Here is a 269,889-nt window from a genome sequence, read left to right as displayed (position 1 = left end):
TTCTCCCCGCTGGGAGGTTTTCTGTTCACCTGCTACCCTCAGTGGAACTCTAACACCACAGCAGTCCATTTCTAGATGGGGCCAGCATATCAGCAGAGCCATCGGTAAACTAGGCTCAGCAGTTTTTCCTCTCTCAGTCACTTGGAAACTGTCTTTTTTTTAAAGCTGCTAGCACCACTTACCAGGACTGCCTCTTGTCTCTCAGATCCCTGACTGTCTGATGGCAGAAACATCTCATCCCCTCAAGGCTTTGCCTTTGATGGACACCTTGACTCATCCCAGGGGACTGGTATGGGACGTTGGGAGGTGGGGGAAGGTATGAGCGTCTGGATCTTCTCTGGGGACATTCTCATCCTGCCGTGCTGACGGAGGGACCAGAAGGCCATTGGTTAGACTGTGCGCCAGGCAGAGTGCTTCCCGCCCTTGTCATCTCCTTGAGTCCTCCTTGACTTCTATATTATAACCGCACTTGAACAGCGAGGCCGGGGAGGTCCAGGAGTCTTACTCGCCAAGGTGGTGCTGGGCAGCGGCAGAGTCGTTTCTGCTTTGCGCAGAGGATGCCCAAATTGACTTCCCGTCCCTCCTCCTTAGGGCTTTCTTGATGCAACATCCTGCACACCTCCACCTTCCATAAAAGCTGGTTGAATCCGTGGAAGTTGGCTAAATGGGAGCCCAGGGGCTGTTCTTCTTCTTTTTTTTCCTTTTAAATTGAGGTATGATTACACATAACGAAAGGCACCGATCTTCTGTGTTTACAGCACCCAGGGTCGGCCCTGCGGCAGGGTCTTCCAGAGGCGCGGGTTCCCCAGCTCTCGGGTCATCTCCGCCTGGCTACTGTCCTGGGCTCGACTGGCCTGCCCGCAGGTGCGCTCCCAGCCCGGCCGCGCGTTCCCGGGGCTCGGCGAAGAGGCTCTCCCGCGGGGGCCCTGGCGCGGCGCTGTTTACCTGCTGGGGGCGGGGGCGGGTCCGCGGGGCGGGGCGGGGCGGGTCCGCGGGGCGGGGCGGGGCGGGGCGGGCCCGAGGGTGGGCGGGGCTTTGCACGCACGCTGCCCGCGGCGTTCCCGGCGCCCTGAGACCGCCTCCTTCCGTCGTCCGCCCGCGGAGGGACGCAACCATCATCCCCTGTGACGCCGCTGAGCTACCGCGAGGCCAGTCCACCGCACCAAAGGGACCCCTGGCTTCCGGGGCTCCTGCCGACTGCGGCTGGTCACTCCCAGCTTGTCCCCTCCGATGATGGACCCGGGTTTGGGGGAATCTGGAGTTTGTGTAATTTGAGGAAAAACAGTACTCGAGCACAAAACACAAAATTAGGCACAAAGCTTTGGAGGGGCGCCTGTGAGCCAGCGTCGCTGCAGTTCAGGCTTCGCTGGCTTTAAGGTAGGTGCACCTCTGGTCCCCGTGCGTGCTTTAAATTTACTCCGCTTGACCGCAGGGCGGGGAGGCCTGCAGTCCTAGGGGATTTCGAAGCGTCAGCAGAAACTTCAGTGTTCCTCTGTAGTGAAATCACGTTTTGACCATCTTTCTAACACAGCTCAGCCCTGCAGCGTGTTCCTAGGCAGGGAGATTCCTCCAGGCGGGTTTAGTTCTTCCTCCTGGAGAGTGGACTGCTTCCCCTCCCTCCAGCAGAACGCAGGAGGGAGGCTGGACCTGGGCTGCCGGAGTTGTGGGAAACAGCGGCCCTGCACCCACCTCGGGCCCTGCACCTATTCAACCCTCTTCTCTTTTGGTTCTCATCTTCTTGACGGTGCCCTGGCCCTGCCAGAGGCTTGACCGCAAAGGGGCCTTACATGGCCACCGTCTGTGCCCAAGAGCTGTCACTGAGAGGTCTGCAGCTTCTGATGGGGCTGCACAGCCTCAGGGCCCCCCAGCATCCTTAGGGCACTTGCTACTGCCTTCTGTTCCAAGACATGGAAGACGTGGGTGGATGGATGAGCTCAAAGGGCAACGGGGTTATGTGGCCCAAAGACAGGCACATACGAGTCTTTGTTCAGGGTAAACCTTGGAACCGGTGTCCCAGCATGCCTGCACCCCATGATCCTCCCCCGAGTTAGAAGATCAGACTGGAAATTGTGTGGGATCTTTTCTGACGTAGCCCCCATTCTCTGGCAAACTACGAGCCATGAAATTCACGTCTCTCGCTGGCCTCTCTCCAACCAGCAGGGAGGGGTATGGATCCAGGCTGTTTGGAGCTGGTGAGGACCCAGCCCTGGGGATGAAGGCCAGGCTAGCATCTCCCTCCACTGATGCGGGAGCCATGACCTCCAAGAAGCCCAGGATGTGCCAGGGAAGAACGAAAATACAGGACAAGCCGGGAGGGCGGCGGGGACGGTGGGGTGGGGGAACGTGCGAAGAGAGGAGAGGCCCTTAGCCGTTTTGTTTCAGCTTTCCAGATGTGCGGTAAGGGTGTGACAGGTGTACTCCCTTCTCGGACCTTTGCCTTTTAGCGATAGAGTTCAATCTGCACGGGGGTCTGCAGACTACGTTGGTCACTACCACACCCTGGAGGGTGTCCCACGGAAAAGAACGATGAACTGATGTAAGGTTAGTACTTAGGTTTATACTTCATGAAAGGTTTTCTTGAACAGGAACCTGCTCCCTTCCTGCTCTTTCAGTGAAAATGCTGATTGAACTGAACGTGTGAAATTATAAGGAACGTGAAAGCGTTCGTGTACTGCAAGCCTACAACACAGGTGGAAGGAAAAAAGACTGCTCTTAAGTAAACGGTTCGTGAATCTGCAGGTTTCTTCCACGTAGACGTTGGTCATATTTGGTCACTTGGTAGGAGAGGGTCGTTGTATTAGTTCTCTGCTGTTGTGTAGCAAGCTAGCACAAACTAAGTGCAGAGATGTCTTCATTTTGGTCACTGCCTTTAGTTAGATTTAGGAACTTTTGCAGATCAGCTCCCAACACGATGAATTCCATGGCCATGGCTATCTAAGGCTCAGCCATTGGCTACACTTTGCAGGCAAAAGGAAAGGACAACAGTACCCCCAAAACAGAGTCCAGTAACCAGATCTATAAGAGCGTATAGACCTAGAAGGAAGTTCCCAAGGATTTTTTTTTTATATATACCTGTACATTCAAAATGTGTATAATAGACTTGCATGATAAAAAGAACAACAATCTTGTAGGCCAGAATCAAGCCTTAACTTTCTTGCGTTGGAACCCAAACTTGAACACAAAGGAGATGTTTCAGGTCATCTGGCGGAGGTGAGAATGGATTATGCTGTGGAAACCAGAAAGGTTCATGAACCCATATGGTCCTCCTTCCTAGGAGCTGTTTCCTTACCCAGTAGGTTATGCCTGCCTGGGGGGAGGAGGTGATGTAGGTGTGTATTTATTTCATGTAGAATTCTTGGCAAATGTAAAATTCTTGGCAAACCTGTCAGGTTGGCAGGTGCTGAAAAGTAAAATCCTCTTTTTCCAAACCAGAAAAACTCGGATGCCAGTTTCCCATCCTCCTCCTCACAGCCCCACCAGGCAGAGGGCCACTTCTCCTAGCACTCAGGGGACCCAGGCACCAGACACAGTGACAGCCTCTGGCTGGATGACACAGCCATCAAGGTTAAAGGGAGAGCCGGGTGAGATCTTTTCCTCAAGGGGCTCTGTCATCCTGAATATTCGTTGTGAAAGGCCAGGACGCAAAGGGGAGCATGGTTTAGGCTCATCTTAAGGTTAGGGTTGTGGTAGGGCTGGCAGAGAAGGGCAGGTAGGAAAGGAGAGAAGGAAGTTAACCGGGATGCAGTTGGCAACATCGCCACCGCTGGAGAAATGTGCGGCTCTAGGCCGGGATGCCCAGAGAACCTGGCTCTGGGAAAAGGCAAGATTCCCCAAGGGAGCGCCCTTAGCATTCACAGCGCTGACTGCGCATCTGCATGAGAGATGACAATGCAGATAGCACGGGAGATTGCGATCAGCCTTGGCAGGGGAGCTCCTAGCAGGGCTTTGTGGTTTGGAAAAGTGCAGCAAACAAGTAGGGTACAGGGCTCCCCCGGGAACACGCCCTTCTCTGCCACACCCAGGTTCCTCCCACTGTCAGCTCAGCACATCCATTTCCTCCCTCCTTTTACTGGTCAGGGAGGCTGGTCCCAACCGTTGGGCCCCTGGAGTTATGACCCATCAGCACCTGATGCTGTGTTGCTCGGTCACTGACTTCCTGTGTTTCCCGTGTCTCATGCATGGGTCAATACCATTCCTCATTTAGATTTTGTTGGCAGGTGTAAAGAGGGATCAAGCCAGCTCAAGGTGTTAGATGCTTAAATAAGTTGAGAAGGTTAGGAACTTGCCAATGAGAAGGAAAGCTAGCACCTATGCATTCGGATGTCAAGGTGTTATGATTCAGGCATTAACTGGTGAATTTTGATATTACCTCTCTAATCGTCACCTCAGTCCGCTAAGAACAAAAACAGCAAGAGGAAAAGATTCGGCAGATACCATTAGCGTGAGCAATGTACCAGTTAAAAATGGAACCGCTGCTCTCACAAAAATCCTACAGAAGTAATGACAATGTCCTTCAGGCTGTTTGTGATGCTTTACCTGGGAGGACCAGGTGATGACGAGTGATTTTTGCCACTCATGCTAGCTAGCCGATCTGCCCTTCCTTCTACTCAGTAAGTCTTTGTGACATCTTCTTTATTTTTCTCCCTCCCTTCCTTCCTTTCTTCCTTCCTGCCTTAAATTTATTTTATTGACGTATAGTTGATTTACAATTTTCTTAATTTCTGATGTATAGCACAGTGATTCAGTTATACCTATATGTACATTCTTTTTCATATTCTTTTCCATTATGGTTTATCACAGGACATTGAATATACTTCCCTGTGCTCTGCAGTAGGACCTTGTTGTTTCTCCATTCTCTATAGACTAGTTTGCATTTGCCAACCCCAAACTCCCGGTCCATCCTTTCCCACCCCCGCCCCCTTGGCAACCACCAGTCTATTCTCATGTGTGGCATCTTCTTTAAAGCCATCCCTACAACTTTGATCACGGTGTATCCTGAGTTTAGGAACTGCCTTCAGTCCCCCGATCTCTACTCTGTGACATAAGTCTGTACTACAGCAGACATATTTTGGGGGTCACTGTCACTAGATGCTGTTCTGGAGTCCTAGCAAAAATGCGGAGTGGTTCATTGTCCGACATGAGCAGGGACTTAGTCACCTTTATACTGTCTGGTTAAAAAAACCAAAACCACGTCTCTTTTAGCCACTACCATGTAAAAGCAAGGCCAGATCTGATCAGTTGCCTTACAACGCCTATGTAAGTTCTTACACTGGCAGATTTATTCTTTACTCATTTTGTTATCCTCTTTGAAGTCTGTTTTTGTTCACCTTTTTATTATGAAGAATTTTGAACCTACACTCAAGTAAACAGAAGGGTGTCCTGAACCCCATGTATCCACCACCCAGTTCCGACAACCATCCCCCCCTCGGCCAGTTTGACCCCCTTCACCTCCGTCTTCCTCATTATTTATTTATTTATTTATTTATTTTTGTATGGGTGTTGGTTGTTTGTCTTTTTTTCTTAAATAATTTTTATTTTATTTATTTTTTTATTTTTGGCTGCTTTTGGTCTCTAGTTGCGGCGAGCGGGGGCTACTCTTCGTTGCGGTGCGCGGGCTTCTCATTGCGGTGCCTCCTCTTGTGGCGGAGCACGGGCTCCAGGCGCACGGGCTTCAGTAGTTGCAGCACGCAGGCTCAGTAGTTGTGGCGCACGGGCTTAGTTGCTCCGCGGCATGTGGGACCTTCCTGGACCAGAGCTCGAACCCGTGTCCCCTGCATTGGCAGGCAGATTCTCAACCACTGCGCCACCAGGGAAGCCCTTCCTCATTATTTTTAAACAAACAAACAAAAAAAGCTCAGACATTGTGTCATTTTATGCATAAACAGGTCCGTATGTATCTTGAAAAGGAAAGGTTTTTTTCTTAGACACACACAACGGAACATTATATAATTTACTTCAAATATTGTATATGTCTTACTCCCTCTCTTTAAGTTGAGCAGTGGCCTTGGGTCAAAAACAATAAAATATGACCCAGTATGATTCAGCTCAGATATCCCGTATTGCTAAAGGAATTTGTGCTTTTCTCAAAACTCATTCATTATGTCATTCCATTCCCGTAAAGAAGCCTGTGGGGGAAGCCCGGGGAATGGGGTCCGGGGAGCGTGGCCGAGTTGGCGCTAATCGTAGCTCTGAACTCGCCTCGCACACACGGCCTGGGCAGATGGTGCCAGCGACCCCACCTCAGAGGGACACACCCGCCTCTCCCGTCCCTGCTCTCTGTGTGGACTGCTGGGGCCAACCTAGGATTCTGTGAAGAAACAGTTGTTTGCCCAAGGAAAGCGCTTGTGTATTCCTGGCCGCGGTGACTGGGGGTCACGTGGATGGAGAGTGGGAAAGGAGGGGCTGGCCGGACAGAATAGGGCAGCCAGGGATGGTTCGCAAAGCTTGTCGCAAAATACACACATAACCTGGGCAGCGTCCGCAGAGGCCACTTCTGGGTTCTCTTAGGACACAAAACCCCCAAACTTCTATAGCGCCTGCCACCTCTCTGGCTACAAAGGACAGAGTTAAACACCTTTCTGGCTGGTGTCACATTTGTAGGGAATCTCATTCGGGAATTCATACTTCCATCCTCCCGCCTTCCCAGGCAGGGTTCTGGGACCTTAAACTGCTGGCCACGTGAGCCAGGGGTGGGGACGTGCCCTGCACATGTGCCCATCCTCTGTGCCCGAGTAGCTGGGAGAGCCCTCTGCCCACACGGGAAGACGATTTTTCTTAATGCAGCTCGCTCGGGGCTGGTTTTTAGAAAGGATGCATCAGAGTTCCAGGGACACCTTCTCTGGCCCTGCTTGGCTTCTGGGACTGAGAGCTAGTGCCCTGTCCCACCCCCCCCCCCCGGCCCCGCCCCACAGCTTACCCGGGTCCCCACCCCGGGCTTGTCGAAGGTTGACTGACACTTTGCGTGTCAGCTCGAGCTGCCTGCTGGAAGCCTGGGGCTTTGCCGGAGAATGTGGCTCATAACTTGTATTGTGTGCATCAAGGGCCCTGACAGGCGCTGATGGATTTGGCCTCCTTGCGGATCCTGAGAGCTCTGGGCAGGGACAAAGGGGTGCATTGTTTGGCGGGGCAGGCCCCTGCCTGCAAACCCACTCATTTGCCTGATGGTGGAGACAGGTGTATCACAGGCTCAGCGTGCCAGAGCGACACTGGGTGATTAAGATCTTGGCTTTGTTCCCCAGGGCCAGGCTTAGAGCAGCAGATGTGCAGAGAGGAATGGCCGTGGTCACTCTCCTCTCCCTGGAAACCGGCCCCTGACTTTTCTTCTCCTAGTTTGCTCTTTGCAGTGCGGCTCCTAAAAACAGCAAGTTGTGAGGGATGATGGGAAACTTTGGATCCTGTCCTGACCTCTTGCGCTTTTTAGCTGCATGGGGAGGAGGGGGGCACTGGACCTCCTTACCTGTTGAGCAGAGGCTGTGCTCCCCGTTGGCACCCTCAGGGACCATTTCCCGTCTCCCAGGAGGCTCCTCCAGCCTGACCCACCCCAGCCAGGGAACATCGCCTGGGTAGGTATTTTCCTTGCACCTCTGGGTTGTTGCCATAGTGCTCCAAACCATTTTCATCGTTTTTAAAATTAAAATCTTATTTTTATTAAGGACCAGGTAAATGAAGCGTAATCAATCAAACAGTGTGATAACATTTTTAAAGAAATGCAGCGATGCTCTCCCCTCCTCTTCCTCAGCTGGGAATCTCTTTCCATTCCCCTGTAGATGTTTCTTTGGCTGTTTACCTCCTAATATTTCCCAACACCATGCTTGTCCTCGCATCGCTCCCTGTTTTGGTTTTAGACATTATCTGTCGACTTCTTAACCTTGGAAAGTGACAGTTCCCTTAGCTTTAGATTGAGCTTCATTCAACAAAAGTCTCCCTACGGAAGCTTCACCAAACGAGGGTATGTTTCTCTCTCGTAATTTAAAATGTGATAGAGGTCCAGTCTGGGATTGGAGCAGTGGCTCCGTGGTGCCATGGGGGGCCCTGCCTCCTCCTACCTTTTCTGCTCCGTGATCCTTCGCGTGTGCCTGCCTTACATCCCCTCTCCCCTTTTTCCTAAATAAAATGACCCAGATTTTGTACAAAGCTGCAATATGCCCCTTTTGGTAGACAGAGCTGTCTACATCCTAAGCCCCAGAACCTGTGACTATCTTCTGTTACAGGCTAGGGTGAATCCAGGTTGCAGATGGAATTAAGGTTGCTGATCTGCTGACCTTGAGATGGGGAGATCCTTCTGGATCCTCTCCATTGGATTGTGGGTCCAGTGTAGTCACACGGGTCCTCATAAGCTGAAGAGGGAGGAGGGGAGGGCAGGCAGAGTGATGTGATGTAAGAAGGACGGACTGGTCATTGCAGGCTTTGAAGATGGAAGGGGCCGTGAGCCAAGGAATACAGGTGGCCTCTAGAAGCTGGAAGAGGCAAGAAAATGATTTCTCCCCCTCCCCTCTGCCGAGACGCCATGACCTTCTCTCCTGTGTTGCTGTTGAATAGTTTGATGCTATTTGGATTCCTGGTCCTTTGTACGGGAGATCTCTGTCTCTGTCTCCTTTCTTCCCCTCCTACCTCCCTCCTTTGAAGGTCTTCTTTTTATTCCTAATGAGCTGAAATTTTACGATACAGGATATTGGTGTGGGTCTGTTTTCATTCTTTGTCCTGGGCCCTTGATACCCCCTTACAACCTGGAAACTCATGTCCATTTTCTTATATTATTTATTTCCCAGTTTTCTCCCCCTAATTTTTTTCTGTTTCTCTCTTGGAATTTTTCTTTGTTGGGTCTTGGCACCCCTGGCTTGAGCCTCATTCTCATTCCTCTGGATTTACCCGGTCTTTTTCTGTCTCTTGGTTCTCTTAACACTGTATTCCAATTCTACTGCTGATTTTTTCTCTTCAATTTCTGCTGTCACATTTTTAATTTCCAAGGGCTCAAATTGCCATAATAATTCTTCTTGGGGTCTCTTGTTCTTATTTCTGGGATGCAGTACTTTCTTCCATCTCTCCAAGGATAATAACGAAAGGAGTTAGTGGTTTTTGTTATGTTTCTGTTTTCTTCTGCTCCCTGCATTGCCTCCATCTCCCCCGGGTTTCTTTCTTCTCCCCCTAACCCCTACCTCATTTTGTTGTTTTGGTCTCTGTCTGTCCTACTTGGAACTTTCCCCCAATGTCTGGTGATGCTTGTCTCATTGAAAGCTCTGTATGTAGGAGTGAGATTGGATGGGATGTGAAAGCTAGTCAGCCCCATGGAAGGCATTTGGGGAAAAACTAGACTTTTCATTGAGGGCCCTCAAATATCATTATTGTTGGGTCTTTTCTCTTGGGATGATTAATTTTACCAGAGAGGAGCCCAGATGTGTCTTGTCAGGGGGATGTAAGTTGAGCAGTAACGTTTGGAGACCTGACTTGGTGAAGGGGCAGGTGGACATTCCTTCAATATCCCCGTCTTTGCTCCCTGCTTTGCCCCTGCCCTCGGAAGTGCCCATGTCTGGACTCTCTCTCGTTCAGTTTCTCTGGCAACTAAATCCTCAGGCTCCTGTTGGGTTGGGGGTGAAAGTGACTGCACAGTGTGGGGATGTTCTGGGGGTCTGGGTGCTGTAGCAGCCCCTGGTGCAGACCTTCAAGGTATCTGCTGTCCCCACCCCACCTGACACTCTGCCTTTGGAGGAAACCAGTGCTTCCAATTCCTTTGCCTCTTCAGTGTACCTCGGAACAATATAATATAAGCAGCCACTGACACACAGCAAATGTTTGCAACTCAGCAGACTTCCTGGAACATCTCATTGGTCAGAAATACGTAATATGGCCAATCCTAGCTGCAAGGGAGTCTGGCAAAACAAAAGTAGAATTTGTTCTTTCCAAATGTGACAGTTCTGAATTTTGATGCCGCTCGACATACTCTGGTTGTAAAAGTGACAGGGACACACCAAGAAGTCAGCTTGTTGCTTCCCCAAAGCCAGGAGACTAGGGAATGTCTTCTCTTCTCTTCCCCTGTTCCTGTGACCTCCCTTGTTCTTGTTCTCTTCTGCTTCTCTTACTGCCTCCATCCTGTATGTAACTCAGAGGCGTGTCACGAATATTAAATAAGGTGATATGTAATGAGCTCACCCAGCGCTTTGTTCATGCTCAAGAAGAATATACAGGTTAGATATAAAAAAAAGAAAGTTGGGAAAGACTTTCTGAATGCTGACAACTGTGCAGCCTTAGAGATGTTCAAGAACTGAATGAACAGCGTGTGTCTCAGATTAGTCAGTGCTGCTCTGCTGGAAGGTGGGTCATGATTTGCACCAAGACTTCTTGCATTTGAATGTGCGTTAAAAAACCACCTGTAGCCCACTCCTGGGCATATACCCAGACAAAACTCTAATTTGAAAGGATACATGCACCCCAGTGTTTGTAGAAGCACTATTTACAACAGCCAAGACATGGAAGCAACCTAAATGTCCATCGATAGATGAATGGATAAAGAAGATATATACACACACACAGTGGAATACTACTCAGCCATAAAAAAGAATGAAATCATACCATTTGCAGCAGCATGGATGGACCTAGAGATTATCATACTAAGTGAAATAAGCCAGAGAAAGACAAATATCATATGATATCGCTTACATGTGGAATCTAAAATACGACACAAGTGAACATATCTACGAAACAGAAACAGATTCACAGATATAGAGAACAGACTTGTGGTTGCCAGAGGAAGGAGTGGGAGTTTGGGACTAGCAGGTGCAAACTAGTATATAGAGAATGGATAAACAACAGGTCTTACTGTAGAGCACAGGGAACTATATTCAGTGTCCTGGGATAAACCATAGTAGAAAAGAATACAAAAAAGAATGTACATACATGTACAACTGAGTTACTTTGCTGTAACAGCAGAAATTAACACAACATTGTAAATCAACTATACTTCAATAAAGTTTAAAAAAAAAATCACCTGTAGAGTTTACCAAATGCAAATTCCTAGATTCCCTCTTCCCACCCCTGCTCATTGGGTGGGTCTAGGACAGGGCCTGGGAATCTGCATTTTAAACAAGTGTCACCAGGGTCATCCATCCCCTTCCCATTTGTGACCAGATTCCTGAGGTTCATTCCAGCTCCAGAATTCTGAGATTCTGCAAAAGCTGAATTGATTTTCAGATACTTTAGGAAAGCAGTGTCCTCATAGCTCTCCATGCCTGGCTTTTTGATAGGAATTTTGGCATCCCAGACCTTCAGTCTCTGAGGAACTTTCCACAGAGGGGGCTCCTGTCAGGTTTGGGGACAGCCTCGGGGCTGGAGCCACGCTGCGGTGGAGGTGGGGTTGCTGCAGGGCGGGTAGGAAGCGCCACGGCATCCCGTGCTCTGTTATTCCAGGTTACCATAGCCCCCGCAGGCGCACGTGTGCACGCACACACACACACACAGGCAGGCGCGGCCGCCTGCTGGAACAGAGGGACCGAGGCTTCTGCAAGCACACCTGTACCTGTGTGTACCTGCACACGGTTCTGAGGAAGCGAGGAAATCATCTGGCTAGAAATGGAGTTGGGATGCTGTCCCCTTTGAACATTCCAGCAACATTTGTTCCTCTGCCTGGCCCTGTCCAGACGTGAAACATGTTCCCTTGTTGCGTGAACTCCTCCATCTCTGCACCCTCCCTCTGTTTCCTTCAACCTCTCTCTCAGTATCCCTCCCCACGTGCTCTCAGGTCCATCCTCTTCCCTCTCCGTGAGCACCTCATCAGTGTTCTTTGATATAAATAAGGCGCTAAAAGAAGAAAGTACTTAGAAGAACACCTGGCGCACGGGAAGCGCTAGACAAGCCCTGGCCATTATTTATTGTCTTACTCTCCTGGGTGCACCTCTTGCTGACCTGGCTCTCACGCCCATTCTCCTCGCTCACTCCCTCACCCTCTCTGCCCCCCTGCCATTCCCAGCTCTCTGGGATCTGGGGCTGTATTTTATCGCCAGCCCATTTCCCTGCCACACAAAGGGGGCCTTTGTCACAGGTCCTTCCAGATGTTGAGTATTTGGAAGATACTCCGATCGGAAAGTATTTGTCCTCCAAATGCCCTCGGAAGAGGAATGAATCCAGGACGGGGGTTCAGGAGTGGCAATCCCAGACCTCAGAGTTGGGACTCCCTGAGGGACCTGGGGAAAACTGTGGGTGCTCTGTGGTATCATGTCCCCCATCCTCGTCAATTTGGTCCCAGTTGGTTCACTCAGCACTTGACTGATGTGCCAGCAGAAGCCCTGTACTGGGACCCTCTCCCGGGTGTGTACCTTCAAGTTGGCTGAGCTTGGTCACGTGTCCGTTTAATTTGACCCAAAGATCAGTGCAAGTGCAAGGTGCCATGGGTGACCCCATTAAAATTCACATTGAAGCCCTAACCCCCAACGTGACTGTACTTGGAGGTGGGGCTTTCAGGGAGGGAGTTCAGGTTAGGTGAGATCATAAGAGTGGTGTCCTCATCTGATAACATCTGATAAATTTATAATAAGAGGAAGAGAGAGAGAGATCTCCCTTTCTTCTCCCTGTGAGCCCACAGCGAGAAGGTGGCCATCTGCAAGCCAGGAAGAGAGCTCAGGCCAGAATCTGACCATGCTGGTGCCCTGATCTCAGACTCCCAGCCTCCAGAACTGGGAGAACGTAAATGTCTGCTGTTCAAGCCCCCTGTTCTGTGGTATTTTGTTACAGCAGCTGAGCTAAGACACGGCCAAGAATTGTGATTCACACTCAAGCAAAACCGTGACTTCAAGAAGAAGGATGACTTTTAAATGGAGGACACATGACCAGAACTGTGTGTTCTGATTCCAAATCCAACAACTCTTCCATCACAGCAGGTCTCCTCTTTATCAGTTCCTCAAGAAAAATAGAACATACCACCCCGTCTGGGGACTCCCCTGGGCTGACCTGTCATGGTACCTCCTGGCTCTAAGGGGCCCGGTGATGCCTGGGAAGTCAGGAAGGTGGTTCATAAACAGAGAAATTGAGACCCACCCAGGGGGCTGGGACAAGTTGCCCTGGGCCACACAACGAGTGAGTGGGAGGCCGGGGCAGGACTGGAATCCGGCTCTCGGTGGATTAGCACAGGGCTCTTTTCTTTTCTTTTTTTTTTTCCACTGTGAAATTAATATAATTGTAACCAAAAAAACTAGTTCTGAGAATTTGAGTCATACATTCAGTAGGATTCAGGGAGATTTTGTACATGTGAAACCTGAGCAAGCAAGCATGCATGCATGCATGCATGCATTTATTTATTTATTTATTTATTTATTGATTGATTGATTGATTGATTGATTGAAGGAGATGCTTTTATTTTATTATTTTTTTTTAATTTTTTATTTATTTATCTATGGCTGTGTTGGGTCTTTGTTTCTGTGCGAGGACTTTCTCCAGTTACGGCAAGTGGGGGCCACTCTTCATCGCGGTGCACGGGCCTCTCACTGTCGTGGCCTCTCTTGTTGCGGAGCACAGGCTCCAGACGCGCAGGCTCAGTAATTGTGGCTCACGGGCCTAGTTGCTCCGCGGCATGTGAGATCTTCCCAGACCAGGGCTCGAACCCGTGTGCCCTGCATTGGCAGGCAGATTCTCAACCACTGCGCCACCAGGGAAGCCCTGAGCAAGCACTTATTAAAAAATAATCAAGTGAGGAATGATTACAGAGAAATAAAAAATCAAAACAAATTTTCTGCTTTAAAGTTATAATGGAGATAATGAAGAGAAAGTTATCACTGCAGAACCTTGAACTACTAATGATGTCCTTTCTGGGGTATGCATCCACTCCCCAGAATAGAAAGGGTTAGACAGTAACATAAAGCCTTGGTAATCTGAGTGTGGTCCGGACTAGCAGTGTTGGTTTCCTCCAAGAAATGCAGTGTCTTGGCCTCCACTCCACAGAATCAAAAACTCCTCTTGTTTTTTTTTTTTTTTTAAACAAGATTCACAAGTAGTTTATATGCAAATTAAAATACCAAAGCCCCGCCATAAGGCCAAAGATTCTAGAGCTGCCTACAAGGTTACTAACCAAAGTACTTTGCAGCCAGCACAGGGCTCTCTTCTGATGGCCTGAAGCTACAGGAGGGTGAGAAGCTTGCCCAGGGTTCAGCCATTCCCAGCCATACCGGCCGATGATCAGGCCACGTGGAGGCCGCCCAGCCCTCCCCCTGCCGGCCTGCCTGCCCGCCTTTTGGGAGCTCCCCCTGCTTATAGGCTAGACCCTCTGTTTCTGTGGGTCAGCCCCCGTTTCCAGGGTGCACCCTCTGCTCCAGCCCGGCCCAGGTGTTCCACATTTCTTGTCAGCAGCTGCCCCCTTTAACCTCTCTGGGCCTCAGTTTCTCTCTTTACAAGGCGGCCATTCTCCTCCAGGGGGCCTGTTACTGGGACCACAGAGAGAGGACCTCGCGAGAGGAGGGGCAGGGCAGGGGTGTAGGCAGCAGCCGCTGGAAAGGGTCCGAGGGACACACAGATTCTCCCACCGACTGTGTGGCCGCTGAGAAGTTGCCTTTTGCTTCTGTAGAGCGGGGCTAGTCCTCATAATAAAAGCTGGTTGGGGGTTTTGGGAGGTTTAGTCCTCAAAATAGGGTTCCCAAACCATCCCGGTTTGCCCAGGACAGAGGGGGTTTCTGTGATGTGAGACTTTCAGAGCTAAAACTAGGAGAGTCCCAGGCAAACTGGGATGAGTGGGTCACCCCTGCCTTAACCCTCCAAAGGAGGAGTTACCCGTGCTTTGGGGGCCAGCGCTAAACACTGGAAGTTACAGAGGTCCTAGTATCGCTTTGATGGTTGCTCCGTTTCCGTGCACCCTCTTCCTCTCCCCACTCTCCCTGCACCAGGGATCTTGGCCTTGGCCATGTCACTTGCTTTGGCCACTGGAACGTGAGCACCCAGGTCAGGAGCAGAGGCTTCCTGGTCTGGTGCTTTGGGCTCCTGTGGTCCACCTCGAGAAGAGCACGTCCCAGGTCTCTGCTGGCCCTTCAGTCTTGGCTCTGGCAAAAACACAGGTGGAGCGGATCTGAACCCACCTGGGGCAGATCGAGTGACTAACTCGCTCTCTGCCCTGCCCCACCAATGAAGCATGCCACCCCGAGTCCATCCCCCTTCACGATGTGAAGTTGCCGTTGGTGACATCAAGAGGGGAGCCTATGTCTCCTATGTCTCTCTACCTCGTGATTTGCTTTGACCAATAGGATGTGGCCAAAGTGATGTGTGTGGGTTCCAGAGCGGAGCCCTTAGGAGACCTTGCATATTGAACACTCCCTCTTGGGAACCCTGAGCCCCCCATGTTGTGAAGACGTTGGTCCAGATTAGAGACTGAGAGTCCCCGAGAAAGAGAACCTGGGCTCCCCAATGGAGGGCCAGCACTAACTGCCAGACATCTGAGTGAGGCCATCTGGGACCCTAGCCACACGAGTGAGCCCAGGTGAGATCAGCAGATCTACCCAGCCAACCTGAGGAATCATGAGAAAGAAAGAAAGAAATCGTTGTTTTTCTAAGCTGCTAAGCTTTGGGGTAGTTTGTTCAGCACAATGATAGAAAACTAATATCAACTCATAGCCTGGGATCCAAGCTCAGCCAATAGGCAACTTCAAGGCACGTCGCCCAGTTGCATCCATCCCAGGTTGGCAGAACCACAGTCAACCTGCAGGCCTGCAAATGTGGGAATAAGTGCCTCTAGCCGGAAGACATTGAGTGCTCCCGTGGTTCGTCTGTAGCACAGTTGTGCCAGTAACTGATAACACAGGGGGATCCAAACCTAGGAGAGGCTTGCTCCAAAGCTCATTCTTAACCACCTTGCAGTCCTGGGATTTTGCCCCACAGGTCACGGAACACCCAGGAGATGCTGATCTGTATGCCCAAGGCCGTTCCCAGGCCGCCCAGAAGCGCCCAGAGACCCTTTGTGCAGCCTGGGTCCCGTCTTATGATCCTCGCTGTAGAGAGCCTTCCATGGCACTGGATAAAGAGGGGAATGTAAAAAGTGTATCCTGAAATATAAATTAAAATAGCACGGATGATACCCAGGAGTGTTGAAGTAGAGAGAAACAAAAATGGTGGAGGAGAAGAAAACACAGGAAAATATGTTCATCACTTCGGGGTCGGGGAAGTTGCAGACTGCATGGAACCTAATACCATCGTGATGAAGTTCAAAAGCAAAACTAAGCAACGTGTTTTTAGAGATCAATAAACGTGTAGTCAAGCCGAAAATAAAGGGAATAATAAACAGAAGTCAGCGTATTCGTCCTTCTGGGGAGCAGAGAGGACTGTGCAAAGAATGTCAGCGGGACCGATCACGTTCCAGAACTTCAGGTGGGCGGTGGCGTCCAGGTCTCCTGTTACCCACACGTAAGGGTGATGTCCACGCAGGAAGCAGCGTGACGTGATACGTAGGTGTGTGGACTCTGCCTGGGTTTGAATCCTGGTTTGCTGCCATTAGGTCTTGGGCAAGTGACTTAACCTCCTTATCGCTCTGTGCCTCATCTGTAAATTCAAGGTTGATGGTACCAGTGCCGACCTCCGAGACTTCGTGGGAGGAAGTGCGATGAGTGATGGTTAAATAAATGAGTTACAGATGTTATTTTGTATATATGGACGATTACACGGTAGCTTGGATTGAGTTGGAGAGGACACTCATCTGTGTTCCTTCATCAATTCAACCCCGATTAAACATCTGCTCTGAGCCGGGCACGGGGGCTTATATGGCTCAGCGGAAATAAGCTGGTGAGTTCTGCGGCTCCAGCACCATTTACTGATTCATAAGGAAAGCGTTTGCTGCAACCGGTGTTGTTATAAAGGCGCTCTTTCACTCAGGTATCAGGGACACAAGGGTTGGGAAAGGCTTCCTAGAGGAAGGGAATTTGGCTGAGCAGTTGGGAGCCCGTCTCCGGGGGTGGGACTGACTCTCTCCCCGGTTGGCCTGCGGTGACGGTGGAGTCCGCCTCGCCTCGGCGGTCAATGGGAGTGATTGTCGTGTGCGTGGGCAGGAGCTGGCTATGAAGTTCAATAATTAATTTGCCACAATTCAACCAGAGACTTCTGTCTCCAGAGCAGATAAGCAAGCGGAGAGCTAACAGCAGGGAAGGGAGGGGCAGCTTTGACAAACCGGTTGTGAAGGGCAGGCCAGGCTGATTGAGTGTTGATAGTGGCCGTCATTGCTTTATTGTGGCAATAATATTGTCATCAGGCATCTGGGGGACCGAGGAAGGCAGGCGCCTGCCGTGGGCGTCGGTGGGGGAAAGCCCAGCCAGGCTTTCTCTGGGCCACCAGGGGAGGCTTCGGGGTCCCCGAGGCAGAAGGTTGGTGACCATCTCACCCTGTCGCTTCCTGTCTCGCCCGGGAACAGATGCAGTGGGCAGATTTGAGGTCTCCACTGAGAGGCAAGTGAAGCCAACAGAGGAGCCATAGGCAGAGGTGTGATCAGCCCAGGGGAAATGGGTTTCCTGGGAAGCAGGGGCGGGAGCAGGCGGTGTTAGGTTAGACTCGAGGAAGAACTTTCTCCCAAAGCAGCAATAATGAGAGTAGCCAGCATCTGCTGAGTGCTTGCCAGGCGCCCAGCACTAAGTGCTTGACATGAATTCACTAATTCCTGTAACCTCAAGGTGGGTACTTTTATTATCCCATTATAGGGATGTGGAAACCAGAAAGTTAAATGCCTTGCCCAAGGTCACGTAGCTCTAAAGCAGCAGAGACAGGAATTAAACTCAGACAGCCTCTTTCTGGAGTCTCTAGACTCCAGGTATTCTGTCTTCCTAAACGTGCCCATCAATCAGAGATGTTTTAGGACAGTCTTATCTCTGGAATCTTCCTTGGCCCTCTTGTTCTGGCATTAATCGCTGGTCTGGCCACACACACACACACACACACACATATCACACACATGCACACACCACATACACATACACAACACATGCAGGCACACACACCACACAGACATCACATACATGCACATACACAGCACACCCCGCTTACATGCATATGTACATCACCCCCTCCCATCCCCCCATTCCCCCACCCCTTTGAGGAAGTAGCTCAACTGCAACAGAATCATTGACCCTACAGCAGCAATTCCTGGGGCAGCTGGGGAAAGACCGAGAGTCTTCCAGAAATACACGGAGGGTTGTGCTAGACCCACCAACACTTGGCGGCCAGGGCCACACTGGAAAACAAACCTCATACTGGCCCTTGAAGTGGTCCACACTTACTGCATACTTGGCTCCCATAATCAGGTCATGTTCATCTTTGCAGGAGGTCTTCTGGGACCACTTTAACTCTTGAAAGAGCTCATTAAACTTTGCAGTGGTCATGAGATGATGGCTGGGGACCCTGTCTGCCCACCTTGACTTTATTAAATTGAGGTCCAGTGAGGGTGAGAGTCTCGTGTAAGACCGGTCCACTAGCGAACCACAGATTGAGTAAGGAGAAAGCAAAACCCAAACGCAACCTCCCAAACCCCCAATGTGCCAGGGTTGGCAGAGACTCTAAGACAAAGTAATGGGTGCCCGCACCGCTTGGTACAGAAATTACTCGGCCAGTCTGCTAAATGGTCAGGCAGTGACTTAGGAATGTGATTGATACACATCCTCTGTGGATTTGTCTCCAGAGTCAGTCAAAAGGAGATTACGGCACTGTTGGCACGCGTGGGTCTAGGACTTCCCTCCCTCATGCGTCCTGGAAGAATGGGTGGGTTTATGGGACTGTCATGGGCTGACGGACTGACTGATGCCATCTGCGAGATCAGAGGTGGCCCGGGCTGCGGGCTGGGCTCTGAGAATTAGATCCAGAGTAGGGTTTCCCAAGCTCAGCACTGTGACCTCAGGGCTGGAGCGTTCTGTGTCTTGGGGGCTGTCCTGTGCGTTGGAGCGTGTTTAGCAGAATCCTGGCTTCTCTCCACTAAATGCCAGTACCAGCCCCCACCCCCCCGCCAGCTGTGACAACCAAAAATGTCTCCAGACCGTGTCCGCAGGGGGAGGGGAGAGAGACCACTGCCGGTCAGGAACCAATGGTGTAGATAGTTTAAAATTGGGGGCTATGACTGTCCTCATGCCAGCCCTTGCCCTGCCTCTTAGTCCCTCTGGCTTTGCCATCCGTCCACACCCTTCCCATCTGTTCGATGGGTGTTGTGACGACTGTGGACCAGACCATTTACTTTGGGAGTCAGGCGGGAGATAAACTCATGCCATGTCTCACAGCACCTGTCCCCCCAGCAAATGTGGTGGCAGGTGATCATTTCCAGAAGCAAGTCACGCCCGGGAGGGTGAGGGCCAGGGAGCTGGAGAAATGGGGCCTTCTTGCCTTTCCTCTCGAAGTCCTCTTTCTCCGCGACCTCTGCGAATGGCCAGCTGAGACTCGAGTCCACTGTGCAGGCACGGACAAGCCAGCGACACAAACACCCCTCTGTCCTTCCTCCAAATGGAGTTTTCCTTCCTCCGTCCTCCTCCCCCTCCCCTTTTGGAAACCCTCATTTTGTTTCCCCCCATCGGTTAGCTTGCACTGCCTCCCCTCCCCTCCCCTCCCGCCGGCCCTCCCCCAGTCCTGGTACACCTGACTTATTTATTTATTTACGGCTGGAGTGTTTGTGCTGAGGGTTAGTTCGGGTCTATTAAGCTTGCTGCTTTTCCTGCCTGGGAACCCGGGTAATGAGTAACCATAGCGTGCTACAGGCAGCTGTCTCGGACAAGCCCCGAGACTCCGCGGGAGCTGCATAAGGGCGCGTTTGTTCTGTCCCTTCTCAATAGTTCCTTGTGCAAGAGGCAGGGTGATGGGAGGGGGAGAGAGAGGGAGGGAGAGGGAGAAAGAGACAGACACTAAATCACTGCACTTTTGACAATCCCTCTCTTCTCGCCTCCCCCCAGCCTCCCCGACCTGTACCCATTATCACAGACTTCAGACTTTAAGCCTCTTCTCCCTGATTACGTGAACCCCAGGATGGGCTCATCCAGACCTCGCCGGGTGCTTTTGGGTGGCTTGTGGATGCCACGGAGCCCGAGGGCTGATGTTTAGCATGGGGGCGGTTTAGGTGCCCTGGGTCTCCCTTACTGTGTAGATGAACACAATACCTATTGCCTCCTACTTCCCTTAATGATCCGATAAATCTCTAGATATCTATTCCCAACCTTGTGTGCCGGGCTGTGCTATAAAGCTATTTGAAAAGTGCTTTCATAAAGCAGTCCAGGTCTGTTATGGGGTTAGTCATGAGCTCCACCAGCAACGTGGAGGCGCATTAGGGCTGGCCTTGATTTGCATTGTGATGTAGACAAGAGAGACACACCAAGAAGGAGACTGCACATTTGGCCTGTGGAAAATCTCCGAAGTGATAGTCACATCCGTTCATTCTGTACACAGGTATTAAAGATCTACAGTGAGCTGGCTGGTTGGCTCGTTCCTAGGGGAAACTACAGAAACGAACAGGGCGTGATTTTCTGCCTCAAGTTTACAATGTAGTAGGGAAACTAGGAGAGAACGCATGCCCTTAGATTATGGTTATATAAGGTAGAATGGGATAGATGCCCTAAGAGAGGTACAAGCAAAAATATCTAAGGAGAGTGGAGGAGGGAAAGATCAGAATCTTTGGGGAGCATGAAGGAAGGCTGGGCTCCAGGAAGTAAAGATGGAGGGTGGTCCCTCCTCCAGACAAAGGAAAAGTTTTAACAGAGAAATTGAGACCGGCAAGCATGTGGCATATCTGGGGAACGGGGAGGAGCTGGGTTGCTTAAGTAGTGGTATGATGAATCAAGACCCGTGGTATGTTTTAGATGCATCGAGCTACGGTGTGTAAGATACATTTAAAGGGGAGGGTGTTAGCAATGTCGAAACCAGTTAGAAGAAGATGCCAGCAGTCTCGATAGAAGAAAAGGAGAAGAGACAGGATGGGTGAGATGGTGAAGCATAGGATAATGTAGGGCTTAGCAGCTGATGGAGGGGGCAGAGGGGAAGTGGCCCTGAGGCTTTAAGCCGAGGTGACCCGCAGGACAGAATGAGGGAAATAGAACAAATCAGGAGGTCCAGGGAAGGACCAGAACTGAGAAGCAAGATGAGCAATGTGGTTTGGATGTGCTGAGCTTGAGAGGCCAGCAGGCCACCAAGGGGAAGATGTCCCAGAGCCAGTTGGAAATGGAGGTCTGGAGCTTTGGGGGGAGGTCAGGGCTGTCACCTCTCCCTAGCTCTCCACTCTGATGCCTCCACAAGGGCTGGATCTCTTCCTTTTGCCCGTCCCGGTCCTATTCCACCCTTCCCCACCCTGCTCTGTGCTCCAAGAGCTGCCCTATCAGCATGGAATCAACAGGCTCTTTTGGCCTCTGGATTCAGCCAGGGGAGCAACAGGCCAGAGACTGGCGGGTGAAAGGCAAGTGGCCACAGTTCTTGGCAGGTGGTTCCCCCTGTGTAGCTGCCCTCTCTCAATTCTGGAAACAACGGCTCCCCTTGTTCCTGCTGACTTAGCGGGGGTCCAGCCTCACCACTGTGGCTGGTCCTGAGGCTCTGCCCTCTCGCTTGTTGGTTTCCCTGAACCTTTCCTTCCCATCCCCTCGTATGTAGTCCCTTTCTTAAGCTCTCTTCAGTCCCCCAGTTTGTCGGGCCATCTGGATGCTGTTAGGACCCTGAATAATACAAAAATTAGAGTCAAAAGAGACACAGAAAGTATTCTCTCTCTTTCTCACAGATGATATTCCTGACCAACCGAGGCCTTCTAAGAAACGGGCACATAATCATTACAATTCAGAAAAGCTTTACGAGCTGACATTTCAGAAATTGTCAAGGTTTCCTTCATCCTTCTGAATGTTAATGTACTGGTTCTTCATCTCTTGCTTTTTAACATTTCTGGATTCTTCTCTGTCATATTGTGTCTTCAACCGACTTACCTAGGTGACTTCAGACCTTCCTCTTAACACTAAGGGGAGTTGCTGTTCCACGTTGAAGCCATGCCTTTTGATCAGCTTCTGCTTTCTTTCCTGCGGTGCCGATAGAGATGGACTTTTTTGGCTATGATGGGTCACCGATAGTGGAGCCAGCATTACCTAAGCACAAGGGAATTCTGAACAGGAGCAATTGTCTTTTTCAAGTTTATTGCGACTTCTTCTAAAACTTAGGGAATCTTTTAGCTGGAAGATAGTCTATAAGTATCAGTCTATTTTTATTTTTAATTTTTTAAAAATTTATTCAAGTATAGTATGATTTACAATGTTATGTTAATTTCTGCTGTATAGCAAAGTGATTCAGATATATATATATATATATATATATATACACACATTCTTTTTCATATTCTTTTCCATTATGGTTTATCACAGGATATTGAATACAGTTCCTTGTGCTATACAGTAGGACCTTGTTTATCCATCCTATATGTAATAGTTTGCATCTGCTAATCCCAAACTGCCAATCCATTCCTCCCCCTCTCCCCTCCCTCTTGGCAACCACAAGTCTGTTCTCTACGCCTGTGAGTCTGTTTCTGTTTCGTAGATAAGTTCATTTGTGTCACATTTTAGATTCCACATATAAGTGATATCATACGGTATTTGTCTTTCTCTGTCTGATGTACTTCACTTAGTGTGATAATCTCTAGATCCATCCATGTTGCTGTGAATGGCATTATTTCATCCTTTTCTATAGCAGAGTAGTATTATATATATAGAGAGAGATATCTCTATATATATCGAATATATCACATCTTCTTTATCCATTCATCTGCCGATGGACATTTAGGTTGTTTCCATATCTTGGCTATTGTGCATAGTGCTGCTGTGAACATAGGGGTGCATGTATGTTTTTGAATTAGGGTTTTGTCTGGATATATGCCCAGGAGTGGGATTGCCCAATCATATGGCAGCTCTATTTTTAGTGTTTTGAGGAACCTCCATTCAGTCTATTTTTAAATGCGTGCATGCACACCACGCTGTGATGGCTTTCCCATCTTGATAGTTGCTGTGGCTGTCTTTATCACGACCTCTTAGCACATGGTTTTGGAGCTGAACTTTAGCTGCAAGTGATAGACACCCAGCTGGAACTAGCATGGACCCAAAGAGGAATTGATTGGAAAGATTTGGGGGGGGCAAAAAATAAACCCAAACGGAAGAATGAAATATCAAAGGCAGATTGGGAAGAATATAGTCTGTCTTCAGAACACGTGTGGTACTGTTTATCTCTGCAGGGTAGCTTTCTTCTCTCTTGTTGCAGGTCTGCTCTCTTCACATGGTGGGAAGAGAAACTGTCCTCAGAGGAAGGGAGGAGTACTAGGCAAATTAATGTTCTTTCTGGACATTGTTAAACAGCAATTTTTTTTAGAAACAAAGTAATGAGGATTAAAGAGACTTTACTAAGTTCAACAAGCACCATTTGACATATTCACAATTTAATAGACAGAAGCTATCAGTTAAGCAAATAAATGAATGGGGTAATGGCAGTGCCAATGGAGGAATAACTCATTACTTTCTGACTGTGGATGGATGCAGCTTAGGTATTTGATAGGGTGGTGACTGAGGCAGTGTGATCATGGACCATCAGTGAGATGACATGGGTTCAAGCCGCAGCTTGTGTGACCTTGGGCAAGTCACTCCTTGTTTCCTTATCTCCCAAAGTGGGAATCATGGTACTTGTCACCTCGAAGTGTGGTACTTGTCACCTTGAAGTATGGACATGAAGTTTGAATGATATAATGTTCGTAAAAGGATGTCGCAAAGCCTCTTAGATTTTAAGATGCAAGAGGGGAGAAACCGATACATAAATCCCAACACTGCCTCAGGTTTCTATAGGCCCTTTGCAGCTCACTGATTTTCAAGGTCATGTTGCAAAATAAGGAGGGTTAGGGAAAAGTCTCCCCACATTTGAGATGGAGTAAACAGGTCCAGAAAGGTCGAGTGACTTCACCAAGATCACACAGCAGAGTCAGTACCAGAGTGTGCTAGGCATTCAAACTTCAGCCTGGAGCAGTCAACATGACTGGTTAGTCAAGGATGCCTTCTGAGCGAGTGACACAAACCCTGACATAACTTACGAGTTTAAACAGTGATGACATGTACTTCTTCACATAGCAAGAGTTCTAGTGGTAGGACAGGCTCCAGAACCAGTGGATTCAATAGATCAATGATGTCACTGGGGACCCTGGTTCTTTCATTTTAGCTCTCCCAGCCCCAGAGATGCCTTCACCCTAAGGCTAGTTGCTGGCATGGGTGCAGATGGCTGCTATTGGCAATTAAGTCTATGTGCTTCCTTGTTCACAAAAGAAAAAGGAAAACAGTCATCCGAGTGTGGAATATGTTTATACATATTCCATAAACAGCAATGATACACTGCTGTGTAAAGAACTACCCCAAAACTTAGCGGCTGAAAACCCACAAACCTTGACCTCTATCTCACAGATTTGTAGGTCAGAATTTGAGCGAAGTTCAGTTGAGCAGTTTTTCTGTCTCATGTGGCATCAGTGACAGCCATTCAGTGGTTTTCAGCTGGTGCATGGCTAGTCTTGGGGGGGTCCAAGGTAGCCTCACCCACATCTCTGACACTTGGCTGGAGATGTCTCAGTTGGGGTGGTCGGCCAGAGCACCGACGGTCTGGCCAGAGCACAGATGGTCTCTCCAAGGTGCTCTCAGATTACTCAGAATTTTCCATGGTGGCTCAAGAGTGCCAAGAAGCTGCATGGCTTCTTATAATTTGGCTTCAGAAATCTGGGACTGTTACTCCTAGCACGTGCGCTTGGGCATGAAAACAAGTCACTCGTCTCCAGCAACAAGGAGAGAGAAATTAGATTCCACCTCTCAGTGGGAGGAGGAGCGAAGCCTTTGTGGCCATCTTTGTGTGTTCTTTGGACTGATGGAGCAAGTTTCTGTCGTGTTCACCAGCCCCCTCTCCCAGAGCAGTCACCTGATCCCCTCAACACCCTTACATCCTTCCACCTGCAGTTTCTTCACTAGAGCAATAGAGACCCACTGCTTCAGTTGCTCTGAAGTCTGGCCGGCATAGAGGTAGGGGATGTCAAAGGAAAATCTACAGGTTGTATGGTCAGAATAACTGGAGTTCAAAGCCCGCCATGAGACCTTGGTCAAAGTCTTCGGTCCTCTCTAAACTGATTGTGTCATCTGTAAGGGAGGTAGGGTCACAGTGGGCCTCACCTCACTGGGGCTGGGGGACAGGCTTGGGTGTGCTTGTTGGCTGTTACTAGCTACCCCACCTTTCTGCCGCTCTGCCCCTCAATCCGTCCAGCCCAAACTTTCAGGGTTGGTTGAGGTAACTGAGGAGGTGATTTCCGAACCTCCAGCAAACAAAGCCTCAGTGTTCTCAGAGGAGGGCAGGTGTGTGTCTCCTCCTTCCTGGGGGGGGGTGGGGGGTGGTAGGAGCAGTGGGCGGGGCCGAGGCATTTTCCCAGCGCCGCTCAATCACATCTCCCACCCATCTGACCCCCTCCCTGGAGTGGAAGAAATGACCGAAGGGAGAATGGAGGGCATCTCAGGTGAAGGCCTGGACCAGTGCTTTGAGACGATTTGCATCACAAAACTTCTCGCAAAATCAGGGTAGGGCTTCCTGCTAACCCGAGGAGGACCCCAGGGCCAGTCCCAAGCTCTGATTCCCCACCACACACACCCGGGGACCCCTCTGTGCGATGCTGTATTTAATTTTGCTAGTTCTGTGAAAAGGAGAAGGCGTGTTCTTAGATGGGTCCCATTCCTTCCGTCACCTTGGGCCCGGGCGCCAGGGTGTCTGGGGCTTTCTGAAGCCGCTGCATTTCCAGGGGAAGATGTGCGTTCTGAGTCCAACAGCTTCTTGCCATCATGGGAGACGTGGAGGAGAACTGGCTGCTGCGTCTCACCTGGAGGTTAGACTGTGTCACACCTGTTCTGATAATGTCCTCAGGCAGAAGAGGACGAGCTTTCTTTTCTCCCTGGTCATCTCCCTCACACGCACCTCTTTCCTGCATCTTAGCCTCTGCCTCAGCCACCTCTACACCATCCTTTGACCAAACTTCTCTGCTTTTAAAGCCAAAGTAGCGTCCAGCTCCTCCAGGAAGCCTTCTCTGGCTACACAGGTGTGTGCACCAGCAGTGATCTAGTTTTAATCAGTTTTGTAACTTGTCCCTTCCTTGGAGAAGTCTTTCCAAGTCAGACTCTCTTTTGCCTCTATTATAGCCTCTTCTTTCTATCCTTGTTGGTTTCTTTATTTCTTATCACTCTCTGCAAGTATTTAGTTTGGTTATTCACTTATTTATTGTTTGTCTCCCCCGCAAGGACAAGGACCTTGACTCTCAACTTTGTAATTATACCCCCAGTGCCTTGCATAGTGTCTGGTGCTTACTTGGTGCCAAATAGTTGAATGAATGAATGATCGAATGAGTGAGTGGTCCCCAGTTCCATGCAGAGGCAGAAAACTACCAACTTCCATCCTTCGTAGCACTTCTCAGGCCGACACTATCCGTTTTTTGTTGTTTTTTGTTGTTTATTTACAGCGGGGGGCCAGGTCCTGTGAGACCTGGCAAGCTGTGGTAGGGATGTCACCATTTGAGCCCTGTTCTTTTTCTTTTTTAAAAAAAATTTTATTATTTATTTATTTATTTAACTTATTTTTGGCTGTGTCGGGTCTTAGTTGCGGTGTGCGGGCTTCTCTCTAGTTGTGGCGTGCGGGTTTTCTCTTCTCTAGTTGTGGCGTGCAGGCTCCAGGGCACGTGGGCTCTGTAGTTTGCGGCATGTGGCCTCTCTAGTTGAGGTGCACGGGCTCAGTAGTTGGGGCGAGCTGGCTTAGTTGCCCCGCAGCATGTGGGATCTTAGTTCCCTGACCAGGGATCGAACCTGCGTCCCCTGCATTGGAAGGTGGATTCTTTACCACTGGACCACCAGGGAAGTCCCGACACTATCCTTTTTATATGTGGTAACACCACCCACCTTAACCCCTCATGATGCCATAAACCATCAAAAATACTGACTGGCAGAATGGTGTTAGCGTGTAGGGGCAGCCAATTAATTCTATCAGCTTGGGCAGCTTGCTGTAAGATCGCGCTTTGGGTGGAGCTTTGTGGCTGAGATTCTGGGGGTTGACTCAGTACAATGTGGGGAATGAATAAGTTTGTCCACGTGCCAGGACACCATTTACCTGCCTTTACCTTGTTACCAAGGTAAGCTTGTCAGCCAAATGGAACCAGCCAATGTGGACATAGGCCCTATTGAGGGTATTTTAAAAATATGATATGCTTCTTGACCCTAAGACAATAAAATTTTATTGGAGGAGCCAATAATGCAAATAATCAGTGATGCAAAAGAGCACGTTGTCAATGTTAAATGACCGGCATGGATCACAGTGTAAAGCAGGTTCTGAGAAGAGAGCCAGCACCGGAATGGGGCGGCAGGGAAGGCCAGCCCAGAGGAGCCTTGACGGGCACGCCTGGCACAGGGCATGGCATAGGGATGCCACTCAGTAAGGACAAGCCTGGCAAAGGCGGAGGAACATTCCAGGCAGGAAGAATGGTTTAAGTAATAGGTGGGAGGTTATGAGGACCCGAGCTAGGGTAGGAATAATGGTGGAAATCAGACATCTCCAGGCATGGAGGGCTTGGAGAAGGGATGGAGCAAAAGAATCAAAACTGATCCAAAGATTTCAACCCTGATGTCTGGGAGACTTCGAAAATCATAGGCACGAATAAAGAATCTAGAAAAGAAAACCAATTTGTGGGTGGTGTCTTATTTTGGATTCTTCTCAAAGCAGACGTGTACTTGGGTGTAAGTAATTGATTTGGGAGTTTATCTTTGGAAGCACCTTGAAGGATGGGGGTGCAGGGAGTGAATCAGGAGGGGGGAAGTCAGTTAATGGTGGGTTAATGAGAGGTTATGCCTTGGGCATTCAGGGCCGAATCTTACTGGGGACTCTTTGAGCACCTGGGTAGAGTAAAATTCAGAATGGCCAAATCGAAGGAGGGAAAGGATGGGATATTTATCCAACAACTCCCTTCCCTCGTTGCTTGAGGGTTTTCCTTGGAGGGATTAAGCCCCTGGCGCTTCTGAGATGCTCCTGCAAAGAGCTTAACAAGTCCCAGGAGCATACCGAGGAGCTGGTATTTACTGAGTGCTTGCTCTGTGCCAGGCACCGTCCCAAGTGTTTTCCAGCTCTTAACTCATTTGTGCCTTGAAACAGCCCTATGAATTATCCCCATTCTACAGATGATGACACTGAGGACAGATCCATCAGTACCCTGTTACTAGAAAGTACCAGAGCTGGGCTTTGAGCCTAGGATTTAGTCTGGCTCAGATCACCCGTTGAACCTGATGCTTTCTTGCCTCAGAGTGTATCTACTCTTAGGTAGATTTCCACTTTTTGATGAGCAAAACAATGGAAACTTAGAGACTTTCCCAAAGTCATGACCCGCAGACCTGTGCCCTCATACCATGTGTTATGTATGTTGATTGATGAAGACAAGGTGTCTGGCTTTGAGCACTCATGTCCCAAGCCAGTGCTTTACTTATTCCCACCATCACACTGACCCCTGTCTCCTGCACTGTGGTCCATTTAGATCCATCACTTTGTTTGTCACCATTGCCGGACTGCTGGAGGCATCTCCTTTCGATAAGGGGGAGTAGAATGGGTGACGGAAGAGCACGCGTGGGGCAGGGATGGGGCAGAAGGAAGGACCCGAGAGCAGGTGGAATCATGAGGTCACTAACGTTTATTGGGCACCTGTCATAGGAAGGACACTGTGCTGGGTGCTTTTGACCTGTCCAGCCACGTTCTGACACCAGCTTGAGCAGGGCACCTACTCCTCCTGGAACAGACTCTGGTGCAGCAGGTACAGGTGTAAGAAGATTCAGCCCTTGCTTCCCGGAAATTTATAGCCCCACTATCTGGAAGCGTGGAGTAGGGAAGAGATGTTTCTGAGAGACGCCTCTGGGTTCGAGCCCTGGCTCTGCTCTTTACTTGCCCCACGACATTAAGCAAATCGCTTAACTGTTCCCAGCTTTGATTTTTCTTTTCTCTAAGATGAGATTAGTAATAGCACCTACCGTTGGCGTATTGAGAGACTGTATGACATGATGCATCATAAATGTTCAGGACAGTGCCTGGCACACAGCAAGCTCCCAGAGAACAGAGAACCTCAGCAACTATGACACTGGTATTGGCGCTACCGGTAAAAACAAGTGTACGCTGGTGCCAAGAACCCTATTGCAAGCACTACATCGAATTTCCAAATACCTCTGAAGCCCCTACTCTGTGCAACATTCTCAACGTTGGGGATAAGAGGATCATGACAAAGAGGAACGAATGCCTGACCTCAAGAAACTTAGTCTAGAAAAGACTCAAAGTGCTCGTTGGTTGAATGGAGTTCTCTCAGGTCATGGACATCTGGGAGGACTTCATGGAAGAGGTGGCATGTGAGCTGGCCTTGGAAGGTAGGTAGAAGATATGTACAGAGCTCCATAAGCAGAAGCAGTCTGAGTAGAGGAGGCACTTGGATCTACAGTGAGGACTAGAGAAAGCTGAGGTCGGCTTGGAAACAGCAAATATTCCAGTTAGCTTGGAGTACAGGGGGGTTTGTTGGATAAGGTCAGACCATAGAAGACTTTTGATGCCAGGCTGTCAAGTTTGCATGTAATTTTGTGAGCGGTGAGGGGCTTCTGGAGGTATTCTTCCTCCACAATTTTCATTTATACGTACTTGAAATTTAACACACTAATTCTGAATTTAATTTGGAAATGCAGAAGTCCAAGAATAGCCAAGCAACTCTTGAAGGAAAGTGGGTGAAATGTCCCACTGAATATTAAGATCTAAGAATTTTATAAGAATTAAAGCAGTGTGATGATGGCATGGAGTTAGAAAAAAATGGACCAATAACAGAATAGAGAACTATGAACCTGCTCCCAGAATGCGGAAACTTGATACATGAGAGAGTAGATACTGCAATTTTTTACCACCTGCATGTGGGTGAGATATTTATAAGGGTTGTGTGTGTGTGTGTGTGTATATATATATATATATATATATATATATATATATATATATATATATATATATATATATATATATATATTTTAATCTATTTTAGAATAGATTTACAGAACAGTTGTAAAGATAGGACAGAGAGTTCCCATAGACCTCACACCTAGTTCCTCCTGTTATTAGCATCTTTTACTTGCAACAGTGAATGAATCAATATTGATACATTATTATTGATTAAACTCTTGCTTTATTCTGATCTCCTTAGTTTTGACCTTATGTTCTTTTTCTGGTCCAGGGTCCCACATTACATTTAGTCGCATATTTCCTTAGTCTTCTCTGGGCTGTGACGTTTCTCACATAAGACTTTCCTTATTTTTGGTGATCTCGATAGCTTTGAGGGGTACTGGTCAGGCATTTTGTAGAATGTCCCTGCACTGGAATTTTTCTCATGGTTAGATGATAGGGGAGTACTCTGTCCCCTGCCCACCCTCCACACTTTACTCTTGGAAGGAAGAGCAGCCCTCCCTGAAGGAGCCAAAAGTTGGGCTCTACATGAATTTTGTTTATGTTCCCTCATATATTTATTCAGTTATCTACGTATATCCGTATGGAATCATGAATATTTGTTTTATACTTTGGGTTATAATCCTACACTATTGTACTTATTTTGTTGCTCAGATCATTCCCCAACTTTGGCCATTAGGAGCTCTTTGACTTGGTTTCTGTATCCTTTTGATGTACCCCATCACTGTGTGGCGTGTGTGCATGTGCTTTCATGCATTCTTACTTTCTGGGGCTATCAGATGCTCCAGGCTCATCTTGTATATTTCCTGCCTCAGTCCTAGAATCAGCCATTTCTCCAAGGAGCCCTGGTTCCTTTTATTGGACAGTGGTATTAGAAACAAACCATGGCTCTAGTGCTTATTGCTACTGGGGTATCGTTGCTTCTAGGACCTCTCAGCAGAGAGAGCAGGGAGACACATGTGTGCATACTAACCCACGTGTATACACATATCAATAAATATCCTGCAGGACTGTGAGACGATACATTTCTGTAGTTCTAAGCCACGCAGTTGTACAGCAGCCCCAGGAAATTAACACAAGCCCGCCCCCCTCCTCTTCAGCCTGCCCCCCTTCCTTCTTTTATACCCTCAGTGTTTCCTCCATATGCATGGCTCTCTTGCCCTCCTCTGTGGTTGTTTTGTGTTTGTGTCTTTTTGTTTGGCTACTTCCTAACCATTCCTTCCAGAATCAGGTCAGACACCTGCCTTCTGGACACCTTGGCTGTTGCCCCCAGGCAGGGTTAGGTGCCCGTGGTCCATATGGCCTCTTTCACGTCCACGCGGTTATCACGATGCTGTTTCCTCCTCAGGCTTGAGCGAGCCCCTCTGGCTTGACTCCTGCTTTCCTGCGTCCAGTGTGTGCAGATGGTGAATGAACGAGAGGCAGCTGCAGAAATTGAAGCCTGACTGACCGGGCCGTGGGAGCTCCAGAATCTTAATCTAGGAGGGTCTCAGGGTGGCAAGTGGTTTGCACAAGTGGAGCCTTGAAATCAAGTTTGCTTAGCACTTAGGGATGGGGAGATCAGGCCGCCCTGGAGGGTCACCTCCCTCTACGATCCAGTGGAAGCAGATACTAATATCCTGTCTCTGTGTCAGATGAAGAATCCGAGGCATACATGGTAACTCCAACGTGAAGGTCACACAGCTAGTTGTTGGCAGGCAGGGGTTGCAACTTAGCTGGGTTTGCCCGACTCCAGGGTTGGTCGTCCTGGGCAGAATTTAGCTTGGTGTGACCCACCTTATGCACAGAGGGCAGCCTAGATCTAACGGAGCTGGCAGTGAGGCTGGAATCCCAGCCTTGTCTCCGGAGTTAGGGCGCAGGGGAGGACAGCTGTTGCGGGCGGACCCCAACCATTCCTATGCTGCTCTGCGTTTGTTGTGGCTGGAAGACGGGACTACATCTCCCAGGAAACAGTTCGTCCCGCTCCCCGCCCTCTCCGCCCTCCCCGCCCCGCCCCGTCCTGGGCCCGGCTGCTATTTAAAGGCAGAATGGTCCGGCCGCGGGCAGAGCGCGGAGGCGGCGCGGGCGAGGCGGTGTGTCCGCGGGGCGTCACACCCCGTAACTGGCAGCCGCCGCTCGGTGCTTCTCACCCGGGTCTCTCTTGCCCGGCGGGCGCCCAGCCCCCGCCGCCCGGGCCCCGCGGACCTGCAAACCCCAGGCCCGGAGCGGATTGCCCTTGGCGCTTTCCCGGGCTCGGCAGAGGGGTTCCCGGCTGGGATCTCTGGGGTCGCGCTGGCGATGCGCAGCGAAGAAAGGCGAGGCGCTGCTCTCCGAGCGCGAGGAGGCGGGATGCGCTCGCCGGGGTCGCCGGGGCGCCGCTGGGGAACCCGGGCCAGCGAACCCAAGCGCGATCTACGCGGGTCCCGGGCGCAGAGACCGGGGCTGCCGGCGCTTTGGCCTTGGATGGAAAGTGGGGAATGGGGTAGGGGCCTCCGGACCCCCTAACGTGGATTACTTGGTGCGTCTCGGCCGGGCTCGGATGACCCACAACCTCGTCTCCATCCGTGGATTGATGCACATTCTACCTAACAGTCGAGTCCCTTACCTGTAGGTAAGTTTCCCCGCGATTCGGGGGAAGAGGGGGGGATTTCACCCCCTGCGTCGCTTTATGAAGGTCTTGAGGTTCTGGGTTGAAATTTTTGTTCTTGTAATTGACATCTTCCCAGAGGTCATTTTAGCCATCCCTCTGCCTCCAAGCGGAGCCGATTCTCCCGGTGGCGGTGGTCATCGCCCATTCTGGGCGCTCTCGGTCATCTCCCTTCCCAACGCCGCCTGGCCGCTGGCTGCCCCGGGGGACAGAGCCCCAGGCTGGGGAGAGGCCCGCGTCCTGGGCGCACCCGCCCGACCCCCCATCGAACTTACCTTCTCACCTCGTCGCCCTGCAGGGCCCGTTACCTCGGGAACTGAGCCGCCTCGGTGAGCTCCCGTCGTCTGTCCACTGGCGACCCAGAATGCGATCGGGGCGCAGCGCTTGGAGCCCCTCTCGCCGGGGGTGGGGTGTGAATGTCCCTGGTCCCCGGTCCTGGTTGCTGGTGAGCGGCTTTACTGCAAGGACTGCGCCACCCATCAGGCGGCTTTCTGAACGGGTGGGAGGTAGCAGGCATTCGGCCCAGTGCGTACCCGCGCCCCCCGCCGTCAGTGCAGATTGTTAATGCAAGAGGTTTCCCGGCCAGCGTGGGGAGGGGCGTAGTCTTGAGTCCTGAGCTGGAAGCAAGCTGCTTCTGAGTCCATAGCGCCCTCCTCTCCTTGTCCTTTTGTGTGCGCGCTGTTTGGAGCAGCGCCGTGCCTGTCACTGAGTAGGTGCAGAGTAGCTGTCTGTTGAATGAATGAGCGAATCCGCCTTGATGCACAGATAAACCGGGGGCCTCCCTTTCCTCCTCCCTCTTTGGCACTTGTCCTCAACTCTTTCCCCCGAAGATGGTTTCCTGGGGGTGCTTTCCCAGATGTGGGGTTCCCTCCCCTCCCTCCAGCCCTGTTGGCAGTCTGTCTGTGATGATCTATTTCCTGCCCAGAAGTCCCTCCTGCATAGAACACTTCTGGAAGCTGTCACGGGTCTCCCTTGGACTGTGTGCAGGGTGCCCGTGCCTTCCGTGAGCGCCTGCTTGGGAAGAGGGGGAGAGCCAGGCACCACGGGAAGAAAAAAGGTGATGTGTGTTGGTACCTCCCCTCCCCCAGGAGCCTGTGCCCCGGCCACACCCAGGTCCGTGGAACTGCCCACGCTGGTGCAGCATGTACCCTGTGGCCCTTCCCCAGCCTCTCTGGGAGAGGAACTGTTGAAATTGTCCCACTGATGGCCGGAAGCCCTGCCTCTGCACCCTGTCTGCTTTTAAAGGTAATCCGTGCCCTTTCTCTGTCTTTTATAGAAAACTGCAAAAAAGAGCAAAAATCAGGAAAGGAAACACCCAGTTCCCACAGTAATGCTGGCCATTTGACATATGTCCTCACTGCTGAAATCCTGCAATATATGCAACTTTGTTTCCCGCTTTATTCCCCCTCACTTTTTTTTTTTTTTTTTTTTGAACATTTCCCCACATAATGACTGTATTCGCTGCAGGCATTGAGTCATAGTTTGCGTGACAATTCTCCCATTGTTGGACACCAAGGTATTTCCAGATTTTTACGCTTTGAATTCATGCATTGGTGAGTGTCTTTTGTACGTAAGGATTTGCACATTCTGAATTATTTCCTTTGGAAAATTCCCGGAAATCACTCTCTTTGCTCTAAGTCAGTCATGTCTAAAATCAGAGGAGTGCTCCTCTTGGTAGACATTTACGAGGTGGGCTTGGAGGAAGATTGCACCACTTAGCCAGCAGATAATACCACAGCTGGGAGCCAGAATACAGTAGGAGCCCAGACAATGCTTACTGAGTGAATGCAGTTTTTGTTTCGTTTTGGTTTTCCTGAAGCAAAGAGTTGATCAGCATTGGTTATGAGAGTAACCTGAAATTTGCCTTCAGGACTAGGGTCGAAATTATATTAGCAATGCCAGAGACTAAGATTTACTAGGAAGCTGGATTTAAAATGCTGTCCTTTTAAAAATTATTATCAACTTTTGATTTTGATAGAAATCTAGATTTACAGGAAAGTTGCGCAAAGAGTACACGGAGTTCCCTTATACCTGTCACCCAGCTTCCCTACATGTTAACGTCTTATAGATTCACAGTGAGATGATCAAAGTGGGGGATTAACATTGATAGAATACTTTGAACTAATCTCCAGGCCTTATTCAAATTTTTCCAGTTGTCCCACTAATGTCCTTTTTCTGGTCCGGGATCCATTTCAGGATCCTGCATGGCGGAAAGTGCTGTCTTGTAAAAAAGTGAAAGTTGAGAGGGATTCAGCAGGCTGTCTTCTTTAAAGATCACTGAATTGAGGCATGATTGACATACAGAAAGTTATACATGTTTCATGTCTGCAACTCCTGAGTTTGGTGATAAGTATACGCCGTGAAACTGACACCACAGTCACCACAATCTTTGTCGTAAGCACACCCATCACCTCCAAAAGTTTCCTCCCGCCCTCTTATTTATTATTTTATTATCTTTTGGCGACAAGAACACTTAATGGAAGCTCTCCCCTCTTAGCAAATGTTTAAGTGTACAATATAGGATCCTTAACGATAAGCGCTGTGCTACAGGAGAGCGCTAAAGCTTATTCATCTAGGCAGACGGTCTTTATTCTGGAGAAGGTTCAAAATTGAGAAGTCCATCCCATCTTCTTCCCCAGGTTAACTCACCCCCTCCTCACTGTTTATGGCCAGCAGGGCAGATGAGACCCTCCAGGGTGTAGAGGGGAGAGGACCCTTGACCATCAGTGGGAGAAGCATCTCTGTGTACCCTTCTCCTTCCTTCCGTGGACCTCCCCTGGGAGTGAGTCGTTTAGGAGAAATTGGGTTGTAGCCTGATCTGTCCCAGCGTGCCCTGGGGGTGTGTGTAGGTGGACGATGACATCCGGGTGTGTGAGAGCCAGCTGTCAAGCCCCGAACCCGCTGGCGGCGAGTCCAGCGTGCCGCGCCTGTGATTCACACCGCCTGAGCAGCAGGTGTGTCGGGCGCTAAGTGTGCAAACCCAGCAGAGGCAGCGTTTACTGGTGATCTGGGCAGATCTAAGGGAACATGGGTTTCCGCTCGTGCCTCAGTGTGGACTGAGGGTTTTGTCCAGCAATCTTGGGCTGGAGAGGGGGATTCCCCCTCTTCTTTAGGGCTGAGGAGAGCCAGCCTGGAGGGGTATTTGGAAACCACCCATGTGGATGGAGGCTGGCCCAGCGTCTTTGCATAAGAGAGCACTTGTGTGAAGTTGAGGAAACTCATGAAAGAGGCCCTTCTCCTGCCACCTGCAACAGAGATCACAGTAGTCCAAACCTTCCACCGACAATACACACGCAAACTCGGGCTGTCTTCTCCAGCTGGGGGTGGCTGCCCGCGGTTAGAGTGTAGGTGATGTTTGTTTGGGATAAGGAAGTTCTGAGGTTACTTAAATCTCAACCAACCAGACTTCTGTTGTCCAGATAGAGTTTCTCATTACTATTAGGGTCTGGTCGCCTAGACGTGATTTTTATTTTTCTTATACTTCCAGCCTTCCTGTTGTAGCTTGTAAACTGAAAGATATTCATCCTCTCTCTCTGTCTCTGTCTCTGTCTCTCTCCCTCCTTCCCTCTCTCCCCTGCCCTTTGTGCACTGGCACAGACGTTTTCTATCACCAGCCAGCTCCAGTGAGGGTCATAACAGGAAGTGTCGGTGGGAGAGGGCTTGGGGATGTTGTGACTAAACAGTCCTGGAACAGCCCTCTGTCTGCACCTGCCTTGTCCCTCTCCTCGGTGACTCCTCATGGGTCCTCCCTGCCCAGCTCTTCCCAGATCAGCATGGACCCAGTTCAGCCAGTGTACTTGGAGCTGCTCCCCCAGCCCCCTGGCCTGCACCCTGTGGTTTGCATAAAAACGAAGTGCTTGGAGAATTTGGTAAAATTCTGAGTATTCTTAGAGACCATCCCCACCCTCCCCCCACCTTTAGAGGTTCTGTTTTGGTACATGTCGGGGGTAGCACTCAGAAATGGGTATTTTTAACAAGCACCCCAGGCCATTTTAATACAGGTGGACACTGTAAGAAACAGGGAGTTGATTGACTTCTTGGCCAGCTAAAGCCAGAAATGAGCCTTTTCCCACTCAAGCGTACCCAGCCACAAAGCTTCTCTGTCCTCCTCCTCCTCCAGGAAGTCTTCCCGGATTGCCTCCACCTGGTCTGGCCCCCACATCTACTTACTTGTTTTGTTGGCACAGGTTGTGACGTAGAAGTCTTGAAATCTGGTGCCCTTTGTACTCAGTGAAGAGAGAAGTGGCTGCATTTGGGTGAACGATAAAGAACTGCAGTTCTGGGCTTTAGGTATAAGATCTGCAGCCTCTCCTCTGGGGTTTGTGAGTTCCCTGGGAGCCTGGGCAGCTTTAAGAGGCAGCTCCCTGGGACATTTGTGTGCCCAGGCAGATCCTGCTACTTCTCTTTCTGGCCAGCATCGTCCTAGGCAATGTCCACTGTCATCGTGGAACTGGTTGGGGTCCCCCACGTCTAGTCAGCACCCCCTTCATCACAGGATGGATGCACTTAGCTCACTTCACAAGAGGACAGGAATGGTCCTGGGTGGATTTCCTCTCTTTGAGCTATGCCACTGGCGAAAGACAGTCTGTTCGAAACCACTCCGGCTCCCTTGCTTTACAGACTAGGTTTGTGCCTGGAAGAATATCTATACAAAACCAATCTCGGTTGATCACATGATATGTGAAAGGCCTGGAGGAAGTTTGTAAGCTACAGGAATGCTGAAGTGGCAAGTTTCTGTCAAAGAATTCTTTTGGTAATGTGAATCATCACCTCCTCCCGTATTTGGTGTGTTGGTACAGGTTTTTACACAGAAGTCTTGAAACCAGTTGCCTTCTGGAGATGGTGAAAACAGAAGCAGCCGCATTCGGGCAAATGACAGAGGGACTGCGGTTCTGGGTCTCCGGAAATAAATCAGTCCCTCCCCTCGGGTCCGTGAGGCTCCCAGGTGTTTGGAAAATGCCTCTTATAGCGTCTGATTTTAATGGTTTTCAGACCCGCCGCCTTTGCCTGAAACGTGGGCCCTTGACCTCATTTCTCTTTAGCAGTTTCCTCCCCTTTCCTTTCACTGGTCTGAGAGCCCAAGCAGGACAGGGCGGGAGAGACCATCTCCGCCTGCCCAGCAGTTCCATCAGATAATCCGTTGGGGATTTCGGCCATGCTTTCTGAGCCACCAATGCAGTATATTCCCTCTCCCTAATTATAGACGCATTTCCAATCCGTTGCTTCAGATTCCCTCGCTCGTTAATTCTGCAAATATTGGTGCCTGCTGGATGGTTCTTTATTTTTTTTTAAGATTTTTTTTTGATGCAGACCATTTTCAAAGTCTTTATTGAATTTGTTAACAATACTGCTTTTGTTTTATGTTTTGGTCTTTTGGCCACGAGGCATGTGGCATCTTAGCTCCCTGATCAGGGATCGAACCTGCACCCCTGGCACTGGAAGGTGAAGTCCTAACCAATGGCCCGCCAGGGAAGTCCTTGGATGGTTCTTTAGACACTGGTGCAGTTGCTTCGGGTCAGCACCTGGGCGATAGTGCTCTTTGGGCCAGTGTTGTGCTTCAGGCGTGGAAAAGAAGGTGTCTGAGATGCTGACCTTTGGGGACAAATTCTTCAGTATGTGAGTGAAACCCTCAGGAGCTCCAAGTGACAGTGATCGTTTCTGCCCTTGTACCTTCTTCACTTAACTAACTTTTGAAAAATTTTAAACCATTTTTAATTATGGTAAGATGGACATAACATCAATTTACCACCTTAAGCATTTTTCAGTGTGCAGTCAGTGGCATTATGTACTTTCACATTGTTGTGCCACCATCACCACCATCCATCTCCAAAACTTCTTCATCACCCCAAACTGAAACTCTGTGGCCCTGAAACACTAACTCCCCCAGCCCCCAGCCCCCGGTAACTGCAATTCTATTTTCTGTCTCCATCATTTTGACAACTGTAGGTATCTCCTGTAAGTGGAATCATACAATATTTGTCCTTCTGTGTCTGCTTTATTTCACATCATGTCCTCAGGCTTCACCCATGTTGTAGTGTGTGTCAGAATTCCTTCCATTTTAAGGTTGAATAGTTTTCCATTTTATGTATACGTCACATTTTGTTTATCCATTAATCTGTTGATGGACACTTGGGTGGCCTCTACTTCTTGGCTATGAATGCTGCTGCTCTGAACGTAGGGGTACAAATATCTGTTCGGGTCCCTGCTTTCAGTTCTTCTGTGTGTATACCCAGAGGTAGAATTGCTGGGTCATATGGTCATTTCACGTTTAATTTTTTGAGGAACTGCTATACTGTTTTCCAACAGCAGCTGCAGCATTTTACATTCCCGCCAGCAAGGCACAAGGGTTGCAGTTTCTCCACATCCTTGACAACCCTTTCCTTCTTTCCTTCCTTCCTTCCTTCCTTCCTTCCTTCCTTCCTTCCTTCCTTCCTCCCTTCCTTCCTCCCTCCCTCCCTCCCTTCCTTCTTCCTTTTCTAGTAATAATCACCATCCCAGTGGATGTGAATTGGCACTTGACTAATTTTAAATGCAAATTGACTAGGACGGTTAGATTTTTTTCCCCCAGTGTATACTCAGGGAGCCATTGGGATCTCCTTCTCACTTTGAGGAAGAATCTTCACAAAGAGCTAAGAGCCCAGGGAAGTAAGGTGCAGAGAGTTTACGTGGGGGGCCCTCAGCTCTGAGTCTGCTGCATCCATTCTTTCTAAATGAAAACGTTTGGTGATCTAGTGGGTTCCTTACGCCCCCATTATTTGCACTGGAGTCTTTCAAGTGCTCTTATGTCCCTACCCCATCTGGTGCCACCCCTCAACCTGTTGAAATAAGTGTCATCCACATCTTCCAGAAGAGGATATTAAGGCACAGATGAGTGAAATGACGCAGCTAGATACCGACCCAGGAGAATGAGCCCCTAACCCCTCACCTCTCATACCTGTGAAAAGTGACTATTTTTTTAGTGTTGGTGGGGGAGGGAGGGGGCAGGGAGGGCTGGGGAGACAGAGGTGGGTTCATGATCTGAGAGAACTTCAGGGGGAACCCTCTCTGTCCACGTGTCCTGCATGGTCACATTGCATATTTGAAGTTTGCTGAGTGTGGGTTTTTTTGGAAAAATAAATTGCTTTTCCATAGAACCCTTTTCTGTGTAGTCGAGTGTCCTAAGACACGCCCTTTTGAGCCTGGGGGTGAGATGTCAGATTTCTACGGCAGCTCTCACGGAGCCCTGGGTCGGTGCCTGGGTTAGGATGAGCGCCTCTGGTCTCAGGTTTTCTTCCCGAAGCTGTGCTTGAGCCCTGAAAGCTCTGTCTGATCCCGTTTCTCATCCGACGTCCCAAGCACATGTGTCCGGCCTCACGGTGGGCGTAGGGAAGGCACCAGCAGTAAGTGGTTTTATTGACCCCGGGGGCCGGGTGCTCTGCTCCCCAGATGCGGGGCGACTTTGCCTCTCTTGGCATCTGTACCTTCCCCTACGCGGTGGGCGGAAGGCGACCTTGTGTTTCTGGAGCCACCATGAATGTGGTTCTTTTTCATTTTTATTTTTTTATCATGATTTTTTTTTGAAAATCTTTAAAACGAATGAGAAACAACGCTGCCATTCCTATAGCTGGGGTGACAGTACAGGATCGTCCCAAGCCAGGAGGAGGCTTTCTTCTCTATGGGGGAGTTGCCACCCCGTGACCCCTGCCCGCGACCCTTCCTCCTCTGGCTTCACACCGGGCGTGTGTCGTGGCCCCAGGGTCACGCAGAGGGGGTTTCTCTGAATCGAAGGGAATCCGTGGCCACTGGCCAGCCAGTTGGGAAATATAGATGTTTGGGTTTTTGATTAAATTTCCGAAATGGGAACCAGGAATGTGGTTAGCCAGGGAGCTGAGATGGCCCTGGCTTCTCATTCCACCCCGGCCACTGGGCTTTTCCGCCTTTCCTGGAATTGCTTGCCTCTTTCACCCTGGCCCCTGGCACCACCCCCCCCCCTTCCCCAGCTCCTTTCCTCTTTTCCAAACGTTTGTCTCTGCCCTTGTCACCCTGGGCAGCTGTCTGTAGGACACTGACGTGGTCCCGGGAGATGCTTGTGTGGCCACGTTCACTGGTCAAACTGGCCGTTGGATGTTGCCTGTCCCCAAGCAGCCCTATTCCTTCCACATCCCCACATAAGGGATCCACCAGCCAGCACCGGCAACCAGGAGCGCTGTTACATTGGGAAGAGAGAGAAGCCAGCCTCGGGCGGATCAGAGCGGGTGGTCCAGAGCCCATTTTCCTTGGTCCTCACCGCCCTGGGTGTGGGCACTCTCGTCTCTGACATCTGGGGCTTAGACAGTTTAAGGAACATCCTTAAGGCCCCAAAGCTTTGAAGGATGGAGCCACGGTTCCAACCCAGGTCGCGGTGCATGCCCAGCACTGGGGCCACGTCCCGCCCCAGTCACCAATGCATGTGTGACCTTGTACAAGTCACTGAGCCTCTCTGCGTTCAAGTCCTCATCCATAAAAGAAGGGTATTTTTAGGTGGGTCAATTCTAGCTGCAAGTTTCAGAGAAACCAACTCTAACTGGCTTTAACCAATGAGTTTGGGGTTGTCCACCTAACTGTGAAGTCCAGGTGTTGTGCTGTCGGGGGATTTTGTTGGCTCTTTGTTTTTCTCCTCTTCCTTTCATTCTTAGCTTTACTTCCCTAGTGGAAGCAGAAAGAGCAGAAGCATCGGCAGGCCCCCTGCCTCTGCAGATCCGGCAGACGCAAGAGGATGCCTTTGCCTCAGCACCCCCGCGTGACGACCCGGGAAGTGCGCTCACCCTTGGACCCATCCCTGTGGCCCGGAGGTGGAATGCCCTGATTGCGTCCTGTGCTCACGTGCCTCACACCTGGGTCTGTGGGTGGAGGCAGCTTCCCTCCCCAGGGCCACAGGGATTCTGCAAATCGGGGCGGGAAAGATGCAGAGAGACAACACCAGATGTTTGCCGTGGACAAATTGGGCTACTGGATAATACAGCAGAGCGTTTTAAGGTAGGGACAGGGTATTGATTCTGTTTACCTTTGGATACGTAGGACCTGGGAGAGCGCAGGGCAGGTGAATGAACCTCAGCAGTTCTTTCCTCTGAATTTCTGAACCCGAGAGTCCATTTTTTCTTTTTCCTTTTTTTTTTGGCCGCACTGCGCAGCACGTGGGAATCTTAGTTCCCCGACCAGGGGTCGAACCCGCGCCCCCTGCACTGGAAACACGGAGTCTTAACCACTGGACCCCCAGGGAAGTTCCGAGGGTCTATTTTTTCAAGGGACATAGTGTCGCTCCATCGGGGAGCTGGGAAGTCCAGCCTCCCAGTGCATCGCCCGCGACTGGGTTCCCATTTCCCTGCACAGAAGGGTTGTTCCTGGGAATAGCAGCCACTGCTTAGAGTGGCCCCTCTCACTGAGCTTTCTTCAAAGCGAAGAAAAACACCTTCCCTAATTCTGAGCACCTCTTGACTAGTGGCGTTGCTCCCAGTCTACCTTGCAGGGGCACGTGTGTCCTGTACTGGGTAGGAGAAGCCCCATGACGGGAGCTGGGGCCAGTGGATTTGTGCCGACTTCTCGCCGGGCTCCTGTGTTTGGCAGCCCATGGAGGAGACGGGCTACCCCGTTTGGTCAGATGGAGGGCTCGCTCTGGAGCGGCCTTCCAAGTGGATCGAAGTAGATGGCTCCATTGTGTTTGCACATCCCTGGGCCAGCTTGTGCCCCAACTTCTGGGGGCTCCGTGTTAGAGACACAGCCTTGCTCTCCAGGCTGTTGAGCTCAAGGTGGGGGACCCTATTTTCCTTGCTTTGTCCTCACGGTACACAGGTAGCCTTTGTTTAAGAAGCTGTGACTCATGCTTGTGCGTTGTACGAGCTCCTAAAGGAAACCTTGCTGCCCTGGCAGGTGCTCCCAGCCGTCCTCATCTGCCATCGTGCGGAGAAAAGCTCCTTGTCATGGTGATAGGTTATTTCCACTCTGCGGCTGGAGTATCGACAGCCTTTTTAGGGAGGGTGGTGGAGTGGGAGGAAAGGGGGTGTGCGAGGTGATGATGTCCCAGGAGGCTGCTGGCCGCTGTATTTAGCGTTGCCCCATTTCATAGATGAGGAAACTGAGGCTTCCAGGGCTTAAGCTACTCGTCCAAAGTCACCTTGCTGGTCAGCGGCAGAGCCCGAACTTGATCTGCTTCCAGGCTGGCACGTGACTGTCTTCATCCAGCTGCAAGCTTGGCTCCCTGCTTTTTCTGAAAAGTGCTAGAAGTCACAAATCACGTGGATTTGATAGCGGCTCTAGAGCTCTCACCCATCCTTCACTTCTTCCTCCCCAATAACCCACCGATAAGTCTAAAGCAGTGTTTCTTCCTCCTTCTCCTGGTGGAGGCAAGGCCCTGCGTCTTTCTGGGAGTGGAGCTGGAAATAGACTTCACTCTTCTCTGCAGATGGGACAGCGAATTCAATGTGAAGACCGTTAACACCAAAATTAACTGAAAGATGCATCTACTAGAGTTTTCCCTGATGAGGAATTCTCCGGAACTGCTCTGCAAGGTCTAGGCGTTTCCCCCAGGTCTCACTCTTCTGCTTTGCCATCCTCTCGTTCCTCTCTACAGATGTGAAGTCTGCTTTGGAGAGCTATAAGTCACTGCACACCCCTACTGGCAAGCACGGAGTCAGGATCCAGATGCAGGTCTGTTTGTTTTTCAAACCAGCAGATTTCCGCATAGTCTGGTCCTGACTCTGTTCACTTAGGAGATGCACAAGTCCAAACCGTGCGTCAGCATCCTGTCCCTTGTTACTGAAATCCCACGGAGGATGCTGAGGCCAGGGCATACCGAGTTGGGTTCCTGTCATGTTTTCCATCTCCTGCAATTGTGGGCAGGTAGAGGATGACTCTGGGGATAAAGAGGGCTTGGAAGGGTGGGTGCGTGTATCTGAGTGGGACAGGAAAGCAGACTGGCCCATTGTCCCGGCATTCGGTGGAAGTGTTGTGTTGAGGCTCTAACGTTCAGTCACTGGAACAGCGCTGTGCACACTTTACTCCATGAGCTCAAAGCTTAGCTGCGCTTGCAGAGCAGACCCATGGCTAGTCTTGCCCTTCTGATGTTATACTTGGACATTGGAGAGAGCTGCCAACGCTGTACCTTTGTCACCTCCAAATGGGATAAGGATCAGGTGAGAAATTGTTGCCCCATCTAAGCTGCACTCCCATCAGCCACCGTGTACTCTGTCCTTCGCACAATTAAGAGACCCTTTTAATGGACGCGGTTGGGTGGGGTGGAGGAAGGAGCCTGTGTGTCCTTGAGGTTGGAGGACGCAGATGGGAGGCGGAGCACGTCTCATTTATTGGACCAGGTGGACTGAATCTTGGGTTTCTCCTCCCACTTATTCTCTCCCCGCTTCTTGGCTTAAACCCTGTGTCGATTTTAAAGAAATGGACCAACTCCATGGCTCTGTCTGCTTGGCCTGCAGTTACAGCTTTGCTCAGATGTTGCTGGGTTTAATTGGGGAGGAAAATTCCCATTTTCTACCCAAGAGGTCCAATTCACTTTTGGCTTTCTTCTTGGAGGTGCAGAATTTAGGTTGCAGCCTCCACTGGCTTATGTGCGATGACTTATGTAAAGAATGTCCCCTCGGTTGTACAAGGCAAATATGGCAAATGACCAGCCCCAGGAACCTCTGTTGGCTTGAGTGGGGCGGGGTCTGGGGAGACGAGGCGCTGCAGTTAGCTCTTCCTTCCTGGGGTCTGCGATGAGCTTATCTCAACCCGTTCTTCCCTGTGACCTCTTCGCTGCTCCTTTCCTCATGGGCTGTGTCCTTCCACTCTCCTTCCCTGGGCTCTCTCAGTGCAAGGTCAGTGACATTCACCAGTGCAGGGGCCACAGAATCCAATATTCTTGTCCGGTAATTGCCCGGATTAGACTTGAATAAACTCACCAACCGGGCACTTACTCTCTACTTTTGCAGTGTTTTCTTTTTCATCCAATCTTTCCTTTCCTGAACTTCTACAGCACTGATAACCTATAACATTATATACTGCCCGCCTAATGCTATATATTATCTCACATGCATGGATCTTTTTTCTTCAATGAAATCAGAGGTGTGCATTCTCCGATTTCATAGCAACTGGCCTGATGCCGACTCCAGTAAAGACAATATATATTCGGTGACCTGACAGGTCCAAGGCCCACACTGTTCCGCCATTTTGCTGCTCTGTGGCTGTGGATGCTGGGTCCATGGCCTCTGGCTAGATCATCCCAACACATGCCATTGGAAAAACAGCTACGTGTCTTGCTTTCAGAAGGTGTTACTGGTCTTTGCTTGGTGTGGTCCTGAGCACGTGTCTCTCCCTTGTGCCGTAAGATGGTCGCTCAGCCAGGAGACCTGGTTTCTGCCCATTTCAGTCTCCTAATTTGCCTTGTGGTTTGGGGCAAGTTATGTCACATCGTGGGGCCTCGGTTTCCTCCCTGCGTACTTTAGGTGTGGACTAGGTGACTCCTTGATTTATTTCAGCATGGAGGATGAACAAGGATGTCTCCTTGTTTCCCTCGCTGTTTTGGGCAGGTGACCACGAGCAAGGTGGGGAAGAAGAAATGCCTGATCCCTCCCAGTGGGCACACCGCTCCCAGCTCTTTGTGGAGCACAGCTTGACTTCTTGAAGAAATGCTCAGTTCAACTTAAACGAAATCAAAACATACAACAGGCTCGCAGGGCAGTCTTCATAAAACGTCATTTGTGATAGTTTGGGATGTCTTCAGAAATCTCTTAGGGTGACCCGGTACCAAAATCAAGAACTAGAAGAATAAATGACCCTCCTCTCCCTGTGGATGGAGAGAATTTTATTTATTTAAGGGCCTTCGGGGGCTCTGCTTCCCCCTTTCCCAGAGTGAACGTTTGGACTCAGACGGCCTTCCGAGGATTGATAATGGAATAGAGGCCCTTCACGTAGGAAAAAATGTGATTCTTTCCTGCTGGCTGGGGGGTTCACATCCTGGATTTGGGAAGCAGACCGGGAACCCGTAAAGCAAACAGATTCGAGTAGAATTCTTTTTTTTTTTTTTTTTGTATCAAATCTTCATCTTTTATTCTGAGCAAAAGCAGATGTTTACAAGATTCAAGTTTGAACAAGATTGACATATTTAAATCATGGGATAACATGGCCATACCCTTGGCCGCATACGTCAGATGAAGTGGGGTTTTTTTTTTTTTAACTTTTTCTTTTTTCTTTCTGTTTTTTTTTTTTTTTTTTAAATTCTGCTCCGTGGGGCCTCTGATCTGCTTGCCTATCTGTTGCTCTCAGGCTGAGATGCCTTGTTATAACCTGAATTGCTCTGGGGAGTGAGAAGGCCTCACCACAGCCCCTCTCCTTCCCGCCCTGACCTCCCTCCCTTCCTCTTAGGGAAAAAAAAAAAAAATTCCTTCCTCCTTTCAGCATCTGTGTCTTTAAGAATTCCCTCCATTGTAGCCCCGGGACAGAGACCCTTCTGTGAGAGTCTGTCGGAGGCCTGTCCTCGGTGACACCCCGCCCCCCATATTAAAAGACCATCGGAACAAGCTCCCATTCTCCTCTGGAGAGGGTCCCTCTGTCCCAGGCCAAGCGACTCTTAAGGGAGCGTTTATCCTGGGACACTCAGTTTACAAAGCCTGCTGGAGTGTCAGATAAACTCACTCAGACCCGCCGAGGAGGGGAGAAGGACAAAACTCCCTTTATTTTCACCCCTGCGTGGAGACCGGCAGAGACTTTGTGCTGGACGTGGGGTGGGAGGTGGGGTCTGAGGAACCTCGGAGGGGGCTGCGGGAGAGTTTGGGGTTTTTATCTTATCATTTTATTTTGGGGGGAAATCTCAGCGTGGGGCAGTGGCTGTAACTCTGCTAGAGTTACCTCCCCTCTCCTCTCTAAATCGCTGGGATGCTCTTTGGCAAATTTCTCTTGGTTTGCCAGGGAGAAGTTCCTAGTTTCAGTTATCTATTTGCATTAAAAAAAAAAAAAACCCAGAAACACCTCACCCACTCGGTGGGCCAGGCCCCAGCTGTGTGTGTGTGTATGTTTAGAAGATGTTCGAACTGAGGGACTTTGGGTAGCAAACATCATGGATAAAGTCGGCCACCTGGGTGCGTGTGCGCCCGTGTGCCCTGTCGGTGTGCATCCCATCTAGGGGGGTGTGGGTGTGTGGGCACCCCCTGCTTCCCCAGGTGGCCGTACCTGTCACTATGTGGTGTAGCCCTTTTTAACTACACGGTTCAGAGCTTTTCACTCAGTCATGTAAACGAGAGGTTTCCGTGATCAGCTCTTCACATTGGGCTGTCATTTGTGGAACATGCTGAATGCCCTGCACGTGGATCGATGTCTCAGTCCTTACAGCGTCTTCCAGACCTGGAATGCTAGGCTCAGAGAAGGAAAGCATCTCCCCTAATGTCGCCCAGCAGTGGAATGCTTGAGCTTCCAGCCCTGCCGTGTCTGATTCTAAAGCCTCTGCCTGCCCTTGCCTTGCTGTGTGTCATCGTCTGCCCTGCGTCCCTGGTACCGTGTGCCCTTGGAGGGCTCAGCGCCCTGGGCACCTGCTCCTCCACTGGGCAAGCGGCAGAGAGGCTGGAGCCCGTGGGCTCAGTTGGGGCTGGGCAGGAGGCGCCCGGCTGCTTTGGCAAACAAGAGGATTGGGAAACCTTGCTGGAGTGTGGCCGAGAAAAAGCCTTCCCCACTCACGTCTTAGAGTGGGGAGCCCTGACCCAGCTCCCGGCCCCGAATCTGTGCCCCCCTCCTCTCATTTTCTTGTCTTGGGGCGTAGTGGTGGGCCCTGGGGATCGACCTGGGTGTGTGTGAGTCGGGGGCCGGAGGGCTGGCTCCTGAAATTCCCAGGTTGCCTGTGTTCTACCCTGCAGCGCACCCTTCCTCCTTCATCCGGGGGTAGGCGGCCTGGAGGAGCCGGGCGGGGGTCTGGCGGTGGCGAGAAGGGCCTTCCCAGCCGGGCTTGAGTCCGTGCTGTCATGTCATAGCCGCCAGGGCGGTCAGGCGTCCAGCGGCAGGAGGCTCCCGGGCCTTCCCCTGGTTCGGCTGAGCCTGCCTTATCCCCTTGGGCCTACGCAGAGTGTGAACTGGGAGAGCTGCCCCCGAAACGCTGGACAGTGGTGGACGAGAGACCTTGGTGAGACCTTGAGCTCTCCTGGGCTCTGCAGATGGACATCCTGCCCAGGGAGGGGCGGATCTCAGAGCAGGTTCCAGGCAGCGGCGTTGGGGAGAGGCTGGGGGAGAGGCTGGGGAGGGTGGATGGGGGAGAGGCTGGGGAGGGTGGATGGGGGAGAGGCTGGGGGAGAGGCTGGGGGAGAGGCTGGGGAGGGTGGATGGGGGAGAGGCTGGGGGAGAGGCTGGGGAGGGTGGATGGGGGAGAGGCTGGGGGAGAGGCTGGGGAGGGTGGATGGGGGAGAGGCTGGGGGAGAGGCTGGGGAGGGTGGATGGGGGAGAGGCTGGGGGAGAGGCTGGGGAGGGTGGATGGGGGAGAGGCTGGGGGAGAGGCTGGGGAGGGTGGATGGGGGAGAGGCTGGGGGAGAGGCTGGGGAGGGTGGATGGGGGAGAGGCTGGAGGAGAGGCTGGGGAGGGTGGATGGGGGAGAGGCTGGGGGAGAGGCTGGGGAGGGTGGATGGGGAATTCAGCGTGGAGCCAAAGGGGCCCCCTGTGACGAGCAAGCTGGGCTCCGTTCCGCGGTTATCTGGACCTCGGGCACCAGTGGCTGCACACAGGACAGTTCGCTGGGTGGAAGGACAAGCAGGGAGGGGACAGAGCGCTTGTCCTGGGTGGGGGCGGGGAGTGGGTGACGACGGGCACGAGGATGGCGCCGGAGGGTAGACTCCCTGGAGAAGCAGCAGCAGCCTCGCCTTGGGCCGCTGGAGGGAGGGTCTCTGCATCTTCGGTGTGTGTCTGGACCAGTCTTCCAGAACCAGACCCAGAAAATGCGAACTACTGGCCTGAAGCCCCTGCCGATCCCGGGGACACTTACACTGCGATGGCACCGTCCACCAGCTGGGGCCAGATGGCGGGTGGGTGTGTGTTGGGCTCCCACCCCGTCCCCCTGTCCCTCCTGGCAGGGTGGCTGCCTTGGCAGGTGTGCCCCGTCCTTTCTTTCCCGTCACCAGGCTGTGAACCCTCATTTCATCCAGATCGGTGTATGGGACCCACTCCTCACATGAGCTTTGGGTTTCACTGATCTCCAGAGGGGTGCCACAGAGGAGAGGGCCGGAGTCATGTTGGACCCTGGTTCGAAGGCTCTAGGTCCCAGTCTTAGCTCGTTCCTTCCTGGACGAGTGATCTTGGTCAGGTTCCTCTACCACTCTGTGCTTCCATCTGTAGGCAGGACAGCAGGGGTGAACTCTCAAGTCCCGTCCAGCCCTACGCATAAAACAATCGCGTTTTAGGATGTGCCCGCATGTGGCTTCCTGAGTTTGTCTGGGTGTGTCCGTGGGCTCATCTGTCTCCCGGCTCTTTACTGGCATCTCCCCCTGGCTCAGTCGCTCCTGCCCTGGGTAGTATGTCACCCCTCCCTGCACCCTGCCCAGAGGAGGGCTCTTGCAGTGGCAGCAGTGAGGAAGCAGAGCCCACTGGCCCATCCGGCCTTGCCGAGGGCCGTCAGGGCAGGCAGAGCCGGGTTGGGGTCAGAAGTCAAGGTGCCCATCTCCTGGGTGGTTGATTTCTCCTGACTGGTGGTTGGTGCACGGGCTTGCTGAGTGTGAGGTCGGGGCCCGGAGCAGCTGGCTGCGGAGGTTGGGCAGCTGCTGTCTCTTTCTGGTTTCTTTTTCCCTCAATGAAAACTGGAGGCTCAGGGGACTGTTTATAGACTCCAGAACAATCCGTGCGCGAATCTGTGTTCGGGTGGCGTGACGCGTGTCTCGTATTTTGGCTCCTGACCCCGCACACGGGCACATCCCACACCCAAACAGCCCAGAAGCCCTCCTCACTGATGATCACCCATCCCGGGGCGCCCGCGGTCCCCTCCGGACGGCGCCTGACCGACCTCATCCACTGGGCCAGTGGGGAGAGAAGTCAGGCTGTGCTTGTTAAGCCTCCCCTACCCCCTTCGTCATCGACTTTGTCAAAGGGCGAGGAAAAACCTGCTTGCTGAGGAAAGACGTGTTTTGGAAAACTCACTGAGCATCCTTCCGCGGCACCGTTGGCCACCTTCCCCCGTTCCCTTCCATTGCAGGCTTGAGCGGGAGGAAGGGAGGAAGGGCCCGGCTCATGGACGTTGCTCACTGATGCAGCGTCTCTCTGGACCAGATCTTCACCTGATAGCACGCAGACGGGGAGGCACCTCCAGCACAAGCCGGTTTCTCTCCCCGCTTGACATAAGCCTCCTCCTGTTCTTTGGCTGGGGGAGGGCGGCACTTAGCACAAGGGAGACTTCAGACAGGACGGGACGGGACGGGACGGGACGGGGTGGGGGAGCTGGGCGGGCGAGCAGGGTTAGTGGCAGGAGGTGCGGAGTGTTGTCATTTATTAGGTCTATGGAAACAATACGGGGTTTGTCTCCAGGGTATGGTGGTGCCCGAGGAGGCCGGCCAAGATGGGCCCCAGCAGAAAGAAAACAAGCACAGGTTTGACGAAAATGTGGTGACCCCGAGTGGCAGGGAAAAAAGCACCTTTGTTTCGGGAGGTCGGGGCCAGCGAGGGCCGGGGGCAGGGAGAGGGCGTGCAAGGAGGACACGGGTGTAGAGAGAATCGCGGCTTCTGTCCCCTGAGCCTGGGCCCCTGAAAGGGGCTTGAGAAGCCGGGGACCCAAGCTTGGTGGAAGTTTCCGGGTGGCCGGTCCTGATGCCTTGTGTTCTGGGGCAGATTCGGGGGAACCTCTTCCTTATCCGCTCTGTTCCTGGAGAAGAGACCTGGGCTTTGGGGGGAGAGGATGGATAGAGGGTCTGCCTTGACGTGGAGGCTTCTGGTGGGCTGCGGTTCCGCCTGTCGCTCAGGGTGGCTGGAGAAGCCCCCAGAAGCTGGGTGAGGCCCTGTGGGATGTGGGGAGAAGAGCGCTCCTCTCGCCTCATGGTATAGACGGAGACCTCAGGTGTCTGGAAGCAGCAGGGAGACCCTCCAAGACCCCCCCCCCGCCCCCGAGCACCTCCCCACGATGTCATCTTTCCACAGACGCCCCTGCTGCCCCCGTGGACCTGTATCCCCAAACCCAGTGACTCAGACTTCTAACTCGTGATTATCTGCTTTTTAACCCAAGGGGCTGGTAGGCCTTAAGTAGTTTCCCATCACCCTTCTCTCTTTGGCAGAAGGTAGGACCCTGCGGTCCTTGGAGAATTAACTCGCCCTTGTTCATGTGATGGGTGCAGGTGGCGGCCTCCGCCAGGCCTGGCTGCCCCCGTGGGGGCGTCTCCAGTTCCCCAGACGGCAGCCCTGACTGCCTGTAAGAGGCCCGCGCCAGGTGAACTTGGACTGCCGGCCACCCGCCCGTGGGAGCCGTGATGGGGAGCCCTGGTGCTGGCTGTGGACGCTCAGCTCCGGGACAGCCCAGGGGCCCGTTTAAGCCCCTTGAGGCTGCCTCTGACGGGAGAGAGACATGTGGTCTGAGAAGGAAGTGCTGCAATGTTGAGGTTGTTATGACCTCAGCTACCATCGAGAGTTAATAACAAGCACTAATGGTATTAGCTAATAATAGCAATTGCTGCTATTCTGGGTTCCAAACATCCATCACTCTAGGACAGACACACACTCATGCGCACACACGTGCATGTAGGTGTGCTCAGACACACACAGACACACACACACACGCTCATTTATTCCTCAAATAACCTTATGAAGTAGGTGTTACTATCGTCCCTATTTTACCAATGAAGACACCGAGGCACAGAGAGGGCAAGTAACTTATCAAACATCACACAGCTGTGAAGTGGTACAGCCTGGCCCCAAACCCAAGCCCTTGGGCTCCGAGCACCAAGCGATGTTGCCAGTGACCGGGTGGGCTGCTCTATGCCAGGCATTCCGTGGCTATGTCCACCCTCCCGATGGCCCCGCAAGGGCTGTCATTTACCCTCCTTTCCCAGTGGCAGCGCCTGCCTGAGGTCACAGAGGTCGCGGGACTTGGCTCAGGGTCACCCACTTGGCGGCCCAGCTCTGTGGACTCTTGAGGCCTGTGCTCCCTTCCAGGGTCAAAAGGCCTTCCTGCTCCTTGTTGACACGTTGCTTGGGAGGGGGGTGTTTGCATCATCACAATTCTATCTTTTGCGTTTGAGGGAGAGCCCGGAGGATACAGCAGGTTCACCCCTGCCCCGCTGCGGTGGAAGGAGGGGATTTCGCTCTCTCCCTGGCTGGGGAGGGGCGCGGTCCTGCTGGTCACCTTGCCCTCTCCTGTCACCGCGCTCCCGCACCCCCAGCTGGCCCTGCTGACTCTGGCTGCCCACCGGCCCCGACTCCTGGGCCTTGCACGCGGGCTGGTGCGAGTCTCCTCTTCTTTTTCTGGCCTTTGGTCCTCCCTCATTTTTCATTTATGATGACACGTCGGGCTCACGAAGATGGCCCACTTGGGCTGAGACAGACGCCAAGTGGGACCGTTTCTTCCCTGAAGGAAATGGCTCTTGTCCTCCCTATTAACTGTTTGGGGTCGGGGCCTCCTTCGTTGTTTGTCAGGGACCCAGAGCCGAGGAGGAGAGGAGTTGGGGGCTTCTAGGGGAGGAAGAGGGGAGCTCGGAGATGGTATTCTGCCAGGCCAGTGCCTTCACGGCTGCTCCACATCCAGTCTTCACTCCGCTGTGACTCAGTGTGTTCTCCTGATCCTAACTCAGCACCTACTATGTGCCCAGGCCCTGTGACATTCTTTTTTACTTTAATTTTTATTTTATATTGGAGTACAGTTGATTAATAATGTTGTGTTGGGGGCTTCCCTGGTGGCGCAGTGGTTGAGAATCTGCCTGCTAATGCAGGGGACACGGTTCGAGCCCTGGTCTGGGAAGATCCCACATGCCACGGAGCAACTGGGCCCGTGAGCCACAACTACTGAGCCTGCGCATCTGGAGCCTGTGCCCTGCAACGGGAGGGGCCGCGATACTGAAAGGCCCGCGCACCGCGACGAGGAGTGGCCCCCGCTTGCCGCAACTAGAGAAAGCCCTCGCATAGAAACGAAGACTCAACACAGCCATAAATAAATTAATTAAAAAAAAAAATAATAATGTTGTGTTAGTTTCAGGTGTACAGCAAAGTGATTCAGTTCTACATATACATGTATCCATTCTTTTTCAGATTCTTTTCCCATGTAGGCCATTACAGAGTATTGAGCACACTTCCCTGTGCTATACAGTAGGTCTTTGTCCTGCGCCTTTCTCGTTCCTCCTGCCACAGACCTTGGAAGGAATTCCCGATGGGGCTTGAGATGTTGAGTGTCTGCCCAGCATCACAGCTGCGAAGTGGCAGAGCCCGGATTTCAAACCGGACCTCGGGACTGGAAAGCCCTGCTTTTCCCCGACCCTCCTGCCTCTGGTCTACGCTGGCCCAGCCCCCAGCTCCTCTGAGCACCCCTCCCTCCATGCCATGCCCCCCTTGACCTTAGGACTCTTCAGCACTGACTTTTTAGATCCTGGCTATGAGGTTTTGTCCTCAACTACCTCGAGTTGCTTTATAAGTATATCAACAAGGCGGTAAACTTGAAAATAGCCCTTTTCTGTTACTTTTGTATCCCCTAAAGCATCTAGCGTAGTACCAGGCACACTGCGTAGACCTCTTTAAGTACCTGTTAAATTAAAGGAAAAAGCACTAAAAGTGGCATTGGAGGGCCTGTGACCTGCACCTTCTGGTGACATGACACATGCGGGTGAATATGACTAGCATCATTTTACAGATGAGAAAACCAAGGCTCGGGGAAGTTGGGAAGCGTGCCCAGGATCAGACAGCTGGTGAGGGGCTCAGCCTTTTGGACCTTGAAGCCTGGAGTCTATCCAGCTGACTGTCAGCTGGGGCTGCGGCCCCCGGGGTTAGAGGGCAAAGGACATTCGCGGTAAAGCTCACTCATGACGAGTCATAGGTTTGAGACAGATGCTTGATTCTTTTCTGTCTGAGCTGCCTGCCTGGCCACCAGCTTTTTAATTTTTTTTTTTGTAGTAATCTTTTATTTATTTATTTATTTTTATATTCATTTTTGGCCGTGTTGGGTCTTCGTTTCTGTGCGAGGGCTTTCTCTAGTTGCGGCGAGCGGGGGCCACTCTTCATCGCGGGGTGCGGGCCTCTCACTATCACGGCCTCTCTTGTTGCGGAGCACAGGCTCCAGACGCGCAGGCTCAGTAGTTGTGGCTCACGGGCCCAGTTGCTCCGCGGCATGTGGGATCTTCCCAGACCAGGGCTCGAACCCGTGTCCCCTGCATTGGCGGGCAGATTCTCAACCACCGCGCCACCAGGGAAGCCCCAGCTTTTTATTTTTACACCAGCTTTATTGAGGTGTACTTTACATACTGTAAAATTCATCTGTTATAAATGTACAACCCGGTTACTTTTAGTCAATGTGCAGCATTGTGCGACCATCACCGCCATGCAGATTCAGAACATCTCCATCCACCCCAGAAGGTCTCCTCGACGCCTGTTTGAGGCGTCCGCACGGCCAGCCCTGAGCTGCTGCTGATCTGCTCTGTGAACCTGCCTTTATGGACATTTCGTGTCCGTGGAATGAGGCATCTGTAGTCTTTTGCATCTGGCTTCCTTTGCTTAGTATGTTTCTGAGAAAGTGGCCACCACCGACTTTTCATTGAGTCTAGTGTGTGTGTCCAGACTTCAGTACGTGGCAGTGAATGGGTTAACCGGAAACATGCAACACGGGTGCCTGGGGTGGGGTGCAGTGTGGGCTGCACCTGGGGGTCTGAGAAGTGTCTTGTCTTCAGCACTTCCTGCCCGGGCTCCCGATCCACGCATCCCACCTTGCCAGCCAGCTATAATGGACCTGGCTGCCTCCTTCCGGCTGTTGTGACTTACGTCATGATGACAGGCGGTGAAGGTCTGTTTCCTAGCAATTAAAGTCAGTGGAAGATCGGAACTTGGTCCAGCCAGGAAGGACTTGACCCTCCCATCTCATTGTTCCTGCTCCCCGCAGAGGGGGTCTGGGAGGATGTTGGCAAATCCCTTCCCTCTCGAAGGCTCCCCGCACTGCTGATTTCCACCCGCCCCCCCACCCCCCACCCCCCGGCTGATTCTCAAGGCTGTTGCATACAAAAGCAAAAATGCCATTTAATTTCATTTTCGGGCCTCTTCCTCCCTGTCACCTCAACCCCAATCCAAGGAGACAGGGAGGGGGAGGAGCCATTTATTCAGTCAGCAAACTTGTCTTGATTGTCTGGCACGGGCAGGGGAGGAGGAGGTGAGGCAGACGCAGCCCCAGACCTTCAGATCTCGAAGCCGGAGTTGGCGGAGAAGGTACGAAGTGAACAACCTAAGGGCAGTGAGTGAATAAAGGCAGAATGAACAAGAACACCAGCTCCCAGGTCAGGGAGACCACAGTGCCGCTTGCAATCGTCAGGAAGGAGGTGGACACGGAACACTGAGGGCTGGGACGTGGGGAGCAAAGAGGGGACTGTGGTGTGGGCAGAAGAACTCACGAGGCTTTGCTGGAGGCAGCGGGGAGCACTTGTTCCCGGCGGGGATGCACCCCGGCATGGCCGAGAAGGTGGGAAGCTCTGCCCTGAGACAGCAGCCCCCGGGGCTCCCATCAGGAGGCTGCAGGGCTGCGGCCGCTCCTGACCTGGCTGTCAGGGGTGGGGAAACATGACGGCAGATGCTGATTCCGTACTCTGGACGGACTTGACCCCGGGGCTGGGGGTGAGCACGCTGGACTCCTGGACACATGGTCAGTGCTCTTCTCCACTGCCCTCCCTCTCCAGGCGCTCTGGGGAGTTTCTGTTTTACACCACTGTTTAAACCATATTTGTTATTCAGAACAACTTTATATTTTTAAAAAAAAAACCCCTCTCGCTAGAACCCTGCCTCATCATCAAGGGTTTGCATTTTCTGTGGACTTTGCAGAATCATAATCTCAGAGCACATGATTTCTCACTTTTCACTTAACCTTTTGTTTTTCACATTCTTATGTTCCTCGTCTTTGCATTTAGTTTTAATGCCTGTACAATATTCTGCAAAACTGACATCACAATCTGCTTAATGTAACTATTGAGTAGTAGTAGATGGCTGACTTTTATCGTATAAACGATGCTCTGAAACTTTTTTTCTCCATTTTACCTTTTGGCGGAGCTGGGTGTTTCAGATAACAGGCGTATTCCTGGCCTCTGGCTTCTCCTTTTCTTCCCCTCTCAAACTCCACATCCTGGAAGTATTTGGAGACCCTTCTTCGGTTTTGTTCTTGGACCTGCTTGGCACCCAGCTGCAGCTTAAGGACTGTTTGTCCCCTGAAGTGGACGTCCAGGCTCTGTGTGGAGTGCAGAATTCTGGAAGGACACTTGAAGGAGAAACTTGAGTCTCCGGGTTGGCTCCGTGTCCCTTGGGGACCCTCCGTCCAGGTTGTTTTGGCCTCACTGACCCATGGCTCTACCCGTTGCCCTCCCCTCTCTTCCTGCCCTCCCACGCTGGGAGGACCAGGGGGCACAGAAAGCTGGACCGGAGGGAGCCGCCTGCCCTGGGATTCCTTCCAGGCGCTGAGAGGTCTTCCTCCTTTCGTGACCCTGTCCCGCTCAGGAGCTCTGAGTGTTAAGCAAACACCCCTTGAAAGAGAAAAGCTAATTCTGCTCCCCGTGCTGACGTCCTGGCCTCAAGTGCCACCAATTGCCCCGCCTTGAGAATGGCTGAGTGGCACTGCAGGGTGTGTGTGTGTGCGCACGGGCACTCACGTGTATACACACACACACACACACACGCGTGTGGTGGGGCAGCCAGCGCTTACTCCAAGAGAGCTTGTCTAAGAAAGGCCTTTCATAGGAGGAGGGAAGGCGATGCGGAACGTCAGGGAAGTAAACAGATTGCGAATGATTGTCGCCGAGGCTGCCACTATAGGTTCTCATGGCCGCTGTGACATTAAAACCGTGTCAGAAAATTCGGACACCCGGCAGTGCCTTGAAGATGGAATATGTCGGACGTCTCCTTGGACGTGGTGAGGGGTGTCCATGTCACGTTGGTGTCATGTACGCAGAGTGCAGATTCCATTCTCTTCTTCGCTTTTATAGCAAAGGTGGCTTTCCTGTGTCTCAACGTTGATGAGGATCCTTCGAGGCCCGAGGGCCAGTGAGTCAATGGACCGTTGTTGTCTTACCGAGTCCCCAGTGCGGGGCTCTTGGGTCTCCATTTTTCAGCACAAGGCTGCCATAAACGTCTTTGTACTTTTGTACCTTTTTTTTTTCTTTGTAGTAATAGAAACATCTGAACTGACGTGAGTCCTTGATCTGGCAACCATAGCCAGTTCCTTGAAGCTCCAGGGAGGTTGGGGGAAAGGGGCAAAATGTGCCCCCGATTCCTGGTTCTCTCAACCAGGCGTTTGGAGATGCGGTAGCAGCGGAAGCCCGTGGACTCGGTCAGCTGTGGCCGCGGAGATCTCAGCCGGCTCCTCTCGCTCTGGGGCTCGTGCTCTGCCCTCTTCATCCTCCTTCACTTCAAATAGAAACACCCTCATTCTTGGAAAGATGCTGCTTCCCGGGCACTGCAGGGCGAGCCCCGAGTTCTCCAGACTTGCCCTCTTTGCCGTCTCCCACCTCTTAGCCTTTCCTTCACTCCCTCCTCCTCCCTCTCCCTCCCACCCTCCCTTTCTGACTTCGTTTCTCCGGGGACACGTGGTGAGTTCCCTCCCCACTCCACGGATGAAGGTGGTGGGAAACCCGACAGCCAGTGTTTGCCAGAGTGTCGGCTGAAACAGGTTTACAGCCGAGTCCGGGAGACCCAGCTCGCCTTGCTGCTTCTAGAATCCCCTAATCCAAGTGCTGAATCAGAACTGGACTTCCCGAGGCCCTGGATAACGGGGCGGAGGGGAGGACATTAGGACAGAAGCCATAAACATCCACATGGGTGTTTGTATGGTTTGTATGTGTATCTGATTCTGCACATTCTGCGATTTAAAAATGCCTTTGCCCACTCTTCTGTTTTTAAGACCCATATCTCTCACTGAGCTGAGCACTTGCCCCTGAAGTTTGATAACCATCACAGAGGTTTGCTTTCCCTTCTGAGTGCTCTCATGCCTATAAAGGGGAGAAAAAAAATGCGAGTTAGCATGCAATGGAATGTTACTCAGCCGTAGAAAGCATGAAGTACTGGTAGATGCTACAGCGATGGATGAACCTTGAAAACATTCTGTTCCGTGAAAGCTAGAAACAGAAGAACGACACACTGTGTGATTCAACTTATGTGAAATACCCAGAATAGGCCAGTGTATAGAGGCAGAAAGCAGATTAATGATTGCCCGGGGCCTGGAGGAGGGCGGGGGGATGGGGAGTGACTACTTAGTAGGCAAGGGGTTCCTTTTGGCGGGATGAAAATATTCTGGAATCGAGGAGGCGTGATGCTCGCACCACACTGGGAATGTGCTAGATGCCACTGAATCGGACACTTGAAAATGGTTAAAATGGTACAGTTTTATGTTAGGTGAATATTAAAATAAAAACGGAAAGGGAGCAAATGGATTGTGAGGGGGTTTGTCTCAGGGGAAGGCTCCGGGCTTCATCTACTTGGCCTTCTGTGCCCACCCAGCCCTCCGGTGTCCCCTCTTGCCTTGTACGCCCCCTGGCCCTGGGATTGGATGAGAACCTTTGCCAAGTGCACCTGGTTTGTAAAGAGTCTCCTGGTGGCAGGAAGCTACGGGGAGCAGCGTGGAGTCAGTGGTCCTGATGCTGGGGATGCAGAAGCTGCACCCTCAGGGCCGAGGAGGAGGGGTTTCTTCCAGCCCCTTGCAAGTGTGCCTAAGCTGTCCTACTTGGGACCCCCGTCGCTCCCCACCCCAGGCTGCTCAGGGCTGCATTCAGCCTTTCATGAGTCCCGGGCACGTTTGACTTTGTCATTCCCCTCCTCTTTAAAAAAAAAAAAAAAAAAAGTTGTAACTCTGTTGGTATAACTATGACTACATTAATAGTACATATTAAAACATTTTCTCCGGCCTGAAAATTTGTGTTCCTTTTTCTTCTGATTTTAAAAGAAATTAAAACACTTTCACGGGCCTGTAAAAGTACCGTGGGCCCTGGCACTGCACCTCCCGGCCCGGCTTACCACGGCCGGCCGAGCCTCTCACTCTGAGATGAAGGTCCCAGAGAGGGGCTGCAGCTCCCCCCAGGAGCTCGGCACCGAGACCCGCTCCATCCATCCTCCGTGCGGACGCCAATGAGCCTGGTGGCCGGGAAAAGGGCTCTCTCACATCTGCTCCAAGCACGGGCCCTGCTGAGCCTTATTTCAGGAATTAGGTGGATGAATTAGAATATAGTTCTCCGCCCAAAGCAAAGCTTACTTCCAGATCCCTTTCCCCCGGCATTTGGGTTCATGCATCGTGGGGGACACAGGGCTGAGAGGGGCGTGACGGTCTGTACGGACTGGCTTAGGCTGTGTATGTAGCCAAGAATTTCAAGGTGGCATGCTCCGAGAACCATGATGTAGACCAGGCAGGAATTCACGGTCACTCTGGGCTGCAGTGAGGTGGCATTCATGAAGGGGAAATGCATCATTTGAGGTTTATGTGGATTTCAACAGATTCATCCCTCTCTTGGATGTCGGAAAGCTAGACGTTGTCATTCTCTGCCAGAAAACCATTCTGGGGGATTATTTTGACATAAAATACTTATTAGTGGAGGACAAAAAGGGAATATGTCTAGAACAATGGAGCCAGAGTATTTAATCCACATTTTTGACCTTAAGGTGAAGTAGCTACAAAAAAATCAGTGGCTACTCCCGCTGTGCCCTTTTGCAGGGCAGTCCTGGCCTGTTGGCTCCGACATCAGCTGTGCCCGGGGAGTCGGCCTGCGTGGCAGGGCGGCCGCCCTCCGCCTGGGAAGCCACGGTCGCTGTTGGCCGTGGGGCAGGAGCACTGCCTGGGGTGTCCTCTGGTCTCTGTGGATTCGTGGCAAGGCTCCTTGTCTCTTTCTTGTATTTTCCGAGTTTCTCTGGGGCAGGACACTGCTGGCTGGTGAATGGGAGCGAGGACAGGCAGGTCTCTCCTGGCCCACCTGTCTCTGGGGGGTGGGGAACATACACACCCACCCACACTCCTACTCTACTTTTTTGTTTTAATATATTTTTAAAAATGTATATATATATTTTAATTAATTTATTTTTGGCTGTGTTGGGTCTTCGTTGCTGCGCGCGGGCTTTCTCTAGTTGCGGCGAGTGGGGGCTACTCTTCGTTGTGGTGCACGGGCTTCTTATTGCGGTGGCTTCTCTTGTTGCGGAGCACGGGCTCTAGGAGCATGGCCTTCAGTAGTTGTGGCGCAGGTTTCCGTAGTTGCGGCACACGGGCTTCAGTAGTTGTGGCGCACGGGCTTCTTATTGCGGTGGCTTCTCTTGTTGCGGAGCACGGGCTCTAGGCGCGCGGTCTTCAGTAGTTGTGGCTCATGGGCTTAGTTGCTCCGCGGCATGTGGGATCTTCCCGGACCAGGGCTCGAACCCGTTTCCCCTGCACTGGCAGGCAGATTCTTAACCACTGCACCACCAGCGAAGTCCCTACCCTACTTTTTATAGAGCGATGCAGCAGCAGATGTGATGTCGTTAATGTACAGCACAAGCTGCAAGTGCTGTTAAGAGCCGGGGTGGGGGGAGCACAGGGCAGGTAAAGGGGTTGCAGACCTCCGAGCGGTGGCTTTTCCCCTGCGTGGCTGGCGATGGGCCGAGGATCCTGGGGACCTGCCCTGAGCTTTGTCAGCAGTGATTTCCCCCAGGTTTATCCCACCTCCAGGTCGCTGAGGGCAGGACTCACTCCTGAGAACAGGCTCTTGTTTGCCTTTTGGGAGGTGCTGTGCTTAAGTGCTAACCGCCCGGTCTGAGTTAGACTTCCCCAAGCTCGGCCACCAGCCAGCCCAGACATCAGGCCGCAGAAGTCCCTTGGCACGTTTGGGGCTCGCTTCCCTCATCTGCAGGGTGGGCTGATGGAGCCGTGCTCCAGGATGCCCTGACGGTGTGATGAGGCACTGTGTACGCGGGTGTCTGTATAGGAGAAAACGTTCTGTAAAGCGACGTGCTGTGCACATGCTCAGTGGCATCGTCTTTTCGGTTTTTTGTAACCCTCACAGCGCTTGACACACAGCGGAGCTTAATCCAAATGCAGACCCAGTGGGCCAGGTTTGCAGCTCTCCGTGCCCTTAGACACCTAATTACTGACTGCCCTGGGGGTTCGGAGGTGTGAGCCCGAAGAGGGCCTGCATCTGGCAGCATCTTGCAGTCTCCTGCAGTTCGGACGGTTATGGGGTCTGAAGTAGGCTTTTCTCTTATTTTGATGTTTCCATCCCTGGAGCCTGCCCGGGGTCGCTGCTGGGCCGGCCAGACTCGTGGGCTGTGGTGCCCTCTAGTGTTCAAGTCTGCTTATTGCAGGTGCTTCTACAAATTTTGAGGCTGAAAGAACACCAAATCCAGCCTACCTTTTCACCCCACTTGGACATTGCTTTACAAAAAGTCACGTGCCTTTGAAAAATATTAAATATATTTAAACCTGGCTTTGTCGCCAAAAGGATTTAAGGTAAGCTTATTTAAAAATTTTTTTTATATTAAAAAAAAAGTAGGAAAAATGAAGGTAGAAAAAATAAGATGAAGTCATGGATGAAGCCAGGATAAAATATTTTTAGGATCAAATAAAATCTATAATCCCTGTATGATCGCAGAGGATGGCACAGATATGGTCTAGAGTGGTCGAGAGCTTTCTAGACCAGTTCTGTCAATTCTCATCAGACCCCTTTGTCTGTGTGTCACCAGTAGAGACGCCCGGGAACTCTGGGCTCCCCAGAGCATCCTGTTCTCACAGGGAATTCTGAACTTCAGGAAACGTCTAGGTTTGTGCCCTGTCGCGTCCCTCTAAAGAGGCCTGTGGTGTAAACGCCAGAGCAGTGTGCACTGACAGTTGGGTGTAATGAAAGTGCCCTTTCCAATATCCAGGGTGGTGGTTCTCCAGCCTGAGGGCATCTGAGCCACCAGGGGGGCCATTAGAACACAGACCCCTGGTCCCGCTGCGGAGCGTCTGATTCAGTAGTTCTCAGGCCGGGCCCAGGAATTTGCATCTCTCTAAGCTCCTGTGGTGCTGATGCTGCAGGGCTGGGGACCCCGCTGGTCTAGAAAGAACGGCTCCGTGCACATCTTTCTTCTCCCCTCCATGAACGGTTGCTGGCGGTGGAGCTTTTGCTGAATCTTCCCCGGCACAACTTTGGAAGCTCTGCCGTGCGGGTCCCGCCCTGGTGGCAGCTCTTCTATGGGGGGTGGTGTGTGTGTGAAGCAGACGCCCCCTGCCCAGGTGACAGGAGGAGGCTGACACCTTCCTGTGAACATCGAGGGGCTCCTGCCCCAGTGGGAGCCTTGTCTCTGCTCTGCTGCAGCTCAGCTGGCTCCAGAACACAGTGGTCTGTTCCGCACACGAGTAACAAGAATCACAAGGTCAGGTGCCAGAGTCGTTCCAAGCTGCAGGGTCTGAGCCTAGAACAGGTTTAAAAGAAGTTGTGCCTACACATTCGCCTTGACCTTGAAAAAAACAAAACAAAACAAAACAAAACCTCTCAGTAAAGCAGGGATAAAACATCGCACCGTTGCCCGGGGAACTTTCTGGAGTCTCCCTGGAGATGCAGGTTGCCCCGTGTCCTCCTTGTGGAGGGAGGTGTGTGGTCTGCTATGGTGGGTCTTTGAAACGGACTAGAAGTCGCGATGTTACCCCGTGAACCAAGCCTTCGTTTCTCACAACGGAGTAGACAGCAGGGCAGGTGTCCCTTCGGGCTCCTTCTAGGGTTGCCATAGCAACCGTCTCCTCCCTTATGAAGGCATCCTATTCTCTTCAGGGCTGGAGGGTTGAGGGCTGGGGCAGATGTACCCCCTCAAGGGGGAGAAACAACAACAAAAAGTGGCAAACATTTATTAAGCACTGATTTAAGTGACTTTCACCTGTTAATCTGTTTAATTGTCACAGTGAATCTCGTGGGCTCCGTCCTGCTCCCATCTCCAGGTGTTCGACCAGAAAGGTGAGGCCCACAGCTAAGCCAGGTGCCCAAGGTCACGTGTCTCGTAAGCAACGGAGCTGGGCTTCCAGTCCGGGCAGTCGGGTTCTGGAGCTGGAGCTCGTGAGGTTTCAACGACGGGGACCAGCACCTATGTCCGTGTTCCAGGGTGGTGATGGTTAGCATGTTTGTCAAGACGAGTCCTGCTAACCTTGACTCTGAAGAGTGAATCTAAAGGTCCACCCCCGCTGCGTGTGTATATATGTGTTCGTGTGTGTGTGTGTGTGTGTGTATCTGGGGGTGTGCCCCTATGTAAGGAGCTCAGAGCTGTCTACCGGTTTTTGCCAAGGAAGGAATAAGTCTTTGGTTAGTCCTGCAGCTGGACCTAAAAAATTATAACGGTGGTGAGGGACACCCCTCCTTTCTACCCTTACGCAAATCCTGGCCAAGACGAAAGCCCCAGATGGCTTACAACAAGCTTTGCTGCTGGGACTCTTAGGCAGAGAACTGTCTGAGCTGGGTGTGGTCTCTTGTCCTTGGCGGACACTGTTCCTTGGCATTGGTGGGGTCTTTCGCCACCTAGTGGTTCCTCTCTGTATCAGCTTTCAAAAGAAGCTCTCACTCCAGCGGCTGGGACTGGGAAAGGCATCTGACAGAGGACCCCTCCTGGAAGGGCACCCAGGGCTCTGATAGGACGAGGTGGTGGTCTTCCATGGGTCCCGTCTGGGAAGGGGCAGTGGGGGCTCGTGGAAGAGAACACGCACTTTGGGGCCAGCCCTGGATCCGATGCACGCCGGAATGCTGTGTGACTTTGTCAGATTATTTAACTTCCCCCAGGTCAGTTTCCCATGTAAAGGGAGGCTGGTGCTCCTGGTGGTTTGGGGGTTAGAGATAATCAAGCCCGGGCACGCAGTAGCTGTTCTGCTGCCTTTCACGATGGATCGTGGAATGAAACTACACAACTTTCTGACGTCATCCTATCGTATCGTTCCGGGGGCGGGGGGTGGGGGGTGGGGGGTGATGGTTTGAACTAGTTATCCACCTGCTGTGTCAAGTACACCTTCCAAAATAAACTCTTTATTTTGGAATAGTTCTGGATTTACCGAACATTTGCAAAGTTAAGTACAGAGAGTTCCTGCATAGCCCTCTCCTAGTTTCCCTATAATCTTCCATAACCCTGGGAGAGTTGTCAAAACTAAGAAATTAGCATGGTTGCAATGCTGTGTACTGAACCACACACTTTACTTGGGTATCACTAGATTTTTCACTAATAACTTCCTTCTGTTTGGGATCCAGTCGGAATCCCACATCGCGTTTACTCTCTTCTGGTCTTGACGATTTTGGAGAGTACTGGTTACGTGTTTTGAAGAATGTCCTTCAATTTTGGTTTGTCCGATGTTTTCTCATAATGGGCTGGGGTTTGGGGCAGAATACCACAGAGGTGAAGTAGTGTCATGATATTGTATAGGGGCATGTGATATCAGCATGGTGTTGACCTTGATCACCTGGATAATGTGGGGGCTGCCAGGTTTCTCCACTGGAAATTTCTTCTTTTCCCTTTTCGTCCTCTCTTCATTGTAAGAGTCACCAAGCTCAGCCCACACTCAGCGGGAGGGGAAGCAAGCTCACTTCCTGGAGGGGTTTAAGTATCTACATACATTGTTTGGAATTCTTCTGTAAGGAACTTTTTGTTTCTTCCCCCCCTTGAGTTTATCCATTCAGTCATTTATTTATATCAGCATGGGCTCACGGATGCCTATTAAAACGCATTTTTCCTTGTCTTGATCACGGAATCATTCCTTTCAAGCTTGGAGAGACAGTCCCTAGGTGTAGTTTGGGGTTTTGAGGGGATAGTGCTTGATTGTTTCTTTTAGCTCTAGGTTTTTTTAAAGCCCATGATAAACGAGCAGGTTTAATTACTCACTTGCGTTTTGACTCCGGGGTCGGGGGTCGGGAGAGGGGAGGCTCTGTTGGTAGCAGGCCCCGGCGGGGCCCCTTGCAGTGGCTGGGGGCTTTGGCTACCTCTTTTGGGAGACGCAGCAGGGCTCAGCCTCCGCCCATGGCCGTCAGGGCCCTGCTCTTGCTGAGCTCGCCTTTGGGAAAGTCGCTGCCCCCGCCCCCCTCCGCCCCGCCCCCCGTCCTTCGGGCACAGAAGTTCTCGCTGTTACCTAACCCCGAGAATGCGCGAAGATGCAGGCTTCGTTCCCAGCTTCCTGTCGAGGAGGCTGATAGGCTGCACGGCTCAGGGCTTTCTCCAAGGCCGTGGCCAGGCCACCTGGGGCTGGTCTCCAGCAGTGCTGACATACCCAGTTTCAGCTTCAGTGATTTCGCTGGCATCGACGGTGGCACCTTGAGGGCACCGCTGACCTTGGGTACGGGGAGCCACCCCACACTCCTCCCCTCGGCCTCTTCTTGCCCCCCAGCCCCCGGCTCAGCCAGCATTCAGTGGTGCCTGGGCTGAGAGGAAATTCAGAGGGGTCAGAGGCCTCACTGCAGTGGACCTGCCATTCTCCAGGGTCTGGGAATTGGTGTCACGGGCCCCGACTCCATCAGGATTGGAGATGACGGGGTGTCTGGGGACAGAATGGCCCTGGAGGGAGCAGGAGGGGTGTGGATGGATCTTCTTACAGCAGGAGCCTTCCTTTTCCCGTGTTGGAATCCTTGGGGTTTCTGCTGCAGCAGCTTCTTTGGTTTCAAGGCATCTAAGAGGCTACCGTATTATCCCGGCTGTTGCCTGGTGAACGTGGGGTTAGTGATCAGAGAGACGTGCCCTCAAGTGTTGAAGAAACAGCCTCTTCTTCCCCAGCTGGAGCTGAGCACGCACTGCCTGGGTTGGCTCTTTGAACCTGGGGGGTGTGTGTGCATGTGTGTGTGTGCACGGAGTGTCAGTGCAGGTGTGTATCCGTGTGATTGTGTGTGTAGGCGGGATGTGCACACACATACATGGGAGTGCACATGTGTGTGTGAGTGTGTATGATGTGTGAGTCCACGTGTGCGCAGGTGCGTGAGTGAATGCGTGAGGGGTGGGCGTGCACACGTGTTGGAAGGTGCGCACGCACGTGTGAGTTGTGTGCGCAGAGGCCACTGCCTCCGTGTTGCCGGCTTTAGCCGCATCAGTGTGACCCGCTAAGCATCCCAGTGCCACTTGTCTGGGGGACTGTCTTCTCTTTTTATCCCCTGACTTAATTAGTTTGACGCTTCACAGGAAGCGCTTTTTCTTATTTTTTTCAAGTTTCTGGGAGGTATCTCCTGTGACCCCTCATGGACCACTTGCACAGAGGCACACCCCTCCCCGCCTACCCTTTTGTGTTTTTCTGCTGCTAAGATTTCACTGGCTTCTATTTAATACACACATGCATGATGCTGATGGCTTTTGTAATTGAATCATAAATTGCGAGGCAGATGCACACTTGGGGCCAGTGTGTGTGTGTGTGTGTGCAGGTGTGTATAAAAGGGGAAGATGCTGATAAGGGATGGATCTGAGGAGGTGTGAAGAGAGCTGGGTAAAGTGGGGGCTTTAGGGGTCTAAAGGAGATGCTCTTTTCCCAGGGGTTTCCACCCCAACCGGCTCAAAGGTTTATGGGATGGCAGAGCTCATGACCCTACAGGCGCTTAGGTGAATGATATAAAGGCTTGTTGGCTCACACCAGCAATTCTCCAGAGAGAAGGAAATGCTACATGACGATTCCCCTAAGCTCAGCAGTTCAAAACAATTATCATCTCATGTTTCTGTGGAGCAGGAATGTGGGCGCAGCTTAGCTGTGTCCTGGGGCTCAGGGTTTCTCAGGAGGCTGCGGTCAAGGTGATGGCTGGGCTGCACTCATCTGATGGTTCGAATGGGACAGGGTCCATCTCCAGGCTCACTCAGCGGTTGTCGGCCAGATTGGGTCCCTTGCAGGCTTTTGGACTGAGGGCCCTTCGATAGGGCAGGCCACACTGCAGCAGCTGGAGAAGAGAGAGAAAGAGCAAGAGTGAGAGACATGCGCAGCAAGACAGAAGTCACGGCTGTTTACAAGCCAGCCTCGACCAAACAGATGGCACTGCACAGCCAGCCTGGACATTGAATGCTCACCTTCTATTTGTTTGAAAATAAGAGTAATTAGTGTTTGCCACATCATAAATGTGTTTTGGGCAGGATGTACTCCCTGAGTGACCTTGGGCAAATTCTCTGAGTCATCAGTGAAATGGAAAGAATAGCACCTGTGTCTTGGGGAGGAATGAATAAAAACTCTCGCTTATGACGCTGTAGGCTTAAAACTCTTCATGTTAGCTTATCATACCCTCAGCTATAAAGGCAATTGGAATAGAGAGTACATGTGATTAACGTTCAGGAAATACCTAATTCCCCTCCGGAGTGATGTGCTGGGCCTTGGGAGGCAGAGATGAATAAAAATGGACCCCTCTGTCTGACGCTGGCTCAGAAATTTAAATGCATTGTTGCCTCTGATGGTTGTGGGTCAAGATTGGGCTGTGCATTAGGAATGGGGAGGGCACAGAGGCGGGAGGGACCATCCAGCTTTGCAGACCAGAGCAAACATGCTGTACTGAAGAACCTGCATCCACGGAGCTCTCTGGGTTCGATGGAGTTGTGCCCGTGGCTCTTCCAGTGGAGGATAAAGGGCAAAATCAGCAAAGGGAAAAGGCGTGTGGGGTGGAGTCAGGAGGAAGCCAGGCACAAGCTTCCAGGAGTCCTTTCCGAGGGCGGGCGGGGGTTGTCACCCAGAACATGCTGCCCACGACAGCAGCCAGCAGCCAGCAGCCACCCGTGGCCTGGGAGCAGGTCAGGTGTGGCTCGTGAGAACTGAGATGTGCTCTAAGTGGAAAACGCACACTGGGTTTCAAAGGCTTAGTGGGGAGAAAGCAACATAAAAGAGCTCATGAATAGTTTTTAAAAATATTGATTTTATGTTGAAACGATAAGATTTGAGATTTACTGGATTAAGTAAACATGATTAAAATTAATTTCAGCTGTCTTTTTTTTAACCTCTTCAATGTGGCTACTAAACAATTTAAGATTGTAGGGGGCTGGCATTTTACTTCTCTTGGTCCACATTGGCTTGTGTCAGGCGCTCCACTTCATCCCTCCTACCCCCTCTAAGGGACATCCCATCCTTATCCCATGAGATAGATGAGAAAATGGAAGCCGGAGAAGTGATGTAACTTCACCCGGCTGTGGCGACAGGATAAATAGAGCTAGATTTGTCCCCGGGGTGTCTGATTCCAGAAGCCACCCTCTTGACCACTGCACTCTCTTTTCTTTTAAGATGTTGGTTCTCTCAGAGAACTTACCACATAGCCTCTGAAACAAGAAGTAAATACTACTGTTGTAGGGTTCGAATAGTGCTGTGATCTGGGTATACACAGGATGCACAGAGAATTGGTCCTGAACTTTGAGGGGGCATCCTGGCAGGCTTCCAAGAGGAGGTGACATTTGAACTGGGCTCTGAAGGTGGTGGGTAGAGAAAGGGGTGGGCATTCCTGGTGGCGGACTCGTGCGGGCACAGGCACAGAGGGGAGAGGAAATGTGGACAGTTTGGGATGTCTGAGCGGATCCTTTAGGGGAGAATCCTTTAGGAGAATCCTTCACGGGTTTAGGGGGAGATGATGCAAACACATGGGCGACAGGAGCCTGAGAATCCTGGGCTTTGTGGTCGTGTTGAACTTCATACTGATGGAAACGGAGAGACATTGCAGGGTTTTAAGTAGAGAAATAGCATGATCGGAGATGGTTTGAGGATGCTTAGCCTTCTGGCGAGGAGGATGGGTAGGGGCAGCGGGGAAGCCCCTCATCTAGGAGGCAGGTCAGAGGTCCAAGGGCGAGATCAGGAGAACGTGGGCACAAGTGGGATAGGACGGTGTGGCTTGAGGGGGGACCCTAGGTGTGGATCCAGGGAGATTTTTGGTGTGGTGGAGGGTGGATTCAGGATGGGTCCTGGATGTCTTGTCTCCATGCCAAATAGTCAGTGGTGCCATTCAGAAATCAGCAGAAAAACGGGAGGGGGTGGGCTTGTGGGTGGTGGGAAGAGCACTTTTAGACGAGCTGAGTTCCTGGGAGGGCCCCATGGGTGAGATAATCCTGTAGGCGCTAGAAATAGTAATCTAGTGCTCAGGGCTGACCATGGCTTTCAATGATCATGGAGCCCTACTGTGTGTCTGGCATCCTACTAAGCATACTACATATATTATCTCATTTAACCTTCTAAATAATTTACGGTGTATAATCCTAATCATGCAGAAGAGACAGTGAGCTCAGAGAGGGTGACTTGTTTGCTGACGGTCACACAGCTCTTAACCAGGGGTCAGGGGTGCAGCCTTGGGTTTGGCTTGTCTCTGAGGTTACCCTCATTCCTCTGCCCATGTTCACCAGGACATTTTGGGAACAGGAGACAGAAATTCCACCAATGAGGAACCCAGAGAAAGAGTTGCCAGATGGCAAGAGGAGAGCCGGGAGATGGTAGTGTCCAACATGCTAGAAGAGTCTCCAGAAGGGGAGATGTCATCGGGGCTGCAAACTCCTCCAGGAGGGAAGGGCTGCAGAGTACTCATCATACTTGGCAGTTGGGGTGTCATTGGGTGACCTTGAGTTAAAGCAGTTTCAGGTATGAGCTGGGCGTGGATGTCAGTTGCAGGGGCCTGAGCAGCGGCCGGCCGGGGAGGGGTGAATGCAGTGATTCAGGAAAGCCAGCTGCAGGGGAGGTGGAGGAGAGCAGAGGTGGAACTGCCCTGGAGATAATGAAGCACCAGCCCCTCACCTACATGGGCCCTCCACGCCCTGCACCAGGGTGTGGATTTAAACGCTCATGTGTATTTATAAGCTCATTATTTTTCTTAAAGAAACTGCCCCTCCCTCCAGAAAAATGTATGAGTTTCAGGTCCCACAAAACCTGGATTCGTTCTCGGGAGGGGGAGCTGGGTGGAAGGACGGAACTGAGGAGGCAGAAAGCAAAGGAGCAGGCTCCAGGCTCCGAGATCCAGGCCTGGCTTTGCCGCTTGCCCGCTGCAGACCTGGGCAAGTTATTTAACCTCTGGGTACTTCCCTTTCCTTTTCTGTAAAACAAAAATCGGAAAAGTGCCCGTCTTCCAAGGTGGTTGCAAAGGTTAAATAAGATGATGGTATAAAGTGATTTGCTCAATGCCTTTGCTATGGTTTCCTGTTATATAATATTCTTAGTAATATGCATATTCCCGGCTGGCGTTCTAAGGATTTTCTTTTTTTTTTTTTCCTGTGTCACGTTCCTCCAGTGGTCTAAGGTGGAGATCACATGTTCTTGAGTTAGTTCCCCCATAATCCCAACATTTGTTTCTGAGGACCAGATTCTGCCCTGGGAGGCACATGGGATCGCGGGCTGTGTTCCGGGAGAGACGTGTTCTAGGTTGTAGCCCAGACTCTCTGGGGTCACGTGTACCAGTGGCCCGTCTCACAGGCCTGAGGCTGAATTCCCGATGCATTGCTGTGTGTGCCTCCGTGCAACCCTGGGTGGTGTGACCGGCAGTCCTGCTGCCCATCAGACCTCCCCTTTCCTCTGATCCCACTCTTTCTGGGAAGCAAACCTTTTTCACTTGGAGTAAGCTGCTGGAGGAGAGGGGTGGGTCGGGTCTGGGATTGCAAAAGCAGCCCCGGGGCATCCTCTGGGGCCGCCGGTTCCAGGCCAGACCTGGGTTGTGTAGCTTGCCTGGACAGCTGGTGTCCGTCTGCAGGCTCCTGCCTCGGGGCCCGGAGTGACAGCTTGGCGGGCCCAGGCCTGGCTCCAGACCCTACCCGGGGCCAGTTGAGGCTGGGAGCCCTGGTCCTCTTCCCTGAGTCCTGCGCGGCTGTTCTCCAAGCGGCCGCATGATGGCGCTGTGGCTCCACCGGGCGCGGGCGGTGCGTTTGCCGCCGCCTCGGGGCCAGACTGCCCGGTAAACCCGAGGCGCCTGGCTGTGCCCGGCTTGTGGGGCGCAGCACCCCCTCCCTCCCCTCCGGCCAGTTTTCCCGGGAGCACAAAGCCGCTGCTCAGCGCCTAGGGCCTCCCCACTGACTACCCCCGAGGGAAGAAGCTCGGGTCTTTGGCACTCTTTTCCCTCCTTGGCCTGGCCATGCAGAGGACTCTTGCCACTGATTTTATTCTTCTTAAACCATCTTTCTTTCTTGTTTTCATTTGTTTATGTGCTTGTACCACGTTTCTGCGGTCTCACCAATAGCTATTTACCAGGTCAGTTACCCCGAACCCTGAAGCCATGAAGTTTAATTTAATCTCTACTCTGATTTGGGGGAGGAATTGAAGGGAGAAATGGCCGGGCTGGTCTGTTTCTTCTGTTTAAGCTTCCCCGTGGCCCTAACGTTGCTCCGGGAAAATGCCTCTTAGGGCTTGTGCTTGGGAGAGAAAGGTGTTTGAACACCCAGTTCAGGCGAGCTGGCCGGAGTGGAATGTAAGAGAAGAAAATTAAGAAGAAAAAAGGAGGCGTTTCAAAGAGGAGCTTTTTATCCGACTCCAAACATTCTGCAGCGGGCTTTGATAAAATGCTGAAAAACACAAAGAAGGAAATCAAAAGCAGCCACGATTTTTCACCTAGAAAGGACTTGTATATTTGGATATCTGGTTCCAAGATTTACTGTCATTCGCTGCACAGGCCTGTCAGGCCCATCATCCCCCTCACGGGATCAGTTTATTCACTGGAGTGAATGGCTGGGCTTTTAAATTTAATATGCGGTGTACGTGTTCCCTTGGCAAGCCGGCTTCTGAAAGTCACACTGAAGTGGGTCCACTTTTGAAGTTTTACGTGCAGGCGGCTGTCAGCTAGGTTTCTGCGTGAAAAGTTCTCATGGAAGCCACGATTCAGACGTTTGGAAAAGGATGCTGCAACTGTAGCTTCCAGGGAGGGCAGGATTGCGCGGATGGGGCTCTTTGGCCCGGTTGGTCTCGGGTCGCAGAGGGAGTGGCCCCCTCTCGGATCCAGCACCCAGGCCTCCGAGCTCCGAGGTGTCTGGGGTCTCCTGGCATCTATCTGCACGCCGGTGGGAGCCCTCCCCGGCTGCCTGGGGTCTGGGGCCGGAGAGGCAGGGCTCAGGGGTCACAGAATCAGGCCCCTGCCCCTCTGGAGGGCCGCAGGACAAATGCAGCAGGCCCGTGTAGGGGCTTCAGGCTGCTTCCCCCAGGCCTGCTCCCCTCCCAGGGCGGGCGCTATGGGGCAGCCCGAGCTGATGTCCTCTGGCAGCTCCGAGGGAGGCCGCCGTGCGGGACTCAGCAGGCCGTGTGCCCACCCAGAGTGGCAGAGGGCAGGGGCAGAGAGAGGAGGGCAGGCCTGGAGAGCTCTTCTCCTCTGAGGGCAGCGGGGTACCTACCCCGGAGCAGGAAAGCATTCTTCTCTTTTTCTCTTCTTTTTCAAAATTTCCCTGCTGCCTGGCTGCCTTCTGGGGGTAGGTGGTTTCTCAGGACTCAGGGGACAGGGACAGAGGAACCAGAGCCCTGATGGCCCCGGGAAGGTGGCACTCAGGTCCCCTGGCCGGCGGTGGCCCTGGGGCCGGGCGGCGGGGGCGACCCTCCGCAGCCACGCGCAGCAGTGCCCACAGCCCGGCTCCGCCGGCCTCGTGCTCCGTGCTCTCGGGCGGATCACGCCCGCGCCCGGCTTCAGTTCGATGGGCCACAGATGGAGCAGACGCCCCGCGGTCCATCCCCAGCGTGGCTGAGAGGGAAGTGTAGATAACGGATGGTAACTCCTTCAGAGCTGGTGGTTATTGAACGCTTCCCGTGAGCCAGCCGCGGTGCTGAGGGCTTCGTGGAGATGACTCCGGTTAATCCTCACAAGGGCCCAGCGCTGGCGCTGTTGTGGTCCCCATGCTGGGAGGTGAGACCCGGAGAGCTCACGGTCCCGTGCCCGAAGTCGCCCGGTTGTCAGGCACTGGCACAGCCACGGGGACCCGGAGCCGTGGCCTCGGAACCTTTTGCTGAGTGATTGGTGCTCCCCGCTCCGCCCTCACCCTTTCCCGTTACACCCCCATCCCCGTGGGTTTGGACGCGGAGGCATCTGGCCAAAGGCAGCTCATGCTGGCCTTGCGAGAGCTTTGTGCATGTCTTCGTCCAAAAGCCAGGGGACCCGTTCCCCGCGTTAGAAGCTGTACAGTAAACAACCCTGGAGTTTTGAACAAAGGAGCAGGGTGTTCCGTAATGGTCGTGCTCAACTGTGGTCATAAGACCTGAAAAATAAAGGTATCATCATGTCTTGTTTCCACGAATGGAGAACACGCCTCCAAGCGTGTGTGTGTGTGTGTGTGTGTGTGTGTGTGTCACGTGCGTGCACTTGCATGTGTGTGGAGAATCTCACTCCTGGAGTTGAAAAGAACACGGACGCTAGAAGACGTGACCCAGGGCATGAGACTGGGCGATGCCTCGAGACAAAGCATCTCCCCTGCAAGGGGAGCTGGGAGGAGAGGCAGAGAAAGCCCCCCAGGGCAGGGTGAAAGGTCAGGGCGACTTCTGGGGCTCCCACGCCTAAGGGCCCCCGTCTCCTTGTTGCTGTACCTCTGCAGATTCCTTCAAGGAAGAAAAAGTCCTTTCACTGGACACTCAGGGGGTGAGGCTTAACAGGGCAGTGCCCGGGGTGACACTTGGGTGTGAATGAGCTTCAGTGGAAGCAGAATCAATCACAGAGGAGGCATGCGGGCTCTTCAGACCCTGTCCCATGGGAGAGGGTGAGGATGGTGCCAACGGCCGGCAAGAGGAGGCCGGACTCGGGGCGAACCAGGAGACGCGGCTTTGCCAGGGTGATGTCATTTACTTTCTGCCGGGCTAGGTATCTGTAGGGAGGGGCTTTTGGATGGATTGGTGTGGGCCAGAGCTGTTTCCTTTTCAGGTCCAGCCGACTCCATCAGTTTTCTCCCTAGGATTTGCTGACGTTTCTTTCCATCCTGAGTGACTACGTCTGGGAGAGCACAGTACAGTTTTGGAAGATTCACACGCGCGCGTGCACGCACACACGCACAGACGCACACACACACTGTTGCTGGAGTAGATGTCCAGTTGAGATGGGTGCCAGTCACCGCCTGTGAAAACCAGAAGTGGTCCCCCGGCAGATCAGGGTGACTGGATGAAACCAGTCCCCGCCCTGGGTCCCATCCAAGGTGCGGTTATCCTGAGAACACACTGTGCGGTCCCACGTTGCCCTGAGGCTCCCACAGGTGACTCTTCACTCAGCGAGTGTTATTGCTGCTTCCATTTTATGATGCTGGTGGCCGGCCTGTGGATTTACTGCTGGGACGGAGATGCCCTAGAAATAGCCCCGTGGTGATGGAGTTTGGGAAGCGTGATGGAAAAGGTCCTGGGTGGATGTTGGCGTTTCCTGTCTGTCCCAGGTGGGGAGGCCGAGGCTGATGCTGTGTGAGCCTCTTGTCTGCCTGTCCCAGAGACCTTTGTGCGTTACTGGGTGTGTGTCACCATGTGTACATCCTGCCAACAGGTAGAGCATGGTATTCCCAACAGCGCTGTGTTGCGTCAGGCCTGTCCTGAGAACACCCTTCGTAGGAAATGAAGGAAGTCTGCCCTCTGGGAGCTTAGAGTTAAACGCTCAGTGTAAATACTACAAATGTAATGTAAATACCATAAATCTTCTGTTTATTGACCACATTCTATGCCCAGATGGTGGTGTTCTGCATAGGTTATCCCCATACCTTCCACATTTCTGGGAGGTAGGTGTTACTTACGTCTTATGAATGAAGAAACATATTCAGAGAAGTTACGCACCTTGCCTTAGGTCACACAGCTCTCTGGGGGCAGAGCTGGGAACCTGACCCTCATCTGTCTGCCTGACCACCCACCTGAATGAGGTTGGGCTGGGGTCTGGATGTCACACACACACAGGTCTCAGAGGAGCTAAATGACTGACTTGCTCTCTACCCTCCCGAGGGCCTGCTGCAGGTAAGATTCCCCAGCGGCTGACCCACCAGCCCGCTGCCCTGCTCCCTGAGGCTGCCTGGGATGATGGGCTGGCGGCGGGGGAGGGGGGGGTGATAGCCCTCTGGGCAAAGAGGACAGAGGAACATGCACTTGGCTCCTGAGATTTGATCTCCTGTCTGGCAGTTATCCAAGAACCAGCTAGACAGCTACGTGCTGCGGTCCGACCCCTCTGGGGTTTCTGCCTTACCAGTGGAATCTCTAAGAAATGTCTCCAGAAAAGGCATCTAAGACACAACCCGCCGACTGCATGGTGACAGCTGTGTGCACACACCCGAGGGCCTTCAGCTCTGGATGCGGCAAGCAGGGAGAACTCTCTGTCCTCGGTTTGAATGTCCTCCCAGCCCAGTGACTTGGTTCCGGGGGTGGCTTCCTGCAGGCAGTGGGTGGTTCTCCTGCTTGAAATGCAGGTGAAGAAGCTGTTATCCTTGGATCGATGGGGGGAGAATCAAGCTGACCCTGCTTGGCCTTAGGACCTAAACCTTATTAGATGAATACAGTGAGGCCTGACCCTCCCACCCTTTCCTGAAATCCTTTAAGACTCACTTTCTGAAAATTCTTAGCAAGAGAGAGCAAAAAGCAAAGCAGTTGTTTGCTTGGGAAAAAATGGACAGTGGAGAAATTTGCTTAAGTAAATTGCAGGCTGGACACCATCCCCACGGACTGTCCTGGGGTGGAGGTGTGTGTCTTCCGCTGGTAAACACCTGTACCTGGAATGAGTCTTGATATGTGCTTTGCTTTTAAAAACTAAAGCCTCTTATCTGTAGATCTTCATGGGAGAAGTGTATTCATTTGTTGCTTTATTCAACAAATATTTGTTAAGCTTGTCCTGTTGGCCTGGCTCTGTGTGTGACATGCTGGGGAGACAAAGGTTCATTTAGATCAGTGCCCTTGAGGACAGTTCTCAGATGATGGGTAGACAGGCTTGTGAATGAGTGGTGACAGTGACCTGTGATGAGTGGCTGGAGAGAAGTCTGGACTTCTAGGGGAGCAGTGAGTGATGGGTGACTCTGGGGCCAGAGGGAAGACTTCCCTAGGGACAGTCAGTGCCCCTTGAAGAATAAGAGGCGTTCAAAGAATGTTTCAGGGAGGTGGTGAGACAGGAAGGGCATCTCAGGCAGAGGGAACATCACGTACGGAAGCACAGAGGCTTGATGGGGTGTCTTTAAGGAATGGTAATACAGCAAGTTGGGTGCACACTGGGAGGCAAAGGCTTTGAGGAAGAGAACATGAGACAGTGCGTGTAAAAACACATAGCTCGATCAGGGAAGTAGTGCTCGAAAAAACATTAGCTCTTATTATCTGACTGATAATAAGATAACTAACGTCACTTCTCTCCCCCTCCTTGTCAGAGTTTCCCCTCCTTCCTCTTGTATCCTTAGTGTATTTCTTCATGAAAGAATGAGAAACTTTATGATGGATGACAGTTGTCAAAGGAAAACTTGACATAACTATTAACATTATCCTTGTGAAACCTTGGCTATTATTTTTGACGTATTCATATACTATGTTGCTTTGAACTGGGGTGATATGTTTCCTTTCAAGAGTGATTGGAATTTAGTGTGGGTTGAATTGATGGCTGGAATTTGAGTTTCGGAGACATGTAATTATGATGGATAACCAATGTGTTGTGATGGTCAAAGCGAATGCGTTTTTTAATTTAAATTGCTTTTTCACGCCTTCTGTGTTCTTACGTACTCTGAGTTTAGGCTAATACCCCCTCGGAAGGCATTCGGCTGCATATCTTGGAGTAGTAGGGGGGCTTTATTGGGAGGGTGCTGAAGATGGGAGAAAGGCCAGAGTGGGTGGATACAAGGAAGAGGCTGAGGATAGGGTATACAGCCAAGATGCAGAAGGCATTCTCTTCCATGAAATGCTTTTCAAGTTTTAACGTCGAAACCCTCCTGGGAGATTATAGACACAGAAATGAACCGATACTTCTAGGAGGTCTAGGGGTTTGGTCTGGACATTTCTTTGCAGCCTGGAAATTTCTTGGAAGTCACCTTTATTGAACCCATGCCACCGTGAAATGACATATTGTAGACTATACGTAATATGGGTTTCCAGCCCCCTCTCATCCTAAACCCAGGCACAAGTTACTGAGGATGCTTATTTCCTGGCCTCTCCTCTCTATTAAATCGTGGGTCCAGGCACAAGCTATTCTAGCCAGAGAACATTTTCCGTTTCTTCCAGTTGGCTTGTGTGCGCTCAACAAAAATTTTCCCACCATTTGGGTAACTCATGGGCTGCAACCTGCAACATTATTGCAGGCTCTGTTCTTGTATCACAGGCTCCAGATAGCTCCAGCGGGGAATTTTTTTTTTTTCATCAAGTGCCTTTGTGGGTGGATAGGAGAGGAATTCTGATTCTTTTGTCCGGATAGGCATGGGAGTGAGTGAGAAAGGACAGCCAGGGAGCTGGTGTCCTGGATGATAATCAAAATGAAAAAAGAAACAAATGCGCAGAGAGAGAGTTACTGGAAACCTCACATCAACTACCGGATTTTTTTCTGCGGAATTTCAGCAAGTGGGGTGGTTATATTTTAAAGTACAAGGAATAGTCTAACCTGGGTTCTCTCTTGGCCTGTCCATTCTGCTGCCTTGTGGTTCATAGCGACCAATGGTTCGCATCGTTAGGAATATTTTCTCTGTCCTCCATCCCCACCCCCGTGAGACTATCTGAACACGCTTCAGGACCTACTGAATGGCTAAAGGGTCTCTGAGTGAATTGTGTACAAGCAGCCAGCTCCTCAATCGCAGAGAGAATAGATGGTTTCATACTGTCAGAGACAGGTTGCTTTGGGGATCAGCTTTGGAGGCCAGATGCTCCCCATCTATTTTCCAAATTCTTAGATTAATTCAGAGCAAAGGGAGAACACTTGCTAGAATTCCTACTATCTGCACTCATTTGTATGATTTTGAAAGCTGATGACTAGATGTTTATTTTTAGGGTTGTTTCTGGCATTGAAAATGTGAAGCTTAATAGGTTCTTGGCTTCTAGAAGCAGTGAATGGACTTATCTTTAACTGGGCTGTGCGTACTTAGAAATAAATGTTGCTTTTTCTGGTGTGTGTGTGTATGTGCACTTGCATGTGTACCTGGGCCCATGATTCCTGGCTGGCACATCTATTTGTGCACAAATATATGCAGGACTATAAATAAAAACCACAAATGAATGCCTTAGAGGGAACCATGAGGGCTACCCTTTCTATTTGGTGCAGTCAATGAGGCATGCAGATCTCCTTAGGCGACCAAGTCCAGGGGAAGAGCAGCTCTGGAAAGGGGCTGGTAGAGGGTGCTGGGGCTCTGGGGGCTTCTGTTTTCCCAGTGGGTGTATTTTCCTTGTGCTGACTTGAAGGATAAACACTGATTTTGATGCTCCAAGGCCATGCAATGCAGCATGGTCCTCAAGGACAGACGGTTAATCCTCCCTCAGGTCTTCCTACGGACGGCACTTGTAGGTTTCTAAGGCCACCTGAAGACCTTTGGGGAGGGTGGGCTGGGAGGGACCCTTGTGAGCAGGCATAGTAAGGAATGGAAAGGTCCAGGCCTCTAAGAGTTATCATGCCAGAGGTTGGGTGGACCCAAGAGGGCTGCTACCCCCCTCGTTGTCTAGGAAAATGCCAGCCAAGGAGAGCATGTGAAACCTTTGCTGGGGGCAGAAGGCAGCAAGGAGGGGGCAAAAGAGGAGGCCAGACCGATGTATGTGAGCTGAAAAAGCATCGAATGAATGAACGGAATTGGGGCGGCGAGGGGCATCCCGGGCGTTGAGAGAATGGCGGAGAGAGTGAGGAGAACTTCGTGGGAACCCAAGTCCGGGAGCCCTGGGCATGCAGCACCACGGTCCTTAAAGGCGAGCCTCCTGCATTCCATGGAGGTGGGTATGGGGGTGGAGGGAAATGGGGAGGTGGGGTACCTTGCAGGTTCGGGGGACGAGATGGCAGGGACTGTTGAGAGTGAGGTGAGGTCAGGAAGGCGGGGGGAGAAGCTAGCTGATGGAGCGCCAGAGAGAAGAGTGCGGATTTGTGGGCTCAGGTAAGGTGGAGGCTGTGGGTGGCTAAGCAGGGAGATGATGTGACCACAAAGGGAGCAGAGGAGACCCTGGGGAGCTGGGCATGGGATGGACGGTCCCAGGGAGACGCCAGCTAGACCTGGCGTTCTTTCTCCTGAGCCTGGGCACCTGAGTCAGCCTCAGCCCATGTTTCCCAGGCTGCATTGCTCTCTGCTCGGGGGCTGATTCGTTGCACCAACTCTGAGCCTCACCCTCAGAGCCTGACTCAGTGGGTCCGGAACCAGGCCTGGGAATCTGTATCAAGCACAAACACGTGCTTGTAATGACCCAAGGGACCAGTGTGACCACCCCCCCAAGGGGATGGTGATTACATACACCGTGGGGAAAGCATTACATTTCCCAGAGGATAAATTAGCAAGGCCAGTGGGGACTGAGTGATGACAGGAGGAGGAAAGTAGACAAGGACAAGAAAACAGTCTCCTAATTGTGTAGCAGGAGGTTGGCGGTAACATGGATGGATGTGGAGAAGAGAAAGCGGTTACCTGGCACAGACTTTACACAGTTTTCTGGGGCTGGTCAATCAGAGAAATGCTGCAGGCCAGAGCATCCTGATTTCAAGAAATATGACGGTCCTTTTTGATATGCTTCTGGACGAGATTGAAATTGTAGAGTAGATAGTAGAAAATTTAAGTGTATTTGCATCCCCCAGTTTGGGTGGGCTGGTTTTGAACCATGTGGGAGCCCGCGGTGGCTGCTGGCATCTTGCATGGATGAAGAGTGGTGGGCTTATACAGAGATGGCCCCAAGCCAGGAGGACATTCGGCACACCAAAGAGGATCGCGTTCCAAACAACCACAAGGGGCAGGAATGATGGGCTGAAAGTAGCAAGACAAAACTCAGCAATGTTGGGTCCTGCATTTGCTACAAAATCATAAATGTGCAAGGGAGGAAAAGGGCTGATTCTCTGGAAGTCAGTCATAGGGTTGGAACACTAAGCTGCATTAATAGGATCACAATGTTCAGATAATGAAAAGTAATCATCTATTCTGGGCCACACAGAGTACTAAGAGTACTTGGTTATTTTGGGGTCCTATACATAGGAGTGTATTTGGGGGAGTGGAGCCAGGACAGTCTGGGGCAGGTGCTGAAAAATCAGGCTGTGTAAGAAATAGTGGTCCTATTGTGGTCATCCGATCAATATTGTATGTTGAATGAGTGAATCACCTGGAGGAAAGGGAATCGAAGTGCGAATAGCCACGGATTTTGGTATTTGAGAGCCTGCCATGTTGAGAACAGCATATTCGTTCTACGTTGTCCTCTAGTGCAGGAAGAGGACACTTTTGTTAAAGTTCTTGAGTGACAGGTGTCAGCACACTTTGGGGAGAGCTTGATTGGTGAGGATCTCTAGTTGCTTTTATCATTTTCAGTCTACCATCTTGCAAAAACCATCCAAACAGGACATAAGCTACTTGAAGTGAGTTTCGGTTACTCTTTTTCCTCCAGATGGCTTGCTGGTAGAACCAGCTTAGACAACAGGAGTGTGGGGTTCATGGGAGGAGAGGTGGGAGCTTGGGGAATGAAGTAGCTGTTGATTTGGACCCTTTTAGACAAACAGCTTGGCTCTAGTTGGGCATAAAATAAACCTGCGGTGATTTTTTTAGAAAATCTATATGTATACATGTGTGTCTATTTTTACTAAGGAGTAATATATATAAAATAAATAGGGAGATTGGGGTGGACATATACACACTACTATATATACCGGGTTGGCCAAAAAGTTCGTTAGGGTGTGTCTGTCAGGTGCGCTGTAAAACCCGAACGAACTTTTTGGCCAATCCAATATAAACTAGATAATAAGAACCTCCTGGTGGATGGACCTAGAGTCTGTCATACAGAGTGAAGTAAGTCAGAAAGAGAAAAATACATACTGTATGCTAACACATATATATGGAATCTAAAAAAAAAAATGTTTCTGAAGAACCTAAGGGCAGGACAGGAATAAAGACGCAGATGTAGAGAATGGACTTGAGGACACGGGGAGGGGGAAGGGTAAGCTGGGACGAAGTGAGAGAGTGGCATGGATGTATATATACTACCAAATGTAAAATAGATAGCTAGTGAGAAGCAGCCGCGTAGCACAGGGAGATCAGCTCGGTGCTTTGTGACCACCTAGAGGGGTGGGATAGGGAGGGTGGGAGGGAGGGAGATGCAAGAGGAAGGAGATATGGGGATATATGTATATGTATAGCTGATTCACTTTGTTATAAAGCAGAAACTAACACATCATTGTAAAGCAATTATACTCCAACAAAGATGTTTATAAAAAAAAAAAAGAACCTCCTGTATAGCACAGGGAACTCTATTCAGTACTCTGTGATGACCTATATGGGAATAGAATCTAAAAAAGAGTGGATATATGTATATGTATAACTGACTCACTTTGCTGTACAGCAGAAACTACCACAACATTGTAAATCAACTATACACCAATAAAAGATTAATTAAAAACAAACAAAAAAATAAATCTTAAATGTACAGCTCAGTGAATTTTTTCCATATGTATACCTCCACGTAACCACCATTCAAATCAAGAAATAGAATATTTCCAGCCATCTGGAAGGTACCATCTTGTCCCTTCTCAGTCAATAACCGCGCTCTCCCTTAACCACTATACGGTTAATCGTACCGTTTAATGTGGCAGAAGAGAAGGGTTACACTCTCCCAGCTAAATGGTCCACAGACAAACCCGTCCAACAAAGAAAGAAAGGAATATTTTCTTGCGGAGATGTGGCTACGTTTGGTTGGAGTTACAAATGAAGCTTGGTGGATCCTAGGACGATTTTGTGGCTGAAATATTTAGACACTGTATTTTAAGAAAACTTTTTACTCATTTGTAGACTTTTATCTGGCCAGGTTTCCATCCTGAGGGTTTTCCTTTCTACTTATCTGACAAACCATAAATTTTCTTTCCTTTAAGGGCAAAATCAGCCTTCGAGCACGTTTATGGCCCAAGTTTTAAGAGCCGGCTGCCCTTTCTAGCGTGTATCTCTGGTTAAACATGTCTTCTTTTTCTTGGAGCGGACTTCTTAGAAAGGGGCTAAAGATAATGTATTCCTCTAGAGAGAACTCCTGCCTGCCCAGCGGGAGAGAGGATGCTTGAAAAACCTTCTTTGTCAGCTCTGCCTGGCTAGCCACGTTCTAGAATTCTTCCTCCTGGTTGCACGGGGGTCCTTCTTTATCTACCCTCAGTTGCTTCTTCCTTCTTGGTTTTTAATTCATTCTCTTCTGCCTCCTTTAAAGAGTGGCAGTTTTCTGGACTGTGGACAGTTCATGTGTAGCAATCCACGTTGATTTTCCTGAGTCCGTTTGTTTCCAGAACTGAAGGCTGCTTTCCAGTGAGCTGCCTGGTGATTGGTTGGTTAGTTGGTTTTAGCTTCCCCTTGAGGACACAGTCTCAGAATGTCGGGGGAGACTTTGTGCCCTTCACATTGGCTCCTGTCTTGTGTTGGGGCCACTGGTGAAAGAGTAATAGGCACCGTGACTTTGAAACCATGTCTGCTGGGGGAGTTTCCTTCCTGCTTCCTGCCCTATCGGGGAGAAGGTGGGTGAAACTCAGATTACCCTTTGAGCATAGAATTATTTTTCCCATTATGTATTTATATAATTGTGGTAAAATGTACATAACGTAAAATCGACCATTTTCACCATTTTCCAGTGTATATTTCAGGGGTGTTAAGTACATTCACATTGTTGTGTGACTGTCACCGCTATCTGCCCATCCACAAAACTTTCTCATCTGGCAAAAGGGAAACTCTGTCCCGGTTAAACAACAGCTCTCCATTCCTCCTGCCCCCTCAGCCCCTACAAGCCCCTTACTGCTTTCTGTCTCTAGGAATTCAGCTACTCTAGGTGCCTCGTATAAGTGGAATCAGACAGTATTTGTCCTTTTGTGACTGGCTTATTTCACCGAGCATAATGTCCTCAAGGTTCATTCACACTGTAGCCTGTGTCAGGATTTCCTTCCTTTTTAAGGCTGAATAATAGATCTCATTTGGAGCATAGGGCTTTTTTTTTTTTTTTTTTAAATGAAGTATAGTTGATTTACAACACTGTGTTAGTTTCAGGTACACAGCAAAGTGATTCAGTTATACACATATATATGTATATATCTACATTCTTTTTTCCGATTCTTTTCCATTACAGTTTATTACAAGATACTGAATATAGTTCCCTGTGCTCTACAGTAAATCCTTGCTGTTTACCTGCTTTATGTATGGTAGCGTGCATCTGTTAATCCCATACTCCCAATTCATCACTCCCCCCACCCCGCCTGCACCCCACCTGGCCCCTGAGCGTAGAGCTTCTAATGCAGGTGCATCATGGACCCAGAGTCTTCCTAATTTCGCGTGTATGAAAAACCTACCATGTTCCTGACCAGGCAGCTGGCGTCTTGTTGGGGGACTTCCAGGTGCGGGTTAAGTGTTTCTGACTTCCAGCGTGCCTTGCGCAGAGAGCTTTGAGGTGTGGTCTGATCCTTCCCTCTTTTGGCCAGCCGCCTCTTGTCGATTTCCAGAAATGTGATTAGGATTGTTTTCCTGGGTGTAAAGGCCACATGCGGGGACTTTGTTTGGGCATCAGCTGCTGGCGAGGCTGGTGGGATGTGGGATCATTTCCTTGTCCCTTCAGTTAGTGTTGTTGGAAGGCTTTGGCTGGGCCGTGGAAGATATATTTTTTGAGAGGTTTAAGTCTCTAAAACAACGTTTCAAGAAATCGAAAATACCCAGCAAGATGAGTGAGCCGAGTGCTGGTCCCAGCTTTTCTGTGAATTCATGCTGAGACTCTGGGGAGGTTCGTCATGGTGCCTGGTGCTCAGTTTTCTCCTTGGTGACACGTGGAGAATAGTCCCGCCCTCCCTATGTCACAGAGGTCACTATGGGGAAAGATGCTTCAAAGCTCAGAGACTAAAAAAAAAAAAGCTCAGAGACTTTTTTTTTTTATTGGGGTACAGTTGTTTTACAATGTTGTGTTAGTTTCTATTGTACAGCGAAGCGAAGTAGAGTTCCCTGTGCTATACAGCAGGTTCTCATTAGTTATCTATTTTATACATATTAGTGTATATATGTTAGTCCCAATCTCCCAATTCATCCCAGTCCCCCCTTTACCCCCTTGGTGTTCCCATCAGTTTGAATGGAACTCCCAACCCCTCTCCAATCCCAGGATCTTTGTAACAGAGTGTGTGCTCCCGTTACATGCATTTATCCATCTCACTGTTTCCTCTAAAACGCTTACCTTCCAAATTTGTTCATCTACTCATCAAATATTCATTGACTGTTTCCTGTGTTAGGCGCTAAATTAACATCCTAACGAAAGAGGGGTGAACAAAATTTCAGACATTAAACGTATGCTGATCAAACTTTTTCGGGGGGAGGAGAAAAAGGAGGATTCTGTGAAATCATATCGGCAGATGATTGTAATGCCCAGAGGTTTGCTCGGACTTTGTTTCCAATCCTCATCTCCCTCTCCCCGCTAAAAAAAGTTGTTTGACTCTTTTAACGGTTTTTTTGTCCCTTTTGGATGAGTTTCCAGCATGTTCTTGGCACTCACAGATACTACCTTGAGGGCTTAGAGGCAAACGACCTATGTCCCCATGGTTTTCTCTACCAAAGGGAAGAATCAACGAATTATTGATACAGAGCTTGGTGGTGACTGCGGCGGGGGTGGGGGTGGGTCGTGGAGATGACTTTTGGCAAATATTTGGTCCAGGGGTCCCTGCTTTCTAAGGAAGAGGCTGTCTGAGCCCAGGTATTCCAAGTTCATTTTGCCGATGGCACCTTCCCCTCAGGACTGAAACTGCAGTAGCCACAGGTATTTCTTAAACTACCAGTCCTGTACTAGGTAAGACTCACATGATGAATAACCAGGAGGCAGTTACAAAAGATGCGCTTTAGGTGTGGCTTCGATCCCTGTTTGGGGAACTGAGATCTCACATGCTGCGGATGGCGCAGCCAAAAAAACCACAGAAAACAAAAAAACAAAAACAAACAAAAAACAGAAGACGCGCTTTCCTGAGTAGGGATGATGATTGCATCCTGAAGATAAAGAGGTGGGACAGAGATTCATGGGAGGGCTCCTTTTGTGAGATGATTCCACGGCTGGTACAGCAGGAGGCAACTCTCATTGGTGTGCCGCTCCAAGTTATGGAACGAGAGGAAGTGCAGGGCCCTCGTAGATAAGCTGGAGAGCACTGGACGGAGCCTTAGGAGACCTGCCTCTACCCGCTTCAGCCTCTGCTTCCCCACTGGTGAAATGAAGGAGGTTGACCAGATGCCCCTGTGGTTCTTCGCGGGAGCTTCTGATTTCGACCCCACATTTCCGGCAGTGTTTGCCAGTTCAGCTCGTGGGCACGCCACCTCAGGCCTGTAGCTAGGTCTCTGGTCCACACCTTGGGACCCGTTTCAAGAGAGTGTTTAATACACAACACTCTAGACTCTTACAAGCCTTTCTGGGTAACACTTACTTCATTGCACTTTTAAAAAATGAAAAAGAAAGAAAACGCCGCTTAGCAGACTCACGGTAATCAGGGCTGACAGATGTCACTCAAAATTTTATTATTTAAAGCCACAGTGATTTTCCAAATAACCTAAAAATATATAATCCAACCTCAAAATAGTGTCCTGTAACAGAGGCCAGGGAACCCTGTAGGAAATGAAGTCAGAATCTTGGCACCCCTTACGTGCTGGTTCAATGGCTTTGAGAACTTTTACGTTCTCCGAGAAATACAGGCACATGGAACTATATCAAGTAGCTGAGTGTGTCTGCCAAGGTGTCAGAGAGTGGGGGGTGGTTTGGGTGACTTACTCTGGTACCTAAGCCAGGGCGACACCTCTTTTATTCCCCATAAGGAGCTTTCTCCCCATTCTTTGAGAGCTTGGGTGGAGATTGAACAACCTTCATACCTTTTAAAAAATCAAGCACCTTCCAGTCTGTAAGTTGTTCTGCTATATTCAGCAGATCACATTCTCAATCTGGGCAGGTGGGTGGTAGAGGCAGTTGTCAAAGGAAACTAAAATGTGTTGGGGACCTACTATCACTAGGCAGTGTGGTCCATTCAACCCTCACGTTATTTATCTATTCCTATTAGTTGTTTAAGTATGTATTCAATAGTATTGCTATTTATACCAACTACATGAACACGTAATTAATCCTAAAACAGCCTTGGGAGAACTATGGTCCCATTTTATAGATGAGGAAGTGGAGGCAGGTTCAGGAACCTATCCTGAGTATCATAGGTAGGAGATGGCAGAACAGGAGTTTGAATCTAGATGGATAAGTTGGAATTTTGGAGCTGGCATGAATTTCATTGCTGTCTAAATAGCCTGAACCGGCAGCCCTGGGGCAGAGGGTGGGACCAGCAAGGCTGTCTTTCTAGGACTGGGAATCTCAGAACTGGCTTGCCTTGATGTGGGAGGTGGGGCATGGGGGCATTTTGCCCTGTCGTGGGTGCCCCGGCCTTTTCAAGGAGCTGTTCCTAGGTGGCAGCTCCTGTACCACATCCGTCTCGCTGGAAGTTATCTCTCCAGATCGGTCTCCAGGAAGCATCTCCGGGTGGCTTCCGAGCTGGGGGAGAGGCAGGCCCGGCTGCCAGCATCTGACTGGCCGTTATTTGGTTTTCTCTGACTAGATCTTTGTTTCCGTGAAACCATCAGCTGCGGAGGCTATCGGGGCCGCATGCCGCGCTAGCCTGGTTAAGTAAACAGTGTTGGAATATTACCTGTCTGTTAACCTGTCAAAATTGCTTTACGGGCCCCTTTTATCTTCCCCCCCACGGAATTTCCCCTGGAGTTTTCTGCCTGCCCTCCTGCATCCTGCAAAGCTGCCTCCACCCCTGAATCATTAAATATTGTCAGAGTTCCGCCACTTACTGCTGCCTTGTTTGCCCAGTGCAGATAAACCGTTGTTGAGTCTGTGGTGCGGACCGAGAGCGCTGGGCTCCCAGCCCCAAGAAAGTCACCACGATGCCCGCCAGGTGGGCGGAGGCAAGGGGGGGCCTCGGGGCCTGGAGCCGCCGCAGCCTGTGGCTCTGACGCCTGGCTGCCTTGCACGCCTCTTCCTTTCCTCTCTGCCCACTCCACCCTCTCTTTAAACACTGACTTTATAAATTGGAGGATCTTAGGGGAACGTCCAGTTCTAAGCCTCAGAGAGGCTAAGACCTGGCTCCATGGTTTGGTCTCACGCTTGACTGAATAAGGTCAAGCGTTCTTTAGAGTTTCACTTTTTCGCCTCCAAATTATGGTAGAATACTCATAACATCAAATTTACCCTTGCGATCAGTGGCACGAAGTATATTCACAATGTTGTGCAGCCTTCCCCACTGTCCAGTTCCAGAACTTTAAAAAAATCACCCCAGAAGGAAGCCTCACACCCACGAGCAGTCAGCCCCCCCTCCTTCCCTCCTCGTAGGCCCTGGCAACCACGAATCTACTTTCTGTCTCTATGGATTTGCCGGTTCTGGGTATTGCACGTAAACAGAGTCACACGCTACGTGGCCTTTTGTGTCTGGCTTCTTGCACTTAGTGTGATGTCTTCAAGGTTCCGGAGATTCACTTTTGTCTTCTGCTCGGGGGCTGGGGGGGACCCCCTCCAAAGGACAATGGGGCAGTTGCTGGGGATGTCGGGGGTCGTCTTAGCTTGGTCCTGGTAGGCTTGAGCCTCTGATTGCTCCATCAGCGGTCTGCTACTACCTGAAACTTTCCACTGCCTCCTGGGGGAGGTCATTTTGATTTTCATGGAACCCTCCAGGCCCTCCCTGTCTGCCAGGCTGGGCAGAGGCATGTGGGCTTCAGAGTCTGGAGCTGTGGGGCTTGGGGAAGGCTGCGTGGGGAGGGGGCCCTCCCGGGCAGCTTTCCACCCCCGTGATCCGGCCAAGTGCTACTATCCTTCCATCCTGTGGATCGGAAATCTGACGGATCCTAGGACCAGTTCCTCATCAGACACCGGGGCTCCGCACAAAGGGTTAGAAGAGCCCTCACTTGTGATCAGAGAGTCCGTGTAACAGCGTTAGGCATGTGGGCTTCGAGTCAGCTGGGCCTTTGAGTCTTCCCTCTGCCCTCACCTAGCTTTGAGCCCTCGGTTTTTCCACCTGTAAAATAAGGATGACAGTGCCCATCCTTTAGGGCTGTGAGGACTGTATGAGGATTAGATGCGCTAATAACCATAAATCACTGCATCGGGTCTGACGTTTAGGATGTGGACAGTAATTGGTTATTGTTAATAAAACCTAGGATAAAAAAATCAGTGCACTATTCCGTCCCTCAGCTCCCCATCAACTTTCACCATTCTAGACTTCTGGCAACTTCTGGAAAGTGCACAGGGTTTTAGTGTATCGTTTAATTAGGTGCATTTGCTGGTTTTCAGGATTCTGAAAAGCTCCAAACTCAGATCATGGTTTGGTCTGTGACAAGGAGAAAACCTTGCTTCTATAGAAGTCAGCCACAAAACAACATGTCCCCGTTTCTGCTTTTTTTTTTCTTTTGCCACCTTTTTGGGAATTTCTGCCATTCTAAGGCTATTCCTCATTCCTGTTTCCATTCCAGTAGGCCGACCCCAGGGATGTTGGTGACACGGCACTCATTAATCTCGTGTGACACAGGTGGGGTCTGGAAAGTATGAAAGAGTTAGTATGCATCCCGAGGGCCCAGGCCTCACGGGTTAGGGGGGAAGTGGCTTCATTTTATTTGCAGCAGGTTTAGTGTAATTCTTCAAAGTTTCTTGAACACCTACTACGTGAGCGTGTGAAGCAGTCTGTGAGATGCTGGTGGGTGGGCACGTGACCTAGGGTTCCATTGAGGGCTGTTGTGGGTAGTGAATGAGGTGTGAAAGTTCCTTGCTGGGTTCCACGTCTGTGACTCATTTGCCCTCAGCCCGTGTGTGTCTTGCAGTGCAAAGGGAAACAACAAGGTCCTACTGTATAGCACAGGGAGCTATATTCAGTATCCTGTGATAGACCATAATGGAAAAGAATATTAAAAAAAAGAATGTATGTGTATAACTGAGTCACTTTGCTGTACAGCAGAGATAGGCACAGCATTGTAAATGAACTGTACTTCAATAAAATGAATTTTTTAAAAAGGGGAGGGGGTGGGCCGCTCCCTGCACAGAGCCTGGCTCTCACTCTTGGCTGGTGTTCCGTGGGCCTTTCAGAGGAGCTGGGCAGACACAGGTCTGGCCTTCCAGCTACAGGGTCCTCAGAAGGATGCGTCCATTGCTTTGCTTGGCCCTTGGGACTCAGCCCACTTTTGTTTCCTGAACGATGGAGGTTTTTACTTTTAAGTAAAAAAAAAAAAAAAAAAAAAAGAGACCCCACTTCAGTCAAGCAAAAACATGCCGATTTCCTTCTTTTTTTTCTCTCTAATAATGTGTGTGTGTATATATGTGTATTTTTTCTTTAGGAAGGATGAATCTGTAGATGCTTTCCTAAAGTCAGGTTTATTAAGTTCTAATTGACATGCAGAGAAACCCACCTTTTTTTGTGGTTGAGTGGATTTTCGTCTTTAATGTCAGGCTCCCTTCCTAAAATATCCCCAAGATTTCAGTTTGGAGCCTAGCAACTCTATCTACCTGCAGACTTGAGTACCTGAGAAGGCATCCCTCCATGTACTTAACCCTTGAGATGACACTGTTTCAGATAATGGAATTAGAAAGTGGTCCTAGGGAGACGGATAAAAACGGGTAAAGGGATTTTTCTTTTCTTTTAGGGAAATTGAGTAACAGTTGCTAGGTCTTTGCCCAAATGTCTTAAGGAACATGCTAAGCAGAGGAGGTCTGAACTAGAGGAGGTAAGTTGTATGTCAGCAGGAAGGGTTCGGGCACCCTTGTCCTAACTCCCCGAGGCTAGCCCGGCTGTGCGTGGGTACCTGGAGGACCCCTAAACCGCGGACAAGCAGGGATCCGTGGACGGGGAGGGTGGGCGTGCAGAATACCCTTGAGCGAGCTGCCCCCTCATTGGGTGACCTTGTCGTTTGCCTGCAGGAGGCTGAGGCTCCTTCTTCAGCCCTGAAAGGAGTTTCCTGGGGTCCTGAGCTCTGGGCAGAGACTGCGTCTTCTTCCCCCTGAAGCCTGAGCCCCCCACTCGATGTGATGCGGGGAGTGTGAGGGAGAGTGGTCCCAGTGCCTTCCAGTTTGCTGGCTCAGGGCTCAGGTTCCTATGGATTTTGTGTCCCGTTGCTTGGAAACGGGTGGAAATAGGCCAGTTACGATCTAAGTGGGGCAGCTGGACTTTGTGGGTCCACCATCTTGGAACGAGGCTTCCTGCCCTCACTTTGCCGGTTCCCTCACTGCTCCTGCGTCCTGGCCAAGGAGGGACGGAGCAGAGCTCTCTACACTCAGGTGAGCTGTGTCAAACGGGAGAGGGAAGAGAAGGAGTCAGGAACAGTCTTTGCTTTCTCTGCCAGTTGCTTGGCTCCCTCCTGGGGTCCAGGCAGGCGATTGTCTTGCCTTTCAAGCCCTTGGGAGGATGCAGCCAGCCTCCCGGTGTGCACCTCGGGGGATGGTGGTGGGGATGCAGCAAGCCTGATAAACAGAAGGGAGGGAGCTTTAGGAGGCCCGAGAGAACAGCTTTCTCTCCTCCCAGCAGCTCGCGGGCTCAGAGCCACATCCTGGCTGAGCGATAGATAGAGCCTCCAGCTTCTCCGGGGCCAGGGCTGAGTCACCACGAATCTCCCACAGCGCTGGCAGCGGCTGCTTAAAGAGACCCAGGACTGAAATAAAGGGACTGGTTAGAGGTTTTCCCTGGAATCGGGCTAGATCAGGGAATGCAAAGGGTCAGAATCTATCAGAATCTTCCGAGATTCGGGGAAAGCCCAGGCCTGTCTGCCGGGGAAGAGATGAGGGTGGGTCTCTTTGGCTTTGCTGAGGGAGGGAGTCTTCAGGGCAGGCCCTGTGGGCTTTAGCCTCATCCCTTTATTTTAAGCGGTCCTCCTAATAAAGCAGGGTAACATTTATTGAGAGCTGCCATTCAGCGAAGTCCTTAAAAACGCAGTTTCACATTTAAGCCTCCCAGTAGCCACATGGAGATGGGCCCATTTTACAGATAAGGAAGTCGAGGCTTCCAAGGATGAACTCACCCAAAGTCAAGAGCAGATCAACAGTTGCTTCTTTGGGTTTCATCTCTACCCTTGCAGGCCAAGTTCATTTGTCAGTGAGGCTGGTCCACCTGGGTTCCCAGCCCTCCAAGGGCTCTTTTCAATTTGTAGCCGTAGATGCGTTACCGCGTCTGTTAGATTAATGTCGGTCTCTCGTCCACTGGACTGGGGAGGTGGCTGGTTTTCTTCCACGCTGTGTCTCCAAAACCTGGCACAGAGCAGGTTCTTTAATTGTTAAATGTGTGAATGGACGGATGATCCCAAAGCTCCTGCAGTCCAACTTTCTGCCATCTGGTAGACCCCAGCCTCCTGCCTTGGTTGTGTACATGCAATATAAGGCCCTCTGCACATGGGTGGCCAAGTTCAGCTCCCTCCCGGGAGATTGGCAGAGAGCGCAGCCACGTCCTGCCCAGCTCCCAACCAGCCCACGCCATCTGTTTGCTACAGCCTGAAGGCTTGGGCGGCCGGTCCAGGGATGCCCTGGTTCCCCTTTCCCTCCTCTCGCTGCTCACCTCTTGGTAGGCACAGTAAGGAGGGCCAGCAAGAGGGACCCAGGGGTTAAACCAGTCCTCTTCTGGGAGGCTGGAGGGGATAGGGACAAACTAGGAAAGGACACTGGATGAACCGGCCAAACCAAGTTCAAAGGGACTGAAAATGCTCTGGAGTTCTTACAGACATTTGCTTACAATGCAAGTAAATACGTACTTGGAGTGATTACAGATGATATGAAGGAACAAGGAACTGACGGTCTTTAAAGGAGGGGCACGGCTGTCCTTGAAGTACGCCTTCTGGCTTCTCTGACCTGGAGACACTGGGAGGAAGGGGATGTCTGGGGTCCTCAGCCCCCTTCTTTCCAGCAGGTGCTTCCAAGCCCACTCTGAGGTCTGCAACATCCACCCCGCCCTTGACTGGAATAAAACCCCTGAGCAAAGGAATATGTGGTTTTGTTTATGCTGTGGCACGGCCTGGGGTGGCGTTCTGGATCCAGGCTGCCCACGTCTGCGTCCTGGCTAAGGTGTCGGTGACCCAGCCAGTAGAGGGACTTACAGGAAGTTCTCTGTTTCCCTGGTTCCCTCCTCCCTCTGCCCTCAGACGTGTCATTTCTGTCACCCCTGTAAGAGGTTTGTCTTTTATGCTGGAGCTCTGCATAGTGCCATAACACCGTGGTTATTCCTAAACGTCAGGCTTAATTTGCGGCAAGTTTTATTTGATCCCAGCAGCATGTTTTATTTACAGTACGAAGGTCTGTCCGTAGTTCCTCTTTCTGTTGCAGTCTGTGCCTCCTGAGCACACATAAGTATTCACAATTAAAAGAAAACAAACACAACACTGAGGGAGTATTGCTTATAGCTCGGGGCTTTGGTCAAGCTTCATGGAAGTGTGGTCACTTTTTGCAAATTCCGCTTCACGATCCAACACACGCTGATACCCTCACGTGATTCGAATCCTAAGGTCTGATCTTGTAATGGCCTGAGTTTTAATTTAAGGTTGATAGGTTGAATCACCTAAATGTCAGAGATCTCCAATTTGGCCTAAAAGGACTCCATTAGCAGAAATGGGCTGCTTCACCCTGGAAGACACGAACAATGGTGTTTTGCTTTCTAAGGCTTTGTTTCTCTGTGCAGTAACTCCTTCTTCTTGAATGACTACAGTACTTCATCAGCAAACAGGAGAAAACGTCTCCTCTGTTTGAAAGCCTATTTTTTTTCTTGCTCATACTCAGATTCTATACGCTGTTCCTCAGCTGAAGTCTTCTTCTCCATAACGGCCAGGGGCCCATTTGGGAGAGGGGGACAGGAATGTCCTCTGCGCAGACCCTACATCCCTGCAACCAGTTAGATTTTTCTCTTCCCTGGGCAGAACCTCCTGTGGTTTCTGGGTGGAATTCAAAAGTGAAATGGGTTCTCCCAGCCACTCAAGCAGACCCACAGAGGCCCCAGGGAGATAATAAGTCCAAGAGTATGGGCATTGTTCTTCTGTGGGAAATGGACCTGGCATCCTTAGCCTCAGAGACTTGATCCCTCCTGACCTGAAGGTGTGGCCTTGACCAGAGCGACAAGATTGCAAACATTGGGGTGAAGGAAATAGCTCACGGGGCAGCCCTTTCTCCTCCCAGAATATTCTTAACTTCCTGTTGTTTTTAATCAGTTGCCTTTAGAGAAGAGACTCTTAGTTTAAAGCAGTGTTTCCCCCTCTAAGAGGTTGTGTTGTGTATTAATTCAAGCTGAGTTTGGCATGGAAGTGCGTTCCCTCTGACCAGTAGCTTGTTTTTTCTTTTGCTTTGCTTTTCTTTTCTTTTTGCAAGCCAGGATGGCACTTAAGAATTCCCCAGCATGGGGTAGGTCTCCATTTCTCTGAACTTACCCTGCGACCTTTTTTTTTTTTTCTCCTCCAGTCATCTCAAATATATAACATTTTGCTGTGCATGGGGACAAAGTGTTTTGCGTTGAAGAATGGAGTCTCCAGATAAAATATGGGCTTCTTTTGGAAGAGAGACCATGGCCACGGTTAGCATGCTGGGCAGGTCCCTGGTTCAGGCTCTCTTTGAACTGTTTCTAGATAGGCAAGCAGTTTTGTAATCACCACCCTTCCCCCTGTTCCTTTCACCACCAGAAGGAAAAAAAAAAAAGGCATATAACTTTGCTGACTATCAAATCCTTTTGTCCTTCCTGCTACATGCATTACTGCACAAGCCGGCTCAGAGCTTTCCCTTCTGGGGAGTTTCAAGAGACACTACAGGGCGATGAGAAGGAAATTAAACTCAGTGGGGATTGCCCTGTACCCCGAAAGTAACTCCACAACTGAAATGCCAAAGGCCTGAAAATCTCGCCGTCCGTCAGGCCCAAAGAGTGGGGCTGGTTGGAATGGGAGAGAATGAAGGTGTAATTTCGGGGTGGCTCTTGAAAATGATCAGTCTGGTTTTGGGGGGGAAATGACTGTCTTGAAAGTCCATTAACTCTTTCCCATCCCATGGTTGTCTCTCTAGAGTATGGAAGAGTTGGTTTACCAAGACAGTCTTTTATGGTCCCAAATGAATCTCAGTTAAAGTTACTAATCTATTGGTGGGGAGGCGAGTGGGTTCAGGCTTTCAAGAGGAGAGTGTGACCCAGTGAATGAAAAGCCCTGAAGGACATACTCTTGTCCTGCTCTCAGTGTACTTCTAGAAATTCATCCTAATGCTGTCTCAGACAGGTATGCCCAGCAGGGATGTTTGCCTATCCTACACTGATGGAAATGCCCTTTGAAAGGAGGATATCACCCACTGATAGAATGGGAAACTAGGGAGCTGTTGAAAATGCTGTTGGACATCTATGTTGATACAGAAATATGTTCATGACGCACGGTTGAGAAAAAGCAATCTGTTTAAAAACTATGCGCGTGTACTACAAGGTGGTACCCCAGGCTGGATCCTGGAACAGAAAAAAGACATGGGTAGAAAAACTGGGGTGATCCAAATAAAATCTGTGTTTAACAGTAAGGTACCGATGTTCCTTTCTTAGTTTTGACAGATAGCCATGGTTATGTAAAATATTCATGACATTTTATCCTTCATCGGTGAAGGATACACAGGAACTCTGTACGACCTTTGCAACTTTTCTGTTTATCTAAAATTATTCCAAAATAAAAAGTTTAAAAAAAGCATATGAGAACACTTAAAATTTTGGGGAGGATTTTCAACTAAAAGATTAACAGATGACCTCTGAGTGCTGTGATTATAGGTGATCTTAATTTTCTAGTTTACGATGAGAGTTATTTTAGGTTAAAAAAATCAATAAAGCTCATTCCGCCTGGCAAAGGAAAGTAGCATACGAATATAATTTTGTTGTTATCATTGTTCTGATAGCCTATCTCTCGCTCCATTAGATTTCAGAGAGTCCTGCAGGATTTTTAGTTCTTCCTTCTGGGTACAGACAGGCAGGCAAGATAGTCTATGATGAAGAGCATATGATGAAGTCTCTCTGGAATCAGAGAGACCTGTGTTTGAATCCAGCTGTGTGGTCTTGGCCAATTACTTACTTTGTCTGTGGATCATTTTTTCAGAATCTGTAAAATGGGTTTTATGACCCTCATCTCATAAGACCATTTTTTTTAAAATTTATTTTATTTTATATTTATTTTTGGCTGTGTTGGGTCTTAGTTTCTGCGCGAGGGCCTTCTCCAGTTGCGGCGAGCGGGGGCCACTCTTCATCGCGGTGTGCGGGCCTCTCACTATCGCGGCCTCTCCTGTTGCGGAGCACAGGCTCCAGACGCGCAGGCTCAGTAGTTGTGGCTCACGGGCTTAGTCGCTCCGCGGCATGTGGGATCCCCCCAGACCAGGGCCCGAACCCGTGTCCCCTGCATTGGCAGGCAGATTCTCAACCACTGCGCCACCAGGGAAGCCCTCATAAGGCCATTTTTAAGAGCTAATTAAAGTAATACTGTGTTACTAACAGTGGATGCCTAGGTGTCTCTGTCTTTAAGAGAATCTGATGTTTGTTGTCTTACCCTGAATACATTTTTTCTGAAAACTTTTACACTAAGCATTACCACTTATATGATAGAAGAGAGTGTGAATTATATTTATTTGTTAATTCACTTAATAAGAATTTATGGGCTGTTACTAAAACGTTGAGTATTGGAGAATCATGATTTTGCCGTTCCCAGTTCATTCCCACCGTCCCGTGCCCTGTGCCCAAATAATCTTTGCGGGTTGCATTTGTATATGTTGTGTCTAAATGGGGCCAGTTGGGAAAAAATCCTTCGTAGGTGTGATTTTTTTTTTTTTCTCTCTCCCTCTCAGCCCATATTCTCTCATAAAGGTGCACTGACTTCAAATGTCCTTGCCCTACCTCACCTCTAAGTACTTGAGAAGTCTCCGTGTGTCCCTGGGGGCGTGGCTGTGGCCATCATCCCTTGTGGTGACTGATAAAAGATGTTTCCATAAACTCGCGTGTCCAGGAAGGTTGACCCCAGGATGGTCAACTCAGAGCCGGAGCCTGGTGGTTTCCTGTGGAGAATGGAATGTTCTGCCCTGGAAACCATGCCACCTGCATTCTGAAACCAGCCGGGCCACTGCTGACCTCTCTAGAAAGGTCACCAGAGCCTGTCTGAGCCTCCCTCTCCTCCATAATAGCATATGGGCTGCTTAGTTTTCCTGGGTCTAATGTTCTGTGATTCTGGAACGTTTGGCAAGGAGAGGCACCGTCCTCACTCACCCTCCAGAACACAAGACAAAAAACACCCCAACCAACATCAGAGGCTCAAAGGCTTTGAACATACCATTTAGGAAGACGTTTATTTAATATTGGCTAAAAATAGACTACTTTACCTTTGGAAAAAAAAATTAAATACCTAGGAGGGCTTCAAAGCATTTCCTCTCCCCTCTGCTTTCCAGGAGGAGAAATATTTTTCAAAGTCGTTTGAATATTAAAGAGGAGGGCCCCAGAAGCCCTTGGTATCTGAGATGGAGATCAGTGAGTCAGTCAAGTATTTTTCGGAAAGTGGTTTTGTGCACAGTTTGAAACAGGGACCCTTCCCCTGCCCCGTGCTGTCCCTTCTTCCTTTCCCTTTTTTATTTCCTGCTTCAATCCTGTATGTGTGCCGAGAAACTTAACCCATTTGTTTCTGAATCATTTCCACTTAAGTCATCAAAATGCTATTTAGTGAGAGGTATTTCAAGTCCAAGAGGTGTTGAATCCGAGGAACAGGAAATTGTATCTCGTGCGGAGTAACTGACTGCAGACCCAGGCTGCACTGACTTTGGTCCTGACCCAGACCCCGCAGTGAATCTCTACGTCGAGTGGCTTTAAACCCAGCCCTGAGTGCCTCCCAGGTCTGGCCTGCCTCTCGGCTCTCCCCAGCCTCCTAAATCTATTCTCCATGGGTTTGTGTGAACAGCTCTGAAAACTCACCACATCAATGTTCTTTTCACGTGAAGCTGTTTGAGATGCCCTTCATCCCCCCCCCCCACCCCCAAATTTTGTAATGGAAAATTACAAATATGTGTACAAATGGGAAGAATCATACGTTGACCACCCATATACCCACCGCATCGATTCTATAATTGACTCTTGCTGGACTTGCTTGATCACATATCCAGCCTAATTTCCAGGCATCTTACTGTCCCATATTCTTTGATCCGTTCAAAGTAAGTGACACGCATGCATATGCTTCCCTCCAGATACTACAGCGTGCGTATCATTAGCTGGAATTCGATATTTGGTTGCACGGTGTCCTTGGTTTCGTTTTAAGGTGAAATCTACGTGCACTGTTCCGCACAAATCGGACGTGTCCCATAGACACAGACGCTACCAGCACCCCGGCAAGGTCCCACATGGCCTCTGCCAGTTCGTCCCCACCCTCACGCTCCCAGTGGCAATGACTGCTGATTCTTTTTCTCCCCAGATTAGTTCTGCCGACTCTAAGGGGAACTTCATACAAACAGAGTCGTGCGGTGTGTATTCCATCCTGTACCTCTTACTCTTTCACTCCGCACAATGTTTCTGAGATCCATCCACGTTATCGCGTGTAGCAGGGGTCTGTGCCTCTTTAGCGCCCAGCGCTGCTCCATCAGATGACTGACTACCCCACGGTTCGCCCATCCTCCTATTAATGGGTACCTGCCCTCTTTCCAGTTTGGGGCTTCTTTGAGTAAAGGTGCCTTGAACGTTGTTGAACAGAACTTCTTGTGGACACATGTTTTCATTTCTCTTGGGTAAATAACTAGGAGTGGAATCGCTGGGTCACAGAGTAGCTATCTGTTTAGTTTTATAAGAAGCCACCAGACCGTCCCCCAAAGTGCCTGCAGCCTTTCACGCCCTGACCGACAATGTGTGAGTGTTCTGGTTGTTCCTCTTTAACATTTGGTGCTGTCACCTTTGACTGGTTCCGCCGCTCTGGTGGGTGTGTGGTGGTATCACGTGTCCTCACTCTTCGGTATGCGTGTTGCCTCTGCTTAGACACACTGTGGGTTGAGAGGGCAGGAGGAGGGATGCTGATGTAAGGATGACTTCCTGGGCCAGCTTCCCTCTGGTTTGACCTCTGAGGACCTCAGGAACCTTCCTTTCTCTTAGGAAACCAGAACTTTCTGATTCCATTTTCCAGTCTCGCTCTTGCGGATCTGTTTTCCCTCCTTAGAGGATAAACGTCTCCGTGGCAGGCACTGTGTCTCCATCAGATTCCCAGTGCGGGGAGCACAGCAGGGATCCTCGGGGATTTGGGCAAGCACAGCTCATTCCTGTGACTCTAGGACCTTCTGCATCACCAGACCTAGCCCCTGAGACCAGGGAGGGCTCTTCAGGTCAGCTGGGTCCCCATGTCCAGCAGAATGAGAGACACATAATAGATACTCAATAAATATCTGAATACAGGGATAGAGTTGCCTTTTTCCCTCTTGCAAGTTATTTTATCCATTTATTCAGTAAGCGTTGTCTAAGGGTCTGCTGTTTCCACGGCGCTAAGCTGGGGGCTGAGGGCCGTTTGGAAGTAAATAAGCCATGGTGCCTGCCTCGGGTGCTCTGTCTGTTCGGAATAGAAGGTGAATGAAAGCAGCTGGACTTCAGGCAGAAGGTGGTCAATGCTGGGAGAGCTTTGAGGGAAGGAAGTGCACGCTGTCACCTGCATGAGTGACCCGGCTGCGGCTTATCCCCGAAGGCTACATGTGCTCATCGGCGCCACGGGATCATCGTGGTTTCCACCTCACAAGGTGGTTGCGGGGATTAGAATCCCAGCCGAGAAAGTCCCGAGCGTGACGCCTGGTACAGAAAGCTCACTGGAGGAGGGAGAGCTTGCAGAATCATTGCGTTTACAGGTGTGTTCGATCTGGGACTCAAAAGCCATTCAGCTCCAGTGGGTTAGGTGGATCTCTCCCAGCAAAGGTATAAATTCCTTAAAAGCTGGGATCATCTCTTCCGATTTTTCTGGGCTCTCCCTCGAGTATATTGTCCCGAGTCTATGACTGCAGACCGAGTGTACGCTCCATGTTCAATGGAGATCCATGTGTAAGGGCTTTTTTTTTTTTTTTTTTAAATTTTGAAAAGGAAGCATAAAGCCCACAATGGGTGTGGCCCTGGCTCTGCCCACAGACCTGGATAATCTCAGACAGGCTCTTCAAACCAGTGTTTTAAAATTACAACAATGGATGCTTCATAAGGATTTGATGATATTCTTGGACTCGGGACCCAGACTTCTCTTCCTGCCCAGCCGCGGGCGATTGGGGCTCACCCGGCTGAGTTTGGCCTCTTCTTAGTAACGACGATTGTAAATAATCAACGTGAGATGCCTGCAGGGATTAGCCTTTGTGAAGGATGGAGTCACGGCCCTATTTCTAAAATATGAGCGTGGAGAGAGCTGGTGAGCCGACAGGGATCGGAAATCTCCCTGCAGTTGGTCCTTTGCGTCCGGTTCACTTCGGCGTCGCTTCCCAGGGCTCCGCACGTCAAATCACCCTCCACCGATTCTTCACCTGCCTTCCCCTCTGGGTCCTGTCTCCACAGCAGCCTTCTAACATCTGGGCCTGATGTGAGAGGCAGAGAACCGTCTGGATTCCCCTCCCGGCCTCCCTCTCCACCGCCCTTTTGATCCAAGATTGAGTAAGAGACATTGGCAAGAAACTGGGCAAGACAGCTCAATTGTTTGAACTTGCAGAGAGAGGGGGAGGTGGGTTCTCTTCTGCCAGTGACTCATGGACCCGGTCCCCCCGCCCCCCTGCCCTTAGAAAGCTCAAAACCCGATACAAAACCAGCAACAAACCACAAGAAAGCTGCCCCCTTGTCTGCACACACACTCAGAGTTCAGACACCCCTGGAGAGAGGTTCCCCAGGATGAGTTCCTTCTGATCTGCTTTGTATTTCCGGCTCTGTTCTGTGGCATCAACATCCTGTTTTAGGGGCTTGCTGTCTGGATGCAGGGTGTGATTCTGAGGGTTAGGGGACCGGGCCACCCTGCTTAAAAGCCAGGGTGATTGGACCGTGTCCCATGCAGCACGCCTGCCCCCTGCCTATCCTGCTCCCCTTCGTCCCACCCCCCGGGGGGTGTCCCCTCTCCGCGGAGCTCTGAGAACAGCTTTTTCTCTGTTTCCTGGACTCGGAAGGCAGGAGCTGGGGTTCCCGGGCCTGCAGCGCGGGCGGATCATGTAACGCATCCAGGCTTCATTCCTATGCAGGACAGGTAGACTGCAGGCTCTGACAAGCCGCCGGCCGGGCTCCACTGAGGCCTCGGCACCAGTGGAAATTTTAAAAAAAAGAACGAGCAGGAGGGAGTGAGCGAGAGAGAGAGAGAGAGAGAGAGAGAGAGGGATTATTTTGTTTCAACGTGTTTGAAAGCGGGATCTGTGGCCAGTTGTTTTTTTTTTTTTTTTTCCCTCCCCCCATTTATTTACACAGTCTGTTCAGAGACACACCAGGGCCTGTTTGGATTGGGTGTTTGCTTCGGAGACCGGCCAAGGATTTCAGCTCTGCGCGTTGGCACTGCCATCTCGGCGGCACCAGGAGGCCCAGCCGGTCACAAGACCTCACGGGGCCCCCTCGCTCTCTGCTTTATCCTCCTTTCACCTCCTCTGCTTCCCCTGCTGCGAGTGAGGCTGCCCGCTGAGTGGACCTCACCTTCAGAACGAGAGCTTTCGGAGGCCAGGGCAGGGGTGGAAAACACAGAGAGAAGGGCTGGGGTGCAGACCTTGGGATCGATGCTTTTCTAGAAGCGTCTGGATCCCCCGAGGGTCTGTGATGAAACTTGCAATGTGTGGACTAGTTCCAGGCTTGGGGAGGTGAGCGGTGGCCGGAGCCCCTGGAAATGTGTGTAAGGCGTGTTCTCTTGGGGATGGTGAGCTGGAATAAGGCTTGTCTGGGGAGGTAGAAGAGGGCAGAGCCGGCCAGCGCCGCGTTCCAGGCCTTCGCCACGCCAAGCGGGTTGCGGCCTCAGCGTCCCTTGGCAGCTGGAAATGCAGACTCGGGCCCCACCCAGGCCTACTGAATGGGAAGCTGCATTTTCACAAGGTCCCCAGGTGGTTCGTGGGTGCCTGAAAGGTTGAGAAGCACAGCTCTGGGCCCGAGGTTCCCAAGGGGAGTTTCCCGACATCCTTCTCGTACCTCGAGATGCCCTTTTCTCTGTCTTTCCACTCTTGCACAAAAGGATTCTTTGGAGAATGTCGCCAAATGCACATCCCACCCTCACCCCCGCCTTGGAAATTAATATGCTTGTATCTGCTGGGGGAAGTCTCAGAAGTTCTGCAGGAAGAAATCTGTTTAGTTTGCTTTAACCCAGTGTCTTCCCAATTTGACTCAGATCTGCCATTTCTCCCCCTGGAAAAATACTACTCTGCTGGGTCAGAGTTTCCCCTTGGGATCTTCCAAGGGGCTTACTTTTACTGTAGACAAGAGGAATAGAACATAGTGGTTACTACGATGTGGACACAAGCTAAGTGCCTGGGTTCTGATCGTGGCTCAGCCACTTACTAGGGGTGTGACTTTTGCTGTTATACAGCTGCTCTGTGCCCTCGGTTTTGCCCTCTGTAAAATGGGAAGAGCGATAGTACTTGCCAGATAGAATTGTGGTGAAGTTTAAATCATTTAATACAGAGTGCCTGGAATCAGTAGAATTGGAATTAATAAGAGTGCCTGGAATTAATAAGAGTGCCTGGAATCAGTAGAAACCCCTCACTACATATCGGCTAGTTAATAATTTTGAGTCTCCCCTTTCTCGGGGTCAGTGTCTCCCAGGGAGTCTAGATGAATAATCCCAAACCCAGCTGTGTATCAGAATCACCCAGGAAGCTCTTTTTTTTTTTTTTTAATTTTTATTTATTTATTTATTTATTTATTTTTGGCTGTGTTGGGTCTTCGTTTCTTGTGCGATGGCTTTCTCTAGTTGTGGCAAGTGGGGGCCACTCTTCCTCACGGTGCGCGGGCCTTTCACTATCGCGGCCTCTCTTGTTGTGGAGCACAGGCTCCAGACGCGCAGGCTCAGTAATTGTGGCTCACGGGCCTAGTTGCTCCGCGGCATGTGGGATCTTCCCAGACCAGGGCTTGAACCCGTGTCCCCTGCATTGGCAGGCAGATTCTCAACCACTGCGCCACCAGGGAAGCCCCCAGGAAGCTCTTTTAAAGGCACAGTTTCCAGGGCCTCACACCAGGTCCACTGAGTCCGTCTCCAGCAGGAAAGCCTGGGAACTTGCCTTTTATAAGTTCCGTGGGTGATCCCAACGCAGCAAGCCTTTTCTTAGGTGGCGGGGGAGCTACAGCACTAAAACTGGTTTTCTGTAGCTGAGTAAGGGCAGCCCTGACGTCCCACCCTGGTTTAAGCCCAGCCCTTCCGTGGGGAGCGTGCAGTCTGGTCTGGGACCTGAGATTAGCGGCAGAACCTTCTCTCTGCTCTTCAGCCTCCACATCTATGAAATGAGAGAGCCATGCAGTGTGGTCCTTGAGCCCACCACATCAGCATCGTTTAGGACTTCTTGCTGGAAGTGCAAACTCTCAGGCCCCACCCCAGACCTACTGAGTCAGAATCTGCATTTTAACAAAATCCCTGGGAGGTCCTTGTTAAGCAGAAAAAGCACCTCTCCATTTGCAGGAGTCAAATGCCTTCTTTCTTGATGAAAGGAGAGCTGGGTGAAGCTGAGGGTGGTGCTGAGCTGGCGAACATGGACTTGGTGGCCCTCTGGTATCCACTCATTCTGGAGAAGAGGAATGTTTCCTGATGTTGAAGGTTATGAGTTCCTGGGAAGGTTTGCAGGAATAAGTAAGCTTTGGACAGGCGTCTCCAGAGTTTATTAAAATGAGATTGGTTGCTATGCATCCATTTTGCAAATGTTTATCTAGCTCGGGTTAGGGTTAGGGCCAACTCTGTGCTAAGCTCGGGCACCAGTAAGTTGAGAATCACTTGTAGGAGGCAGTGATTCTGTATCACTGCTGTTTATATTCATGCTTCTCATCGCTAAGGAGAGGCACATACGTGCTCGCGCACAGAGCTTTGCACGGACCAGCAGGGCGCTCTGGCACAGCTGATGGCCTTGCGGCGGTGTATCCCTTATCTACTGCTGTGTAACAAACCGCCTCAAAACTTAGGGGCTTAAAACAGCCACTATTTTATTGTTCATGATTCTGGGCTGGGCTTGGCTGGGTGATTCTTCTGTTGGTCTGGGTGGTAGTTGCTTGGGAAGTTCCATTCAGCTGCGGGCTGGGCTCAGCTGGGTCACTGGGACACTGGCCCTTTCTCTGTATTATCCTGATCATTTCAGGGCTTCTTTTTCTCGACATGGTCTCTCTACGTGATCCCTCCTATAGGGCAGCATGACTGCTTACACGGCTGCCAGATCTCCTTAAGACTTAGGCCTGGAACTAGCACAGCATTACTTCTGCTACATTCTGTTGGTGAAAGCAAGTCGCAGGGCCAGCCTAAATTCAAAGGTGAACTACGTGAGGGTGTGGTATCAGGAGACGCGTTTCAGTGGGAGTCGCCGACCTGACGTTAGCGCAAGAAGTTGAGGCTGCTGGTCCCTAAAGCTGGCTGATGGGAGAGGTCTCATCTTGTATCTGAGAAAGACAAGACTGACTCTGAATCACAGCTCTGACCCCTCCATTACCTTTTCCCATTCCCTCCATATTTCTAGCTGAATGCTTTATGGCTAAACTCCCCTTCCTCAGTATTTTTTAAAAGCAGTAGTGCCATCATTTTTCTGGTTATCAGACTCTAATAAAAAATGAAGTGAGGTTCAGCCCTTCCCCTTCTGTCAGGTCTCCGATGAGGTTTCCTATCCAACTGAACACAAAAAGGGGTATTGAGCAGGGATTGGCAGGACTTGGTGGCTGTTTCTGTTGCTACTACCTCATGGAGGTGCTTCCTGATTTATCGAGAGAACCTCTCACTGGCCCCTCACCCACACCCATGCCTGTCCAGTCTGTTTACTTCTGAAATGATCACTTTCATTGCCCCTACGCACAACCTATGATGGATTTCTAGATCCTACAAGATAGATTGGAATTCCTTGGATATCGATGGAATCCTCCCTCAGTCCTTTTTAGGCTGACCCCTTTCTGCTCTGAAACAGAATCTGTGATTCATCTAGGACGGTCTTCTCAGCGCCCCTCAACTCCGAGGCTGGTTCTCGCTTCTGCACGCCGGATTTCCTTCTGTCCTTCTCTCCCGCTGATTGGAATCAGTCCTGTCTTTTGAAGCCCCCTTTGAAGTCCCACTTTCTTCATGACACCTTCTCTGAACACCTGAGTCACGAAGAGTCTCCCTTAGCACTCAAATCTTTGAGCAAATATCATCTTTACTGGTCACGTGGGAGCCGCTCATGGCCTGCTTTAGTCTATCAATTCTCTCTCTTCTGTGACATTGCAGCCTTTGAAGCAATGCCTCTGTCTTTCAAAAAATAATAATAAAACACGTCCTCATGGCACTAAATTCAGAGCTATATCCCCTGTAGGGGATAGTTCTTAAATATCTTTTTTTCTGTTGGAGAGACACCCTTTTTGTTCTCGGTCAAGATCTGTTCTCTCCGTGCTGAAGTTATTCTAAGATGTTGCCCAAAGGGCAATCAGTCATTCTACCAGGAAGCAGTCCACGTGGCGTTAATACCACCTTTGAAATCGCAGGATGGAGAAGTAAGTATTTCAGAGACTCTGGAGGCTGACTTGTCCCAGTTCAGCTCCTGGCTCTGCCTTTGCTAAAAACAAGCAAACCGGTGTTTCTCAACTGGGGTGCTGCTGGTGTTTAAGTAGGGAAAGTCTTGCGTGATGCAGATATTCATCAGGAATGACACCTGCCTACCCACGCATTGTGACAAAGCCAAGATGTCCCCGCATCATGGTTCCCCACATCCCCCACTTGAGAACCTATGAGACTATCTTGAGGTTGTCTTTGGGCAGGCGATTTGTCCTCCTAAGACTCTGTAATCAAACCTTAGAGGGTTGTTGTGAGAATTACATTAGGTCATGACGTAAAGTGTCTGGTACGTAGCTAATGTTTATTGAGCACTTAGGTTATTAATTTATTGAATAATCATCGTGGTCACCAGATGACACGTGACCACTCTGGAAGTAGGCTGACGGTCTGGAACAGGCTTTTCCTTTCTCCTCTCTGACTGCTCTTTGCCCAGGTGGCTTCGGCAGCCCTCTGTGCTTCTCTTTTCTTGTCTGGGGGGGGCACACCTGTCCTAACCTGCCTACGGGGTGTGGTGAGATTACACATCCTTGGTAAGCACTCAAGTCATTCCAAAGCGGCCGTTGGCTTCTTTGCTAATTGCACATATGAGACTTTTCAAATTCGTCTTGGGAACTAAAAGGCATTTGACAGATGTTTATTAAGTGCCCACTATGAGCCTGGCCTAACTAGGAACTAGAGTGGGACACGAGGCCAGGAAAAAATAAGTGCAAGTTTATTTCTATCCTTGTTTGTTGCTAGATTGTTCCCACCTGTTCACTCTTGGAATTGCTGAGTGTGTGTGTGAGTGCATCTGTTTGCATGTGTGCAAGATGCGTTTTCTGATGGCAGTTGGATAGAGGAAATGAGGGCAGAAGCAGGGAGATGGTAGCTGTGCTTAATAGTTGGAGGAGAAGTAGAAAAAATTGTCAACTGGCCTGCTCTCCTACATGCGATGGTAGCTGGCTCAGTTCAGTAAAGTGTTGAAAACTCACTTCTGGAAATGGGGCTGATGGGCAAGTAGGCCTGATTTGCTGAAGTGGGGCTGTCTTCTCATTGATGACTTCTTTCGTGGATACCTTGTTTTTCAGGCTGTGCTTCACCGCGCCAGGTGTGGTCGATTCCTTTGGATTCTGCCAAGTGACACGAGGGCTGGGGGCGGAGGCAGCGACCCCAATAATTACATGACACGACCTTGCCAGATGTAGAGCGAAGAGCGGGAAGAGCTCTTCTTCAGGTGTGAGGCACCTTGTCCAAGGCGTTCACAATGTTTAGGGCTTTAAGTTTCATGGTGACTTAATCAGGGTGACAGAAAGGGTCATTGGGAAGGAGGGAGTCCATCCACGTAAGAGAGAAGGAATTTGGTTCTTGTCTCTGCTCCCCGGAGCTCACAGTCAGTTCTTTTCATTCAGGTCACAGAAGACCTCTTCTGGTGAATGTACGGTGCTGAGTCCATCTGAGTCGAAGACAGTCAACCCATGGGTCTTGGGCCAGATCTGATCCATAGGTGTGTTTTGTTGGGCTGACAGTGTTCGGTGTTTTTCTTTTTAAAAAAATAATGTTTGATTGGAGTAATTTATAACGTGTTAGTTTCAAGTGTACAGCAAAGTGATTCAGTTATACATATACATATATCTATATTCTTTTTCAGATTCTTTTCCATTATAGGTTATTACAAGATATCGAATGTAGTTTCTTGTGCTCTACAGTAGGTCCTTGTTGTTTATCTGTTCTATGTAAAGTAGTGTGTACCTGTTAATCCCAAATTGCTAATTTATCCCTCCCCCTATCTTTGCCCTTTGGCAACGATAAGTTTGTTTTCTATGTCTGTGAGTCTATTTCTGTTCTGTAAACAAGTTCATTGTATCATATTTTATTTATTTTTTTAATTGAAGTGCATTTGATTTTACAATGTTGTGTTAGTTTCTGCTGTACAGCAGAGTGATTCAGTTATACATATATATACATTCTTTTTAAAATCTATTCTTTTCCATTATGGTTGTATCATATTTAGGTTCCACATATAAGTGATGTCAGATATTTGTCTTTCCCTGTCTGACTTACTTCACTTAGTATGATCATCTCTAGGTCCATCCATGTTGCCGCAAGTGGCATTATTTCATTTTTTTTATGGGTTTCTTAAAGTTAGTCGTCAATATTGCCAATTGCAATATCTCATTTAAAAATCCCATTTTCCAGCTTCTCTTGAAAGGTGAGAAAATCTGGCAGCAGTGGGCTTTTCTTTCCCAGATGGCAAAAATCAGTGAGCTGAGTAATGCTGTCACCTTAAGACTGGACACTGGCTCTCAATGTATTCAAGTCCCCACGACTCCTGCCCCGATTCCCATCATGCCTGGCCCTCACGGCGGCCTGATTTCAGTTACTGCTGGGCCCGAGAGCATTCAGTCCGCATGCTAACCTCCTCTCGGATGCTGGGCAAGGAGGTGATGCTATGTGAGGTGCGGAGACTTGGCTGCCGGTTTCTTGGGGCCAGTGGTACCGCCAAGAATGTGCGAATCTCTGCTGCTGGGTCAAAAGGCCAAGAGTTCAGAAGTCTTGTTCCAGCTGTGCCCTTGACTTTCACGGTGACCCGTCAGCAATCATTTCACCCGGGTCAAGCCAGTGGCAAAGTGCCAAATACCAGGGCTTCTGAATACGTCTGCCATGGAATCATTTAAGAGGGGGAAAATGTCCCCATATGAATTTTTACCTACATGGCTCTCCTTACTTTTCTCATTCTTCCCCAGTGTCGTATATCTTAGGGGCAAACATTGTTCTGGGAGTTCAGTTAAAGTCATTCTAATGGACAGGACCATTTTGAAAAACTGTTGGGCAGCATTTACTAAAGTTAAACATATATATACTTTATGAACATCGATGTATACCCAACAAAAATATGTTCACATTGCACCCAAAGATGTTACTAGAATGCTCGTAGCAGCCCTTTTTAAAAAAATTTTTTATTGAAGTATAGTTGATTTACAATGTTGTGTTAATTTCTGCTGTACAGCAAGGTGATTCAGTAATACATATAGATACATTCTTTTTCATATTCTTTTCCATTACAGTTTATCCCAGGGTATTGAATATAGTTCCCTGTGCTATACGGTAGGACCTTGTTGTTTATCCATTCTGTATGTAATACTTTGCATCTGCTAACCCCAAACTCCCAATCCATCCCTCCCCCACCCCCTCCTTCCCCCTTGGCAACCACAAGTCTGTCCTCTGTGTCTGTGAGTCTGTTTCTGTTTCGTAGATATGTTCATTTGTGTTGTATTTTAGATTCCACGTATACGTGATATCATATGGTATTTGTCTTTCTCTTTCTGACTTACTTCACTTAGTATGATAATCTCTATGTCCATCCATGTTGCTGCAAATGGCATTATTTCATTCGTTTTAATGGCTAATATTCCATTGTCTAAATATACCACATCTTCTTTATCCATTCATCTGTCGATGGACATTTAGGTTGTTTCCATGTCTTGGCTATTGTAAGTAGTTCATAGCAGCCCTTTTTGAAATAGCCCCCAAATTAGAAAGCACCCAAATGCCTGTCCACAGTAGAATGAATAAATAAGACTGTGGTCGATTCATTCACTGGAATACTATACAGCACTCAAAACTGAGTGAGCTACAGCTACAGCATGGATGCATCTCCCGAGCATAATGTTGAGTGGAAGATGAACAGAGGTGATGCACAGACCAGAGAAAGACTATGTGCTGTATTACTATAGTTACATGAAGTTCAAAAACAGGCAAAGCTAATCTAAGGTGATAGAAGTCAGGGTAGTGGTTGCCCTTGGTTGATGGTGCTGACAAGAAGGGCTTCGGGGAGTACTGGTAATGATCTTGTGTCTTGATCTGCAGTACTAGTTACACGGATATGTTTACTTTGTGAAATTCAATGAGCTGTACTCTCATGAAATGTGCATTTTTCTGTTGTATATTTTATTGCAATACAAAGTTAAAATTCATAAAGGCAAAAAACACAAAAACCCAACCTAAGAGGTTCAGCGTTATAATTTCCAAGTACCCGTGCCAGGATTTTTGTACAGAATCCTATATCCATCAGAGTTCTTGTTTGCAAGCAACAGAAATCACCCCTGGCTAATTTAAGCTGGAAAAAGATTTATTAAAAGCAGATTGCATTAGCTCAGCATCTCCATGAGGGTAGGGGAACCAGGTTTGGAGGCTCTGCAGCCAGGAACATGTCTCAAATGCTGTCAAGTTGGTCTGATGACCACATCGCTTCTAATCACGGGGCACTTCCATCACAGCCTACACCACTGATGCTGGGTGCAGGAGGCTGAACTAGAGCCTCTGCCTTTCCAGGCAGTCCATCCCTTCTGCCGCTGCTGTTACCGCATCCTCTCCAGAGAGGATTTCTCAGGACTTAACGTTGCTTTGTATTATTGCTCCAGGCTCAAAGTCAGGTATGGGTGGGACTGACTGGGGGACCCCAGCCCACTGGTCTCTCCCTACATGCAAGGGAAACTGCAGAAAGAAGGACTAGACATTTTCCGCTTCAGTAGCAGGTGTCAGGCCCGCGGGGGCATTCCCCAAACTCAGGAGATTGACAAATGTCCACAAGCAAGATCATCTGCCCGGTAACAGCCAACTGGATCTCTTAGCTTCCGGCGGCAGAAGCTTTCAGTGTGATGATGCAAATCTTGCTGGTCCTTCCTAGACCAGAGGGAAAACGTGACCACAAAGAGAAATCTTTTCTCCTTTACCACAATCCCAGAGTTCTCAAGCAGCATGGAAGGGGGCATTCAATCCAAGTGCCTTGAAGGGGCAGGATGGAAATGAAGATACTTGCTAAATGGGAAGCTTGTACCAAAGCTTCTCCCCGAAATCCTAGGGCTGGGGGTGGGTCCCAGAGTCAGAGCAGTCAGCTCTGCAAAGAGATGTGTCGGCAGGATACTTGAAGGGCACCTGGTACAGCCTTCCACCCACTGCAGGAATTGTTTTTTGTTTATTGGATGACATTTCATTGTGCCCACATTTTCTTGTTGTTTTAAAAATAATTTAATGTATTCTTAATATTATCCACAGAGAAAAAATAAGACTATTTCTCCAGCAGTCGTAATTTGAAATATGTCTGCAGGGTGTTGCTAAAGCTTGATGTGATCGCATCTTTGTATTTGTGCTTTTTGGGCTCATGTTACGGATTTCTTGGGCAAAGTCACCTACTCTTTCTAAGCATCCGTTTCCTCTGCTGTACATGGAGGATAATAAGGTTGTTGAGAGAAATAACAGTGGTGAAGCATCAATGGCTGTTAAATTAGTGGTAATAATAAGTGGGTTAATGAGCCGTACCCTGGAGGGTTTGGAGGTAAAATGTATTTGGAGATAATATACTATAGCCTGATGCCCCTTTAGCTCTCTAGTAACTGTCCTGACACTTGCACTTTGGGCAAAGCTGGGAGAAACACCTGGCCGGGCTCGCCATCTGCAGAGCCAGCTCTGCCGGCTGGAAGGATTGTCCTGGCAGCTTGCTGACCGGCCCGCTGTGCAGAAGCCCGTGGAGCTCATGGCCGTAGTATAAACAGGATGGAAGGAAGGCAGGGTGCACCGCATGTTGCCCGTCTTCCTCTCTGTCCCCTCTCTTGGTCACCCCCTGTCCCCTGGCTCATGCCACACTCCGGGCAGCCTGATGGGAGAGGAGCCCCCCTGTTTGTAGGGACAGGACAGGCCCCAGGACAGGACGACGCTCTCTGGAAGGAAAGGCTTTGCCAGCAGCCCCAGTCCACCTGAGCTGGGCCCAGCAGGGAAAGCTCTGGGACTGCAAGAGTTTAAAACGTGCCCCTGTGTTTACTTTTGTTGGCTGCCACACCGCATAATAATCTGTCAGCACGTCAGGTGCGGATTTATTTGTGTATTAAAAATTGCCTAGAGCGGATGGATGCAGACGCTCTACAGCACGCTGGAAAATGTGCCTCTAGTGCAAAAATGGCCTCTCCAAATATTTCACCCTTTTAATAAGTGCATTTAATTAAAGTCATATAACTTTTTTTAAAAAATTATATTTAAAAAAATCCTTTCGCTTGCTGAAGCTGAAAGTAAACTGTAGAGCACAAAGAGAGGGTATGCTTCTCAGGTCCCTACTCTTGCAAATGGAAAACTCATCAAGTGGTGTGTTACTCTCTTGCCTTTTCCAGGCTGATTTGAAGAGAGCATCACGAATGCTTGGGTGGGGAGTAGGGTGTCCATGTGGCCCAGGGGAGGGACCCGGTTGGCCTGGAGACAGTTACAGATCGTGTTTTGTTATGTGTTTAATGTTACCGGTCAAATGCATGTCCGTGACCGTGCATTCACAGCCCGTGTACATCTAGAAGGGGGGTGGCCGTGGAATCAGCCCTTTAGAGAGAGACATTTCACGTTTATTTTGAGGTTGGACTCAATGGCCTCTTAAGACCTTGCCTTCCGATAGTGGAATTTGTGATTTTGCGGGGGGGTGGGGGTGGGGAGAAGGATGGAGTGAGATGGGGAGGACTGGATCTCGGGGAGAGATCAGTATCTGTTTTAGCGCTCTGCATTTTCCTTATTCCCACCAGAGCTTAGTCTCCAAATGGGGTGAGACTGAGTTTGGCTCCGAGGTGGTGACAGCGGCATTATGTCCACTGGCTCTGCGTGTGCCAGAGGATTAGAGAGCGTCCTTGAGGGTGGCGGGTGGTGGCAGCAGCCCCAGAGCTGCCTTGTGGGGACCCACCGAGGGCGAGGAGGGGCGGGGAGGAGGGGAAGGGAGGGTGGGGATGTGTGTGGGGTGGCGGCAGGAGTGGCGCCAGTGGGGAGGGGTCTGGAGGCTGTGCTTGGGGTGGGAACCGCAGCATACTAGGCTGGGCGGTCTGGAGCCCGCTAATTATGCAGCCCCAGGGAGCCCTGTGGACCTGCCAGAGCCGCCTGGAGAGGTGGTGTGGAAAACCTCAGAAGGGGTCTGTGTGCCTTGGGGCTGATCAGGAAATAGCCTCAGGGGCTGCGATGCTGGGTCTTCGGGAAACAGCACTGGATGCCCCGCCTGCTTGCATGTCAACAGGAATGGTTTTCAGACCTAGTCTCCTGGTGGTTCTCCATGCAGGAGAGGACGGAGTTTGGGGGCACCTCCTTCTCTGGACCAGGCCGAGTCTCTGGAGAGCTTCCGAAATCCAGGGCGCCCATTCCAGAAATTCGTAGAACCAGCCACCTTGGTCTTCAGCTCTCGGGTCCTCCCTGCTCCTCTGGGAACGCCCATGGCCTTCTTTTTGTGACTGCAGAATCAGAAATCTCAGAGTTGGTTGCTCAGGGCCACCCAGGAAGAGCCAAGTGACCAAAAGACCAGGCAGGTTTGGTTTTTTTTTTTTCCAGTTATTCTTTCCTTAGCATCTTCGAGTGATATGTGAACAGTGCTGTTTAGGCTTATTTTCCCTGTTCACAGGAAGAAACAGAGCCAAGCTTCAATCCCCAACCTTCTTTTCAAAGTTGAGCCCTCCCCCAGCCCCAGCCGGCCTGGGTTTAGTTTTATGACTTTCCCGCTGTCTCCCATAGCTTTTTTTAAAAAAAGTTTGAATTGAAAGGATCATATATTGTTGTTGTTGTTGTTTTGAGAATTTGGTAACTCTCCCACTTCCCAGAAGAAACTAGATTTTGTTTTCGGAATTGTTAATGCTGGACCTAAGTCGAAGATACATTCTAAATATTGTTCTTTGCATTGTGGAAAACAGTATTAAATACAGGAGTTGGTTAAATGCTGCATTGGTGTATGAGATACACCTGCATTTTTTTATTTATTTGTTTTGGTTTTTGTTTTAAAGTAGACAAACCTCCCTAAAACATGATAATACTAGGCCAACCGGTCATTGGCCTTGTGTGAAAAACTCTTCCAGGCCGTTTGGAAGAACTACTAACAGCCTACCGTTATGTACCGGACACCAGCTAGGACTTCACTAGAGAGGCCCAGATGGGAGAAGGCCTGAAATAATTTTTAAAGCATTTATCTACTGATTCACCTATTGCTGTATCTGTAGAACATTAAATATAATATGCACTGTGTATTCATAGAAAATTGGAACTAGGGAAAAAACCCAAAGAAGAAAATAAGATCACGGACATTTACCATAATCTTTTACGATTTGTTTTTTTCCCTAGTTAGCAAAATTGTCAAGTATTCTTCTATAGTGGTGGTTCTTAGTCTCAGGACTCTTTTATAGTCTTAAATTACTGAGAGCCCCAAAGAGCTTTTTTATGTTGGTCACAATTATGGTATTGAATGCGTCAGAAATGAAAACCGAGAAATTCTTAGAAATTATTTATTTAGAAATAATAATAAACCCACTGCATTTTAACCTTATAATATTGTTTTATGAAAGATAGTTGTATTTTCCAAAACAAAAAAATTGAGAAGAGTGGCATTTTTTTTTTCTGTATTTGCTAAGCTCTACTTTGTCTGCCTTCATAGAATGTGGCTGGATTCTCATATCTGCTTCTGCATTCAGTCTATAGAGAGGTATGTTGCTGTGAAGTATATGAAGATCCAGCTTCATCTTTATACGTACTACAAAAAAGAAGAACTATATTCATAGCCTTTTTAGATAATTGTGAATATTCTTCTCTCGTGTTTCACCAAAACTCGGCGAGTGGTAGTTTTTAAAAAGTTGGTGGCTGTGTGTCCATCAACAGATGAATGGATAAAGAAGGTGTGGTATGTATAATACAATGGAATATTACTCAGCCATAAAAAAGAATGAAATAATGCCATTTGCAGCAACATGGATGGATCTAGAGATTATCATACTAAGTGAAGTAAGTCAGACAGGGAAAGACAAATGTCATATGATATCACTTATATGTGGAATCTAAAGAAACGATACAAGTGAACTTATTTACAAAACAGACTTAGAAAACAAATTTACAGTTACCAAAGGGGAAAGGTGGGGGGGGGGGCATAAATTAAGAGGCTGGTATTAACATATACACACTACTATATATAAAATAGATAACCAACAAGGACCTACTATATAGCACAGGGAACTCAGTACTTTGTAATAACCTATATGGGAAAAGAATCTGAAAAAGAATAGATATATGTATATGTGTAACTAAATCACTTTGCTGTACACCTGAAACTAACACAACATGTTTTTTTTAATTTTCTATTCCCCTTTTTGATTTCTTTTTTTCTTAATTAATTAATTTAGTTTTTGGCTGCGTTGGGTCTTCGTTGCTGCACGCGGGCTTTCTCTAGTTGTGACGAACGGGGGCTACTCTTCGTTGCCGTGCGTGGGCTTCTCATTGCAGTGGCTTCTCTTGTTGCGGAGCATGGGCTCTAGACGCACAGGCTTCAGTAGTTATGGCACGTCGGCTCAGTAGTTGTGGCTCGCGGGCTCTAGAGCGCAGGCTCAGTAGTTGTGGCACACGGGCTTAGTTGCTCCATGGCGTGTGGGATCTTGCTGGACCAGGGGTGGAACCCATGTGCCCTGCACTGGCAGGCAGATTCTTAACCATTGCGCCACCAGGGACGTCCAAAACTAACACAACATTTTAAATCAACTATACTCTGATATAAAATTTTAGAAAAAGAAACTGAAAAAAAAAAGTTGATTGCAATATAAATTTGAAACCATTTTAATGAACTTTTGAATTCTGTTACATGAAGATCACTTTGTTCTTTTTCTCTGTCTCTTAAGGGTGGACTTCCTTTCCCAACATGGTCCTTGGGCCAGGGAAGCAATATGGTGGACAGACCACTTTTGATGGAAAGCTTAGGAAAAGGTGTCACTATCCTGACCAGTTTTTGTAAGCATTCCAGCTGAATGCAGACGAAGTACAAATACTATTTTTGGCTTTCTCTGGAAGGTCAAAGGTTCTTTAAAGCTTTCAAATTCTCCTTTACTCCAAGTTTTTCCTCCTATTAATGCCCCTCTGCATCAAACCCCTAAAGACTTCTGTTTACTTATTATCCTGCCTTAAAAAAAGCTCTATGATGTTACTAGCAGACCTAAAGGCTAGAAAGAGTGAATTTATGCCTTCCAGAAAGACCGGAGCTTTCTCTATGGCCAGTTATCTGGGTCCTGTTGCTCTCATCTGGGCTGAGCTAGAAATGCAACCACCTTTTGACCAAAGGTATAATTCCTTTACATGGAGGGCTCTTGGGTCTAGAATTCCTAAAGAAGAGGTCCAACTGGATCTTCTCTTTGTAACTTCAGGGGCACGAATGTCCTCAGGTGTGCAGGAACATTACAGGCAACCATCCACTCCGAGCCCCTGGCTGCTCAGGGGCGTATCAGTCTGTTGATCAGAGTGACCTGTGTGCTGAGTCGCCATCTCTTCCCTAAATCATCACTCACCGTGCATCTGAACTTGTATTTCTTTCTTTCTTTTTTTTTTTTTTTTTAACATGTGGGCACGAACTACCTGTGCATACCTGTGCATCACGGGAAGGGCTTTTCTCCTTTGTTTTTGTTTTTTTTTTTTAAATTAATTAGTTTATTTATTTATGGCTGTGCTGGGTCTTCGCTTCTGTGCGAGGGCCCTCTCCAGCTGCGGCAAGCGGGGGCCACTCTTCATCGCGGTGCGCGGGCCTCTCACTATCGCGGCCTCTCTTGTTGCGGAGCACAGGCTCCAGATGCGCAGGCTCAGTAATTGTGGCTCACGGGCCTAGTTGCTCCGCGGCATGCGGGATCCTCCCAGACCAGGGCTCGAACCCGCGTCCCCTGCACCGGCAGGCAGACTCTCAACCACTGCGCCACCAGGGAAGCCCCTGAACTTGTATTTCTTAAAGAAAGTGCTAGAAATGAGAGATGCAAAAAACTGGTCATTTGCTAAAAATTTAGGGGCATTTTAGGCAATGTACTTTAGCCACCAGGAGCACAGGAATTTCCCTTCAGAGAAAATTCCCATTTTTTCCAAAGGCAAATCTTGATGTGCTTCTAACCCATGGAGCTACTGTGATATGTATAAAAGACCTCGGTAACCTGAAGGGAGGGTGTAGGAAGACTTCTTTATTTGTAAAAATGCTCTAGAATTAGAAGACGGTAGAATGTTCTAGATTCTCTGCTTTTGAAGATAAGGATTATGACTCTATTCATCCAACCAAATATTTTTAAGAACCTACTATGTGCTAGGCCTTCTCCTTATTGGACTTCTAGCAGTAAATAAGCAGAACTAGCCCCTGCCCTTAAGGAGCATATATTCAAATGGTGGAGACAGATGATTTTCAAGTTTACAAATAAATACATAATGCTGGGGAGCAATAAGGGATATGAAAGAACTGGAAGCAGGACCAGAGGCTGCAGAGGGGTATGTGAGGGCTGAGTAAAGACCATTGTTGATGGAGTTATTATGGAAACTCTCCAGGAGGTGAGATTAGGATAGATGTCTAATAAAAGTGAATTAATGAACACACAACTCAAGCCCAGAGTTCCGTAGTTTATGCTAAGCAAGCCATATACATGGGCAACATTGTTGATTAGGTAGGAGTGGGGTTGAACGTGTGTATTAGTTTAGTTTCCTAGGGCCGTTGGAACAAATTGCCACCAACTGGGCAGAAAAAGCAGGAATTTATTCTTTCGTAGTCCTGGAGACCAGAAGTCCAAAATCAAGGTGTCACCAGGGCCGGGCTCCCTCTGAAGGCTCTAGGGAAGCATCCTTCTTTGCCTCTTCCAGCCTCTGGTGGTTGTAAGCTTTCCTTGGCTTGTGGCAGCACGCTTCAATCTCTGTCTCCATCTTCACATGGCCATCTCCTCTGTGTGTCTGTCTTCTCTTCTGTCTCTTGTAAGGACACCTGTCATTGGATTTAGTACCTACCTGGGTAATCAGGAGGACCTCATCTTGAGATCCTTAATTTCACCTGCAAAGACCCTTTTCCCAAATAAGGACGTAGTCTCAGATTCTGAGGGTTAGGATGTGGACGTATCTTTTGGGGGCCGCTATTCAACCCCGTAAAGTGTGCAATCTGGGAAAATCACTTTGACAGCAGGTTTTAAATCAAAATGAAATGTGGCCCCTGAGAGGAGTCCTGGCGCTCTTTACCTGCGTCCCCATGGTCGTGATTCATTTCAGTGGTGACAGGGAGGAAGCGGCATGGGCACTGGGGAGACGTATGATGCGGCAGTGTTTGGTTGCCGCATGGCTGTCACGCGGAGCCACTGGGTAGCCCAGAGAGTCTACCCAGCTCAGCAGCTTCTAGTTAGACCATGCTGCCCAGGGGGAACATCACAGGGCTGTGGGTCTTCGTGGGGGTGCCTCACAGAATAAATAGCAGGTCTTCCAGAATTGAGAAATCAAGGAAATACAATTCGGCCCAGAGGAACAGAATAGAGAAGCGGTTCAAACAGGCTGAGAGAGGGGCAGTCTCATTCTATTTAGATATTTCCCAAGCAAAAGTCAAACAATACTCATGGTGGCAGGAGACTGGGTAAGTTGCAAAAGTCAGCAGCTTGGGAAGCTGGGACCTCAGCCCAAGAGGAGCTTTTACTGCATTGAGCAATCGTCCCTTCTGGGAATGCCCTTGGTGGGGTGTGCAGGTGCATCTGGGGCAGCTGTGGCGTGGAACCCACCTCCAGAGGGCGGGCACTCTGCTCTGAGACTTTATTGCCTAGTCTTTTCTCAGCCAAGTCTTTTGCCAGAAGAAGGCAGGGAGGAGCAAGTCAGTGTGCCCAGAGCCTGCCCGAATTGGGGGTGATGTTTGCTCAATTCGGTGTAACACCAGCTGTTGCTCCAGGTGCTAAGTTAGACACTTGGTAATTAGCCGGGCTAATTTATTTCATCATGTTTGTACTGTTTTTCTTCTCGCAGTTGTTCTTCTTGCCCTGATCCTTCAGGTTTTCCTGGATCCATGCCCAGGAGTGTTTGTTGGAAGGTTGTGTTGGGGGAGGATGGATGTTTGCTGATGCCAGAGATTAGAGCAAGCTCCTGCTTGGTGGTGGTTGATGCAGGATGCTGGTCGCCACCATATTCCAGGTCAGAGTTTCTCAGCCTCAGCACTATTGACTTTTGGGGCCACTTTTGTGGGGCGCCATCCTGTGCATTGTAGGATGTTTAGTGGCATCCCTTGACCTATACCCACTAGGTCCCAGTAATGTTCCCCAACCCCAGTTCTGAAAACCAAAAATATCTTCAGATGTTACCAGTTGCCACCTGGTAGGGTCAAAATTGCTCCCAACTGAGAACCCCTGTTCTAGTTAACGGTACCGGTCACTGACGTTCTTAACTTGGACTTTTTAGATGAAAATTATTCTTCCAAGGCCATGCCGTAGGTTGGGATGATGAATGTCCTTTCTTAACCATCTCCCATTGCTCTCTTTTTGGACTTGCCCTGACTTGACCCCAACCAAAGCCCTCGACCAGGGAAGGAGCTGGCTTGGATGAACCCGAAACAGGTTCTTCTGTGGCAGATGTACAGTCCTCGTGTTAACCAGGGAAGGGAAAAAGAAAGCTGTGATATATAGAGGGACAGCAGGTGGCAGGGTTAGTGTCACCAGGAAGATAAGCAGAACCAGAAAAGTCACTTCTGTGTTGAAGGGGAAGCTAAGCTTCGCCAGCTGCCTAGATGGAATCGATCCAACATGGCGGCTGGGCCTGGGAGGGGAGACCATTTGTAGTTTCTGTGTTGGTGGACCCCCTGGGGCCAGCTCTCTCAATCTCACTTCTAAAATGAGGGCTATGGGCTGTATCAGGTCCTTCAGAGCCTTGATCTTCTATCCAAGACTCGGATTCATTTTGGTATCCCACACAGATGCCAACTTAGTGCTTTATGTACAGAAGACACTTTGTTTTTGGCAAACGAGTGAAGATTGATATACTCTTTAGAAGGATCCAGATAATCTGAGGTAGGTCTGCAAGGAAGGGGAAGAGGTAGAAGAAGAGGGAGAAAGAAAGCATCAGGTGAGAACTGTTAACCTAGAGCAGCACCGTCCCATAGAAATAAAACTCAAGCCACGTATGTAATTTTAAATGTTCTAGTAATCACATTTAAAAAAAGGCAAAGGAAGCAGATAAAATCAATTTTAATAATATATTTTATACAATCCAGTATATCCCCAATCTTATTTCAACATGCGGTCAATATAAAAAAAAATCTATTACTGAGATAATCTACTTTTTTCCATACAAAGTCTAGGAAATCCGGTGTGTATTTTACACTTAGCAGCACATTTCAATTCGGACTTGTCACATTTCCAGTGATTATTGGCTAGTGGCTTCTGTTCTGGACAGTGTTGGCCTAGAGAGGAAGTTTAAGTGATTAAATTTGGGGGAAAAACTATTCATCAGAGACAGGAATAAAAAATGAGCTTAAGGACTTAGGTGGACAGTTTTCATCCGCAAATGCTCTTGACTGCCTGTCACCGTAGCACTTCCATCTCCTCAACAGGGCCTGTTCGCAGGAATCCATTGGCTACCGGTGTCTCCTCCCCCTGACCCCTTTGTTGTCCACTCTATTCGCTTTTGTTTCAAACGAATGAGCACACAAAAAAGGGCCCTGCATTCCACGGGGCAATCTTATTCAAACGTGGCACGGTTGCGTTTTCTCAATTAATCAGGGGCCTGCCTCCCGCCCTTCTCCTCTGCTGTTTTCTTGGCCTCTTCATCAGGGTCCTAGCTTGACTCCAGCTTCCAGGGGAATTTCAGGGGCCCGACAGACACCTGCCCAGGTCAATAAAAACCAACTTGGGTCCCTCTTTCCTCCTCTACCAATAAGAAACATCACAAGACTTTTCCTTAGAAGAGATGAAGGGAGAGAGGAGCAATAATGATGGTGGACAAAGAAGGCGCCGAAAGCAAAACAATCAAGAGACAAGTCGGGTCCTTGAAAAGGCAAGGAGTTGAGAAGTGGCGCTTGGTTTCTCAAAAACGTTTGGGTTTAGCTGTCACGTCCACAGTCTCTCTTTCTCTTGCCACTGCCAAGGATTGAGGACTCTGGAAACAGGACTTTGCTTGGGCTTTTGCTTCTGATGTAGAAGACCATGTCATTCCCTCTGCTGGTATCACCTTGAGGTTTCCAAAATGCCCTATGGTCAGAGTTTTATGGGCAGGCCTGGTTAAGGAGCTGCCCGGGTGATGCAATTTGACGGGGCCTCAGAAATGGGTCCTCTCGTTCTCCCCTCTACCCCCCTCCTCTACCATCAGATCAGGGGTTCTCAATCAGGGGCGATCTTGCCTCCCCAGGGGACGAATGGCAATGTTTGGAGACATTTTTGATGCCACAACTTTGTGGGGAGAGGGGGTGCTACTGGCATCTAGTGGGTAGAGGCCAGTTTAGATGCTGCTAATTAAACATCCTACAGTGCACAAGGCAGCCCCCCTCAATAAAGAATTATCCAACCAAAAAGATCAGGAGCGCCAAGGTTGAGAAACCCTGTGTCAGAGCACCTTTCCTTTGAATTTTAGAGACTTTTCGCCTAAAAAGAATCTTCTTTTGACCTGCCGAAGGCCCTGAGAGGGGTTGGCTACACTTAGGCATATATATGACTAAATCACTACCTTGTTGATCAGTTAACACCTGCTGGGGCTTCGTGGGCAGCCAGCTGAGAATAAGACCTGGATCCAGGTGGTGTCTGAGGGAGGAGGGTAGCCAGGAGGTAATGAGAGCTGAGTGACCCACAGACTAAAGGTCACAACTTCCTAATTTTCTAAGAGAGGGTGAGCTTTCCTGGTAAGGATCCCCTTTCTTTCTCTCCAAAGCCTTCCCCTCTATGAGCAAAACCCCAGTCAAGTCCAGCTGGGGACCCATTACTTGCATCTCTGAAGCTAGAATAATGGACCAGCCTTTCCCGATGTCGTAAGGAGGTTGCTTTGCATAGATTAGGCAAAAGTGAACACTCAGCCTTCCCCATTGCTCTTAGGAGGGTCAGAGCCAGCCAGAAACCTTGGCATGGAAGTCCCTGTAGGGAAAGAGAACAAAGCAAAAAAAAAAAAAAAAAAAGAAAGAAAAGAAAGAAGATCTACTGGTCTACCAAGCCTGTGGTATGGATTGGCCTTGAAGTTTACTCACACTGGATGGAGCCTTTGTGCCTGGCCACCTGGTCTCGAGTCTATCTTCATATAGACCATCAGTGGAACTGTGAGATTCTCACAACTCATGTGGACCTACACTCTTCATAAATATGCATTTCACTTCTAGCCGACTCCGTCAAGTAGCCCCAGGTGTCTGTCTGTCTACCAGGGTGGAGATAGCCTACGTCCAGTTGTGGAAACACAAGGACTCTGTCCCCAGAGACCCTTCTTTCTGAGAATCTGGGGGGTCTGGGGCCTGAAGACCACAGCCTAACCTTGACTTTGCTTTGGCTCCACCCAGAGAAAACTCCTCTCAGAGGAGCCATCTGGGTTACTTGGCCTCTAGGGAGCTTGTGCAGGTTTCCGACGAAGTTATGGGTGATCTGGAGTCCGTCATCCCTGACAGTCTCCTGCCCCACGGCTCTCCTTGTAGAGCTATTGCGAAGATTAAAAGGCATTTGGGGCCTGAAGGGAAGAGAGAGCACATAATTCTGAGATGCTGAGGGGAGGAAAATCCTCTCCTGTTGTTGAAAAGAAAAACGTGAATTAGCAGGATGCCTGCTTGACTGTTTCTGTCCTAGTGTCACCTGAGATGGGCCTTTAGATCTTTTCTTTTAACTTTTAATATTTGCATTTTTCGCTGTTATATATATATTTTTTTTTCTTTTTTTTTTTTTTTTTGCCTGCTCCCAAACAACTCTGGTAGGAGTACTTAAGTAGGAATCATTCTAGACTTGGGCTAAGAAGATCTGTCGCTAGCTGGCTGTGTGACCTGGGGCAAGTCATCTAACCTCTAAGAGCCTCAGTTCCTCATTCACAGAGTCACACTGACCTAGCAGAGCTGCAAAGATCTAAGGAACTAATATTATAGAAGGAGCTTTGTAACATATGACAAACAGGTGGCTTATTGCTTGGACTGGGGATTTTTTTCAGCTCTCCCCCAGAGGAGACCTTCTCACAGTCCAAGGTAGGAACCTTCACCAGCAGATATGTAACTTCTAAGACCTTCCATCGCTTTTTAACCTCTGGCTTCCAGGGTTCAGAGCGGTCACTTATTGGAAAAGACAAGAACTGGGTGGGAGCAAGAAAGGGTTAGGGATTTGGAGTAATTGCAGTGGTTGTATAATTACAGATCCTGGTCCCCATTAGTCCTGGAGCCGTGTGCAAGGAGCATAAATCATTTGTGTCCCCCTTAAAGGGACTGAATCTCCCATCCCCCGCGCCGTGGCCAGCACTGTCTGCTACATTCCGAGTTTTCACCATAGGCTGGATTGTTCACTTTAATAAGTTTCTTTCCCCAATAAAAGCCAGGTGGGGGCCTAGGGAAACCCACATCTGCCAGGCCAGCCCCTGCAGCCGGAGGCCACTTCCTCTCCTTCAGCTTGCCCCTTTAACCATCTTGTTCAGCCAGTAGCGTGTTGCCACCTTGCCCCACTGACTGTCGCTTGGAAGAGCAGAGAGGCAGAGGCAGGAGAGGGCAAGCTGGCAGGGAGAGGAAGAGATTAGAAGGAAGGCGAGGCATGGGAGCCCATTAAAGAGAAATAAATTCTGCAGAGGGGAAGCGAGAGGTCCCTCCCCAAGTCTCTGTAAATCACTGTGTGTTAGGGGCGGGATGCGGAGCGAAGTGGGAGATGGGCTGGCCCCGATAACTAGGGTCATTTCTCCTACTTAACGTCCGTCCGAATTCTCAGATGCTCCGTCAGAGAGCAACCTCCAGCTGGAAACCGCTGGGGCTCCTTGCTTTAATTTATTGTTGTCATTCTTACTCTAAAATCAGAGCCACGGTTACTTAAGGAGAGCATTTTAAGAGGTTTATTAGAAAAACATGGCTGGTTTGTTTCTACTGTCTGTTCTCCCCGGAACATCCTCTATCCCGAGCTGCTGCATGGGCATGGCGGATACAAGGATGGGATTTCCGTAGGTTGTTTGAAATTGACTCACTTTTAGAAATTATATTTTATACCGGAAGGCTTCTTTCAGACCCAACGTTCATTGTAACCTCTGGATCCCTGACCTTGCTTCTCTTTGTCTCGTTAACTGATCTTTCAACCAGAAAGGCATTTCTCAGGGGTGGGATTCACCAACAAAGGGCCCCGGAGATCTGGGTATGGGTGTGTTTATTTTGTGCGTAGACCTTGTGCTGAAATGGTTTGCGTTAGTTGCCAGTACTTCAACTGTGGGTCTTTCATATAATTCTGGATCTCTGGTAACTGAGGACAGAGCCCGTCTTCTTCGGCTACAGACTCCGGGAGCTGCAAAGTGCCACCTCCTCGGGTTTGTCACCGTTCCCGTCACCTCTTAATTCATTTTTATGCTCAACCAGCTTCACTCATTTCTGTTTTCCACCTGGTCCCTGAAGACAACTGAGTTTGAGACCTCTCTGCCTTAGCAGAAGGCTTGAGTTACCCACCAGGTGATGACCTTGGGATGTGTGCGTGTGCTTCCCTGCAATGAGCTGCAGGACCTCTCTCTGGAAAGTAGACTTATTTGGCAAGTGCAGGTCCATTGGCCGATTTGGAGGTAGATCTGCCTCCTGGTAGCTGTGTGACTTTGGGCAAGTCACCTCCCCTCTCTGGGCCTCACTCTTCTCTTGTTTAAGGAGTACATTAGTAGTTTAAAAAGTTGTAGCCGCTTATCCCTTGGTGTAAACAAAATCTTACATGAGGGTCAAATATCCTGAATGGTTGAATGCAGGAGCTGAAGGGAGTTGGAGAGCCTGGAAGGGCATGTCGGGGTTTCCCACTGTTCCCTAAGGCCTCCACGGAGAAGCCTCTGGAAGTGTGAGTCCTACCTGGTGGGAGCAAATGTGAACCCTGATGTCCATTGTACAGAGCTTATCCCAGTGGTCATTGCTTGAAAGAAGGAAAAGTACCTTTATGTGTCTTCTTACTATATATACACTCCTAATGTATGAGTGGCTGCCATGTGCAAAGCGTTTCTTCTAGGCCCTTCTAGAAGTATACGATCTGGTTCCTATCTTCAAGGGGGTGGCAGACAGCATAACACAGGTAGAGTGTGTGAGTGCAGGCTTAGCATCCGGGCGACTTCAGTGGGAGAACGTGCCAGGCAGGAGTGTCTAGGGGAGATGCAGAAAGTTGTCAGAGAGGAATAAAAGCTTTCAGGAGGCCTCGAAGGGTCTCCAGCTTTCATGGCAGAGCTGGAGTGGGGGAAGAAAGATGGCCATTTCAGGTGGAAGCATGCTTTGAGCCCTGGGGCCAGAAGTGGATCTGGGCAGGGCTTCCTAGGACCGGAGGACTAGAGCGGAGAAATGGTGGGTGGGATAAAAAAGAGGGAGGATCTTGGGCAGGCCTGGGAGTTTGCAGAACTTGGAAGGCTTCTGAGCTAGGGCTTGGCTCGACCTGAGCCCACTGGGAGGGAGGCTAGGGAGGGAGAGAAGGCAGGTGAGCAAGGGGTAGAAGGTAGATGGGAGGCCCAGCAACAAGGGTCTGCACAGGATCTCAGCAGTGGTGGAGAGAAGGGGGTGAAGAAGCAGGTGACGTTGGGGGGGGGGGCGAAATTGACAACGTGGGGACTGAATGCTTGTGGGGTTAAGAGCGGGATGCATCCAAGGTGATGTCACAAGTATAAGCCCAAGTCTAACCTAATAGGTGGGTCCTCCCTATTTCCCTAATTATTTCATTTGAGTCTGTTGGGTGTCTCTCTTGTCCTAACTGGGTGTCATGCGTAAGCCGAGATGGATAACGCGGGAGGGGTTACGATGAATTTCTGGAATTGCTTGGGTGTTGTTCATGGGAAGATGTCTTCTTGGCTGCTGGAGATGGGAATTTGAAATTAGGAAGAGAGGCCAGAGGTAGTGCTTTATTTATTTAAACATTTATTGGCTTCCTTCTCTGCCTCAGATAATTCCAGATCCTAGGGATAAATGTATGCGTGGTGTCTAGTTCCCTTTGGAGCTGAGCGAATGCCTGATGGTGGGAAATAAACACATGAACAAAGAAAGCCCATGGGGTGGAGGAGAGGGTGGAGCGGGGCCCAGGGATGGTCAACCTCCCTGTGCCACGGGACGCTGGGGAGATGGGGGATGTGCACCCACCCTCAGGAAAGATGTAGCCCTGGGGTGGACCCATAGCGGGGGGTCTGGGAGATGAAGGGGAGGGGAGGGTGAGGATGGGACCCTGGAGAACGTGGCAGTGATCAGCTGGGTAGAGGCAGGTGAGACATGGGGGACACAGAAGGGAGCCAGGAGTGTGCCGGTGGGGGAGGAAAGACAGGGTTTATAATGGGGATGCAGACCTATAATAATAACTGACCATAACCATCAGTTCAGTGTGGGCTGTGGCCTGTGCAGCCTTGTAAACGCATTACATGCACCAAAATCTAGTTCGTTAAGCAATGGTAGGCTCTGGTTTCACCCCATTTTACAGATTGAAGTTCAGAGAGGCAGGAAGAAGTTGCTGGCTCCAGAGATGACCGTTTCTTGTATTTTTGGTGCTTCTCTCCCAGGAGTCACTGTCTGATCTGAACAGAGGCCCTCTGCATTGCCTGAAATAGAACTAACCCAAGCTGGTCTTCTTCTTCTTTTTTTTTTGTTTTACACATATGTACATTCTTTTTTATATTCTTTTCCATTCTGGTTTATCACAGGATACTGAGTATAGTTCCCTGCGCTATACAGTAGGACCTTGCTTGTCCATTCTAAATGTAATAGTTTGCATCTACTAACCCCAACCTCTCAGTCCCTCCCTCTCCCTCCCCCGCTCCCCCTTGGCCACCACAAGTCTGTTCTCTATGTCTGTGAGTCTGTTTCTGTTCCGTAGATAAGGTTCGTTTGGTGCTTCTTCTTGAACTCAGCTGCACCTCGCCTGTTTCCTCCCGGCCTCCGCTGACCTTGCCACTCAAAAGCTCACACGAAAGGAGATGCCGGGCGAGTGCAGTGTTGACAAGGTGCCGTCTGTTTGGTTAGAGGATGTCGGCTGTTCAAACAGGCCCTCTGCGCCCTGCGATTCTCCCTGCAGGAAAGGGACGTGGTCTTTGTGCCTTTGGTCTGAGCGGGATGAGGCAGAGAGGCGGAAGTCTGCAGGTGTGGTTGCCGGCCGCGGTTTTGTGTGTTTCCCTGCTCAGTTCACAGCTAATGACAGGGCATCGGCAGGTAGGAACACGATCACGCCCTGGGGCTCCGCTCGCACAAGTGTGGTTGGGCAGACGACAATGGCAGATGTTCCTGGAATTCCCAAACCGGATACAAAATTGCTAGCAGGATGCAGAGAAAGAGGAAAGAGCCAAGTGCTTTACATAATGAGAAGCTTGCCTCCTGCCTGCTCGGCCCCTCGGAGTGGCGAGGCGGGTGGGTCGGGCCTCCTCTTCCAGAAGCCCTGAGGATCAGGAAAGCCGCGTGTGTGTCCGGTGGGCAGGGCGCTGCTCCAGCAGAAGCTTTCTCTCGCTCTGGTAGGTTTACATCCAGGATCCATGGCTTTCCACCGGGTGTGGCGAGACCAGAGCGGCCAAGGGATGATCTCCTAGCCAGATGCGCCGTGGTGCCCGGGATGGGAAAGAAATTGGGCAGTGAGCCTGAAAGGAATGGAAAGCAGCCACCCAGCTCTCTTCCCTGCCCCCCTTCTGTCTGGGTGGCAGCAGAAACACCAGGGCGTTTTTGCATCCAGCCTGGAAGGAGGAGGCCAGCCGTGGGAAGAGAGGCAGAAACGGAAGATTCGGGAGACCCGAGTGGCTGAAAGGCAGAGGCCTCTCGTGGGGGGCTGTGAGTGGGCAGAACCCTACTTCTGGGGAGCCGGGGGGTGGAACCTCGGGGGCCAGTGAGCCAGTTCACCCACCAGAGCTGACACGAATGACCTGAGGGGTTCACGTCTCCGCAACTTGCCCCTTCACTGCTCTACTTTCTGTGAGCCACCCCGCAAGGTAGTACTTAACAGTTTGTAAAATGTACCACCCTCTTCCCTCACCCAAAAGCTAGCTATTCTTGGAGTCTCTTCGAGCTCTGTTTCACTTGGGAGGATGTTTGAGAAGGAATTGGCGCAGGAAGGAGATGGGTGTCCCTCCTCGGTGGGGCCTGGGATGCGAGGTTTTCCTGAACTAGTCACACGACGCCTGAGCGAGACAGGTGACTGCTTCTCTTCATTTCCTCCTTATGATGTTGTCCAAGGATGCTGAACACGTGTGTCCTTGTGTCTCTGTCTGCAGTCCCATTGCTTGGGTTCAAATCCTTGCTGTGTGAACTTGACGTGTCCACTGTTTTCTCATAACCCTCGATTTCCCCATCTACAAAACAGAGATAATATTTACCTACCCTCGAGTGTTATGATGAGTATTATGATGAGAATAAAAAAAGTTTTCCATGTTGAGTTCTTCCGTGTAGTAAGTGCTCAATAAATGTTAGCTCTTATTATTCTTCCATTTCTTTTCGAAAGAAAGAACTCACAGAGGGTTTCCCTTTAAATATTTGATTTTAGACCAGGCAGGTGTTGGCAAACTATAGCCCTCTGGCCAAAACCAACCTGCCACCTGTTTTTGTGTAGGTCATGAGCTAAGAATCATTTTCACACTAAAGGTTTTCTTTTAAAAAGTAACATTTTCTGACACGTGAAAATGATATGAAATTTAAATTTCAATGTTCATACATGAAGTTTTATTGGAACTTAGCCATGCCCGTTTGTTTGCATATTGCCTATGGCTGCTTTCACACTGCCAAGGCAGAGTTGAGTAGTTGTGATAAAAACCATACGGCCCATGAAGCTGAAAATATTTACTATCTGGCCCTTTACAGCAAGTTTGCCAATCCCTGTTCTAGATGACTAATTATTAAACAGGGAGGGTGAGTGTAGGCACCCAGAACAAAAATTATAGGCTTAATGCTGATTGCAGTAAAGCCCACTCACAGTCAGAAAAGAAGATAAAGCTTGCTATTTTAAAATAGGAGAACAGGAAACAGGGTCTGAGTTTTGGAAATCCTGCAAGTGATGGTCATGCTATTTTTTCGGAAACAGACGCTGAGTTTCAGGCCCCCAGGCCCCAAGTGTTTGCAGAGGCGGTGTGTTCTTAAGTCCCTTAAGGAGAGAACCCGCGAGGTTGTTGAATGGGTCAGTACCAACAGGGGTGGGAGGGCCAGGAGAGCAGGGGGCAGGCCCAGCACCTCTCCATCCCCCCGTCCCTCCTCCCTTTTCCAAGTGGACCCCACTTGTGAAAACAGAGCCTTGCTTGGGGAGCTCGTTTTATTTCACCTGTCGTGTGTATTTGTCTGTTTATATTCTGCCTCATTCCACCTTGTTATAGAAAGGATTTACGGCAGCCAGGACCCTCGAATGTGTGAATCACAAACCCCAGAAGAAGCAAAACTTAGGGGCTATGGCGAGAAGAGTAAGCTGAGTGACGTGTCATTGGTGATTTAAAAAAGATGACAGTGCAGACATAGAAAACAAACTTAGGGATACCAGAGAGGAAATGGGAGGGGGGAGGGGTAACTTAGAAGTATGGGATTAACAGATACACACCACTATATATAAAATAGGTAAACAACAAGGATTTACTGTATAGCACAGGGAACTATATGCAGTATCTTGTAAGAACCTATAACGGAAGGGAATCGGAAAAAAATATATGTATGAGTGAATCATTTTGCCGTACATCTGAAACTAACACAATACTGTGGATCAACTCTACTTTAGTAAAACAAAAACACAGTGAGGTAAATTTGTGTGTGCTGACATGGAAGGTTCTTCAAGGTGTTCTGTTAAGTGACAAGATGCAAAACAGTATGATAGCATCGATAATGATAATAACTATTAGAACATGTATCAAGAAAAAACATGGAAGGAATTCACAAAAAAATAGAAGAGGTGACGGTGGACCTGAGCTTTGAATTTTTCAACCAAGGGAGCATATTTTCTTGCCTTTTTCTCTCTGCCCGCTGGGACCCCCATCCCTGCTCCCACTCCCTGCTGCTCACGGGACCCAGTGAGTGTGCTGGGGACCGATGCAGGAGAGAGGGCCGGCACGGAGCGAAGGCCAGGCTGGGAGCAGCGGCCTCAGGCCCGGGGTCAGCCACCGGAACGGGCTCGGGGACGAGACTGAGTAATGGATGGAAACCACGAATCCATGGGTGACCCGACTGAGAGCACAGGTTATGAATCACCCCAGCCTTTGCTCCTGGCTCTGCAGGAGCGGTTCACACATTCCCAAGGGAGCCAGTGTCTGGGAGATGTGACGTCAGCCCTGGGAGAGGAGTTTCAACAACGTGTGGCCTCGGAGGACCTTGTTCCCATGGGTAACACCCAGCTCCCCAGCGTGAAAAATCCCAGGCAAAGGAGATGAGGCTCTGAACCTTCGTGTGTGTGTGTGTGTGTGTGTGTGTGTGTGTGTGTGTGCGCACACTCGCGTCGTGAAGGACATGTCTGGTCCATTCTGGGACCTCACTCTTAGCTGCTGACTCTGTGTCCGTGGAGGCTGGTGAGGACCCTCATCTCCACCATCACAGGGAAGACGTGGCTTTGCTGGAGAGCCTGCCTGTCTGTAGCCATCCCACCATTTTTCTCAAAGGCTCTCCCTCCACAGAACCCTTCTCCAAACCCATGATTTGCAAGAAACATTACCGATTCAACCACGGGGTCTCCTCATTTGCCCGCACACTTGAATCGTGTGGTTAGAGGGGGCTGGCCACCTTTAATTGATTTCAGAAAGGCCAGGCGAGCCCTCTACAGCTGCTTATTTCTCCCAGCCTCAGCCGTACAGCTCTGGCAACTTCTAGACAAATCAGCCCATCAGGGCTTCTTCTGCATGGGTGGTTCATAAGGGAAAGAATAGACCTCACAGCAGCCTCTGTTACCACTGCCTTTTCTTTTACAAACCTGACTACCAAATGACCAGATACCAGGTAGCCTTTCTCTTTGCACTGTTACCAGTCATTGCTGAATTAAATCTTTGTTTTATATTTTTATAAGATCTTTATTTTTGCTTACCTGTGATGCCCTCCTGTTGAAAAGCCCTTAGCTTGTCCCAGCCTTCCTGGGTAGCAAGAACCTGAAAACCTTTAAAAATCGAGTATCTCTTATGGACAGTGGAGCCGAGAAGAGGAGGAATCTAGCGGATGCCTCCTTACCAATTAAATGAAAAAACAGGGCGCTGTGATGGGGTTCACATGAGGGTCAGTGGCGTGGTGTATGAACTGGGGACGTGACTTGGCTGTGGAAGCCCGCTGACCCGTGATGTTTGCTGGATAGCTGGTTCGTCCCACGCACTAGCGCACCATGCTTATTTAAACCAAAGCAGTGCTTCCTAAAAACAGTAACCTACACTTAGACGTTCATATTTATAAACTCGTATCCCATTGAGTCCATCTGTCTCCTGTGTATGTGCTGGTAGCCCCCAGGGGTACCTAGGGTGGTTCATCCCAACCTAGTTGGTGGGTTTCCAGTGAATTCCCCATTTCCTCGTGTTCTTTGTGAGCAGGTGTAGCTTTGGGGGCCTGGCCGTTCCCTAGGAGCAGAGAGAGGACGTTGTGGACGGGCTGCTGAGCTAATAGCCAGGAACTGGCTTCTGTGTTGTTTGTCCCACCCACGGGAGGGTAGAGGGGCAGAGAAGGCAGCCACGCGGTGGGCACAGCAATCACAGAAATGACCAGCACTGCCGGAGCAGGAGACACACGTGCTGTGGTTATCCTTGGGTCGTGGAGAGTTACCTGAAACACATCGAGAAGCTTTTTCCTTTTTTCCTCATCACGGACTTCGCTTTCGATTTCCTCTCTGCCACGCTCCTTGTGAAAATGAAGACATTGTCAGGCCGGCCTCCTCGTGGGGGGTGATTTGCAGAGTGTCTGAGGAGGCCAGAGGGACCAAGTTTCCTTCCAGGAGAGCTGCCTGTCGGCCGCAGCTCAGCTGTTTTCTAGCTTATTCTGTCTTGGGATGGGTACCAAACAGCGGCCAGGGTTCTCATTTTCCAAGGCTGCTGCTTTCTGACATGCTCTCAGGGATTACAGGTTGAACACAGGTGGGTTTCTTCCCCCTCCTGTCCCTGTCACCTGGGTATTACCATGGCGATAATCCTCCCTGAAACAAAAATAAAAGGCAGAACCGGTTGGACAGAAAGTGTGGCCACAAACTTCCACTGAGACTGAGCCATAAGGAACCTGGAGGCTATCTGGAGCTCCTTCCATGTCCCGAGGAGCAGGAAGTAGAAAAATGAGTGGCGTGGCCGGCGTGGGGGAACAGCCCCGGACTGGCGATCCATCAGATGTCACTGGAGGGGAAAGCTTCAGTTTGGTTCCTTCATGGGTTTGGTGGGATTATGTTCTTTCTGCAGCCGGCAGTCCTGTCTGGTCTCCCCCGGCCCTGGGGAGAAACAGAACCGTCGAGCCCCAATCTGTCAGTAGAGGTTAGCTGAGATTTGAATCATGAGGGAGGATGGGGGCTGGGGATTATAATCCACTCTGCAAAGTCTTGTGGGCTGTGCAATGGTGGAGGCTTTGGCTTCTTGAGAAGCCCTGGGGTTTAGGAAGGCAGGTTTCACTATGGCAGCACTGAGAAACCGGTTTGGAGTTCAAGGACCCACAATAACTAGACAAGGAGAGGTATTTGCTCAGCCTCCTGAGTAGGACTTAGAGTTAGGGTTAGGGTTAGGGTTAGGGTTAGGGTTAGGTTTGTGGGGGGGAACGTAGGGTGGGCTCTTGGGAGTCGCTTTTCCCCTCTTCTCCCTCTTAACATCCTCTGCGGAATATTCTGAAGGGTTGGCAGATTCTAAGAGAGAATGTCATTGGCTCATGGGATCTTCTCAGCGGCGACTCAAAGCAATGACCTGGGATTGGTACCAAGAAGCATTTCACTGTCTGGTTTCTCTGGAGATTCTAGAAGGAAAGTGGGGAGAGAAAAAGACAGAGATCTGTGTAGGGCGGTTTTGCACGCAGCCTCCCCGGGGCGGGGAGGTGGTCTGATAACCTGGCTGACCTCTCAGTCTTCTCCTGCCCTAAAGTATGAGCCACAAGCATTGTTGGGTGACATGCACAGATGGATGAGCCAGCGGCCAGTCATTCACTCCACAGGTATCCACTGGGCGCCTACTAAGTGCCACGGGCTAGTCGTGAACACAACAGAGAAAAGTCTCCATTCTCCATCACTAGAGAGATAGCAGACTATAAACAGATACACTCACAGATCCAGAAATGATCAATGCTCGGAGAAAAAGAGAGAGGTCAAGGAATAGAGTGATGATGGATGGCCAGGAGAGGTTTTCTCAGGAGGTAACATTTGAACGAGACCAGGCAGGTGTCTAGGGGAAGAATGTTCTAGGCCAGTGGTCAGCAGACAATGGCTCTCGGGCCAAAACTGGCTGCCACCTGTTTTTGTAAATAGAATTTGATTGGAACTCGGCCCCGCCGAGCCATTTATGTGTCGTCTGTGGCTGCTTCCTCACCGTTGCAGCCGCGTTAAGTAGTTGTGACCGAGATCGCCTGGCCCACAGAGACTACATGCTGTCTGGTCCTCGACAGAGAAAGTTCGGGAGCTCCTGATCTAGGCAGGAGCAGAGTGCGTGCACTACTCTTTATGGGTCCATTCTCCTGGTGATGGACACCTAAGTTGTCCCCAACTCTTGGGCACAAAAGACAACTCTTCAGTCATCCATCCTTCCCATGTCACTGGGTTTACCTGTGTGAGACTCCAGGAAAGAAGTTATTTTTCATATTAGGATGAGCAAGGGAGTGTAAAACTGCCGACAGGCGATTTTAATCAGATTGTAGAACCTGCCGTACATCCTGCCACCAGGGCTGTTGATTCTCTCAGGGACAAAAGGGGCTTATTTGGGCTTTGTTCAGAGCCTGTAATACCCCTGGTTCATTCTCAGGGGTTTGTGTGCATCTTCAAAAGGGACCAGGTCCGTGCAAGCACTTGGAAGACCAATAAAGGCTGAATAAATGTTGGAGATGGGAAAAGATGATGGTCTTAAACTCAGCGTTGTAACTTATCCATAGTACAGATTTTAAAAATTTTCTTAATTTTTAAAACTTTATTTATTTTTCACCTTCCTTCAGCATCCCAATCTAGACTGAAAGTTTCCTGAGAGTGGGGTCCATTCCTTCCATTCCCAAAGCCTGGCAGAGTGCTGGCACTTAATGGGAACAGAGCAGATGCTTTTTGAATAAAGAAATGCCGTCTCCTGTTAAGCGCTTCTGAGCAAAGTAGAAATCTGTTATTTTAAAAAACAATCATTTACATTCTAAAGCTGAACAGAAACGAGTTCAGGCACTGATTTTGTTTTTTTGTTTTTGGAGGGTACGTATCATGCTTAATAGACAGTCGGGTGCATCCTGACCCAGTGGATGGCGTAGAGCTGAGTGGCGTCACTGTCTGGGCTGCAGAGAAATTGCACAAGCGCGCAGAATTGTGTGTTCTCACCGCATGGCCTTTGCCCGTGCCTGTCCTCCTGCCAGGAATACCCAGCCTGGGGTCTCTCTGCAGGCCTGTGTCTTTCTCTCAGCATTCCAGACCCAGCTCTTCCATAACCTTGGCCCTCAGAAATTTTTCTCTTGACTTCACAGCATTAGTAACTGTGCCGTGCATTTGACAGTGGATCACATGCCACCCTGTGGCATCTGTCTAAGTGGACTCTGGGATGCAGGGTTCTTAGGGCTCAGACCATGGTTTATGGGTCTGGATGGTCCTTGGAGGGCTGGCTCTGGGCTTTCATGTGGCAGGCTCAGTGCATATTGATTTATTGATTGATAGGATGGCCCATTGATAGGACAACCGTTGTAAGTTGCCATGTTAATATCTGCCACGACCTTACTTTGGTTTGATTCTCCCAGGAGACAGGGCTCGAGTGCTTTGAGAAAGTACCATCCATGTTTCTCTTAGATCCTTTCTGCTGATGGTCCAGAGTAGTTCCTTTTGTGAGTTGGACTTTGTTTTAGATGCCTGGTGCTGGTCCCTGAGATAGAGAAGTACTTCGGGCAGAGCTGACACCAGATCTTCGAAATTAGACTATTTTTTCCAGCGTCTATTTAATTGACAGTCTCAACTTTGCATGAACCAGGAAGTTTGTCCATTTAACTTCCTTGTGATCTCTGGAGAAGGAGGTGAGGAATGAATATGCTGGATGGGGGGGGGGAGGGGAGAGAGAGGTGAAAGGAAAACATCTCATGGAAAGCCAGCCATGGCGGTGCTGAGGGGCCTTGATAGTGGCTCTCACAGCCTGTGCTTGGTGGGAGCTGGGCTGGAGGTGGTGAGGGAATAAGCCTTCCTCTTGCTGTTGAGTGGTTGCCGATGCAGGTTTTAATTAGTTCATTTATATAACGTTGCTGCTGTTGATTTTTGAACGTTGAAAGCGGCCCATTCATAAGCCTTTGCCTCATATTTTGGGTGTGAGGGCGGTGGCATTTTCTTTACCCTGCATGTTGCCATGCACAGTGCAGTGCTGGAGAAAATTAATGCTGGAAGAGGCCCTGTTCTGTTACAGACGGACTCTGCCCTGGGACACATCACGGGGAGCCGTTCTTTCTGGGCCTCAGTTTCCCCACTGGAAGAAAGAACTGGGAGATGTCCTAAGGCCCTTCTGGGGCCTCAAGACATTTCTGAATGGGCTCCGCCCACGGTTCCCAGTGACTGCCCCAATCTCATCCTCTTTCTGGCTTCCAGGCAGTTATTCCAGCCATGGCAAGCAGGTGTCTGCTGAGTTCTGGAGATCTGATAAGCGGAGCATGGCTCCTGGGAGGAGCCTGGAATGAAAATGGTTCCTAAGCATTCTTGTTTGTGACTTCCAGAAATGGTTGGAACTTTTGTCCATCCGTCAGCACAAACAAGGCCCCTGCCATAATGGAGCCTTTGGGAAAAATGGTATCTGGATCCAGAACCAGTAGTGCCTGCCCTTGGGGCCTTAAATTGTGGTTCTGGAGCTGAAGCAGACATGCCCAAGAAGGACTGCTTCTCTGTTACAGGTTTTCCCAAACTGGAGCCATTTTAGTCCAACCTTTACTATTTAATTCTATTACTTTTTTTTTTTAAGTGACTTGAATTAAAAGCACTGGTTCTCTTTTTTTTAAAGACTTTTTATTGAAGTATAGTTGATTTACAATATCATGTAAGTTTCGGGTATACAGCACAGCAATTCAGTTATACACACACACACACACACACACACACACACACACACGTTTTCAGGTTCTTTTCCCTTATAGGTAATTACATAATATAATACTGAGTATAGTTCTCTGTGCTATACAGTAGGTCCTTGTTAGTTACCTCTTTTATGTATAGTAGTGTGTATCTGTTAATCCCAAACTCCTAATTTATCCCTCCCCCCACTGCCTTTCCCCTTTGGTAATCGCTTATAAAATCACTTAAAACTTAAAAAATAAAAGCAGTGGTTCTCAACAGAGGCGGGGTGTTGTCCCCCTGGGGAACGGAGCAATGTCTGGAGACATTCTTGGCTGTCACCACTTGCGGGGGGAGGGACGGATGCGTGTGCCACTGGCATCTAGTGGGCAGATGAGGCCAGGGGCTCTGCTAAACGTCCTACAGGGCACAGGACAGCCCCCGGCACAAGGAATTATCCAGCCCAAAATGCCAATAAGGCTGAGGTTGAGAAACGCTGGGGTAAAGAAACGTTAGTTTTAAATGAAATTTAGTGAACCAGTATCACTTCCCATACATCCAAAGTAAATATAAAAATAATGAGCACGTTGAAATCAAAACCATGTTTATAAATTCTAGGTAGATGCTATTGTCTGCCAAGCCTCTGGGCTTGAGGCTATCTTTCTCTTTATAATAAAGGGAAATTAGCACGTGGGGAGATGTCACAGACATCCCAGGCAGCACCGAACCGAGCTTTTCTCCTTGCAGGTAATCCGTAGGATTAAAAGAGAAGAAGGTAGAGAGAGTTGCCTCCTTCTGCTGGGATTTGGTGCTCTTTTGTGCTGTCTGCCCACCACTTAAAATAAAACTGGGTTACCCCCTTGATGTGCCCCATCCCAAGCTTTGGGAAACACAGTCTCAGTGCCATGGGTGTGAGTGTCGATATAAGCAGCTGAGAGCTATTGCCTGCAAGGATGGACTCCCTGTACTTCTGGCTCCCTGGGTGCTGGAGCTGATCAGTAGGCCTAGATGGGAATCTTTTTTTCTCTTTTCTCACAGGTAGTTATAATAATAACAGCCCCCTTTAGGCACAGGCGTTTTTCATCTTCAAAGACCTTGATAAACATGAGCTAATCTCCCTGTTCCCCAGTGAGGTCAGGAGTCCCATGTTTTACTGGATGGTGCCACCAAGGCCAGAGAGATGAAGTGAGTCATAGCATTCCAGGCTGGGAGTTAGGTGAGGTTAGGGTTGGGATTCAAGTTTACAGCTGCTGGACTCCTGGACATGGCCTTCCCTGCACCACACCTTTCTCTTGGCCAGCCCTGCCTTGGTATTTGAGCCAAACCTCAAATTCAGGCGGGTCTGGAGAGAGAGAGGGTGACATTTCTTTTCCCTTCTCTCCGAGGGCAGCTCTTACAGGGGCAGCTCAATGCTTTTCTTTAAAAATACATAAATAAATAAATAAATAAATAAATAAATAATTCCCCTATGGCAGGTAAACCCCCCAAAACCAGGGAGTTACTTTAAGAAAATATTTTCCTTGTGGACCCTGTTTCCCAGGATGTTGGTAGGAGTGGGGCTGGAGCAATGCTCCTTTTCACAGGCTCTGTTTGAAGACGTCTGTGGTTGGCAGGGCCCGAGCATAAGGGCCGAGGGTGTCTGGCTCCGAGCCGTGACCGCATTGACAAGGACCACCGTGGCGCGAGCAGCCTCTGGGTGCCTGTGGACACGGCGGCATTTCCTTTGCGCTTATCCCAGACTCTTCTGGACCTGGCCGGGAGGGGAGCCAACGGGAGGCGTCAGGGAAAAGAACCAGCAGGGCGGGCTTAGGGGACAGAAGCTACAGGGTGACAGCAGCCATCTCATATTATTTCCCAAGCGTTCAAAAAATAAAAGAGTAGAATCTTCAGGATTCAAGAGACACTGAAACCTGCCAATGGATCACCATGGGTCTCTGAGTCTCCTAACTTCAGGGGAGATGGTCCAATGGGAGCCACATGGGGATCCTGTGATACTGGCCCTTCAATACGCTCCACCACAGACTGGAATAAATCAAGGCAGAAAATGTACTTCAAGTGGGAGCTGGAGGGGTGGAGTGGAGTCTTTGTTTATGTTGGTAGTGCCACCAGGTATGGATTGGACAAACTTCTCGTGGCACGGAGATCCTCATGTGTGCCTGGCATAGGGCAGGGGACATTCTGGGTTGCTTTAAATCTTGTCTGTGAAGGAGTGGACAGCCCCAGCTCAGCGCTGCGTTCATCTAAAGTTCATCTTTGCTTTTGTCTTGGTCAACTCTGGCTGCTGTGACAAAAATATCACAGACTGGGGGGCTTAAATTGCAAACATTTATTTCTCAGGGTTCTGGAGGCTGGGATATCCAAGATCAGAGTGCCAGCACGGTCAGGGTCTTGGTTTACAGTCAGATGTCTTCTTGTTGTAGTCTTATGAGGAGAGAGGGAGGGAGGAAGCAGCGGCAGGGAGGTGGGGGGTCAGAGAGAGAGAGAGAGAGAGAGAGAGAGAGAGAAAGTAAATCCCTGTCTGGAAGGTAGGAAGGGCTGTGTTTTACCCTGAATTTATGAACTAATTTTTGGTGACTAATTCTTGTCTCTTCTTATAAGGGCACAAATCCCATCATGAGGGCTGTACCCTCATGAACTGACTACCCCCCAAAGGCCCCCATCTCCAAATACCGTCATATTGGGGATTAGAGTTTCAGCATATGGCGGGATACAGTATTCAGTCCACAGCACCTTTCGTTTTGATCTTGGGGTTGTGAAGCACCCGGTATGGATGGGGAAAAGGATGCAGAGCAAATAGCCACTCGCTAAGACCTGAGATCAGGAGCAGCGTCTAGACCAGGTCCTCCCGCGTCAGTTGATGAACTTGGTCACTTGCCACTTGTAGGATGTGAAGAAGGACCACGAGAGCAGGGCTGGGGTGGGCGTGAGCTGGCGGGAGAGAGAGAGGGTGCTCCTGGCCCAGAGGCCCCGGAGCTCCTGCGACACTGGAAACCCGGGCTCCGTTGACGCCCAGCCACTGCCGCAGCCATCTCGCCCGTCCCTTAAAGGTCAAATCCGGTTGTTGGAACCGTCAGCAGAGGCCCGCTTGTCACCCCGCCCTTTGTTGCTAAAGGATCCAGTTCCCCAGAAAACAGAAGTGTGGCCCCATGTGGCACTGTGTCCTCCTCGCATTTCAATCATTTCTTCGGGCTTCCTGTTACCATGGTTTCTAGCCAAGCCAGGTAAATGATACTCGGATAGAATGGGATGGAGACAAGGGAGGGGGCTCCCACTGGGATTAAAAATACCCTCTCAAGGCACATTACCGGCTCTCTGCCTTGTCCTTCTCCATTGTCTGCAGGCTCTTCCTGCCTCTCCCTGCTGGGCACATCTGTGCTCATTTTCCCTTATCCCACTTAACCCCTTCCTTCCCCAAATCACAAATACAGTAAGTCCCCTACATGCGAATGAGTTCGGTTCTGAGAGTGCGTTCGTAAGTCCAGTTCGTTCATAAGTCCAACAAAGTTAGCCGAGGTACCCAGCTAACATAATCGGCTAAATAGTGCTGTACTGTAATAGGTTTATAATACTTTTCACACAAATAATACAGAAAACAAACACGAAAAATAAAGAAAACATGTTTAATCTTACAGTACAGTACCTTGAAAAGTACAGTAGTACAGTACAACAGCTGGCATCCAGGGGCTGGCATCGAGTGAACAGGCAAGAAGAGTTACTGACTGGAGGAGGGAGAGGAGGTGGGAGATGGCAGAGCTGAAGGATTGTCGGCAACAGGAGATGGAGGGCAAGCTGCAATTTCGCTCACGCCTGACGTTGACGGCACAGGTTCCGAATCCTTGCTGGAACCAGATGCACGTTCGCATCTTTGAGAGTTCGCGACTTGAAGGTTCGTATGTAGGGGACTTACTGTATAGGTGAGAGAGCTCAGAAGCCCAACCCCGCAGGTTTGTTCACGCCTCATCCTCACCTTGATCCATTCGGTTCATTCTTGACATTGAGGCTGCCCCTCCGTCCCCATCCTGTCCTCTCAAGTCATGGCTGCTTTGTTCTCACCCTGGATTGCGATTCTCTCCGGAGCTGAGAGCCCAAACAATCCTTCCTGCAATTGAGAAAATGGACATGAATGATCACTCCCTCTCTTTTCTCTAATTCTCTCTCTTACCCTCTCTGTGACCACGGATAAGGCCCTTTCTTAGCTTAGCACTTTGCTCAGACATGGCTCCTTCATTGTTTCTTTCCTTGCACAGAGAGGAGGAGATTGCCATGAATCCTGCATTTTATTTTAACAACTCAGCCATCCTTTCCTCTTGGAAATACAACTCCAGCTTTTATACCTCTTCTGTGTGGGTCCCTCCAAACCACTTCAGATCTGGTTGCCTTTTCTTAGCTTTTCCTCCCTGTGTTCACTCCTGACCACTCCACACTGACCACCCACAGACTCCCTCTCATCCCACCTTCTGTTCATGGATGAGTTTCAGCCCTCGGTCTCTATAAATTCCAACCCACTGCCATGGTTTTGGCCACACCCCTTGGAAAAAACGACTCCCAAACTTGCATCCATAGCCTTGAGATTTCTTCACATGTCAGCTCTGTGTGTCCTTTTTTTAGGTCCACCTCCTCAAGTTCTTCATTACCTTTGAAGTCCAATGGCCTCTTGGTCCCGGATGTGCTCTGCTCTGGGTGTCCTCATCATTCTCATTAGGATAAAATCATTTGTCTGGCCATCAATGCTAAGTTTCATTATCTCTTTACCTTTTGGCAGTGATTCAGCTGGTCACTATGATTTAATATTTACCTGGAATGTTGGCTTTTCAAAAACAAGGGTTATGTCTTATTCTTTGGTACTTGCTGGGTGTGCGTTATACTCTGCTGTCTTTAACAGGATGTGTTATAATTGAACTAAAAGTATTGTTCCCGCATCTGGTACAGCACTTAGAGTCTACCCGCCCTCTTTTTCCCCCGTTCTCCGGGGTATCACCCTGGACGGGAGGTTGACACCTCACCCTCAAAGCTTCCCACCCTTTTGAATGTGAAGACACGTTTTAATATTACGTTTTTTCACAGACTCCTATTGACTGGATGATAATTTAGTAATTTGTCTACCAAATATTTGAAAAATACAACGTTTACGTAAGACATTATGTATTCAGTCCTCTAACAGCGCTCAGTGTGCCTGTGTCTTGTGGGACCCTGACCTTAATTTTGTGGCCATTTGGTGACCACCAACCTAGACTTTGGCAGTGGTTCCTAATTGGTTTTCCTGGCTCAAGTTTCCATCCCTCCAGCCTGTCCTACACACTAGTAGGTTATGCACCTTTCTGCGTATGCCACCTCCTGCTGAAAGCCTTCTTGCTCTTACCCTGGATTTTATCCTGAAAATATGCTCCTTAACCTGCCATCCAGGTCCAGCCCAGGCTCCCAGGCTCTCCAGCGGCAGCAGCCATTCCCCTTTGACGTATGCAGTCCGTTCTGGGCAGTTTTTTCCCCCAGCAGGCATATTTAGGTTCCAGTTGCTTAATCTTAGTTCTTATTCCCTTTGTCTGGAAAACCCCACCTTTTTAACTCTAAGAGCTACCTGTGTGTGAGACCTACGTTAAAGCATCCCTGGTTCCCACTCCTCCCACTCCAAGGGGCTTGTCCCACACATTTGTGCTGAAAATCCGCTTGTGTGCTGTGTCTTGCTTTTATACACACGTGCACGTGCTCACACATTTTAAACTTTCAGTTTGGAACTAATTCAAACATTCTAAAAATGGCACAAGAAACACTCATATATCCTTGACTCAGATTCACGTGTGTTTAACAAATGCACACTTACTGTATTGTAAGTCCCTTAAGAATATATTAATATTGTGATCCATATGTGATAGTTACTAAAATGTGTTAGGAGAGAGAGATGACTCACGTCTGTTGGTTGCTTTCTTGGGTCCTCTCATGCTGCTGTTAAGTAACATCTATAAAGATCTAATACATCTGCTCAAGTCGTTTCACGGTTAGGAACTTTGGAGTGTCACAGCACTGAAAGTGCTACTGGCTTGCACTGGAAAATCTAAGAGTGACAGTTACTGATGTTAAGTCGTCTCTTTTTTATTTTTTAATTTTTTAATTTTTATTTTTTTCGTCTCTTATTTTTGAGTGTCTTTTTACCAAGCCATGTTACTTATATGTACGTAGAAGGGCTTAGTGGATCAACATCCATTGTTGACATTCACATGGGAAAGATCAAATAGAAACCTCAGAGTGGAGGTGATTTTTTTTTCTTACCAGGAATTATAAACTCAAATGCCTACAGGGTCCAGGAAGGTAACTCAAATGAATAAGGCATGTGCTTTGGCAGGGTGTGGATTGCAGTACACTGGAGAGCACATGCCCTGCCTTAAAGAGGCAGCTGCTTCTCGGCTCTGACTACTTGTTCCTGTGTAGGAACATAGGTGTGAGGTTGCCAGGTCTTCTCATTTTTCAAGACCATCCAGAAATCCAGATTTTTGTGCAAAACCTAAAAATCTCCCGTTGTTACATACTATCACCTAATTTTTTAGAAAGGTTAAAGCATACCTCAGGCTAAATAAAGGACACTTCAGGTCTATAAGCTGAGCCAGCTCGCTCCATGGCTGTGGCCCCTGATTTCATCAAAGTACAGAGGCGGAGAATTGATAGTGGACCTTTCATGAATCTTCCTGAGGATATATAATTTGATGATCCTGTGATTTCTCATCCAGAGGAAGAATTCTTTAGGGTTCATCTTAGAGTTCCATTTAAAAAACAAAACAAGGTATAAAATCCAATGCTGTAAAACCCAAACGACTTTCTTTTAATATAAGTCCCAAGTGTATTGCTAATGACCTCTCCCCGAAGCTTCAATTCCCAGTGGCTTCCTGGATCCAGTCTTAATGCAAACGTAGTCCTGTTCCTCGATTTTTGGAGATGAGTGACCAGCCTCTTCTCTGGAACAAAGAGGGGTTGCAACAACCGCTCCCTCCCTGTTAATACACACTCTAGCCTGTCATTTCCCCCCTTGCCAAGCCATTTCCAGGGGGTGAGCATCTTCAGTATGTGCAGTTGGTCACGACTTCACAGATATTTCCACAGAATTGTTACCAAGGAAACCTTGGCCTTATGAATTTTTTGTTTTATGACTTCGCTGAAGCAAACGCACTCCGAAAAGACACACAGTCTTTCACTTCACTCAAATGCTATGCCTAGGGCCCTGTCTCTCTCTCTCTCTCTCTCTCTCTCTCTTTTTCTTCTAAAGAAGAAGCATAAGAAATGCCAAGTTATAACACACGGCCTTTTTCAGATGCATATGGTGTTTTCTGTCCTGTGTCTCGCTGTGGCTAGTTAGCTGGATTTCTGATTTGAAATGCCTTCAAGCCTTTGACCTACAAAATCAAGTAGAACCTATTGGTTTGTGATTGGAATAGACACACCTGTCAGTTTACACTTGACCCTTTGGGTTTTTTCTGAATGCCTCCGTGTCTCTTCTTTCTGGATAAATGATACCAGAAAAGAAGATCTCATGAAAGGCATTTTTTCGGTTCTTTCTCATCTGAAGACTTTCTTCCAACAGGCTCGTGTCCTGGCCCAAGTTGTTGTAGGCCACGGCTGTGACCCACCAGGCCAGTGAGGGATTCGATTGTGAATGATTCTGGATGGGGGTCCAAATCTCTACCTTCTAATCCTCACCCTAAAATTGTCCAGAGGACCTTGGCATCTCTTTCCTGCTCTGAACAGCATCCCTACCTTTAAGAAAACTATCTCCTGGTGTCTCATTGAAAAGGGCAGACGAGAGTCTCTCTCGGCCCTGGTTTTTGCAGACTCAGCCTCACCGGGCATAAACCTGAAAGGCAGTTGCTCATTCCCTGTGTTTACTTTTATTTCCAGCCACATCTGGAGGCCAAAATTCATAAATTTATCGCCAAGCCTGACAACAGTTTACTGAGTTTGTACGTTAAGGCAAGGGGGGGAAAAAAAAAACAAACAAAAAAAAAACAAAACGGTCTCCTGACTTGTCGGGTGTAAAATGGATGGAGAAATCAATGGGCAGACCATAAACCCCAACCTTGTTTATTAACATCTGCGGCCTGCCTGCAGACGGTGGAGGCGTGAGCCGGCCCTGTTTGTCTTGGAGGTTTAGCTCAGAGAGCTCCATGGTGTACTCTCCATATATATACAGCCAGGCATCTTTTTAACCCAGCAGAGACCAGTGGACGGGAACAAGGGCTGTTCAGAGGTGGAGGACCACAGATCCGATAGGGGGAGAGTGGGACTGGGCCCCCGGCCGTGTTTACAATTGGGGCAGGACAGTGGGTGGGCCAGTTCTTGTGACGTACTTGAGGCTTTAAAAAACGGTCATAAATCTGATGTCTGTCAAACAGGGCTGGCATTTTCTTTTCCTTTCACAACCAGGTTTTGTACGACCCAAAAAAAAAAAAAAATTTTTTTTTTTTTTTTTTTTTTTTTTTAAACAAGAAATCGTCTAAACGCTTGTGAAGAGTGTCCTCCTCTCCCACCACTCGGGTGGAACGTTTCCCAGGGCACACTGGAGTATTTCCACGCGGGCTGTCGTCCACCCTCGCCCCACCCCTCCCCGGTCCCCCGCCACCCCAAACCCCTGGGGAAGGGCGTTGCCATTATATTTTGCATTTTTACTGAAATGTTGGAGCGGGCACAGCAGCACTGACGTGCAACCCTGTTTGACAGCTTGGCTCTCACCAGAGATGTGCCCCACTTGCTTTGGGTCAACTGGGAGCATCCTACCTAAGCCAGCAGCTCCTTTAGGTAGCTGCTCTTCTGCCGTAAATAAAGCAGCGACCAAGGGAGCAGTTTTGGAGGGCCCCAGGATGGGGGGAAGGGTGTGCCGTTTGTGGCCGCCAGCCACGGCCCCTCTGACGAGAAAAAAATGTGCTGGGGATGTCCTTTTAGCAGGCGGTTTGGCTCTGTGGTACCTCACGTCTGAGGTGAGCCCGCCGAAGAAAAGGGCGCTTTTTGTGGTCAGGGCCCGGGGCTTGGACGAAACACTTGGCCGGAGAGAATATGTGCCCGGGGAGGGCGTGGCCCACCAAGGAGCAGAAACCGCCCCCCCCCCCCCCGCCCCCGGTCTGCGAGGGGCTTGGCTGCCAGGTCAGGGAACACTGAACAACTGTTGGAGAGCTTGGCCTGCCCCGGAGTCCAGGTGTGCCCTGGCCAGCCAGGTGTGTCATCTTATGAAGAGAAGCCCGAGGGTCCTAGTGTCCACCGCTGCCTTCCCGTGCCAGAGCTTTCCCTATACTTTGGGAAGCGCCCCCTTCAGGATCGCTGTGTGTCCCGGGAGACTTGACCCTCTGTTGTTATTATACAGGGTATGGGGGCTCCCTCCCCTTCTCACTCCCCCAGGTCACCATGTTCCTTGTCCTCGCCGGGCAGTGTCCCAGCCAAGCTGCCAGCTGTCAGAGCTGAAGAGCTTACTGCTTTTCAAGGCATATTTCCTGGCTCCTGGCCCTGAGTGACTGCTTGGTTATTCGGGCAGGGTTGTTCGAGGGTGTGAAACCAATTGGGCCAGAGAGGGAGATTAAGGCTCGATCCAGTGGGCTGGGATTTCCCCATGGGGGGTGGATAGGGGTCACAGACATGTCCCCAGCAGGGACCCCTGGGAGAAACCCAGCCATGGAGATGCCAGTACTTTTCCATTGATGGGTGGTGCGGAGAAGAGGAGAACTTTGAGCCCCAGTGACCTCGCAGCCTAGGGACTTTCCAGGCTTGCCTCGGGAAGGTTATCCCAACCAGAGGCTAGGAATCAGGAAGCCTTTATTTTATTTTATTTTTATTTTAATCAAGTTTCACTCATGGTGATAAGTTGAGTGGTCATGCTTGAGGCCCTCATCAATGCCTTCCCAGAACCCAGAGGGCCAGAAAAGTACAATCTCACGGTTCTGCTTGGGTCCTTCCGAACTTCTCAGCTCAGTGGCAGGTGCTGCAAGGAAACACTGCTCTCAAGGGCTCCCTGAGTTTCTCCCCTCACCTCGAGGTCACGTCTGCACTTCTGTGAAAATTGGTGTTCCCCTGGCTTGTTATACTCATGGGTGTTGTGTTCTCTCAAGTCTAGTTGTTTTTTGTTTTCACCATTTCAGAATTGCCACTCTCTGCAGTGTGGCCTTGGAGCTGGGGTCCACCCCAGTTATGCCTGGGGTACAGGCAGCAGGTGACAGCTCCCTGCGTTACCTCACGGGGCTAACTTAAGTCTTACCCTTCAGGTATCAGCTTAATGTCATTTCCTTCAAGGGGCCTCTGCTGTCACTGTAACTCGCTTCCCACCCCCATAGCATTCTTCTCTTTTTCTTCACAGAAGCTTTATCATTGATAATCCGATGTTTGTCTTTATTTGTGTTCATGATCTGTGAGCCTGCCTGGAATACCAGCCAGCAGGACAGGCAGAGGCTGTCAGCTTATTACTGACGAAGCCCCAACTGCCACCATGGCATCTGACACCCCATAGATGGCCAAGCAGTATTTGAATTAACACCTCCAGGATGGGAGATGGGGAATGGCGCATATGGCGGATCAGACGTGGCTGCAGTTGGGCACTTGTGCTTTCTGGCTTCCTGCATTTCTCTTGGCTCTGGTTTATACTTGGCTGCCTCCAGAGAAGGGGAAAAAAAGGAATTCCTTTTAACATTCAAGCCTGATTATTGATCTCTCAACCTTACAGTTGCGATCAGAGGTGCAGAATTATGGTGTATTTATTTTAGATGGGAAAAAAATGCCAGCAGGATCATGAGTTTCTTTGCCATTATTGCAGAGATGAATCATTGCCGGGGCATGTTTCTTAACTGGAAAGATGGAGTTGCAATGTCCTGGCTACTTGGCAGGTTTCTAAAAGTCCTGGGTTCTGATGTGGCGTTCGTATAAGGTAAATCTCTAGTTCCTTCTACTCTTGGCTATGTGGAAGGTGGCCCTGGTCACCTGCAAAGCTGCTTATCTTGTGACCATGTCAGGTCGGCACTTTCTGCAGGAGGGCTTAAAGGGCTGATGGGTTTTTTCACTCACCGCAGCATCCCTTTAAACTGAGAGTTTGCGTTTGGTCATGAGTTTTCAGATGCCCACACGTTGGGAACTTTGGCGTTTTCTGCAAGCATCTTTGGATAGCCAGAACCTTCTGGTTGAAAGGCCCAGTTGGTGTGAATGTCTGCACAAGAGGCCCAAGACATTTTCTCCGGGGAGGAGAGTGTGAATCCTACAGGCTCTGGGGTCTAGTTGATAATGCCTGTGCTAGGAGACCTGAGTTCTAGGTCTGGCTTTGCCTCCACCCTGGGCCTCCTTTTACTACAAAGCCGGGCACCCGTATTTCACAGTTGGAGACTGACTGAGGGTAGGTAACCAGAGAAGAGAAAGCAATGAGCAAATATCTAATTTATGCAACTTGCAAAGATGTAATTATGGCAAGCATAGAGAACTGTATATAAACACAGATGGTGTAGAGGGTTTTGTCTGGTTTTTTGTTTTTGTTTTTTTGGTATTCCTTTGTCATCTGTGCCCATCTCTAAATGAACACAAATTCTTCTGCAAGTTATGTCTGCATTTCCTGCCCTGTAAGGAGATTCAGGAATTCAAAATACAGTTGCCAAACTAGCAAACTAGTTTAAGATGATGTATAAGTTTGCTAGAGCTGATATAACAAAAAGTACCACAGACTGAGTGGCTTACACAACAGAAACATATTGGCTCCTAGCTCTGGAGGCTAGAAGTCCAAGACTAAGGTGTTGGCAGGGTTGGTTCCCTCTGAGGGCTGTGAGAAGAAGCTTGTTCCAGACCTTTCTCTTAGCTTCTGATGGTTTGCTGGCAATATTTGGCATTCATTAGTGGGTAGAAGCACCAGCCTCATCTCTGCCTTCACTTTCATGGGACAGTCTCCCTGTGTGTGTGTCTGTATTCAAATTTCCCCTGTTTATTTATTTTAAATTAATTTTTATTTTATATTGGAGTATAGTTGATTTACCATGTTGTGTTAATTTCAGGTGTACAGCAAAAATTTCCCCTTTTTATAATGACACCAATACTGTTGGATTAGGGGCCCAACCTTATTTCAGTATGACCTCATCTGAACTAATTACATCTGCAACAACCTTATTTCCAAATAAGATCGTATTCTGCAGGATTGAAGGTTAGGACTTCAACATATGAATTGGGGGGGTTGGTAGGGGAATACGGTCCAACCCATAATAGATAACAAATGACCAAGCCTTACAACAGAACTATAGAGGGAACTTGGATTCAAAAACTTTTAAATTATTAATGTCACCTCAAGTCTTGAGATTAATCTGAGGCATCCAAGAAAATGTCCAATGGGTAGTTAGAAATTTGTGGGGGAAGGGCAGAGTTAACCCTTCCTGCGCTTCCTAAGACTTATGATTTTTGCCACACTGGTACGTGTACACTGGTACACGTACTATTATTTTCTTAATATTTTTATACCCAGTTTCATAATTTACTTAAACGCACTTTAAAAGGAAACCCTGTATCACTATCACAAACGGAGTCCAGGGTCACTGGGTGTAAATAGAAGATACGATGAAATCGTGAAAGATGTAGATTTTGTGGCTTTCCCAAGGCTCTGAGCCCGAGAAGTATTCTTTCTCTTTTGTGTAGCTAGAAAATTGTAGAGGTGTTCAAGACTGGAAGCATCAATTGGAGATGTTCTTCCTGCTTTGATCAGGATGGAAAGAGATGGGACTTCCCTGGTGGCGCAGTGGTTAAGAATCCGCCTGCCAATGCAGGGGACACGGGTTCGACCCCTGGTCCGGGAGGATCCCACATGCCGCGGAGCAACTAAACCCGTGCGCCACAACTACTGAGCCTGTGCTCTAGAGCCTGCGAGCCACAACTACTGAGCCCGCGTGCCACAACTACTGAAGCCCGTGCGCCTAGGGCCCGTGCTCTGCAACAAGAGAAGCCACCGCAATGAGAAGCCTGCGCACCACAACAAAGAGTAGCCCCCGCTCGCTGCAACTAGAGAAAGCCCACGTGCAGCAGTGAAGACACAACGCAGCCAAAAATAAATAAATTTTTTTAAAAAAGGAAAAGAAAGGATGAAAAGAGACTAGAAAAAGGAAAAGCATTTCTGTGTGACTCAGTGTCATTTTATGTCACGTTGGAGTGTGGCCAATTTATCCCAGGTGCCACTAGGTTATATATCGCCCCTATTTGGGGAGACACTGATCTAGTCCAATTGCCCCATCTCTTAGATGAGAAACTTAAGGCCTCTGAGAAACGAAGGCCCCTGACAGTCTTCAGATTCCATTGCTAATTCGTGGCTGAGCTGACTGTAGCCCGGTGATTCTCAACCAGGGACAATTTTGCACCCACTCTTTGACAGTGGTCTGGAGACATTTCTGATTGTCCAAACTGGGGGATGCCACTGGCATCTAGTGGGTCGAGATCGGGGACGCTGCCGAACATCCTGTATTCTACAGTGCCCGGGACCGCCTCCACCGCAGAGAATGGTCCAGCCCCAAATGTCTCTAGGGCTGGTGCTGAGAACCCTGCTCTAGATCAAGGTTTCTTGGCTCCTGGTCTCCTGTGGATCCCCTTGTTCTCTGCTGCCTTGTCTACGTGATTGCGAATGCTGTCTGTTTTCAAAACTACTCAATAGCTATCACTCACACCAGCGAAACACTGGAAGACGTTATCTTCTCTAACTTATGAGGCTCCTAAGCCATTTAGTGGCAGACGTTACAGCCTCTGGTTTTCTCGACAATCCCTTGCACCTTGTAGTGGGAAATTCTGCCCGTTATTCGTTGGAAATGGCCTGGAATCTGATGGTGGCAGAATTGTTCACCCCCAGATCTACCTACATATAAGGCAGTAGAATAATCGTCATCTCCATCCTGAATGGAGGAGGTTTGGGGAAGTGGGATTTGTTAAGGAGAAACTCTGAAGGGTTTTTACATGAATCCAGCAGCGTGAAAAGATGAGTCAGTGTGGACCATGCCTTCAAGGGGCATCCACCCTAGCAGGGACAGTTAATACAGGGCCACAGGCTCTTAGAATACAGACGAGCTGGAAATTTACAAGAGCGTGAGAGAGCTGTGTGGTCTCCGAACAGCCAGGTAGAAGGAGCTGAATGTATACCAAGTGTTCCGAGAAACCAGTGGCGCTGAAGTTTGTATTGACGCCTATGCCTACGTAAATAGAAATTCCGCCTACTTCTTAACGAAACGTCTTAGGCGATAGGCCCACACGATCTCTTCCCTAATTCTGGACTTGACCCTTCAGCTCCGTGAGTTGACAAAACTTTGCTTGCTCATGTCCTGGTGTAAGGCATGGCTTGACAGCCTGTATGTGTGTGTGCGTTGTGTGCACTGCACAGTTGGGCTGTGTCCAGTTTCTGCATCGGACTCCAAGCCCCGGGGTGGCCAGGCATGTGTTTATTCTGTGCTCCTTTACACATATGCCCTCGTGTGCGAATTGCTGCCCTCTCAAAGGGCCATTTAGCCCTGTGTTTGGGGGTTTCTGAGTCTTTTGGCAGCGGGTCTGGACTTCTTCCATTTTTCCCTCCATCTCCTCCAGGCTTCCTCCTGGGTCCATCACGTCTGTCCATAGGCTGGTGGGTGTGCGGCCCAAGAGTCCCAGCAGGTCCCTGGTCTCCTTGGAAGCCTGGAATGTGATGACTGAGATTCACCATTCTCTTACCTCTGACCCTCGTTTAACTAACTGTCTAAAATCACGCTCCACACACAGCCCGGGAGCTGGTGGTGTCAGACCATATGTGGAGCCAGGCTGGGTCCCCGCACTGCCCGGTCCCGAGAGGGGGCCTGTCGCCGTGGGATCAGGAAAGCCAAGTTAATCAACCCTCTGATCTGTCCGGCCCCGAGTCACAGCTCGAGGCTTTAAAATCAGCCAAGCCTGGAAGAGGAGGCGTCATATTATGAGGCCTTAGGAATTCCGTTTAATATTTTAAAATATCTGCACATTCCTTTCCCGGTCTTGGTTAAATAACCTCTCTTCTGTTAGGATTTTCTGATAAACCCAAAGAAACCTGCAGCCGTTGCCCACACATGCCTTCCACAAGTAAAATAATCATCCCTCCTGCTCACGGCTTGCCTTTCTTCTGAAATGGCACATCTCCACCCCGTCTCCCCCAGCCCCCAGCCTGGTTCTCCTGTGTCCCCAGACATCCCAGGGAGACAGGAAGAGGAGGAACGATGGTCCCGATTTTGCCAATGGAGATGATAAAGCAACATAAATGCAGGGTTGGGGCTGGGCTGCCCCGGGGCTCCCACGAGGGCCTCTCGCTTGCTTTTCTGGCTTTGAGCTGAGCCATGCACCCCCCGACGGCCTCATTCGGACACTGCCTTTGCCAAGCGTTCTCGCTTTCTCTCCTTGGCGATTTATTGATCACCTTCTGTCTGCCTGCCTGCAGGTGACTATGGACTATGCGCTTTTTACTGATGCTCAAAAAAGTGGTAAAAACGCCAGTGCCCAAGGTGGTACAGCTAAAAATTGTCAGAGTGGTAATTCACACCTGGAGAGGCCCAGCGTCTTCCTTTCCACTAAGCCAGGTGAACCGTCTGGCAAATGACCCTGCAGCCATTCCCTCCCGACCTGCCCAGATGCTCCCACCTGCCCCCAGGGCGGTGGGAGCCGTGTTCTCCCCCAGTTACTCACTGCACATACTGGGTATATCATGTATGTACATACAAATAACACATATGATGTAATCTATAATGTACACATAGAATATGTAATATACCCACATGTAATACGCTATAATACGTATCACAAAATATGAGCATCAGTTGTTTTCGGTGTCATCTTTTCCCACTAGGTTTTCTACTCTGGTGAGTCTGGGACCTGCCCTTCCTGCTTGGCATTTCTGGCACCTCCTCTAAAAGCAGGAGCACATAGTAGGTGCTTTGTCAACATCAGAATTCCCTTGCGGTGTGCAGTGATTTTAGACAAGGTCTGTGCCCGCCTGTGTTTTGTGTTTCGTTGTTATAGGATTGCTGGGAGGCTTCGTGGTGGTTTTTCCTTAAGAAAACCCCTCCTTCCCTGCAGGGGTGTGTGGTGCCTGCTATTGGCGTCCAGCGTCCATCAGGCCGGCTGGTCACGCTGTGCTCCTGAGGAAGGGCTGGGGGGTGAGTGTGCATCCCTCCCAAACCTCACACCTCACGCTGGCTGCCCATCTGTCATCTGCCTGCCCTGGACACGGCAGGGACCTGGGTGGGGGGGCACTGCAGTGCTTGGCCCAGGCTTCCCAGGAGAGCTCATGCCCTGATGGGGGCAAGCTTCTGTGCATCAAACAGAAGGGCGAGAGCCTTCAGTACCCAGAATGAGCTGTCACACTGTGTCCCCGGGGCCCACCTGGGCCTTGGAGGGACCTCAGTGGCTCCCCGAGAAGCAGGGCACTTGGTGGCCCGGCATCCATGCCCCCGCCAGCCAGGGCAGGTCCAACTCTGTTTGTACTTAACTGCTGGGGTCCTGCACCTGAGTTCGTTAGGGAGGAGGGGAGGCATTTAAACTATCATATATAACATTTATCACGCTCCGGACACTGTCATAAGTGCTTTACCAATGCTAATTTATTTAACCCGCCAAACAGCTTTATAGGGAGGTGCTGTTTTTATACCAATTGTTGACAGATTAGGAAACCGAGGCACAGAAAAGCCCAAGGCTTGTACTACGTGGCAGAGGTGGGATTCACACTCATACGATCCTGCCTGATTCTGAGTGCTGCTGCTTTAAGAAAGAACTTGGAGAACCATTAAGGGTTTAGTCCCCGTTTCCCCCTAACTCCTAAGTTTGCTGGAATAGCAACAGAGGAAGCTGATGGCTGGGCGTTGGGAGAGGGGGAAAGACAGAAGAAGGGCCGCGTCAGGTCCTGTGACCACTTGCCTCCCGGCCAGCCCAGACACCAACCCTGGGAGGTGGGAGCTTCTTTGTCCCCCGGCCTCGAGGTACAGCTATTAAGTGGGGATTTGCCCATCCATAAATCAAGGCACCTGAAAAGTGAAACCGGGAACCGGCTCTTTCCCCATGTTTTGATTAAAACAAACAACATTGTGAAATGTCAACCTGTTTGGAAAGTTTGCAGCATGGAAAGACGATTGCCCAAATGGCTTTTTAAAAGTATGAGAATTTGCCTGGCTGAACATTTTTTAATTAACGCCCTGAGTTAACGTTAATAACTATTCATAGCTCAGTGAGCTGGGCTTGGGGTGGGTTGAGGGAACATTTGGTATCCCTGGCAGAGGTGGAATGTTGACCTGGCTGGCACGGGGGCTGTCGGCCGCTTTTGCAAACGTAAGGGACCTCGGGGCCCATTTAGGCCTGCTTGTAGTCAGAGTGTGGCCTTACAGAGCATCACTGGGGCTTTTCCTGTTAGCGTAAGTGCTGCGGCTGCCGCCCAGGTGGTCTCTGGGGCTAAGGTCTCCCCAGATGTGTCCCCCCCCACCCCAAAATCTGGTGAGCAATCGTCTCAAGGGAATTCTTTGAAAAAAATGTTGCTTGGGGTCACACCGTTTAAATTTACCTCCCTGACTTCCTGTGATCTCATTTTTCCTTAAAATATCATTGGAAAAGTGTTTTTGAGTTGAGCATTTTATTTTCCATTCAACCATGGTGAAACTGACACACGGGGGCCCAGGCTGGGCTGGAGGGTGGGTGACCCGGGCCTCACACACCTTTGCGGGTCAGCCCTCAGCAGGCTGGGGGTGGCACTGGACCCCAGCAACACCTTAATCCCTGTCCGGTGACGCTACACCTCCGTGTTGCTGGTGGGCACACGCCGTATTCAGAGGGTGTCCCTCGAGGCAAAGATGTGATTTTAGAAGAGAAAGCTTGTAACACTTTTTTTTTTTTTTTTTTTTAAAGCATGGTGGATTGGGCTCTGTTTTAGGCTCACATCAAAAACTCTGCTCAGGGAAGACCCAGGAGAGAGCTCAAAGTAGGACCAATGTTAGCAGCTCCAGAATGAGGTGGACTGGGAAAGACGGGAGCTCGGAGAGCTACCCAAAGCAGCAAGTCCAGCTCCTCTGGCTTAGCAATCCTGGGAGAGCTTTGCCGTTGCTGAGATCAGCCACCTACATTTATGGAGTACCACGGGCCAGAGCACGTCGCTGCTATGATGAATGATTTGTACGCTGTGCTAGGCGCTTAGGAATCCAAACAGGTGAGGCATATTGCCCACCCAAAGGAATTTAAGGTCTCCCTGGGGAGAGAAGATAGATAACCTATCCCCTCCAGGATCTTGTGTTTAGCCCAAACGTAGGGGTACGGGCAGTAGTCCTGTGGCTCAAGTGTGAGCCTTCACTGACAACTGGCAAGTCAGGTGGGATTTGGGCCGGGCTTAAAGGGAAGGTGTTGGGGAGAGGCAGCGCAAGGGAGGTGTTGCAGGTTGTGGGGAGCAAACATGGGCTGAGAGGCCTGCAAAGCAGCCCTACAGCAAGGCTGGAGAGAGAAGAGGATGGATCTGCGTGCGCATGGCCTCTGATTTTAGGCAGCAGGCAGCCACCGACAACTGCTGGGCAGAGTCTGGCTGAGTTAACTGATACTTCAGGATGATAAGCCGGAGAGCTTTATAGAGTGAACTGGAACAGGCAAGTCTGAAGTTGAGGAGCCCGTGTTGGGGGTTATTGCAACAGTGGAAGGCAGAGTAACAAGGCTGCACTTAGCTTCACCCCTGGAGCCAGAGGAGCTTGGTGCAAATATTGACCCAAGTACTCACAGCCACGTGACCTTGGGCAAGTGTTAAATCTTTCTGTACGTCAATTACCTTATCTTTTACGTAGGGATACTAACATTCATTCATTCCTTCAGCCAAAAGCGGGCTGTACCATACAATGTGTGCTGATCATACAGTGGAGAACAAAACAGACGCGCTGTCTGCACTCGGGGATCTAGTAGGCAGAGACACAAGCGAAAATGAAATAAACAAATACGGTCATTTCAGATTAGGTTAAGTGCTGTGAAGGACACAGCCGAGTTGCACTGCTTGGGTGGCCCATGTAATAGAGCCGTCACGGAGGGACTCTGGGAGAACGTGCTGTCTGAGCAGCAGAGACTTTGGAAGTTAAGGGAAGTGGTTCCACTAAGGAAACAGCAAGTGCAAAGGTCCTGAGGCACAGAAGAGCTTGGAGCTTCCCAGCCCAGAAATAGAGCCAGTGTGTGGAAGGATAGTAGACAAGGTGAGCAGTGATACCAGACGAGGAATTAAGTAAGGAACACATGTGAAGGGCTGGGACACAGTAAACAAAAAATGACATTCTTATTATGGGAACATTATGGACCTGAGGTTATCGAGGGCCCGAGCTGTTATCATGGCCATGGGGATATAACAGAAGACAGACCATGAACGACATTAGCAGAAGAACCAACTGGAGGTAGAGTAATACTCAGTGTTAGGGGGAGGGCTGCCCATCTGGGTGATGGAGAGAGTGAAGCTAAATGCACCGAAGTGGGGAGCTTCCAAGGGGAGCCTGGTTGAGGTGGTAGAAGAGGTACCACCTGGATGTGGAGAATTTGAGATGATTTGGCAATCGGTGATCACCCTGCCCTGTAGGCAGCTGGCACACCGGGGCTTAGGATAAAGGTTAGGGCCAGGGTTTTGGGGAGTCTTTCATCAAGGATGAGGGGAAAGGGTGGAAATTCAGCTGGCTGAGGACTGAGCCTCAGGGCTCCCCTCTGTGCTGGACCAGGAGGGAGAAGAGGATCCAAGGAAGAGAGGGGAAAGGCGATCTTGTGAGACTTGGGCGCCCAAACGGGGTCCACGAGGATCCCGGTCCTCAGGCTCACATACCCTCTCTCTTGTCCACGCTCCTGGGGGGGGCGGCAGGCCCCTTATCTCCCACACGGCCCCTGCAAGCTGCGTCGCGGAGCCTGGCCTCTGTTTGCAGCCTGGAGTAGGTCCTGAACTGAAACGTGAATGCCATCAGAGAGCCCTCCGTCTGTAACAAGGCAGGTATTTGGAAAATGCCACAGAGCAGGTCTGCTCAGCCCTGCGGCTGCAGCCTGTCAGCAGGGCGAGCATTCTTGGTCAAGTACACAGTTCAAGCCAGTATTGACCATATCCTTCAGTGGAAAGTGCTGCTCTCCTATCAGTGACATCTCAGGCTGCCTCTGAGATCACCCCGCGGCCCTTGCCGTCTGGGCGTGTCCGACTTCTGGTCTCACCCTGATCGTGCAGGAGGTCCCAAGGGAACCCTTGCCGGATTGCACCTCAAACCCCAACTTTGGGTCAAGCTGGCAGCCATTGATCCCTGATTTCCAAGCTGTTTCTGATTTCACAAGCCATCCTGCAACTTCTACTTTGAATGTTTTTAAAAATTGCATCTATAGTTTTATTTCTAGTTCAAGACGATGAATATCCCTTGCATTTTTATTATTTATTGAATACCATGACATTTTGTGTTTCTTTACCAAACAATGTCTGTTCATTTTAGACGTGCAAAAATGAGAACACAGATCACCCATCAACTTACTTACCCCTAGATGACAGCTGTTAACCTTTGCTTTTTCTTCCAGGTTTGTTTTTATAACCTATGCAATTCTGTAATTTTTTCTACAATAATAATAATAGCTAGCATTTATTTATTACTTACTACGGGCCAGGAAATGTGCTATGCAGTTGAACACATGGTTTAATTTAGCACCAATAAGCAGCCTGTGAAATGGAGACCAGTGTAGTTCTATTTTACATCCTCAAATAGAAATAGCATAATGATGGTGGCTAAGAGGCTTACTAGGGGCTGCAGGCAGAGAAAGGCCTTTGTGCCCTTCTACAGCAAGAAAAAAAAATTTTTTTTGGCTCTTAATAAATGTTGATTGTTAAACTGCAGCATACAGAGCACTTCAACACTGTGTCCCTGGAAAATGTTTCCAAGAGGGGGTGTACAACAGTATAAAATATGTACTAGATGAGAAAAAATAGATACAATAGCAGTAGGCAAGTGCTCACTTTAATCATAATTCTAAATTACTTATTTTGATATTAACATAGATATTTCATAAACCAAGAAAAACTGAGCTAAGTATTATGTATTTTTTAATGGCTAACACGCGTGAAAGAATTTTTTTTTTTTAATTTATTTTTATTTTTGGCTGTGTTGGGTCTTCGTTTCTGTGGGAGGGCTTTCTCTAGTTGCGGCGAGCGGGGGCCACTCCTCATCGCGGTGCGCGGGCCTCTCACCGTCGCGGCCTCTCTTGTTGCGGAGCACAGGCTCCAGACGCGCAGGCTCAGTAGTTGTGGCTCACGGGCTCAGCTGCTCCGCGGCATGTGGGATCTTCCCAGACCAGGGCTCGAACCCGTGTCCCCTGCATTGGCAGGCAGGTTCTCAACCACTGCGCCACCAGGGAAGCCCAAGAATTTTTATTTAAAAGTGATCAGGAGCTGGTAATTTAAATAAATAAATAAATAAATAAATAAATAAACCTTAATCCTGACCTGGAGACAAATACCGGAAAAGATCCAGGTTCATTTTTCTTATTGATCGAACCCTCGAATTCACCGTGTGAATTTGCCAGATTAGGTGGTATAATTATCTTTTATAGGCCTGGGTGGGCTGTATGCTCAGTGTTTATGCTGCGGGGTGGGGGGGGGGGTGGTCAGTGGGAGCGCTCAACAAGAGGGTCTCAGGAAAGACTGAGAGGTCGGGAGATTGGAAGGAAGTAGGCAAATTCAGGGCTGAATTAAGAATTTTGTGACCTTAGGCACTTTTAGCTTTGGGAGCCCCTTTCCTGGTAAAAATCAATCAATCAATCAATCAATCATGGTATTTTACGCCTCCATAAAAGGATGAATGTAATCCAGGCTGGATTCATTGTTACATAGGCATTAACCTTATTGTCAGATTATTCCTTTTAATTTTAAAAGAAACTGGAACATTTTCGTGGGCCCCTAAATTATCGTTGAGTCCTGGGCAGGTGTGACCAGTGGGTGTGTCGGCCTCAGGTAGGTTCCTAGAAAGGGGACCTGGCAGTTTGGTGTCCTGACAGCTACGTGGCCTGTTTTGTAGAAGTCCCTCCCCTGTGATTTTGGACCCACTCAGAAGGTTCAAGAGTTCCTCCAAACGGCATCCCTTTTTGGCCAGAGGCGGGGCTCTCGCTTACAACGTGTTGAAATCCTGTGTTCTAGCCCATTTATTCCTCTTTCCGCACCCTGGTCTTCTGCAGCAGTCTGCTATGGGACGGGACATGTTTCAGGCTAATGTTTTCCTGGGGTCTCACCAGCCGGGCCTTTTGTTCCTCAGTCCAAGTTATCCAGGAGGACCTGCCCCTTCCATCTTGGTTGGAGGTGGTTGGACCGAGAACCACTAGGTGATGTTTGGCTCACAGCATCCGCGAGATGTCAGGAAGGAACCTGTCAGGGTTGGGAGGTGCAGGAGGAAGGCAGGGACCTTGGGGGGGCAGGCTGTGGGTAGCCTGTGGCCGTCTCTGGCCTTCCTTGGAGGTTTGGTGTTGGGCGTGGCGTGCTGCTGTTGGCCTGCTTCCAAGAGAGGATCATCCGCTCCGCCTCCCACTGTTGCCCTGAAGATGCAAAGGCGGCGGGGAAGTATGCGTGCAGCCTCGGCAGATGTGGAAGCCAGTGTGCTGTGGGCAGAGAGAGGAAGCATCTGTGCTCCATCCAGCCTCCCGAGAGGCCCTGCATCTTGTCTGCCCTGGATGGCCATGGCGACGAGAAAAGCAAAGGGGAAAGAGACCCCCGCTTGTTTTAAAGAGCAGAGCAAACACAAACCACTGTTCAAAGCAGTGGTTCTTAGGAATGTATTTCAGGCTAGAGGTTGGATTGCCTAGAACTGGATTATAGGAGAGGGGGAGGGGCCGCTCTCTCTTGGGATACAAGTAATGTCTCTCTCACCCTCCTACACTGCAGGAGTCAGCTGGGCAGGTCCAGAAACCAGCTGGCGAAGAGGGGAAAGCCCTAGCGGAAGAGCGGGGAGGGGTCAGCTTGCATGAGGTTTCTGGGGAAGGGGGGATAAGGAGGTGTGTGAGGGGATCCCTTCCAAGCTCTCGCTTCTGTGGACCACCAGCGTTGGGTTCACCCAGGAGCTCGTCAGAAATGCAGAATCTCCTCCCGCCACGTCAGACCTACTGAGTCTCCAGGTGGTCAGATGGTCCTCAAACTTTGCTGCATATTAGACTTTCCCTGGGAACTTAAAAAAAGCTTTTTTTTAAAAAACCCAGTGCCCGGACCTTAATCGGGACCAATCAGAACCACTGAGGGCGGGACCCAGGCTTCCCCTTGGGCAGCGGGAATGGCGATTTCAGTGAGTAGCCAAGTCTGGGGACCCTCCCTCCCCTCCCCATCTCATTCCCCCACCATAAGATTTAAAGAAGACCCCCTCGAGTGTCCCACTATCTCCCCTCCAATGTCTGCTGCTAAATTGGCTGGATTGAGATGTCATGGGGGCAGGGTGAGTTTAGATTCACTTGCGTTAAATTTCTCGTCTCCGCTGGAAGGCTGATTGGAATCATTTCCAGTCACCTAGGCTTGAGCTTGAATGAGTTTATCGGATGCTTTCCACCTAATAAGCTGAACATGGGTTGGGCAGGGGGGTGGCTTTGCATAAGATAGTAACAGGAATGGGAATCCATTCTGGATGCTGGGGTTGGAGTTGGAGAGCATATTGCTGTTTTGCTTGCTTCTTTTCAATGAGTTTTCTAGCATTTGCGAGTTGTCTGGTTAGGTCCCAAGAGCTGCACGGTTCATCGGAGCTAAAACTGTCCAGTTCTTTGCTCCATGGTCAAGAGGCCTATACTGCATTTGAGGTTGGCTGTGGTTAGGAAGCCAGCCCAGCGAACGTGTCCCCAGGATTGGGGGAGGGGGTGCTGGAGCGCACGGGGACCCTGATCCAGCGGCTGCAGCCCAGCCCCATCCTCGGAAACTCTAGAAACCTAGCGAGTGATCCAAGCCCCACGATGATGGCTGTGCGTCCAGCGAAGGAACAGAACGCCACCCAAACGATCCTTTCTCTTGTGAGTGAAGGTTACAGGTTTTCTGTTTCAAACCTGATGGTGTCGTTTTCCTCCTTTTTCTTTCTTCTCTCTGTTTTCATTTGCCAACCTAAGGGTCTAGAGTGATTTCTTTGAGCCTTACGATGGCAAAGCTTAGAATGAGGCTATTATCTTCAAACACCTTTTGAAATACTACTCTTCCTGGTGTCTGAATGAGGTTGAACAGAGGTCGGATTTAAAGATTACATATCTATTCTTTTGCAGCAACAGCGGCTATGCTGGTAACTGTGTACGTTTGCTCAGGAATTCTACGGGTGGCGTGGAATAGCCTCGTTCTCTAGAAACCCGCAAAGGAGTAAAATTAATAAAAGCATAGCTAATATTTATTGAGTGCCCAGAGCTAGGTGTTCCTCATGTGTTATCTCATTCAGTGAATTCAAACATGAGTGTATAAAAATTCAGAAATACTGTCATAGAAATCTTTGAGCAAAAGTCTTCCCAACTCAGGACTGTGGCAATAGATTAATTTTGTAGTAAAGGTCCATTGTGAATTTAAATTTCGTTATAACTTAAAAAAAAATGACTATCCAGTGTCATACCCATTCATGTCTTAGTTTATTCTAGATCTAGTTTATTATGGTGATAACCTGCATTTCTTTGAAAGTATTCTTCAGTTTGCCATGTACACGATGGATAGGAAATGGATTTCTCCCCTTATTCTGAATTAATGCAGTTTTATTCTATATTGAAGAATAAACAGCTGTAAACTCCTGTGTCCCTGGGAGGCTGGCTGGCATTCGTTTTAAGCTTGAAGATGAGTTTCGTTACCCGGTTTCCTGTTGTAAACCTCCCTTTCTTTTTCCAGGTGAAATCAGAGGTTCGTGACTGACCTGAGTAGGTGCTTTGAACCGAGAAAGAAGGACAAGATAAAAGGTGAGCTGCACATGGTAATCAGGGCACAGCCCTGCTGCTCCTCTTGCTTTGGGGGTTCTGCTCCTTCCGTGTCATACCTGGTTGCCCCGATATCCCTACGTGCCTGCGTGCCAGCCTGGAGTGGCAACTGGCAGGCCGGAGCCTTGCACTGGCCATCAGAGAGGGTCCAGAGACACGGGCTGATAAATTCTAACAGTCATCACGATTAATTCAGGCCAGGCTGTACTCTCACAGCTTTTACTTAGATGAACTCATTCTTACCTCTCACAGTCCAAGCCGATCAGTCACGTTATACCCAACCTACAGAGGAGGAAACCGAGGTCCCGTCATTCACCTGGGACTGCACGGTTAATTAGCGAGGGAGCCAGGATTCAAAGCCAGAGCTGGCACCGGCGCTCTGACCTCTTTCCATTCCGAGTGACAGTGAATCGTCCCAGTCGCCCGGCGCCCCGTGCATCAGTGTTCCTGCCGCCTGCTCTTTAGACACGCATGGGTCCGAGGCGGGACACAGATGTCTTGCATTTTGCAGGGAGAACCATCAGGTTCATCAGACTCCAAGGCTGCAGGTCTAGGAGACAAGGGGGCGTATGGATTTCTCCTGCTGCCCTTCAGGAGCAGAGACTGTGGCCGCAGGGCTTCTGGAATGCTGCTGACTTCAGTCTGGTCCTAATAAAGCAGGATGTGGGGCAAGAGGCCACTCCCTGGGTGCGAGGGCTGGGTTGCCTGTAGCTCTCTAGACCCCATCATCCACAGAAGTTGCAGTTCTGGCTGTAAGTCCCAGGCACACGTACACGTCAGTCCTGCCAAGGTAGCTGGAAGCTCGGAACGTGGGCACGTTTGACTGGAGGCAGCAGATGGTTTAATGAAGGGCGTGCTGTGCTGTGCAGAGCAGGGCTTTGGAACTGGGAGATTATGGTGCAAATTTGCCACTGTTGGTCTAGCATCAGGGTAAACAGCATGGACCCAGAAGTCCTGGGTTCAAATCTTACTTCCGCTACTTTCTCACTTTGTGACCACAGGCTGGTGACCTTCACTTCTCCAAACCTCAGTTTCCACATCTGTCAAATGGGGATAATAAGGATTATCCCTGCCACGGTGTGATGTGAAATGAGAGAATACACCGAGTTAGGTGCCTGGCACCGTGCCTGGGACACGCGAAGCATACAATCAACGTCGGTGTTGTTGTTTTTCTTACTAGCTCTGGACATGATCTCGGGTAAATTACTAAGCCTCGGTTTCCTCATCTGTAAGCTGGTGATGCTAATGCCTTATCCTCAGGGGAGGTCGTGAGTTAAACGAGATAACACAAAAAAGCGTAGATCACAATAGGTGCCCTGTCTGTTCGTTCTCATGCTCATTTATCATTATCTACATGGATCAGTCAGAAGGAAGGCAGCCAATGAGTGATGCTAATCCCTCCATCCGCTAGAATACCGAGTCCCAACAATTGCTCTACAGCGATTTTCCAATTTTTAAAAAAATTTCTATTAGAGTATAGTTGCTTTGCAATGTTGTGTTAGTTTCAGGTGTACAGTAAAGTGAATCAGTTATACATGTGCATATATCCACTCTTTTTTTAGATTCTTTTCCCATATAGGCCATTACAGAGTACTGAGTAGAGTTCCCTGGGCTATAATTAGTAGGTCATTATTAGTTATCTATTTTATATATAGTAGTGTGTATATGTCAATCCCAATCTCCCAATTTATCCCTCCCCTGGTAACCATAAGTTTGTTTTCTACATCTGTGACTCGACTTCTGTTTCGTAAATAAGTTCATTTGTACCCTTTTTTTAGATTCCACACATAAGCGATATCATACGATATTTGTCCTTCTGCGTGTGACTCACTTCACTCAGTATGACAATCTCTAGGTCCATCCATGTTGCTGCAACCCCGATTTTCCAGTCTGTTCCTTCTCTCTTCCCAGCCGCCCCGCTGCTCTTGACTTTGGTAGCACAATCCGGGCTACACCCTAGGGGCTCCAACCTTTGGAATTCCAGTCTTTCTTTTCCAAAGTAATTCTATTTGTGTTTTCCCTAAGCCTCTTTCTTAAACCCAGGATTCATCATGTCGCTTTCTGACTGAAAACTAACAAACAAATGAAAAACCTTCCACGGATTTCTATTAATCATCTCAGCAACCAGATCTCACTGGGCACCTAATCTTATCGCCCACCACTTCCCACTCGAATTTGAAGCCTTTCAGCTGAGCCCACCTGCTTTGGATCGTATCCCGCAAGACTGGATTACTTGTGCACCCCGCCTCTGTGCTCTCCCCACCCTCTCCCTGTGTCCCCATCTGTGTGCCTCACCTCCTCAAAACCCCACACCTGTAGGGCCCCGCCGCACCGGCGGCTCCTGCACCCGCCACATCACCTTACTTTCAGGACTTCACCTGCCATCTTGCTGTGCCTCCCCAGCTGGTGCCTTGAGAGTGGGTGGAGGCGGAGTGGGGCTTGTTTTCTGTTACTGGGGTGTTTTGTTTATCCCACCCCTTTTTCGCTGCTCATTCTAGGACCTGCACAGACTGGGTGCTCGGAGGATGATGGTGTGGATTACCTGGTGGGAGGATGGGCCTGGAAAGGAGAGTCAGTTGCTTAAATTAGGCTTTAGCTGCTGAGTGGCTTTGGGTGACTGACAGGCTGTGTGTGAGCCATGGGGGCGGGGGCAGGGGGGTTAATGAGTGACTCCAGGGGGATTTCCAGGCAAATTGTGGGCACTGCCTTTCTGAGAACAGCGGTCTCTGCCTTAGCCCGCCCTCTCCCCTCCCTCCCGGGACGACCCCCCCGCCCAACCTGAATGCCAGTTCATTCCATAAGAGGCACAGTCCCTACCCCATCGGGATGGCAGTGATGCCCTCATTCATTCTTTCATTCGTTCATTCATTCGTTCTTTCATTCATTCATCTAACAGATCGTTCTTGGGTGCCTGCTCTGTGGCAGGACTGTTCTAGGCAGAGAACATGATCCTGTTCTCATGGAGCTTGCTTTCCAGTGCGGGGGGACTAGGGGGCGTTGGGGGCGGGTAGATAATACGCAGAATAGTAAATAATTAACTTATCTAGTACATAAGAAGGCGATAGCATTGTGGAAAAGAAAATAGAAACAGGAGCTGTTCAGATGTGCTGGCTGGGGAGTAGAGGGCAGGTTGCAGCCTTGAATAGGTCAGACGAGAAGGTGACATCTGAGCACCGGCCTTCAAGGAGGTGAGGTCTCTGCCAGCAACAGCTCCATCAAGGCCGAGGCAGGAGCGTACCTGGTGTCTTTGAGGACAGGAGCGCAGGTGGGGTTGGAGCTAAGCGGGGGAGCTCAGTGCCTGGGGATGAGGCACAGGCCAGGGAGAGCCTTGGGGCCGTCAGGCATTCCCTCCGAGGGCCCTGGGAGCCATGGCAGGATTTGGAGCGAAGCCGTGCCGGCAGCCCACTTACTAGGGGCTTGTATGGAAGCCGAGAGGCCGGGGCAGCTGAGGGATGAGGGTACGAACAAAAGGGACATTGAAGGTGCCTTTTCTCTCCCCTTCGCTCACATCCACGTGACAATAGAATGATGTTTAAGGTGGGGATGAGCTGAAACTCCCACTGCCACTTCCCAGGGGCTGAGTCTCAACGGCTGTGCCTGCCTTACTCAGCAGAGGCTCTTGCACTGGGGTTGGGGCTTAGTCTCCCCTCGTCCCTGCCGGTGGAGCCACCCGGGGTCACACGGGAAGGCTGCAGACTCGGCAGCAAAGAATAGTAGTGACAGAGGAAAAAATAAAGGAAATAGGGAAAAAATTACAGGAGGAGAGAGACCAGCTACCCCTGTTTCCCCGTTCTAGTTGTGTCAGGGCGGTGAGGGGTGCAGGCTGCTCTCAAAGGACCCCTGGCAGTGGGGTTCTCACCCCTCGGAGTGACCAGTACTGCTCAAGGTCATGCCCTTTCCCCCTCCCCCCGAGAACGTGGGCCTTGACAAATGCAGGGATGCACGGCATAATGGTAGGAAGGTCATGGCTCTTCTTTCATCTTTCCTGTCCTGTGGTCACAGGGACCACCAAGGTGGGCACGCTAAGGGTGGTCCAGAGCTCACCTCGGAAACAGGGTCTTTCTTAAAATGCTGCCAGGAAGACCTGGTCTTGGCTGTCAGCAAATGCCCTATGATGGCAGGTGCACTGAAAACTCGGCCCATAACACACCTGAAACTAACACAACACTGTAAATCAACTATACTCCAATATAAAATATAAAATATATATAAAATAAAAATATATAAAATAAATAAAAATAAAATATATAAAATAAAATTTTTTTTTAAAAAACAACAAAAAAAAAAGGAAAAAAGAAAGAAAACTCAGCCCATAATGGAACGCCTAGTGCCCATCTTTGGGGGACTTCTCTGTGACTCACACATATGGCGGAAGAGGTAGCTGAGGACTGTGACCCCGACCCCCGTGTACCTGACGACGCCTTAGAAATGTGTCTGCGCTCTGTTGGAAACGCTTGGAGAAAGGAAAAGACGAAGGGCGGAGTGGAGTCTTTTGCTGCATATTTCCCCCACACTTGAGTGTACTTCCAAATGGCCGCACCAAGCTCCTGGGTACCGGCTCTCCTGGGGACACTTTCCTACCCATCGCCTTGCACTCTTTTACTTCCCAACCAAATGGCCCAGGGAGATGGAGCGAGGTGGTGGCCCGATGGCTGGGTCCACGGAGCAGTAGTCGTAAACAGTAATATTCAAATATTACCGACTTGCATTGATTTAGCAGACTTCCTTTCAACCAACCATCATGTTCGCTGCCCTTGAGCCCCAGCGGCTCCTGTGTGAGATCATCAGGAAGAGGAACTATTTTTACAGATGAAAAATCTGACACCCCGGGGGAGGACGGGCTCTTTCCTCCGGTCCATCCATCGTGTGTGTGTGTGCGTGTGTGTGTGCGTGTGTGCGTGTGTGCGTGTGTATGTGTGTGTGTGGTGGGTAGGGGAGAGGTGCGGCAGCTAAAATGGTGATTCCTGCCATAACCATAATTGAGAGGGAAAAGCTGGGGCTCTGGGAAGACGAAGCAAGTCCCAGTGCTGAGCGGCCGTGGGGATGACCTCACCCAGGGGACGAGAGCCATCCAGAGGACGCGCCGACGGAACTTTCCCTCGGGGTCCAAATGTGAGTCACCATGGCTCTGGTCCCTGCAGCGGGCTCCGTCCCCAGGCCTCCCACTTCACCCTGGGACATCGTGGTCACTGGTCAGACCTCATGATTCACTCGGTCCCTTGAGCCAGCAGCCGGGGGTGGAGTCTCTCTCCTGGCATCTGTCCCCTCAGTGCTATCAAGGCAGATGCTATGTGCGGGACGTGTGTAGCAGGGAAAGCACCTCACACCCTGCAGGGGTCAGGCCAAAGCCACTGCCACAGCCAGTGGATTTCAAAATGCAGTTTGGAAAGTACGGGGTGCTCCGTGGAGCGAAGACAGCCAGAGCCTGACCTCTCTGAGCCCCCCGGGGATGAGTCACGCTGTGATACCTGAGAGGTGGGGGGATAAACAACGCTCACCAGCAAGGAGCTCCACGTTGGCGCCCCATCTAGACAAGCGAGTTCACCCAAGAGGCCAGCGGCTGGCAGGGTGTCAGGTTTCTCACCACACCCAGGGCTCAGCCTCTGCTGTCATTTCTCCTCCTTGGTTTTCATCTTCTAAGGATAGAAATAGTGTCATCTTTTCTCAATCTGTCAGTCTCACACCTGCCGGCAGCTCCTGGCCGGGAGACGCCCAGTTGCTATCCAACTTGATGTCATCTCTGTTTACTGTCTGTTTTAGAAACCAGGTAGCGAGAGGGACTTTTTGAGGATAAAAAAAAAGTAAATCCCCAAACTATTTCAGTGAGGGTTTTGTTTTGTTTTTTAACTCTTGTGCTTTATTTTCATATTTTCCTTTTCTCTCTCTAACTTTGTCTTTTTAATTACAAAAAAAAAATTATTTTGTAGGAGAGACCATACATGAGTGGGGAAAGAAGGATTACCCAAAAAGGTATATGAGTTTGTTTTCCCGGATGAGATTTATTAGATGTCTATCTGGGTGATTCCTCCTGAGAGATTTACTCCAGACCCACCATAGGAGCCTGATGCCAGCATCTTGGCCTTGGTGGCCAGTCCTGCTCTCACCCGACACAAGAAGGAGGGAAACATGTTAATAGCAATGGGACTCAGTTTACCTACCTTCAACCCCTGTTATTCCCAAGAGGGAAGCTGACTTATTGCCTCACAGTTGTGTCCTTTGGTTCATCAGTTCCGGAATTTTCCACTTCTAGTCTGTTCCCAGACAGAGGGTTGGGAAGGTAGGAGAACGCCATTAAAGGTCAAAGGTGACACAGACCTCACCCAGCCTCAGGCCTGGGTGGGCACCCATCAAGGCTCTCTCTCCAGACTCCTGGTGGGTCAAGACTCACTGTTCCAGTTGAGGGAGCGGGGTGAAGAGCAGGAAGGGGGGAGGCTGGGTACCAGGGATGCTGTTTGGCCTAAACCAATGAGGGTCAGCTCCACAGGGCTCAGCTGACCTGGAAAACAGGTGGTCGAAGGTATGGGCATGAATGTCCCTTGGCCAAGGTGTGAGAGCTTGTGTGAAGCTCCGGTGACTCACTCTGCTAGCAAACGATAAAAGGGAAGTGACTCACTTTCAACCCTGAACGAGAACTCCTAAGGCCAGGCCGCCAGCACCTGTCTGGGACATGGTTAGTTATTAACGCTGCCGGTAAGAGTGTCATGGGAACCGGACGCTGGCCTGGATTTGCTGGAGGCGGCCTGACTGCTCACAGCTCCCACACCATCCACTCACCTTCTTAGGGCTCCTTCCGGCCTGACCCCAAGTGCAGAAGAGGCCACGGACCTCTTAGTTGTAGAGCATCTCTCAAGGTGCCCCTCGGGGTTCAGATTCCGCAAAGGACGAGGTTTGGTGAGGGGAAACCACAGCCGACAGATCAGCCCGAACACAGGCATTCCAGGAGTGGGCTGCGGATCGGCTGGCCCGGCCTGCCTGCACTCCCTGCCCTGCGGGTGCTGCCCCCAGAGTTCTGCTTTCTGGGGCTCCGTCAGACCTGCAGTGCGTGGCTTCGGGTGGTGTGGGCGACGTTGTCCAGGGGCCCCGCCGAAGAGGAGCTCTGCCACCTCCCGTGGAGGCCCCTGACCCAGGACCATCAACTGAGGCCCTGCTGACCTGTGGCCCCGGAAGAGGGTAGCGTTCTTGCTCCTTTCTGCCCTGCGGGCAGCCCACCACGTCCTGAGGCTGCTTGGGACAGCTTAGGGAAACAGAGGGCCCGGCTCTGAGCACGTTTACGGGGCAGGTTGGGAAAGCCGTAGCTTGTGAGTTGAGCACGGCATTCAAATCAGCTCTGCCCTCTCTTCTTTCTTTTCCATGCCTGGAAAAGGACACAGTGGGGGGACTTCCCTGGCAGTCCAGTGGTTAAGACTTCACCTTCCAATGCAAGGGGTGCAGGTTCGATCCCTGGTCGGGGAACTAAGATCCCACATGCCTCACAGCCAAAAAAAAAAAAAATAGCCAAAGCATAAAACAGAACAGAATATTGTAATAGACTCAATAAAGACTTTTAAAATGGTCCACATCGAAAAAATCTTTAAAAATAAAAAAGTACACGATGGGCAGCTTCTCCTCCCAGATCCCCCAAAGCATCCTTCACTGCTCTTGGGGTGGCCCAGCCCGGGCACAAGCCATGCCTTCCTCCCTCCCTCCCCCAAGTCCATGCCCTTCCACTTCCAGGCGTCAAACAGGAGGACAGATTGAATGGGAAGAGGTGGGAATTTTGGTGAGCCAGGCTCCCAGGGTCCAAAAAGGAAGCCCATTGCCCAGAGGGAAGAGCCATCCCCCAATATTTGTTGCCACATGTAAAGCCCTAAAGTCCTGGGGGGCAGTACAGAGAGGGTGGGGTCACCATTTGCCCCCCTGGGCTATGGAAGGAGCCCTGGGCTAGCCACTGGGGCACGTACTCCCTGGGTGGCCCTGAGGAAGTCATCGAGCTACTGCAGCAGGGTTTCCCCATCTGTGAAGTGGGAATCATAACAACGCCTGTCCTGCTTACTTGACAGGGTCTGTGTGAGGCCAGCTGAGATCACTGAGCACGTGACAGGGCTCCAGGAATGGTAAAGGCCACCCAGGTTGGGGTTGAGACACCGGGGTGCTTATGGTGATTAGCAGTAAAGCAGGGCCCGAGGCTTGCGCTCTCCTGGGAAGGTGGCTTCGCAGGCACCCACCTGTGGCTTAAGAGCTTCTTGGGCCTCACACAGCTGGTAGGTCACCGCCTGGTGCGTGTGCTTTGTCTGGGCTCCAGCCTGAACAGACAGCCTGCCCTTGGCTGCTGCAGGGCATGCTTCTCTGCCTTCTCTCCCTTTCTTAGTGGACAGGGCAGGAGCAAAAAGAGATCCTAGGGTCGGGGCTTCCCTGGTGGCGCAGTGGTTGAGAATCTGCCTGCCAGTGCAGGGAACACGGGTTCGAGCTCTGGTCCGGGAAGATCCCACATGCCGCGGAGCAACTGGGCCCATGAGCCACAACTACGGAGCCTGCGCGTCTGGAGCCTGTGCTCCGCAACAAGAGAGGCCACGACAGTGAGAGGCCCGCGCACCGCGATGAAGAGTGGCCCCCGCTCGCCGCAACTAGAGAAAGCCCTCGCACAGAAACAAAGACCCAACACACCCAAAAATAAATAAATACATAAATAAATAAATAATCCATTAAAAAATCACAACCCTTACTATTAAAAAAAAAAAAAAAAAAAAAAGGTCTTGCCTCTTAGGTTTTCCCGAGAGACCTTCCGACTGCCCACGTAGGAACTCTGGTGGTGCCGAGTCCACGTCATCATTGGGGTGGTGATTTTGGTGTCTCCTGCCATATGATCTGTCCTGATTTGTCACCTTCTAGCCATCAAAGAAGAGAGAGGCGCATAGGAGTGTCCGATCCTATGCTGTATACCAAGGAGGTGCTTGACCAGTAGTTGTTGAATACACAAATCATCTAATTCTTAGTTTATGTTGCTTTGTAGTGTTCCATGCATTCATTGAAAAGAGGACTGTTGAGATTGAAGGGCTCTTTCCTGATGGGGCAATAACCATCTATTTAGTGCCTTTTCTGTGCCCAGCACTGTGCTGAATGGATTAGGTACAATTCTTGTTCTCATAAAACCCAACTCTTTTGACTACCTAATCCCATCCCCCATCCACACCCAGGACCTCCTGTACGTCTTTCCAGAGAGGTGTTTCCTGCGTGAACACTTCAATGACAGAGAATTCCATCTCTCCTAAGGCCACCCACTCTCACATTGGCAACTCCAGTTGTTGGGAAGTTCATTCATTGAGGGAGGCTCCCTCTGCTTCTGGATACTTCCAAAAGGAATTGACTTCTGGGACCTGGAAGAATCAAAGGAGACTGAGGTTACTGAGACTTGAAGAAGTGGAGAGAGAAAGGAGCTGCAGACCACCTGTAGGGGGTTAAATAGTATCCCCCAGAATTCATGTCCACCTAGAACCTCACAGTGGGGCTTTATTTGGAAATAGGGTCTTTACAGATGTAGTTAGTTAAGGATCCAATGGCAAGTCCTTAGGAGAGAAGAGAAGGGGAGACAGACCCAGAGAAGAAGGCAACATGAACCTGGAGGCAGAGTGGGGTGATGCGTCCACAAGCCAAGGCTTTGCTGGGAGCCACCAGAAGCTGGGAGAGAGGGCTCCCTCAAGGCCTCCAGAAAGGCACCAACCGTGCCGACACCTTGACTTTGGACTTCTGACCTCCAGAGCTGCGAGAAGATAGATGTCTGTTGTTTTAAGCCACCTGTTGGTGGTGATTTGTTACAGCAGCCTCGGGAAACTAATACATCGTCCAGCTGCGAAGAGCAGCATGAGAGTACGGAGGCAGAGAGAAACGTGCTTCTTGGGGGCCTGGAGGAAGCAGACTTGAGGTGAGGGGCCGGGGGGGATGGGCTACACGTCAGGGAGGCTCATCTGTTAGGGAGGAGGGTCTGCAGGCCAGAGGGGCCCCTGGGTGGAGGACCGTGCCTCCAGGCTGTGGTGTATATAGAGGAGAACCCGTTTCCCAGGAAACTTGACAGTCTTCAGAGCCCAGAAAGGTACCCACCCTGGCTTCTCTGACTCTGACCTCTGTCTGCTAAACGGTCCCCAGTTCCTCCTTCTTTATTCATGGGAAGGGATCAAACCAACCTTAACCCTTATACCACCCTGCAAATAAATATGTGACTTTTACAATGACAGAAGTAATTATAAGATGCTTACCATTAGAAACATTTACAAAAGGCAAGGAAAATATTTAGGATCCATATTCAGTTATATATTACTCCATTATTATGAAATAGTTTTTCTGTATGTTTATGGGTATTATTTCATCATAGCATTATGACATGGTAAATTTTGAACATTTCCAATGCTTTTTTTGTTTTTTTCTTTTGCTGTGAAATAAGGCCTGATGACAATCCTGGTAGCAAGAACTGTATTCATATCTGTACTAGTTTCCTGCGGCTGCTGTAACAAAGTACCACCAACTTGGTGGTTTTAAAAAACACACATTTTTGATGAATTGGGCGATTGGGTTTGACATGTATACACTGATGTGTATAAAATTGATGACTAATAAGAACCTGCTGTATAAAAAAATAAATAAAATTCAAAAAAAACCAAAACAAAAAACACACACATTTATTCTCTTACAGTTCTGGAGGCCAGAAGTCTAAAATGAGTCTTATGGGGCTAAAATCAAGTTGTTGGCAGGGCTGGTTCCTTCTGGGGGCTCCCGGGGGGAGAACTGTCCCTGGCCTCTCCCAGGTTCTGGAGGCTGTCGGCATACCTTGACCTGTAGCCACATCACTCCCGTCTTTACCTCTGTGGTCCTATCGTGTCTTCCTCTCTGGAGTCAAATCGTCCTCTGCTTCCCTCTTATAAGGACACTTTGTGATTGCATTTAGGGCTCATCTGGATAATCCAGAATCATCTCCCCCGTTTAAGATCCTTAATCTCATTTGCCAAGTCCCTTTTGCCACAGAAGGTAACATTTATAGGTTCCAGAGATTAGAATATGTCTATCTTGGGGAAGGGGCGCGTTAAGGCGTGTCATTATTGAGCCTATTACCGTGTCCATGACTATTTTCTTACAATAAATTCCTGTAAGTGGAAATAAAGGGTGAAAGGGCAAAACTAACCTTGCGTGAAATGTTTGGAGAAAGTCTGCAGAGTTAAGTAGATTGAACCGGTGTCTTTTTTTTTTTTTTAACACCTTTATTGGAGTGTAATTGCTTTACAATGGTGTGTTAGTTTCTGCTTTATAACAAAGTGAATCAGCTATACATATACATATATCCCCATATCTCCTCCCTCTTGCGTCTCCCTCCCACCCTCCCTATCTGGTGTCTTTTTGCTACTGTCCCTTTAAGAGCCCTTCTTAGCTCTCCTTGGAGTCAGATCTGATGGGGAAGTGGGGGCAGGGGGGTGGGCTGTAGATTGAAATCCCCGTTAGAGGAATCATTTAAAGTTAGCCTCTAGGAAGCTCGGGGCTAATGAGATAATTCCCATTAGGAGAGGAAGGAAGTGAAGGTGGCTTGACATCCCTTCTGTCTCTAACTTATAATATGATTCACTGAGACCTCCCCCTCTTCCCCCCTGGGGCCCCCCTCCTTCGGCTGGTTCCACTGTCCGCCCTCGTCCTGCCAGCCAGGGCTCTGGTTTCTAGCAAGTCCCAGCACGCCGAGGAACCTGGGAAGGCTGCCTTCTGCCCAGACGAGGCATTCGGGCTCTTTTCTTGGCAGCTGTGCCCGAAGATCTGTTCTTCGCCTCTTTCTCTTTTCCCAGAGCCTCTCCCGGCTCCCCTCCACCACCACCCCTGCCCAACCAACCGGGATGGGGACCGGTGTCTATGGGACCAAAGAAAAGAGAAAAGCTCTCAACAGAACACAGGCGGTCTCCAGGGGACCGTAGAGGCCACGGCTGCCAAGATTTTGTTTGCCCCCCCCCGCCCCATTCCTCTGTACTTGCAGAGGGAAGAGAGAGAGAGAAAAAAGAAGGGAGGGAGAGAACAAGAGAAAGATCCTTCTCTTCCTGTTTTGCTCCGCTGCCTACACTTTTGGTCAAAGCTCTCTCTGCAAACATGAAAATCCAGTTTGGGTCTTTAATTAGAAAAGTGTGAAGTAGCCTAAGGTTCAGGGTTTTTCGAGTTCACATCAAACCCTGGAAACACATCTGGGGGTTGCAGAGAGGGACACCCAGTCTCATTGCGGGCATGTTGCCATCAGACTTGCCTCTGTCCTTCACTGGACCTGGTGGGGTCAATGTTAGCCGCACCCCACACCCCCGTGTCCAGGAAGGGTCCCTGGCATGTCAAGGGAGGTGGGGCTCTTTCTTGCCCCTGGTTTCAGTCTTTTCTTCCTCTCATTCTCCCCAAGGGAGGCCATATGGTGGAGTGTTCTGAGTCAGGGCCGAGGGCCAGAGCCGAGCTGGCCCCGGGGGACAGCCCCGCGGCCCTGATGTGCCGTGTGGGTGGCCTGTCCTGTGAACATGCTGCCTGACCTCCCAGCGCCTCTGAGAGCCCAGCTGCAGCCTTGGGGAACAGCCTGGCCCCGCCGTGACCGCAGGGCGCTGAGACCCAGCTTCCCTGTCACCTTGACACGTGCACCACGCGCTGTCCGGGCCGGGCCCGGGGCCGGGGCAGACAAGACAGAGCTCCGTAGGCATCCTTCCCTGTTGGGTTGGCTTTTCAGGCTGTGGCGTCTCTAATGAGAGTGAGACAGAGATAGACAAACCGGGGGTTTAAGGAAGACAGGACACACATTAAAAGCATGAGAGAAGCCAGGGAAGGACGTACGAGTTGAAGGCAGAGGGGGTCTGTGCATCTCACCTTTACATGATGGCAGAGGTGGAGTTCCCAGTGGCCTCAGCTAGGCTGGAATCAAGGGCGCGGTCCTGTTCTGTCAGTGGCCTTGTGCACGGCCTTTGTCACCTGCTCATGACTCGTGGCTGCCTCCCCAGCTCCCTGCACCTGGAGTTCCCAGACTTTTTAGGGGCCGTCAAGAGAGCATGGAAAGAGGTAAGGGTTAATCTCAATGCTAGAAACAACTTTATGGATCAAATAAGGGGGAAAAGAAAGGAGTGATGGAAGATGGAGCTGGAGTTTTGTACACCCCTTAGGTCTGGGCTACACCAGGAATATAACCAAGGCACTTACTTCCTCCTTCCTTGGAAGCGTACTACCTGGATTCTTTAATAGAGACAGTGCTACAGGGAAATACTGTAATGACAAACACTACTCATTGAGCCTCTGTCCTCCTAACAACCCTGCGATGGAGGAGCTATGACCATTATTCCTGCTTACAGATGAATTAAAGAGAATGGAGGTCCCTTGCCCGGGACCCAGGATTTGAACCTTGATCTGACTCTGTGTCATTGAGCCAAGGTGTCTCCAGTGAGATGTGCTCCCTGAAGCTTTTTCCGTTGGTAGGATTGAGTGTCCATGCCACTGAGTTGCTAGTGATTCACGTGTTTGTTCGTTCGTTCATTCATTCATTCATTCATTCATTCACATGCCTCTTCAGGTCCACACAGTAAGCCAGGTACTCTGAATGCAAAGAAGAAACACCTGGCCGCACCCCTCCAGCTGCCAGACCTGCGTGGGCCTCAAGAAGGTTCAGGAGGCATCCAACCACCTGCCAGCACCTGCCTGCCTTCAGTGCACATGCTCTTTCTCTCCAGGCCGATGCGCAGTCCGTCTTGGTGTCCAGATCCAGACAGCTCAGAGGTGCCTCTGTGTCCTCACTGCGGGTGGGTCGCAGGCCTTGAACATTAAGGTAGGCAGTGGAGTCCAACAAGGGACGTCAAGGACCGGGTGTGAGGGCTGTCAGTTTCTCCCTCTTGAGGGAAGGGTGTAGTAAATGCCCTGCTCTCTGGAACCCCCTCCCTGGCGTGACTCACAGAGGGGAGAGGAGCTCCTTCATGGTCCCCAGGTAGGTGTCTCCCTGTCCCCGGATACCCATGGTTGCAGCAGGGCTGGGACACTCCCGGGTCCGGTCCCTCATTTGCTGTTGTTAAATGGGCCATCTGAAGAGGGAGAGGAGAAGGGCCTTGTGATTGGCCGTTGGGCGGCCCCCGAGGGACATGTTGCCTGATAAGGAGAGGACAGAGGGAGTCTGGGACTGGGGTCCATACTATCTTAAAGTCCATCTTTGGGAACAGTACCCTGCGGATCAACAAGGGGTCTGGGCCGGCCGGTTCGGAAGCGTCTTTGATCCACCTAGAAGTTAATGCTTTTCAATGGAGAGCCACAGAGCAGCCCCACCCAGGGCCATAGAGATAACAGGCCGGTGCAATCACCCACCACCGGCCTCTTGATAATGCCGGGTTTTATTGAGGTCTGGTTTTCGCCCAATGGGAACACATCCGGCGAGCATCAAAGGGAGCCCGCGTCACCTTGTGCAAAGAATCCCGGGCCCTCAGGTGTGTGCGTGTTGGGAAGGGTGTGTGCGTGGCTCTGTGTGCACAAGGCTGCCCGTTGGCAATTTCCTTTCTAGAGATCAGAGGCCACCAGCCCCAGAGGGGCCTTGACAAGTCACAAACTCCACTCCCTTGTTCTGGCTGGTCCAGCTCCTAAGAGGTACCTGCAGGTGATGGTTTAACATCTTACGTGGAAGAGCCACTCCATGTTGTTTTGTCCTTGACTGTATGCTACAGAGGCAGTTGGTATAAGAATTTTAAGGGAGGGGACTTCCCTGGAGGTCCAGCGGTTAAGACTCCACCCTTCCAGTGCAGGGGGCGCAGGTTCGATCCCTGGTCAGGGCACTAAGATCCCACATGCTGCACGGTGCAGCCAAAAAAAAAAAAGAATTTTAAGGGAGAAATGAGTTGTATGCTCAGAAAGAACAAAGCTCATCATTTGGGAATCGCAGACTTGCTCCTTTGTTGATTTTGAAGGTTTTTGCCCTATGTGGATCAAACCTCAGGGTCGTAGATCTCACCTATAAGAGTGAAAGAAACAGGGCAGGCATGGGGGATAGTGGAAGAATCAATGGGGTGTGTAAGGTCACATCTTCGCGGGGATAGAGTGATGGAGACAGTGGCGGAGTGTGGTCCTGGGGGGAAGGGCATCCTGCCCACCTGCCCCCTGGCAATGCCTCTTGGCCGCCTCAGATTTCATCTGGGCAGTCAGGCTGTTGGGCATCGTGCATGGGCCCCTGGAGACAGGAGCAGAGAAACACCACCCTACAACAGAACATCTGGAAGCTTTTTAAAGTTTATTTTTCAACGCATTTGCAAGAGTCAGGACATTTGCACACAAGGTTTACAGGCTGGAGGGAACCCAGGGGTTGTAGTTAAGAGTGAGATGCATTGTTTCTTTTTTTTTTTATAAATTTGTTTATTTTATTTATTTATTTTTGGCTGCGTTGGGTCTTCGTTGCTGCGCACGGGCTTTCTCTAGTCGCAGGGAGCGGGGGCAACTCTTCGTGGCGGTGCGCGGGCTTCTTGTTGTGGTGGCTTGTCTTGCTGTGGAGCACGGGCTTCAGTAGTTGTGGCACGTGGGCTCAGTAATTGTGGCTCGCGGGCTCTAGAGCACAGGCTCAGTAATTGTGGCGCAGCACGGGCTTAGTTGCTCCGCGGCATGTGGGATCTTCCCGGACCAGGGCTTGAACCCGTGCCCCCTGCACTGGCAGGCAGATTCTTAACCCCTGCACCACCAGGGAAGCCCAAGAATGAGATGCATTCTGACTCTGTGAGGAAGGGCGGTATGTAAGAAGGGAAGGTGGGAGCCTTGGAAATGGTCAGTGGGAGCCGCAAAGTCCTATGTATTCTTTGCACAGGAACCTGTTAAAAGTCTCTGGGAACAGAAGAGGCCCCTGGGCTCCTTGCCTGTTTGATAGCACTGGTACAGGGCAGCCGGATTTCTTCTACCTTATTCCAGTCAGGTGCATTCAGTGGGCTGGCAGAACCCCCAGCAAGGGAAGGGCACACGCTGGGAGGCTCCATCCCACTGAGCCGTCTCCTCTTAGAGACCCACGGGGAGTTCGCGTCTCCTGTAGGACCTCCAGACTCACACCTCGTGCTCATCTTTCCATCCGAGCGGCCCAGCGGGGCTGACATAGGCAGGGACCAGAGAGGCCGGTTCATCCTGGTGCTGTGAGCGTCCTCGTGTCCCTCCTCTCCCTCTTTCCTTACCACCTCCTTCCCCTCCTCTTCTTTTTCTTCCTCTTCCTCCTTTCCTCCACCTCCTCCCCGTGCCTCCCCCAGTGACATCCTGGACTTCACGATTTGGGCCAAAGGAAACAAGGAAACGCTTGGCTGAGCATCTCGGCCGGGCAGGCTGGGGCTGAAATAATGAAGGAAAAAGTCCCGGCAGGAGAAAGAGTTTACACATGACTGCATCCTTCTTTTCACCAAGTCAGAGCGTCAACCTGTCAACCTGTTCAGCTCTCCCTCTTGCTTGGCGGCTGGTTTCTCATTTAATTCTCTCCCCCCTTTCCACTCCGACCTACTTAGGGACCCCCAGCCAAGCTTCTTTTCAGGGCTACATTCAATACGTGTGGAGTTTCTCCTTTTGCTCAGAGCGTAACCCTGTGAGAGGATTCTGGTTTCACTGCCTGGGGAGTTTACCAGTTGGATGGAGAACGTAGGCTCCTCGTTTCTAAATAGGCCCCATCGCTGTTATCGCCGTCTTCATTGAGACAGTTGTTCTTGTTGCGTGAGCTCATGTTTATGGTGCCTGGTGGGAGCCGGCTCACTGTGTGCTGGGTTCATTAGGGGCGGAAACTGAGGCTTTGTGTTGTTATTCATGGGAGACACTGAAAGGTGTCCACCCCGTTCTGATGGGAAACGAGGTGACACAGCCACCAGGAATTCCACGCCATCCAGCCACCCGTCTGGCAGCTCGGATGTTCGTTCCCAAGTCTTCCCGGGTCGCCCTCATTACGGTTTCTGCCTAGGAGTATCTTGTGTCCCGGCCATCGTCCGGATTCAGGTGTGTCGCTGCCTTCTCCGGCTTGGAGGAGGCTCTCCTCTGGGCCCACTGGCCCTTTGCAACGTGCAACGGTTCTCAGCACTGGCCTCATGTCGGCATCACCTGGACAGCTTTAACTGCCGCCCCGTCCCGTCCTAGCGGGTTCCGACCTCACCAGGCTGGGGTGAGAAGTTTGGCCCGGGAAGTTTGAAGAACTTCCCAGGTGATTCTGATGTGCAGCCAAAGTCAAGAATGAACCGCTACTCAAGAGGCGGTGTTTCTCTACGGGGGGCGATTTTGTTGCCCGCTCCACCCCCGACCCCAGATGTAGGCCGGTGTCTGAGACATTTTCAGCACTGAGAGGGGCTTCTCCCGGCTTCCAGGGGGCGGAGGTCAGGGGTGCTGCTGAGCGTCTTACAGTGCATAAGACAGCATCCCCGCCCCCGCCCCCGCCCAACAATTATCCTGCCCAAAAGTCACTAGTGCCAGAATTTGAGAAACCTTGCTCTAGAATGGTGGTTTCACACTTGAGTGTGCACCAGAATGACCCAGAGGGCTTGTTAAGACACAGAATGCTGGGTTCCACCCCCAGAGGTTTTGATTCAGTAAGTCTGGCGTGGGGCCTGGCTGGGAATTCGCATTTCTAAGTTCCCAGGTGCTTCTGAAGCTGTTGTCAAGGGCTGCACATTGAGGACCACTACTCTAGAATGACTCTGAATCCTGTTTCCCTAGGTCTGTGGTATATTGGATCCATTATGATTAGTAGAAAAGTCTAAAATAACAGTGACTTAATAACTAGGGCAGAAGAGCATTCTCTCTCACGTAACAGAAATCCAAAGAAAGGCCATCCACAGCTAGTATGGCAGTTCTGGAGTTATCAGGGATCCAGGCTTCCACCTTCCGGTTAGATTATCTTAGTGCATGACTCCCATTTTCATTGGAGCCCCTCAAAGTCCAAGATGGTTGCTGGGGCACCAGCCATTATGTCCTCATTGAAAGCAGAAGGGAGTAAAGGCAGATAGGGAAAAATGGGGCTCCTTCAAACACCTTTGGAACAGCCTCCCCAGAAGTTCCACAACACTTTTCACTTCCATTTCTTTGACCAGATCTTAGTCACATGGCCCTAGCTAAGCTGCCAAGGGAGGCTGAGAAACATAGTCTTTTTACTCTGGGCCACAATGTGCCAGCCAAAAATCAGAGTTACGTTGCTGAGTAGAAAAGGGAGAAGAGATACTGGGATGGGCACTTAACAGCATCTGCCCATATCTGCACGTCTGATCCTTCCTAAGAGGTATCATTTATTTGGCATCTGCCACGTGCCATGTGCTTTTCATGCAGTATCTCATTTAATCCTAAAAGCTCTGCAGGGCAGATGATAATATCACCTCTGTTTTTGCAGATGACAAAACTGAGGCTTTCAGAGGTGAAGCTACTGGCCCCAGTGACGGTCACCAGTGGTGTCATCTGAGAGCCCACTTCAAAGCTTGGGCTGCTTCTTGCCTCAGTTACTCTCAGAGACTTGACTTTTTCCTTCTCAGCCTGTAGAGTGGCTGTTAGACCTCCCCAAGCCAAATTCCCCATTGTCATCGGTATTTATGCTGTGATACCCTCTTCTCTAGGTCTGCGGGGAAACAGACAAGATACGCCCTGATTGACAAGATTAGTTTCCTCTGTGCTGCCATAAAATTATCACAGACTTAGTGGCTTTAATCAAGACTCATTTATTCTCTTAACAGTCTCTTACATTAGTCAGTTTCACAGGGCTGAAGTCAAGGTATCTGCAGGGCTGTTTCCTTCTGGAAGCTCTAGGGAAGAGTTTGCTTCCTGGCCTTTCTAGCTTCTGGGGGGCCACCTGCTTCCCTTGCCTCATGCTTTCTTCCTTGAATCACTCACTCCAGCCTCTTGCTTTTGTTATCACATCTCCTGCTCCTTCTCCTGTGTCACATCTCCCTCTGCCTCCCTCTTATAAGGAGACCTGTGATTACATGTGCCCCAGCTCCCCCGATAATCCAGGATAATCTCTGCATCTCAAGATCCTTAACTTTTGCTGTAGTAGGTAACATTAACAGGTTGCTGGATTTATTAGGATGTGAGTATCTTTGGGGGCTAATATGCAGCCCGTCGCAGGGGCCGTCTTGCTGCTGTTATTCCTTTCCTGGTCCCCAGTTTTTCTCCCATGGGTTGTTCCACATGTCAACTCTACATGCATTTTACTTCCGTCCCGGGAGTTTTCAAAGAGGCCAGAGGCAGGGTCTGAAGGGCCAGGTGGTGCTTTGGAGGCTTGTCTAACCAGCTCCTAGTGGCCATAGAAATGGGCATGAAAACATTCAAGTGGGAGAAGATTTGGGAAGGGGATCCAGCCCTAGAGGTGGCAGAGTGACTTAACCTGGGGAATGATGCTGGAGGGAGAGGCAAGAACAGCCGCCCTGGCGGTCCCAGGTCCTAACCCCTCCGGCCTGGGTTTCTAAGTAATCTCTCAAATCTCTAGGTGCCTGCTAATCCAAGGGCCCCACTGCCTTTCTCTAAGCTAATAGAGGCGTGTCTTTTGCCAAATACAAATGCTGCACCTAGAAGAGTTTGATGAGAGGAGGGGCGAGTGTCAGGCTCTGCTTAGGCTGGCCCTAACCTCATTTTCCTCCCCTGGGTTGATGCCCTCGTTTCCACCCCTCCCCCAGCCCCCTTGGCTGGGTCTGCGGGGCTGGGATGAGTCCGGGGAGGGGTGGGGTGGGGTCGTGTGTTTTGCTTTTTATTTTATTTTGCCCATGCCTCCCGACATTCCCCTCTGTGTTTAATGTCCCACTGCCAAGTGCATGTGGTTGCCGGGCGACAAGAAGGAAGTCCCTGTGTGATTCACCGGGCTGTTGCCAGTTAATTTGCTAGCTGCCTGAGTCTCCCTGGGGAAAGGGCTTCTCCCTGGTTCCCTCTGGGGCAGCTCAGAGGGCTGCTGGCCAGGAGGGGAAAGGAAACCAGAACGTTTAGCAGAAGTTTGAGGTTATTGGGGGCGTTTGGGAGTCCAAAGGAAAGGGAGTGTCCAGAGGGCCTGGACAACACCTGGGCGAGGTGTCTGGTGTCCCTCTTGGCCACCGATCGGAGAGCCGCCCGGAGCACCAGGGTGCCTCTGCTTAGGCTCGTTGGCTGGCTTTTTGGGGGTGCTGGCTCCTGCATATGCAGAATCTCTCTCCCTTCACAGTTCTCCTACAGACGAGTGTCCTGAACCGTCTTCTCCCTACTCGACCTCCTCCAGGCCCTTAGGTGATGTCCTCCCATCTCTGACAATCAGCACCCTTCTCTCTGGTTTCACGGTAGCCGCCCACAGCCCCGCCAGGGGTTCAGCCAAAGCCCGCAGGAAGGAGAGCTGCCTTGAACCAGCCTGAGCCCCGACCCTCGCCGGTCTCTAGGGGGAAGAGGGAGCCTGTAGGCCCAACTGCCCCCAGAAGCCTTAGTGCATCTCCCTCAGATATTGCTGTCCTTCTGGCCTCGTGCTTTACAGTGTTGCCTCCCTACTATGACCTACAGGGGTGGGGTTTGCCTGTCTGGTTTATATCTGCGTTCAGGGCATCTCATCCAATGTGGTGCTTGTGAACGCATGGATTTGCAAGTTATTCCTCGTGAACGCATGGATTTGCAACCTGTTCCGTAGGTTGATGGTGATGGTTGGAACCAGAGACGTGGAGCCCGGGTTACCTGGGTTCGTGAATAGGTCTCAGCAGTTTTCAAATGGGGAAGTCCCCTGAGGGCATTTAATGGTAATGAACATATTTGTCACTCAGAAATGGGGTAGATGGCGTGGTGGGAAGCCAGGAAAGCATGGCGAGTCCAAGTGCATCTTCATTTGCTTGCAATCAGCATTACAGAAAGGGAACGGTGTTAAGTCGTATCTTCCCATTTCCCTGGAGGGACCCCATCCACTCTGGATAATCTCCTAATTAGTTGTTAAGGGTCTTGTGAAAGCAGAGAGACGTTCCAGCTGAAGTGCACATTAGGATGAGGGACCAGGTGCTTGTCATCCTATGTTGAGAACATTGGCGCCCTCTGTGCCTCAGTTTTCCCATGTGTGAACTGGGTAATCTGACACCTCCATGCCCCCGGCCCCATATCTCATGGACATAACAGGGACATGCTGAAAAATAGAATTTTCCACTTCCTCTGAGCAGGCTGTATTCAGTGGTTTTTTTTTTTTTTTTTTAAATCAGTTATGGGTGTAGTGGTGAGATTTGTGTAGAAGGTTCCCAGCCATGATTCAGCATACAGGGAGTTCCTTGAATGGTATAAATTGGCCTTTCTTCTTCCTTAATGAAAATAATGCTTTTAGAAGCAGTGTATGTTCTGTTCAGTAGCTAGAACTTTCTGGACTAAAGGCAGTAGGGTGATGCTCATTGTTGAAAGACATCTGTTGAAAGGACAGAAGCCGGAATCTCACTGTTATGCTGTTTTTTGGTCCACAGGCCTGGAAGGCAGGACAGGTAAAGAGCTGTTCCTCTTCACCCATACTTCCCACCAGGAACCTTAGTGGAGCCAAAGTTTGCCACTAGGACCACCGCAGGACCTGGCTAAGATAGGACCATCTCTTAAGAGGCAAGAGCTCTGGATTTGATTGAGAATTCTTATTTTGGAGAATAAAGAAACTTCTGGATTGGAGAAGACATTTGATGAGAAAGCAAAGACCCTTGCCCTGAGGAATAGTGTCTGTGTTGACCTGCATGAACTGGAGGCCACCTACAATTAAAGAAGATGCCAGGGTCCCAGGCCTTCTTCTTCCTTCTGGTGGGAAACGTTTCTTCTGCTGCTGCCTAGTCTTAAGACTCCCCTGTACCAGTCCTCGGGAACCAGAGGGCTTTCTGCCCCACCCTTTCTTGCCCCCTGCACCCACCACGTCTGCTGTGCCTTTGGACTCAGCAGTTCTTCTCGTTCGCTCCATTATCTCCCACCCAGATACAGAGTGAATAGTTACCTACACGTAGGTCAGTGGGATCTTACTTTTTGCTCCTGCTTCTTCTAAAGAGGCCGATGTTTGCACGTTGCTGTACAAGCAGCCTTGGAATAGTATCCCTTCTCATCTATGTGGGATCTGGCCCCCACAGGCTCCAGAGTGTTGCACATCTGTGTGGAAATCCTTCAGGCTCTAATATGCTAGGATGTTGGAGGGGGCTTCGGCAGGGAGCTGGATCCTGAAGGCTAGCGTCCCCCACGTTCAACTTTCTTGGTTTGGATCGCATGCAGGTGTGCGTCTGGAGGAGCAGAAAATGAATACACCTTCTGTTTACACAGATGCATGGTCCACTGTGAAGACTCTTTTCCTTCCAGCTGGGCAGTTGGGGTCCATGTCAGAACATGATGCTTCATTACAGAGTATCCAGCGACCAGAGTTGATGGTGTTTCTTGAGGACCCTCTCCCTCCAGTGTGTGCTGGTGACACCTACACCCGACCATAGATGGGGCCCCATGAAACACAAGTCCTGTTTGTTCCTTTCACTCTGTAGCCACCACATATGTGGCTGAAAACTTTTCCTGGAGACTGATCGTGGTTCAACCTTGTCCAAAATGCAGAGCCAGAGATGTGTGTACTTTCTCTTTCTGAAGCAAATGGATGACTTGCCTTTGTAAACAGAGTTCAAGCCAGACGTATACATGTTCCCTGGGTTGTAGATGCTGCGTATGTATGACCATTTAGTGATGTCAGTGTCTTGTCAGGGAAGCAATGGGGTCCATCTTGGCGTCTCAGATTCACCACCAGACAAATGAGAGGAACCTCTGAGGGATGTTTCGTGCTATTGAAATGGGAAGCTTGTTTGTGGGCTTTCACCTTCCTTCCTTGACCAGTATACACACGCCTCACATTAGCTTCCTTTGGGTTTTAAGGAAAAGAGACCCATTTATATCACCTCTGTAAATGCTGGTGTGTTTCAGGTTGCCATGGAAACAACGTATTGATAGAAAGGAAACAGTCTACTCAGCAGCTGCCCACCCAGGCCTTCCCAAGAAGCCCAAGTCATTCAAGATACCCAGTCTCACTGGGTGGTTTCCAGGGATAGCAAAACTGAACCACCATGCTCACCTTGATCTTCCGTTGGCATCAGCACCCGCTGCTCCTGATTCTAGGAGACTGCCATGGTGATGGGCTGATGGTGACTATCTGTCCCAGTTTGCCCGGGACTGAGGGATTTCCCGGGATGCAGGACTTTTGGTGCTAAACCTGGGGCAGTCCTAAGCAAATTGGAACAACTGGTCACCCTACTGGAGACTCGATGACCTTGCCTCTGCTTCTACTTCATCTGCTGGAACTGGCTGATGCTCTTGATTGGTTTGGCCAGATGCCATTCAGAGCCCTTGCGACTGGCCACTTCATTGGCCACTGGGCAGCCTCTAGATGGACCAGGCGCACCAACCGATCTTGACCACATGAGTTGTTTCCAAGGTGGCAGGACTGCATGATATTGAATCAAAACCTGGCTATAAAGAACCAGCTGAGACCACATCCTTCAGAAGCGTGCTGTGGACAGATGGGCATGGTAGGTATTCAAGGTACCAGGGGTTCCTTTCCCGTACAATCCTACTTACAAAGGTGAAGTGAATCTTTTCCATTGAGAAGAAAACAGTTCACTGTGAAACAAAAACTAATACAGCCACTGGAAACAATGGAAAAAAGACTATGGTGTGTGCGTGTGCGTGTGTGTGTGTGTGTGTGCGCATGCGTATCATACAAGCACACACTGTGTAGAATAATGAGCCAAGAAGAAAATTCTGCATCTTAGCGAGACTAAGAGCTAAATACCTTTGGGATGGTGTTGTCTGGAGAGGGAAGGAGTTGGCTACAAGACTTCCTGAAATCCCTTTGAACTCTAGGGTCCCTTAAAATATCAGGGGCATGTAAATTGGGCCTAAGTGTGTACTTTCTGTCTGAAGTCTCCTAGATAACCTTTGAGTTTAATTCAGATAGTGTTGAATGGGGACCCCCCCCCCCCACCCAGCTCACCCTTACCTTTCCAGACACTGGCTTTATCTGGGATAGGGCAGCGGAACTTGGTGGTGGTAGCAGGGAAGGAGGAGAAGGTTGTGCCAGCCCAGCGTGGGGTGTTCATGACAAGTAAGAACAATCTGAAGGCAAATTACAGGTTCTTTTCAGGTTCGCTAAAGCCAGGCTCTCAGGATGGCATGCCATCCTGAACTTGTTGCTTCTTGCTGAGGGGATCAAGTCTCTATCTTTTCTGCTGAAAGACAAGCATGAGCGTCTGGAGCCCTGGAACACAGGTCTTCAGCTAATCATGCTCATCTTGCGTGGTGTGGCCCCAGAAGGTCATCGCCTGTCAGGGTGGAGATGAGCACACAAACACCTAGAAAGGACTCTCATTACACACGTGTAGAGGTTAAGACCCGACCTTGTGCACACCTGGGTCTTTGCCCCTGTTCTGACTCTCCTTGCCTTCACTGCCATTGAAGGAATGCTAGCCAGCTCCTGGGGTGTCATTTTTCTTTTTTAAAAGATGGACTCATTTCAGATATTTCCTTCGTTCATATCCCACACACGGTCATTGGTTCCAGAAGTAGTCCCACTGCTGTGCCAAAAGCAACAATTTCCTCTTTTTCTCTCTTTTCTTATCTTCTCATCCACGTCGAATCCCAGATTCCCAGAGCCTGAAGTGGTCTAAAGCATCACTCTTATCTAGATCTACCTCTGACTAATGCAGGAATCCTGTTTCCCACATCAGATGAGGGATGGTCCAGGCCTGGGGGAGGTCAGCCTTTTTGTCAGAGTGGGAGAGAACTGGGAGAGAAGCTTGGACGATATTCAACCTGGTGGGGAAGCAGAATTTTAAAGAGCGGTTCATGGGCCGCCAAGTGTCCACGAATGTCAGTTTCTTCATCGGATATTGAGCCACAGTGCATCTTATTTCTGGGTCCAGGTGTCTTATGCTGATAAAAAGCACAGAGTCAGAAGACAAGGAGACCTAAGTTTTTGTCTCAGAAAGTCCCCCTTCTTAAGTCCTTCCATGTACAATGAGGGAGTCAGGCCACACATTCCCCAAAGCCTCTTCTACCTCTGCCGTCCACAATGCCGCCATATTGGATAGAATTCATGACTTAAGAGATTTGCTACTTGTTAAAAAAATTTTATTTTATATTGGAGCATAGTTGATTAACGATGTTGTGTTAGTTAATTCGGTTGTACATATACATGTACCTATTCTTTTTCAAATTCTTTTCCCATTTAGGTTATTACAGAATATTGGGCAGAGTTCCCTGTGCTATACAGTAGGTAAGATTTGCTTTTTTTTTTTTTTTTTTTTTTCTCTCTGGCTCTAGTCCTGCCTTAACTTCAACTTGCTCCAAGATCATGTATAAATCACTCAAGCCTTTTCTCCGGCTCTCAGTTTTCTCATCAATAAAATGGGAGAGGGGAGTGTGGAGTGGGTGGCCTTGATGGTCCTCCAAGGTCCCTCCCATGTGTCAAGTTCTAAGCCTTGCCTGACGCAGCTGATGTCTGACAAGTAGCTCTCTCTGCCTTTGCCTTCGGCTGCACAGGCCAAAAACGGGGCTGTCCTGGGAAGTCCATGACCAAAGACTACTTCAAAGCTGCTTGCCCTTGTTGTCAGCTACACGGAGCAAGAGTCTGTCGAGGGAGAAGGCAAATAGACACACAGACTGATGACCGGAGAGGGGAAGGGGGACTGCTGTTTACCTGGGGTGACTGGGAGGGGGATAAAACCCACCTGCCGTTCTGACCAATAAATAAAAACTGGGAGCTCTGCGTGGCTAAAACTGTAGGGGATTTCTTAGTTTGCTTAGCGAAAGGCAAATATTAAGTCTTACGTTGACCTGTCCTGGGACCTCCCTTTTGGCTTTTGTCTGCTGTCCAGCGCTGATCACCGTGTACTCCAGGTTATCAGGTTCTGCCGAAGGGTTTTTTTAAAGAAAATTGTTTTCCATCTCTTTCTCCTTTCCTTCCTCCTTTGCCTGCCCCCCACTCCCACCTTCTAGGGTAAGGGTAGCTCAGGCCTGGGTTTTGGAGAGGCGGGGAGCGCAGGATCTGGAAGACTTGTTGTCCTGGGCGTGAAGTCGCCTGTGTTCAGGGCTCCGGCTGCCCTGGGGGTTACCCTTGGCCATGGCGCGCTGGCTCAGGGCTGCAAGCCCACCAGGTGGTCCTTGGGCGTCTCCTTCATCCTTGAGCTCTTCGAAAAGTTAGGTCCCAGGCTGTTGGGTGAAGCTCTTGCCTCTCATTAGACTTAAAATAAGCATCATCACAGCCGTTGGATAAAAGATACAGATCTCCCGTTTCTAAGTGGTTTCACAGTGACAGATGATTCCAGCCTGACGTGCTGAAAGATGAACTGATCAGCTTGTCACTCCCCATGTGAGACAGGCTGGCACCTGGGACCTGGGACCCTTTGCTGCAGTGCTTGCACCTGGACAAACGACTCCTGAGCCACAAAATACAAGGAAGCTATAAGGGACTACAAGTAACTGCGTGCATGCACAGTTGGGGCAAGTTCTGGACAACAAGATACAAAGAGACCAAAAACCCAACTGCCTGTTTCGGAAGAGCGAAAACAGGGTGTCGGGAGCAAAAGCAGGGTCCTGCGCATGCCCCCTGCACACAGCACCACCAAAGGGGTGGGCAGACCACCTCAGCCACTGCTCTGGCCCAACCCCTGGACACAGCCCTCCCCTCACCCCATATAAGGAACAAGTTCACACCCCCTCAGGGAGCAATCAAGGGGACCTGTTACTTGTTTTTGCTCCCCGCTACTGCAGCAGGGGCCCCAGTAAAGCCTTGCCTGAATTTCTTATCTGGCCTCTGATCAATTTCGATCGATTGAGGAAGGCCAAGAACCCTGGTCAGTATCACATGGAGTGAGATATCCAGACCTCCGGGAGCTAGACAACCACCCAGTCTATCCTGTTTCCACGTATGAGCTGCAGTGAAACTAAACTAGATGGCACATTCTTTACCCTTTGCCGTAAGCATCTTCAGTCTGTTCTAAAGCGCTGCAGTTCCGGGGTACTCGCGTCTCCTGGGTGGTGTTCGCTAACACCCACCCACTGTGGGGTACAGCACACCAAGGTGCGTTGCTCCGTGTCAGACCCCTATGCCCTTTTCCAGGCCACCCTGGTCACCGTCCGCGGAGAAGGCATCTTACCAGCCCACCCGGATATGACGGGCAGTTCCCCACCACTGCTCATGCAGTCAAGAGTTGGGAATGTTCTGGAATTGCTTAATTAAGAAAGTTCCTTTCACACTCCAGTGGTGATTTTTGGTTGAACTCAGCATGAGTTTTAATCCTCTGGCAATTCTTCCTGGATGAGTCTATGCTTTAGAAGATCTATGTTGGGCCACCAGGCTACTGAAATCCTGTTAATCCTTCAAGGCTCATTTCAAATGCTCCCTGCTCTAGGACGCCTTCTTGGGTTTCTTCTTCCCTCTCAACCAGTTGTGACCTCTCCCTCTGTCACATATTCTCTTAAAGCATGTGGCACTGGCTAGGTACCCCAAAACACTGATCCCTCCTTCCTCACCAGAACACCTTTTGTATGTCATTTACTATGCTTATATTGAACTTGTTTTAAACTTGTTTCTCCCAACATTCCTCTGTCTGTCTGTCTGTCTCTCTCTCTCTCATAAAAGCAGGAACAGGGTCACTCCGTACACTTTGAAATTTATCCCTAAAATGCCCAATAATGTTCAGGATCACATGGCAGGCACTGTGATTGACATTTCATCCTCAGAAATTAGAGATGTACAGGGATCCATGGCTTTGCTCAAGTCTTATATATGAGAGCTGGGATTCATACCAAGGTCATTGGACACCTGAAGTTCAGAGCTCTTAAGTTGTATCATAGTGGCTTTTACCTTGTAGATATACAAGGGAGATGTTGAGTTGACTTTCCCTATTAGTGATCTGTTACTGTGTACACCACTAAGGTTGCCTGTTTTTTGTCTGCCTATTAATCAATAAAGTGTGTTCTGAACAGCAGAGAAAATGTGCTTGTTCCTTGATTGGTTGCTTTCCCTGCAGAATCTCTTCTTGAAATAGACTATGTCTGGTTTTTGCCAGTTATCTGAGAGTTAGGGTGATTTTTAAGGTAGGAAAGAGAAATTTAAAATCAAAAGTTTAGGTCAGAATTTCTAAAGAATCTCACAGTGTCTAATAGGGAGAAATACAGAAGAAAAACACAACACATATGAGATGTCTTTTGCCTTCGGGATCTTACAGTCTGGTCAGACAAGAATGGCACACACAAAATCATCAATCGCATTTGCCAAATAAACTCATGGTTAGTATTACTGGAGAATCTGGGTGGATAATGCTGCCTGCTCTTCGCCCTGTCATGAACGTTTCCAGCAAGTCGCAAACAGAGAAGTTGGATTATGATGAGCAGCCCCCCTAATGGGGATGGACCTCCTGGGTTCCAGGGCTTACCACGGGGGGACAGAAGGCAAAGGTGGGAGAGGCACCATTTGAGAGCAAGCAGACCCCGGGAGAGGAGAGTCTGTTCCCGTTTGCTATCTGATGAACCAACACTTCTGTGGGGAGGAGAGCAGAAAGGTCGGCAGAAGTTTCACCTTTTGAGGGAAGAGAAGAACTCAAAGACCACCCCCTCTTCTTTGTACAAATGAGTAAAATTAGAATTTGGACAAAGTGGGGGTCATCTGTGGGCTCTGGTCACCAAGACCAATTTCAGACATTCAAGAGATGGTAAGACACCTGGCCAAGAAAAATCAGGCAGTTCAGGAAAGAATACAGCCCAACCTCTTACATACAGTGCTTTACGGTTTAAAGGGTCCTGCCAAAGCTTCTGATTGGAATCACAGCAACTTTGTGAGATGGTATTAAGACCTCTTTGTTACAGGTGAGGAAAGTAAGGTGAGGGGAGGTTCAATGACTTGCCCTAGAGCACACCCCGTAAGGCCCCTGCCCTAAGGGCTTTGTACAGTTTCTCTGTGCAAACTGTATTAGTCACTGTAGGCTGCTGTAACAAAATAGCCGCAAATCTCTGTTGTTTTACCTAATGCCGATTTCCCATTCATTTTCCAGGGGGAATGTGAGTTGGCTGTGGTGGAAACAGGATGCTCTTTTTCATGCAGATATTCAGAGACTCAGGTTCCTGTCTTAGGACATCACCAGACCTCTAGCAGTGACACGTCCAAGGAGTAACTTAACCTCATCTTTAAACTGCTTCGTAAGGTGGTTGCAAGGTTTAGATGAGTTACTGCAGGCGTGGCACTTAGAACGGTGCCAGGGACGCGGCGCTCGATAAATGTGGGCTCTTTGCTCTACGCTCTGAACGTGGAACTGTATGGGCCCATCTGCCGTGACTCTGGGCTCACGCGATTTCTGCGCCTGGGTAGTAGGAGACTTCAAATGTGAACTCCGCCACTACATCTACGTTTCCCCAGTGTGGACAAGGCATCACTGAATCTCTCCAGCTGTGGGGAGCCCTTTCGGTTGTTTGGTTCGGTTTGGGGGCTAGAGCTGGGTTGCCAGCCAAGAGTATAGATGACGATGCCTGGATACTAGCCCTCGGAATGGTGATTCTCCTTCTTGGGGACCCTCAGCACCACATCGGCTTCATCTGACTCTTAATAGCAGTCAAGCTTTTTCTCCCCAAGTCCAGGTTCTCTCCAGGACTTGTCAGTTGCCTCAACTGACTAAGGAAGCCCTACAGACTACTCAATCAGACATACACATTGAGTTCTTGAAGCCCTTTCTGTTGCCTCCTCTACCCGGGCAGAGAAAGGAGCTGATCTCACAAGCCAGGCAGCCTTCTCCCCATTTCCACACCTAGATTTCACATCACACCCTTCTTCTCCACTGCGGACCAGCGAGCTCCTCTCTCAGGCCCCCGGCTGGGTGTGGGTTCTTGTAGCTGTGAGACCTCAGTCGCTCAGGATTCTGGCACCAGCTCGTCTGTTCTGTCTTCAGCTCTCCTGGCACCGCCGGAGAATGGAAAAGCTGGTCTGTTTACGGGACATGGGGCCAGAACAGCATTAAAAACTAAGGAACAAATAAAACGTGGTAAACAAATTTACTTTCCAGTAAGGAGTGCTCCTAGCCCGGTCCTTCACCAGGAACCATTTTCCTCATGTGTTTGGATAAACGTTCATGCTGGGCAATTACCATTCCCAGGGAGCGGCTGCCTATTTCCGTTGGCTATTTATTTTGATTTTGACCGTTTCTCCCCCTTCTGAGCATCAGACACCTAATAGCAAAGAAACTGTCCTCCCTCCCGGGGCACTGGGAGCAACCCCCCAAGCCTTCCTTCTCTCGTCTCTTCCATCACTCCTTCACCTCCAGACAAGGCAAGGACATGGCGGGCATCTTGCCCTGGATGGAAGCTGCTCTCCAGGGAGAAGGAAGGAGGGAAGGAGGTGAAGCAGAGGAGAGAAATGGTTTCAAATAAAAGCTGGAACAGATACAAAGGTTTGTGTGTGGGTGACCGTCTCTTTGAGAAAGCTCTTCAGCATGAATCCCCCTTGTGAGTTTTCGTGGGAGCAGAAAGCCATTGATCTCAGGTTTCCTGACCCCAGCAGGTAGCTTATTGTAAAGCAGTTCATCCAGAGGGGAAAAAATACCTTGTTTCAGCATTTTAATTTTTTTTCCAGGGCTCTGAACCAGACTTGTAAGAAAGGAGATAGAGAGGATTAACTTATTCTTTCCTAGCTCTGAAATAGATGTAACTGGTGGAAAAAAAAAAAAAAAAAAAAAAGAAGCAAACAACTTGGAACAATGATTATTCTTGTTTACTTGTTTAGAAACGCATAGTTATGAAGGGCCCCTATTTGCATATTTTAAACTCCCCCTCCCCCTCCTCATTCCCCTCTGCCCTGTTTTCCTTCTGTGCTGGGATGGAGGAAGGGAAGGCACACCCTAAGCAGACAGTGGTCAGTGTGGATGATAACTTACTTTCTGCCTAAGTTCACTTCACTTTCTAAATTCCTTGCCTTCGCCTGGTTGGATGAATTGGTGCTCTTGGCGGTGCTGAATTCAGAGAGGCCCTGAGGAGCGGAGTGACGCTGACTCACGGACAAGACACGGGGTGGCACTGGCTTTGGAGTCCTTAAAAGACTGGACTCAGGGCGGCACCAGGAAGGGGCGGGGGGTGGAGGGTGCGCCCTGCCACCCCACCACAGCTTCCCCACGAGCCCCAGCCTGCAAATGGCCTTCCCAACTGCCACTCCCAAACCTTCTCCCAGAGACATCCCAGAGCTGTCACAGGGTCACTTGTCCTGGGCCTTACCTGGGTCACGAGTTGGTGACGTGGGGAAGGGCGAAGCGAGACCCTTCGCCCCTTGGAGGATGTTGGAGACACTTTCCTCTTTGGAAGATGTGGGTTTTCTCACGGCCCTGCCTTCTGAGGGCTGAAGGGTTCTTATTCCAGGGGGTGTGAGGCCCTCATTAATAAAACCTGGTTGGCATGGGAATAATCCTGTTCGTGTGTGTTAATGAGTGAAATGCACAGAACCATGTGCTGAGCCTCGACCCCAAAACGTGCTGCTGGCTCTGTGCCTGGTGGGGATGAGCCTTGGGTAGACTTTTCCAGAACACAGGAGGAGATATGTCTAAAGGTCCACCCCCAGCCTGGTGCCCAGGCCCCTTTGAGAGCAATGGGAGTTTCTAACTTAATAAAAATTAGTATTCAACAATCTGATGTGATGAGAGACTGCAGTCCTTGTTCGTGGACCTCGGTTTGGGGAATGCTGAGGTTCAGGTGGGTCAATTAAGCCACCCAGCCTCACTCGGCAAGTTGATGGTGAGCATTGATGCATCGGGCCTCTGGTCCCCACCTGGACTAGGGTTCCCTGGATGCCTAGAGGGTAGTACCTGCAGGGAGAGGAGGCCAGAGAAGGTATCTGGAAAGCCTAGGAGGGAGGAAGTTATCCAGTCCAGGCAAAGTGCTGTAGAAGCAAAATCCATTCATGGTAGCTTCATGCCTGCCGTCAGGGTTGGGCGCTCCAGGGTCAAGAATGCTTTGAATAAGAGGCACTGGGGGTGGACCAGCCCTCCACCGGGGACGCTGGGCTCTCCAGGGTGGGGAAGACTTCATCCGGGCTGCATCCCATTCTCAGTTCCGCTCTATTTAGAACACTTTTTTTTTTGGTGGAAAGCAGATTGCTGAGGAGGAGAGCACCCGGCCAGGCGGAGAGGTGGCTTCCAGAATTGGGGGTGGAGGGAGGGAGAGGCAAAGGCAAAGACTCACAGCAGGATGCACCAGCCAATAACCTTCTCACCCCTCTTCATCTCGTCCCCATCCATCACCTTTCCCCTCCAGCCCAGCAGCCCATCTCTGGGCAGAGCTTACGGAGGCAAGGTAGCAGCACCTGGAACTATTTTCCCTCTTGCAAAATGACATAGGCACCCGACATGTTAAAATTCCCGAGTCCGTCCAACAGAAAGCCCTTTTGCAGCAAATACCCGCTTTGGTGATGTGTGCTGCCCGTGGACTCATGACACAGCAGGCCAGGCTGCGTGGGTGCAGAATGACCTCGGATGCGATTCTCTTCTGGAAACAGGGGCAGCCTGGACTAAAGGTGGTTCCCGTGGAGGTGCTTGCCAGCAAAGATGGCGCAGGAGGTGTTTGACGCTTTGCTTACAGGACTTGAATAATCCTCCCCCTCCCCCACCAAAGAGACAGCTGTGCTAAATACAGGAAACTTGGTGGGCAGAGAGAAAGTTGTGGGTGGCCAAGGGATTTCTGTGTCTTTAAAAACCCTCTCCCATCCCTTGCCCTCGCATCAGTCTTTGTCTTGCGAGAGGAACTTGGTGTCTGAGAAGTGACTCCCATGGGCCCCCGTGCAGCTCCCTTTGGAGCTGAGTGACACAGCTGGCTCTGCCCACTGGACTCCAGTTGGCACCCCTGATGTCCTTTCTCTGCAGAATTCTTCTGTGAAATGGGCCAGAGTCACTCACCTTCCCGGCCAAGGCAACTTTGAGACCAATGGCAACAGTTTTTCGAGAACTTTGGAAGCAGTAGAGTTGTGTACCCACTTGCTAACAGGCTAAATCTTAGGGCCTCCCTAACCCACAGGATTCTGGGCGTGTGGGTCTGGAGGCCAGTGGGTGGCTTCCTGCTGGCGCACAGCATTACTGACCAGCGAATGTTCAAATGCATGAGACGCTACATCCCTTTCCTGCTGGCCAGCTGCCTGGTCCTTCTGAGCCCTTCCAGGAGCCCGTAGGTGACTTTCAAACTCAGCTGTGCTCCGGATTTGAAACCACTGGTTCTCAACCAAGGGTGGTTTTGTCCCCCTACCCAGCACCCCAGGGGCCATTTGCAGTGTCTGGAGATATTTCTGGTTGTCACAGCTAGAGGGGAGGGTACTATGGGCATCTAGTGGGAGAGACCCAGGGTGCTGCTAAACGTCCTACAATGCACAGGACAGGCCCCCACTACAAAGGATTATCCGGCCCCAAATGTCTATAGTGTCAGGATTGAGAAACTGTGCTTTTTTTCAGCCTCTGCTGCCAGGTTGAAACAAGCATGAACCCTCATCACCCCGCTGCCCTCTCCCCATTGCTTTATTTATCAAAGGGGGAAAAAAAATCTGTTATTTTTTCCAAGTGCATTTCCCTCTGTATCTTATCAAGAACCACCAAGTTCAGCACACCCTTGATTAGTCACTTCCATTAACAGTGTTTATTTTGGGGTTTGTGTTTATTTTTGAAACGTGGTCACCCTCATCCCCCCTCTCTTCCTTATGCACTAGTGGTGTGCGGCCAGCTTTCTAGCACGGTCTCGTCCACATTTTCCTCCATCCATAAACCCACTGGGCAGCTTCTGAGGAGGGAGGGCCAGCCTCTCCTCCCTCCACTGGGGCTTGGGGGAAGGCTGCCACTCCTGGAGTTTCTCTTAAAGTGGCAATGGGGCAATTGTCGTCTTCCCTCTGATTTCTCAGATACGCTTGAAGATCCTTTTCATTAGTGACTCTGTGGACCAACCGACCCGTGACAGAGCTGAGCCCTTATTCCCAGCCGTCCGCGTTCCGTGAAACCGAGGACGCCCGGTGGTTTTCTCCATTGAGTCAGAGGCAAGGAGATTTTTGACTTGTGGGTCTCTCCTGCTTCTCTCCACCCATCCCCTCCTCACTGCAGGCGAGTCTCTGGGTTATATTTAAGTGTTTCTGAGTCATCGAGAGCCGATTCCTTCTCCTCTCCGCCACCCACCCTTCCACCCTCCCAAATGGCAGTGGGAATTCAGGGTTTACGGCTGAGTTGCCCCGGAGCTCAGAGGGAATCTCTGCACAGCTTCGGTGGGGGGGGGGGTCTTCCTCTTTGACTGAGCACCCGCTCTCCAGCATCCCTGCTGCTCCTCCCAGAGTTCCAGCAGCTGCCACCTCCCCAGGAGGCATGTACAGAACCCCTCAACCCATGAAGTCCCTCCCCGATTTGGGGGGTGGGTCTCATTGCTAGTCTTGGACATAAGCACCGAGGGACCCAATGGTTGCAGCGAAACCCCCGCCCAAGGACGCTCTGAGGCCGCCAAGCTGCACAGAAGGCCCAGGGTACCCTCGCCCTCCCCCCTTACTCCTTCCTGGGACATTTATTTGAATCCCACCGGGGAACTGGTTACTGTGGGATATTTATTTGTTTAAACATGGGTGGTTCCTACAGAGGAGGGTGTCAGGTTTCAAGGGTGGAGGGACAGTTGCAAACAGAGAGTGGGTGGTCCGGACATGAAGCAGGCCGGGGTGGGGGTCAGAGAACCCAGGCCTTTTTAGGTTTGTAGGTGAAAATGCTGAGTGACTACTGCCTCACTCTTGGCCCTTCTATCTTGTTATGTAAGACAGAGTGACTTGGTGTGGTTGGGCGGTGTTCAGACTCTGGGACAGCCTTTTGGTAGATTGTTGAAAAGAGTATTTGGGAATCGCTGGGCAATGATTGGGCAATCACTCTGATTAATTTATCCTGAGGGCTTTGATGACTGTCTGTCTGAGTGCCTCGGGGAGGATTGGAAGGCTGCGGGCTGGACTGGCTCGAAATGCAGCCCCACCTCTAAGATTCTGAAAGATTCTGCAGAGCTGGTGCACTATTGGAATGGCAGAGCCTCTTTCCTAAAACCGCTTGAGTTGTTGACTAGAATGAATGGTCCTGCCTTGTGTCCTGGGGCCAGCCTCCTTTCTGGGTTAAACTAGCAGAAACATATCTCTGATAAGTTTTGGGGTTCACATCAGCCCTGAATGACAGAGTTTGGAGTTTTGTATCCGGCAGGTAACGGTCCAAGTAAACCCAAGATGGAGGGAAAACCAGAGGTATAGTTGAGATCGCTGCTCTCTGGTCCACGGTTTTCCAAAACCTGGAAGTAGCAGCAATAGAGCGTGTTGTCCTTAAGCCTCTTCCACAGCTTCTCAGCTACAGAATTGGAAAGTGCAGAGGAAGGCTATTAGTTTCCACAGATGCACTGCTGAAAAGATCCAGTGTTTTGCCAGGAGATGCTTTTTGGAGGGAAAGCACCAGGGGAGGTTGTTTTTTTTTTTTTTAAGTTTTTGGCTGCACCACATGGCATGTGGGATCTTAGTTCCCCGACCAGGGATCGAACCCACGCCTCCTGCATTGGAAGGCAAAGTCTTAACCACTGGGCCACCGGGGAAGTCCCCCAGGGGAGGTTTTGGAGCGTCCAGTGACTAACAGAGTTAAATACAAGAGATCCGGTAGAGATAATAGTGAGTGACTGACTGTCTTCTAACGTCCTACCAAGGGAAAAAGGAGATGGGATTCATGGAGCAATGTGGAAGTAGGTCAAACACCAGAAATCATCTGGTGATACTGAAAGTGATAGCACCGAGAGAGGCTGAAGTATCCCTTTTTTAAAATTAGGAGGGAGAGGAATGCTTTTTACCAAGTCTTAAGTACTGTTGTTTCTGGACAGAGGAAAAGACTGTCCCTAGATGGATAGCCTCATCAAGGAAACCTTGTTAAAAATTAGCGATGTCATGTACATACTGAAATATTTAGGGCTGAAGGGTCCTGCTGTCTGCATTTTACCTTGACCTATGTTTAAAGAGTAAGATGGGTCGATGGATGGATAGATGCGTAGATATGTGATGAAACGTAGTGGCATCTTGTGACGTCACAGAGTCTAGGCGGGTATAACATTTCTATGTGTTTGAACGGTTTCAACTAAAATATTGGGGGAAAGTACCAAGCCCTGAGCCACCCATGGTAATTCAGATTCAGTGAGTTGGTGATGAGGGCTAGGAATGTTCCGAGCTTCGCAAGGGATTCTGATAACGCGCCAAGCCTGTTGGGGCCCACGTGGAATAGACTGGTTTTCCTCAAACTTGGATGCGCACAGGAAACCCCTGGAGATTCTGTCAAATGCAGGGTCTGATCCAGCAGGTCCGGAGTGGGGCCCGAGTCTGCAGTTCTCACAAGCTCCCAGGTGAGGCTGACGCTGCCCGTGCCTGGACCATACCTTGAGCAAGAAGGAAGAGAGTACTCTTCCGTGTTCTCTGCATCCGAGTAGTCCAGTGGGTCTCAGCTTGGGTTTCACACTGGAATCGTCTGGGTAGCTTTAAAATAAACTGGATGGCTGGGAGTGGGGGGGGGGTGGTCTCACCCCCAGAGATTCTGGTTTAATTGGCCCGGGCTGCAGCATGGGCAATGAGATTGAAAAACCCCTCAGATGATTCTAATGTGCAAGCGCTGATTTCATGTCACGAAGGGAATCGACGGAATATTAAATTTCAGGAAATGAACTTTTGCACAGAAAGACGCTGCGGACCCTCATCACCCATGTGTGCGGAGGCTTTTCCAACCACGAAAGACTCAAAGCCACCCACCTCCTTTCCCTCATGACGAGAATGACTGACAGCCAGCATTGATTGAGTGTCAGGCGATTTTTGTTAGTCCATTTCATCATCACAGTACCCCATGAGGCAGGCATTAGTATCCTATCTTGAAGATGGGGAAGTTGAGCTTGATTGAGTTCAGTGACTGGCCCAAGGTAACACAGCTAATAAATAAGGCTTGGGCGGAGGTATGAACTAGGTCCGCCTGACTTCAAAGGCCATACTCTTTAACTATCACATTACCCTGTTGTCTGCACGATCTTTGCCAAGAAATTAGAAAACTATAGCCCGTGGGCAGGTCAAGTCTGGCCGACTGCCTGTTTTTATAAATAAAGTTTTATTGGAACACAGCCCCGCCTCTTCATCTATGTATTGTCTGCATCTGCTTTCGTGCTGTAATGGCAGAGTTGAGCATTTGCAACAGCGACCCTGGGGCCTGCAAAGCCGAAAATATTTATCTCTGGCCCCCGACAGAAAAGAGTTGGGTGACCCTCGATGGATTGGTGAGACACCTAGCACAGAGCCGGGGAGCAATCCTTGGCTGTGCTCCGCGCAGAAGGAATAACCCATGGAGAATGAACTTGAACTCACGGTCCCTGTAGCTTTGGTTTCTGCTGACTTTTTACTTCGATCTCGTGGCCTGCGTTTTACTCCAAAAGGGTTACAACTTGCTTCCTTGGAACAGATTTTATTTTCATGCCAAAAGTTCTGATCTGTTTGAAGAGCAAGAGGTCTTGCTCCCAAAGCCAGGGCTGTCACAGGGCTCCCTGCAGAGTGGGGCAAGGGAGACCAGCTGCCTGCCCCCTTCTGTGGCAGCACCGTGGGAGGCTTGCGTGGAAAAGCCTGGAGCCCTGTGGCTCCCCGGAGGCAGCAAGAGGCTTCTGTCCCTTCCCACCAGCCATCCACAGAGAAAGCCTATCAAGAGGGCAGGAGGGAAGAGAGAGGGAGGAAATGCCAATCAATCCATCAAAGCCCCACCCTCCTGCGGCTTCCAGCAGGTTAGTTGGGCCTGAGCATCCTTGACCCCGGGGGCCCGGGGCAAGGCATGAAGGGGAAGTGCATTTGGTAATGATTCTAGATTTCCTGTTTGGTTCCTGGCAGGGGGGTGGGGGGGGGAGTTGGGATATGCTAGCTCATGGTCTATTGGACTCATGCACATTGCATTCTTTCTTTTCTCCCGGTTGTTGTTTGTTTGTTTTTTCTCTTTACTACTTTTCTTCCTCTGAGGCTTGTTTGCAGTTTTTCGTTGTTAATTGGTGTGAGGAGGGCCTCCTTCGGGAAAATTGTGGAAAAGGAGAGGTGAGGGGCAAGGAAAGGCCAGGATACCCTGCCTGGATTCCTGGGGCATTGGCCTGGGTACCATAGAGATTTTGTGCCCCCTGGACAGACATAGTAGGAAAGCTGTAAAGAATCTGTTTAGGTAGACGAACATTTATGTAGTGCTTACTGTGTGCATGGGATACAAAGGCACACAAAAAAGGCCCATCGTCTCCTGTAAGAGGTTAAAGATGAGAGAGAGAGAGAGAGAGTTCAAAGTAGCTTGATAAACTCAATGGAAGAAGTAGGTAGGATGGAGATGGGGTGTATGGGCAGGGGCTCAGGAATCCTTTAGCTCAGTTTTCTCTTCCAAATAAGACTGAGCCTTAGTCTCGGAGATGCAGGGGGCACTTCTCACCAAATGACAGTCAGAGCTAATAAGACCAGACATCACTGCAAAGTCCCTGGCACAACTGCCCGGTGTTACAGGGCAGGTGGACCATTTGCTGCTCCCTTGGATACAAGCCTTAAGCCGGGGGCTGCTTTGGCCTCGGGGAGGCTGGGGCTCCGGGGAGCACAGAGGTGATCTGCCTTCTTTTAATTAAATAAGGACTTTGATCCCTCCAATGAGCAGAAAAGAGAGTTCTCCCTTTTCAGCACCTTCTAATATCCTCCCCCCTGGCTGTGCTGGCCCCGCTGTCACCTCACCTTGAAGGAGAAAGGATGTGTTTCCAGCTGGACCCTTTCTCTTCCGGGTTTGAACCGGGAGTGAGTGAAGCTCGGGAAACAGACTGTAGCCACAGGGCTCCGGCTGCACCTGAGAGCATCAGGTGGAGGGGAGGGGAGGTGGAGAGACACGGGGTCCTCGGTGCCACCCGCTTTGCCCAGCTGGCCTTTGCTGCTGGAGCTCCAGGCTGGGGGTCCGTTGTGGTGGAGCCAGGGATGATGGCCCAGCAGCTAGGACTGCAACTTGGCCTGCCCTGCGGCACTCCATCCCTCCTGAAAGCCCCTTACAGGGCCAAGCTGCCTGCACCAGTCAGCTGTGCCTCTGGGTTTTCAAGATGGACGTGGGCCGGGAGGGGATGGGGACCCCTTTGTCATTCCCGCCCTTTCTCTCCTATCCCCTCTTACGCATTGTTCCGAGAGCTAAGTGGTAAAAAAAAAAAAAAAAAAGTCTTGGGCAAGATGACATGATATTGGTGCTTTCGATTTGTGTGTGAACTCTCCACCTGGAGTTTCTTTCAGAGTTGCTAAAACCTGGCAGTCTATGAACTCTCTGAACTGAGGTGAGGGCAGAAAAATAAACAGGGTGCTTGTGTGATGAAAAGCTAACGCCAGCTCAGAACTCCCATCCGGGCTGAGCACACCCAGGAGCCTTTTGAAAACCGCCGCTCCTGACAGCACTTCCCCAGACAAGCGGCTGGCAGTGGCGGCTGTGTGCTCGGCTTCCCCCCCAGAAAGAGGGCAGCAATGCTGGGTGCAAAAGAATCTTCTAGAAATGCTGCGGGGTTCGCCCAGAAATGAAAGGATCTCAGTTGGGAAATGGACTGCTCGTCGCTTTCTAATCCATCAGCTTAGTTTCTCTGAATTTTCCATCTACAGAGTCCCAAGAATGCTACATTTTATCATTTTGCCAGGTAAATATTCTTTTTGACATGTGAATAATTACCTCCCAGTTTATCTCTTTGGAAAAGGCACATGCCTATATGTACACATGTATGTATGTGTGTGTATATATATATATGCATACTTTTGTGTACATACATACAATGTATAAAGAATTTTACAAGGGAGCAAAGGCCCTACATACAATAGTAGCTGGACCTCCAAGACGTACACCATGTACCTGGAAGGGTGACCAACATGTCCAAGTTTGCCGGGGACTGTCCTGATTTTAAAACTGAAAGTTCTGCATCGCCAGAGCCCCCAGGACTGGGGCAAATTGGGAAGGCTGGTTGCGGCAGAAGTCCCCCATCTCACATCCTCATGATGACGCTGTGAATGAGATGGTGTTTTGGCAGAGAAGGAAAGTGAGCTGGAGATGTTGACGGAGCCGCCCAAGTTCACGCCCTGAGTCCGTGACTGAGGCAAGTCTTGCACTTGGGTCTACCATCGACGCCATGCATTTTACGTAGGAGCACCTTGGATGGTGCAAATACAAACAGGGAGAGCTCTGCGGAAGGTCAGGATGAGGGACAGTGGTTTCTGGGGTTGGAACTAGTCAGCCTTCAAAAGGGAGGGAGGGGCCAGGAGACGAGAGGGTTCCGAGATGGGGTCTCCTGCCCGCGGCTTTGGCAGCTCACAGGTCTCCAGCCTGGGTGCCTGAGGAGGACCAAGGACTTGCCTGGGGTCAGGTTAACCTTCAAGATGGAAGCCAACCTCCCTATGCGTGAAACCCCTCTACCTGGGCTAGTGCTTTTAGCCCTTTCCCTGTGGCCTGAGCCCACTAAGGTGGCATGAGAGGAAATGAGACGGGAGAAGATGGGGATTTGCCGGCTACGCGGCCTGGAGAAGCAGACTGGATCCTTCTCCCCCTCCCCCCATCACCCCGCCCCTCTCCTGCTCCCCCAGAGGTGTCCAAACAGCCTCTCCGTCCTGCTCAGGGCTGCTGGGCCTCCCCAGGAGACCAGCAGCGAGACGGAGAGCTAATTACGGTTTTCTCTTCTGCAGGCCCTGTAGCTGTACCAAACTAGGCTTCCCCTTCTGCAAGGACCCCAGTCCTCTGCCGGTACCTGGAGGCGGCCCCGGCACGGATCTCCGTCTCCCGCATTAGCATGGGCCCCCTTCCAAGACATCCCCACCCCTTGTTTCTCCGACCCCGCCCACCACACACCTGTGCTTCCCGTTTCAGGCGAGAGAAATGGGTGGCTGGGTTTCCCCGGGTCTCCTAATCGCCGGAGTTGAGCTGATAGGAAACCAGGCCAGGTCATTCCACCCACGAGGTCGTGAGAGCAGGGGGCCTCTTGGGAGTTTCCTGGTTTCAAAAGAAACCAGACTGAGGCCTGGGGTGTAGACTTCCTGGGGCACCGTGGTCCACGGGATAAGCAGTCGTTCCAGAGAACGGGAAGGCCATCAGGAATCAGCCTCGGGAGAATTTCCTGGGCTGCTGTGTCCCAGTCTGAAGGGAAAAGCATAGATCTGAGCCGTGCAGCTGGGTACGGTTCCCCAGCACCCCCCGTCCCAACCCCATCTGCCCCCATCTCGTTCCCACTGAAATAATCACAGGGTAGGCCCGGCCTGGCTGTGTCGCCATGGCAACTGCCCTAATTTCTTTTAATCCCAGTGTTCCTTCCTAACGGGACCTCCCCCCGGCCCCCTCTCCCCCCTGCAACGTGTTTTAATTGTAATAACTCCCGGGTTTTCGGGAGGTAATGACCATGTGTGGGGAGCCCGTGCTGGCCTGGCCCCATCCCCAGAGCTGCCCGCCCAGCGGCGCCAGGCAGCCCTCTGCCTCCCAGCGTGAGTTCTGGAGGGACCCAGGGCAGGCCTGGGCAGGGTCTGCCACGGGGGTCTGGGGCCTCGGAGCTAATGAACACAAGCCGGGGAGACTCAGCCCTGCGGGGTTGTGTCCTGAGGACATTTTATGGCACGCCCCCCCCCCCCCCCCTTACCCCGCATCTGCACGCTCTGAGCACACCTTGAAGGGGATCCACGGACCATTCCTCCGTTCCAGGCCCAGCCAGCCACACTGCGTCAGGGATGTGACCCTGAATGTGTGTTCAAATCACCTGGGGTCTTGTTAGGAGGCAGTTTCCAAGTCTTGGTGAAGCCCAAGATCTTGCCTTTCCAGCCACCTCCCCGGGGACGCCCACACCACCGACACTTTCAATAGCAAGAGTCCAGAGCACCCCGGTGCCACAGAACCTTCTTCGGAGATGGAAAGGTCCCATGTGTGCACTATATTATATATAGTGTGTACCATACACTATATGTGTACCATATATTAACGAGCCATTATCCACAGGAGGCTACAGAGCAGTTGACATGTGGCTAGTGCAACTGAGGAATGGAATTTTAGATTTTATTAAACGTTCCTTCATTTCAGTTTAAACCACCACATGGAGGCTAGTGGCTGCCATATTGGAAACCACAGGAAGTTCCGCCGGTCATTGCAGGTCCAGGCCCGGCTTCAGCTCTCTCTGCAAAGGGGCAGCCTCCGGGTCATCCCGCAGCCTGAATCTGCTCCCATCCGCCCTGCACTGCGGGGGCCCATCTCCTTCGTTTTGTGCACGCTGTGTTCCTCACTGGTCCCTGTCCTGCTTAAAATGGACTGCCGAGGAGTGAGCAGAAGATCTGATGGCCTGGCTTGGAAATAAGAACCTCAGGTCTGCCCAAAGCCTAAGACATCTGCACAGGCCCAGCTTTTCTGGGAAGCCTTCCGAGCAAAACTGAGGTGTCTAGGGTCACTGTGGGCTATCAGACGCTGTCCTATGACTGGTCTCTCAATCCTAGTAACAGTAAGAGACAGTTTAGGAGGTGATGCAATAATGCTGCAGAAGCCCTTAGTCTGCTTTCCTTCCACCAAAGCCCTCCCGGGCCGAGCTTTCCCGTCCGCACGCTGAAATATTAGATGTTCAGCTGGGAGTCCAACAGAAAAATATTTCTGAAATTGTGCATGTGTGTGTTTCTTTTTTTTTTCTTCTTCTTCTAATTTAATGTGCCAGACAAGCCTCCCTGTAATTAAAACCAGAAACAAGGACCAGACTTAGGCAGAGATTTGAAGGCTGTAAAATTCTAGGACAGGTTTATGTAAAGCAATTAAAAAGGGAGTTAAAAATTGTTAAAAAATTAAACACTAATTACTTTTTTTTCTCCTCTCATTTCTGCTGAGGTGTTTTGGCCGTGGAGCTCGAAGAAAGATATAAAAAGGAGAAAGTTTTGCCTCGTTGCTGTAAATCATGTTCAGCAAATGCTTCTCTGCGTTTTGCAGCCGAACCCATCTGCTGTCAATTAGCCTAAATCATGCCTTTTCAATTAAACTGGCTTAGGGAAGTCTGGTAGCCAAACGGGTGTGTGTGTGTGTGTGTGTGTGTGTGTGTGTGTGTGTGTGTGTGTGTGTGTGTGTGTGTGTGTGTGTGTGTGTGTGTGTGTGTGTGTGTGTGTGTGTGTGTAGAGGGCCAGCATGGTGGTTGTGGAGGATGGGAGAAAGGTGAAGTCTGATTTCAGGCTGCGAGGTGGAAATATCTTTTAAAAGGTGTGATCCTATTTTAGTGTGGCTGCAACCCGGGGCCCTTGGGGTACCCAGACGGAGGCTTCCTTGGCGGGACCGTGGGTTAAATACTAGAACGGGTAACCTGCAGAAACACATTATGGCAGAGGCCCATGAGGAAGGAGGAAGGGGGAGATGCTTTTGTCTTTCAAAAGAAAATGGACTTTCACCACCCTGAGAGGGTCTGGGTGTGGTCCTGGTGGCGGGTGAAGGAGGGTCCGGTCTCCAGGGACCTTATGTGGGAATCTGTGTCTGACTCTCTATGTTCCATTTAGAGTCCCCCAAGCCCTGTGGCTCTGTGTCTTGTGTCCTGGGGGGAAGGTTGAATAGGGTTGTGGCTCCCGCAGAGGCCAGGGCCCTTGAGTTAAGGCGTGTTCGTGCATCTTTGCGCATGGGACCACTCTCTGGGCTCATGTGCCCACCCATGGCCTCCTAACCGCTGATGATCCCCAGATTTCCCAGCTCCCGGCTCCTCCCCACGTTTGTATCAGGTGCGGCTGCCTAAGTGACTAGGTGACATCCAGGGTGGTAGTCTGGGGATGCCTGCCTTTGGTTTCATGTGGCCTCCTCTCCCTTGAAGAAGAAAAACATGTTTGCCTTGACTCCACTGGGATGAGGAATCCGCATGCTCTCCTCCTGCTCCGTTCCCGGTGGGAGGGGCAAGAGGTGAAGTGTGTGGTCTGCTGATGAGTGTTTATTTTCAATCACCCAGCCCTCGCCTCCTGCTTGACTCAGCTCTGTCTGCGGGACCGCCCTGAGCAGCAACCTGCCGAAAAGCCTGCTCCTTGGTTGGGGTTTAGACGAGGGGATTTGGCGAAGGAAGGGCTGGTGACAGGAGCTGGGCCTTTGACATTTGAGTTGACATTGATAGTAACAGTAATAACAATAATAGCTACAATTTATTGAACACTTACAACATTCAAGCACCGGCCTAAACATTTTACCCAGAATCCCTCCTTTCATCCTCACTGTGAAGCTCCGAGGGTGGACCGTCCATAGTTCTATTTTGCATAGGAAGAAATTAAGCCACAGAGAAGTTAAGACATTTGCCTGAAGTCACACAGCTTGTAAGTGCAGAACCGGGGTTTGAACTCGGGCTACATGCTCTTGAGTCTACGCTCTACTGCCTCTTGGAGGGAGGTAGCCTCTGAGCATTTCCATGCTGTGTGCTTCTGTGCTCCTGGGTTGGGGCTTAGGCGAGGGTGTCTGGAGGCCACCATCAGATCAGTTTATTGACGGTCTTGGGTATGAAGAGCAGAGTTCAACTCTGGAGTTGGGCACACCTGGATTTGCATCCTAGCTGTGCCACCTGCCGCTTAGGTAACCACCAGCCAATCACGTATTGTCTTGGCCCACCTGTGAAAGGAGTACAGCCCGACCTCGCTGGAAGGGCGAGGTTTCACGTGCGCCGAGCGTGCCCGGCGTGGAGAAGATACTCCTTAAACCTCGCGCTCCTTGCCTTCCTTCCTGGTGGCCTGAATCCATGAAGCTTGACCTGGTTTCTTCCTGGCCCTTTCCTTTCCTGCAGGATACGGTTTCAGGTCCCTTCCAAGTGATTCACTCTAAACAAGACCCGGGTGGGACGCTGTCCGCAGAGCAGGCCGGGGTGCCCAACCAGGGACTCTGGCCACGCTGAGCCTGCCTCCCTTCAGGAAAGGTCACCTCCGGTCCCTGAGGGGCCCTGCCCTTCGCGGCAGCCGGAAGGAGAAGCTGAGGCCGACCGAACTCCTGTCCTCCGTCCACAGCTCCTCGGGGCCGCCCGGCGCCCCAGCGGTTGGGCCGGGCAGGGCCGGGCGGCTGGCTTGGCTCCAGAGCAGCCCGGCAGGCCCGGCCGTGCAGGCGCGCTCGCCCAGAGCCCCTTTAATCCGACGGCTGAGTGCACTGATCCGTGACCGGGGCTTCCAGGAGCCTCCCGAGCCAGGCACCAGCGTTCCCACCCGCCTCCGAGGGTGGCGGAGAGGTTGTCGCCTGGCTCCCCGGAGCTGGCAGGAGGTGGGCGGTGGAGCCGGGGGCTAGAGGGGCTCCAGGTGGATGCACACAGGTCCCCTGGGGGGCCCCCTCTGGGGCATGGGAAGGGGGGTCCGAGCGGACAGTGGGCAAGAGCGCCCGGGGAACACAGCACGGACGTGCCTGGGGAGCTACTCAGCGGGCGCTGCTTCTGTCCTGGCCCGGGCTCCCCATCCTCGCCCTCCCCGCAGCACCGCACAGGCTTCCCCGGCTGAGCCCAGATGACGGCACCGCTGAGCCCCTGCTCTGGGACGCCCCACTTCCCGTCCTGCCCCTCTCCCCTGACCTCCGGACAGTTTGAAAAGCTTTTCTATCCAACAGCAGTCGGGTGGGGTGGAAGAGGGGCTTTTGTCCAGGCCAGATCATGGGGGAGGAGAGCAGGGTGGGGGGCATCAGAGGAACCAGGCTCCGACCTCAGCGCAGTCACTTGGGCTGTTTGACCGCAAGCAGGTTACTCAGCCTCTCTGAGCCTCCGTTCCGCTAGTACAGCACCTGGCACATATAACAAGCAAGGAAGAAATTGCTCTGTAATGTCCTTCCTCCTCCCCTCAAGTAATTCTGTGGTTTGCACCCCCTGCCCGCTGTGGTTATCCCAGACCCTCTGCTGTCAGATCTCATCCCACGGGACCCTGCTGGAGCCCAGAGACCAGGCTGCATCTGCCCCTCCCCTGGAAGGAGCCAGGTTGGGCCAACACGCTCCCGGCCTGCAGGTAGTCACAGGATGGGGTAGAAATTCAGCTCGGAGCCGCTGGTCACACGTTCCTGGCGGCCAGCTGGGAGGTGGCCCTCGTCCCTGTGCACAGACAACAGCTGAGCTTAATGTGATTGTGGAGAGAAGCCTGGCATCTGGAATAACATGGCTGCCCCTGAGGTTTGTGCCGTGTCTCATCACCTGGGAAGGTTGCCAAGCCAAATCGGCATCTCTAGGGGCCTGGAGAGCCCAAGTTTGGTGGCTTACCTGAGGGTCCTCATCTCCCCCACCACCTGCAAAGGCCACCGGTTTTGAGTAGACCACTTCTGGACTTCATCCTTCCGGCCACCCACCTGCCTTCATGAGGAAAGCTCTCATCAGAACATTCCCTGCTGCCGCAGCTTCCAGGTTCTAGAGAAACTTTGCCACCAACCTGGGAGACAGGACAGACCAGCTACTGACTTGGGGGCAGGGGTCCCTGGAGACCCTGGCAATACTCCGGGGAGATGGCACCTACTGGTGTGAATGTGGATGAGAGTTTTTGCCCGGTTGGGCTGGTCCCAAATGACCCAGCAGAGCCCTGACTGGAAACAGAATCTGATCCAGGTTTTATGATTCTATTCCAGCATCACCTCCTCCAGGGAGCCTTCCCTGAGTTATACACATTTAAACAAATTTTTTCCCTGGGTTTACAGTTTGCCCTGTGCTCCCCCCCATCATATGAATCAGTTTGAATAGTAATTGTTTCTTTATCCGTTTGGTCCCCTAGGCCATGAACTCCGCGAAGGTACGAGCTGTATCCCAGGTGCCTGACACAAGCCTTGGCTCTCCAGGGAAGCTCAACAAATGCCTATGGAATGATATGTGGGAGGGATCAGGGAGAGAGGTCACTATGGTGGACACGACAGGGCTTTTAGAGATAAACCGGTACCCAGAATGTCCTCAAGAAGCTCACCTCCTAATGGGCAGAGTCCTGTGTGGGGCTGCCTGGGTGTTAGGTGTGTGGGAGACTTACCTGTGATGGGAGGACTAAGGTGGGCAGAGCACGCAGCAGTCTTGCTCTGAGAGACGCTGCTGCCCGCCCCCCCCCCCACGTGAGCGGCTGGCGTAGCGGTAGAAGCCACGTGGTAGGATGAATGCCCGGTGTCTAAAGCATAGAGAGAATGGGGTTTAGTCTGGCCAGAAGGCAGCTCTACCCGCAAGCTCAGGAAAGCAGGAGCGTAGTGGGAGGGAGGGGCAGTGGGCCGTGGGGAGGCTGCACCTTCCAGGACAGCTGGCCTCCTCCCGAGGACAAAAATGAGAAGCCTCGTTTCAGTTACCAGGCCTTAGATGCCCAAACACTATTTTGGAATCAAGAGCGTGGGTAGTTTGAGGCCCTCCTCCAGCAGGCCTGAGTCTCCAGGTTCTGTTTTTGCTTTTGTTTTTCTGTATCCTGACCTGGAGGATGTGCAACGGTATCTCTTTTAGGAGGCTCAGACCACGGGTGATAGCCATTGGCAACAGCCCCAAAAAAACACTATCCTTGGGACCAGAGGCCCTGGGCTGATGAAGGCTTTGGCATCGCTGGGTGGCTTTGGGGAAGTGGCTTAGCTGTCCTGAGCCTCACCTATTTATTGCAGTGGAAGCATTCTGCCTCATGTAGCTCCCAGAGTTGACATGGCGCTTAGGTCAGAGGACAGATGTTCGAAAGTATCTTCCAAAGCAAATACTCTAAAAAGCGTCAGGTGCTGTTGGTATGTGTTTGAAGCGGTGGTTAGCCGGGCTCATGTGACCTCAGCCCTGACACCACCCCGCCCTGCCCCCAACCATCAGGTCTAGCTGGGTTCTCTGGAACCTTCTCTAAATCAAGGAGTTGGTTTTGCCTGTTTGTCCTGGCTTCTGACACAGACAAAGCCTCATGAGCTGCAGAGAGCCTCCTGGCAGTGGGGGCAATGCCCAGGATGCCTGGCCCGGACACTGCCTCCAGGAAGTCGGGGCTCTTGTGACCGGTGACACTGCGTGTGATTTCTCTGCAGAAAGTGGGTGGACGTGGGGTTTGGCAAGCTTTCTGTGCCTTCAGCCCTTCCAGCTCCTCCTGGAAAAAGCCTGGTCCGTGTCCCTAGGCGCGAAATAGTCCCTTTGAGCAGGGCCGGGTTATTGCTGAACGTGTGACAAAGCCCGTTTCCTAGATTGTTCCGCCTTTGCTCCGATCATCATGAAATACCAGTGTGTCCCCAAGGCCATCCGACTTAGCCCAAAGCCTTAATTTTACAGTATTTTAAATCCTTAATTTAGACTATTTATAAAGAAATATCATTTTATACATTCGACTTTAAAAAATTTTTTATTTATTTTAGTTTTGGCTGCGTGGGGTCTTCGTTGCTGCACGCAGGCTTTCTCTAGTTGCGGCGAGCGGGGGCCACTCTTCTTTGCGGTGTGCGGGCTTCTCATTGCGGTGGCTTCTCTTGTTGCGGAGCATGGGCTCTAGGCACGCGGGCTTCAGCAGTTGTGGCGCGTGGGCTCAGTAGTTGTGGCTCGTGGACGGTAGATCACAGGCTCAGTAGTTGTGGCACACGGGCTTAGTGGCTCCATGGCATGTGGGGTCATCCTGCACTGCGACTCGCACCCGTGTCCCCTGTGTTAGCAGGCAGATTCTTAACCACTGCACCACCAGGGGAGTCCTATACATTCAACTTGATGGTACCCTAAAAGCCAAGATATTGAAAAAGTTAATGAGTAAATGAATGTAAAAATCACCAAGAACAACTGGCTTATGTTTCATCTCAGGGACCGAGAAGTATGAACTTGGACGCGAAATGTAGTGCAGCAGAGGAATAATAAGGTGAGACTCTCAAATCCACGGACAATTTCAGATCTTAGCAGTTCCCAAGCTTTCTTATTTTTGGAGGCTCCACCCTACATCTTATCAAAAGAGTTAAAATGCACCCACACCCCACATTACATATAATTTTACGGGGAAAAAAAAAGAATGAGGAGACTTTTATGATTTTTTTCTAACTTGGAGATTTCAGAAAAAAAGATCTATTCTTGTGATTTAAGCTTTATATATTCATTAATAACTATTTGAGAATTGAGTTAAATTACCATTGACCAGTTAACAATGTTATTTTGTAGATGCTTAACTAAACGTTTGGTAAAGATAGGTTTCATAGTTCTTTATATTCTGAAGCCAGTGGGTTTTTTTGTTTTTTTTTTTCTTTCTCTTTTCTTTCAAATGTTTTCATGGGCCCATGAAAAGCCTGTAGGTTTTAATCACTGTGCCTATATTGCCTTACAAAAGGAAAGTCTTACTGGAGTCAGAGCTTAAGTATGATTCCTGGCTAAGTGTCACTCACTGTGACCAGTCCAAGCCTCACTAGCTCCATCTGTTAATGGGGCTAATTCACTCTCAGTGTTTCATATGATTGTTTTGACAGATAAACTAAGATAATAAACGAAAGCACATAGCCCAGTGCCTGACTCTTCCATAGAAAGTTGTCTGGTTAAATATTATATGTTAGCATTAAAACTCAAGTCCACAAAAGACACATGATTTTCTCCTATTCTCCAGTAAGGTCCTGAAAACTGAAATTTTTTTTAAAAGGGTAATTAACAAGGATTTCATTCATTAAGAATTCAGAATAATTTCACCATGTTTTAGATTTACCTTTAAACTTTGTATGATAAAAAGTTGAGTCCAGAGAATTAATGATAGAAACAATAGTTGATGGAGAGGGGGGGGCTTTTGGTCTGCCTGAGGCAACCAGATTTTCAGCCCTTAGAAACAGCAACTTGGAAACAATTGTGTGTTAATTAGGGAGGATTCTTATCAGATCCCACAGAACCTCTTCTTGGCTGTGCCTTTCTAGACCGTGTACTCTAGCCGAAAATAGTATCAGCATCCCTATTTTTGGCAGCTTTCTGTAACTGAAGGTTTTCTCTCATTCAGACCTGTCTTCCTCCCTGAGTTTGACCTTGGGAGCTGTGTGGAGGTTGACCTTGATGGGCAGTGTCATGGGAGACCCCCGGAGGCCACCTCCAAGCGTGTGATGAACACACACAGGACATGAGTCATACCTGAATGACTCCAGGTAGTTTACCCAACACGATATTTGGCAGTCATAGTTCTTGTCTTTCTAATTGGGAGGGCAAAGAGGTAGGTTGATGGATGGGAAGCTGCAAGCTGGAAAGTATGTGGGCATTTCAGAGGATGTACTAACAGCCACTTGGCACGACTTTAGCAGGGTTGGTTTCTGTTTCAAGGCCACGTGCCTCGGTCTTTTCTTGGTATGTGGGGTGCACACGATATTCCTGATGGTGTAGGAAGCCCTGGGATTCAGGACACCTAACTTTCAGCTTGAATTCTGTTAATAGTAAGTCACCATGACTGTGGATTACCTAGGGTTTATAGCATATTGAATTTGATAAGAATGATACATTGGGGGAAATTAGATACTTTCCCAGAGCAAGCTCTAAATAAATGAAGTTTCACTTGACTTCACTGGCTGGTTAAAAGAGTAAACGTGAGCTGGAAAATAGTCTTGTTTGGCGGATTCCCAGATGGTTAAACAACCATACCCAAAGTACCAAAGGCTCATTTCAAATCGTAGTCTGGCTCTTTGGTCTCCATGCTTATCTAAATTTTTATCAGTGACCTGACAAAAGATCAAGAAAGTCCTATGATGATACTAGGAGTGAAGCCGATATGATGGATGCCAGCGTTAGGATCCCTGATACTCTCCACGGACCCAAATGCTCAGCCAAACCCAACAAGATGGAAGAGTTTCAACTATTGCTGTTCAGTTTCATGTGGTCTCAAAATTCAGAAGCACGAGAACTAGATTAGAGAGCCCTCCATTGGCAGCAGTTCACATGAAAGAGATCTGGGGGTTTTAGTTGACCACAAGCCTAATTTGATCCAACAGTGTGACTGTTGCTAAAAATGTTAAAAATGCTGGTAGGCTGCCTTAATGGACATATGGTGTCCAGATCCACAAAGGTGACGCTACAGGGTCTCCTGGCCTGAGCAGGCCGTGTCTAGAGGAGCATGTTTAATCCTAAGCATAACATCTGAAGAGAAACAGAGTGACCACTGGGGGCATGCAATGGAGGTAGAGTTGAAGACATTGACCTGGAAGAAGTGGTATGGTAGAGACCCACGAGATGCTCTCCATCCCACAGTCTCTTCCTAGGCACATTGGAAAGCAGCATTTACCAGCCTCCCCTGTAGTTAGTTTGGGCCTTCATCTGACTAGCTTCTGGGTGATGGAATATGGGTAGAGTGGATGCACTCCATTTCCAGTGCCCTGTAAAATGTCCTCCTGATGTTATCCATGTGCTTGCTTTTTTCCTTCACTGTCCCCAACAGTACGACAGAACAAGATCAAGGGAGCTGGGCACCTGCAATCATCGGAAATCCCACCTGGAAGGTTTCCCATCCAACATTCATTCGGACTATGAAAAGAATGAAAAAGAAAACTTTCTTGTGTTAAACCACTGAGATCTGGGGAGCGTTTTGTTACAGCAGCCAGCATTCACTATGCCGATTATTCTAATACAGCTGTGGGAGAGCATCCAAGGGAGAAAGTGATGGTCGTGCACTAAGAATATGTGTGGCAGAATCTTCCATTGAGATTCTGTCTTGTTCTCACAACTACAGGACACTTCAGAGAATGAGAAGGTGACTTTTATCCTCCTGGAAAGATTCCTGGAGAAATGGCTCCGGTATAAGCAATTATCTCTCCCTCTCTAGTAATGGGTTGTTTTTTTTTTTAATGGTCTAATCATACTTTCCCCACTTGCTAGTGATGTGACTTCCAGCAAGTTACTTGACAACTCTTTGTTTCAGTTACTTAATCCATAAAATGGGCACAAAAATACCTTATGGAGTTTTTGTGAGAGTTAAATGAATTAATGATACAATATACAATAATGCCAATCTGTGTGTTTTTTCTTTTTTTTCTTTTTTTCTTTTTAAGGGGCTGTTCTCAAAGAACTCCCTGCTCGGGTCCTTTTTTTTTTTTTTTATTTTAACTTTATTGAAGTATAGTTGATTTACAGTGTTGTGTTAATTTCTGCTGTACAACAAACTGACTCAGTTATACATATATATATTCTTTTTCATATTCTTTTCCATTATGGTTTATCACAGGATATTGAATATAGCCCACTCAGGTCTTCAGAAGGTCGCGTGGATCAGATTCTCCACAAATGAGAAAGAGGTTTTGGTTTGTCCATAGATGACGGACTCAAGGCCTGGCCTGCCCTTCAGTGCCTTGGGTGGGGGAGGGTAGTGCTGCAGGGAATCCCGCAGGAGGGGGGCGGTGATGGGGAGGAAGAGGGTGGATGTTCAAGGCCAGTGGTGGAGCCCCTGTTCCCTGGGGAGGACCCAGCGTGAGAAGCAGCATCTGGCTCGTAACCCTGAACCCGAGTGTCATGAACCTGAGAATGGACGCCTTCTGATGATGGAGGCGAACACAAGGACCAGACCCTCCCTGTGTTCCAGGGGCCGCAGAAGCCCGAGGTTGGAGAGAATATCTGAGAAGAGGGTGGGATGATCCGCCCCTGGGGCAGGTGAGTGAGCAGATACGAGGTGACGATGTCTTGCTGAGGGCAAGGGCCTCAGGTCCCCCCCCCCCAGGGACCCTGCCTCGTAAGTGCTGTGTGCCCTTGGAAAAGCCACTTAACTTCTTTAGGTATCACTTTTCTCATCCGTCAGGTGAGGCTCACAATACCTGCTCTGTCATCTCCAAGAGGAGAGAATGCTACGTGAGACTGTGGCTATGGAAGACTTTGACAAACTCACTTCCCGGTCGCAAAGTGCTACCGCCTTGCGGGTCTCTCTAGTTCCGTTTCAGCTACAAAGGAAACTCCTAACCTCTTAACTTGGACTTCAGCGGTTGTAGGGGGCAAGGGGCCCCTGGGAACCGGAAGTGATGAACAAGGGGCCAAGGATGCAGGAGAAGTTGTTCTTGCAAGAGCGGAGATGGACCCAGAGGTACTCCGGGGTCCTTGCCAGCCTGAGCGCTCTTCTTGGGGAGTATTTCCTGGGCACGAGTTCTTGGAGGGGCTGCAGGCATGGGGCCAGGTCGCAGCCTGTTTCCACAACGCCGAGCTATCCTGTAGTTCTCGGCCTTTCCCAGGCTTCCCTGGAAAGTGGGGCCGCGCTGCTCGCACCCCTCAACCAGCAGGGTGGGCGGGCGGGGGGGACGCGAGGAGGAAGAAAGCGCAGGCGCCTGAGCGTCTCACGTAATAATTCAGCGCTGCCTACAGCCCCGAGAGGTGTTTCACACGCTGCAGAGGCAGATAATGAAGCATTCTTCCAAAATGAGAGAATGCGCCTTTTCTTGACTCTCCCCCTCCCCCCAACCCTTTCTCCAATAGAATAATTAAACTGGGATTTCTGGAGGGCCCGCCACCTCACCGCACTAGCAGATTCTGCGGGGAAGGGGAGGGGAGCCCTGAGCTTTGGTGGGAGGGGAGAAGCCGGTCTGGGAAGGGGCTTGGCTGGTGACAGAGAGACAGCAGGCCTACCGAGGAGGGTGCTGGGTCTCCGAGGGCACAGGGGAGGGGGCCTGCTGATTTCTCACCAGCCCAGATGACATATGACTTCGCACGTCCCCGGGTCTCCAGGGCTGCAGCCGGCTGTGTACATTCAACATATGTTTGGTATTATCGGTGTTTTTATAACAATAACTGTGGTCTTGAAAGGGACTAAAATTAATTAAAACGCAGCACTCTGCCACATTTCACGTTCTTATCATAGGAGTGCTTGCCTGGAAAGGACCTCCCTCGGGAGGGTCATCTTGCCCGTCCCCACACCTCTGCCTGGGTCTGTACCCCGGCTGGCCCTACCAGCCAGCCTTAGGAGGTTGCCAGCGAGGGAGGGTCTGCAAGGCAACTCCTTCTTGGTGCTTGAACTACAATAAGTAGGACAGTGCAAACATTCAGAGGTTGTGCTTGCAGTTTCAGAATTACAGCGAGGAAGCCCCCATTGGTCATGTTTATCAAACTGCTGTAATTTCTCACCTGAAGGCACCTGCCGGAAGGCATCCCTTGGTTCCGAGATGCATAATTTGGCTCTTGATTTAGGGCAGGGTTTCTCAGACTCCACTCGGCACTATTGACATTTGGGGCTGGATCATTCTACGCGGTGAGGGCTGTCCTCCCATTGCACGATGTTTAACAGCATCCCTGGCTTCTACCCACCAGCTGCCAGGAGCACCCCGCCCTCCGCCACGTGACAACCAAAAATTGTGTCCAGGCATTGTCCAATGTCCCCTGGGGGGAAGGCAGAATCGCTCCTGGTTTGATCGGCTCTAATTTTGGGATCCGGATGGGGAAAGGGGCGAGGTGACCTCTTCCAGGGCAACACTGAGAATTTCTTAATGGGTCTTGTCTGAGGCTCATTCTGCCATCTTTGAAAGAAGGAAATAGCTGGGGCAGAAAATTCAGAAAATCTGGGGTGGGGCGCGGGGATTTGCATTCCTAAGGTTCCCAGGTAAAGCTGAAGCTGCTGGTCTGGGAACCACCCTGCAGGACCCTGCTCTGAGGCAGGCGTCCTCACCCTCCACAGTACGTGCGTCTGGGGTCAGATGACTCCGCGCTGGCACCGTCCTGTGCTCTGGAGGATGTTGGCAGCATCCCCGGCTTCTACCCACTCCGCCCAAACTGTAGGCACCAAAAATGTCCCCAGACATTGCCAGGGACAAAATTGCCTCTAGTTGAGAGACACTGATTCAGGGAAAGGCTCTCTGGAATTTCTGCTGCGTCCCGGGTGTCCGGGCGGGAGACGGGAGCTCTTCCACGTTTCAGGAAACCCCGCTCCCCATGCCCACTCGGCTCCAGGGAAGCCGCTGTAATCCAGGGAGAAGTGACAGGCGAGTGTGTCACCATCAGTTCTGAGGAGGGGAGCAAGTGACTTGCTATGAATAACATCCTGAGGTTTGAGAGTGATTCACCTTTTAAAACAAATTCGAATGAGTATTCACATAGCAACACGGCTTTCACTCTTTTGCCTTCCGGTGCGGTTTTCCGAGTGGCCAGAACTGGAATTATCCCCACCTGTCTCATTTCGGGCACAGCCCACATCGGCTAGGCAGCTCTATGCTAATATGCCCCGAGTCGTGTTTCAATTACAAGGTATTGCCGCGTTTTATAGTTTCATCACAATCTGGGGTTGCCCAGGGGACCATGGCACATACAGGGCTGCCATCCTCTGGCTCCACGTACGAGAGAAGCTGGGCGCATTGGTGTGATGCACAAGGCGCTGTCGGCCCCGTTGGCTCATCTCCCGTAACGCCCCCCTCGCTCACGGCTGTGCCCCAACCACAGGCACCCCTTTCTCTACCTCTGCCACACATCTTCCTCCCCACACTGCCTGGCCTCCTTCCCCCGATGCCCCAAGCATGGCTCACTCCTCCTCCGTCATGTCTCAGCTCCAACGTCACCTTCTCAGAGAAGGCAGGTGCCCTTGACATCGTGCTGACGTTGTCCTCCCCTGCCAAGTCAGCCACTAGCATATTGCCCTGTTCTCTCTCCATAGCACAGGTCGTTACTTGCCACCTCCCTGGTTCGCATGCCCCCCAAGTACGGGATGGGCTCCCCAGGAAGCAGATGCTACAATGGGAATAACCCCTATAAAAGGAAGGGGACGAAGCAGGCTTGGGCAGGAGGGGCCGTCAGCGTGTGAAGACCTAGAAAGTCTCTGTGGCCCGTGAGGGGCACCGGAGCAGAGATGACCCACTGGACGAACCCCTGTGGGTGGACACGGTTTGGTCCTTGCCCATCACCTTGCACAGCCACTGACCAGGGGCTGCCCCAGAAGAGCGTGACCTCAGCTTGGAAGCTGAAGAGGACCTTGGAGACGCTAGTGGCTGAGGCCGTCCTTCTGGCCAGGCAGTGAGTCCTTCCTTGAAGGGGGATCTGGGAGGCCCATCTCTGGGTCTGCCCTCCTGGGCTACCACGTACGTCCTCTGGGAGCAGGGATCTCACAGACCCTTCTCACAGCTGCTCCCCATTTCCTAGAACAGAGCATCACAGATGCTCAAACAATATCATGGAAAGACAAACATGTGTTTTGGGGAAGGAGAGGCAGAGAGTTACCACTCAAACTATTTTTCACCTGGCAGTGCTTCCAAGGTTTTAAAAGTTAAAAAAATCACCATGGTGGGGTACCCTGTCACCTGCCTCTTACAGGTTGGCTGGGGGACATCTCTTGAGCCTGCTGTGTAAGTCAGGGGGGAGGGAGGGTGATGAGGGGAAAACAGCAGCCCAGGGGGATCTCAGAGGAAAAGGAAAACAGAACTACCAGGTGGGCCAAAGGCACATTCCAGGGGGCCGTGGGTGCCTGTCAGACCGGAATGGCTATCGGGTCTGGCAGAGCCCAGCACCCTGGGTGGCCAAATAAACTTCAGATATGGTGCTCCCAGAGACCGGGGTGGGTGGCGGGGAGCGTCCTCTCCTTGCTTAGCCTTTCTCCTGCCCCAGCATTTTCTTCTGCCAATGAATCGGGCTGGGATGGGCTTGTCACCGGAGCTGCAGTCCTTTATGGGGCGTATTGAAGCCCAAGATTCCAAGGCAGCCAGCCCCACGTATGCAGCACACAGGGATGCAGGGGTATCTTCCTGGGTGGCAGAGACGCCCGTGGGGCAGGTGCCCAGGGGCTTTGGGGTAAAGAGGGGAGGGTGTGAACTCTGGGTGCTGTGGGGAGAGGACAGGGCGGGTGGGGGTCTGTCCTGGAGAGATGCCTGGCTCAGACAGCAGGTACGAACCTCTGTCTACAAACTCAGAAATGCAAGAACTACAACTTGATTTTCTTACAACTCCATTCCACCAGGGCATTTCAAGTTCTCCCCGCCGCACCCCGCCCTTACCTTTGTCTTCGGAGTTGCATCAAGTTTCCGGGGGTGATGCAGTGGCACTGGGGGCTGGGAAGCATGCTCCTTCGGCATCATTTATCCACACGGGACTCCTCTGAGACTTCCAACTATACAGCAAGAGGTCTCTGGCCATTCGTTCACGCTGGTCACTGCTAGGTTGTCTCTTGTTCCCAGCCAGAGACCCTCCAGGGCCACACACTTCCGGCTACTGCTCCAAGGCTCCTGGTAGCACCCCTTACCTGGTTCCCAGAATAGCGACTCTCTCTGCTTGGCTCCCTTTGCTCCCCTGATGCAGGGAATCTCTCTTAGTCTTCATCCGAGGGCTGCTTTGCCCTCCCTCGTCATATGTTCTCCCATACATATTTGTTGTATTTGCTATACACTTTCAAAGCCTTCTTTGAAACTCAAAAACAAGAATTTATTATTTCCTAGTTTTTTTGCTGTATTGCCCATTCTCTAATGCAGTAGATTCAGTAGAGCCTCACTAACTGCATGAGGAAAGGCCAAGGGGTGCAAGGAAATACTGTAAGGTGCAGGCAGGGGTGTGAACATTGGTTAGTACTTCAGAAACATTATCCCCGCGCACTTGCTTTGGGGCTTCTCCTGCTTCGAGCCTGGCTCCTCTTCTGCCTCATCTAAAGGTAGTTGGTGCCCTCTTCCATCCTCGGTGGTGGCAAAAATGCAGTCAGGTACTGATGGGGGCACTGAGGTTGGTGAGTCTTTCCATTCCTTTTCATTAGCAAGCCCTTCCTTTGCAATGGCCAGACCCCCTTACATTGAGTCAGGAGGGTGGGGAAACAGACCCAGAGCTGGGAAGAGTGGCACAGCCCGCAGAGCAGACACATACAAGTGATGCCTTTTGGAAATCTCAAAAGCTATTAAATCCAGATTCAGTTTCCCTGAACCCATGTCTAGGTAGTGCACTGATGTGGACAGGGCAAGGACTCCGAGTGAGAGTGACCCAGGTTTAAATATTAGCCCTGCAAGGTAGCAGTGATTCTGGGAAATGTATTTCATTTCCCTTTTTTCTCTGTTTCCACATTTTTAAATGGGCGTCATCACCATGAAGATAAAATACAATGATGTCTATAAAGCCCTGAGAACAGTGTTTGGCTTGTCTGTTCATGATCAATTGCTGTTTGTTCCCTTCTTTTTCCCCTAGGAAGTCCATAGATGAGAGGGCAGTTCTCATCTCTACGGGCCTGAGTATTTCATGCTGAGAATACTCAGGACCCTCAACCCCTGAAAACCAAAATCAAGTAAATTCAGAGGAAGAATTACTCAGAGCTTTTTACCCTTTCTTTCTTAGCTCTGATACCTGGGGAGATGGGTCGCTGAGTATCTCATCCTGGCACAGATCTTAACGTGGTGTGACTCAATCTCCAGCAATGCCCTGCATTGCTGGGGGACTTATTTCATACCTGAGAGTCTCTCACTGGTAAGCTGTGTTTCCTTTTTCAGTATCAGTTTCTTCGGCTGATTGGCTCCATTCCACGTCTCATTGTTATGGGTGCCTACCCAGTAGAAGTACAGCTATAACACTTTAGAAGGAAATGCACGATAAAATTCTTGCCTTTAAGTGAACTCACCATATACTGAAACCAAAAGTCTGCAGGAAAGATGGTGGGGAATTATTTTTTTTTAAGCCACTGTGATCGTGACTACAGCTTCTTCTGGGCTTAAAGCTGGGTTCTGCACCCTTCTGAAGTTAGATGATGTCTCAGCTTTTGTGCACTCTTGGTTCAAGGTCACTGCCAAGAGCCCTTATGTTCTGGAGACAAAAAGGAGATGCTGGGATTTCAAAGGAATGGCTGTCTTTGGGAGAGAGGAGAGCTCAGAACCTAAGGCCTTGGAGGGGCAGGGCCAAACCACAATGGGGTCACTTGTATACAAGACCATCCTCTTGTTTCGATGGTATCCAGGGGCCCATATAAATGTGTATGGCATATTACATTCCTCAGATGTGAATCTTTGGCTGAGAAATGAGGGTTCTTGGTAACATTCCTTGGGAATTGAATTGTCTTTATTCTGACTCAGGGGGCTGGGGGTTGAGCAGGGCATAGAAGGGAAAGGGGGCATTGGACTAGGTGAAAATCTCTGTCACCTATTTTTGCCTTTACCCAATACCTACCTCTTGTCTGGAAGTGATGAATCAGTAATACCACCTGTGGGTTCAACAGTGTGGATTTCAATTACCACTCCATTGGGGAAGACAGGCAGAGGAAGTGTTAAAGGTTGGTCCACTTTTGCAAAGCTGTTATACCTTCTTTGTGCCACGTGGAAGAGGCAGCAGCTGCTTGAAAATCCCCGCAGATGCACGGCCTGCCCCGGTCCTTCAACGTTGGCTGTTTTCTTACTGCCATTGAGCTGATAGCTGTCACCAACGGTTACCGACCATGGGGAGGACTCAAGGCTCAGGCAGAGGTCTGGACTCATAGTCATGGAAGTTAGAGCTGGAAGGCACCTCGGAAGTAATCAGGTCCACTCAACACCCTCGTCTTACAGATCAAGAAGTTAGGGGACCAGGACTGGGGTGGGAGGGTGCCCAAAGGCACAGAGCCAGTTAGTGGTAGAGAGGAAAGTAAAGGGCAGACTAATAGATAACTGTACATCCAAATGGATGTGTGATGCTTGAGCTAAAAATCTAATTGTGAGTTTGCATGTCTTCCCTCATTAGAATAGACAACCACGCGTGTGGATTTCTCCTGTTTGCCCCCTCCCACATGCCTCACCTGTGCTCCAGGAGACTAACCTGTATAAACTGCATCAAAAGTCTTTCTGCCTCTCTGGTTTCCACGTGGTTCTGGACAATGGAGTATTCCACGTGGTTCTGGAGTATTGGTGGCAGACAGGAGAGAGGGAGGAGAGTGGAGCTGGGGTATTCACAGCCCCTCCCCACTCTATCCCCCTGTGTGCTCACTGGCGTCTGCTCTTTCAAGGGCAGCAGCTGAGCCCCTGTGGATGGTACTACCCCTCACCGCTTCCTGCACCTGCCCACACCTTGTAAAATGATCCCTTTACTAACTTGCCTCAAATTAACTAATTTGAGTGTGTTGTGCATTTCCTGCCAAGACCCTGACTGACGCAATAACTGAAGGTTAACGCGGGAAGCATTTAAATATTGCAGCGGCATTTACTGAACTCTGCTTTCACATTCCTTAAGAGTTAGCTAAGCTTTGGAGAACTTGGGGTAGTAGAGAGGATGGACGACACTGAGATAATATCAGGCACCAGTAAAATCTACCCACTTTCTTTTGTTTGTCCTTTTAGTATTATTGTTGTTGTTTTTTCTATTGTTATTATAATTATACAGGTGACAATTGGCAGGTGACATTGACAGGTGACATTGCTATTGTAAACAAATAAGACACTGCAAGCGTGTATAGGTTGAATGATTCAGTCTCTGCTCGTGCCATGACCAAACTCACTCTTCTTCCTGCTGCCTGGTGCATTTTTTTCTAGTCTTTTCTTCTAGATATTTTTGTATACATCCGTGTATCTATATATACACACAAACATAGATCTTCTAAAACAAGTTTGGCCCCTGGTAGATGCATTGTTCTGCCATTCCCCCTAGCAATAGCTATGGATACCTCATTCTTTTTTAACTGCTGCATGATATTCCATACCCTGGATATAAACAAGCCAATTAACCATTTTGTGGATGTGTAGGTTTTTTTGTAGGTTTTCACTGTTACACACAAAATTGCAATAAGCCTTCCCATACTGACTCACACACATGCACCCTAGAGCGGGTATTTCCTTGGGATGGATACCTAAACATCGAATCTGGTTAAGTAATATAATTTAAATCTGGTAGATCTGCCCAGCTGACCTCGATGAAGGCTGCTTCAATAGTGTGTGAGAGTACATTTTCCTCACACTCTCCCCAACTCGGTGTAGCATCAACCCACTTGAATTTTGCCAGTCAGATGGAAAAAAAAAGAAATACTTGTGAAAATGTTGGTTTCTGTGATTACCACGAGGTGGAGCATCTTTTACTGCTTTTTTCCATTTGAGTTTCTTCTGCAAATTTTCTGTTCCCTTTTCTGCACTTATTGTCTTTCTCCAGGGTGGCTGTCTTTGACCCTATTATCTTCAGCTATGGGGACAGGTAAACATAGTCCGTAGTCCTTGGGCTGTTCTTTGCAGTTAATTCCCAATTCCAAGCATATGACTTTGCCAGAGATTTTCAGTGAGTGGCCAAAGAGAACCAAGATTAAGAAGCGAAAGAGGAAGATCCAAATCTTAAAACGTGTGGATTGCAGATCCCCTCATATCTACTCATATAATTTTATATTCTACTTGATATATTTAGTTACAGATTATCTCTATCTGTCTATGTATGCATCTGTCTACTCTTTGAATTTGCTCTGATGTTACCACTATGTTCTTGGAGTGCAACTGCCTCTGAAGGCATTAAGGCACGTGTCCTTAATGGGGAACAATCATTGATGAGGGTTGAAGAACATTCTGTTCGACTTCTGTACATCTTACTGAGGCCCAGAGAGTAAAGATGACCTGCCTGCAAGACCACCGCCAACTGATGGTAAAACTAGAACTTGAACCCAGGTCTTCTGATTCTCAGGTCCATGAACTTTTCATGAGGCTAAATTAATATCTTCAATTTAATTCAGTCCAACTCAAGAGACATTACTGGGTACCTACTCACTCTAGCAGACTACGAAGTGGGCTGGTGATTTAGAGGTGACTACAGTACCCTCCCACCGCTCCTGCCACTAACAAGCTGTCACTTGCAGGTAGACCTTTGTGTTCTTGTTCAGGAGGATGGCAGAGCCTGCAAAATGGCTTGAGAACTTCTCACGAGTGACATTGTGATGGCAAGGTTTCTGGGTCACCTTGGCCAGGCTCTAGTACCTAGTATTTAGTCAAACACGAACCTGGATGTTGCTGTGAATGTATTTTATAGTTGTGGTTAACGTTGACTACCATTTGACCTTAAGGAAAGGAGATCATTCTTGACAGTGCGGGTGGGCCCTAATCCAACCAGCTGAAGGCCTTCAGAGCAAAAACTTAGGTTTCTCAGAGAAGAAATTCTGTCTCAAGACTGTAGCATCAACTCCTACCTGATTTCCAGCCTGTTTGTCTGCCCTATGGATTTTAGACTTGCCAGCCCTTAACATAATTGCATGAGCCAATTCTCTAAGACAAATCTCTTAATATCTATGTATGTATCTATGTATGTATGAATGTATGTATGCATGTATCTATCTATCATCTATGTATCTATTATCTACCTATCATCTATCATCTATATATCTATGTATCTCTCTATCATCTATCGTCTATCATCTATCTATCTATCTATCTATCTATCTATCTATCTATCTATCTATCTATATCTCTCCTATTTTTTCTGTTTCTCTGGAGACCCTGACTGATTCAGAGATTTCTTCTCTTGCCCATGTTTAAATTTTAAGAACAGGAGACTGGAAGACCCAGAGGCTGCTGAGGCTGCAGAGTAGAAACACGTGGAGCCAGTCTGGACCATGTTCTGCCTGCTGCTTCCAGAGACATCACCCGCTCTCATGCCTCCGCTCCGCCATATCCAGCCCTCAGGGTTGCTAGCTGGCTGGTCCCTGGTCCTCCTCTGTCAGCAAAAGAGCTCTCCTCCACTCCTTTCTGGTGTCAGTGAATACCATCCTCATGACGAGTCAGTTTCACAGTTTTGCAGTCCTTGTCATCTGCAGGAAAGCATACCTCAGCGGCCTGCCACCTCTGACTTCTTCCGAGTCATTAGTCCTGGAAGTCGGCCCAGCTGTTTCAATTGGGTCAACTGCTGGCATTCCCCACGGGTGACAACTTCTCCTTGAAGGTGCTTGTGGAAGGTGAGTCCTGCAGAGGTTGTGTGTCCGGTTACACGAGAGGAAGCGGGGCAGCTGTTGGCCATCCTCATTCCCCCACTGACCCCTCAGAACAGACATGGCTGCTTCTCATTGCAACAAAGCGAGACGGGAAAAAAAAAGGGTCTTGGAAGAGATTTGCCGCATTCAAAAAAATGTCATAAAAAGAAAGCCTCTGAGGCCATGTAGCTTTGGGGTAAGGAAGAGGTGGAGACCTCGCCAGAGTAGGCCTCTGAAGCTTCCTGTTCTCAGGCAAGCGGGAAGCATAGTGCAAACATCCTTCTTCATTTATGGTCTTTGTTCTTGCTCAGCCAGTGTGCTGTTCCACAGGGTGGCCTTTCAGACGCATGCTCCCGTCTGCATTATCTGCTTCAGATCAAAAGAGAAAATGCATGAGAATGTGCTCGGAAGGCCTGGTTACCGCACACACGCCAGTTATAATCATAATCATAAATGCTCGGGCTGGGACCTCTTGGGGAATCTAGGCTTAGTGTCTCTTTCCCTGAGAGCTGTCTCTTCCTTGGAGCTCAGGCCGGCCACCACGTACTGCATGTAAACGTGCTAGGCACTGCGCTGAGCATGGGGGAGGGGGCACTCGTTCCCCAGTGGGACCCCGAATGAACCAAGTTAGAGAAGGAGAGTTTCCATTTCTCCCAGACAGCACGGTGACCAAAGAGTTCACTCATTTAGCCCCTTCGGCGTCTGCTTTTCAAATTCTGCTTGAGAAGCTGCTCGCGCCTCCTCTCCTCTCTCTCCCAAGATTTAGAAAATCCATAACCACGCCTCTCCATTTGCCCGAGAGAGTCCCAGTTTACACTGGCTTTCCCAGCGTAGTTACTAATAGCAGGTGTCCGTTCTCAAGAGTGTTCCAGTTTGGATGACAAGTTCTATGGTCTCCTTCATCTATAATCCTTCTGGGCAACCATGAAAAAGTCAAGGACCTTTTCTAGGAGCTAGGACACGGCTTAGTACAGAGGAGGGTCCTCAAAATGCTGATTATTGAACCAGTTTATTTGGTAATCTTGGAGATTTGAGGTAGGGATCTGGGAACAGATGTGTTAGGTCCCCTGGACAGAATGTGCGGGAAGAGTCGGTGTCCAGAGGCGCCTGGGGGTGGCATTTGTGTGACAGGGTTACACCGTGGAAAACTAGCCACAGCTTTTAAACCCTATCGGCAAGATGCTTGATTCAAGTCAAGGTCTTTGTGGAAGAAACTGGGCTTCAGGAATGGCAGATTCGAATAAAAAATACAAGGAGCATCTCTGAGCCTATTTGTGGCAATATGCTACCACACATCCAGTGGGCTGGATAGTTAGGAATATGTGTCATTTGTTTAGAATTTGGCACACAAGGAAGCATACTTGCGTACGTTCTGACTCAGGACTCCTAGCAATGGGAGGTAGAGAAGAAAGGTATTATCATCCCCACTTTTTATTTTTAAGACAAGGAAACTTTTCCAAAGTTGCACAGCTAAAGGGTTTAGCAGAATCCAGGGTCTCGGTGAGCTCTCCCAAGCCCATTACTCTCTCCAGGTCATTATCCTGGAGATAGTATTGGAAGACTGGCCAAAGCGCTTTGCATTCCAATAAGAGGTGTTTTGAGGTTGGGGTTCTGTGGTAGCAGTTAATTCAGGGACCAGTCGGATCAGAGAAGCTCCTATGAATTGGGAAATGGTGACAAAGCTGTTTTTATAGAACTGACGTTCGGAGGGTATCAAGCCAGCTCATTTCCATTTACAACTTGCAGGACTTCCTGCCCAGAGGAGAAACAGGGACAGGACCCCGGCCCTGTACGCAGGGGGCGGGGACAGATGCAAATGCTGTGTGCGCTGCTCGGCTACCCCTACGTGATCGGGGCCACGTGAAGCCAGGGTGATTGAACTGTTGGTGACCCCTCGGAGCAAGGAGGCTAATTAGAGCTTCTCTTTCCCCCACTTCAGTCACAAGCCCCTCCTGCCCTTCCTCCTGATGGTGCAGCTGATAAGGAGGGATTGAATTTATGAAAAGCGATGAAGATGTTTGGATAAGCCTCAGGACCCAGGCAAGCCAGCCGGACGAGTTAGGGCCTGACGGAGGCAGCGGGGTTGTCTGAAAGCTTCGGAAGGAGCAGGCGAGGCAGGGCCGGGAGGAAGGGGGAGCACTGAACTTGAACGTGACACCCCGCGGGCATGGCCTTGGGGCTTGGCAATCCAGGTGGAAATGGACCTGCTGAAAAAGCTGGTTCTGCGGGGAGATTTTCAGCTCGCCCCATGCCAACTGGCAGCTGGTAGATCCTGCCACCCGTGGCCCCTCTCCCCAGGGAGAGCCGGTGTGAGCAGAATAAGCCTGAGGACATAGAGCCGCTGAGTGAGGAGAGGGTGGGAGCCTAGGAAAGAGCACCTCCCCTCCAGTGGTGACGTTTACACTGGTGGGAAGAATAAGGAAGGCGAAAATGTTTATCGAGCATTTACCACGTGCCAGGCACTGTGCCGAGGGCGTTATATGTAGCGTCTGGCTTTATCCTTTCGTGTGAGTGGTTTAGTTGTTATCGTGCCCATGGCACTGAGGTGGTAAGTGAAGCTCAGAGAGGGTAGGTAACTTGCCCAAGGCCACACAGCTAATACGTGATAAATCTGGGAATCAAAACAAAGCCGTGATTTTCTTTTTTTTTTTTTAAGTCTGGCAGTGAGAGTCTGGAGCCTTTGTTCTACGTGAGCCCGCTCCAAGCCGACTGGAGCTGCACAGCAGGGTGAGGGCAGGTGTGTCGGCCAGGATGGGAGGGTGAGTTCCACCTTTTATTCCGGGCTGCCTCGACTCATTCCTTGGCTGGATGGCTCCTTACCTGTCCCTCCGCATTGGTCCCCCTGGTCTTCTGCAGGTGGTTACAGGGAGAAGATGCTATCTGCCCACCTGGAGCACCCCCTCATCCTCAGTGCTGGCTATGGAAGCACCAGCTTCTAAGGTCTTTGGAGGGAAATATCCCAGCAGCTGCCTAACCCCAAACGCCCAAGCCCTCTGTCATGGGGGAGCCTCGGGGTCCCGTGGCCACCTGGTCTCCTGGTCTCGCCCACGTGTGCCCCGCCGAGGACTGCCTGAGAACCGCGGCTGCCTGTAGCTATGTTTCTCCTGGCTGCCACCCACCCACACTGAGCCTGTGATTCATGGGGAGATGATGGAAGCTGAGTAGCTGTCTTGGGTGTGCAAAATGGGCTGTGTTCCTGAGGCCAGGGGTGGGGCTGGGAGAAAGGCGGGCTGGCTAGCGTAAGTGTAGTGTTCTGTGGGATGAATGTGTCACTTGCATCTAAATTAAGGGAGACCTCTGATCCCAGCATGCCCGGGAAGAAGTAAGGGCATCCTTGGCAGGGTTTCCCTAACTCGGTTCTGGATTCTGACCTTCTCCTGCCTCCCGGAGACCAGCCTCAAAGAGGTGAGATGAGAAGCAGAGTCTGCTGAGTTAGTCCCACACATTTATTTATTTATTTAGTTATTTATTTATTATGTTTTCTTTCTTTCTTTCCTTCTCTCTCTCTCTCTCTCTCTCTCTCTCTCTCTCTCTCTCTCTCTCTCTCTCGGGTCTTCGTTTCCGTGCGAGGCCTTTCTCTGGTTGCGGCGAGCGGGGGCCCCTCCTCATCGCGGTGCGCGGGCCTCTCACCATCGCGGCCTCTCTCGTTGCGGAGCACAGGCTCCAGACGCGCAGGCTCAGCAGTTGTGGCTCACGGGCCTAGTTCCTCCGCGGCATGTGGGATCCTCCCAGACCAGGGCTCGAACCCGTGTCCCCTGCATTGGCAGGCAGACTCTCAACCGCTGCGCCACCAGGGAAGCCCCACACATTTATTTTTAATCATAACAAAGACTCAAACTTTTTTTAATTTAATTTTTATTTTGTATTGGAGTATAGTTGATTTACAACGTTGTGTTAGTTTCAGGGGTACAGCAAAGTGATTCAGTTATCCATATACCTATATCCAATCTGTTTCAGATTCTTTCCCCGTATAGGTTATGACAGAATATTGAGTAGAGCTCCCTGTGCTCTACAGCAGGTCCTTGTTGATAATCTGTTTTAGATACAGTAGCGTGTATATGTTCATCCCAAATTCATAATTTATCTCTCCCGATTCCATAGCTTGCTTATCACAGCAGATTCCAAAGTCACATGCACTGCATTATTTTTAACACTAGATTTTCCATGAAATTTCCCTTCCATTGGGAATCCCTTGTCAACAGGAAGGCAAAACTATGATCCCAACAATTAAGGCTAGGACCGTTCAGTGTGGTCTGGTCTGATCCAGCTGGGGCTGGGAGGTAGTAAGAAAGAATAAAGCCAGAGTGGAAGAAATGTCTGTGCATTTTGATATAAAGTACCGTCCATTCTGGTTAAATGCAAGGCACGATATATAAATCAGCCTGGGTCATTTAAGTTAACAGTTCACACTTAGTTTTAATATTGGTCATGGTGCCTGAGACTCATTTCATTAGCGTCAGTTTAACAGTTGGATACATGGGCCAGGGGTAATATTAATGATTACTTGTTTGTTAGTTAAGTGGACATGGAGCTTTTACACAAAAAGCCGGCGGCACAGAGCCCTTTCCAAAGGCCAACTCGGGCAGGCGCTCCCCTGTGTGTGCTGTGCTAGGCAAGGTGCAGCCGTGGGTCTGGGAGACCTGGAGCTCCCAGGAGGACAGCTTAGAAGGATGCCCTGAACCCCAGCAGGTGTGGCTGGGCCTTGCCTGGACCTCTTCCCAGGGGGCCCCTGGAGAGGTGAGCTGCCGCCCCTTTGGGGTTGAGTCATTGTCTGAGCAAGAGCTTTCTCTACAGAGCCAGGGGACAGCCCAGCAGGCAGCTCCCCAGGGCCCAGAAGAAATGGAGGCGGTGGCCCCTGGGCCGCCCTCTCAGGGAAGAAGCCATCTTTGCAGCCTGGGTTGGTTTTCCTTGTGTCAAGATGGGAATGCACACTGGTGATTGACGCCAACGTTTAGAGAAAGCATACAGGTTTGCTCATTCATAAAATGGAAGAACAGTGTGTTTTTAGTCCTGGCAGGGCTCTGGGGCAGCTCTCAGGCCAGCGTGGCTGATTATAATCATTTCTGGAAATGCCCTGATTTGCCCGCAGGGAGAAGGCCAAGGTTGCATGGGAACAGGCCACAAATGGAGCCCGAGTGCAGGACGCCGACCCTGTGAATGGAGCCAAACTGAACTGTCAGGAAGGGCCCCAGTCCCACTGCCCCTGTGGCCCTTTTCCTCCTCCACGCCTCCTCCCAGACACTCTTCTGTCTCCAAAGCTTCCTAGTCGGGGGGCTGCGGCTGGGACTATGTGACACAAGGACAGGAGGGTGGCCTTGCGAGAACGCTGGAGGGTGGGGATTCTTCCTGGCCCTGTCGGATCAGTCCGGCTGGGGGTTCTGTGGACCCTGATCTGACATTTTTTTAAAGTGGAAAACATTTATTAACATTCAAACTCCCTTCGTATAAAACCATATGAAAATATTACTCAGCCATAAAAAAGAACGAAATAATGCCATCTGCAGCGACATGGATGGACCTAGAGGTTGTCATACTGAGTGAAGTAAGTCAGACAGAGAAAGACAAATACCATGATATCACTTACACGTGGAATCTAAAAAAAACGGTACAAGTGGACTTATTTACAAAACAGAAATAGAGTCACAGAGGTAGAAAACAAACTCATGGTTTTACCAAGGGAGGAAAGGCGGGGGAGGGATAAATTGGGAGATTGGGACTGACACATACACACTACTATATACAAAATAGGGAACTAATAACGACCTACTGCACAGCACAGGGAACTCTACTCAATACTCTGTAATGACCTATACGGGAAAAGAATCTAAAAAAGAGTGGATATATGTATATGGATAACTGATTGACTTTGCTGTACACCTGAAAGTAACACAACGTTGTAAATCAGCTATACTCCAATAAAAAATAATTTGAAAAAATATAAAAATTCTTAGCATTTTGATTTTATGTGAGTCTATATTTTCTACATAGTTACAATACTGTATAATTTAGCTTTTCATAATACATTGTTTAAATACATCATTAGTTCTGTCAAACATACGCAATATTCTCAAATCCAGTACTTGGACGATTTCCTCTGTACTTCGCTCTGCAGGGCTACTTAGCAGAAGATGCTCTTTATTAAGAAGTATATGATCTGAGTGTTAACCATTGCTGAAGTTGGGTATTTTTATACGGCCTTTTCTTTTTGCTTTGATTACAACAAGACAAAATCCTTAAGGATACTGAAATTCAGTAAGTAAAGTCCAGAGACACCACTTTAGCCGATGAATCCAGTTCGTACATAACACTATAGTATTAGAAACCTTAAAAAAAAAAAAACCCTGTGAAATCTGCCCTAGTACAGAGGGAGGTGGGTTCAGGCCTCGCCCTCCCCAAGCAGCCGTGTCCTAGGTTGAGCAGGTGACTCACAGAGTCAGTGTCTTCTCCGTGTAGCCTTGCCTGTGGGCCCAGTGGGCAGGTGGGCGGTCGAGAACCAGTTTTATCAGAAGCCAGAGACCATTAGTGATTTTATTGCAATGCTGCTCTGCCCCTCAGCTCTGGATGCCAGGTGCTATGAAGTAGGTTTTGGTGGTGTCTGTGTAGTGAGACAACCGTGGCAGAGGAGGCCTGGGTTCCTGGAGACCCACCTGTCATTTGGGCATGCTGGATCAATTTTGCTTGACACTGTGAAAGGACCGGCATTCGGTCAGTAAAATAACCAAATCCTGCAGCTTTAGTCTACCCTCCCCCACCCCCAGCCAACTGCCTGGTACCAGCTTCATTCCGTGTCTGGCTTTGGCTTAAGGCATTTTTGCTGTCAGGAGTGCCCTTCCTTTTTCTTTCTGTCTACCTGGCTCTTGCCTAGTCTTCAGAGCCTAGTCGAAGCCCACCTCATCCATGAAGCCTTCCTGGACTGCTCCAGTTCATATTCCCCTACAATATTCCCCAACTATGCCACACACGTGTCCATGTATGATAGTCATTAACACTGCTCATGAAATATTTTCAGCTCTTTGCCCACCATGCACGTGGTAAGACTGTATTTCCTGACTGGTGGCATTGGGTGGGATCATGTGACCAGTTTTGGCCAATGAGTTGTGAGCAGAAGAGACTTGTCACTTCAGAACTAAGCCTTCTTTTTCAGCAACTTCTGTGGTGATCAACAATATTCCAGTAGTGGCTACCCCATGAGCCTGGTCAGAGGACAGGCCAGGGCATGGAGGAGAGCCGCTAGCTGACTTGTAATAGATGTGTAGCAAAAACAAAAGGTAGACCTTCGTTATTTTTAGCCATGGAGACTTCGGCATTATTTGTTATCTTAGCATAACCTGTACTGTTCTATTCTTATACACTACGTCTTTACAAATGTTGTCCCCCCTACTTAGATTAGTGCCCCTCCTTCCACTTGGCAAATTGTTACTTATCTCCCAAAGCCCTGTTCAGGTGTCACTTCCTCGCTCATGTCTCCAGAGTGGAGACATCTTTCTATTTGGTCATCGAGTGTCTGCTCTATCCCAGGCTCCATGCTTGGTGCTGGGGGTTAAACACCATCGGTACAGCCAAGACCCTGCCTTCTGGAGCTTTCATCGGGAGACATTGTGTGTTTACAGCCTCAGTCTCTTTTCCTTGATATAAGTGCCATGAAGGTGCAACTCAGACTTAGCCATACTTCTATTCTCAGCACCAGCCACGGAGTAGGAAATCAATAAGTATTTGCTAAAACATGGATGTCACCCCTTCCCTGGAGCGTCCCCAGCCCCGATTCATAACGCTCTTGGGTAAAATTTGCACATGTTTTCATGACCCCCGTTTTGTCCCCCTCCTGGATGTGGGTCCCTTGGGAGCGTGGCTATGCCTTATGGTTCTGTGTGTGTCAGGGCTGGTGGGCAAGGGAGGCTGGACGTAGGCTGGGTGCATGGCAGGTGTCTGCAGAAAGACCTTGCTCACAGCTCATAGGAAAGGGGGTGGAGATCATCATGCACTCATGCTAACCACGTAATTACTTGTGCAGAAAATGGTGAACTGAAATAATAAAGGCTGGAGAGGGTGTGGAGAAAAGGGGACCCTCCTACACTGTTGGTGGGAATGTAAACTGGTGCAGCCACTGTGGAGAACAGTATGGAGGTTCCTTAAAAAACTAAAAATAGGGCTACCATATGATCTTGCAATCCCACTCCTGGGCATATATCTGGAGGAAGCTCTAATTCAAAAAGATACATGCACCCCAATGTTCATTGCAGCACTATTTACAGTAGCCAAGACATGAAAGCAACCTAAATGTCCATTGACAGATGAGTGGACAAAGATGTGGTACATATATACAACGGAATATTACTCAGCCATAAAAAAGAATGAAATAATGCCATTTGCAGCAACATGGATGGACCTAAAGATTATCACACTAAGTGAAGTAAGTCAGACAGAGAAAGCCAAATACCATATGATGTCACTTATATGTGGAATCTTAAAAAAAAAAAAAGATACAAATGAGCTTATTTACAAAACAGAAACAGACTCACAGACGTAGAAAACTATGGTTACCAAAGGGGAAAGGGGGGGAGTTTGGGATTAGCAGATACAAACTACTATATATAAAATAGGTGAACAACAAGGTCCTACTGTAGAGCACAGGGAACTATATTCAATATCTTGTAATAACCTATAAAGGAAAAGAAGCTGAAAAAGAATATATATATAACTGAATCACTCTGCTGTACACCAGAACCTAACACAACAGTATAAATCAACTATACTTCAATAAAAAAATAAAGAAAATGGTGAACCGGTGATGCTGAAATTGCAGGCTTTCCATCTTCAAATACTACTCATGTATCACAGGCTTGTGACTAAGAACAGCAAACAGTGGGTTGGAGCCCCAGATCTACTGGTGACTCTGTTGGTCATTGGGCTGGTCCCTTCCCTTCTTTGGGCCTTGGTGTCAACGTCTGTACAGTACGGAGGGGACGTGGGGCCTTTGCTTCTGCTTCCTCAAAGCTGGTATAGGTGGGTCCATGTGGGACAACTCCAGAAAGACTCCAGAAAGACCATGTTGGGGAACCTGCACCTTTTGCACGGTTCGAGGTTAAGGAGAGAGCAGCCCTAACCTGGTCTGGACCCCTGGACACACCGTGCCGTGGCCTGGGCTCTTGAGGACACTTCTGTGAAACAGCGCTGCTTCCCAGGCCCAAGGGAAAACTCTCTCGCCACCCCACACCCTGCACCCCGGGTGATGCTGGCCCTTGGGTGGGCACTCTAATGAGCCCGCCCCCTCCCTACAGCTGCAGCCTGTGCTTGTCCTAGGGGCCTGGCACTGAGCCCCCCATGCTGTCATGGCCTGGGGGCAGACACCTTCCCTCCCCTCCGGTGCTTTCAGTGGCTGGTACCACTTGGCTGGGCAGCTTTGCCCCAGACCAGGCTCCCACCCTGCAGCACCCAGACCATTGCGCCATCCCCAGGGCTGCAGAGAGCAGCGCATGTGCCCAGCGGGTTCCACGTGAGCGGCTGCCTCTTGTCTTTCTGTTCAGAAAATTCTCAGGCTGGGTTGGTGGGAGCTGATCTGCAGACACTTCATTCACAACTTGTTGTTGGTTGGTTTTTCTCTTCCAAGGGAGGCGGGGGTGTGGCTGCAAAATAAATCTTTGGTTTTTTTATTTCTCCTCCCCAAAGAAATCATTGTGTTGTAATGCAGGGAGAGCCCAAGCCGATGACATTTTTATGGGGCTGCCTCCAGTGAAGACTAGTGTCTGCTCGGGCCATGCAGAGGGTGGCTAGAGCTCTCTCTCCCCCACCCCCAGCCCTGGCCATCCCCACCCCCTTTCTCTCACAGCAATACAACTTCAGTTCAATGCTTGTCTAGAATTCTCAGTGGGGCTACCTAGGCTAAAAGGGGGTGGGGTGGGAGGTGACATCACATCCCCGTGAGCCGATTGGCTGCTTTCAGGCTTCGGGAATGATATCATCTCTGCTCCTGCTTCCCACCCCCTTTTCCTTCCAGCCCCCCTCCCCAGCACCCCACCCCAGGATACCCCGTTGCCTTGGCGACCAGAAGTTTTCAACCTCCTTGTCTGAAGGAACGGTCATTCATTATACGTCTGACATGGGGGTGAAGGGTGCAGGGAGGGAGACCCGGGCTGGACAGTCGCAAGGGGAGGTTGTGGACGACCGAGTAATGAATAAAAATATGTTTCACGCCTGAGAAGCTGTCAAAGATGGCAGCGAGGAAAAGGTCATTGCAAACGGCATTTATGAAATCGAAAAGCGGAGACGGAATTCTCAAAAGCAAGTAGGGGCCAAAATACGGTTGAAAATCACCACCCGCTCCCCCAGACAGCTCATTAGGAAGATCTGGGAGCGAGAATCACAGGCGGTGTCGGGGTGCTGTGTTATCTTTGGGGGAAGGGCCTCCCCTCCTCCCCCACTAAGGAGTGTACACGGAGGCAACTCTCTCCTCCCACAAGCTTCGCTCGGAGCCAGCAGTTTCTCGAAAAAACGAACCAGATAAGGATCCACCCTTGGTGTTTGTGGGTGTCTCCTAGTCCCTTAGTTTGAGGCCCCAGGAAACCAAGGCAGGAAGGGAGAATCTCTGGTTGAGGTTGTGCGCTTGTGTGTGTGTGTATGTGTGTGTGCTTGTGCGTGTTTGTGTGTGTGTTTGTGTGTGTGTGCTTGTGTGTGTATGTGTGTGCTTGTGTGTGTGTGCTTATGTATATGTGTGTGCTTGTGTGTGTTTGTGTGTGTGTGTGTGTTTCAATTACCCATAGATTCCTGGTCTACACTGGTAATATTCACTAGGGAATATTTCAGTCCCTGATTCCCTGGGACAGTTTAGGGACAACACACAGATTCCCCTTGGTCGCACCCTATCTCATCCTCTGCCTTTTCCACTCCACTTGTACCCCGGGAGTATTTCCCCTCTCTCCATGGGCTCTTAATATCTGTCTGCTTGCGGTCTTCCCCTACGCTGGTTCAATGTTTGTTGTCTTGTCTGGGGCATCCTTTGGAGTCAGGGGTTCCAGATTTGAAGTTTGGAATATTGGTGGGTCACCTGCTTCTTTTGGTCCCTACTTTTCACTCCTAAGCCCCAGTGGCTGGCTCTTCTTGGCCTCTCACAGGCTGCCTCTCAGTCCATTACAAGTAGCTCTGAATCTATACGGTTAAAAGGAAAATAAGCAAATGATGGAAAGAGATGTGAAAGACGTACTTCCTGGGCAATAAGGGGAAAGTCTAGAGATTCATTTCAGGAAGAGATTCTTCTAGAAGTGTTTGTGTGCAGAGATCCAAGGATGTTTTTCCCTGTAAGTCTAGAATATACTGACAACTCAACAAAAATTTGCTAGCATTGTCTTCATGTTTAATTGTACAGATTTTTCTGAGCTAAAAAATGTATTTTAAGTATTCTGTAATAAGCTATATGGGAAAAGAATCTGAAAAAGAATGGGTATGTATATCAGATATATATATCTGATATATATGGGTATATATATACATCTGATTCATTTTGTAACACACCTGAAACTAACACAACGTTGTAAATCAACTATACCCCAATAAAAATTTTTTAAAAATTTAAAAAGTGTATTTTAAAATACCATCTACAAATGGGTGAAAACTATAAACTATATACATACACACATCGACACACACAGCCATATACATACGTGGGTCTCTGTGTGTGTGTAAATGTGTGATTGCATTTCCTTATTTCTGTTTTTGAAGTTTCCAGATGTTTTGCAGTGAGTAGGTATTACAAATATAATCAGGGAAAAAAAGCGTTTAAAAGAAAATCGGTCATTGGGCAGGACGTTCTAAACAGCAAACGAATATAACTTCCAAGATGAAGTAACCGGATGTCTGTCAACTCAGTGTAGCAGAGAAAGCAGGGGCTGTGTTTGTCACCAGTGTGTGTGTGGGTGACGTGGATACGTCTGGGGTCCTGTGGCTTCTCTTCCTTTCTGCCGTGGTCTGATTTGTCAGGCTTAGAGGGAAAGCAAACTCTCAGTGTTAGATGGAGGTGATCTTGGACTGCCTTCTGATCCACCCTATTCCCATCTAAACTAGATATTTAATGGCTCTTGAAAAGTGAACATTAGTCCAAGATTTATACAAGCTGTCACCTCAGAATCCACATGCTCAAAACCAAAGTAATAATTTCCCTAAACTGTTTCCTACCCACCCCTAAAGTTCCTGTGTCTGACCCCAGAACCACTATTTTTATCCAAGCTGAAAAATTCAGAGCCATTTTTGATTAATCCCTGTACCTCAGCCTCCAAGACAGTCACCGAGAACAGTTCATTTTTCCTGCCAAGTCTGCCACTGTATTCATTCTTTCTAACTTCCCACTGTCCCAATAGAAGCCATTTCCTTCAAGGGCCATCTAAACTGCCACCTCCTCCAGGAAGACTTCCTTGATCATTCCTGTGGTTACTGATAAACATCTAACCTGAATTCCAACAGGATGAACGGACTTGAGTAACACCATCCACCCTGGATCATGCAGCCTTGATTTGTTTGAGGGATTAGACTTGGTTTTCCTCCTAGACCACATGGCTCTAGAGAGCAGGGGCCTAATAAGGTCACATCTGAGCGCAATATAATTTATTGATTAAACAAAAGGAAACCACTTCCTCTCTTGACAAACCATGCTGGTATTTCACCCTCTTTCCTTTACAGGTATTTTACCAATCATCTAACCCAAACACCTACTCTTTTAGTTTAAGCAAACTTTTCTTTCTTGCATTTCCATTTAGTATAATTTCTCATATGTTCCTGTCTTTGAAGATATTGATTAAACTCTGTCTCTATATTTTAATCTTTATCCGAATAAATAGTTCCAAATTCTCTTTTTTGATTTAAAAGGCAGGATAGTCTAATGTTTAAGTCTGTGAATTCTGGAGCCAGACTGCCTAAGTCTGGGAATGAAATATGGTAGCCACTAGCCACATGTGACTCTTTAAATTTAAATAGATTATAGTTTTAAAAAATGAAAGATTCAATTCCTCAGCCATACCGAGGCTTTCAAGTGCTCAAAGAGCCACATGTAGCTAGTGGCTACCATATTGGAAAGCACAGATATAGGATGTGTCTATCATTGCAGAAAATCCTGTTGGACAACTCAGGCCAGATCCACATCTCAGCTCTGTCACTCGCCATTTCTGTGAGTATCTGACTTTCTGGGTTAATTTCCTCGTAACACCTACCTCCTGGAGTTGCTTGAGCTTTAAATGCGTTCATACACGTAAAGCACTTAGAAGAATGTCTAGAGCATAGCACCAGGTCAATCACAGTTAGCCATTCTGGTTTACACTGGTCTCGTTTTCCAGCTCCTCATTCATCTCCATGACCTGATTTAGTCCATGAATCCATATCACATTTTTGGTAACAGCATTCTCACTACTTCCCGCCAAGAATTCTCTTTGATTCCCCCTGAAAAGACAGCATTCTCTGGCCGGAAACTGTTCATAGAGGCCACCTTCTTACTTGTTGACATAGAAATTACTCTCTAAAACTATAAAGGACCCTGGGAAGTCAGAATCACTTTATGTTGGACCTTCATGGCCTTTAGGCTGGTCACCACCAGGCCAGGGAAACTCTTTTCCTCCCTTGGATCTGGGACAGCAAGTGTAGGGAAAGTCAAATGATGTTTAATCAGGCCGAGCATTCTTCGCTGGTGACCTAATGAGGGGCATGAGTAAATGACCATGAGGCGGGATGTTTGTGTGAACTGCAATAGAAAATTCCTCTAAACTTTCTGAAAAAGAAGATAATATATCTAAATAGCTTCCTGTCTCTTCGCTGCGAAGCAGCAGCAGAAGGAAAATAGATTCTCCAGCAGGGAAATTTTTAGCTCGTTGGGTGCACTCAGCCCTTCCCCACTGGGAAGAGTGAGCGGAGCAGGGAAACAAGGGAGGCTTCCGGGCACTCCCAGATGCCCTGACATTTGGCAAATTGTTTCGGAGCTGGGGGGTCCGGAAGACATGGAGGGCGGGTGGAGGGTAAGAAGGGACTCGAGACGGTGATGCGGTAACTCTGGGGGCTCCTGTCGCTCACCTTGCTCAGAGCCTGGAACAATCTTTGCCTCGGTTCTTAGAAACCCCAGTTCATGTCTTAGCAGGAAAGGGAAGAGCGGATTGCTTCCTGCCTGCCGGATGATTGCTTCCAAGCCCTATGCCTGTTGCTTTGGAAGACCTTTCCATTGCTATGAAAAACACGTTCGGGGGCTTGACTTAAAGTGGAAACTGCTACTTACTGCAGCCAAACCACAACACGGAGGCCAGAAAAGCCCCTCTTCCACTTGCCGTGGCTCGGGGGTGGGCAAGGCAGAACTTTCTCAGAAGTCCACATCATGTGCCCCTCCAAGCCCCACTCGTGAGCTGTTTGCAGCGGGGAGAGGCAGGCGCTTAGAGGAAGCACGGGCCCGGGGACCGCCTCCTGCCGATTTACCCAGCATCCTGGGTTCAGCTCTGTTGCAAATGCCCAAGATGCGAGCTTTGGGCCCCTTCCTCAGCACCCCTCCCCAAGCAGCCTTTCTCCTTTTCTCTGACTGCAGGTGACACTAGGCCTCATCAACCTGTCTTCTTAGGATCTAGACCAGAGGTCGGCAAACTTTTTCTTAAAGGGCCAGAAAGTGATTCTTTCCAGTATTGCAGGCCAAGAACAAAATCGAGGATATTATGTAGGCAACCATTTAAAATCTAACTAAACATTAAAAAACACAGACACAAAAAAAAACACTTTAGCTTGAGGACCATAGGTGGTGGGTTGGATTTGGCCTCTGGGCTATAGTTTGCTGACCCCTGATGTAGGGCGTAAACTGTGATGAATAATTGCTGTTTCTTGGCTGAAAAATATTTACGGAGAAATGAATGTGTACCTGACACCATCCTGGACGTGGGGGACACCACTGTCAAGTGAAACGAAACAAAGTCAAATACAGTCTGTGTCCTTAAGGGTTCACTTTCCAATGGGGATGATCGATTTATAAAAAGATCATTAAAAGACAAGATCCTGGGTCAGTGCAGAGGAGCAGCTGTTCACAGAGACAAGGCTGCAGAATGGCATCCAGGCCACTGTGGGATGCATGGGTGTGCGCATGTGTGTGGGCGTGGTGAGAGAGGGAGAGAGAGAGAGAGCCACATGTGGCCATTTCAGCTTCAATTAACGCAATGTCAATTCATTTCCATTTCAACTAATTAAAATTACATACAATTAAATGATAAAATTAATCGATCATTAAAATTAAAAACAAAAATTCTGTTGCTCAGTCGCACTAGCCAGGACTCCAAGGCGATGAATGGCCACATGGAGCTCATGGGTGCCATATTGGATAGAGAGGGCAGAGAGAGGGGAGGGAGGGCAAGAGAGGAGAAGAGAAGGCCTCCCAGTTCAGGGGATGCCCAAGCTGAGTCTGTAGGACCTTGTGGGTTGAACAGGAATCCCTGAAGCTGAGGCAAAGGAACAGGGAGAGCAGGGTGAGGGGAAAGCGTGGGCAAAGGCGTGGAGGTGGGAAACAGCACGGGTTCTGGGAGCAAAAATGTAAGCCCAAAAAAAAAAAAAAAAAAAATGTAAGCCCAGAAGAGCAGTTGCCAAGGGGCCCATGCCAGCGGTATTCAGTACTCCTGGTGGAAGGGGTCATCAGGGGACCCACCCATGTGCCGGGGACTTGGGGTCCATGACCAAACACATACCCTGAGGTGTACTTGTGTGAGTGTCTTGAACATAACAGAAGATTTCAGTGATGCCCAAGGCCACGGAGAGAGAAGATGGGGCTTCATTCAAGTGGAAGCCAGTGTGCTCCTTACACTAAAGCATCCTCTGTCCCTCACTATGACACCGAGCCACCCAGACGCTATGGCTGTCCCTTCAGTGGCTCTGCTGGGGTTATGTCAGGAGCTGTGGCGCTCCAAGCCTTGAGCCATATGGGGCTGTTTCAAATTTCAATGAGTTAAAATTCAATAACATTTAACTTTCAGCTGCCCAGTGTCATGAGCCCCATTTCAAGTGCTCAGCGGCCACTCCTGGCTCGAGGCTACCATGTTGAACGGCGCAGGCGTAGAACTTTCCTGTTGTTGCAGAAGGGTCCTCCTGGGCAAGACTGACCTAGGGGACATGATCTCTGTTCCTAGCTTGGCTTGGGAAAGCAGTTAGACCAAAAAGAAAGAAAAAAAGAAAGAAAACCCAGTTCTTCTTTACCAACAGGCGGTCCCTCGCGATGTGGGAATGTCAGGGCCTCTCGGGGAAGTGAGCAAGAGAGAAGAGAAACAAAATACAGCTGAGGTGAGGATGGCGTGTTTTCCCCAATATTACTAAGCAACCGTGTCCTAAAATCTCCAGAGCCAGCGACAGAACTTTGTTTACCAGGAAGAAAACACTTGAAAAGGAGAATATTTGGCGGAAATGCGCTTGGGATTAGCAGGGTTTTTTTCTTTCTTTCTTTTTTCTTCTTCTTTTTTTTTTTTTCTTTTAATGCTGTTTTGTTTCTCTTCTGGGTTGTTCAAGGTACTGACCTAGCACTCAGCCGTCTTTGCCAAGAAACTCTTTCCCTGCCTAATTAGTCTGTGGTATTGTTCGGGGTTCTGGGAAGGGAGGGGAGGGGGCCAGGCAGGGGGGGAGGAGGGCAGGACCAATGGGGAGCTGCAGGGAGCCGGGAGGGGGGGACCGGGAGGGGGGAGGCCGGGAAGCTAGGCTGGTCATTAGATGCCGAGGTCTTGAAAATCCCTCTGTAATTAATTTTCTCCTGCATTAATTAGAGAAATGTTGGAACGTCTGGAAGAGGGAGGGATTCGTTGCCCCTGGGCTTCTTTTCAGGGCGATTTAAGGGAAAGATGGTAAGCTGTTGGAGAGTTGGCCTTGGCCAGGGCTTTCAGGAGACTTTGTTGCCTGTGGGAGGAGAAACCAATTTAAACCAGGGATTACAGAGAGGCACGGGCTCTTGATTTTAACTTGGGCTGGAGAATGGTACACACCTCTGCAGAAGCCGGGAGCCTGTGTGTGTGAGTATGCACACACACACACACACACACACACACACACATCACTGCTTCTCAAACATTTGCCCACAGATTCCAAATACACACAAATTTAGCAGAATTCTGTATGAAAAATTTCATCTCCCCTCTCTCTCCCTTGCCCCCAATCTCACAACTGGTCACACACATGTAGAAATTAGAGCATCCCTGGCTTGCAGCCCCTCAAATGATTCCCTTTTCGCCTGAACAGAAGACATGGTCATTTTCCTCTGCTTTTTCTCTGTTTTTAAGCATCAAATGTGATGACTGTCTTACAAGTGAGTTTCTAACCCCGTGGAAAAGAGAGCCCTGAGAAGATTTTCATAAAAGCTTCTGGAATCAGCCCACAGCTTTTCTATCCTGAGTCCCGATGTGTTGAAAATGACATTTGGAGGCAGGAAGCCAGTGCACTTCTAGAATTGAATGCCAATTCTCTGGTTTTGTTAGCTGCTTTTATGGAAATTTGAATTGAGCCCAGCTTCTTCTAGACTCTGGTCCCGTATGGATTTTATTAATTCAACCGATGGTTTAATAGCTCTGTTGGCGCTGGCGGGCCACATCCAACAAGGAGTAATCCTGTGTCTTCAAGACTGTCCCTAAGGCCAACACCTTCGGTTAATGATTCAGTGGTGATCTCCCAAAGAGGGAGGGCCAGTGTGTTTCAGTCTGCTACTATTTTCAAGGCGGTTGAATCAGTGAATCAGAGGTAAAGATTTAAGTTCTGGGCTCCAATGAAGGAATTCGCTTTACTGACTGCTAACTCAAATTAATACCTCTCCGGTAGAAAGAGATGGGATGGGATGGGTGGGCCAGTCAATGGAATAGAAGCTGGTGGCCTGAGTGGAGGGGCGTGGCCAGTTGGCCTGGGGGAAGGTGTGTGGCTCCAGCTCTCTTTCTCTATTGGTTGGATCCAAGCAACTGAACCATGGCTCCCAAACATTCCATGTGCAGCCATTATTGCCCACTGAATGCACTGCTTCCTTAGACCTTTCAAGCTGTGAGTTTTTGTTAGCACAAAGACTTTGAGGGCTCCCTCCCCAGCTCCATTCCCTGGCCATCACCCACAATCTTCCAGCAGGTGGAAGCATCTTTGACCTGTTCTCCTTGAGCCACGTGACTCCTATCTCTTGAGGGAGGGATAAGAGGAGAGAGAACAGCAAAAGAAAAGAGCAGAGTGTGGGGTGCGGGTTCTCGGCAGGAAATGGGGCTGGGAGTAAGGGTGAAGAACAAGGTGAATCTCCCGGAAGCTCTCGGCGTGCCCCTGGGAGGCTGCCGTGCCCTCTCTCTTCCCTGGCCCATCCCCGCTACATTCTTCACAGCAGCTGTTTCAACTCTCTTCCCTCCTCAGGCCTCCAAATCCACCCCCATCATTCACAGAAGATGACTTCACCTCCCGCTCTGCTGTGAGGACTAAGCCACTGGTCTATCTGGACTCCAAGCGGCTCAGGAGTCTGGCTGTGCCATCGGGAAGACCTCGGTTTAAATCCGTGCTCTGCCGCTTTTACGGTGGATGGTGGGCCATTTCCTGAACCTCTCTCAGGCTCTGTTACCTCCCCTGTAAAAGAGAGTTGTCGTGAGGATTAACTTAAACAAGGCAGGGGACTTGCATGTAGAGGAAAAGTAATAATAATTATTAACCGCTGGGCATAATGCCAGCACCACTACTGTTTCTATCACGGCTGCCAACACCATCACCGCCATTCACTGTGCCGTCTTATCGTCCTCACATATCAAGAGTTTCTTTTGGTCCAGCCCCACTTCCTTCCAGCCTCCACAGAGAAGGAGGAGTCCTGCCTCTTGTCAATGGCTGGCCTCTCCACTCAAGCAGAAAGCATCTGCTCCCATCTTCTTCCAAATGATTATCTCTAGAATCTTCCTCTCTTTTCCAGCACCTTCCTCTTGGTGTTCACATGTGCTCAGGTTCCACTTAACTCCCCCAGGTGCTTCCTTTCTCTGGACCATTCCCTCAAACCACAGTCTTTTCACGGACGGAACTATCCCAAGAATCATCAGCGCTTACTGACACCACTTCCTGACCTCCCACTCACTCCCCGGCCCACTGCGATTTGTCTCCTGCTCCCACCACTCTGCTGAAATGGAGCTATCAAAGGTCTTCCTAACGGTCCCTCCTCCATCCTCCTCAGTCCTGCGGGACCGTCTGGCTCTGTTGATCCAAATAGTCATCCTCAACATCCTTCTCCCCGGGCACCCCTGATTCTCCTCCTCCCGGTTCTTCGTCTCTTTTGCACATGCCTCATGACCCTCCTCTGTCTGTGTTCCCCCAGGGTCATCTGGTTTGCCCTCCCCCTGGGTGGTCTCACGCACTCCCTCTTCAGCCAGGATTTTACCCAGGAGTCTGCCAGATCTGTGTCTCCATCTCTGACCTCTTCTTAGCTCCAGATTCTCACTTCTGGCTCCTTGTTCTTCTGCCCCATCCATGCAGCATTTTTATCTCAGATATCAGTCACCCCGTATGCCTTCGTATTTCTCATTCCTTCTCCCCTCTATCAATCCATAGATCTTATCGAAACTGCCTTCAAAGTGGGTCTTTGATCTATTAGTTTCTTTCCATTCCCATGAGCTCTCTGCCTTTGGACACTCATTTCCTACTCAGATACTTGGAGTGGCGGCTTTTGAACTGGCCTGTCTGGGTCTAGCCTCTTTTTGTCCCAGTTTCTGTTTCCCATTGACAGCAAGGTGATCTAAACTTAGGGTGGCCACGTAATTTAGTGTCCAAAGAGAAACGCTTTGGGGAGTGAAAAGGAGTTGTCTTAATAGTTACAGGATGGAACTGTCCCGGGCAGACAGAGATACGTGTTCAACCTGTGAAAATGACATCCTCAAGATGTCATTTCCCAGTTTCAGAATCTCAGGGCAGCCATCACAACGTGTAATCTTCTCAGTGTAGTGGTTTGCGGCTCATCATGATCTGGCCTCCTTATTATTTTAGTCTCACCTTCACTCCGGACTCTTAGGCACCTGAGTGTTGAACCATCCTGAACGCTTCATCGTTTCCTGGAGTGTTTTGTCCTTCCCCGTCTGTAGCCTGTGCTCTGACATTCCGCTCCCCGGAAGACTCTTCTGCACCTCCATCCCTGTCCTTTAAGCCTCCGCTCAAATGCCACACCCTCCCTGAAGCCTTCGCTAATACCAGTAGTTAGAGAGAATTTCCCCCTCCTCTCTGTTCCGACAGCACGTTGCATGATCATTCACAGATGCCCACGGTTGGAGTCATCTGTATCCACAACCTGAAGAGTGGGCACCTGGCCGGGGGTAGGGCCAGACCACATTCTTCTCTGCATCTCCCAGAGCTGGTAGCACCATTTCTTGTGTAAGGAGTGAAGAGGGAATGAAACATTCTGAGCACCTACACTGTGCCAGGCATTCCCAGGTGGTCTCTTGTTCTGACTTGACAGCTCTGCTTGACGGATACCATTATGCCTGCCACCTCCGCGCTTTCTTTTTTCTCTAAATAGAAAAAAGATAAGCCTGAGAGATTAAGTAATTCACAAAGAGGGCAAGTAACAGAACTGCATTTCAATCTGAGACCTGTCTTCTCTAGAGAACATGCCTTCAAAGCAGGCATGGATGACTTCTAATCCTATGACCTTTCTGTACACTGGGCTATTTCTAATTTTTGTGTATTGAATAAGATTTAATAGAAATAGCACGTGGTGTGCAATAATGAAATTACAGTGGGCCCTCAACACACCCCCTCCTCCAACAAAACAATAACCAAACACTTCCATCCAGGGGAAATCAGAGTAAGATATGCATTAAGGTCAATCCTAAACAGGAAAACAAGTCAAAGACAAGCAGCCTACTGGAGAGTGTAGGTGGAGGTCAGGGTTGCGTATAAATACTTTCTGTCTTGGTGATGGTGTGAGAGATTTTATAAGCAAAATAAGCCATCGAAGCTTTTAATTTTTCTAATGCAAAAATCTCCTTCTTCTCCTCTCTTCCCTCATCACTGTTGAACTACCAGGATGAATCCTGGTAGTGAATCTCTATGGAAAGAGTGAATCTCTATGGAAAGTTGGCTTACCCCAGTGCCTGTCTCCTGGACTCAGAGTCAAGAGGAAATATGATAGTAAGTCTGAACCATGTCAGGGGAATCAAAACCAAGAACCAAAAGAGGACTTTGAGAGAACCTTTGGATTACTGGCTTTTTTTTCCACTTGGGCCATTTTCACTTGGTAGTTCTCAACTCTTTCTTTTTCTTTTTTTTAAGTTTATTTTTTAAGTTGAAGTATAGTTAATTTACAATGTTGTATTAATTTCTGCTGTACAGCAAATGACTCAGTTATACACGTATATACATTCTTCTTTAATATAAATTTATTTTTATTTATTTATTTATTTTTGGCTGTGTTGGGTCTTCGTTGCTGCGCATGGGCTTTCCCTAGTTGCGGCGAGCGGGGGCTACTCTTTGTTGCAGTATGCGGGCTTCTCATTGCGGTGGCTTCTTGTTGCGGAGCCCAGGCTCTAGGCACGCAGGCTTCAGTAGTTGTGGCATGTGGGCTCAGTAGCTGTGGCGCATGGGCTTAGTTGCTCCGCGGCATGTGGGATCTTCCCGGACCAGGGCTTGAACCCGTGTCCCCTGCATTGGCAGGCAGATTCTTAACCACTGCACCACCAGGGAAGTCCTATACGTTCTTTTTTATATTCTTTTCCATTATGGTTTACCCCAGGATATTGAATATAGTTCCCTGTGCTGTACAGTAAGACCTTGTTGTTTATCCATCCTATATGTAACAGTTTGCATCTACTAACCGCAAACTCCCGGTCCATCCCACTAGAATGTCACTTTCATCTTAGAACCTCCTAACGCGTCACTATGTCTGATATGCAGACAGCTCTGAGATGCCATTCCTACCTCCTGGACAAGAGCCCAATGTCTGAAATGGTTTAGACAAGACAAGGTGTCTCCTTTGGAAACGTACAACCGGAGCTGGGACAGGGAAAGAGAGCTGGGAGTGGGGAGGAAGACTTCCTTCACCTGGTGAGGACCTGTGTTTATACAGGTGAGTGAATAAGGATTCCAATCACAAGAAGGGAATCTCCAAAGCTTCCTATCATACTCACACATTTACTTATGTGCATCATGTGCCCCGCTCAGGGTTGGATTTGTCTCTCTATAAAACTGAGCCCATTAAACAACATCTTTGTGCCACCCTTCGAACATTGCCTGGAATACAGCAAACGCACAGTGAATCTTCTGTCTCTCTCCTTCCCTCCCTCTGGAACACAGTGGCCAGAAGGAAGAACAGCAGACCTAGGAACGTGGAAGCCTCTACTGCCACGTGGATGGTAGAGAGATGGAATCTCAAACTCTGCCAAGTCCCCAGCCCCTTTCCTGCCATCGCTACAATTTTTGGCTTTCTTTACGCAACTCTCCTCCACCCCCACCCATCTGCAGGAAGGGCTAAAGTGGACGGTGCAGAACGACCAGTGTGGGAGGGGACCAAATGATCTGAAAGAGGGGTCACCTGTCAGCGGTGAATAAACAAGGCCCATGAAGAGCGCCCCCCTAGCTGACTTCTGAATAAAAGTTTCAGGACCGATTGACTCACCACGGGTATGGGGAAGAACTTCACCTTCTAGAAGTCTCCCCAACTATATTTGCTTGAAACTATAGATTTGGGGGGAGGGGCTGGGAGAGATTCAGATCATCTAGTCTAGCGGTCATCAAAATAAGACCAAGGGCTAAAATGAACCCACTGCCTGATTTATAAATATAAATGGACTGGAATACAGTCATGCCCACTCGTCATATTGTCTATGGCTGCTTTTGCTATGCCTTAGCAGAGGTGAGGAGGTGCAACAGAGACTGTATGGCCCATAAAACCTAACATATTCACTATCTGGCCCTTTTTAGAGAAACTCTACAACCCTTGGTATTCCATTGTTTAGATTGTGGACAATATGTTGTGGCAGAATGGGACCACACTGAACTACTTAGGAAACATGTATAAGGCCATGAGAGCTCTCACACAAATTTTTTTGATTGTAAAATTATAAAGAAGAAAGTAAAAGGCACCCATAATTCTATCACCCTCTAATAAGAACTGTTAATATTTTGCTGTGTTTGCATCTGGTCTTTTTCTATTTACATATAAAAATGTAAGTATATATAATTATGCCACTAAAATCCTACTGTGTTTAGTTTTGTACCCGGTTTGTGTGCCTGTGTTTCCCATTTTACAGTGACCACTTTGCACGCCCTTGAATAGTCCTTGTGAACATGACTTTGAATAACTTTTTAATAGGTATCTCAGCATCACTGAACTTCTGGGTAGTTTTTAGTTATTCACAAGTCAAAATATTGTGCCCTAGAGCAAATTCCATTGAGCAGAAATCTTTGTCTGAGTCTCGATTATTTCCTTGAGATAGATTCCCAGAAGTGGAATTACTGGGTTAAAGGGTAAGGACAATTTTCAGGGTCTTGATAACATATTGCCAAATTGCTTTCCAGAAAGACTGTACCAATTTATGCTCCCACCAGCAATGTACGAAATTGCCCCCTTACCCTCCTCTCACCAGCATTGAGTACTATCATTAAAAAAAGTTACCAAATTGATAGGCCAAAATTGCATTTTGTTGTTTTGATTTGGATTTCTTTGATTACTGGTGAGGTTAAACATTTTTTTCATATGTTAAACACTTCTTCATATGTTTATGGCCAAAGGGAGTCTTAATAATGGTCTTCAAGTGTGCAAAGGGGTTATTTAGTAGATTGGGACCAGCTGTTCTCGAGAAGAACCGAGAAATGTTGAAACTTCAGCAAGAAAGCAACCGGTTGAAGGTCCTTGGATGGAGAATGATCCTAAGAATGGTCAAAGGCTACTCGGAGCCCCTTTGCTCAAGGTGCAAGGAGACCGAAGGAAAATAGCTATAAATTGTTGGGTGCTTATAAGTGCTAAAAACACTGCTAATGTTGGCATATGTTTGCACTTAAATGCTCACAAAAGCCCTATGAGGAATATGGGGCTTAGATGTGATTTAATATTAATTATCCCAAGCAGGATTGAAATCTTCACCCTAAAATCCTGGTATCATCACCACTCTGCTCCACTGCCTCTCAGAGAACAGATTCAATGAACTTTTCTGGCTTAAAGGTTTTGCAAATTCTTCCTAAACAAAAATGAAGGAAGTGTGGACCTCAGTTCCCATAACCCCTCAGCAAGACCTCTTCCCTCTAGCACAAATCAGGACATAGCTGTTTGCCACCAAGAACCCACTCTGATGTTTGTGCTTTTACATTTTTGCTGAATGCATGAGCTTGCAGAGCTCGGCTTGTCTCCTTTTTTTCCTCCGTTTGGTCTTACGTCTCCACCCTGCTCTGGAGAAACCGCAAATATCAACTGTGTGCTTCACTCCAAATTGTCATTCTCAGCAACACATTGGCCAGGTAAGGCTACGCTTTCTTGCTCCGACGTCGTCCCCTGGCCATGGGGACGATGATCAGGGTAATGAAAACCCTCCACGGGCTCTCCCTCCTCTCGCCCAGGCCTCCTCTCAATCAATGGGAGCTTTGTCTTTGCAGAGAACAAAGCTGAAACCCATCCGGCCATGGCCGTTGTTGTCTGCTGGCTCCTGCACTATTTGGATTCTGACTCTGTTAGAGATCTTACAATTTAAACTTCAACCTGCTTATTAGAAATTCAAGGAAATCATCGAATAATATTTAAAAGCAGACAAAGCCTTCTGTCCCCACCCTGTCTTCCTTTGCTAGTCTCACACCTCTTTCCTTTTTTGGATCCGGTTCCAAACACCTCGTTGGGAATTTATCTTAAACAAATAAGATGAATGGCTCAGGTGAGCAATCTCCAGGGTTATGAGGACAAGATGGCTGGAGTTTTTTATTTGTGGGGAGGAACTAAAGGCATCAACTCTGGTTCTCCTGCCCCCTCGGTTTTTCAGTCGAGAATTTCAGCGGTCTCACCTTCTAGGTGCTTGGCGTTCTTTATCCTGCATGGTCAAATGATGGCTCTGATGAGAGGTGCTGTAAAAACCGTGATCTTTCATCCTCCCCACCTGTCCGTTTCCCACCCTCTGTTTCTTTGGAGTGCTGGCGCTGTGAACCCCTGGGCGTGTGTGTGTCCAGGGGGTGTGGATGAGAGCAGCGATGCTTTGTTCAATTCCGTTTGAGATAACAATTCAAATACCGTCACTCCCGCAATGGGCTTGATTCTGCCTTCGTCACCTCTGAGCGCAACAGGCACCTGTGCTGCCTTGAACGAGGAAGAGTAGCTCTGCTATCGTGGAAGATACAGGAGATTTAGGTCACCGTGGCTCTGCCCTTGTTGCCCTGTGAGATGGCGTCCACCCACTGGGTTCATTGCCTTCCCTTTTGCAACGAAGGGATTTTGGTCACGACAGTCCATTTCATCTCTAAAACCATGTACTTCCAGGATGGCAGGAGACAGGTGTGCCCAGGGTCAACGTGTCGAGACTCCTTGGCTCTCCTTCCCTAACCCTCAGCTTAACCTTCCCAAGCTCTTCCGTTCAGATTCGTCTCCCATCTGAGCAGTGAAGGCAAATCCTAGACATGGCGACAGGTTTGGATGCATGAAAGATAGTCCTCTAGGGAGTTGGTCCTCCAAGAGTGGTCCGGGACCAGCAGCATCCAATCACCAGGGAACTTGACAGAGATGCAGATCCATGGGTCCCACCCCAGACCGACGGAATAAGATGCTGTGGGGATGGGTCCAGCAGTCTGAATTTTAACAAGCCCTCGAGGTAACTTGAATGGAGGCTCCAGTCCCAGACCCGCAGCTCTGGGCTTAATCTGCAGAGGTTAGCGGGAGAATACAGACACACCCGAAGTCCTCTTTGGTTTTGTCTCGTACTGGCAATGAAGGAAGATGTGCCGGGGACTTCCCTTCCTTCATCCACAATTAAAGTCTGACCCTTAATACATCAAAAGTTATTAATCAAATATTTGCCTGCAGACATCTTAGTAATGAGCATTGCTAAAAACACAAGGAAACAAAGACCCAAACAAAAAATGACAGACAGAGAAAGTCTTACAAAGCTAAACACAGTCTTACCCTACAATCCAGCAATCATACGCCTGGATATTTACCTAACTGATTTGAAAACTTATGCCCTGCACACGAACGTTTATGGCAATTTTATTCATGGTCCCCCAAACTGGGAGCTACAATGATGTCCTTCATTGGTGAATGGGTCAAGAACATTTGATGCTATATACAATGGAATACTATTCAGTGACAAAAAAGGAATGAACCATCAAGACACACAAAGATGTGGATGAATCTTAAATGCAGTTTGCTGTGCAGAAAGAACTATTCTGGAAAACTAAAACTGTGTGATTCCATTTTTATGATATTCTGGAAAAGGCAAAATTATAGATGGCATAAAAAAATCAGAAGGGAAAGAGAGTTGAATAGGTGAAGCCCAGGGGATTTTTTAGGGCAATGAGACAATTGTGTTTGGTACTGTAGTGGTATATACATTTGCCAAAACCATAGAACTTCACAGCACAAAGGCAAACCTTCACGTATGCAATTTTTTTAAAGTTATTTGAAGTGGGGCGATCCCAGGATAGAATGCAGGATGTGACCAAAGAATCTAACTGTATTACAAATATATGAAACAACCTCCTTGAAGGGATTGGGAGGAAAAGGTGCGGCCCGAAGTAACTTTGGAAACTAGTCTCTGAGACTAAAGGCAGCAGGAAGTGTACATAACAGTGCTCTAGTTCCCATGGGGCTATGGCTTAACAGCCCTGATGCTGAGATACGGGTACATTGGAATCGAACAGTTAAGTAAATGGGTGGGGGATGGGGGAGCCTGGGTTCTCACTGTTGGGATGAAATTTACAGATAAGCAAGGGGAGGAGGCTAGACTCGTCCATGGCGTAGTGGATTTGAGTTGGAAATAGCATGAACTCATGTTTAGCTTAATAGGGATACAGATGATTACATATAGAAACATTTATAAATACGTACGTGTGTATGTGAACATGGTCTAGTACACACATATAGATTTCCTCGCCCTGTCATTTGAGACGGCTTAGAATGAGCAACGCCCCAGCAGCAACGAGCACACCTAATACTCAGCTCTCTGTTTCTCGTACCGTCCTCCAGTAAAAAAGAATGAGAGATCCTTAGAGAAATGGCTGATTTTAGGACTGAGGCAGGAAATATCCAGGATGATCCTGGAGCATCCGTAGTGCCAGAAAGTAAGGAAATAATGCAGCTAATAGAAACAAAACCCAAATAAAAACACACATACACAACCATGGGGGGTAGGAGAAGGGAACACCGGAACCCAGTGAAAGAGCTCTCCAAGGCCAAAGCTGAAACAATTTGAGCAAAACGTAAATAACGTGGAATTGGATTATAAATGTAAAATAAATATTCATGAGTCCATACTGATGTAAATAAACGAGTGTATAAATAATGAAATGGGGGAGAATGGACAATTCTCTGTGCAGAAGAATTCCAAATAATTTATGTAGGTATTCTGCCCTCAGGGAGCTGGGACTTAGTGACTTCTTTCCAAAGAGCCCAGTAAGGAAAGGAGGGGAAAGAAGGAAAAACAGTGGAGATACCTGGTGACACAACCTCAGCCAGGTGGTCAAGGTCAGCGTCAACCATGATGAGGCATAGGGAGAGCGTGGACCCCTGGTATGACATGATGGAGTGGCACTTTACCTCTGTGGCCTTCTTTCTCCAAAATCATAATCCCAGTGCATTCATGAGAAAAACATCAGACAAGTCAAAATGGAGGGACGTTCTCTGACATACCTGACCGGCACTCTTCAAAACTATCAAGGTCATGAAAAACAGGGAAAGTCTGAAAACCGTCACAGCTAAGAAGTGGGTAAGGAGACTTGAGGACCAAATGTAATGTGGTGTCCTGACTGGGATCCTGGAACAGAAAAGGAACATTAGGAAGAACTAAGGAAATCTGAGAAACTTGGGGATTTTATTTAATAACAATGTCTCAACGCTGGTTCATAAATTATGACAAATGTACCACAGGGATGTATGAAAGGTCACCAGTAGGGGAAACTGGTGTGGGGCATATAGGAAGTCGAGGCACTAACCACCAACGTCGCAACTTTTCTGTAAATAGAAAACTCTTTTAAAATGAAAAGTCATTAAAAAAGACCCGGAAAGATTCTTGCCCTTGAGATTAAAGTCAAGATCAAGGACGCTGATATGAAGTCATAATCAAATACCGAGAACAGATGTGATATTGAACTGTCTGTGAATGAAATAAGTAATGAAATGAATAGCATCTATTTTATGTCCAAGTAAATATGTCAGCTCATGTAAACGCCACGAAAGCAACACCTCCTCGGTCTGTTTAGCTGCGGTGTTCCCAGCAGGTGAGGAGGATGGGGGTCCTGGGGGTGGTGGAGGAGTTGCCATTTTAAATATAATTCCGTATATTACTCAGCCATAAAAAAGCATGAAATATTGCCATTTCCAGCAACATGGATGGACCTAGAGATGATCATACTAAGTGAAGTAAACCAGACAGAGAAAGACAAATATCCTATGATACCGCTTATATGTGGAATCTAAAAAAAAAGATGCAAATGAACTTACTTACAAAACAGAAATAGACTCACAGACATAGAAAACAAACTTATGGTCCCCAAAGGGGAAAGGTGGGGGGGGGGGATAAATTAGAAGTTTGGGATTAGCAGATACACGCTACTATATATAAAATAAGTAAACAACAAGGACCTACTGTATAGCACAGGGAACTCTACTTAATATCTTGTAATAACCTATAATGGAAAAGAATCTGAAAAAGAATAGATACATACGTGTGTGTAAGTGAATCACTTTGCTGTACACCTGAAACTAACACAACATTTTAAATCAACTATACTTCAATAAAAATTAATATATATGTATATATAATTCCATGAAGGAATTATAACGATTATTATGAGTATACCCAGCTTTCTTCTTGTTCTACTCAGTGACAACAACCAATCCAGTTCAGTCAGACAAATGAGAATGAACTCATAATAATAGTAATAATTCCTTCAGTCCCTGCTATAAACCTCATAGTATCTGGAGGTTCTATATCAGTGCTTCTCAGTGGGGGTTAGTTTTGCCCCCCAGGGGACACCTGGCAATGTCTGGAGACATGGTTGATTGCCACAACTTGGGAGAGGGCTGCTCCTGTCATCTAGTGGGTAGAGACCAGTGATACTGTACAGGACAGACCCCCCCCCTCACCATGACAAAGAATCGTCTTACCCCAAATGTCAGTGATGCTGCAGTTGGGAAAAATTTGCTCTCTGTGTACCTCAAGTCTCTCCTCCCTCACGACCTGGGAAAGAAGGACAATCTCTCATTCTAGAGATGAAATTAATGAGACGCAGCGTGATTCAGTGGTTCTCAACTGGATAAGGCACTGGCCCCTAAGGGGTATTTGGAACGTGTGTGGCGGGTGATTTTGGAAGTTACAATGCCTGCGGAGCAGTGGGGTGGGGACACTGCTTGCAGTGACTGGGGGGTTCTAGGGATTCTGAGTGGCCTACGCATGAGCATTCCTGACAACACCCCTCTCATGGAGAAAGCCCTGGAATCCATGGGCCCAAGGCCGGGTGCCTCTTTTTCTCTGGGACATGTCTCCTTGGATCAGGGGAACTCACAACTCCACGGCCGTCCCCTACCTACAGGCAGAGCCCTTCTCAAGAGGATTCTTCTGGGGCCCAGACTCCTCAGTCTATCCTGAATATCGTATCGTATAGGAACAGATGCCCTTGTTTCTTCACCTATAAAATGGAGGGAACAGAAGCACCCGTCATCATGAGGATGAAATGACACAGTACATGTAGAGTCTTTGCATGTTGCTTAAGACAAAGTGAGCAGTGAAAATCTGGAGAGGGGGGCGGGGAGGGCATGTTCACAACCCTTAATGCAGAACGTCAGCTGAACCCAGCATCCTTCAAAACCATGCGACGGTTGTCCGATGAACACCCTCTGCAGGGCATCAGGGAGGGCCCAAGGGAACTTAACAATTGCCAGAGACCTGCCGTGGAGTGGAAGCTATTATTGGTGATGGTATTAAGGGCTGCCATCACAAACCGAGAACTGAGTGGCTTAAACAACAGAAGTGCACCGTCTTACAGCTCTGGAGGCTGGAAACCCGAAATCGAGGTGTCCGCAGGGTTGGCCCCTCTGAGGGTGGATGGGAACCTTTTATCAGAAATCACTGCCCTTCTCAGCCAACCCAGTTCCTCTGGCTGAGACACACTTTGAAGGTCCAGGGGTAAGACCGGCACTTCCCAGCCTCAAATCTGGCCCCTCCATGGCCAAGCGCAAGGCCCCGAACAAGAAACCAGTGCTGGCTGTCATTGTGGAAAGGGGACCCTTGCAGGAGAGAAACCTCGAGCACAGAAACCAGAACCCTGTGGACTGACTCGCTGCCACCTTCGAACCTCACACAGGGAGCTCTTGCTTGTGGTCAGAGGCTGATCCCGCAAATAGTTCTGCCTTTGAATTATGCACCCTCGCAGCGTTAGCAGAAGCCACGTGCAGCAGGAGCATGCAAATAGTTTTGCATTTGGTGCTCTTCTGTAGGAACGTGGAAAATCACATTTGGTTAAGTGTCATCTGCGCCCTGATTAGTCCCTTTTTGCTTTCCTGCCTTACCTCTAACCCTTATCACTTCCTGCTTTGGGACACCCTGGCTATGATAGCTCCTGGTCTCTGTTGTCCTGTTGCAGCGAACAGACAGCTGTTATCTCACGCAAATAAGCAGGGGAGGGGTGGGGGGATAACGTGGTGGCAGGTGGTAGCATCTCAATAAACGTCCCCCTCCTCTGGTCTCTGTGCTCAGCAGTTAATATGCAGATTAAGCATAAATAAATAAACACCCGGGTCCGGTAGATGAAGTTCTGGTTCCTGCTCCGACATCCACGGCACCATCTAGACTTCGTTTCGCCTGATTGCCAGGGCATTCACATATGCGTTTTATGAAACTCTGCAGCCAGTATTTTAGAAAATCTCCATATTATATTTTTACACGATCTGGAACAGTTGTCTGAGGTTTCATTGTACGTTGGTGTAAACTTCTTTTTCCGGAGAAATGCATCTCCAATTCTTATAATAAATGTCATCAGGGAAATAAGAGTCGATCCTTGAAACTGCTTAGAGGAAACTTTCCAGGAAAGGGAGATGCTTCAAGTGGAATATCCCCATACTAGCCTGCGAGTGGTTTGGATAGACAATGCTACCCACTGATTTTATTATAGCATTTATTTATTCACTTATTTAATAAATATCTATTGTGTGCTTATTATATGCGAGGCGTTGAGCATTTAGCAAGGAACAAAAGAAACCTGAGGTCAACTTCTAGTGAGGGAGATGGATAATAAACAGATTTGTACCATTCATGTCAGACATGGTATGTGCCACGGAGGAAAAGTAAAGCAGGGTAAGAGGGTAGGTGGAGAAACCACAGGGCTGTTTCAGGTAGAGTGGCCAGGGGAGTCTCCCTGGAGGGGCACAGGAGAGCAGACCAAAGAAGCCTGGGAGCAGGCCATTGGCATGTCGGCAGGAAGAACCTTCTAGACAGAGGGAATGGAAAATGCTGAGTCCTTGAAGCAGGAGCATTCTTAGTATGTTCAAAAAACATCAAGAAGGCAGTGTAGCTGGAGTACAGTAAATGAGGCAAAAGCAGTGTGACCTGTGTTCAGAAAAATCGGTGGAGGTCAGATCACAGAAAGCCTTAACGGTCCAAAAAAGGAGGTTGGATGTTATTGTCATTTAAAAATGCATCTGTTTATCTGTTATCCTTAGGGACTCTGCATTCCTAGAAAGAAGAGAACGTGGCTTCTTTATTTTTGCATTTCGGGTATCTAGTATCATCTGAGGACAGAGCGGGTACTGGGAAATATATATATATTGGGTGACCTCTTCTGCTTCATTGCTAAGATCCAAGTGGGAATAACTTCTCTCCCTGGTCTGTCTCCTCTTGGCCCATGAGCTCTGAGGAAGGGTGTGGTGGCCATCAACAGAAAAATCCAGAATGTCTTTAAGGGTACAGTTTGTATGGCAGAATCCCGTATCACCGCTGCCCGTTTTTCACTGTCCTTCCCTCACAACTCTGGCAATAAATGCAAACAGCCCCCTGAATACTGTCAACATGCTCGGTTGCGTTGGGGTGTGTATCCGTGGGGCCTCGGGGGAGAGAGTCCCGTGTATTTGAAGGGGAATCGTAATAGTCCCAGTTTGCATAGGCACATAGGTTTTAAAGGACCCTTACCAACCTGGAACCAACTCTTACCAGGATCCCGACTGCTAGTGTGTGTGAGTGTGTGTGTGTGTGAGTGTGTGTGTGTGTGTGTGTGTGTGTGTGTGTGTGTGAAGGGGATGAGCGGAATTGAAATACAGGAACAAAACTTGCATGAAGGGCTTCCCTGGTGGCGCAGTGGTTAAGAATCCGCCTGCCAATGCAGGGGACATGGGTTCGAGCCCTGGTCCGGGAAGATCCCACATGCCAGGGAGCAACTAAGCCCATGCGCCACAACTACTGAGCCTGCGCTCTAGAGCCTGCAAGCCATAACTACTGAACACGCGTGCCACAACTACTGAAGCCCGTGTGCCTAGAGCCTGTGCTCCGCAACAAGAGAAGCCACTGCCACGAGAAGCCCGCACACTGCAACGGAGAGTGGCCCCTGCTCGCCACAACTAGAGAAAGCCCGCGCGCAGCAACAAAGACCCAACTCAGCCAAACATAAACAAATAAATTTATTTAAAAAAAACAAAAACAACTTGCATTAAGTCTCTAGTTTGTATGAACTGCCCCCTGCCCCCCGGTGATGGCTGAGAAACCACAGTCGGCATAGAGCATTTCGCCTCGACTCCCCGAAGGCCCTTCGAACGCCGGGTGGATGGCGCGTGGAGGCGGTCACTCCTGGTGGCACAGCGCAGAGGGGGACGCGCAGCGGAGAGGTGGCGGGTGCCCCTCCTGAGTGACTCCAAGGACCGCTCAGTCTCAGCCTCTGACCAGAAACTGAGATTCATTTCCCACTGGCTAGAAGAGAGAGTTATTTCAAAATCTTCTTCCTCCATTACAAAACTCCCCTGGGAGCGTGGTTGTCTCTAGCTGCCACAATCTTGGTTTCTCTGTCTTTCATGCATCTATAGAGTTACATGTGAAAAATGAGCGTGTGGGTTCTGGAGGGGCGGCCTCGGGGTCCCAGCCATCCCTGTAGCTGACGGCTGGCTGCCTCTGGAAACCGGGCCCTGCTTCTGCTGGGTTCTGGGAACCCCAACTTCTTCTGGAGCGTGTGGATAAATATTCACTTTTAGCACAGAAGCCAGCAAAAACAGACCTCTGGCAAGAGTGCGGGGCTTTGTTTGTTTGTTTTCATGTTTTTATTTTTGTTTTGCGTTGCATAACTTCCTTGATAGAATGCTCAATTTTTAACCACAGATAACTATATTTGAGTCCCAGGAAGTTAGAGAATCTTGGAATGAAGGAACCAAACCATTCCCATGGGGAGACATTGCCATCAACTGCATCCTTTGTTGAGTTATACCCAAACGTCGTGTCCCCGTATTAGGGTGAAGTCTGGCCCTGCTTACTGTTCTTTTATTGTCATCTGAAACGATTATATGTTTACTTGGTTGTTTTTTTGGTGGGGTTCCCCTCCCCATCCCTGTTAGAGCATAAATTCCATGAAGATAGGGATTACAATTTTTTTTTCAATGCTTTATTTCCAGTACCTACAACAGAACCTGTCCAGAGCAAGTTCTTACTACATATTTCGTGAAAGGATGAACAAATGAGCAATTGCTAATATCTAGGCACTGAACTGGGCACTTAAAGGCATATCTCACTTTTCCTTTTTTGTTTCCTCTTCAAAGTCTATATGATGTAAGCATGGCTATGATCCCAGATTTTTGGGTGTGGAAACTGACGCTTAAAAAAAGCCACAGCAGCTGCCTAAGCTCACAGAGCAGGTAAAAAGCAGAGGGATTTGAATGCTGGCAGCAGGACCAGTACTCGGCTGAGGCACATGACCCTGAGGCTGAGCATCTCTGGTACCTCGCTGACCTCACCCGGCCCTGCCCTGCCTGGGTCCCGTCTGTCTCCCGTAGACCCTGAGATCTTCATCACCGGCCAGAACCGTCCTCGTGTAGTGATGACTCACACGCATGCTCACACCCATGTACCCACACACCCACCCACACTATGTTCACACCCACACACGCACACACACTCACCCACATACACACTCATGCACATTATATGCACTCACACTCACATATATGCACACACCCCACACTAACTTGTTCACTCACACGTGTTACACCACATGCACAAACACCCACACTCATCCACAAACATGCTCTCACACTCATGCACACACATGTACACACACACACACACACACACACACACACACACTGACTTTAAGAGTGATCATGGCATTCTGGTCTGATTTCTCCTTACTGGGAGCCAAGAAACGGAACAGGATCCGCTCTCTTCCAAATCTACATCATCGGTAGGAAAAAGGACTCCTTTGAGCCTATTTGGCTTTAGGGGAAAATCTTCAATCTGACTGAAACAAATTTTCTCCAGCTGAGCCTCAAAGAGATCTCTACCAGTGGTCCCTAAGTCTGGATGCCCTAAGGACCACCTGAGAGCTCGTTAACAAAACCGATTCCCAGGCCCCAGCCTGGGAGAGTTGGCTTCAGAGTTCTGGGATGGGATCCGGAGTCTGGGTTTCTAATGGGCCTTCCCCCCAAGTGATTCTGATGCAACCAGCGCTTGGGCCGGCCAGCGCTGGGAAGCCACCGCAGCAGGCTGAAGGAAGTCCCCCTAAGGACAGAGCAGGACTTCGGCATCCAAGGGGGAAAATTCTCTGAGTTTCACTTGTTGCAAAATCAGTGCTCCCCTAGCAGGAAGGTATGGCTGAATCACCTTTTAGCATTAGTGTCTTCTTCATACTAGAAGGTCCCCCACAAATATTTGTTGAACTTGGTGACTGGCAAAGGAGGGGGCAGCAGAAAATTCTGAATCATTGCCAGCTCTATACTTGCACAGGATTTCTCCAAACTTTGTCTAGACCTTAGGAGCGTAAGAATCTATCCATGACTGAGGCTATCCCTACCCCCATTCTGACTTAATTGATTTGGGGTGGGTCCACATCAGTAATTTAAAAAACTCCCTAGGTCATTCTAACATACTGCTAAGGTTGAGTGGCCCTGTCTTTGACCAGGGGGTGGCAAACATTTTCTGCAAAGGACCACGTTTTGAGGGTCACAGCACCCTCAGCTCCACCACTGTACTGCAAAAGCAGCCATAGACAATATATAAACCAGTGGGTGTGGCTGTGTTTCAATAAAACTTTATTTATAAAAGCGGGCCGTGGGCCAGATTTGGCCCCTGGGCTGTAGTTTACCAATCCCTGTTCTAGATTACCTTAGCTTTCTAAAATGTGGGCTCAAAATTACCTGTAGGATGTTTTAAAATGCTAATTTCCTGGCCCCCTTAGGTGGCCTTTTCCTAAATCCTAAATCTGGGTGAAGGCCCAGGAATCTGTATTGATCCAAAGCATCCCAGAATTGGGGGCTATTCTGATGTTGGGAACCAGTGAACCCCACTTTTAGAAATACCCAACAATCATCTGGCTCATCCACCAAGACCGTAAGCCTTCTCCACGCTTCTACCCTCCCAGGGGCTCCAACTCCAGAGTTCTGTCAGACCATCTGGTCCCTTTCACCTTCCTTCTCTCTTCCCTTTCTATTCTCTTGCCTCTTGAAATCCTCAGACATTGGTTATTAACTCACACCAGTTGGAGGGGGGAGTTGCTGCCAGGCCTTTTGGCCAGGGAGGCTGGGAGGGAGCTGGAGAGGCAGGCAGGGCCCTTCTGCTGCCTCTGGGGACGGTGCGAGCATGGCTCTCCTGGAGACTGTTCTGGAGAGTGCTTTGCATAGCTTCCCAAACCGCACCATCCATAGGCGCAGCTCTGGCTCCCGTGAAGCCCAAGCTCTTTGTGCCTCTGCGCCCTGGTGGGTATTGCTGGCTTGTTTTCACAGGTGAGGGTGATGGGAGCCTCTTCCAACTTTCTGCTCACGATGAGATGCTTATCTCCTTGGCCCTCTCCAACCTCCGGGGTGATGGCCCCGCAGAGGCCTCAGCTTCTGCTCGGTTGTTCTTAATTAAATTTGAAATCGACTTGAATGAGAGGGCTCTGGGAGCTTGGTGGGCTGTGGGCCAGCCGTCTGAGCCGCACCTTGCACAATCCTGACCCCTGGGACGTGTGTACAGATTACGGAGAAATCTCTCTGCAATGAGGTTATGTTAACTCTTTAGCCTGGGTGGTGGGTTTCCAAAGTAACCACGGATCAGGGGCAGAGGACCTGGCTTTGCTTGCTGAATATATGGATCTAGGGATTATCTGGGGCCCTGGGAATCAGCATCCCCTGGAAATCGGGCTGTAATGACCTGGGGGCCTCAAGATTGAGGCATGATCCCTCTCTTACCACCCCAGTTGACTGTGTCCTCCCAAACTTTACTAGAGGATTTTTCCGTAAAGTGACCCACGGAACTGGTATATCCAGGTTAAGATGTTTGGGGCTTGAACGGAGAGTACGAGAGTACGGGGTGCAGAGTTTGGGATGGTCCCTGACTTCTATGGAGAGCAGCACAAAGAATGAGGTTGACTCAGATCACGACCACTAACACGCAGCTCATTTGGGGCACATTTTTTAGTATCTCCACATACACGGCACAACAGTAGGTGCAAGGGAGCATTTGTTATCTGTTGTACAGGTAGAACACAGTAGGAGGCATGCGTATGCACAGAGGTGGGTAGCGCCCAGCATTTATTACACACGCACATGTTTCACATATGCTGCCTTGTCTAATCATTACAGTAACACGGAGAGAGTTACCACTATCTCCACCGAAGAAGAGGAAACTGAGGCACAGAGAAGTTAAGCAATCTGCTCAAGGCCATGCAGGTGGTGACGCAACAGTATGAGATCCCAGGTTGGCCTGATGCCCAGAGAACTTAAAATGTATTAAAAGTGACAGAATACATCCCCTCGTCACCAATGGATAATATTTTCAAGGCAACCCAAGAGCAAAGGCAGCATTGCGTGGTAGGCTTGGAGGGAGTTCAGTCTGGCAGCAAGTTACTGGGGCGACTGAGGGCTTTAAGAGATGGAGTTAGTGAACCGACCTCCAAATTCTGCACAGTCCCTCTCTGCAGGGGCAGGGCGCCAGCTTGCCCATTTCCCCTGAGGGTTACATGCAGCGGGGAAAAAGTGGCGTCTCCAAATGCCCTAGCAAAATGACGACGGTTAAAGGACCCTCAGGGGCTGAGACCAATACTGGGCAGAATTGTGAGTGTGTTTCCCTCCCCCCACCTCCCCCAGGGCTGCTGACCTTTGTTCACTGCTTCTTCCAACCTTCAGGATCCCTTTCTCCTCAAGCTTCTTTCTGTCCTGCTTCTGTCCCAGAGGAAGGAGATTGGTGCATAGGGGTTGAATGGTGTTCCCCCAGATTCATATGGTGGAGTCCTGCCTAATCCCCAGAACCTCAGAATGTGAGCTGGTTTGGAGCTGGGGTCTTTACTGAGGTCATCAGGGTGGGTACGAATCCAAGGTGACCGGTGTCCTAATAAAAAGAGGAAATTTGGACCCAGAGACCCACACAGAGGAAGATGGTGTGGAGAGATACAGGGAGAAGACGGCCGTCTGCGCGCCAAGGACAGAGGCCTGGAACAGACCCTTCCCTCGCAGCCGCAGAAGGAACCCACCCTGCCGACACCTTGGTTTTGGACTTCCAGCCTCCGGAACTATGAGATAATACATTTCTGTTGTTGAAGCCACTGAGTTTGCGGTACTTTGTTACAATAGCCCTAACAAACTAAAGCCGTAAGTGACATACCTCCTAGCATGAATCGGTTTACAACAATTCCAGGACCATTTTCGATTTCAAAGGCTAGGAAAAGAGTCAAAGAAACGTATCTTAGAGGATGGCATCCGGGGCACTCTGCAATTTGGGGGGTGGGGTGCGGGCAGATGTTGGGGGCAGCAGCAGATCTCTCAGTCCCAGGCATCGCTTTACCTCTGCCACCCAGCCTCGCAGCCTCGCTGGGCTCAGCCCCCACCAGACACGTTTCCTCCACGTCCCTCCCCTCTGAGACCTTGGTGTGTGTTTAGCTGCTTCGTTTTGGTATCCTGGAAACTGAGCAATGCTCCCACCACCACCCCGAGCAAGCAGGGCTCCCTAGAGCTGTGACTTCTGGATACAGAATGTTCCTGGTTTCCAGAAGGTAAAAAAAAAGTTCCCCCGGGGTCACATTCTCCTTAGCAGCTAATGCGTTGTGTCCAAGCTTCATTTTCCCCTGCAGTATGACCTCCGGGGAAAGCAGCACATTTAAATGGAGGGGGTGATCGAATCATTTGGGAAAATCTTTGCTTGCATCTTTACTTGTGCCTTCTCCCAGACAAACCTAATTCTTCTGTTTGGCACTAATTTATTGAGCATCTACCCTGACCCAGGGGCTAGGGGGGCAGTCATGAATAAGCCTGACACTGGAGTTCACGGTCTAGGAGGGGAAAAGCCCAGGCGGACCCGTATCGTCGGGTCTGACGATTGTTGTAAAAGAAGTGTCAGCTCCATGCCTCCTGATCTTAACCTGTTACCCATGGTCCTTTATGTGTGTTTTCCCATCAATCTTAGATTATAAACGGAGGCCGCAGCAGTCCGGCACACTTCTCCCCAGAGGCTTTTTCTGCTCCAGGTACCAAGGAGACAGTTTTGATCAAAAGTTAGCACCCACAATAATCACGTGGGGAAGTTGTGAAAATGCAGATTACCTGGTCCAGCCCTCAGAGATTCTGAATTAAAGGGCCAGGGGTAGGGTTCAAGAATCTGCGTTTTGAACGAGAATACCCGGTGAGCGTGGAAATGTGGGCACTGCCATTTGAGAATACCTCCTAGGACCAGAGGCCTCTTTATTTTCATCGGTATTTCCACAAAATAAAACAGGAAGCAGAAAATCGTGAAAACGGAAAATGGCAAATGGTGGGGAGAAAAAAATCCTTCTGGTGAAATTAGCAGCTCAATTAAATGTTGGTTGAATTGAATTGGAGTCCTGCTACCACAGATGTTTGGGGGTTTTTTGACTTCATTTTTTGAGAGTAATTTGAGGTTCACAGCAAACCTGAGAGGAAGGTCCAGAGATTTCTCATTGACACCCCTGCCCGTACACAGGCATTGTCTCTCCCACCATCAACATCTCCCACCAGAGTGAGACATTTGTTCAAACTGATGAACCTACACTGACACATCATAATCACCTAAAGTCATAGTTTACGACAGGGTTCACTCTTGGTAGTGTACGTCCTAAGTGTTTGGACAAATATATAATGACATGTGTCTACCATTATAGTCTCATATTTTTAGGGTAGTTTCACTGCCCTAAAAATCTTCTGTGCTCAGCCTATTCACCTCTCCCTTCCCCTTAAATCCGGGCAACCACTGATCCTTTTACTGTCTCTATAGTGATGCCTTTTCCAGAATGTCATATAGTTGGAACCCTACAAATATGTAGCCTTTTTAGATTGGCTTCTTTCACTTAGTAATATTTATTTAAGATTCCTCCGTGTCTTTTCATGGCTTGATAGCTCATTTCTTTTTAGTGCTGGATAATATTCCACTGTCTACATGGATCACAGATTGTTTATCCTATTGTTTGTTTTTGAAAGGCCCTGAGGTAGGTGGTACAGTGCCTACATCAGCGGCGGGTCCCTTTCCCTTTCAATAAAAAGTAGCAAAAGAGTCACACGCCTCCTTGTATTTGATTGAGAAACTTTCCACCACACCTGGATTTCTTTGACATTCTTAGGGTTGGGGGTGCTTGTTAATCACAGGTACTGAACCTAACCTGGAACAAGACCACAAGGAAGGTGGATGAGATGGTCATGGCGGTCACCTGTGTGTCCATCGTATGACCTACAGGTGACAAAGTGGTGGAGACCTGCTATGAGGGGAGTGTCCCCACTCTGGAGTTGGTCTCTGTAGGATTCATGCACCAGCTCTTCTATGCAGTTCTCACACATTGTCCTGGGGGCCAGACAAAGTCTTGCCAGCCAACTAGGGAGCTCTGTGTCTTAGACGAACCCCTTGCCCTCTCTGAGCCTTGTTTTGCTTCTCTGCAAATCAGTGGTTTCTCAGATCTCCTCTAACTCTGACATTACCTGGCGTGGCCACATCAAAGCTAGGTTATCACCCTTGTCTCCTTACCGGAATCCCACCGCCCCAACCGTTCGTCAGCCCAGCATGGAGAACAGCACGAGATAGAGTCAGCACTCAGTACGTATCGGCAGATGGCTCCTTGGTTCTCAGACTTGACCGCTCTGTATCTGGCATATTTCTGAACAGAGTGGGTTAGAAAGAAGGCAGCTGGAGATAGTTTTTTTTTCCGTTAGGGATTCCCCTTCTTTTGCTTCAGCTCCATCCAGCTGCCGGTGCGCTGGGCCCCTGACCCTGCAGCCAATTTCCCTCCTACTTCTTGTGACTCATGCTTTTCATCACGTCTCAGGAGAGAGGCGTCTGTCACTTCCTTCTCCTGGAAAACGGGAGGGTTTGGGCAGAATCTGAGCTGTAACTCAGCACAGCCAGGACCGGGCATAATCCTTGAGCAATTAGCAAAGCTGGGAGGTCTGCTTTCAGCGCGGGTCCTACGCACATTTGGGTGAAGGAAGTTTCCTGCTTTCTTAGCTGCATTCCTCCCTTCCTGCTTGAAGCATTCAAAAGAGGAAAGAAAGTGTTCTTGTTCCTTTTCCTCTATCCTCTTTGAGTCGTGATTCTGAAGGACACTGGGGATTATTTGCTTTGGAGGGAAGAAGTGTGCATTTTTCACGGGCAGCGTGTAGCAGCGACGGGCTGGCTCAGAGCCAGCGTTGAAGATAAGACCACCGGGGTCTCGCCTCCCTCCACAGCTCTGACCCTTTTCCCATGACACTTCCGGAAAGGGTCTTTGCTGAAAACCCAGCCAGAATCCTTGCCAATGCGTTTGGGAGAGGAAAGCTTACTTGACATCAGCTTTCCAGTGCATTCCTATAATTATTGTTTGATTCTAAAGCACTAAGTGGTTATTATTATGAAGCCAATGTGTTTGTTGCCAAGGTGATAGGAAAGACACTATATAAGCCACAGCAGCCTAAGGTTTAGGGAAATCAGGGTTTTTATTGGATTTGAGAGGAAGGCAGGGTGGCAAGAACAAAAGGTAGAGATCTTTAGCCATGGATGCAAACTCACAGATTCTTAGGACCTGAAATGGAGGAGAGAGAAAACCTCAGGACTGGTGGCAAAGAGAGCAGAGACTTAGAATGCACAGGTACGGGGTCAAGTACCCATTTTCAAGGATTCTCAAATATATGGACTATTGCGTTGTTGAAATGTATATTTCCCCAAACTCTGACTCATTTCCAAGTGTTTATACAGCTCACCGTGTGCCGGTCATTGTCTCAAGCACGCTACATGTATTAGCTCATTTAATTAAATTTCCGTTGAGTTTTGTCATTTCTAGATTTACGGAATTTTCACCCAAAGACTTCTAGTGAAATCTGGGATCGCGCCTCTCTCCTCTGTCCCCACCTCTTGGAATGGGGACAGATCATTCTAGATTCCAGCCCACACTTTCCCTGTTCGCACCTGCATCTCTGCCTGGCCTCTCCAGTCCTGGGAATGTTTAACCCTTCGTCTGCTCGACAGGACAACAGCTAGCGAACAGGAGTAGGAGGGGGAGGACAGTCCGGAGAATGGGGAAGGGGGTGTAGGGAGGATGGAGAAAGAACCAGGCGTTGAAAACAAACTCAGAGGGAAGTTGCAACCAAAGCACCTGAGACTGTTTTTCCTAAGATGTGCCATCCTAGCAGCAAGAGGGAGATGTGTCCCAACTGGTGAGGTGACCGCGAGTTTCTGGTTCAGGCCCTCCTGCCCCTTAGCTCATCCTGACCAGGTTCACCTCCTGGCAGGGAGCAAGGAGGCTCTGAGGGCTAACGCTGCCAGGAACTCGGGAGGAGGGATCACCTTTCTTGCCAGGGCAGTGTCCTTCTCTTTGAAGGACTGGTTTTGAAGAAGGGCCAGAGTCAGGACTGAGGCAACTTAACCAGGCGACACGCTGGCTTTGCTTGGACGCTGGGATGTGTCTCTGTCCCTCTCGAAGCGTCTTCTCTGTCCTTCCTTCCCCACTTGGCACCATTCACGTGTGTGTGGTGCTGACCGGAGGGAGGTGACGGTGACCGTCCTGATATGTTGAGATTCTGCCCGGGAGCCCTTTGCTGCAGTGGCCAAAGCAATCCTTCTGCCTGAATGAGGGGTTGGTGTCAAGGGCCCCAGGGCTGGGTGGAAAGGACCCAGGGTGAAGGCAAATCAGAAGGAGCCTGTAAAGGAGGGTCAGAGGTCAAATGCTGGGAGGTGATGTCCAGAGAGCCAGAGGTAGGATGCCTCAGAAAGGTTCAGAGGTCTGTCATGACTGAGGCAGTGCCTAGTTTAGGTGAAGCCAAGAGCTCCCTGGGCAGCTGAGGGGAAAAGCTCTGGGAGGTCTGGGCTTCCTTCATTGTTGCATTTGGGGATGGTTGAAGGGGTCGGAGGGGAGGTGGGCAAGTTCCCTTTTCTCCCTTAGTTTCCTTATAAAGGGTTAAATGACACAATTCATGTGAAGTGCCCAATACAGTGCCTGATATATTATCAATAGTCAATACATTAGCTTTTAGGGTTATATTTTGTGAAACAAAGTCTCCAGAGCTCCTAATAAAATCCAGCCACACCTGGTGATATTCTCTGGAGATGACAGGAAATAACCAAATACACTTTCATAGTTCTGGCCTGAATTTTTGGAGTCCTGGATCAGTGGGTCTGTGCTAGTTGGCACGGCCCCAGAACATAAACTGTTGCGCTTGGGAAATTGTGAAAAAATCTAGTTTCAGGTCTGGTGATTTGAAAGCAAATTCACCAAGAAGGTGGCACTTGTCTTTGGCCATTTTCAGCCAGCGGTTTGACAATGACTTGAGAAGAGAGTGGAAGAAACTTGATATATAAATTTGTGAACCCTGGGATTCTTCGGTGGGGGTGGGGTGGGGGTGGGGGATGGGCAGAGGAGGGGAGGAAGGGTTGGGAGGCCATCCAGCCCAGTGTTCCTTGACTGCAAACCCACCCCAAATTCTAGTAAATGGCCTAAAACATTTTGGGAATCCTTGCTCTATCATAAGTGGTGACATAGTAGAATCCTTTCCCTTTTTTTTTTTTTTTTTCTCTTGAAGCCATTTCTCTCTTGCTACCCTCTTCAACCTGGCTTTGTTCCCAAAAGATTTGCTTGTCTGGAGGCCTAAAGAGAGCAAAATATCTCAGCAGCTGGAAAACCAGACCGGAATCAGCGAGCACCCCTTCCTGGCCGGCTCCGCCTGTACCCTCTTGTTCCCTAGCTCAGGGCCAGCTTGTTGCTAAGTCATGTACCCAAGAAGCCGTGGGCAGGAGGGGCTGAACTGGCCGCTCTGGGCCTCACCTCCCATCTTGCTGAGAAGCTGCTGCTTCTGGCCAAGAGCAACAGGGAGACTTGGTTTCGGGAAATTTAAAGTCACGTGGAGAACAGCAACGTGACACATGGGGGGGCTGTCTGCTCTCTGCGTGCCGACCCAGCCGCTGCATGAGGCAGCCCGGTGGCCAGATGCTCCAAGGCAAGGCCTTCATTCCTGGGGTGGTGGGAAAATGGGGTAGGGGGCTCAAAGAGGCTTATCCCACAGTAAACATTCTAGGGATTTGGAGGGTGATTTGATAGCAACCATCCCCTACTCCAAATATATCAACGCACACGTAGCAAGGGTCTTCTACTCGCAGACAACCCATGTTAGTTACGTGATCCAATTTGCAAGATAATTGCTCTTGATAAAAACTCTCCTATTTGGACCTGGCAGGCTCTTCTGGGATGGTGAGTCATTACAGATGCCTGAAGTAGCAGGTACTGGGGGAGCCATGATGAAACTTGAGGCTACATGGGGATGAAGGGGCCAAGATCACAAAAGGTCTTACATGGTATGAAAAGAAGGGCACATTTTATCCTATCAGCAGTAAGGAACCAATGAAGAATTTAAGCACATGGGGATGAGAGGATCATTTTTGCATGTTACAAGGATGACTTTGGTATCCGCTGGGGATATATTGTAGCAGAATTAGGCTGGAGGCAGGAAGACCAGGTAAGGACATTATACACGATTCCAGGCAAGGGAAGCTGAGAGCAGTGGGGTGCAAATGGTGGGGGAAAGGGGGCAGTTGACCTGAGAGATTTTGGGGAGGTGGGATCGACTAAGCTTAACTTTTATTTACCTGCGAGTATGAGAGAATGGGGAGCATTCAGCACAGCTCTTGGTTTTCTTTTTTGGACAAAGAGTGGTTGGTGGTTCTATCCTCAGAAATAGGGAGATCAGGAAAGAGAGCAGTTGGAAGGGGGTAGATGGTTAGAGGTTGACACGCTGCGGATGAGATGCGCGTGGAAGGTATGAGTATGGACGTCCAGCAGGCAGCAGGCTTTATGAACGTGGAACCCAAGAGAGGAGTCTGGGTTGGGACTGTCATTTAGAAGTCACTAGCACGTGGGTGGTGGTTAACCTCGGCATGGTTAAGTCACTGACAGGAAGGGATGTCGAGTGATAAAAGAACTGAGTCTTGGGAAACACTCATATTTGAGAGTTGGGTAAAGAAAGAGAAGTTCACGTAAGAGTTAAGGATGAGAATCTGAGGAGAAGGGAGAGAATTAGGAGAGTGGAGAGTGTCCAAAATGGAAACGAAAGAACATTTAAAGAAGGATGTTGTGGGTCATACAGTAAACATCGCAGAAAGGGAAAATAAGACCACAGAAAAACACTCTTGTGCTTGGGAATTAGGAGGTCACATGTAATCTTGGAGAGAGCTGTTTCAGTACAGAGAGGGAGGGGAAGAAATCTAATGAGCTAAGGGCATTGAGGGGTGTGAAAGTAGATACTCTACCTGTAAGCTACACTTAAGTGAAGCTTGGTATCGTGAATGAAGAGAGATAGATCGATGATCGTTAAATAGGTAGATCAAATATTATTTAGCGGGGATGAAAAGTTTATAGACTCTTTCTTAAGATAGAAAACGCTTGAGTAGGTTAATGGACTAAGAGGAAAAAGTCAATGGAGAGAGAGAGAAATAAAAAATGCAGGAAATATTGGGGCCAACTCTTTGAGGAAGGTTATGGAAGAAATAAGCATGAGTTTATGGATTCATCTGGGATGGAAGGGAAGGTCCAATTTGTATTAGAGATATGGGGATGGAGGTAGGGATGAAGGTAGGGTTGGGTACCGAGCGAGGAAGTTTATACCGGATTGCCCCCTTTTTATTCAATGAAATAAGAAGCTAGGTCATCTCTGTTGGGAAAGATGGCAGAAGGGGCTTAAATGTTGACATTGCTGCTAGGAAAATGAGGGATGGGATTGATCCGAAAATTCTAGGAGGGTTGCTGGGCGCTGTGAAGAACTCAGCCAAGATAGGCTCTTGGCATTTGTAGTGCTGCCCATGTGTGGGGTCTGTGAGAAATTCTCCAGCTGTGTCCAGCCATCAGGAAGTGGGACTGAAGCAGACCTTTGGTTGACCTGGTCCATCAGTGGGTCTGGAAGTGGAAAGACAAGCAGCGTTGTTTTAGCTGTCGGCAGAGAGTGGCCATGGCCAAATGGGCTTAATTGGGAAGAAAATGACACCAGGAGGGAGGTGGCAAACTGGGAGAAAAGGGAGGCCTCCCAAATCTGGAGAACGTGATGAGGTGAGAGAATGGGCAGAGAGAAAGAGCTGGAAAGACAGGACATTGTGTCAGAGACCTCAGGTGTTAAAATGCCAGAGGTGGGACTGTTTTGGGTGATGGCAAGTCCAAGATGTGGCCAGGAGAGTGGGTTGGTTGGTGAAGAGCAGAGACAGTGCAAAAGCACTGAAATGGAGGTCAAGGGACCAGAAAGCTCTAGTGTGCGCCGGATGGGGACCACCTAGGATGGCTGCAGGATTTGTCACGGGAAGAGGCTGTAAGGCAACAAGCATGAGATTGAAGGACCCAAGTGCGCAAAGAGGTGAGCCTCCTCTTAGCGATGAAGACACCCCCGAATCTAAAGGCAGGATTCTTGATAAACACGGTCTCCTGGGCAAACGAGACGAAGAACAGGGAGGGTCCATTCTATTTTGTCTCCTTGCCCACTTCTGCCAGGGCACGAGCCAGGGGACCAATGCTGGTTTTAACAGCGAAGGGGCAAAACTAGTTATTCCCAGCATACGGAGAAGCGGAAACTTTGACAAGAGCATCAATGCCTTGCCCAAAATGACACCCCCGTGGTGCTGACCTCAGTCTGTCGCTTCATCTCCCTCGTCCTCCCCACTTGGCTTCTGTTTTTGCATTTAATCTATTGCAGCAAAGCTGGATCAGCAGGGACCTTCTCCATGCACGCCCTCTGGAGACTTGGCATTTAGATTTGATACAGGGACCTGGAGGGGAATTTTCCCACTTGGCAGAGGGGTATGAAAATCAGGAGGGAATGTTTTTCCTGCACAGCAACAAGAGGTATCAAATCATGACCTCTTCTTCCTCCCTTCCAACTCTGTTACTATTTATGTAGATGTAATGGTTCCATAACAATACCTTTTGCTTGGAAAAGGCCTTCTCTTACCCAAAACGCTAAAAATCCCTATATTTTTAATTTCAGTAGTAGACGTGCTTGGATCTGTTTCCACTTCCATTTTTAAAAAAATAATGATCTTTATATCATATCATATATATCACCTCACCTAGGTGTGAGGTCCTTGAAGATGGGGACTCTACTGCGTCTTAGTGATTTTAGAATCTTCTAAAGTCTTCCGGTCCTTAGCACAGGGTGAGTGGGTTTATCAAATGAATGAAATGTATTTATTGAATGGACAGATGGAACTCTTTTGCTTACCCCTCTGAAGCGGGTACTTTGAGGCTTGAATAACAGTGTCAGGGATACATTACACTGAACCCTCATGGCTCATCTGTGGCTCCCTTGGATAAAGGCGACAAGAATGGTAAAAAGAAAAAAGATCAGAAACAATACAAATGAACTTATTTCCAAAGCAGAAAAAGACTCACAGACATAGAAAACAAACTTATGGTTACCAAGGGGATGCCGGGTGGTAGTGAGGAGATAAATTAGGAGTTTGGGATTGACATATACACACTGCTATATGTAAAATAGATAAACAACAAGGACCTCCTGTATAGCACAGGGAACTATATTCAATATCTTGTAATAACCTATAATGGAAAAGAATATGAAAAAGAATATATATATATATGCATATTATTTATATATATATATATATATATATATATATATATATATATATATATATATATATAACTGAATCACTTTGTTCTACACCTGAAACTAACACAACATTGTAAATTAACTATACTTCAATTTTTAAAAATGGTTAAAAAAAAAGGATCAGGTCCTGAGACCCCCTGAGTTTAATCTTGGCTTTACTACTAGCTGTGTGGCCTCATATAAATCTTCAAAACTCTCTGAATCCCAGTTTCTTCATGTGAAAATAAAAGGAAATAACACCTCCTTCATTAGATTGTGAAGAATGTTAAATTTGATTGCAGGTAGCCAGGTAACTGAAATGTAGAAATGCATCAATTAAGAGAAGATTCTTTCTCGATCCCCATCCATGTAGACATCCATCTACCCATTTTCTGGTCTCAGGGCATGTGTCTCTGAGATGTTAAACTAATTAAGAAGTGTTTCCTGAAGCTGTGGAACAGCTTTTTGCTCTGTACAAAATTAATCTGCAATTGACTTCATGACCAGGACACAGTACAAGCCATGCTCCGAGAACACTAATTAGCTCAGATGCCCATGTGGGTGAATTGAAGCTTTGGAGAGGCACTCTGTAGGTCATAGTCTATCATGTCACTAAGAAACAGTGTGGTTAAGAACTTGACAAGAAGACCCTCTTTCCTGAAAGTGAAGGAGGTGTAGTGGTGGTGGCCAGGAGCCTCGAATATCAAGAAAAGAACAAGGATGGGAACTTACTTAAGTACTCACC

General features: G+C 49.6%; 2 long non-coding RNA genes across 2 annotated transcripts; both read left to right on the top strand.

The window, feature by feature from the left end:
• The first annotated feature begins 32,021 nt into the window (after window positions 1-32,021).
• LOC137754802 (uncharacterized) lies at window positions 32,022-180,762 on the top strand. The gene is made up of 4 exons (XR_011071932.1): window positions 32,022-32,536; window positions 159,110-159,177; window positions 172,727-172,978; window positions 180,561-180,762. It is a non-coding gene; the product is annotated as an uncharacterized lncRNA (long non-coding RNA).
• Window positions 180,763-180,764: 2 nt separating this feature from the next.
• Window positions 180,765-189,785, top strand: LOC137754801 (uncharacterized). The gene is made up of 3 exons (XR_011071931.1): window positions 180,765-182,624; window positions 184,326-184,369; window positions 188,148-189,785. It is a non-coding gene; the product is annotated as an uncharacterized lncRNA (long non-coding RNA).
• Window positions 189,786-269,889: the final 80,104 nt, after the last annotated feature.

Source organism: Eschrichtius robustus, chromosome 20 (genome assembly GCF_028021215.1).
Source record: "Eschrichtius robustus isolate mEscRob2 chromosome 20, mEscRob2.pri, whole genome shotgun sequence".
In the NCBI taxonomy this organism is placed as follows: domain Eukaryota; kingdom Metazoa; phylum Chordata; class Mammalia; order Artiodactyla; family Eschrichtiidae; genus Eschrichtius; species Eschrichtius robustus.
The sequence above is the reverse complement of the archived record's forward strand: the minus strand, read 5'-3'. Positions and strand labels throughout refer to the sequence as shown.